This window comes from Orbicella faveolata, unplaced genomic scaffold (genome assembly GCF_042242905.1).
Source record: "Orbicella faveolata isolate gen_17 unplaced genomic scaffold, um_ofav_v1 contig_25, whole genome shotgun sequence".
Classification (NCBI taxonomy): Eukaryota; Metazoa; Cnidaria; class Anthozoa; order Scleractinia; family Merulinidae; genus Orbicella; species Orbicella faveolata.
The window spans coordinates 7,027,331-7,306,933 of record NW_028301553.1 but is presented as its reverse complement, the minus strand read 5'-3'; the positions used below and the strand labels follow the sequence as shown (position 1 = coordinate 7,306,933).

The 279,603-nt window shown below is 39.8% G+C and overlaps 31 protein-coding genes, 1 long non-coding RNA gene and 2 pseudogenes across 42 annotated transcripts in view; 18 read left to right on the top strand and 16 right to left on the bottom strand.

The window, feature by feature from the left end:
- The window catches only part of LOC110044192 (eukaryotic initiation factor 4A-I-like), an 11,272-nt gene extending 3,950 nt beyond the window's left edge, over window positions 1-7,322 (bottom strand). Inside the window, exons 1-8 of the mRNA XM_089293322.1 lie at window positions 7,255-7,322; window positions 6,919-6,991; window positions 6,712-6,791; window positions 6,523-6,575; window positions 4,009-4,148; window positions 2,843-3,011; window positions 1,677-1,786; window positions 216-359 (exon numbers count right to left, since the gene is read on the bottom strand). Of these exons, the coding sequence (XP_089149448.1) occupies window positions 216-359; window positions 1,677-1,786; window positions 2,843-3,011; window positions 4,009-4,148; window positions 6,523-6,575; window positions 6,712-6,791; window positions 6,919-6,991; window positions 7,255-7,283 (798 nt within the window). The 5' untranslated portion in view covers window positions 7,284-7,322. The remainder of the gene's footprint in view (window positions 1-215; window positions 360-1,676; window positions 1,787-2,842; window positions 3,012-4,008; window positions 4,149-6,522; window positions 6,576-6,711; window positions 6,792-6,918; window positions 6,992-7,254) is intronic.
- A 94-nt stretch (window positions 7,323-7,416) lies between these two features.
- On the top strand, window positions 7,417-10,702 carry LOC110044209 (uncharacterized). The gene is made up of 2 exons (XM_089293338.1): window positions 7,417-8,414; window positions 9,681-10,702. The coding sequence occupies exons 1-2, from the start codon at window positions 8,223-8,225 to the stop codon at window positions 10,506-10,508; spliced, it is 1,020 nt and encodes a 339-aa protein (XP_089149464.1). The 5' UTR covers window positions 7,417-8,222; the 3' UTR covers window positions 10,509-10,702.
- A 6,417-nt stretch (window positions 10,703-17,119) lies between these two features.
- On the bottom strand, window positions 17,120-22,625 carry LOC149108781 (cytosolic Fe-S cluster assembly factor NUBP2 homolog). The gene is made up of 8 exons (XM_089293370.1): window positions 22,169-22,625; window positions 21,736-21,872; window positions 21,189-21,277; window positions 20,571-20,679; window positions 20,055-20,126; window positions 19,535-19,612; window positions 18,957-19,026; window positions 17,120-18,463 (listed from the first exon to the last, which is right to left on the bottom strand). The coding sequence occupies exons 1-4, from the start codon at window positions 22,206-22,208 to the stop codon at window positions 20,646-20,648; spliced, it is 300 nt and encodes a 99-aa protein (XP_089149496.1). The 5' UTR covers window positions 22,209-22,625; the 3' UTR covers window positions 17,120-18,463; window positions 18,957-19,026; window positions 19,535-19,612; window positions 20,055-20,126; window positions 20,571-20,645.
- Window positions 22,626-31,188: 8,563 nt separating this feature from the next.
- Window positions 31,189-32,864, bottom strand: LOC149108780 (uncharacterized; annotated as a pseudogene).
- Window positions 32,865-32,988: 124 nt separating this feature from the next.
- Window positions 32,989-34,765, top strand: LOC149108779 (uncharacterized). Its single transcript, XM_089293337.1, has one exon. It carries the CDS (start codon window positions 33,586-33,588, stop codon window positions 34,606-34,608), a length of 1,023 nt encoding a protein of 340 aa, XP_089149463.1. The 5' UTR covers window positions 32,989-33,585; the 3' UTR covers window positions 34,609-34,765.
- Window positions 34,766-38,487: 3,722 nt separating this feature from the next.
- On the bottom strand, window positions 38,488-53,866 carry LOC110044227 (interferon-induced very large GTPase 1-like). 3 transcript variants are annotated; one of them, XM_020749746.2, is made up of 5 exons: window positions 53,670-53,865; window positions 52,802-52,879; window positions 42,452-44,504; window positions 41,107-41,466; window positions 38,488-38,550 (listed from the first exon to the last, which is right to left on the bottom strand). In XM_020749746.2, exons 3-4 carry the CDS (start codon window positions 44,480-44,482, stop codon window positions 41,146-41,148), a joined length of 2,352 nt encoding a protein of 783 aa, XP_020605405.2. In that variant the 5' UTR covers window positions 44,483-44,504; window positions 52,802-52,879; window positions 53,670-53,865; the 3' UTR covers window positions 38,488-38,550; window positions 41,107-41,145. The 3 variants fall into 3 exon arrangements, with proteins under 3 accessions (XP_020605405.2, XP_089149413.1, XP_089149414.1); XM_089293287.1 differs by lacking the exon at window positions 38,488-38,550 and having other exon boundaries at window positions 39,163-41,466; XM_089293288.1 differs by lacking the exons at window positions 38,488-38,550; window positions 52,802-52,879 and having other exon boundaries at window positions 39,163-41,466; window positions 53,670-53,866.
- A 1,381-nt stretch (window positions 53,867-55,247) lies between these two features.
- Window positions 55,248-58,269, bottom strand: LOC110044243 (kelch repeat and BTB domain-containing protein 2-like). The gene has a single exon (XM_020749765.2). The coding sequence runs from the start codon at window positions 56,375-56,377 to the stop codon at window positions 55,679-55,681; it is 699 nt and encodes a 232-aa protein (XP_020605424.2). The 5' UTR covers window positions 56,378-58,269; the 3' UTR covers window positions 55,248-55,678.
- A 99-nt stretch (window positions 58,270-58,368) lies between these two features.
- LOC110044242 (uncharacterized) lies at window positions 58,369-65,625 on the top strand. Of its 2 annotated transcripts, XM_020749763.2 has the most exons (3): window positions 58,370-58,489; window positions 59,559-59,597; window positions 63,255-65,625. In XM_020749763.2, the coding sequence occupies exons 1-3, from the start codon at window positions 58,463-58,465 to the stop codon at window positions 65,088-65,090; spliced, it is 1,902 nt and encodes a 633-aa protein (XP_020605422.1). In that variant the 5' UTR covers window positions 58,370-58,462; the 3' UTR covers window positions 65,091-65,625. The 2 variants fall into 2 exon arrangements, with proteins under 2 accessions (XP_020605423.1, XP_020605422.1); XM_020749764.2 differs by lacking the exon at window positions 59,559-59,597 and having other exon boundaries at window positions 58,369-58,489.
- Window positions 65,626-67,077: 1,452 nt separating this feature from the next.
- Window positions 67,078-77,850, top strand: LOC110044254 (ubiquitin-like-conjugating enzyme ATG3). The gene is made up of 12 exons (XM_089293344.1): window positions 67,078-67,282; window positions 67,385-67,426; window positions 69,682-69,731; window positions 70,502-70,575; window positions 71,298-71,473; window positions 71,952-72,027; window positions 72,364-72,398; window positions 72,606-72,767; window positions 73,568-73,615; window positions 74,608-74,684; window positions 75,683-75,751; window positions 76,178-77,850. Exons 1-12 carry the CDS (start codon window positions 67,205-67,207, stop codon window positions 76,257-76,259), a joined length of 969 nt encoding a protein of 322 aa, XP_089149470.1. The 5' UTR covers window positions 67,078-67,204; the 3' UTR covers window positions 76,260-77,850.
- LOC110044232 (N-acetylneuraminate lyase-like) lies at window positions 77,272-85,389 on the bottom strand. Its single transcript, XM_089293349.1, has 12 exons — window positions 85,258-85,389; window positions 84,201-84,247; window positions 83,451-83,521; window positions 82,270-82,357; window positions 81,370-81,427; window positions 80,902-80,977; window positions 80,192-80,284; window positions 79,820-79,965; window positions 79,554-79,600; window positions 79,140-79,224; window positions 78,778-78,817; window positions 77,272-78,654 (listed from the first exon to the last, which is right to left on the bottom strand). Exons 1-12 carry the CDS (start codon window positions 85,264-85,266, stop codon window positions 78,506-78,508), a joined length of 909 nt encoding a protein of 302 aa, XP_089149475.1. The 5' UTR covers window positions 85,267-85,389; the 3' UTR covers window positions 77,272-78,505.
- A 6,482-nt stretch (window positions 85,390-91,871) lies between these two features.
- LOC110044257 (calcium homeostasis modulator protein 5-like) lies at window positions 91,872-94,295 on the bottom strand. Its single transcript, XM_020749779.2, has one exon. The coding sequence runs from the start codon at window positions 94,073-94,075 to the stop codon at window positions 92,954-92,956; it is 1,122 nt and encodes a 373-aa protein (XP_020605438.2). The 5' UTR covers window positions 94,076-94,295; the 3' UTR covers window positions 91,872-92,953.
- A 2,205-nt stretch (window positions 94,296-96,500) lies between these two features.
- LOC110044252 (uncharacterized) lies at window positions 96,501-119,165 on the bottom strand. The gene is made up of 33 exons (XM_020749775.2): window positions 118,004-119,165; window positions 117,036-117,129; window positions 116,756-116,822; window positions 116,089-116,129; window positions 115,633-115,719; window positions 114,656-114,747; window positions 113,546-113,614; window positions 113,152-113,231; window positions 112,836-112,945; window positions 112,373-112,425; window positions 111,464-111,527; window positions 111,100-111,190; window positions 110,166-110,245; window positions 109,233-109,300; window positions 108,958-109,068; window positions 108,341-108,434; window positions 107,309-107,428; window positions 106,755-106,840; window positions 106,087-106,246; window positions 105,598-105,658; window positions 104,936-105,065; window positions 104,106-104,191; window positions 102,973-103,088; window positions 102,796-102,891; window positions 102,048-102,167; window positions 101,495-101,556; window positions 100,844-100,945; window positions 100,576-100,755; window positions 99,920-100,002; window positions 99,250-99,333; window positions 98,634-98,739; window positions 98,225-98,363; window positions 96,501-97,953 (listed from the first exon to the last, which is right to left on the bottom strand). The coding sequence occupies exons 1-33, from the start codon at window positions 118,129-118,131 to the stop codon at window positions 97,267-97,269; spliced, it is 3,747 nt and encodes a 1,248-aa protein (XP_020605434.2). The 5' UTR covers window positions 118,132-119,165; the 3' UTR covers window positions 96,501-97,266.
- A 501-nt stretch (window positions 119,166-119,666) lies between these two features.
- LOC110044259 (G protein-coupled receptor 161B-like) lies at window positions 119,667-121,212 on the top strand. The gene has a single exon (XM_020749781.2). The coding sequence runs from the start codon at window positions 119,783-119,785 to the stop codon at window positions 121,013-121,015; it is 1,233 nt and encodes a 410-aa protein (XP_020605440.2). The 5' UTR covers window positions 119,667-119,782; the 3' UTR covers window positions 121,016-121,212.
- Window positions 121,213-127,044: 5,832 nt separating this feature from the next.
- On the top strand, window positions 127,045-132,413 carry LOC110044197 (hydroxylysine kinase-like). The gene is made up of 2 exons (XM_089293328.1): window positions 127,045-127,647; window positions 129,932-132,413. Exons 1-2 carry the CDS (start codon window positions 127,105-127,107, stop codon window positions 130,553-130,555), a joined length of 1,167 nt encoding a protein of 388 aa, XP_089149454.1. The 5' UTR covers window positions 127,045-127,104; the 3' UTR covers window positions 130,556-132,413.
- A 275-nt stretch (window positions 132,414-132,688) lies between these two features.
- LOC110044196 (potassium voltage-gated channel subfamily A member 1-like) lies at window positions 132,689-134,347 on the top strand. The gene has a single exon (XM_020749701.2). It carries the CDS (start codon window positions 132,995-132,997, stop codon window positions 134,261-134,263), a length of 1,269 nt encoding a protein of 422 aa, XP_020605360.2. The 5' UTR covers window positions 132,689-132,994; the 3' UTR covers window positions 134,264-134,347.
- A 9,310-nt stretch (window positions 134,348-143,657) lies between these two features.
- LOC110044203 (potassium voltage-gated channel subfamily A member 1-like) lies at window positions 143,658-146,746 on the top strand. Its single transcript, XM_020749710.2, has one exon. It carries the CDS (start codon window positions 144,106-144,108, stop codon window positions 145,255-145,257), a length of 1,152 nt encoding a protein of 383 aa, XP_020605369.1. The 5' UTR covers window positions 143,658-144,105; the 3' UTR covers window positions 145,258-146,746.
- Window positions 146,747-148,741: 1,995 nt separating this feature from the next.
- On the top strand, window positions 148,742-162,312 carry LOC110044228 (protein IWS1 homolog). Its single transcript, XM_020749747.2, has 16 exons — window positions 148,742-149,638; window positions 151,989-152,064; window positions 153,415-153,493; window positions 154,142-154,187; window positions 154,491-154,653; window positions 154,738-154,780; window positions 155,655-155,684; window positions 155,959-156,030; window positions 156,352-156,434; window positions 157,622-157,673; window positions 157,851-157,928; window positions 158,673-158,790; window positions 159,143-159,251; window positions 159,748-159,813; window positions 159,886-160,000; window positions 161,235-162,312. Exons 1-16 carry the CDS (start codon window positions 148,888-148,890, stop codon window positions 161,361-161,363), a joined length of 2,010 nt encoding a protein of 669 aa, XP_020605406.2. The 5' UTR covers window positions 148,742-148,887; the 3' UTR covers window positions 161,364-162,312.
- A 2,806-nt stretch (window positions 162,313-165,118) lies between these two features.
- LOC110044231 (doublesex and mab-3 related transcription factor 3, truncated-like) lies at window positions 165,119-170,384 on the top strand. Its single transcript, XM_089293314.1, has 2 exons — window positions 165,119-166,210; window positions 168,867-170,384. The coding sequence occupies exons 1-2, from the start codon at window positions 165,832-165,834 to the stop codon at window positions 169,811-169,813; spliced, it is 1,326 nt and encodes a 441-aa protein (XP_089149440.1). The 5' UTR covers window positions 165,119-165,831; the 3' UTR covers window positions 169,814-170,384.
- A 144-nt stretch (window positions 170,385-170,528) lies between these two features.
- Window positions 170,529-175,114, bottom strand: LOC110044212 (ras-related GTP-binding protein A). The gene is made up of 8 exons (XM_020749718.2): window positions 174,978-175,114; window positions 174,773-174,872; window positions 174,506-174,572; window positions 173,658-173,880; window positions 172,813-173,031; window positions 172,646-172,737; window positions 172,109-172,224; window positions 170,529-171,929 (listed from the first exon to the last, which is right to left on the bottom strand). The coding sequence occupies exons 1-8, from the start codon at window positions 175,005-175,007 to the stop codon at window positions 171,829-171,831; spliced, it is 948 nt and encodes a 315-aa protein (XP_020605377.1). The 5' UTR covers window positions 175,008-175,114; the 3' UTR covers window positions 170,529-171,828.
- A 63-nt stretch (window positions 175,115-175,177) lies between these two features.
- Window positions 175,178-182,699, top strand: LOC110044211 (uncharacterized). Of its 2 annotated transcripts, XM_089293300.1 has the most exons (13): window positions 175,178-175,326; window positions 175,688-175,794; window positions 175,962-176,068; window positions 176,952-177,047; window positions 177,210-177,305; window positions 177,932-178,017; window positions 178,584-178,634; window positions 179,010-179,110; window positions 179,891-179,966; window positions 180,068-180,130; window positions 180,220-180,699; window positions 181,551-181,638; window positions 182,189-182,699. In XM_089293300.1, the coding sequence occupies exons 1-13, from the start codon at window positions 175,255-175,257 to the stop codon at window positions 182,497-182,499; spliced, it is 1,734 nt and encodes a 577-aa protein (XP_089149426.1). In that variant the 5' UTR covers window positions 175,178-175,254; the 3' UTR covers window positions 182,500-182,699. The 2 variants fall into 2 exon arrangements, with proteins under 2 accessions (XP_089149426.1, XP_089149425.1); XM_089293299.1 differs by lacking the exon at window positions 175,178-175,326 and having other exon boundaries at window positions 175,353-175,794.
- Window positions 182,700-183,076: 377 nt separating this feature from the next.
- Window positions 183,077-189,536, top strand: LOC110057164 (deacylase AADAC-like). The gene is made up of 5 exons (XM_089293325.1): window positions 183,077-183,677; window positions 184,247-184,496; window positions 185,809-185,872; window positions 186,803-187,004; window positions 187,395-189,536. Exons 1-5 carry the CDS (start codon window positions 183,519-183,521, stop codon window positions 187,929-187,931), a joined length of 1,212 nt encoding a protein of 403 aa, XP_089149451.1. The 5' UTR covers window positions 183,077-183,518; the 3' UTR covers window positions 187,932-189,536.
- Window positions 189,537-192,739: 3,203 nt separating this feature from the next.
- LOC149108778 (uncharacterized) lies at window positions 192,740-194,983 on the bottom strand. The gene has a single exon (XM_089293360.1). It carries the CDS (start codon window positions 194,317-194,319, stop codon window positions 193,612-193,614), a length of 708 nt encoding a protein of 235 aa, XP_089149486.1. The 5' UTR covers window positions 194,320-194,983; the 3' UTR covers window positions 192,740-193,611.
- A 904-nt stretch (window positions 194,984-195,887) lies between these two features.
- Window positions 195,888-201,608, top strand: LOC110044218 (uncharacterized). Of its 5 annotated transcripts, XM_089293318.1 has the most exons (3): window positions 196,010-196,160; window positions 196,276-196,333; window positions 196,431-201,608. In XM_089293318.1, exon 3 carries the CDS (start codon window positions 196,602-196,604, stop codon window positions 197,883-197,885), a length of 1,284 nt encoding a protein of 427 aa, XP_089149444.1. In that variant the 5' UTR covers window positions 196,010-196,160; window positions 196,276-196,333; window positions 196,431-196,601; the 3' UTR covers window positions 197,886-201,608. The 5 variants fall into 5 exon arrangements, with proteins under 5 accessions (XP_089149446.1, XP_089149444.1, XP_089149445.1 ...); XM_089293320.1 differs by lacking the exons at window positions 196,010-196,160; window positions 196,276-196,333 and adding an exon at window positions 195,888-196,003; XM_089293319.1 differs by lacking the exon at window positions 196,276-196,333 and having other exon boundaries at window positions 196,010-196,134.
- On the bottom strand, window positions 201,475-208,566 carry LOC110044229 (deacylase AADAC-like). The gene is made up of 5 exons (XM_089293321.1): window positions 208,343-208,566; window positions 206,124-206,388; window positions 205,128-205,191; window positions 203,988-204,204; window positions 201,475-203,278 (listed from the first exon to the last, which is right to left on the bottom strand). The coding sequence occupies exons 1-5, from the start codon at window positions 208,508-208,510 to the stop codon at window positions 202,733-202,735; spliced, it is 1,260 nt and encodes a 419-aa protein (XP_089149447.1). The 5' UTR covers window positions 208,511-208,566; the 3' UTR covers window positions 201,475-202,732.
- A 1,565-nt stretch (window positions 208,567-210,131) lies between these two features.
- On the bottom strand, window positions 210,132-212,811 carry LOC149108777 (uncharacterized; annotated as a pseudogene).
- A 326-nt stretch (window positions 212,812-213,137) lies between these two features.
- On the top strand, window positions 213,138-215,063 carry LOC110068633 (uncharacterized). The gene has a single exon (XM_089293304.1). The coding sequence runs from the start codon at window positions 213,246-213,248 to the stop codon at window positions 214,821-214,823; it is 1,578 nt and encodes a 525-aa protein (XP_089149430.1). The 5' UTR covers window positions 213,138-213,245; the 3' UTR covers window positions 214,824-215,063.
- Window positions 215,064-215,180: 117 nt separating this feature from the next.
- LOC149108776 (uncharacterized) lies at window positions 215,181-219,499 on the bottom strand. The gene is made up of 6 exons (XM_089293828.1): window positions 218,950-219,499; window positions 218,335-218,420; window positions 217,474-217,605; window positions 216,692-217,289; window positions 216,136-216,283; window positions 215,181-215,292 (listed from the first exon to the last, which is right to left on the bottom strand). The coding sequence occupies exons 1-6, from the start codon at window positions 219,026-219,028 to the stop codon at window positions 215,181-215,183; spliced, it is 1,155 nt and encodes a 384-aa protein (XP_089149954.1). The 5' UTR covers window positions 219,029-219,499.
- Window positions 219,500-220,179: 680 nt separating this feature from the next.
- Window positions 220,180-222,935, bottom strand: LOC110044204 (uncharacterized). Its single transcript, XM_020749711.2, has one exon. The coding sequence runs from the start codon at window positions 222,266-222,268 to the stop codon at window positions 220,694-220,696; it is 1,575 nt and encodes a 524-aa protein (XP_020605370.2). The 5' UTR covers window positions 222,269-222,935; the 3' UTR covers window positions 220,180-220,693.
- Window positions 222,936-223,047: 112 nt separating this feature from the next.
- Window positions 223,048-225,968, top strand: LOC110044226 (uncharacterized). The gene has a single exon (XM_020749743.2). It carries the CDS (start codon window positions 223,306-223,308, stop codon window positions 224,875-224,877), a length of 1,572 nt encoding a protein of 523 aa, XP_020605402.1. The 5' UTR covers window positions 223,048-223,305; the 3' UTR covers window positions 224,878-225,968.
- On the bottom strand, window positions 225,669-235,271 carry LOC110044217 (lys-63-specific deubiquitinase BRCC36-like). The gene is made up of 9 exons (XM_089293352.1): window positions 235,036-235,271; window positions 233,453-233,572; window positions 232,501-232,594; window positions 232,172-232,257; window positions 231,114-231,178; window positions 229,869-229,968; window positions 229,312-229,343; window positions 228,919-228,956; window positions 225,669-226,323 (listed from the first exon to the last, which is right to left on the bottom strand). The coding sequence occupies exons 1-9, from the start codon at window positions 235,138-235,140 to the stop codon at window positions 226,151-226,153; spliced, it is 813 nt and encodes a 270-aa protein (XP_089149478.1). The 5' UTR covers window positions 235,141-235,271; the 3' UTR covers window positions 225,669-226,150.
- Window positions 235,272-235,410: 139 nt separating this feature from the next.
- Window positions 235,411-242,708, top strand: LOC149108775 (2-acylglycerol O-acyltransferase 2-like). The gene is made up of 4 exons (XM_089293340.1): window positions 235,411-235,949; window positions 237,427-237,646; window positions 237,994-238,172; window positions 239,286-242,708. The coding sequence occupies exons 1-4, from the start codon at window positions 235,523-235,525 to the stop codon at window positions 239,438-239,440; spliced, it is 981 nt and encodes a 326-aa protein (XP_089149466.1). The 5' UTR covers window positions 235,411-235,522; the 3' UTR covers window positions 239,441-242,708.
- Window positions 242,709-243,989: 1,281 nt separating this feature from the next.
- LOC149108774 (uncharacterized) lies at window positions 243,990-246,989 on the bottom strand. Its single transcript, XR_016208299.1, has 2 exons — window positions 246,158-246,989; window positions 243,990-245,571 (listed from the first exon to the last, which is right to left on the bottom strand). It is a non-coding gene; the product is annotated as an uncharacterized LOC149108774 (long non-coding RNA).
- A 3,897-nt stretch (window positions 246,990-250,886) lies between these two features.
- LOC149108773 (uncharacterized) lies at window positions 250,887-270,406 on the top strand. Of its 3 annotated transcripts, XM_089293271.1 has the most exons (9): window positions 250,887-250,985; window positions 252,673-252,783; window positions 258,644-259,869; window positions 260,240-260,353; window positions 261,014-261,264; window positions 261,687-261,948; window positions 262,579-262,692; window positions 264,809-265,459; window positions 266,626-270,406. In XM_089293271.1, exons 3-9 carry the CDS (start codon window positions 258,669-258,671, stop codon window positions 269,613-269,615), a joined length of 5,583 nt encoding a protein of 1,860 aa, XP_089149397.1. In that variant the 5' UTR covers window positions 250,887-250,985; window positions 252,673-252,783; window positions 258,644-258,668; the 3' UTR covers window positions 269,616-270,406. The 3 variants fall into 3 exon arrangements, with proteins under 3 accessions (XP_089149397.1, XP_089149396.1, XP_089149398.1); XM_089293270.1 differs by lacking the exon at window positions 252,673-252,783; XM_089293272.1 differs by lacking the exons at window positions 252,673-252,783; window positions 262,579-262,692.
- A 5,930-nt stretch (window positions 270,407-276,336) lies between these two features.
- LOC149108772 (ATP-dependent DNA helicase PIF1-like) lies at window positions 276,337-277,916 on the top strand. Its single transcript, XM_089293334.1, has one exon. It carries the CDS (start codon window positions 276,546-276,548, stop codon window positions 277,617-277,619), a length of 1,074 nt encoding a protein of 357 aa, XP_089149460.1. The 5' UTR covers window positions 276,337-276,545; the 3' UTR covers window positions 277,620-277,916.
- Window positions 277,917-279,603: the final 1,687 nt, after the last annotated feature.

Below are 279,603 nucleotides of genomic sequence, written 5' to 3'. Positions count from 1 at the left end.
TGTTAATTGTAATTTTTATTAGCCTTATTTGCAGTGTTAGTTTTTATTATCATTTCAATGTTTCACAGTTGGTGTGATGTCCTCTGGATGTTGCCCATGTAAAAATATTTAGATCTAGATTTAGATTTAGAATCAAAACTGCTGATAAAGCAGGACACTTTTTCAGTGCAAAGTTTCATGGTGCAGAGTGCAATTAAAATGAATTGTTTACTTGCCTCTTTTTCCACCAGGACATAAAACTGCTTGATACCTTCTAGGGTCAACTCCTCTTTCTTAACTAAGATTCTAATTGGATTACGCATGAAGTTTGTGGTCACCTCCAACACATCAGTAGGCATTGTGGCGGAAAGCAAAATAACCTGAAAAGCACATACAAAATCAGAATCGCCATTGAACACTTCTGCTCACCCATGCCCACAACTACTAAAATAGTCAGCTCAAAAAGATGTAATAAGGTTGCAAATTTTTGTAACTTACAAAATTCATGGAACTTCAACAAATTAAAATATAAAAATTTCCTGTCCTCAGAGTGCAATAAAAAATTCGAAAGAGTAGAATATTTCCATTCAGCCTGAGCACAAGAAATTGTTTCATATTTTGATCGTGATTCCGAAGCAGGAAAACAATGTATATGGGTTATTGACCAAGTGTGAGGTCAAGATGGCTGGATATTGGCCAAGTTCATTTTTTGCGAGTTTATGGACCGAGACGGAGTCGAGGTCCATAAACTCGCAAAAAAAGAATGAGGCCAATATCCAGCCATCTTGAACGAACAAGCTTGGTCAATAAAGGATTTATGATATGGCTTTCGGGGAAATTTTTCTTGCGGGACACGGCAGGTAGTCCCAAGCGGGCAAGATAGCTCCATCTTGCCCGCTCGGGTAGCCAATCGCAGCGCAGGATTTGATTCATCTTGCCCGCTCACTGAGCTAGCCATATAATAATTTTGATTATACAGAAAAAGGTTATAGCACCCTATATATACATAACAGATAGCCTACACTGTATCCAGCTTGCCAAGGTTTTGTTTGGTGTCTTGCAAAGTGTTACATTTTTGTTGAATAACAAAAAGAGATAATTATCAGTTCTGAGAAGAGACCAGTTTTCAGAAAGTGAAGCTTGAAGAAAATTTTAAGCTTGAAGAACAGATAATGTCTAAGGACAAATATCCAAGCATATTTTTAATGTCAAACGGAGGATTTAAAAAAAAAAAAAAAAATGTAGAGGCTATTATATGTCTCTTATCCTTCAATTTTCATAACAAAAGTGATCCTGAAAATCGGGGATTATATAAACTATAGCCTCCATTTGGCACGGAAACGTGCTTGAACACGTACAGTTTTGAAAATTCCCCAGGTTTAGCTGGGAAATATTCAGTCACATGACGCATTAAGACCAATCACACACAAGCAAAAATACTTAATGGATTATATAACTTGGACATTCCCCAGTTTTAACTGGGATATAAGTTTTAACTGGTGTATATTCAGTCACAACAACACATTAGCTGAACCGTGTACAAGTAGAAAATGGTTAATGATGACGATTTCAGATAAACTTCACTAATTCGCTGCCATTACACATGTACAAGGTGGATCTCCAAAAACGTACATGCACAAATTTGCAATGTTTTAACTTCTTTGTGGTGCATAAGTGTTACAGCAACTCTGCCATACCTGCACATTAGTAGGTAATTTTGTGAAAATGTCGTAAATCTGATCCTTGAAACCTCTTGATAACATTTCATCAGCTTCGTCCAGCACAAACATTTTGATATTTTTGGTCACTGAAAAAATATTAAAATATCATTAATGAGCAAGCATAACAGGTGGCCCTATGCCCTACTGGGGGCTATAAGGAAGAATGATAATGATGATGATGAATAAGCAAGCTTCTGTAACATCATTTAACCAACTTTTTGTAGCTTGTACATAGACTAGAAACTCAAAACCAGGAAGTTTAAGGTTAACTCCTACTTTGCTAAACAAATTTAAGGAGCTTAGCTATGGTATTTTAGCTAAACAATTTGTTTAGTTTGGTTAGTTATGAGCCCTACACTTCAACCTTCAAAGGCCAAATTTTTTTAGACAAGGATTTTCCCCACACAATATGCATGGTCGGTATTTTCACAAAGCAACGTAGCCAAAAGAAACAGCTGGCCACTGAAAATTGTCCTAGCAACATTCTACAATGTCTAATCAATTTTACAATATTCCTGTACATGATGTCCAAGCAAATTACATTTTGGTACATTGGAAAAGTGGTTCTTTACAGGAGGTGGTTGCCTGCTAGAGGAGGTCAGTTGTACTGTATAGTCGGACTCAGGTTTCAATAGACAGCTACGTGTAGCAGGCAAGTGGATTGTACAGACACAGGGCTTGAAAAAAGTGCTGCCCAGTCATCTGGGACAAGTAGATTAAAGTAACTTTTAAGCAAGCAACTTTTCATTCTGACTTGCCCGACAGGTAAGAGCCCAGGCAAGTTGTCTCCGAACTAACAAAAACATCGTAAACTAAGACATACCCAGGCAAGGCAAGCAAAATATGATAGCTACTAACTTGTTCAAATGGGAAGCTGAGATTTAAATTTTTTCAAGTTCTGCAGACAATCTGGAATCTCAAATCAGGGTGTTTACATCAGGGGTTTCATTAATGTTTTCCGCAACAGGGCAACTGGTTTTCACATGCAGGCAAAACGTTTTGAACTGAACTTCTTTATAAGAAAACCTCTCCCCTAGATGGTCTACCAGGCGGCAAAACTCATCCTCACAGACGGTCAATTTGCCCGGTGCCTGACCCTTAATGATACCCCTGTTACAGCATACAGTCAAGTGAAAACTCACAGAGATAATTTCTACTGATCATGTCAAACACTCTGCCAGGAGTGCCCACAACAGTGTGGATTGGTTTTTCTTTGAAAGTAATGATGTCTTCAGAGACACTGGTTCCACCAATACAGGCATGGCACTTGGCATTCATGTAATCACCAAGAGCCATCAAAACCTTTTGAATCTAAACAACAAAACAACAGCACATTACAGCACATTAAAGAAACTTCAAATTACTGCATTCTATGGGCGAGGTTGATGGTATTTCTATTGAATCTGAATTCTGTAAGATTATACTTCCCTAACAAGATACTAGACTGTAAATGGTCAACTTCTTCCCCTCAGACAATGCACACAGCCAGAAAAAAATGTGTAAATCACACATTGCTTCTCGCATAAGCAAAATTGTCTCTCAATTTTTCTCACACTTCACCTCTTTTTGTGCATAGAGGAACTTATGAATTAAGACAAAGCATTTTCTCACACACAACTGGGGTCCCACACCCTACACACCAGCATCTGGACACCCACATGTGTGTTAAAAAAAAAACTGTTTTCTGCGTCATCCATACTTCAACCAGCACAAAACTAAACTATGCTACTCATAATGTAACCATATAATAAATTTAGACCTCTTGGTCTTGAAAAAAAAAACATATTTTTTCCCTCATCTGCAGCAATATTAGAATTGTTTTTAAATTATGATAGTGTACAGCATAACATAGTAACCTATTAACAGCCACCATCTTCTTGACATGAAATGCAATTTACGTAGCCATGGTTTTAGGTCAATCTCCGTGGTTCACCACAATAAAATGATTGAGTAATGCATTTCCTCTTAAAAATCTGATCTTGTGATTCCCTTGATAAAGTTAACACACATGCAAGACTGAAAAACAAATGGCATTTTGATCTCGCTGAGATAAGTTGCAAATTATCTCCGCAAGATCGAAACATTGTTTCTTTTAATCTCTACTTTTTATCCTAAAATCTGATTGTTATTTCCTTTACGTTTGTAATTTATGAAGTTGACAAATTTGTTTACTATTAAGCACTATTGGGCAGTGAAGGAAATAGCACTAAAGAAATTAAGTATTATTAATATTTATTATTATTATTATTATTATTATTATTATTATTAATTTAGTAATTGGCAAATTCATCTAGATGTATATATATACCTGCTGTGCTAATTCCCTGGTTGGAGCCAGCACAAGTGCTTGGCATCCCCTAAAAGTCACGTCAAGCTGTTCAAGGATTGCAATTGAGAATGTGGCGGTTTTCCCAGTACCTGACTGTGCTTGAGCAATGACGTCATAGCCTAAGGAAATACAGACTGTATAAGAACACAAACAACAGTCCACTATGGTGCAACCCTGACATAATTAACTCCAAGAAAATAAATATTAAAAAACTGGATCATTGGATAATGCAATTAAAGAGTTTCCATTGGCTTTGCCATCATAGTAAATGAGCAAATGTACCATGTTCTACAAATATGGTAAGCGTACACGTAATTTTTTGTGGGTTTTTTTATTTGTATTTTAGTTTTCTCTGGTTTGGGAACATTTTAATAAAACAATTTATTCCACACACACTTCTCAGATATGAGATGATTATAGCCAACATGGTGTTGCATGCCTCGTTGGTAATCTACCATCTCTTATCCAAAGTGTGCTTGTGGAATAATTGCTAATTAACTCACTGACTCCTGAAAGTTTTTAGTGTGTACCCAGCCGTGAATACCAGACAATTTGACAGCATTAAAAGTGCATTTTTTTGGTCACTTATGGGAAGCACAGACAATAGACCTTTTTAGCTTGAGCAGTTTGTTTTCCCATTAGAGACCATGTGATAATCTCTAGAGAATTGCTCTTTTATCCATCTAAAAATTGTTCATTCATATACATGCTACTATGTGAAAATGTGAAAGCAAGAATTCTCAATAGCATTATCACATGGTCTGAAATGGGGCAACAAACCACCCAAGCTAAAAAGGTTTTCAGCAAGAGGGCAATTGGTTTTCATAGGCAGGCAAAAAATTTTGAACTGAACTTATTTTCAAGAAAAAAGTTCCTCTAGATGCAGGGTCACCTCTTTTGCAGCCGTGGAATTTCACTGGCAGCCCGCACTTAGCGACAACCCTGTAGATGATCAAACCAGACAAGCAAAATCATCCTCATAGCTGGTCAATTTGACAGTCAACCAGCCCTTAGTGAAACCCCAGGGATAGTGTCCAAACTAACAAGTAATTTGGACAGTTCGATACACAGCATAATTAACAAGTAGTCTAGTTTATCCGAAAAAATTTGACACTTTTAAGAGCATTTTGAGCCTTATAATTAACAAGCAATACGACTACATCCTAGTCCAATAATTTAGAAAAAATTGTATGAAAGAGATTCTGGCAAAATTGGATGAGGCTGTACACTGATGCCAATTTGGCTGTCGGTAGAATTTAGACAAGCATGTAGTCCTTTTACATATACAACTGAGCACAAAATTATGCCTTACCCAATGTTTGAATATTTTTTAATTCAGAGGTATGTTTCTTCTTCTTTGCAGTATATGCTTTGTGAAATCAAACAGTCAAACAAACTGATTCGGGTTTTGTTAAGAGCCCGGCATCATCAAATTAACCAGCTGTGAGAACGATTTTGCCCAGCTGGTTTGGCCATCTAGCAGAAAGTTTTTCTTACGCAAAAGTTCAGTTCAAATAGTTTTGCCTGCTTGTGAAAACCAGTTACCCTCCAGGTGAAAACATAAATGAAACCCTCTGCTGATTGCCGTGGATGAAAACCAAGAGATAAAATAGAAGTTCCCCTTATATAACCCACTTGTCTGCCATCTTATATCCATTGGACATAGCAGTTGAATGATGTGAAACAACATTTTAGCTTCATTTACAACTGGAGATGTAATAAAAGAATTGCTACAGCTACTTGTTGATTATTGGAGAGGGAAAACTCATTTCCAATGAGTTTTAAATAGTAAGGTTGAAATATGTCCATTCGAAACATTTTTTTGGCTCTGTAATTTCCCAACCACAATCACAACATGAGGGCTTGGTTTAACTACAAGGAAAAGGGTCAGTTTGTCAAGGTATACTGTCTTTTAACAGCAAAAATGATCAACCGTTGAAACATCGTGGCTCCCTTTAGCAACTTTACCACTCTGTGTGACATGCAATAATACAATTCCTCTGAAAACCCGTGCCTTTAACTTTGTGATGCTTTACACATCCAAAGAGCTTAGCAATATTAAAGGTTTAGCACAATGATCATGTGAATGGGATTCCCTTGTTGCCTTGAATGTAATTCAATTACTGTCACCATAACATTTTTACAGTGGATTTCTTCATCAACTTATCACCAGTATTGACCAACAGATCTTTCCAGAAACATGATTGACTTCAGCTTATTTTGTATTTGCTTCTTGACATGTCGTCATTTCAGTACTGCCTCTCGCAATTACAGGCCCAAATAGTCAAGTTTTAGTTTAGAATTTTGGTGAATATTTTCTCAACCAGTTATCGTAAAACATCTGATCGAGAAGAGTCCCCATACAACTATCAAAACGTTCTACAAAAGGACAGTAGCCAGTGATCATCCACGAGTTCTTTATCACGGTTCTCATAAAATACCAGTCCGCGAGAGAAATTATACGTAGAGTGTTTAAAACGATTTGAAACAAACCTTTACAGCATGGAGCGATTGCTCGCTGTTGAATTGCGGATGGTTTCTCAAACCTACAATCGGAAAAAAAGTAAGCTTATAACTATTACGTATACGCCATATTAGATTCAATGGAAGTCTGCTTTGTTCAAAATTGAATGAATCATCAAGCAGTTGTCGACAAAGGTACCCGACAAAGTGTACACTCACCCGTAAGCATAAATGCCTCGGAGTAAATTTTCTTTCAAACCCATGCAATCGAAATTGTCAATAACTTCATTCCAGTCAGTCTAGAGTGAAAAAATAACGGCGTGACATCTTATTAGAAATTGATTACGAAATCTATTCAAAGTTCGGCACGCGAAGGGAAAATTTGCTGTTTTTTTTAAATTTAATTTGGTTAGACTTTGAACGAACCTCGATATCATCGTCTTCTTCGACTCCTGGTGCGCCATTTTGTTCCTCACGACCCCGTTCGGAGTCAGGTTTTCTAAACAAAGGACATCAAATGGCAAAAGAAAAGAATTAAAAGCCTTGCAACTAAGAAATACTCACTAGCGACTGAAACACGTGGTTCAAAATGGCGGATGGTACCGAAAAATCACACTTGAAGACACAATTTTCTCCGGTAATAATAGTCCCTGTACAAGGTTTGAAGGCGCAAGAAACAAGTTCAACTAAAGCTTATGATAATGTGCTATGCATGAGGATACTTTATACATCAAAATACGGTAAAAAAAGCGAAATACCGACCTTGTATCGCTAAAAGAATCGTAAGACATCTCGCACGAAGTAAGCAGCGGGAAAAGGAAGAAAAAGTGCTGAGAGCCGGTATATAGGGGGGGTCAAAGAATTGCAGCAACAGTACCCTATGACGTCACGTAACTTCCGGAAAACTCTTATTTTTGCCTGAAACCCTCGAGAGCATGTTGGAAACCTCTTTTTCCAGTTTTCAAGCAAGCGCTTTTCCTTTTCTCCGTCTTCTTCTTTTTCTTTTTTTTTCAGATGCATTTTATAGGTCTTCGTTAATCACTCGATAATTTGCTTTTTTAGAATTATAGACAGAATCTCTCAGACCAGACTATAAGCCCTGGCGCTTTGGCGATCAGCGACCAAAGTGTTTTCTCGTGCATTTCATCATGCAGGGGAAGGAAAAGGAAAAATAGGCGATCTAGCAACACGTAGACTGGGGTGACAGAAAATTTCTTTTCTGACGCGGGGGAAGAGGTAGGTGGAAGTGCGTGTCGAAGAACCGATCAAACCGGAGATACCTAATGTTGACCTTTTTTGGTGCAATCAATTTATCGCAGCGTAATTTTGTTTATAGATGAGTGTTCTGTTTCACGTGAAATTGTAGTGAAATCCCACATGCCAAGAAAATCGGTAGGCAATCGTAATCGCATCAAACAGAGACCAAAATTGGTTGAATGGTTTTCAACCGGAAGTCAAATGTTCTAATCGTGACCGGAAACTGCTAAGGAGTACAAGTCCTGATTAGGACTGATTTGGAATGTTTTATTTAGGCAATTCTAATTATCAGTGTATAAATGTTAAGAATTGTAAAGTTTCTCTTCAGTTTATTGCTTATCCAAAAGAAGAAAAAGAACTAGACTGCGATTCGGAACACATTCATCCTAAATTTATGAACAAGTGTTCATTGACTTCACATAGAAAAGAAATCAGGCCCGAGTTTTAAGAACAAGAGCAACTATCTTTACACAATGGAAATGCTTGGGAATGGGGACATTACACAATGGAAGTGCTTGGTTTTAAATACTGCTGTTGAAAAAGTATTTAGCGGACAGACAAAGTTATGGGAGGCAAAGGCAAACAAAGAAAGCAAAGAATTAACGAAGAGGATAATTCAAACAGACAGGCGGGAAAAGGATACCATTACAAAACGTAAACCAAAGGTGAGTCCGTGAAATTAATTAAACTAAAATTTTGAGGGTTTAGTTGTTGACCTGTTGGACATCTATCGGTCTGACTTCTACAATCGAGGCCATAACTATACGGCAGTTTGAGCCACTTTGTAGTTTTTGGATAAAAATAGCAATTTACTTCAGCACACTATTGGGTGTCGTGGGTCAAGACAGGTCTCACAAAACTCTCATAGTTCAATCATGTTCTGGGAGTGTGGAGGGAAACACCTTTGTGCAAAAACCCTTGTCCTAAACCCTTTTGGCCAAGGCTGGAGCCTGCTGATATGGGTATTTGCAGTGCCGTTTGAGCAAGACACCTCACTTCCACACTTTGCCTATTCAGGACTCCCTCCTCCACAGAGCCATCTGTCGAGCTGCCTTGACTTCATGTGTAGGCTTGAATTGTGTAGGCTGGAGAGCGAACACTTAGTCACGTATCTTGAAAAATTTTGGCCTGAGTGTTTAAATCGGTCTTAACCATAACAATTCTTGTTGGGCTTTTTGTTTTATTATTACCTCTTCAGTGTTAATTTTTTTTTCTTACCTTGGTAGATTTGAGTATGACTTTGTACATTACAAATCACGTTTTGTTCAATATACCGTGACGTAGCTTAGCCGGTTTGTTTTAGGCGTTAGGTTAGTCCGAAGCAGCGAGGAAAGCGGCATGAGAAAGAATAGGGGAAAGGGGGATCGGTGCATGCGAGAAGTCTTTCCCAACCAACCAAAACCTTGGTACAAGCTCCGTGAAAGTCCTTCAAACGTTGGACGAAGGACACATAAGGAATAATAATACTGGAAAGGTCAGATCTTTACATAGTGTAAAATGAGCGGCGGAGCCGAGGGCCTTTTCATCTTCTCTTTCCATCTTCCTTTTCAGCTTAGTCACCACCTCTTTCAAGGGTCGACCAGGCTTTTTGGGTATACGGTATACAAGAGGATTTTAAATCGGTATTTTGACGCCAAAACTGGGTCTTTTATGGATGCAAAGTATACCATGGGTATGAAGTATACCATGTTGTTCCAAATTTTGCTATTTCGCATGAATACGTGTCTGAGGAGAAATTATGATTACAATCGGTTTTTCTTTTCAGGTATATTGGTAGACCACTACCCCCATGGCCGACCCTGTCTTTCCCTTGCCCCCGTGGGCATTGAGACACACTTGCCCAAATTTGTTTATGAAAAGACTACAGTAAACCAAGTTTGTTCACTTAACTGACACCGGCTATCTTACAGAGATATATCTTTGTGTTTCAGCGGAAAGAAAAGAATGACGCTTCCTCAAATTTGGCCGGACAAGAAAGTGAACTGATTCAAGGAACAACTTGTAACAACGAAGTTGTGTCCAAGATTTTGACGTTCTTCAAAAGGACGATGTCCATCTGCAGCTTGGAGGCAGAGCTTAGATTTCGGGAGTATTCAGTCACCGTGAAGACCTGTGCTAAATCCGCAATGAAACTTGTACGATGTCGCCTCATTTTGGACGTAGAAAAGGGCAACATCAAGCTTAAAATTCACAAATCAGCCGCTGTTGCCGTCTTGGTACCCTGTGCAGTAACAAAGGCGGTCTCCGGCTTAAACACTGCCCTAAGTTGCATTCCACTCCAAAACCAGGCAATCGTCATTAAGGTGTTCACTGCTGTCTTAAAAATGTTCACATCTGGGAACAGTAGTGATGAGGTCACTACCGATGACGACGAGGTCGACGGTGACGTCACATCACAGAATGACGTCATCGTTCAGGGAATTTCGACGGAGGAAGTGTTGAATGAAACAAGCTTAACTGATCCGAGCAAACTGTTTTCCACACTCTTGGCGCTAGATGTTAAAATCATGTGCCCGACAGACGTGGTGGTGGAACTCAAGAGAAGGCAAATATTAGCTGGGTTGAGAAGGCAGACTGTGATCTTGGACGCTAAAGAAGGCTTGCAAATCGTTAAAAAGCCCAGCGCAATTTTGAGACGCCAAAAGATCGAGACAGCCGTAGAGGTTCTGGCTTCGTGGGCTTCTTCTCGCCCAGAGTTCAGCCTTTGGCAAAATATTATTGACGTGGTGAAATGTTTGCAGGTCGGGCACGAGCAATGAGAGGTTAGCCTGGATAAACAATATAAGCGCAACAACAAGGTTTTATTTATACTGTAAAGGTAACTAGCTAATTAAACAATATGTGTATTAAAAATACAGACAGTAGCTGGTCCCCGAAAAAGCTAAAAAAGCTAAACTAGTTGGGTGACCACCATTTATTGATTGAAAGTAAGTCAGTATAATCGAAACAAAGACTTCCTATATATATATATATATATATATATATAAAGAAATAATAACAAACAATTAAATGCAGAAATGCCAAAATATAACAATTATTAGTATAACTTAATAGCAATTAATTCTTTTAAGCCGATCATCGGCGATTGCGACGGATATTGTTGCCCTTCATTTTTGCTGTTGACTAATCCCCAACTACAGCTTGATGAAAATTAGCAGCTTAAGGTCATTCCGCAGCATTGCATTGCGCATCCCTACTGCGCATAATTTCACGCGTGATTAGTGCGCGCGCACTGAAAAATGGCGGCTTTTTCTTTACAGCTGGACCTCGCCATAGAGGTAAATCGTCATTTTCTCGCAAACAAGTATGGTGACCTATCATTTTTTTGTTGTTTTGAATTGAGTAATAAATTTCTCTCTGTAAAATAAATATGGATCAATTCTCAGTGTAGAACAAAAAGCAATCGTCGGAAACGTGAATTTAGCAAGCAATCGTAACTACAATCATGGTGCTATTATAAGGATTTATATGGGTATAAACAAGGTGCTTTTGCTCCTAAACGAACATGGGGACCCCTCATTTTTATTTCAAAATTTAAGTTCCTATAATATAAACATGCGATAGGCAAAGTTTCACAAAAATCTCACTGCAGGTTCTATTTCAGCGGAATGACCTTAAATTAGCAAGACTACGTGTTAACCTCTAATCTTAGAAGGCTAGTATTGGGGACCTCGCGCATAGAGAGCAGGTTTAAATGCCTCGAACATTTTTGTCCTTCATTTAAGCCCTTGAGTAATCCTCACCTAAAACTTTATGAAAATTAGCAGCTTCAATTGGCAAGACTAACATAAGTTTGTGCTTAACTTCTGATTTTAGAAAGTCACACTGTCTCGCGCGCAGAGTAGATTTAAATTTGGCTTTTTAATAACCGGACATAAAGAAAGCATTGCAGTTTATTGCTCTCTTATCTCCCAAGCGCCCTTGAATAGGACGCTGGCCAAAATAGCAGTTGATAAAAAAAAAAAAGATCTGAAAAGGCATCGAGTACTGTCATGGTGTTCAAGTCCGCGCAAGGCAGGTTATCGATTCGTGCTCAAATTACCAAGGCCCCGTTCACACTACGCCGGGAGAATTTGAAATCACAGCTTTATTTCTACGGTCAGGCCTGCGGTCCACGCTAATCCGTCACAAAAACGGAGCTCTTCGAACCGGGGGAATTTGAAAACGCCATCTTTGCGTTTGAGTGTGGACGGGAAACATTTTGAAAACAGAGCTTTTCGAAAACGATGACGTCACGAAAATAAAGTAATTTTCCTGCCTGAGTTTTCCTCAAACACGAATCCAAAATGAACGGTGATTGATGCGTTTTCAAATTCCTCCGGCGTAGTGTGGACAAAAACATTTGATACGTTTTCAAGGTGAAACCTCCGTTTTCAAATTCCTTCGGCCTTGTGTGGAAGGGGCCTTAAAACAAATTACGTGACATTACGGGCATTCCAACAAGTTGTCGAGATAAATCATCAAATTCTCATATCTAACATCGTTATAAATGCTTCGAGACCAATAAGGAGAATTTATATGCTAATATCACGAAGGGTTAATAGTCTCTCCCGGTGGGAACTCCCATGTAAAAAGGACGGAGGTGTTCGTCGTACCTTTTGTTTTAGTTTTGGTGCCTCTTAGGGTGTCCATCTTCACAAGGTCTACAGTGGAACCTTTCGCGGCATCTTTTAAGCTAATGATTTAGCGGGAAAAAATATGACAGGAGAGGAGGTGTTGTTTTAGAATTGGTAGGGGTGAAAAAAAAGTTCAAACCACGCTCACAAAACAGGATCTTGGTACCACTTAGGAGTTTTTGTCAACTTTTCGGAAGAGCACCCCTGTCTTTTTTCTATGGGAGTCCACCCGGGAGTGTTCCTAAAGAAATAGCTGAGTTTAAAACAGGGTATCTTGATACAAAATAACCTGAACCCAAAACTGACTTAAAACAGGCCGATGTTTGGTCACAGTTTTACAGGATAAAAAGGATTAAAAAGATGACGAGTTTGCTAAACTTAGTTGATTTACGTTAAGCTTAATTTATACGAAAAACGAGTGCTAATACGGCTCAAAACAACTTTTTGATCTCTATGCGACTAGAATTCCAAAAAAAATAACAAACATAGCTATTGGAGTGCTTTATAATAAAAAAAAAAAGCTCTATTAAGCCCCCTTAAACAACTCCATATTTAGTGCAGTTTGGAACAATAATACAATCCCCAGGGGCTTTGTAGCGTTTTTTTTGTTGTTGTTACAGCTTTAACTACTTTCGATTTTGTTGAATAAGGTGTCAAAATTTAATCAAGACAATTTACATGACATGATCGAGCTGTTGTCTTTTTAGAATGCCAGTTGATTTTCTTGAAGGTGAGGATGACCTTTGTTAATGCTCACTGATTCTAATTTATAACCAGTGTTTGTATAATAAAAAATCGAAAAGTTCTGTTTGTCTATTTCAACAAAACTCTATTTAAGTGTCTATGTGTTTGGGAACACTAGTAAAATAGCAACACTACTTGACATACGGTACCTATAAAATAAGTAAGACCACCGCTGTAAAGACTCTAGCCGGAAGGTCGTCGCGACCTCCCGGCTAGAGTCTTTACGGCCTCGCCCCTACTATTTTTCCATATTTCCGATGGAAGACCTGGTGCCCATTTGAAGCCTCAAGTTAGACAGTCGTAGTTTGCGAACGCGAGCGACGCGGGCGGTATTCGAACGAAAGGTCTGGAGAGCGTGTAGAAACGGTGAGAGAGGTTGGGGAGAGACGCCCTGGCTCGCGTGCTTCTCGCGCGAGGATCTCGCTTACGGCGCTAAGAAAACACGACTGCTTTGCTGTCTACAAGTTAGCCAAGATTACGACGTCTCCAATTGTTTCCTATAAATCAAACTTGCAATATCTCTTATTTTTACCTTAAAAATACACCAAGTTTGAACCTCTGAGGCAAAAATTTTCAAAATTTTCTTGTAGAAGCAGGAGTTGAGAAAGAACATTCTATTCAGGCGCTTCAATGTTACTAGCATACGCCATTTTGGAAAATTGTTGCTTTAGCGCTTTTAGTGATATAGAATACATTTTTCGAGTGGGAAATCCACGGACTGAATTGTTTCTGGCATAGAACTGTAATATCGCTTCAAGAAATAGCAAGGAAAACACGGGGCCAAGCCAAAAAGGCTATAAATATTTCTAGATATCCCTACATTTTCTAAGTGTCTTCATATTTTCTAAATATCTCGGAAACTTCTAAATATCCTGAGAAATATCCAAATATTTGTGGAAAGGCCTACTTTGAGGCAACACAGTGGTTCTTTCGTTTTGCAACAGATTCCATGAGTGGTTCAAAGAAGTAAACTTACGTCTCATCAAGGACAAAACTTTTTGTGAAACTGATTCCTTTCACCAAAAAGGCTCTCGGGTGTTGGGAAGGGTAATGTGACAAGGAAACTTCCCAAACTCTGCAGATTTCATGGTATCCTCATCCTCATGGCAATCATCAGTTTTTCGTTTGATTGGTAGTTTCAAGTCTCAAGTTAGGTAACGCTGTTTGTTTTCAATAAGGGACCGTTCATTTTTTATAAGGTAGGGGGGGCTGGTGGGATTTGGGGGGGGGGGCCATGCGAAAAAAAATGGCTTTCGAGGGGGGGCCATCCCAAAAAAATAAGGGAAAAAGGGGGGGTCACGTGAAATATTTTAGTAAAACTTTAAAATGGTATAATGTCTGAATATCAAAAAAATTGCTATAGAATAAACATAGAAGGCAGGATACAAATTTATTACAAACTTTCCTTCTGCTTTAAAAAAACGTTTGGCGACAAAAAGCATTTGTAGATACTGAAACAAAGTATTTAACACTGTTATTTTCGAATGCAACTTTCACTGGCACTCATCTTCATCTTCGCTGTCGTCGAGTTCTTCGTCGCCGCTTGTGCTGCTATGGGAGTCTCTTTCACCAATGCTAAACGAAGCAGCAATGCTTTCCGTCAGAGTGTACTCTTCAGGGTACATTAAGGTGTAAACATAATCTCCGACCTCCTGCTCAGGGTTGGTGGTGATTCTGCTTCTTGCAGCATTGGTGAAATAATTCCCTTCCAAGAGCTGTGCGACGTATGGCCCATCTCTTCTAAATAACGACGTGGCAACATCCTCAACTTTAATACACTCTTCCGGGACGGCTGCTCTAGGAGGGTACACAAGGTATTGTGGAAGATCATTTCCTAGCGGGTTTCCAACACAGATTCTATAAACTCGTTGGACGTTGTTTTCAGTCCGCTTCCTCTTCCTTTCATTTGACTTTCTGCGGTTTTCTTTTTTCCTTCTCCTTTTGTTGATGTGCTGTTTGAGTATGCCCTTGAATATGCTGTTATAATTGCTCTTCTTATTTTCTAGTGCTTCCATGTCCTGCGTGACCTTCGTCAACATAGCTTCTATACATTTGATCTGTTTTACATTAAAACTGTGGGCAAATTCTTCGCCCTGCTTTAAAGGAAGCCCATTGGACTGAAGGAGTGTGGAATCGTGTTCCTTTACATCTTTCAATATGACATTCAACTTTTCCACCATTGCTCTGTGCTCTTTGATGGAGAAGTTCAGTTTTCTTCCATCACTGGACTTCAACTGGTACCCTGGCATGGAAAATTCACTCGCCCTTTCTGAACAGCCATCCGCACTTAGAGAGATTGCTTCTTTTTCTTAAACCAGTTCCTGACCATTCCTGCCTACCGGAATACCACTACCTCTCCTACCAGAAGACCCCAAAAGAAGGGCGTGATCCAGATGACTGGCAGCCAAGGGTCCAAGCGAAGAAAGAACATGGAAGTGGCAGGCTGGTTTTATCTCACTCAGAGAGCGTTGCTCTATTTGCAGATAAGTTTATTGTCAAATCAAAGTTTGTGGTGGATTATCTTCAGCATCTTGAAGTGCTGGAATTTAAAAGGAAAAAGAGAGCAGAAGAAAAGGCAAAGTTAAGTAGGGACGCAAAAGATAAATCATATGAGGATTATCCTTGGACTGAGTTGTGCGAAGATCTAACCAAGCTTCAAACGCTACGTGTTCCAGAACTAAACAAGTACTTGAATCACCTCGGGCTGAAGCAGCATTTGAAAAGCAGCAAGAGTGAGAAAGTAAAGGCAATTGTAAGACATTCATGCTTGCAGCAGAAGAGTCCTCTCAGAGCTGGCCAACCAACACTGAGAAATGCCAGGACATTGACATAAAATGACAACAGGGCAAGTGCTGACAGTAGTGAAACGGATGAAAGTGACAATGATGAGTATGACAGTGATGCCATTGACTCTGGGGGAGAAGATGACTCAAGTGACGTCATTCTTGCATTCATCAATTCAGATGAGGAAGATGCCAATGAGAGGCCAAATGCCACACGCTCAGGGCGAGCCATAACTAGGAGATCCGAAATTGACTCCTCTTTCTTTTGATTTGTTTTTTAAACAACAGCTCTCTGTAGTATAGGGATTGTAAATATTGTCTTCATAGTGAGCACAATAACGTGAAGTAGGGGGATAATAGAGAAATATTAAAAAAGTGGAAATCTAAATATTGTTTGTTCAATTTTTTTTTGGGGGGGGGGGGTCATCCCAAAAAATTACCGCTATAAGGGGGGGCCATGTGAAAAAATTGGTAAGCTGAAGGGGGGTCATGTGATTTTTAAATGGTGCTTCCCAAATCCCACCAGCCCCCCCTCCCTCATAAAAAATGAACGGTCCCTAATGTATTTTTGTGTAACTGGGTTTTGAAATATTAATCTGAAGTGGTTTTGTGGAATTTCAAAACCGAAAAAACCTACCATTATTGCTGGCAACAGAATAAGACCATGCTATTGCGTGTCGATGTTATAATTAAATTGGTTCTTGTTTTAAAATGAGTCAGAAAAATTATCCAAAATCAACATCAATCTGCCGTTAACCGTTAGCTACTATTACAGACTGCATGATGTTTAGCTGCCTTGCTGGGAACAGTTCCATGTAGTTCTAACAAACAAAGGCGCTGTTCAAACCTTGATAAAAAGGTCTGAAACGAATTCTTAACTAAGTTGTTTTCTTTTTCGCTGTACATCGTAACCAGATAAACGTGTTGGATTAATCTTATCATAATTGTTAAGAAGAGTCCACTGAGTGCCGCTAACTCCAGGGCTTTTTAACCCACAAAAAAATAACGCTTATATTGTCACGCTTGCGCAGTAACCCACCAAATTAAAACAAAATTGGAAATCTGGCATCCCCGCGTTAATTTCTCTTACGCGTAAAAGTAACTCAAACGTTGATTATTCACATGAGCCCATTGTCAGCCCCTCCTTACACTCCTTCTTTCCAGGACACATTGGAAAAACGACTAGTGTTTGCAATTCTAACAATCACAAAATACCATGCAGATAACTGAGGTAGTACCACTTGCATTTATTTCCATTTTTTCATTGACCTTTCAGCTGCAACATTTTATGAGTTTCTGAACAAAGAATCTTAGGCATATTATTGGCCATGTAAAATTGCGATTTGCAACTACCCGATCTATCCGGATTTGGAAAGACCTCATTCAAATTATTTTTCTGATTATAAATCATTTCTGCAACAGTCAGCTCGTCAAAATCACTATAGTACAATCATTGAACGTCATCTTGATAGGGAAAAACTGCATTCAAATCTTACTTCAACACACAGTTACACTAATATATACAACTACAAAACTGGTTTCGTTTATGACCCCATAATTTGGTCCCCATAACAGATTGAAATCCAAGGTGACCTCAATTAACCATGCATGAAATATAAACCTTGATACCACGTGCTAACCTAATAATTTTCATTTTTATTTCTACTTATTTATTTATTTACTTGTTTATTTCTATCTTATTATTATTATTATTGTTTCTATCTGGTTATATTATTGTCAGTTGTTATTACTCTGTATCAAGTTCTATTTTTTGTGCATGGTTACATGAAGTCATCCCAAATTCAAATCTTTACTGTCGACCAGCTGAAGAGGTCACAGACAAAACAAGTCTTGAAGTTGCACATACTGTGTAACTATGTATCGAAGGAAAATTCCAACGAAGCTTTTCCCAAATCAAGATGCTGTTCTGTAATCATACTTTCTTGCTTTAACAAGTAGAACTTTGTGAAGGAGGCTATTGTGCGTGGCTTATATGCTCCCACAACAATGCAACGCTTGGTTTAAGTGAGTGGCAAAAGAATCCATAGAGGAGTGAAGCCATATTTTTCTACGTTTTTTTCCTTAATGGCTAGACTTAGAGGAATATATATACTTTAACAGACTTCCTATCCTTCACCATTTTCAGTACCATGTTCACACTGCTAAATGAATTCTCCTTCACTGTCCTTCATCTCTCTTGACATCAGTGTTCTGAGAATTTGTTGGTACATCAAGACAATATCTTCCAGTTGATGATTGCCGTAATTCTCATCACTGGTTTGATTGATAAGAGACTGGCACTGTAAGGAGAAACCAGTGGCTGATCACTTGGCCATTTCAGTAGCATTTGTCCAGCTGTATAAATGCCACATACTCAACAACCATTTTCTGAAAAAAAAGTTCTTGTTCCTTCAATCACTGATCTCCATTGCTTTCCATTTGTAACAGTTTGGAAGTGATTATGTTTACTGGAAGTGACTATGTTTAGTGTTGGTGAGTTAGGAAACAAGTCAATAAAGGCTTGGCCATCTTCTAAGGATTGCATTAGACTGGGATCCAGTGGAATAGAACCTACAAAGGAAAAAAATATATTTCAAGATCTGCGAGCAGCAAGATATAGGTAGAAGACTCTCCTCTGTGGAACTTACTACTTAATGGACTGATTTCAGTGTCAAATTGAACAAATCACATCAGTGAGAATTTTCTGCAATTTGCAATGACCCCTAGACTAGATCACGAACAATCTGTTCTGCTATGTGATAAGCTTGACACAACAAAGAATTTGGTGACATTCCTTAAACTTCCAGCAAACGAGACCTTTGCACTTCTTCTTCTTCTTCTTCTTCTTCCTGGGCGACTCACCTCCTTCAATTCTGAAGATTCTAGTGAGCGTATAATATAGACAATATACACGTACTTCGCTGCCGTTTTTTTTTTTTCATACTAATATAGACGAGAGCAATAAATGGTGAAAAGACTATTTTCCACGAAACATGATCTAGATTGCACTTAACCCCTCTATCCCCCTTCCTGTGTAGTCACCGATGTTAATAAGTATTTTTACCTAAAAATTGAACATTGTAGTTATTTGCCAAGGCTTCACCTCCTCCTTTTGAAAACACATTTGTGCCTCCCTAAAAGAAAGAAAGTGGAACATTATAATAATATTACATACTATGAAGATAAAAGTACACTTAACAGTCAGAAATACAACAAGTCATAGTGTTTTAAATATAAAGGAATAGCCTGCTCCACACACACATTTTACATGGACTTTTCAGGCAATGTTTTCTCCCAGATACTCTAGGTGTGCAGTGAAAAGTCTTTAAGAACAAAGGGAAAATATGAGGGTTAAATTTCAAAACTGGAGACCTATTTTGGTAATTAACTGACATTAAACTAATCTTGGGTATTGGCCAAAAAGTGATTAGAGCCAATTCCACCTGAATTGATTGACTTTTAAAAGGCTAAATGCCTCAATGAAAGGTTGGCCTTTCTTCAATGTTGTTAGGGCTAAGTCAACAATGTATTAGTCAGAATACACAAATTAAGCAAATGTAAACTTTCCAAAATCCAAATGAGGCTTATTAATTAATAATTGACAGCAATGTAGACAGTTTATTATAAATACTTTATGCATACCTGAGGAGTAGTGACAAGAGTTGCTCCATCTAGATTGTAATGCACTCATCAGATGTCCCTGGACTGAACAAAACCAATCTTAGAACAGAGCAATAATGATAGGATTACACCGCAAACTGCAAAATTAATGTGCACTATTGTACTATCAGCAAAGTTAATGACAAAGAGCATGTCTGTTCCGATCAAGGTAGGTCAGCTCCAGTCTCCTAGTATGGAGTATTGTTACCTCTCCCTTAATTTCCTTAATGGGGAGCCAGCCTATTGCTGAATACCCCCTAGTATCCCTGTATTTTCGCAGTTTAGGTTGCCCAACAACGTGCTGGTACTCATTTCTTCTCCTATGTGATGAGAGGCATTGCAAGTCAAGTCTCTTGTGCCTAAGAACCCAGTACTAAGACCCATGAACAGGCCTTAAATCCAGACCTACTGACCTGTTAATCTGGAGTGTACTGGGCCACTGTACCTCACACATCAGTACATCACAAGCCTCTAAAAATAACATTTTATATTGTTGTCATACCTGGAGGTGTATCAGTAATCAGGTAATCCAGGTCACCCCAACACACATCTGATAGAAACTGCTTGATCATTGCTAAAAAAAGACATACTGATAACTGTCACTTGAGAACTCAAGGAAGTCTGCATGAACATCAAAATGTTTGTAGCACTCTACAGAATTTGCTCCATTTTAAAAATCATTAATAAAAGTGCTCACGTTGCAGACAGTATGGTGCACTGGCCTGGAACAAAGTTGTTTTAAAATAACAGTAAAAAAATTACTTAAAACATTTTCCTTTTCATTCAAAAGCCCAGAAAGACCACAGTGTTTCCAAAAGATTTGCATAACTTTTGTACAAATTGTTACACTTTTGATCCAGTGGTGACCAGCTGTGGGTGTCCCATAAATTTTTTTCATAAATAATGTATATCAGTGGTTTGCTAATGATGAGACACTCAGATCTAGCTTTGATTAACAAGCTTGAACAAGTCAAGTTAAGTCAAAAAATATAAGTAAAGAGCATCAAGGAATAAATACCATTTTTTAAGGTCCTTTCCATCCAACAGCATCATCTCTGTTATTTAACAAGAAACCAATTAACATAACAGCCAGTCACTGGTTTTTGTCTGTGTAAACTGGAATCCAGCTAAAAAGAAAAATTCACGTGATCTTTAGAAAATGCTCATAAACACCTTCACCAAAGAACACAGGCAAGCTTTGATGTCAATAACATATCAGCTGATCTTATATATAAAACTTAGAAATTTAAGAAGTATGTATATAAAAAGTATGTTAATTAATACACAGGAGCTTTTAGATTGCAAATAATATAAATTTTGTGAATTAAAGAACTTCCCAAGATCAAGCAAGTTCACCTACAAAAGTTTCAAGAAAGTGGGGTAGTGACCCCTGACAGACCAACATTCCATACAGAAGAAGGTATAATACTTCAAGTCAGTTTGTTGCTATCACACTGGATGGAGATAAGGAATTCTCCTGTAATGAGCCATTTAAGTTCATAAACACTCTTTTACTGTTACGTATCAAACACAAGTATGTGTGTTGTTCCACAATGTAAATGAAAGTACATTCATGATTCAGAGAATGGCTCCCATGGAATGGCTTCAGAAGATGATCCTTTATGTTATGACTTACCCAGCAGAACACTGGTGTATATATTTTCCCTCCACATTCATCATCCTTGGAATGCTTGGTCCACATAAGTCACCATCCAGTATGCCAACCTAGAAGATAAAGAGATAACACAAAGACTAGTCATTTATTGTGATCAAGGTAGCTAGTACTGCTGCAACAATACATTCTTGAAGGCACTTCTCTGTTACCAGTGGCAGATCCACAGGTTTTCACTGGGGTGACCGTGGGTGTCTTCTGGGGTACAGGGAAGAAAGACAGACGGTGCTTGAGGGAAGGCAAAGTGAACATTTTGAATCCAAGATTGGATTTTTCCCAAAGTGTCACCAGTTCATACATCGTGTGGCCAATACTGTAAATATTCTGATAACAATCTCTCTCCCAAACGAAAAACACGAAAACGAGACCAATCCAAAACATGGAAAATCGTCTGATAAAGCTTATCCACGACCCCCACCCCTCTTCCTGCGTATGAATCAATGACTTTATAATGAGGGCAAATGTAGAAATGTAAACCATAAGTCAACAGAACGCAAAGATTTCAGCTTACCTCCTTTCCGTTGCTGTAAAGAGTCAATGTCATCTGTGTCGAAACAGTACGTTTACCAACTCCTCCTTTACCGGACAAACCTAGGATCACGTGCTTCATCGATTTCAACACCTCTTCAAGAGTTTGCTCCGACTGACCTGAAATGTACGAACAAAAACCACATGGTGACTCGGTGAAAATCAATTACAGACAGCGCCTTTGCTGTACTTGCCTACTCTGACTCTAGGGAGAGAGAGAGTACAGTTTCGACAATGTCGCTAGCCTTCAGACAAGAAGGTGGGCACATTTTCCAGCCCTTTTCCGTAGAGGAAACTGGAATTGTGTTCGAAAAAATTAACATAAAAGGACTTATACTTCGGCCTAGTTTTGCTTTAAAGAAAACAGAATAAATACACCCTTTGTTCAAACAGCAATTTTTCACGACAGTACTCACCTTCCGCCATCTTGAATTTGAGAAGGAAACTGCTGGTCATCCTCTCGAACAGTCGGCTCAGGAGGCTTTCCCGCTACTTTCGCTTGGAACCTGAAAGTCCATCCTCGGAGACCTTGGGGCAGTTAGTCGACGCGATATTCTCGGACGACGCGATATTTTCGGGCGCCCGAAAATATCGCGTCGTCCGAAAATATCGCGTCTTCCCGACTAACTGCCTCTGGGTCTCCGAGGACGCTGAAAGGTTGGCCTGAAATGTGAGTCATCTTCCTCCTTCGGCCCAATGCTCCAGGGATTAAGCTAAGGGCGGGAGATGACTGGCATTTCAGGCTACTGAAAGATCTGTACAAAACCGCAAATAAAACGGGGAGGAAGGCCTATGGCCTTACCACGTTTTTTTAGGGCTCCGGATGACACGGATAATGTAAGAATTTTGCTACTACCGGAAAGTAGCAAAACGGTAGAACAGTGACCCCTTATGGAATAATTATTTCCCACGAGTCATTTGAATTTTTTTCGATATAAACACAAGCCTTCAGGCGAGTGTTTATACCAAGAAAATACCACTCGCGTGGTTTATCAGCCTATAAACCTGAAAAACTTGTGGTCTATTGTTTAAGTATACCATCCGAAGGCGACAGTGAATAGTCGGATTACCGGGGATGTTCGAAATTTCCCAGAGATTACCGAAGGTTACCGAAGATGTTCTATTTGCCGAATTAGTCGGATTTCCGAGGATTGTCTTCTTTGGCAGTTCGTAATCGATTTTCCGAACTAGTCGGGATTCCGAAGATACTCTGCGCATGCTTCGACAGAGCTCGAGTTGCCGAAATAGGGGATTTGCGAAGATGTTCGACATTGTTCAATTTTCCCAGAAGTTACACTTGCCGAATTAGTCGAATTTCCGAGGATTGTCTTCTTTGGGAATATACTCGATTTTTGAGAATTACTCGGCTTTTCGCGGCGGTTTCCGAAGGTTACCGAAGATGTTCTTTTGGCCAAATTAGTCGGATTTCCAAATATTGACTTCTTCGACGATGTTTGATTTGCCAGATAAGTCGTATTTTCGAAGATATTCTATGCATGCTTTGACAGTGCTCAATTTGCCGATTTAGTCGGTTTTCGAAGATCTTCAACAATGTTCGATTTTCCCAGAGGTTATCAAAGATTACTGAAGATGCTCTTTTCGCCGAACTAGGCGGATTTCCATGCCGAATTATAGTCGGATGACCGAAGATGAGTTGAGATTGCCGATTAGATTTAGATGTTCGACAACGTTCCATTTTTCTCGGAGGTTATCCAAGATGTCCGAAGTATTCCGAAGGTCAGAAAAGATCAGACGAGTAAATAATGAATGATACTGTGAGTGAGTTCCTGTTCTACAATGCGTTTAGGCACAGTTCGGGGGATTCAAACTCCCATAACAAGGCTGCGAATGAGTCTGGAATAAACGTGATATAAGCCCAATCAAAAGTTAGAAATAGTCATAGAGAGCTATTTTTCAGGCATTCCAAGACTCTACAACCCTAAATTGCTTGACGTAGCCACACATAGGCCTATATACCCCTACGTAACAATACATTTCCATACAATTGAGCTGATATAGCCCTACAGAGAGCCCTACATCTTCCAGCATCTTCCTGATACCAACAAAATAATAATGAATCGAGGAAATAATAAAACAAAACAAGACATAAAGTCATATCATAATAAACTCATATCACCAAATACAGTTGTATAACCAAACTTTAAGCTTGGTTACCTTTCAGAAAATAACTTTAAAGTACATTGTCATATCAAAACCTTACAAAGTCCTTCCGGGACGATACGTAATTAGATATTCCCTATTGTTTTACATAGTCCTACATTACATATTATTGCATTGCATATAGGTTATTGACTAAGGGTAAGGTCAAGAGGGCTGGATATTAGCCTAGTTCTTTGTTCGTCGAGGCCGGGAAATCGCACAGGTTTCGTCGTAGAGTACAGTGATCCTGAGGATGCAGCAAGCAAGTATTTCCTGTCTTACGTAATTCACAACAAGTCAACAAACTGTTTAGAAACAACAAAAGAAAATAATTAGTAACTTAACTACAACCACACAAATTTTAGCGTAACTCCAGCACTTTTCATAAAGAAGTTCTGTTCATTGTCGATTTACCCAATAACTAAACATTTCTTCTTCATGCAGTGGATGCCAACTCGTGCTTGATCGTACAATGTGAAATTGTGTCCACATTTCTTCCTTCCTTCAAGTTATTGAGAAGTACAACTCGCTCTCGAAAAACCCAGATCAAGTGTTTGTTCATTCTTTTAGGATTTTGACGGCTGCAAAAAAAAAAAACAAAAAAACAAAAAAACAAAAAAACAAAAACAAAAACAGAAACGACAACCTGCAATCCCAGCTTGAATACAGACAGCCCTCGGAGGGTCCATATGAGCCAGAAGCGCTGAGGCGAGTTACAGGCCCGACCGGAGATCAACCACCCTATTCCAACACTCCATCCAGACCTCATGCTTCCAGTGGATTGTCGCATGGTACTCATGATACCTGCGTGCTGTGTCCAACAGGATAGGTTCCGAATTGCGCGGCACGGAAGGCCTAGTCGACTTCTCGACTGCAATCACTCCTCTGGACGTGAAAGTAAAACAAGCACTAAGAGGAGCGCACGAGACCCTCCACCCAGCTTAGGAATGCGTGATTGCCGTCTGCGATCATTCCGATAACAAAGTGGCCCTTTCATTCGGTCATTTTAATTTAGCACTGATCTCGGATTTTTCCAGAAACAAGTCGATACCTATGTCATATATTTACTTATCCTGTCGTCACCAGAATTGTTCACAGCCGGGTTGTTCTTAATTCTCTAGCAAAACTTTTCCGCTTTCCTTCCCACTTGAAGGTTTTCTCAGATTTCCTGTTTCCTTGCATTTTGATCTCTTCGGGACATTTCTCCGGCCAGGAATCACTCCAGTTTTTCCATAGAAAGGATTCTTATCAGTCACAACTGCACCAGGCTTATGATCAGTAGACTGTTGCGACACCAATATACATGTGATGTACGTACAACATAGTAATCAGCGCTTCAAGGACTAATCTAGAGAAAAATAGAAGTTTAGATTAATAATTCACAAAGGAAAACTAAGTTTAAACGTTTTATAATTACATGTTGCCTTCGGTCTCTTCGTGTCTTATCACATAGAGTTTAATGAAAAATTAAACTTATTTACGAAGAGTGTAAGGGTAAATGTGTGAGAGTCATCTTTTTGGATAAAGTAACTGCTTTCCATACACTCGATTTCTAACTCAAGCATTTTGATATAATTTTCAGGTCCGATGGTATTGAAGTTTTTCTAGGAAAATTAACCATCGAATTTTTGCTGGCACACTGAATTGTTGTTGAGTCCGAAAGTCACTAATTGAGTTCCTTTCTCTTTTGAAACGTCATATGAGCAGTACAATGTCCAGAAATGGTACTAGAATGAAGTTCAATCTATTTGCTGATTATGTAGAACGAGAAACTCTTACTTACCTCTAAGAAGGCTTTCCATTGCCCTGCCTCTCTTATCTGTCTCCGCTTACTTCAACATGGTGACTGTATCTAAATGTCTCACCGATGAAGAAGGAATTATATTGCGGATTACATCCGTTCAGCACCGTTTATCCTGTTTGTCGGTTGCCACTAAAGATTAGCACAGCACAGTTCTGAAATGTCTTTAGTGGTGAGTGCTACAGAGTCCAGCAATGCTTGAATCAAACCGTTTGAAGGAACGTTGCCATCTTGTCAAGCGGGCTTTCAGTTTCATGGCTTCAAGAAACTTTTTCACGTGAAATGGCGATCTTGCTCAATGTCTAAACAAAACTTGCTGTATCCCTTTAAAGCTTCATTCGCGTTGGTAAAAGTCGGGTAACTTGACGCGAAGTGGATACAGCTCAAACTGAACTAAACGTCGGTTGAGAAATTTGAAAATGAAATTTGGGTAAGGTGCGCATGGACAAAGGAAACTGCGTCGTTAATTTTGAATTCATTATCAAATGTGTGAATTTCTCACGCATATCAAGGAATAAGTTTTGCAAAGTATCAAATCAGCGCATTTAAGTTTTCATTGCATCATTTACATAACAGGTAAAGTAATACTTTAGAGACTACTAATTGCCTCTTAATTCCCTTGGCGTTAATTTTAAATACACTGGTGCATTTTTTCACCTCGCTTTTGGCTGCATCACATTATGTTGGCTTTCCCGCGCTTAAATGTGTGGGAAAACGGGAGTTGGAGCCGTGGTGTCGCCACTAGCGTTAGACTCTCGTGGTATAGCGTGCGAACGAAGATCCCACGAAGCCCTGAAATCAAATCCCTCGACTTTCAGCCAAAGCAATTTGATGGCAGAATTTTACACGAGGTAAAACATATGCGGGCTTTGACGAGAAAAAATGGAGAATGACTCTGTCGACGAGACTGCGCATGCCCGGGGATATTCGTTTCAGCAATAATATTCTTTATTTCGTTCAAAAGGCATAATGTAAGGTTCCTCGGCTTAGCAATAAAAAATCAAACTCATGACAAATGAAGGCGAAGACATAAGAAAGTAAAGCCTTTCAAGCACAAGTGTCAAGGAGTTTGGTTACTACAACCCTCCTCCCCACTGGATGGGATACTCGTCCATTGAAGGGATACCCCCAGCCTTCTGTAAGCTTGCTCGGATAATCAAGTCTGCATCATTCCAGTGGCCCATAAAACCGGAACTTTTTCAGTGGCATGAAGCGACTAGGAGAATTTCTACTCTCCTCTGGAAGGGATGCTAGCCCACCCGCGGGTTTCCTCCAGCATTAAAATTAATTCGTCGGTTTCCATTTATGCATCTATTTTATTTGTATATTTTCCAACTTTACTCTTCTCTACATAGTCTGTCCACAAAGAGTTTTTTTTCGCTACGAGTTATTCTCCTTGGAGCGCGGAGCGTGAGAGCAGTTACGACTCGCGTTTTTTCAAATTTCCAGCGGTTAATAGTTTTGCTTGCGATCTCGACGAACTCAAGATAAAATAGAGGTTCTATGGACAGACTACTCAACTTCTCTCTCTTTATTCATTTTTGTGGGGCTCAGCTATCGCACCGTACAATCACGTGACAACTAAAGAAGCGTTACCAATTTCTCTTATGTGGAGCTCTGCCAGGTGCCAGTGGCTGCCATAACTCCGCTAATTAAATTTCTTATGCAGTTGACGACATAGCCATTTCTGTTGTCATGAAAAAAATCGGTTCACCCAAAGAAGCTTGATTCTAATACGGTATGACCACTTTGTCTATGTCACGCAATATCAACAATTTTTCGCGGTATTTTTCAAAACGAATTTCTCACCTTTTTTCTTGGGTACGTTCCAGATGTCTGTCAAAAGATTTCTGGGCCAACACAGAGGAGTAGTTACAGAAATTACGGGACACTGAATTCCCATACAACACTCTAAATTGAGCCAGGTTTGCGCCATTTTCAATATGGTGGATTTTAGTTTAGAAAGGTCTACAAGTGTAGATAAATAAAAACAAACCAAACTAGACCACTGATGCAAGTTTATTTCTTACCGCAGTGTGATGAAATAGAAGTACAATTTCTTTTAGTTTTGAGAAGTCTAGAGCTAAAGCAAATAAAGACAAAACTGATTACTAAATACATTACGCACAACTTAATTTATTCATGTTCAAAACCCTGAACCAAATGGATTTAGCTTAGTACTAGATGTACATGATCCCTTAGACAGGATTATGGTCCTTTTGCCTGATTGCTGTTTCGACTGTATTATGCGAATGCTACACGAGAATCGGTAGTAGAAATCTAAAGGATAACAAGTTCTTAACAACAACAAAAGAAATTATTATTTTACACAGGAAGGGGGGTCTCACAAAGCCTTTTTTCACTTTCCTTGACTCCTCTCCTAAAACAGCATTTATAGTTCCGTCTTTTAGGATTTCGGGTGATTTTCTGTCATTCCGTGTTTCAGGATTTCGGGTGATTTTCCGTCATTCTGTCTTTCAGGATTTCGGGTGATTTTCCGTCATTACGTCTTTTAGGATTTCGGGTGATTTTCTGTCATTACGTCTTTCAGGATTTCGGGTGATCTTCCGTCATTACGTCTTTTAGGATTTCGGGTGATCTTCCGTCATTACGTCTTTTAGGATTTCGGGGGATTTTCCGTAACTACGTCTTTTAGGATTTCAGGGGAATTTCCGTCATTACGCCTTTTACGACTTCGGGTGATTTTCTGTCATTACGTCTTTCAGGATTTCGGGGGATTTTCCGTTATTACGTCTTTTAGGATTTCGGGTGATTTTCCGTCATTCCGTCTTTTAGGATTTCGGGTGATCTTCCGTCATTACGTCTTTTAGGATTTCGGGTGATCTTCCGTCATTACGTCTTTTAGGATTTCGGGGGATTTTCCGTAACTACGTCTTTTAGGATTTCAGGGGAATTTCCGTCATTACGCCTTTTACGACTTCGGGTGATTTTCTGTCATTACGTCTTTCAGGATTTCGGGGGATTTTCCGTTATTACGTCTTTTAGGATTTCGGGTGATTTTCCGTCATTCCGTCTTTTAGGATTTCGGGTGATTTTCCGTCATTACGTCTTTTAGGATTTCGGGTGATTTTCCGTAATAACGTCTTTTAGGATTTCGGGTGATTTTCCGTCATTACGTCTTTCAGGATTTCGGGGGAATTTCCTTCATTCCGTCTTTTAGTATTTTGGATGATTTTCCGTCATTACGTCTTTTAGGATTTCGGGTGATTTTCCGTCATAAAGTCTTTTAGGATTTCGGTTGATTTTCCGTCATTACGTCTTTCATAATTTCGGGGGATTTTCCTTCATTCCGTCTTGTAGTATTTTGGGTGATTTTCCGTCATTCCGTCTTTTAGGGTTTCGGGGATTTTCCGCCGTTCCTAATTCCTCCTTTTAGGATTTCGGAGGATTTTCCGCTTTTCCGCGACTTCGCCTTTCAGGATTTATGGGGATTTCCCGCCGTTCCGCCATTCCTCCGTTCCGCTGTTCCACTGATCCATCATTCCTGCTTTTAGGGTAGTCTCCTCCGCAGCCTTTTTTTTGGGATGTCACGCAACGAGCGTTGCGCGACATCCCAAAAAACGGCTGCTGAGACTACTTTTAGGGTCGCCCGATGCTGGTCGCCTCGAAAGCTGTATTTCTCGAAAATTACTCGGCGGTTAACGCTTGGATTTTGAATGGATCTTCGATTGAATGCCGCGAGAGAATGCGTCAACCTTTCAGTTTATCTGTTGTTCGATTTGGAAGCCGGGCGATTCTAATTTCTGGGTGACAGTCCGCTTGGCGCTGGAGCGGTCGAAAATGAGCTTTCCACCCTTGTCTTCTCTTACGACGTGGAGTAACAGTCAACACAAGAACCACCAAATCGCTCAAATTCGCAATTTTGAGCCGCAGAAACGACAATGCACAACAACTGAGGTAGGCTTACGTTTATTTTGAGCTTTAACAAAGACATTACTCGATAAAGGTTAACATTTCTTTATATTTCGAACATACAAACAGATGCCGCTTGTATGGGTGCCCTGTGACCACACTCATCTTCATTTATAAGGACATCCTTACTGCGCACGCAAATTCACACGCCACGTCATGCATGAGCGCGCGCACTAAGTAATGGTAATAGGAGTGAGTGGAGTCCAATTCGGTCTGTTATCATAAGAGTGATGACAAAATCGGACGACCGCGTAACGGGAGTCCGATATGTTTAGCACGAGTATAATTACAGACCGAATTGGACGACACAAAGTCTTATTACCAATTAATCATAAAAATTACAATTTCTGAGAAAAGAAGAATAGCCAAGTTATGAAAGAAAGGGACAATTGGCATTAAAATACCTACAAAGGAGATGTAAACATTTTAAGGCCACCGCACCTCCTACCGGCAATTAGGTGCCAAAACACAAAAGCAAGCACACGCACACACGTAACTACAACTTTGAATGTGACTGGTTGATTTAAACTACAACTTTGAATGTGATTGGCTAATGAAACTGCCCGATAACAACTTGGCAAGTGAACTAGTGGAAAATAGGAGTTTTTTTGCGTTGCATGTTCTTTCTGGCTGCCGTGAAAAGTTGGATGTTAATTACGGGCGAAGCCTAGAAATGGACCTTGATCAATTATAGGCGTAGCGGACCATTTTACCACCGTTTTTGCACCAAAACTGATAACGTTGTTTTTCGATTTGCGATGTCGGAATGTCGTCGATATCTAAACCTGACCATTGTATGGAAAGGCCTAGCCTAGAACTACTATCTGCTTATCAAGAATATCTGATGACATTTAAATTGATGACGTCACAAGTGGTACAAAGAGCACGACTATTGATTACGCATATATGCGTACTTGGTATTCAAAGGGTTAATGATGACAAAACCGATGTGTTGGAACACGGTATCAGCTAAATAAGTTAGTTCACAACATTTGTTTACACATTGATTTTAATGACATTATTATATTGCCTGTGCTTGAAATTTAGGATTATGGTTTGGTCAAAAAAAATACCCATGTCTACAAATATCACCAAGGCATGCAGGAGTGCATTCTTTTACATAATATTAGAAAAATTAAAAAATATCTATATCTGAGGATAGTCTGTGTATTGTCCATGCCTATTACTTCTTAACTCAGCTATTGCAATAACTTTACTACTAGCACTGGTGTATATTTTTCTTGTAAAAATAGAACTGTAACCAGGATAAGACATATTGGAATAAAAACGCTCTCTGGTTAAAAATATATTGAAAACATAAGCTTTCGGCTATCAGTCTATAGCCTGTCACGAATGAAAAATGTGGCGCGCAAGCGAAAATATATACGAATGGGGTGCGAAAAATTGAGAATAAAAACAAGCGTGAAAAAAGCTAGAAGATAAAAATGTAAATGAGGCCTGATTACAATAAAATCGAGTATTGCCTAGGCAACGGTTTTGAGTTGTTTTCCGCGTCGACGGTTTTTGCTGTGTGCCAAGATTCTAGTGTTTTCCGAACGCGGTAATTACCTTTGTCAATGACACAAGCATTGTCGAAATCAATGGAGTGATTGTTTTGCCACGCATGGTTGGCAACATTAGAGCCATTTGAATAGTTCTTCAAGTTTCGTTGATGTTCCTTTTTTCGGGTTTGGAAGCATCTTCCGGTTTCTCCTATGTAATTCCAAGGGCAGTCTTTACATGGAATTTTGTAAACAACATTACATTGAAAATCTGAGGGTTGTCTGAACTTTGGTGACGGGAATTCTTGTTGAAGGGTTTTAAGTGGTTTGTTGACAACTCGGATATCATTTTTGCGGAGTAATCTTGTGAGGGGCTCGGTTAGGCCGCTGATGTAAGGGAGACATGCAAAACCCTGGTACATATTAGATGGATCAGCCCATTTGAAGAACATAGAAACCAGTTCTTCTGGTGGAGGAACTGTAGATGGGGGTGGCTTCTTATTGAGAATGTTAGAAATAACAGCCGATGGGTAACCATTAGCTTCTAACGCAGCCCTAACATGATTGGTTTCACGTGTTTTTCCTTCAAAGCTGCTAGGGAGGTTGGATGCCCGGAACGAGAGGGTCGAGGCCGTGCTGATTTTGTGTTCTTTTGCATGATGGGAAGAGAAATCCAAATAACGGTCAGTATGGGTTGGCTTCCGAAATATATCAATAAAGGCAACTCCATTTCTTCTGGAAACCAAGGTGTCTAAGAAGGCAATTTGGCCGTTGTTTTCAAGTTCGATTGTGAAAGAAATTTTGGGATCACAGGCGTTAAGAGTATCGTGGAAGGAAGAAACGGCGTCCTTCTTGATAATCACAAAGCTGTCGTCAACATATCGTTTCCAAACCCTTGGTGGGACTGGTGAGGTACTGATAGCTAAATCCTCGATCACTTCCATACAGAGGTTAGCAACAATGGGGCTAACTGGACTGCCCATTGCACAGCCATAGATCTGTTTGTATGTGCAGTTATTATAGACAAAATAATTGCTTGAAAGAGTGAAATCCAGTAGAGAAATGATGTCATCTGTGCTGAGAAATGTTCTGGATCGTAATGTGTTGTCATTGTTTAATTTGTTCCGAATGTATTCACAGGCTTTGTTGACTGGAATAGCTGTGAAAAGCGACACAACGTCAAATGAGACCATAACTTCATCATCAGAGATTTCCATATTAGCCACTTCTTTGGCGAACTGTGAGGAATTGAGAACAGAATATCCATTGCGGTTCTGTATCGGCGATAGGATTTCCGAAAGGAACTTGGATGTATTGTAAAGGGCGGAGCCAATGGAAGAAACAATCGGCCGAAGAGGGAAGCCCGGTTTGTGGTGTTTAATAGAACTACCACTGCCTCTCTGCTCCACAGAGCTCGACCTCCACCACATAGCGACATCATCAAAGCCGAATTGAAAGCCCTAAAGAACCTTAAAGATGACCATGAACGTGTGATAATGAAAGCTGACAAAGGCAACTGTTTTGTTGTTATGGACAAAACAGACTATGACACAAAAATGGAAGCCCTACTTGTTGACCGTGACACCTACCATCCAGTTGACAAGTCACCATTCTCTAAAATTGAAAAAGAATTGAACAACAGACTCCCCGATCTTAAAAGACAAAATAAGATTGATGAATTGACTTATCGCAAACTCCGTTCTACAGACGGTTCTCCTCCCGCCATCCGTGGTTCTATTAAACACCACAAACCGGGCTTCCCTCTTCGGCCGATTTCATTTCTCTACTGGATTTCACTCTTTCAAACAATTATTTTGTCTATAATAACTGCACATACAAACAGATCTATGGAGTTTACTGATTGGTGGTACAGAAAAAACAATACTGTAATCACGCTCTCTGAAGCACAAATACTTTACGGCATCACAGACACCGTGCCTCTGTGTCTCGGTTTAAACCTCTGTACAATAATTGCAAAATATTATATTTACACCGCTTCAAAAAATGAGGAAGATTATTTCTTAGACGCTTTCTTGGCTATCCTTAAAAACAAAATAGAAATCGAAACTAGCAGAGCAAAGGTGCAAGTTAAACTGTAAATATAGCTAAATATACTGTAAATTGTCGCTTTCTTGTCATTTTTTTTTTTTTTTTTTTTTTTTGCAGTTTTCACTAGTTCTAGTAACCGTAGTAAAAGTTTGTAGTAATTGTCCGCGATTAAAAAGTGGTGTAACGTAAGCGGTTTAAATAATACTGTTGTTTTCGTCAAGCATTGTAATTAGAGCAAGTTGTAATTAGCGTAAGTAGCTGTATTGTTGTAGTTTTATACGTAGTTTTTTGTAATTAATAATGTAAGTATGCGTGCTGTAAAAAATAGATAATTAATAATAATAATAATAATAAAAAAAAAAAAAAAAAGAAGATCTATGGCTGTGCAATGGGCAGTCCAGTTAGCCCCATTGTTGCTAACCTCTGTATGGAAGTTATCGAGGATTTAGCTATCAGTACCTCACCAGTCCCACCAAGGATTTGGAAACGATATGTTGACGACAGCTTTGTGATTATCAAGAAGGACGCCGTTTCTTCCTTCCACGATACTCTTAACGCCTGTGATCCCAAAATTTCTTTCACAATCGAACTTGAAAACAACGGCCAAATTGCCTTCTTAGACACCTTGGTTTCCAGAAGAAATGGAGTTGCCTTTATTGATATATTTCGGAAGCCAACCCATACTGACCGTTATTTGGATTTCTCTTCCCATCATGCAAAAGAACACAAAATCAGCACGGCCTCGACCCTCTCGTTCCGGGCATCCAACCTCCCTAGCAGCTTTGAAGGAAAAACACGTGAAACCAATCATGTTAGGGCTGCGTTAGAAGCTAATGGTTACCCATCGGCTGTTATTTCTAACATTCTCAATAAGAAGCCACCCCCATCTACAGTTCCTCCACCAGAAGAACTGGTTTCTATGTTCTTCAAATGGGCTGATCCATCTAATATGTACCAGGGTTTTGCATGTCTCCCTTACATCAGCGGCCTAACCGAGCCCCTCACAAGATTACTCCGCAAAAATGATATCCGAGTTGTCAACAAACCACTTAAAACCCTTCAACAAGAATTCCCGTCACCAAAGTTCAGACAACCCTCAGATTTTCAATGTAATGTTGTTTACAAAATTCCATGTAAAGACTGCCCTTGGAATTACATAGGAGAAACCGGAAGATGCTTCCAAACCCGAAAAAAGGAACATCAACGAAACTTGAAGAACTATTCAAATGGCTCTAATGTTGCCAACCATGCGTGGCAAAACAATCACTCCATTGATTTCGACAATGCTTGTGTCATTGACAAAGGTAATTACCGCGTTCGGAAAACACTAGAATCTTGGCACACAGCAAAAACCGTCGACGCGGAAAACAACTCAAAACCGTTGCCTAGGCAATACTCGATTTTATTGTAATCAGGCCTCATTTACATTTTTATCTTCTAGCTTTTTTCACGCTTGTTTTTATTCTCAATTTTTCGCACCCCATTCGTATATATTTTCGCTTGCGCGCCACATTTTTCATTCGTGACAGGCTATAGACTGATAGCCGAAAGCTTATGTTTTCAATATATTTTTAACCAGAGAGCGTTTTTATTCCTATATTTTTCTTATTTAGTCTTAGATGAATTTATTGTAAACCACTATTGATCAGTGTATGTAAATAATGCTACAGTATAAAGATTATTAAAAAGTTATTACTATTTAACAGCATTGTCATTTAACTAGATATCCTTAATAATTTACCAAGTATCCTATTAAGATTTTTGCATCGGACACCCTCATATTTTGCTACTCTTAGGCGACCTATTGTCCTTGACAAAAACTTTGGGGAGACTGAGTGCAAGCTTTTGGCACTGGCATTACTGAGATGGTGGGAGGACAGTGACCTCATGGTTAGTGTGCTCTGGATTGAGAGGTCCAGGTTCGAGCCTTGGCCAGAGACATTGTGTTGTGTTTTTGGGCAAGACACTTTACTCTCATAGTGCCTCCCTACACCCAGGTGTATAAATTGGTACTGGTGAACTTAGTGCTGGGGGTAACTCTGCGATGGACTAGCATCCCATTCAGGGGGGGGGGGGGGAGTAGAAATACTCTTAGTCACTTCATGCTACAGAAACTGGGATATTAGCTCTGGCCTGATAGGCCACTTGGTTTGTACCCAGATACTTACAGATATGGTTCAGATACAAAATGTGAGCTCTGATTGATCAATGGTTTTCAAAGGCAACCATCGACCAATCATAGCTCACGTTGGTTACTCAGTCCATCCCAGAGCTCCTAGTGCCAAAACCTGACCTCTAATCTTCCCAAGTTTCTGCCATTGGCAATTAGTTCAAAGTGATTTGTTAGGTTTTGGTGTTCTTGGGAATGGATCGACAATGTGTGATCCCAGATAATGCCTGTTCCCCCCCACAGAGGAGACTGTTGGATTTCCAATCCCCATGAGGAATATGGACATTTTCTCAAGAATAATGATGTCTTACTGTCTACTTGAACTTAACCCCTACTATTTTAAACTGTTGTTTCCCTTGAGGGTTCCAATTAACAGGGTTCAACTGTAACAATATACTATAACCATGCAAAGAGCATAATGCAAATTAGTCATAACATGACTAAGCTGGCTCTAAGAGCCCTTTGATTATAATTTGGGAAGCATTGTAAAATAAATGCATGTAAATATGCTAAATTAATGTTAATTTCCCTGTTGTTTGAATTATGGAAAATATACAAATATATAATTTTCAAATTAAATCAAGATATCTTAAATTTAAAATTTTTGTCACTGTGAATATATTTTTTAATAGTTTTGTTTGATATTGGTTGTTGTGATATCTTCACTAATATTCATGCTACCTTGCTGGTATTTATTGTTATTATTATTCTTATAATACTAACTGTTCGGTGTTGTGGTAATTATTTCTTTAATAGAATTTTTTTAAAAATGGTTTGAAATCTGGGGCCCATTTCTCGAAAGCCCCGGAAACTTTTCAGGTCCGTAAAGCCATTAAGCAAAGTCTTGAACCTTACAATTACAGCGCTGTTTTATTCACATATTCTTTTATGTGAAGAGAGGTTCCCTTCATACAAGAAGTTTTAGGCATATACACTTCTCTATTTCTAGATACAGATGAACTAAAAATGGCTTTATGGGCCTGAAAAGTTTCCGTGGCTTTTGAGAAACGGGCCCCTGACCTGGTTTGTTTGAAAACCAGTAAATGTTTAAAAGTTAAAAGTTACAAAAAGTAATATATATACTGTTTGGATAGAAATATCTTTCACTGCTTATGGTTGTGTAGGTTAAGATGAATCAAACTTGATCAAAACTGAAAGACAAACAACATAAACAGAAAACTGGACCGAAAAGTTACAAAACTGAAATCAAAATTCTCTCTAATCCTGGGTTAGTTTAATAAGGCTTTGAACAACCCAGCCCACGATATTTGAGACTGTGGTAACTTAATTATGTACCACCATTGATACAATATAGGTTTATTGCAAGAGATATATGGAGAGACTGTTGCTAAATTTAAATTTATATCACTCTAGTGAAATGTCCTCAAGTCGCCTAAAATTGCCTTAAGTCGCATAAAGGCACAATGTCTTTTCGGCCAATTTTGCTTAAGGCCTTAAATCGCCCAAAGTCACCTTAAGTTATGGCGACTTAAGGTCCCAGATCAGAGTAGGCCTGAAACAAGTGAATACATTGAATTGGCAAAGGAAATTCCTTTACAAAGCTATTATAATCTAGACTAAAATATGCCAAGTTCTGTAGCCAGGGGCACTCGACAAATCAAAATGCAAAGTATCATTGTGGAAGATCCGCCAAATCACTTTCATAAAAGACTAGAAAATGTGTTGTACAATGATATCTCGATAAGATTCTGAAAGCCATTGAACCTCTCTAATGCCAAAACATGTCTTCCTGTGGCATTTTAGTTCATTTTGCTTTTCTCAGAATATTACGCTGCTATAATTCAGGTCAAAATCCACTTAAACATCCTAAAAAGCCTTGAGAAAAAAATATTTGTTTTCTGAGGCATATGGGATAGTTATGATAGGGTGCCCATGGGTACATTCATTTTGATCTAGCCTCGGGCAACCCTAAAACATGGAATTTGAAACCAGAATCAGGAACTGAAAACCAGAATCCGGAATCCAGAATGACGATAGAAATAATTCACTCCAGCAATGTCTAATAAACAGATATAGGGGAAAATATTTTGTTGTTATTTTGCACATTATTTAGATTCTCAAAATCATAGCCTTTGCTAGAAATTATGGTTGTACGGCAGACTGGGAATCCTTGTTTCAAAAAAGGTCAAGTTTGAGGTCCTTTTTACTTGGCCTCTCAATTCTTACAGGCAAAAGCTATGCAAAATAATTTTCGCATATGTGAAGAACTTATTTTCTTTGATTTGTGGATTCCGGATTCCGGTTTCCGGATTCTGGATTTCTGGTTCTGGATTTCAGTTTCCAGTTTCTGTGTTTTAGGGTTGCTGTCTAACCTCCCTTGCTGATACCCTTTTGGCTGCTTAAACCAGCAGTTTTGAGTGTCACATGTAGTTTTAATGCTTTATGGATTAATGATACAAGAGAATTCTCAGTAACTCTCAAGAAGGGTGTCTACAAAACGAAGATCGAAGACCGAAGACCGAAGACCGAAAAACGAAGAGCTCATATAATTTTAGGCCTTTCAAACTCAAGGCAGTTATAATCATCGATAATCAGGCTTAAGTACTTTATCGGACGCTATCACACGCGAAACCGACGCGGTCTTCGTTTTGTAGTTTAGGCCGGGTCAAACTACAAAACGAAGACCCTCGCTCAAACGCTCTTTAAGACGCCAAAAGACGCGAAACCGACTGGGTCTTCGTTTTGTAGTTTAGGCCGGGTCAAACTACAAAACGAAGACCCTCGCTCAAACGCTCTTTAAGACCCCAAAACTCTTTTCCAAATTTCGATCTCACACGATCAGGCGTTTTCTGTTAGGGGTGGACCCGGCCTAAACTACAAAACGAAGACCCCGTCGGTTTCGCGTCTTTTGGCGTCTTAAAGAGCGTTTGAGCGAGGGTCTTCGTTTTGTAGTTTGACCCGGCCTAAACTACAAAACGAAGACCCCGTCGGTTTCGCGTGTGATAGCGTCCGATAAAGTACTTAAGCCTGATTATCGATGATTATAACTGCCTTGGGTTTGAAAGGCCTAAAATTATATGAGCTCTTCGTTTTTCGGTCTTCGGTCTTCGGTCTTCGGTCTTCGATCTTCGGTCTTCGATCTTCGTTTTGTAGACACCCCTCTCAAGAAGCACTATTTGCTTTCCCTCAGGTTAGTTTGCTTGGCATGGTCTGATACGTTTGCTGTTGACAAATAGAAAACAAAAGAAAGCTCACCTCTGAAAGCATTATATCAAATCAGATTTATTGCCAGTGGCAGCAAACCCTTTTGAGCAATCATTTGCCATCATTGGCTCCATACCAATGCACATGGTATTTTCCTAGTGACCAACATTTCGCCATGCAATCCAATTAGTATGGTTAAACTTTCATTTCAACTCTGTCAGCCATCAGTTTGTTTCCCAGTACACCGCTTAAAAGATAGAATGGATCCTTGTGAACCCACCCACCACAAGACAACTACCGTTGCTGATAACAAAACAAAAGCACTGATTTTTTTTTTTCGGGAGATTCTTCCGAGTTTGCAAACACTTAGTGGCGCGATTTCAACCTGATGGGACCCAGGGTCTTGATGACAAATTTCCGTCTCGGTCTGGTAATGCCCCATGAATCGTTTGCCAATTTCAACCGTTGTAAATGTGACATGATCTTTCATCATGTTCTTTCCCTGACGTTGCTCGCAAGGCTACTATTGCGTGGCTCCAGAGTTGAAATGAAAGTTCAACCACTGTAATTGGATTGTACGGTGGATTTTTGGCTGGGGAAATTTTGGGTGGGCTTAAACGAAACAAGTACTCAGCCTAATGTTCTTTTATTTACGAACCCAGGAAACAAAAAAATCGCTTAAATCCCATTAGGTCAGGAAAATAGCTATAAAGGAAGCAAGAAACACACCATGGCAATAAGGAATGGCTTTGTTGTTGAGAACTTTTGCATGCAATTATCTTCTTGAATTCCTCAATTGGCAGCCTTGTTGTTTACATCACTCGACTCTCACACTGAGATTGGGCTGCTTGTGATTTCCTTTGTGAATAGGTCTAAATACACCAAATAGCAGCAGCAATCGAAGTTTCAGCGTGAAAGCGATTGCTGGCAATGTGGATATTGCTCGTAATGAGACATACAAAAACAAGACAGAAAATGAGTGTAGACAGAAAAGTGCAAAACAGTGAAGTCGTACAAATACCAATATTATGAGGAAGAGCACTGGAAGTCGGCAGGTATATTTCGCAGGTCGCAGGTTGCAGGTTGAAATTTAATTATAACTGGAAAACCGCTGGCACTAAAAATAGTTAATAACCTATATACTCGTCAGGGGTTCTTACATAAGGTAGTTCACCTCTTTCACATAGTGAAAACACGCTGTTATTAGTATTGAGGCCTTCTTTGGCAATCTTCTAACTTGTTACGCCGTGTACAGAAACCAGAGACTTCGTACGCTTCGCAACATGTTTATGATCGCACTTGGTGTGAGCGATGTTCTCATGTCCATCAAAAACACGATCGATCCGCTATAAGTACTTATCGATCGACACGCGAGACCCGTGAAATCTCTTCAAAGCCATCTGGATGGCCGCTCCACAGATGTTTCCATCGATTCCAGATTTGGCTCGGGTCTTCCCTCAACAACAGAAGATTGCCATCACAAATGGAGCAAATAAATGAAGAAATGAAATAATATAAAATTTTAACTGACGGAGTATACTAGCACAAGCTCAGTGTGGTTTACTCACAGGGAAGAAACCAAATTCAGCAGATATTTCAGGTGATATTTCAGATGTTTCTTCAAAAACAATAATTCATTGCAGGCTTAAAATCATAGGAATATACTCTCCTCTCATCGCTTCGGCCGGCTTGGCATTTAGGTGGAAGCCACCTTTCTGAGCGACTGTAAACAGTGTCATGTAACAGTCACGGTAAGTCTACCAACTGTACATTTCTTTTAAGTGCCAGCGGTTTTCCAATTATAATTAAATTTCAACCAGCAACCTGCAACCCGCGACCTGCAAAATATACCTGCCGACTGAAAGTTACCAGAAGACTGAATTACTGCCGGACTGAAACATTGCTTAAGGTTTCTTTACACGTCTGCATTGGTTGCCGCCACGTTCTCTTTGAAAACACCAGAAACCCGCTGTTGTGACACTCGCACGGCTCCAAAGCATCACCGTTGGACTTTTCAACCAAAAAAACTTATAGAAGCCAAAAAGATCAGAAAAGAGAGGTCGAGAAGGGCATTGTCTACTTTACTTTTACTCTACTTTTGAGTCAAGGCCAAGCACATCTACGTCTGGCGCGCCAAGTCAGGAAAGACTGCACAGAAATTGACGTTTTAGGGTCTGTTTTCCTCTACATACCATAAATGTGCCTCTGTGCCCTCTTACATGCTGTCTCCCCGAAATAAGCACAACAAGTTGAACATAATAAGGTTAAGATCCCCAACTGTGGGAAGTAAACCAGTCGGTTAAGTGAGCATGTCCCTAATGACAAGTACCCAAGAAACCGAGGTTGTTCGCAGCTTGTACCTTACCTAACAAAAGGACTGTGTGGAATAGCGTGGTGAATCCCTGTGGCTTGCCAGCAATAATGATTATTGCTGATTAATATCACCATTATTTTGACCTGGACCAAAGATCATAACTTGCAGGTTCGTTGTACTCGGTTTTAAATCTATATTAAGTCCTAGAAATCAAGGACGCTGAAGATTAAAGCCATAAACAACAAAGCCTAATGGCTTACCTTCCAGACGTTTTCGAAAAAAATGTTTGACATATGCAATTATTCTCGCTCTGGAACAAGATCCTTCCACTTGAAGAACATTTCACTGAAGAAGAGAGCCACGCGATCGCCATATTTCCAAGATGGCCACCCATAATCTACACGCTTGAAATTGGGCTTAGCTTTGAATTTCAAACATTTCAAAGTGCAGAGACCCTCCTTATGCACATCCCCAATAATTCCACAAATATTGTGTTCTGGATCCTCCATGATGTGAAGGATGCCTCTGTCATAGGCCTCTGCTCTTTTCATCCGAGGCCCAGTGAAGATGTCCTTTCCATTTGCTGGCCAAAATGACCTTATGTCTTCCCGTTCATACCTCTAGAACAAATATGAACAAATAACCCATCAACTGAATAAACAAAACAAAACAAGGATTAGGAGAATTAACTTGGCTAAGAACTGTCAACAAAACGTGACTTACATTTGAATTCAATATAGGGTCGATTGCGAAAGCGATTAAGAGGCCTCAAAGGGTCCTCAAATTAATACAATGGCCGCGGAATATTCTATATTGCGAGACTACCAGCACAATATCTGTCCGGAAGAGATGTGTTTGTTTCTGCCCTAACCGGAGCTGACGCTTTTGATTGTTTAAATGGAGAGAGTAGCTGTAATAGCAACAATGTCGTCTTGATGGTGGTTCCGCTGATTTCGCTCATGAAAGATCAGGTCTTGAACCTAAATCCACTCGGCATTTCAGTGTCTTACGTAGAAGATTGTTCAGAACAACAGTTGCAAGACATTTTAGTTATTTAAGATATCAATACATTCTGCAAGGCAAGGACTTGCAGAGGTAATCTGAGACATCGCATGCAGTTGCAAGTCACGCCACTCCTCATTTTTGGCGCAAAACGCAAACGAAAATCCTTCAAGCGAGACAAGTTGACCTCGCGCGACTTTGTCGCTCGCTCAACCGCTTCGCAACCTTCGCAGTGATGCCGCTTAGCAGCCTAAAACCTCGCAGCTCGCTTCGCTCGCTTACCTACTATACGCTGAAATCCACGTGGTCGCCTTGTGGCAAGTCTACTTGACAACCTTAAATTTACATATCCATGCTCGTGCTGCAAACCGTGGCTCTAAGCCGAGATCCCAAACCCACACATATACAAGGGTTTCTGTTACCCATTTTAATTTTACAAATAAGGCTCCCGGGGGTTATACAATTTTTGTTTAACTCGTGAGAGCGTTATTTCGTAAAATTAAAATGGGTAACAGAAACCCTTATATATGTGTGGATTTGGGCTAAATTGTAGGGAGACATCATTTCATGGCATACTGGTTACCCTGCGATTAGCTGTCTTACCGATACTCTAAGAAATTCATCCCTTTTTCGAAGGTGTTCTTTCTTAATGTGCAGTAACTCCTCCTTGGCCCTTTCCAGTTCTTCTCCTCTTTCCTCTTGTGCCTTGCCTAATTCTCTCTGAGTTTTCTCTTTGGCGATCTGCTTTTCCCATTGATCTTTCCTTTTCTTTTCGTCCCAATACCATGTTGCTTCCAAGGCGTCCGCTGCTTTCTCAAACTCGCTGCCACTATTCCTGATTAACTCCCAGACAGGAATGTAACCTTCCACTTCTCCCCGGTCAATCAATGCCCAAGTGGAATTATAGGACAACAGCTTATTAAATGTTACAGGGTTTGTTACCGGAGGTCCAACGGATTTAACCTCACAGGTAAAGCTAATCGCCGCATCTTCTTTGTGGGAAGTAGTGTTTCGTCCTGCACCACTAGTACTCCTGCCACTGACACTCACTCCAGCTCCAAATGCTCCACCAAGAAAGCCAATGGAAATCTGGTGCTGCAGATGTTTTGCCGCAGCCTCGGTTAAGGTGGACACTTCTATTTCGCTTTTATTTTGGGCATCGGCAATGCTGAAGAAGACCCCACCCAGAGTTTGAAGTCCTGACGGAAAGTGACTCCCATAACGTTTCATGAAATTGCGTGCCGCTGCCTTGTCCCTTGACGACAAGCTTGAATTGCACAGAAGGCCACAGAAAGAAAATCCACTGCCTCCTGGGATGCTTACACTTCCATTTCTACCTTGGGCAATAGACAGGGCCATTCTTCTAGCAGACAAAGAGAGCTTCATCTCTTGTCGATCAAGTTGAAATGTTTTCTTCGCAGTTCTAATGTACTGTAGGACTGATGCACTTGTGGTTGAAGCCTTAGCATAGTTGACGGCTTGTTTTTGTTGTTCAGAGCCATAACCTCCTTTCACTTCTCCGACCAATAAACCATAGAATCCTGCCACACTACCACCAACACTGGAGCTTGATGATTCTACGTTGCGAACGTAATCAGCAGCTACCCCTTTGGCAGAGAATTTCATGACCTTGATCTCTTGAGTAGCACTTGGATTGGTCAAAATTACTTTCTCAGGTACCAAGAGGAGGGGCCTTCCTGCTGTTTTAAGTGGCTCATACTCGGAATAGTAGACCCCACAAAGTGCTCGCCCGCCGCTGGCCTTTGCAATTATTTCTACATTGCTCAGGTACATGTCACCTAATTCCATGACTATACTGTAATGATTAATTATCTGCTCTAGTTGATGAAAAGTTTCCTCTGGTCTCACTGTCTCTGGCTGGAACCATTCCCTCGGTAGCTCTAGAATTTTTAAAATCTCAGTTAGTTTGTAGTTCACATTTCTTTTTGACGACTCTGATTGTTCTGTGGCCATTGCTTTAGCTGCAGTCATCAACTCTCTGGCTCTCTCTAGTTTTGGCCCGTCGACAGCCTTAGATTCCTGGGTTTTCTTCACAAGTGTTTCATCTTGTGGAACAGCGAACAGCTGCTCCTTGGGTGACTCAGAAACTGTAACCAGTCGGTAAACCTCTTTCATTTCTCCTTCATTGGCTCCTTGGCAGCAGCTTTCCAGTTCCCCCAAGCTCAGTCTCGGAAGCACCTTCAGGGACGGCGCTCTCTTGCAAAGCCTTTTAACCCAGTCCTTTGTCACATCAATATTTGCTTCAGTGAGCCTTCCAAGTAGTTCAAGTTCTGGTGCTAGTCTTCTTTTAAGATTCTCCAATCCGACGTCCTCTAAGTTCCGTTTGGAATCTTCTCCGCAAAGATATTGAGCAAGTTCGGGTAAATTAGTCAGGTATTTTACCACAAGGGTGAGAGCCCCCATTACCAACCCTTTCCTCTCGAGCAATTTCCTCAGCTCTTCGTCTAATCCAAAGCAGGCAACGGTCTTGAGCTCATTTAAGAGCTTTTCTTTTTCTGCTGTATCAGACATTGCAGCTATCTTGTAATGCAGGTCTCGAATCAGTCCTTCACACTTTGCTGGATCGTTCTGTGGTAAATCAGCCATCACGCTCCTTATTTTATCAGATGCCATCTTCAATGACGGAGCTGTCTACCTATAAATTAAAAAAAAAACGAATAGGGAAGCTAATTTTATATAGTTACCACGAAATAGTAAACATTGCCATGCTGTATGAATTTTAGGAATTGTAGCCTGTTTCAGGATGGAGCAGGTTACAATTCTCGGATATTTTCTCGAGGTAAAGTTAGGAATTGAGTTAGGAATGCAACTAAGGTACAGAATTAGAAATCAAATGACTCAACTAGAAATAACTAGAAAATAAGAAGAAATGAGGTTTTGCAAAAATCTGAATCCTTTTTGTGAATCTGTGCGATTTGTCACGGTACCAAACATTTTAACCAAAACTTTTGAATGTCACAAGAAGCGACTTGTCCCTGCGCCCCGTCCCCGTACCGTGTCACCTTAAGTTTGTCCCGACCTCGAGATCAATGCTATCAAGACTGGTTGCCACCAAGAACGAGAATGTGATTGAAAGACTCATACACATACCCACAGTTTATTGCTTTCAATTTCACCACTTGAGTTTGTGCAAGACTCAAAAGCATGATATGGCTACGCTCTAGGATTACCAACCAGACCATTAAGGTTACAGTTATACCTTCAGGGGTGTCTCGTGTCCAAGCGATGTAGCACGTGCATTTTAAGCTGTGGATACCTAACCCCTATATCAAATTAAAGCTTATAGAGCTGGCTATCAAAATATGCCGACAATTTCGAAATAAAATGAATTGTCGAATTTTTCACGACCATTAAATGCGAGCGCCCGAATCACCTTTCGAAAACTACAAGTCAAATTAAAAAACGAATTTCGTTTTTTGCCAATTTAATTTTTTCCTTGGTTTCAGGGCCCAAGGCGCTTTAAAAATGTGTCTGCGTTTTGGCATATTCAATTGTTGTAAAAAGTTACAGAACATTTTCGAAATAGGAAGAAAAACGATTTTGGAATTAACAATTCCCAGACACACGTTTGTAGTTTATATGTTAAACTAGCTACTGTCCAAATTTGAGGGCAATTGAACAAATTCCCTTTGAGTTATAACTCTTTAAAGTGTCTGCTACAAGTAAAAAAATTTATTCGAGAAAACAGCGCTAAGAAAAATCTTCTGCTTCGCAAACAAACTCCGCCCACAAACGCCTTCAACTGGGTTCTCAGGTAACTGAGCCAATCAGACTGCAGGGAAAGTTTACCACCGTTAACCTCCTAGTGAAATTTACGCACGAATCCTTGTGTTTTGCAATGCGCTCAAGGCGCCGAAGGAGGAAAGATAATTTTTCTGTTGCTCGGTTTTTCTTGAAGCTGGTCTGGCAAAATGGGGAAGACTAAAAAGGATACGAACGCTAGAGTGGCTGAGCGAAGAAAACAAACAAAAGAAAGCGTGGGGAGCAACTGTGTGTGGTCAACTCTTTATGGATAATATTTCAAATGGTCTCAATGAGTCCGACGATTCGTCGATATCGGACTCATCAGAAGAGTCTCTGTCAACATCCCTGTTATTGCTGTCAAGTTCCGAAATTTTTACAGACCCTCTCTTTTCTCTTACTACGAATATTTTGCCCGCCTTAAACGATAGCTAAAGCTTCATCCGCATGGCGAACTTTCTCTTCTTCACTCACTGATGTATTTTCATTCGTCCTTCGCTGTTTTCGCTTTTTCGAACTAGTCCATGAGGTCTATGTTTACTTATAACTTAATAGAGTTACACTTAATACCAAAAAGCTGGGTAGTCAGCACAACAATGCTGAACAACTGAGTAGTCAATCCACCCTAGGAAAAAAGATGGCGACTGTACCTTTACCACAATGCCTTGCGAACCTAACACAGCCTAAAAGGCACAAAGAAAGCCAGAGTTTCAAAGTATTTGTCCCTGTACTAAGGACATTGAGTAGCCTAGGTTTGAAGATTTTATAACGTTTCTGTGCGTTTTTATGAACGTTGTTAAGGTTTTCGTGCGCTAAGAACTAAGGGTAAATGTACTTGTCGCCATCTTTTTTCTCACGGAGGATTCGTGATATCCATACACGTAATTCCCGCGAAAATCGTCTCGGTTGATTGCATACGCGCCATAGGGCTGTCAGTCAAAAGGTAAACTTTTACTTCCGGCGAAAACGTAAAACCGCCATTTCTCCGCCAATATTTAGCCTTTTTCAAAATTTTTTTTCAGAAATTAGAGATTATTCCTCGACCACTACTTTGACCCAAAACTCCACATTTGAAGAAAATTGCCGACCCGAAGGTATACTGCAACCTTAATTCTACATATGAAGATCAGGATATCAGGGCTGACGATATCATTCAGAACCACGACACAACCTTACAAAGCTTAATTATTCAACATTGAATTACACCAGAAAGAAAAAAAAATTGCCAAAAATTTATTTGATACCTTAACTTCACAAAACACCACACAAAGCAAGATTCATTGCAGGTTTCCGAGCACATGCACCACTACTAAGCTCTTTAAATTAATTACAGAGCGCCTAACGTAAATAAACGACACTATACTGCTTAGTGCAAAACTATTCTGGAGAGAACTGGCGTTAATAGAATGTGAATCATCAATAATTCAAGGCAAGGCATATTTATAGCACTTAGTATAGGATGTGAGAAAATAAAGTTAGCAAACGTTACATTAAAAGATTAATGTAAAAAGTTTCGCGCAAATGGAATCTGCTTGAGTGTTCAATCAAATGTTTTAATATATGTAACGTTTACTAAATAAGTACTATAAATATGCCTTGCCGTTATTTTTAATTTATTCATTTGACAATGACAATACAAAGTCGTCGACACGTCGTGTTACTTTACTTACATTGACTTTCCTGCCTAAATTTTTCTCGATCTCGGCTATTTGTTGGATGCATTCTCAACATAGTGAACATTGAATTATTCCTCATTTCAGTATTTTCTAATATATTTTTTCAACCACGTTATGTTAGATCAATTTTTCAGACTATTTTTTTCGTGTTGCCTTGTGAGAAAAATAAAGAAATATTTCTGAAAATGTGATTCCCTTTTTGTTCTTTTATGTAATGTGTATGCAATGTAACCTAATTTACAATTCAGCATTTTCAGATAGTTTCATGACTATTTTAAAATTTATTTTCGACATTGTCAGAGACAATCTCAATTTTCATGGCTTCAAATTTCTAAGTCCACAGTGAATGGGATCTGTAATATTGTAACCATTTTCAAAATATTGGACCAACTTAATAAAGGCTAAATCATTTGTTCATTGTTGGAAAAGTCAAGATGTTTGTGAAAATTCCCATTGTTAGCCAAGTCATTAAGTCAGTTTCATAATTTACACAATATACCGCACAGGTAAGGGGAGGGGGAAGGGCGCTGTGATGGTATGGACACAGTTATTGGTGAAAAACCTCAATTTCAAGTAAAAAGTAATCAAAAGTACCCAGTCAGTAGTAGATGAGGAATGAGACAGTGAACCAAGGATTGTCTCTGCAGGCAATCCTTGGTTCACTGACCCAAAATGTGTCAGTGAACCAAGGGTTGCCTGCAGAGGTTTTTCCTTCCTAGTGACTCGAGAACTAGAAGAGATCCCAGTTAGAGCCGTTATTTAGCCTTTGAGTTAAGTAAGGAAATTTAAAATATACCATAAATAGCTGTGGCCAACATAATTTTTATGTTTTTATTTTAGCGTACACTGAGAACAAATAAACAAAAGCCTTCATTTTCACATTCCTGCACATAAAAACTTATACTTTTGTTCTCTTCTTCTAGAATGTGTAATTCAACTCAATATGGTTAAGAGAACAACTTTTCTACAGCCTGGCACTAGCCTGTCATCCCTCCCAGGACTCTACTAGACGACCATATTGCTGAATATATTATAAACTAGTAGTAGTCGTAGATTGAATAGTGCCTTTGAGCATTGGTAGGTAAAGCAGAAATTCTCGGAACAGCATTTTGTGCCTGAGCTGTTGGGGCGAAAACAACTTGATGAATTGATTACAAAACGTTACGTAATATTAGTTACGACCGGTCAGTATAAAACACGGACTGTATATAGTTGGTAGGCCATCTGCAGTCCGCGTTTTATACATAACTCCATGTTTTATACCCAGTCCGTAATGCTTAGCCTGCGTTTTATACCTCAGTCTGTGTTTTATACCCAGTCCGTCTGCAGTCCGCAGTCCGCAGTCCATGCCTTATACTGACTGGAAACCTACGATTCTGGACCGTGTAAATTGACACAGACGATGCCTGTTCCGTCGATATGCAAGACGACGTGCCTTTATTCAGTGTTTATTACCAAAACTAAGACAACTATTCTGTAACACGACTTGAATCGCCTTGGCTTTGGGGAAACAGCTATTGAGCATGTTCATTTCTGAAACAATGAAACGGAGGACATGTTTGTGTACCAAAGTAATCCGGTGCGAGTGGAACTCTTTTCCCATGTAAACACATTCATTTACTTCAATTTGTTACATATTTTGCGCACAGAAATCTAGGCCAGCGAAGTGAAAGGTACACATTTCAAAAGCAGTGTTGGTTTTGGTCAAAGAGATTGAAGAGGGTACACAACACGCAGCCAAACTACAGCTTTCTGTTCGTACACATTTCATGAAGACAGCATGTCTGCAAGGTTTTTAAATGTCATTAATTAACACTGGCTTCAAACTTTAAATAAACAACTTATCTGCTACAGCCCACTGTGAGCTATCTCAACTCGCAAAAGTCCGAAGTCTTTAATATTGCACAACACTCGCAAAAAAGCACATGGACGAAAATGGGGATGACGTCATTTGCCCCTGAAGAATATATTCTCTCTTTTTTGGGGGTAGGGGGGGGGGGGGGGGCAATTATTGGTGTCCCCAGCTACATACAGGAATTTAAGTCGATTTTCCTCCATTACCTGATTAGAACTGCGTTCTGTTGCACGCAATTATTACTAGAATTAATCCTGGATTAAAGAGCGCGTTTGAGTATTGATAGGTTTGGTACGTTAAAAAGGCAAAAATTCTAGGAAGAGCATGTTGTGCCTGAGATATTAGCTAGGTTAACGTGAAATAGCAGGAGTGAAAACAAACGAATTGATCGCAAAGCACCTGCATACATGAGCGTTTGTTCTTGTTTATTCATGTATTACTGATGTAATATTAGTTACGACCGGTCAGTAAAACACACGGACTGCAAATTGGTAGGCCGCATTTAGTTCGCAGTCCGCGTTTAATACCTAAGTCCGTGTTTATACCCAGTCGGTAATGCTAAATAGCCCGCGTTTTATACCAAGGTCCGTGTTTCATATCCAGTATGTGTGCGAGACAACATGCTTTTGTTACCAAGACTAGGCCAATTATTACGTTTACGAACCCGACTTGGCTTTGGGGGAACAGCTACAGGGCATTTTCACTTCCGAAACATTGAAACGGAGGACATGTTGGTGTACCAAAGCAATCCTGTGGGAGTTGAACTCTTTTCCTATGTAAACACTTCCGTTGGGTTTATGTTACATAATTTGTGTACAGAAATCTAGGCCAGCGAAGTGAAACTACACTTTTCCCTCTTTCAGTAAGAGAAGAGGGAACACAACACGCAGCCAAACTACCGCTTTCTGTTCTACGAGAAGTCATACACATTTCTTGAAGACATGTCTGCAAGGTTTTTAAATGCCATTATCACTGACCTGAAACTTTAAATAAACAACTTATCCGCTACAGTCCACAATAAGCTTCCTCGACACTCGAAAGTCCGCAATATTGCATAACAGTCAAAAGAAAGCACATGGACAAACATGGAGATCACGTCATTTGCCCCCGAAGAAGGTTTTTGGGAGGCCAAATTGTTGTACCCAGATACATACACGCAAACTCAAATTTTGCCGCATTATGCAACTAGAACTGCGTTCATTCGAACGCAAATAGCATTGGAAGTAAAAGCTTCCTAATTTCATTGACCAATCAACAAATTAATGCTTCACAGCATCAAAACAATTTGGGAATGCTGTGTAGCTTTGTTTTTTCAAACAAGAGGGGTAAATAAGCTTTAAACGACACAATGTAGCACACATGTGATCAGTATGAAATTTTCATGGTACAACTTTTCTTTGTTTATTCAGGGTCAGATTGTTCAAAAGCCAGTTAACGTTATTGCTAACCCAGTATATAAAAGTTAGCCGAGGTATTCACTTCTCTTGTTTTCCTCATGTTTTTCTCTGCTTATGTTTTGTATAGTTTGAGATAATTCAAACTCAGAACTGAAGGACAAACAGAAAATCCCACTGAATAGCTGCAAGACTAAAATCAAACTTGGAAGGTTTACCCCTCATGCCCTGATCCTAGGGTAAGAGGGGATTACTAATGGAAATCCATTATTCTATCAGATATGTCTGGGGTTGAACGCTAACGTCTTCCCTTTTTGAAAGCGCTGGAGCAAAACTAAGCATGATCCAGCAAGCTAGCTGTCATGAAAGTTACAGTTGGCATTGTGTTACATGATTTAGTTAGAACGAATCTCAACCAATTAGAATTAAATTTACGTGTCTAGATCTAGAGAGTGTAACGCGCAAAGATCCGGTCACTCTGAACAAACCTTGGGTGGAAAATCTCTGATTTATGTGAAGATTCAAGTGAAGTTTGGGAAGAACAGCCTCTGACTCTTGGCATTCGCAACAAAGTCAGGGTTGGGCGACGTAAACAAAACGCTATTTCCATTAAGAAGCTAAGTTACGATACCAAACAAATTCACTCAATCTAAATTATTCGTAGCCCGCTGCGTAGACTTGCCACAAGTCGACTGCGAAAATGCGAAAGCGAGCGAGTCCCAAGACGAGGAAAGCGAGGGAGTCGCGAGTCGACTTGTTCCGCCTGCGGAATATTGAATTTAATTTGCATATTGTTGGCGCGAAAAAAACTGGGTGTGACGTAAATATTTGACAGCCTGGGCCGCCCGCTGGTCGCTTGGTGAAATAAACAGTTCTCAAAAGACTGAACGGTCTAAATTCCATGATGAATCTATGTGGAGATGACCCGACCCCAACAAAATCTGTTTCTCGAGTCAGTCTCTCCCCAAAATCAAAAGAATCAATTTGTATCTTGAGTGCAGAGAGCGTTTTAAATTCGAACTGTCGCCGAAGGCTTTTTACAGGCTTAACCAAGTCACCAGCTTGCGGCTCCATTGAGTCGGTAAAAAGGTAGGCTCGATTTCCGCCGCTTTCTCGAGTCCGGTCTACGTTCCTCCCCGAGGGGAGGAGCGCGGGCTCTTTTCCCGCACAGCGGCTGGTAATCGAGCCTAGTAAAAGGCAAAGTAAAGCAAAGTAAAGCAAAGGCAAAACAAAGCCTTTCGCACGTTCATTTTCCTCACTGAGTCTCCTTTACCTCGAGAGCAATCGACATGTTGCACACGATCAAGTTACTCGAAAAATGACATCAGAATATAGACCATTATCTGACTGGATATAGCTTCTGACACACCCCCGACACACCACCGACCAGAAAACTGGTCGGTTAAAAATGGCGCGCTGCAAGCAAGAAAAGTCCTTTCCCCACCGGACCACCTAAATATCTAATCTAGCGGAAACGGGCTTTGAGAAAGTCTACCCGCTACGCGGTACGCCTGCATGGTTACCTGTGCTCGTTTGCATTACGATAAAATCTGGCATGTATGTGAGGCAATTTCGGGCTATTTTGTAGTTTTAGCCCGAATGCCTCGCATCCAGGTTGGATTACATTGTAATGCAAATGAGAAAAATTAACAGTGAAAAGGGCTATTCAAGTTGAAGTGTGTAATTTATTCATGTAACGGATTAATCAAAATGGCGTCCTAACGGGAAAAGGCGGGAAGCAGTTCATTTGCAGACGACGGAAGTCCGGAAGTAACGATAACATCAGGAGCTCAATTTTTCTCGGAAAGTGAACGTTCTTATTTCAGGAAAAAAAAACTGTATATTTCGTTACCTCAGCTTATCCTCCACTCGATTATTTATTTAAGCTTAAAGAGTCCAGGCAGTTCAAATTGTGGTTGGAAGGATGACAGATCATGGAAGGCACGGTTGACAGTATTTTTAGGAAATATAAACAAAGGTCTCGAGTTCTGTGTTGTCTTTCTAAACAAAAGGGTTCGTCGAATACTTCTCCAGATAAAAGTTTAAGTCGTACCTGCGTATTTTACAGCAACCTACCTTTCATCTGCTTCACAAGGACAAGGAGAATTGCAGGCATACCGTTAAAGCTCCATGCAAACGATACGCGTTAATCGACTCACGTTATTTACAAACTGTTTTTCAGGGATCACTACAATATGTTACCGGACATTGTGCTTGCAACGCTCATGAAGTCCGCTCAGTTTAAGTTCATTGTCCCTTTACTTACCTACACTTGAATGTCTTAGTTTTTTTCCACTGAGTTTTCTAGGCGCGTTGCCTCACAATAGGCAGCGTATCATTCACCCTGTAAACCTCAAACAGATAAAATCCTGAAAACTGATCTCGTATTGTAAAGCGATGCAAGCAACAGTTGGAAGGTTCTGATTGGCCATGATCTTACTTAATTTGACCCCAAAACCTATTTTGATTAGCAAAAACGTTTCGTGGAAAACGCCTATCCGAGACGGCGATAATTTAGCCTGTATAAATATAATTGTATTTTTTTTATCAGTACTTTATTGCTCCACGTTTCGGCGTCACCATAACGCCATCATCACGAATGAGGAAAATTTTTCGTCCAACATCGTGCGCGAGCTGTGTTAGCGTGCGTGTTCATCCAACACGACGTTGGACAGAAATGTTTGATCGTTCAGCCGGGACTATAATAGGCGAGTAGTTTTCCAAACTTGAAACTCTTGTTCACCTGGGAGAGTGAGATTTGCATTGTGTGCCGCATTTATCAAACATCTCTGGAAAACAATCGTTTCCCCGAAATTAATTTTCCTTACATACAATAAAGTCACGAAATCAGAAATGGAAGTCTTTCTCGTGGAGGCGACATAGTTAGTTCTCTACAAGCTTTAATTCGGTGGAAAAGCTAAGAAAACGGCACACAATCGTACTTGCGTGTTTTACAAATTCGAAACGGTAAGGAGATATGCAAAAGATAAACCAAAACGAGCTTCGATTTGCAATTTACAATGCTGTTCCAAACCATTTATCACTGATCACTGCGGTAGGTTTGTGGACCATGTGCTTGCTATGTTCATGAAGTCGACGACCGGACAGCTTAAGTTCAATGTTCCTTTACTTACCAACACTTGAATGTCCCGGTTTTCTTCAGTTCTCCTTGCGAATCTCAATGGGCTGCGTATCATTCACCCTATATAACACTGAGACTGGTCGAATTACGAACAACAACTGGATACGCTCTTCAAGAGGCTCGTCACGCGTTCCTTCCCCGGCCCCGCGAACGTCTTCTCAATGGACGAGTCACTTCCGTTCGCTGGCGGTTAGCCAATCATAGCTTCTCTTCCTATTCGTGGAAAGCCGGACTGTTCTGAATGTCTAATATTCTCACATACGTACGAGTTGTACCAGCAACTACAGACGTACAGAGTATTTTAGAAATACTGGCAACTGTTGTCAAACAATGTCAGCAATGGGATATACAACAAGCAAAACAGTTAACTGATTAGCACGTAAACTACTAAATTAATTAGCTGATCATATGGTACCGGAAGGGAAAAAGGAGGAATAAACCTATACATCGAGCTCGAGAGACATAATCTTGATCAAATTGATGGAAGAAACATAAGAACGTCTCTACGGAAACGTTTAGCTTTCTCGAAGTAAAGCTACGGTGTCTCCGAAGAAAAACCGGACTAGGATAAATATGATATGCGTGATAAGAAGCAACATACACTCCGGGAGCCGGGGTCCCGGGTTGTGGAAAACACGGTTTGACGTGAAAACACGGGGCAAGTGCACGTGGAAAACACGGGGTCTAAGTGGAAAACACGGGCCGGGGTACCATTTTTTTCGCCAAAACATGAATTTTCCTCACTAAAACGAGAAGCCGAAATTTTGTTGGTTTAAAATGCAGTGAAAATCTATTCAGCGTCTCGGCGTGAAAGGCGTTTTCTCGATCAGAAATAAATTTTCATTTCGTGAGTAGAGAGAAAACCATTCAAGAGCCAACGTGCCGTGCATTGCCAGTTTTCTTTTGGGGCGTCTTTTATTTTTCGCAGTAATTTGCGTGTGGTAAACACGGGATCTGCGTGGAAAACGCGGGATACCACTTTGTTTTCGCCAAAATATGAATTTTCCTCACTAAAATGAGAAGTCGAAATTTTGTTAGTTTAAACTGCAATGAAAATCTAGTCAGCGTCCCGGTGTGAAACGCGTTTTCTCGTTCAAAAAAGAAAATTTCTTTTCGTGAGTAGAGAGAAAACCATTCAAGAGCCAAGGAGCCGTGCATTGGTTTTCTTTTGGGGCCCCGCCTATCTTATTTTTCGCAGTTGCGCGTACTTTTTACTTTTGACAAAGAAATAATGAGTAATCAACCTCCATAGGTTGCTAAACATTTTTGTCTGAAAGTAATCCAACAAGGATATGATGTGAACGCTTGGATTTCGGTGCTGCCACTCCATTCGTAAATTAGTTTGCAGTGCGCGCGGTTCATTCATGCATATAAAATCGGTGTGCAGTAAATATACTTCTCAAACTCATTAATTATGGATGAGGTAATTGACCAATTGTGTGGCCTCATTTGGGTCACATGGATGTCCCTTGATATCCTTAAAGAACAGATTTAAACACGCGTGATTAGATATCCAAACACATGTGTTAGGATATCCAAATACGTGTGTTTAGAAATATTTGCAAAAGAATGCAGTACTTGAACAAATGTTTATTATCTTCCAGGATTACAGTAATCATTCTTGCAGTTAACATTAACGCTTGTATTGCAAGTCAAGAACATTCCAGAATTTAGCTGATTTAACATACCACGCTCACGGCTTTCACCCTGTTCAGGGAGACGCTGTCCAGGTCTTCCAACCTCACTTCTGGATTTTGCACACGGCGAACATCATAATCTGTCAACACACTCCCCGGCTTGAGACAAGAAATTTTTTTTCTCGCGCGCACCTTGCCAATCACGCGGAAAACATCAACAGCTGCCCCCCTTCGTTATTTTGGGTAAAGCAAAAAAATAATCGCAGAAGGAAGAAAAGCCGGCAGGGCAAACAATTGTTTTTAAGTTCACTGAGAACGAAATCGCGAAATGTCCTGGATGTCGAAAAGCTATTCTTGAAGTCTGCTAATAAACGCGTTTTCGAGATTTAAACGCCCTTTTCTGAGTCAATTCAAATCGTAATTGAGATAAGCGTTGCTTTCTGTGCTCCCGCAGCAACTCTTTTGCTTGAAGATACAGAATGGCTTTCTGCATAGACGCGTTGAAAATGTGAGATTGTGCTCTCTGCTTTTCCCAGTAATTAACGCTTTCTTTGAGAAGTTCTCGAGCAATTAACGGATTTAGCTTGCCAAAGACATCGCTCGCCTCCAGGGAACACGGTGGAATTCGTTTGGCAACTTCCATGCACAATTGAATAAAATCTTCGCTCAAATGAAACATTTGAGACAGCAGGATGAGATGTAGTGCTTCCTCTGCAGAATTCTTCCTGTTTTTCAAATAATTCTCGCACCTTTCCAATAGGCTTTGAATTTTGTATTCGTGCGCCAGTTCGATTAAGCACACGCAATTTTCGTCGGAGATGTCTTTCCATACATGAGGGTAGATTGCAAAAAGCATTTCCCTCACATCGTCTGTCTTTTTACCGGGCAAAGAAATCGCATCTGCATTCTTGGTGATGAATATGTCCTCAAACACCTGAGAACATGACGCTAGAATACTCCGATGGACGTGAAACGTTTCATTTTCTACAAGCAAAACCGCATCACTCATGAGCCAATGTTTAGAGAATGGTTTCGTTTTCTCGCTTTGCCTTCGTTGTCCCATGGTGTCCTTAAACTAAAGAGTTATACCAATAACAGCTCCAGTTGGTTTCCTGTCATGAAAACACTTTAACACTCACAGAATTGAGTCGTTTGCAGCAGGTGGAACGAAGCAATTGAAGCCGTTATTATCAGCAGGGCGTCGTGGTTGCTTCCTACAGGAAGACTGCTCGATAAATGCCCGGACCACAAAAGTTGCAAATTACTGTCAATTAGTAAAAAAAAAAAAAAAATGGATATAATTCTGAATGTACTGCACAGCATGGAGGCGATGTTATTATTCTCGCTCAGCTCAGTTTTCGCATTTTTTCGGAATTTATTCACGATACAGTGTAACTCAATTAAGTCAGTATGTTACTGTAAACCGGATACCAACAGACCGTCCAGCAAGTTTTCAAGGGGTTTTCTATTTTTAATCACCCCTCTCACTTACATTTAGCTCTTAGTGAACATATTTTTTAGCTTCACTTATTATTTTACATTAATATTCATCTCTCCATCTGTAATTATAAATACAAAATAACAAAATAAGATTTTAATTTATCGCGAATATTGCTCCATGGCCATGAGTCGACCAGCGAAAAAAATTCCAGGTCTGCTCTAATTCAGAAGGGGGAAAGGGATGAAGACAGCGGGTCTGGCCGAGCTCTGTTTTTCCAGTGGTAAGAAATTGGAAATAAACATGATTCTCAACCTGGGTAGCCGACGACAAGGACAGCTTCAACTTAAAATGAATTTATATTTTATTCACGAAACTTGTTAGAATTTAGAATTAAAAATTCATTTAATCTACGCAGAATTTTGTCAGTTCATAGTTTTGTTTTGTTTTTGAGATTGGGGTTTTCGGTCTTGGTCATTTTTGAGACCGGTTTTTCGGTTTTTGCACTCATGCCGGTTTTCGGTTTAGGTGTATGATGCTGTTTTCGGTCTTAATTCCTAATTCCTTTATCAGTGGTTGGTCTTCGCGTTTAAGCGATAAGACAATCGGTTATTCGCGGGCCTAGTTCTTAGACGTAGCGATTGTTATTGCAGTTTTCTGGATTTTCAAAGAAATCTTGGGGCGGTTTCTGGTTTCCAGTAGGCCGCAGTGCCTATCTATTCTACATCTAACTTCCAATCATGCGTAGTCTCCTCCGCAGCTGTTATTAGGGTCGTCACGCAACGCTTTGCGTGACGACCCTAATAACGGCTGCGGAGGTGACTGCATCATGCGCCGCGCTTATGTCGAACTGATTGTGTTGACCACTATGGTATGGTAAGGTATGGTAGCATTCCCGTACCTCCGCATTCTGGCCGCGCGTAAACTGGAACGAGAGCAAAAATCGATGAGCCCCTGCTTCGACGAGTTTTTGCTCTCGTTCCAATTCACGCGCGGCCAGAATGCGGAAAAGCTCTTCGTACGGGAACGCCTGCTACGTAGGCTACACTCGAAAGCGTTGCGTGACTAAAATGTATCACATCGTATCGTATTGAGCGGTACGACAACGCGACTGCCCTGTTGTCGTTGCCGTTGTAGTTTGAATTAAAGGTGCAACGCAATCGAAATCATGAACATGATTTAATTCTCTCTGTTTCCCGGTATGTGGATTTGAACGCTATCTTGATAACTGCATATGACAATATGACTGTAACCTTGTTCCCAGGCTCTCTCTCCTTTGCCTGGTGACCAGGATCACGTGACCAGCCGTAACCACACAGGGTCTCACTCCTTAACAACAATGGAGGCAAAAGAGAGAGCCTGGGATTGAGGTTGATGAGACCGGTGAAGAATTGCGTGACGTCAGCATGACTTAAAACATTTACTAGATCAATTTTTGGGCTCCGTCCTGGAACAGTGACTAGTCAATCAAATAAAAAAACAACGAGAAAAATAAAACTTGCGATTAGCAATTGGCATTATACAATTGTTCATTTTCATATTAAACTCGTAACATCTTCACCTTTCATAGAAACAAAAAGGAAAAAATTAATTCCTAACCCCAATTCTAAGAATTAACGTCACGTGATACTGGCGACAGATGCAAACACATTTACACTCGAGTGGGTTAAGGTGTCTGTTGATGATCAGTTGGCTGAAACATAGTAAGACATGAAGTTTCTTTGTTGCTGTTCCAAGGTACGTAAGTATTCAGTGAATCAGATGAGGCTATTGTTAACTTTTAAGTGCTATATTATTTATGGAGGTGTGGAAAATAATAGAGAGGATCGAATGAGGGCTTCGAAAGCGGAAGTAGGAAGCCTCATCCGAAGGCATCTGTACAAACACTGGATAAACCAGCTAGGAGAAAGGAACTGCTTTTTCGCTTTCCAAACTCGTAAATATGTGATCTCCGCTCATCTTATTGTGCCTGCTGTGTCTGGTTATAGAAGCGGCAAAGATCACACGGTCACAATTCCATCTTCTTGCGCAAGATCAATACAAGAATTGCAAGTGGACTGAACAAACACTGGCTTGAAATATCATAGAATGAGCTTGCTGTATTGGCTTGCATTGAGTGTTTTCAAGAGATTCTCTTTGTGTTTTGTGTAATGAATACTTACCATAGAAATATTAGTCACGATAAACGTGCAATCAAGACAAGTCGTGGCTTTAAGTTGTGTGATAACGCAATAATCGGCTTGGTAACGCCATCGTGGATCAGAAAAGACTTCGCTTCGATCCCTGAAAATTAACCCTGCCTGGTTAAAATGTATAGATTTTAAATTAAATGGGGAAAATAAGGTACTTTAATGGAGCTATTAAAAGGTGTTGGTTCTCCTTTTCTGACAAAAATGTGACAATTCAGGGACAATGTGTGTCACTAGTGTAACGATTTCGGCGTTATGCAATACAGCCCCGCAAACAATCAGCTACATGATTAACATTAAAACTGAAATGAAGGCTGAGAAACCGCTTTTACGCTCTTAAAAGAAAATGAAAAGAAAATGTTCCATACATTGTTTTAACTTCCAACGGCGATATTCACCAGCGTGAGAAGTAACACAACCAGTTAGATATTTGCACGTGCCTCTTCAGCTTTCAGAGTTAATTAAATAAAGAATCAGTCAGCTATGTGCTTCAACAGTTTTCGTCTCAACCTAATCGTTTAAGTACCCGGTATTTCAGTCTTCTAGTCACTCTAGTAGACAGCCCCTCGGAAAGAAAGTAAACCATTGACATTAATCCTTTGTTTCTTATTTGTAAGGAACCCGATGACGAAAAAGAGCCCCTTCTTTCAGGAGAGGTAGGGGAGAACAAGGCTTATTCTTGTCGCTAATTTAAACTTTTAAATTTTTTGTCTAAGAATTGAATTGAAGACCGAAATTATGGGAAGAGTCTTTGTTCAACCAATTTCCTTCTTGCCGCTATTAAAACTTATAACCTTAGGTAACAAATTCTAGGAATTATACTGGTAAATATTGTACGTAATAGATCTCAAGCAGTGCCTCTCAACTTTCCCGGAACAGTCTCCTTCCCGCGAAATTTTCCTCCTCCGGTCACGTAGCGCTTAGATGGCGACTGAGTTAATTTTGTCGGTCAAGATGTGTTTAGTTTGCTGACTAGCGACATCGACAAAACCAGAATCGGACCGGACCGGATCACGGACCGGATCACGGACCGGATCACGGACCGGATCACGGACCGGATCACGGATCGGATCACGGATCGGATCACGGATCGGATCACGGATCAGATCACAGAAAAAAAAAAAAGTTTAAAAGAAAAAAGAATCCAAAAAAAAAAAAAAAAAAATTCAAATCGTTTACAAGATAAATAAAAAATAAAAGTGGAAAACTAAAATATGTTAAATGAAAATAAGAATCCCGAAATTGACGCAAGTAATGACATGTTAATTACAGAGAATGGCAAGAGGTCATTTAAAGAGCCACATAAGCGCCTAATTTACGACGAATTTAAATTGTAATGAACAGGCAGATGTAGTTATATTTGAACGATAGTTGGCTCGAAGCTTGCGTGAACCTCCCATGCTCGTTTTTGAAATTGTTGTTAGTATCAGTAGCTAATTCTCGGCTACATTTTCGTGTCATATGTGAACGTTACAGTTGGCGTTACAGTTAATGAGAAAACTTACGTACGAAAGTTCAAGGACATGACTTGCTTTAAAGGAGCTACGTCACGGTTTGCGCATCTTGAAAAAAATTAGCCTAGTTTTTCTTGGTCGTCATTTGCAGTCCTTGTTAATCTTTGCCATCCTTAACGATCCTCATTCCGTTTTGATTTGTTCTTGCCTCTTTAAGTGTTTTTCTACCCTAGAATACGATCATTTCAAGGGTTTATTCCATTTAAAGGCAGCTCTTAACGACCGTAAAAATCGTGACGTAACTCCTAAAATGTTGTTTATTCTCGGGTTGCGTTATCGTTCAGACTATCGATGTTATTCCTAGAATTTTTGTAAAACAGCTATATTTCTTTGAAATACAAATGGTTCGTTTAGTTTTATTCCAGTGCGAAATATCGTATTCCAAACTCACATCTTGTAAAAGTATAGACTTGTCTCAAAAACGGAAATTGTTTGAAATCATCAGGTGTTTAATTTGTTTAGTGTGCTTTTAGTTTTTTGTGTTTCGATTCATACGTTCTTTCTATTATTACCATGCTGACTCGTTTTATGACAGTTTATCTTTGATATTATAAAGGAATAAAGGAATATCACACATGAATTAAATAAAACGTTCTGCTTACAGTAGTCACTCTAGCGTAATTTGCTCAGCAAAATTTTGAATCTTGAATTTTGAATTTTTTTCTTTGACCCGAGCCGTGATCCGATCCGTGATCCGATCCGTGATCCAGTCCGTGATCCGGTCCGGTCCGATCCGGTCCGATCCTAGTTTTGTCGACATCGGCTGGCCAGGGAACATCAGGAAAATCACTCGCGTGTCCTACAGTAACTGTTGTGGGTGAACTCAGCTTCTTTGAGACCACGAATAGCTCTGACTGAGAATGAACAGGACTTTCAGCTAGCCTGCTTAGGTTGGGGTGTACCCATAGCCCCACCCGTAGTAGGGAATTATTTGAAGACAAACAATAGACTGCAAGGCTGATACTACGTGAAAAACGTTTCGAGACACCAGCACTGTGTAGCGAAGATATGTAACGCCAGCCCAACAGCCAACGCACATAAATTGCAAAATGACCCGTTCACTATATCAAGTTCCGTACTTTGAACTCACTTGCGCCCCGCAAAACGCGTTGCCACATCACGTGTTTCGGGGCGCAAGGAGACAAAGTGTCAAGATTGGTGTCTCGAAAAGCAAAAGAATAAATGTGGCTGGATAAGGCCAGCCTAAACATTTAAACATTCAACCGCATGGCCAGTACCATACTTTAAAAACGCAGCGTATCGGATCTGAAAAGACCTACGGTCCGAAAATACATAAATGAGAAACTAGAATTGTTTGCTACGTTTTGGCAGTCCCTAGGGCATGTTTTGCTGATCCATGAATATATGGGATATTTTTCGGGATTTTCGAGATGTAAAAGTCAGTTTTTAATACAGTGAGACTTTAGTTGAAATAGGGTTTGCCAGTTGAGTTTAAGACAGAGGTCTGTTGCCTGTACCCTTCACTCACAGAAAGAGCGCATGAAGGGAAATCGGGAATTTTCAGTTTTTAATGGACAGAAACCTTGTACCAGAATAACTTTAAGTATATTACAGTCCTTTTTGTATTTTCTAGAAGCGAAAGATATAAACAGTTGCCTGAGATAACACCACGAAAAGTTTCCCATGGGAACTCGAGAAAATAAATTTCAAAGTTCAGAGAAATTGTGCAAACACAGATAAAATTTCATCATCAGTTTCATTTCACCAGTACTTTCAAGTATTTCACGTGAACTCCAAAATTTGTTTTCAACATTTGGTGTTATTAGAAATGATTTATTTTATTTTATTTTTATTTTTATTTTAATTTTATTGTTTGAATTTGCCACAAACAAAAACAGAATTACAGTACAATTTTGAGAAGATATTTAAAACGGTCGCACAGAAGTTTGCAATATAATATCAATAACTGCTCGGTACAAATTAAGTTTTTGTCCGCTTGTTACATATATACTCGAACTTGTGGTGGATTCGTTCTCAAGTCCCCCATACAGGCCTTATTCCAAAGTTGACTCTAAAGTTTCTTTAGCAATGGTAACCATACCAGTTCTCCGCCGGACGAAATATGTTATCATGCACGTTGCATGTGCTCCCGTCAGTTTTTAGGCCTCGACCACTCTAATGCGTTTTCGTATAAAAACACATACTTTTCGTTGCATTTTCGCCTATCGTCCACACTAAAAACGACCGAAAACGCTGATGAAAACGGAGGCTTTCAAAAACGTTTTCAAAAGTGGAGCCTTTTGAAAACAGATCGTTTTGAGAACGCTCTGTGTCTAGTGTGGACAGGTGAAAACGGAGGCTTTTGAAAACGTTGCCGAAAACGCGTCATACCGTCGTTTCCAAGAGCGTTTTCGGGAGTTTTAACCCTGGGTAAAAGGCGAAAACGTATCAAAAAGTATGCGTTTTTCATACGAAAACGCACTGGTGTGGACAGGTGAAAACAAACCGAAAACGCTAGTGTCAGCGAAAATATTTTGCTTCGTTCTCGTTGAGACGAAAACGGGTACTTTTAAAAATGCGTCAGTGCGGTCGGGGCCCTATACTAGTGCAGGGTGAAAATGCGCGTAAGGCGGCCTGGGCTGAACACGTGAGCAAAATTCGAGTCACAGGATTGGCTGTTTCTAGACTCTCCTAGGATTTCCAAAACCAGGAGTGATCTGAAAATAGCTTTAGAGGGATTACCTTGGGAATAAGGCTTATATGAGGGATAACCTCTGTTACCCTTAAGTCTTCCTCTGTTTCTCACAGCCATTGATCAATTGCTTCTGTGTTCATTAGCCGTCCCAGCGTGCTCAGAAGCCATTGCAGAACCCGCTGACAGGGGATTTGTCTTCCACTGGATTTGAGCAGAGTGATGAAAAAGAAAATGAAAATGTTGCGCATGGTGTAGAATTCAGACAGGCCAGTCCTCGGCAAGGAGCTAAACCTGTCACAAAAGACAAGAGAGGAGCTAAGTCGGACGAGGAAGGAACTAAGGCGAACGAGAAAGGAAAACGGTCTGGAGAGGAAGAAGCTGAAGCTAAGGAAAAGAAAGCTAAAGTCCTTGAATTCAAAAAGTTCGACATTCCAGAGTTGGATTGCATCTTTAGCGATTTCAAGACAACTTTTGACCCGTTCGTTCAAAATCGTGAAGAGATGAGCAAAGCCGAAGATTCATTCAAGAAAGCAGTCATGTCTCTAGAGCAAATCAGCCCGCGCGCCAAGTTCGGTGAATACGTGGCTGCTCTAAAGACTAGACTGAAGACGGAGGGGATTACAGTCAAGGTTAAAGAAGGCGCTGCGACCATTTACCAAGAGGGAAAGAAGACAGTTAAAGGGATCTCTGATGCGGTCACCGCCATAAATGCCATGCTCAAGTTGGCTAAAGACTTGAAGGCTATGCCGCTGACCATTGCAAATGGCAGCGAGGACGCAGTTGAGAGGGCTGACGAACTGGATGTGCAAGGAATTCTGAAACGAGAATTGAAAAGCATGTGGGATTTGGGCAAAATCCCGAAGTTAAAGAGAGCGTTCAGCAATAATGTGAAGCAAGTGAAGAGAGCTCCTGAAATGGTGCGGGATTTTTGCCTCAAAACCAAGGAGATCATTCTTGAAATTTATCACGCCTTTGCTGATGAAGAAGATCAGAGAAAAATGGAAGAGGAGCTGTCTGAGGGGGATGATACTGCAAAAGACGAGGAGAAAAAGGAGAAAGGCGCGGCTGGAAATAGTGATTCGAAGAAAGAAGGCAAGAAAGAGAAGGACAAGAAAGACAAAGATAAAGAAGAATTTCATAAGAAGCTTAAGTTTGAGTCACTTGGGCTTGATGATATCGACAACGTGTTCACATCCCTCGCGTCCGCAATCAATCCCTTCGTGGAAACGCGCGAGCGCGTTCAAGCTGCGAGAGAATCCTTTGAGAATATTGTAAAGTCGATCTGCAACATTGACGTAAAGAAAGAGCTCAAAGATTACATCAAAGAATTGAAGAAAGACGCCAAGGAGGGAAACATAACAATCTACATCGACGAGACGGATGGCGAAATCAAGGTAAAGTCCATCGAGGGCGTCAAACCTCCGAAGCTGTACCGCGATGCAGTGCAAGCACTCCGGAACCTCAAATCGGCCGGAAGTGAAACTGTGGAACTTGAACCGGACGTGCAGCATGGGATCGGGAAGTGCATTGAGCGAGTAACACAGATCGACCCACAGCGTGACTTCCACAGCCTGCTGAAGAAGAAGACCGATGTATTAACTCTGCCAGGGAAGATAAAAAAGTTCAACAACAATCGCAAGAAGGCCCAAGAAATCCCAGGCATTGTCAAAGAGTTCTGTTTGTACGTAAAGCGCCTTCTGACTGATATCTTAGAAGCACTGACCGGTGAAAAAGATGCTGACACAGCGGACAAGAAAGGCGAGGACAGCGGGGAAGAAGGGAACAAAAGTTCAGCAGGTGAGGATGAGCCAGCAGGCAAGGAAGATGTGGTCAGCGACAAAGACGAAGACAGGGACGCAACAGGTGAGGATGGGCCCGTGAACAAGAATGACGAGGACAGCGGCAAAGCAGAGGAGAAGAATGCAGCAGACAAGGATGAGCCCGTGGAGAACGAAAATGGTGTCAGTGGAGAAGCTTAGGACGACTAAGAACTGACGGAGTTTGATAAACAACACAAACTATGTTGAAAATAACAATAGTATTGAATCAATGAAATAGAAATATTGACAAGTTAGAAGTTTCCTAGCGGCAGTTTTCTAGAGATCAGTGAGAAATCAAAGCATTGCACAAAGACATGGGCTAGTGACAAAGAAAATGCCACCTTGATCAACATTAACTAAAATCATTCTTTCCTTTCGAGATGTTCATTTTACTCACTAGCACTCGACCTTAGTTTTGTGAATATGCAACTTAATGAATATGGAATTTTATTAACGTGCAATTTAACGAATATTGAAGTTTAGGTCAAAAGATTTCTTACGAAGTGCTAAATGGAGTGAATCAGGGCAACCATCTCAGTGACAAATTTGGAATCCGAACTATACTAGAAATATTTCTGCGTGAACATCATTTTAGTGCAGGTGATAATTAATAACCAGTGAAATATGCCGGCCCTTTTATGGACCTATATATTTTTCATTCTTGTTTTTTGATTAAAAATCATTGAAAGCATTAGCGGGTGACTTGCCATATCACCGGCCTTGACTTAAGTTTCTTACGCACGCGTACACAACCAAATTACTAGCAATCTCGTTCCCAGAGTCTTCGTTCCCCTTGACCAGTGGTCGGAAAACGAGCTCGAGAGCTCTGGGAGCAACCATTTCAGGCATGCGCCATAGATGCAGACTGCGCAGTGAAACCGGATGGGCAGAATCACCAGAATTCGGTTACATTTCAAAATGATTGCTCCCAGAGCTCTCGTTTTCCGACCGCTGGTCAAGGGAAACGAAGACTCTGGGAACGAGATTGAATTACTAGTGGAATGACAGAGATCTCTTGTGGACGAATGGCGAACAAGATGTAAGAAGTGGCTGACTCTTAGCTACATATAAAGCTACTTTAAACGTCTAGTCACAACATAAATAAGAAATAACATAAATTACAATAAATAATATTAAAAATATCAAAATACATAAGAATAAGTCTTTTACGACCCTGGGTGGTGGGGTGGGGGTACTTTGGGAATTTCTGGCTGGGGATTTGCCGCTGGGACCCTGGAACCCTTAGCCTATACCAGAGCTAGTTCAGCTGAATTTTGCTAACCTATACTAGAGTAAACTCCCCAAATTCCCCCATCTATCGACACTGTTGAGGCTGATTTGCGTAAATTTAAACTTGCCGATTTGATTTTTTTATATTTTTGAGTGGCAATTACTGGTTTCCTTACTCTAGATAAAATCTTCAACCAACCACTCAGTTTTGTGAAAAATGATACCCTATTCTAGACCCAAACGCTCTGATTTATATACCCTGTCCTAGAGTAAACTGCTTGAAAACCATACCCTTCACAGCGGCACATACCTATATAACCCATATATGGTAGTGCCCCCCCCCGGGTTTACGACTACCACTTAGAGCGGTTTTAGCTTGAGTGTCGATAAGGGTTTGGTTGTGCATTACTACAGTACTCGATTGCCTTGAAAAAAACTCGCGCCACTTTTCTTTTATCCAATCAGAAGTAAAACTTAAGCCAATCGTGACTTGCTCGTCAGCTACTTGTAATTACTTCGATCGAGTGCTGATTGGTTCATTGGATTGTCTGTATCCTTTGCGATTGGCAGAATGGTTACTTTGGTTTTACGACGTAAACGGAATGAAAATAAGTAAATAAATAAATAAATAAATGAGTAAATAAACATTAAACGGAATGAGCGGGCAGAATGTAAAGTAATAACACCCAGAAAAAATGGGGGGGGGGGGTCAAAATCTAAATTATTCAATGGAAAGAAGGGGGCGTTGGAAACGGGGACGCAAAAAGAGAAAAAAATATCAAAAAGAAATCTCTCAGGTGAAACTCTTTTGAACAGACGGTTGTTTGCCATGCGTGACCCTATGCGTGACTCTAGTGATATCTGGATGTTGTGTGACGCGCTCCTCGGAACTAAACTGCTCAGCGGACGTACTTTTAAACATATGCACAGTTTTTGTCTTCGCCGTCTGTAGCAGTCAATTGCGTCCTTTCGACTGGAGGACGTTGGAGTTGTCCTGCGATTTACTGCACGGAAAGAAATATATTGTAGACCAGATCTTCATTATGGCGATGCAAGACGTTATAAATAAGATGAAGGGAACTGCCCTTGGAGTCGCGGAATACTTAACTCCGGTTTTGAAGGTAGTGTATACCCCTGTTGATAAACGCGAAGGGAAGTTCCTGTTTTATACTATTTGTAGATTTGCCCCGTAAATGGATTTCATTTTCCTGCGTTGTATACAGGAATCGAAGTTTCAGGAAACTGGTGTGATTACACCGGAAGAGGTATGTTTATAGGTATTTCTATACGCTATTTTCTCACAGTGAATTTGAACTTTGCTCAGCTCTGGGGTTTGAACTTAGCTCATAGCTATAGTTGAGTTTCGTTTACTCTTTTTAATTTTGCAATTGTTATTTCTGATCTTAGGACATGTTATTTCACTTTTGAGTGCTTGTAGCGGTGCTTATACGAAACGAAAACGAAATAGTATTCGTTTCGTGACACGATCTAATAATCCAATAATTGGCGATCCTGGATAAAGTATAAAGTATAAATCATGTTTTAGTTATTCCACTACGCAGCTATCAGATCGAAATAAGTGTAATAACTACTATCCTACAGTGCTTCTTTCCAGCCAGGAATATAAGCTTAAATGCTTCCTTGCAAACTGTGGCCTTTCCATTTTACCATCCCCTCTCCCAGTGGACAAGATGAGTCACAAAGCAATGTGTCCCCCCCTCCGCCCCCACCAAAAATAACCTGATTTTTCTTCACTCCCTCAGTTTCCTTCTAAACTTACTGCGAAATACTTAAGTAACACAGACAGAGTTAACCCCTTAGAAATTACTTTCTTAGCCCCTTTAGGAAACATAATAATTATTATCATCATGTACACTGTAGACGTATTGTGAGGAATTTGTAACTAAAGACTAATTTAGAGAGTGCTAACATGACTGGTTCATTTGCTTGACATCTTCCCTTTTGCTTTTGATCACGTGATTGATCAGGTGACGATATTGTCCCATGTCATTCTACTACAGTCAGTGGAGGGTGGGAGGGGAGAGAGAAAGAAGCAGGGGGATGTAACATTGAATGGCCTAAGGTTGTAGCAACCTGACAAAAAGCTGGGGATTAACCTAAATTTTATGATAACTGTAGAAATTCTTACGTGCTCAGTGGCTAATTTTCATTGTCAATAAGCAGACAGACACATGAATTTATAATTTATGCGATGCGACAACGAGCGAGAGTGGACAATTTGACAATTTGTTATTGTAAAACACAACTTGATGTTAGTTTTTCATGCATCTGTCCTGTTATTGACAATGAGTTTTGCGTCGTGGATCCACTGCTTATGTGACTATGTGATGATGAAATTCATGATCAATAACAAGACAGATGCATGAGAAACTGACTTCAATTTGTTAAATGGACCATTGCACAAGAAATTCTGTATGCAGCTGTTGAGGACCAGGGATGACATCATGGCCCTGCAGGGTTATGTGGAGTTCTTCAGAAAGCAATTTCAGTGTATTCAACTTGAGTGGGAAGGGCAGATGAGAAATGCTTGCAAAGCCATTAAGGAGTTCTTGAGGGGTTATAAGTGACTGATGGAGTTAATGGATGGGGAAGGAGGGCCTTGGGAGGGAAAGTGTGGATGTAATTAATTATGGTCCAAGGGACTAACATCCCATCCAGGGAAGAGTAAGGATACTTTTTGTCACTGCATGCTACAGAAACTAAAGTAAAGCACTTGAACCAATGAACCATCAATCTAGTCTGGACCAGTGGACCACAGCATAATTAAAGGGGTATATAGAAAAAAAGTCCTAAGTGACTCTTGATCTCATGTCAAATTCTCCTTTCCTGTAGGAGGAAGTGAAAAGCAATTTGCTAGGAGAATCTTGCCGTCTATCAGATGTCACTTAGGGTCTTTTTCTATGCACCCCTTCAATTATGCGCCAACTTCGGGTTTGGTCTAAAAGAGCTGACAACTTCAGTATGAAGCCTGAGGAAGTACTCTGTAAGTCTTTTGGTAGGGGGGTCTGTCGCTGGCACACTGAAACCCTTACCCTATACTAGACCTTGATAAGTTTGATTTTGCATCCGTAGTCTAGACTAGGCACCAAAAACCCCTACCCCATCCCTGACTAGCTATTTTCAGTGCAGAAACTTTATCATCATCATAGTCTAGCATACGCTAATTAAACCAATATCTTTCAAAGTCGCTTCTTCAATTTCTATTCTAGAACTGCTGGAGAAGAATATTGTTCTAGACTAACTTATTTATACACTGGCCATTTTCTGGTAAATTATACTCTATTCTAGACCAAAACTGTCTGATTTCAGTACCCTGTCCCAGACTTAACATTGCGTGAAAACCATGCCCTTCACCATACCCTCCCCTCTCCATATGAAGTAATACTAAGACCATTACCTTACTTGAGACCTTAGCAGTTTTAGTTCATTACTGCACTTGTTACTGTCTTTATCCAAGTTGTTTTTTTGGATTAATTATTTTTGTGCATTTGATTCACAGTTTGTTGCAGCTGGTGATCATTTAGTCCATCATTGTCCAACATGGAAATGGTTTGTATTGGTTTATCATTGACTAAAACCCTTTGATTACAGTGCTTACAGACCTTAAGGGATTCCGTAAGGGGAATTTAAAACTGAAGTAAAGTTCTCACTGGATGTGGCATTTAAATATGTTTTGTTATGGTGGACTCACCTAAACATTTTCCCAGTGAGCCAGTTTTTAACTTCCTGAAGGTTTGTAGCTGCTGTGTTTGAACAGTTTTAGGTAGCAATCAGATTGTGATATTTTTGGAAAGGGAACCAGGCTCGATTTCCACCACTCTTTAGGGTCCAGCTGATAATCAAGCTGAGAAGGAAACCAACAATGAGTTAGTGAAAAACTTAGTCTAAGGATCTTATTTTACCAAATCATGTGTCTCCAGAGTCACCTTTTCCTCAAGCCAAGGTCCAACTGGCTAAAGTTATGTCCACACTTGGTGCTTGGGCGCTGGTGCCTGGGCATCGGCACAAAATAGTAAATGCATTCAGACACCGATACTCCAAGTATCAAAGTACCATCTAGAGCCTAAGGACAAGATCAAGACCTTGTACCCAGGCATGGGCACTGTGCCCAAATTCTGGTGAAGTACTTGGAAAAAAGGTGTGTTCACATTAGTGCCCAGCAAGAATCGTACTTGGACACCAAGCTTGGACATAGAGACAGGCAGTTCTGGGAACGAGACTGTTACCCCATCTGTCTAACTACCTCGCCTTCCTTAGATTTCCATTGGACAGGTTCTCTGCACTGTAGATTGCTCCTTTGACCCTGTCTTGTTTTTCAGGGACACAGGTCCAGATGAAAGCAAAATAAAGAGTTATCTCCCAGCAGACAAGCAGTTCTTGTATACAAAAAATGGTATGCTTGGGCTCCAAGCTTAAATATTCACCCTGTACAGTGTATATCTTGGATTCAACCTTAACCTTGTCACTTCTCAAAGATGCTTCTAATCATGTTTCCAAATATTTCAAACTCCTGGTCTTATAGTTCGTAAAGGTTACATTAATAACCCCAAAACATTATATTTCCTTTCATGAGATCTATGTACACTTCTCATGATTAGGGTGAATTTTCCATCAATACTTATAGAAAAGTGTTTTCCATCATTATGTATCCTGCAACCAGTAATACAATCATATATAACCACGACCTGTGCCTGCAGCCAACAATTCTTCACTGCAATCTAATTAAGGGGCAATTACTTGGAAACACCAGTTTCCTAAATTTGCAACAACAGCTAATTTGCCTAATTAATCTTGAAAACAAAATTTATCAATCAAACAATCATTCACTCACTCAATCAATCCACCCATCCGTCTGTCCTTCCGTCCATCCCTCCACCAGTCAGTCAGTCAGTCAGTCAGTCAATCAATCAATCAATCAATCAACCTACCAAATGTATCAGTCACTACTGGTTTCTAAGTAGCTACCAAAGCACTAGACAGGACACAGTTGTTAAAATATCTAAAATTATACCAGGTAGTTGTGTAGTAATGCAGATAAAATAAAACTGAAAATTGTGTAATTTAATGGCATTCTCCTGTCGTGAGTATTCAGTGTGTTTTGTTTCTAACATGTAGTTCCATGCTACAAGCGGTGCAAGGAAATGGAACATCAAGAAGAAAATGAGGCCATTGTTGAACCCGATGAAGATGGTGGGTGGGTGGACACTCATCACCATGTTGACCCAAGTGGCGAGCAGGCTGTGACTGGTGCCCAGGAATCATTTGCAGAGATGACGCTTGAATCTGACAAGGTATTTGCCTGTTTGTCTGGGGGTTTCATCAAGGGCTTGGCACCATGCAATTTGACCAGCTGCAAGGACGATTTTGCCCACTTGGTTTGCTAGCAGAAGGCTTTCCTTTTAAAGAAGTTCAGTTCAAATAGTTTTGCCCACCTGTGAAAACCAGCTGCCCTCCTGCATCAAACATTTTGCTAAGATCAATAGAGATGTATAAGTTTTGTACTGTCATATTAAGATTACATTTGAGTTACCTGTTACCTTGCTCTGAACACCTGCAACTAACGTGTTCCCTCGTGGGTGAATTATGCCTGTCTAACAACAGGCATATTCCCTTGTAACATCAAGGCCTCTGTGACAGTCATTCTTAGCTGCAACAGGTGCTAATGGTTACTGCCTTTAATGACAACCCTGCTATCATAGAAAAATCCTACAATTTATATTCAGAACAGACGTAAAAACATGCTCTCATTTATTTGTATTATTTACACAGACCACAAAAGACATAGCACCTGCAGAAAATGATGACAAGGAGGAAGATGATGAAGAAGAGGCAGTGGATATGGAAGGTATCACCCCTTTTAGATATTTCTTATCGGTTACTGATATCTATGATTATCAGAGCCATACACCCGTGGTTGGAAGATGCATGTGGCCTTGACAAATTATACCAGCAAATTTTCCCAGCTTGTGCATAATGTTCACAGGCCAAGTTTTAGCCAGGCCGCATAGGCTGGCTAATGTCATTGTGTCAAGTTCTTAGCAAAGCAGTAACATTGGAGTGTCTCCATTTAATCTCCATGGCATTTCCCCTCTCGATTGGAGGAGACTTTGATTTTAACCTAAATTGCTATTAAGCATAGTTATATGGTTAAAATATAGTTTTTCTTGTTTTTTGTTTTCAGCTTTTGAAGAAAGTGGAATGTTGGAGAGTGATGAGGTATTTTGAATTCATCGTAAAGCTGGTATTCTTGTTTGGAAAGTGTTCAGAACATGAGTAAAAGCTCCTCAATAAGTCCTGACTGCATTAAGTCCTTGTTATGATTTTAGTATCTATTTTCTGGGCTTACAGTTATTGAGGTACGTGAATGTTGGGTCACATGATTACATGTATACTAGGTATATCAAATGTTATTGAATGTTGTAGGCCACCCTATCAATCCAACCAACTTCAAAAACTGAGTCGGGGGAGAGTGCAGTAGATGTGAGCGCTTCCGGTGGAATTCTGCAAACAAGAACTTACGACATGTACATCACATATGATAAATACTATCAGACACCAAGATTATGGCTGTTTGGCTACAATGAGGTAGGAATGCTTTTAGTTAATTTTAATGACTAGCCTTTCAAATGATAAGTGGATTAAGGTGCAGTGGCTAAATGGTTACCACACTGTACTCTGGATCAAGTGGTCTGGATGCCACTGCTAGGTGCATTATTGTGTTGTGTTCTTTGGCAAGAGACTTGCCCCTCACTTTGCCTCTCCCCACTGAGGTGTACAAATGGGTTCAGGGACAGATTCAGGAATTCCTGAAAGGGGGATTGTACACCTTAATGACTTTTAATGCCATCAGCCTTCAGCTTCTAGAGGGGTCGAGGAATCCTCCCTGGAAATTTTGAACCTGATTTTACCCTCTAAAACACCATTTCCAGCATTCCTGACATTTGAAAAGCATTTTTGAAGGCATGATATAAAATCTGGAGTTTACTTTATTTCTCAGCCACTTGGCAATCATTCTATTGGTGGAAGTGAAACAACTACATAATTATGTAACATATTCTATCATTTTTATGAAGAGTCAAACAAATAGCAAAAAAGTCCTGCACAAAGACAGGACTGCAACCCCCAACCCCCAACCCCTCCCCTGGGGACTGGCGAATTTAATTCTGGAGGGTATCCCTGCATTGGACAACACCTTAAGCAACTAAGGAGCAGGCTGGAAAACTTATTTTCTTTGTACCCATACCAGGCAACATTGTATATTCTATCATTTTACTTGTCTGACTTATCAAAAATCCCAGGACTAGACAACCCTCCATCAGCAGTTGTATTGTTGTTGAAAAGTCTTTCAGTCAGTGACTTTTATTTGCTGAATGTGTCTTTTGCAGAACCGAAAGCCACTTACTGTGGAAGAGATGTATGAGGACATGAGTCAGGTAAAAATGTTTTATTTTAAATATAATATTCCCTGTAGACTGCATTAATGTACAACACAGGTAGCCGAAGCTCAGATAATGGGTTTGCATGTACAAACAGTTGTGAGGTTACACAAGAGTTTTAACTCTGGTAAGGATTTGTATGGGAAAAACAGTTCTACTCTTGAGCTGAAAAATATGAACGAGTATTGAACAAAAATATACTAGCTCATTTTATTTCAGGTGTCAGTATTTCCTTGTTTCTCGTGAGTTTGTTAGGCCGATTTATGGCCATTTAGGTGGTTTATAGTTTCACTGCTTTTTCCTTTCAAAATAGAGGTAAAAGCAGGCATCTTCATGGGTTGTACTGCAGGAATCATGTCCTCTTTTTAAAGTGGTATCTTTAAGGTGTCTAACAAAGCTCAAACCACACCCAGATTGGTTTCCGTCAGGGGTTTAATTCAAATTTTCCGAGGGGTTCCCCGACCTTTTTGCATGAGAGTCCCCTCCCCCGAGATTTTGAGGTTCCCTAGGGAAAGTTAAAGGAGCTGTCACGGTTTATGCATCTTGAAAAGTTAAGCCTAAATTTTTCAAGTTCGTCATTTGTAATCAGTGTTAATCTTCTCCATCCTTGACCATCCTTGTTCCTTTATGGTTTATTATTATCTCTTTGGTGTTTTTCTATCTAAGTAAACTACTATTTTCATGTTTCCTTCAATTTAAAGGTAATTTTGAACGTAACCAGAATAACTCAAAATACTGTGTATGCGCTCCTTCAAGATTTTATGATGCACAAAGTTAACAATGTGCCTAACACAATACTTGATTAATTGATTCTCCACACCTGATTGTACTGCGCCAAGGTACAGACTGCATCAAGGTTGACAATATGAAGATATGATTGATCATCGCAGTACATATCTTCGTATCTTTCTCCGCAGTTCAAATATATGGTCTTTCATATATTCACTTGCAAGGTTGACGATGTTGACACAGTGTTGTTTATGTTCAAGGATCACGCTAAAAAGACTGTAACAGTAGAAGCCCATCCTCACTTGCCTATGACTATGGCGTCTGTTCATCCTTGTAGGTGAGTCAGTCTCTCGATCTCGATCGACATCATAATTCTCCATGTTGTTTTAGTACATACATATAAATTTTATTTACCAGCTGGGAAGTCCATATAATGTAAAATTGTGACCGAGGTCTGGAAAATGCTGCAGGCCCAAGGCTGTATTTTCAAGTGCGAGGTCACAGTTTTTCACTCTATGGACCGACTCTAAGCCGGTAAATAACTTATTTTTTCCTCACACCCTCAAATCACTTTCATAATTGTTGACCTTTTCCACACACGCATCGCGCGCTCTTTACCGTGACCGTCCGGATCGCACTGAGAACCAATCAGATTGCATTACTCGTTACCGTGTCCTTGAAAAAAAAAAATAGTAAACTGAATTATCCTCCTTGAGAGAATTTGGTTTTAATCCAGGCCTTTTTTATTTCAGAGAACACCCAATACGTTGGGTTGCAAACACACGTTATCTCATCATTCATTTTTTAATGATAGACCAACATTTTGCAGGCGTTATCCTTGAGGGAAAGTTTTGATTTTTTGCTTGAAATAAGAAAAAGTTTAGGCTTCTGACTTTGAGTCCCTTGCCGGCAATTACTGGAAATCGGAAATCTTCAGGCGGGTTTTCAGGACTATTTTTGGCACTTAACCTTGATGAAGGCCTATTTTAGTGTATGATTTTATTTTCAGTTGTGGCAAGATTAAGAGAATTAATCAAGGGAAATTGTAATACCATCAAACATTGCAGAAAGTAATATAATAATAATAATAATAATAATAATAATAATAATAATAATAATAATAATAATAATAATGTCGCGGCTAATCGCCGTCGCAAAGTACAGCAACGACGCAGCTCAACAAGGTCGAACGGAAAGCATACGATGGCGCCTCTGGCAGCCGCTATACGGTCCATGTGTGACCTTGGAGCACAGCTTACAGCCAGCTGGAATGCGCTTGGGAGATCTTTAACAGTGGATAATCCCATCAGTCACGTGGTTGTTTTCTATTGGCAGGCACGCAGACGTAATGAAGAAGATTATCCAAACAGTAGCTGACGGCGGAGGAGAGCTTGGTGTTCATATGTATCCTTTAAGATAGTTATGGTGATTGTACGTGAAGATTAGGCGTTATGATAACGTGATCACGCGTTATGAGAAACAACCATGTGTTATTTCGACACGTGAAGACAAAATCAGAGGCAACGAGGGAATAAGATTTTCGAGAGTTACATTTTATCTCAAGCAAGCCTACAATATCAGGCTAGAACGGGATTCGAACCTATGACCTCTGCAAAGTCTCCACCATTTAGTTGGGGCACAGCGGAGAAAACGGCGTAGCGAAATAATGGAGAGAGAGACTTGGTGCTAGGAGCGCTACGCTTCTCCCCTATTTTTCCGTGAGCCATTTTTTGCGCTGCGCCCCAACTAACTGAACGCCTGGAAGAGGCTAGCTTCTAATTCTACGTGTATTCAGACTATGGTATAACATTTTCCTTGACGTTTTTTTAGGTACTTACTCATCTTTCTCAAATTTGTTCAGGCTGTTATACCTACGATAGAATACGACTACACCCGACACTTTACAATGTGATGGTCAGCGCGCCTTGAAATCGTAATACGTTTTACAGTTGTCAGTTCAGTGACCTGGCCTTTGAATGGCAGCGAGGCTGCAGGTGACCTTGTTTTGAGGCAGACCTCACTGCTTTTGTTGTGTAAATCAAGTTGCTCTGATGCTAACTAGTTTGCATTTAAATGAGAAGAGCAGAGAGGTCTGTATCAAAGCAAGGTCAACTCCAGCCTCGCTTACATTCATAGGCCAGGTAAACGAGCACACAACTGTAAAGCGGCCTATTAATGTCTTAAATAGAGCTTATCTTCCGCAAGGTTTGAAAGTAGTCGTGTAACTGACTAATATTTACCGTTACAATGGAGTTTTAAGTCAGACTAGATACGAAATGTGAAATCAAATTCAAATTTTCCTACACTTGCCATTGTTTGTCGCGTTTCATGGTGTGCTTGGATGTTCCCTCTTGCTTTTCCTTGTGGTCGGTTTGTACTTGTAGTGACTTAAACGATCATAGTTCTCTCTCGGCAAGAAATCCAAATTAAAGGAGCTACGTCACCGTTTGCGCATCTCGAAAAGTTGAGCCCAAATTTCTCATGTTCTCCGTTTGTAATCCGTATAAATCTTCTCCATCCTTAATCATCCTTGTTCCTTTATGGTTTATTATTGTAAGTGTTCTTCTTCTTCTTCTTTTTTTTATATAAACTACTATTTTCAAATTTCCTTTAATTTGTATGGAAATTTTGTACGTGGCCATAATAACTCAAAATTCCGTGACTGAGCTTCTTTAATCCATTCAGGTGTAAAGAAATGATTAACTAAGAGACACTCGAGTCCTAAATCGCTTTATTTACTCAGGTTTTTCTCTCTTGATAAATGGCTACCTATTACTGGTGACAGAGGCTTTTTTTGCACAGAGGGGAGGGGGAGGGGGTTCAGACCAGTGATGCCGAGTCATCCTAACACGAAAAAGCCTCTGGTTAGTGGTAGAGGTTAGTGCAAATAACGATTAAATAATAATAAAAAATTAAAATACAGGTTAGGAAAGCAATTCTTTTAATTAATCCTTCCTTTACAATGTGTGTTGCACTTACTTTTCACAAAGATGCGATCCTTTTTTTAATATTCGAGAGATTAAATATAGAAAAATTATCTAAGAAAATAATTATGCCTAGAAAAATGTCGTTTATATTTCGTGAATTTCACTTCGATAAGATTACAGTTAGATGTTTCCATATCACCATGCACTAGGTCCACTCCCTGGCCCCTCTCTTCGCTTTACGCGGTGGGCGTGGAGTTCTGGGACGGACATAGAGAAGATAAGCGTTTTGCCTACTTGCCATCAAGCTCCGCACTCCCCGAGCCTGGAGACGAGGCAGCATAAGTTGTGTGCACTGAAGGGGTGCTGGAACTAACCTGTACAACCTTTAATTAGTACATAGATGTTTATTACTATGGGCTGGATGTTCGTTCTTGAAAAATGTGCTTATGATAAAAGTCAATGATGTAACATACTTCACTGTAATACTGGAATTCTATCATAGACGTAGGAGATATAGACACGAGGGTGTTGTGGAAATCGATATATTTTAATAAAACTGTTGTCAAAATGATGCAATTGTTGTCCTGAGCAGTCATTTCAACCCGATATTATTAAATGCGTCAACGATTATTGGAAAGGAAAAAATTACAAAGAACTAAGAATTTGGTTCAGTCGAACCAGAAGCATATCACCTAGGTAATATGCTTCTGGTCGAACCTAATACCAACACCTCTGCGTTACGGACACTCTTGTCTGTCTCTTTGGTGTCCGCTTTAACGAGGTTCTCCCCTTGTTAGATTTACCTTAACACTTCTGTTATGTTGAAACAATATTTTTGGCTATTTCAAGGAGAAAATAGTTGCTTCACTATGTAAGTTAAATGAATAAGCTCTCACAGAGTTATTTGTTTTCTAAACGTATTTTTCTTGCTAAACCTTTCGTCAATTATTATTTTTTTGTTTCTCTGTATGGACGTGTTAAAAAAAAAAGCTGTGTTGGCTATTTGAACAAAACTCTGCTAGGCAAAGCCTGTAACTGTTTTCACGGCATGTCTAACATTCCTATGAAATGTTCCAGTCCTTACTCAGCTACATAGTTCTGCCACATTAATATATTAACTTATAATTTTCTCTGTTAACACGTTATTTAGAATTTTCACACCATAAAACTTTAACTACGAGAATAAAAATTACTTCGCGCCTCGTAGTAAAATTGACGCGTTTATTTTCTTTTAACGCCAAGTAAAAAATCCAATACCGTCTAATTCTTCCCTTAATCCTGCTTCCACGCTCTCGCTTAACTGCGAAAGAGGTGAACGAGCAGGCCCTAGGTCCAAGCCAAGAAATCTCATGATGGCTTTCGCGACGCCCGGATGGCCTCCTGGAAGTACAGAGAAAAAACCGTCATGTAGTACACACTAAACTGTGCCTGCTTTTCAGTTAAAAAGTTCAAGTTAGTCGTCAAACTGCACACATTATTGTCAAAGCACTCCACTTTACATACCGTATTTAATGAAAAGTTTGATCATGGCTTGAGATCGATACTAAATGTGAGAACAAAAGAACAGCAAGCTTATCATGGATGACTAAAGTATTGAACAGGATGCCATGGTGGCGTGACCTAGTGGTTTAAGTTAGGGCGTCGGATTTTTATTCCCGAGGCCCCTGGTTCAAATCCTTCTTTCTGCCACTGGATGGATTTTTATTCGCTACCCCCAAACTGATGCAACTTCTAACAAGTTCTCTGTTCTATTTACGGGAATGGTTTTTCTTGAAATCGGGTTTAGTCGTTGTACACAATATATTAATACTGAGACAAATTTAACTACAACACGAACAATGATAACCCTTAGAGCGATTAAATACCTGTTCTGTTCTTGCTGTTTCGATATCTCCTTTGTTAAAGGCATCTATAATTCGACTGTGCAACTTCCCAGCGAAGCTATACGTTCTAAAACAAAAACAAAAGAAACCAGAAAATTACTTTTTGCAATGTTTGAAGTCACCAAATTACACGAAACCGCGAACCAATAGTTTATCGAGGTAAAGAAAGATCAGAACAGAATTGGTCAGTGCAACAATCTACAAGCCAAAACCAGAGGCACAGACGAACTCAACCACCGATTGAGTTTATCTGCGAGCTCGCATTTCTGTCAAGCTTGCCATCAGTTAATTATGTTCTGTTATGTTTTCTTCCCGCAAATTCCACATTTTTCAGCTTATTACGTAAAATAAGACGGTGAAATTGAGCAAAAGAAACGAATGATAAAGTTTGCTTACCCTCCAATGGTAGCACGAGCCCCCATAGCTAAAGCGCTTACGAGAATCTACAGAAAACAAAAGATAAGCCCTTGGTTCAAAACCAAAATTCTCCTTACTTTGTCCACACTTCATCATAATTTTAGTACTGTTTTGACTTAAAAAGCAGTAACGCCCGTGAGAGTGCCTCTGACATGGCATACCCATCATCGCCGTTATTTCAGGTTCCTATCTTGTGATGACTTAATTTCGCGCTCTTCCACTAGGCGTAAGCCTTCGCTACCAACCTCGTCACCTCCAAAGAGAATCTGAATCTTTTCCTCGCCGAGAACAAGGCAGCGGCCCAAGTCAAACAAGTCAATACTTGTGAACTTCAATCCCGCTAATGTTGGAATCTTGGGCATTGCAGCTTCCAAAAAGTCTTCCATTAAAACTGTGATGGCAACAAAACTGAGTTAAAACATTGGATAACTGTGTGACCTCCCCCCTCTCTCTCGGATTATGTCCCGCCACTCCACTTCCCAACACACACCAATGCACGCCTCGTTTTCAACGATACACTGTCCAAATGTTCTCAAGACTTAAGCTTACTAGTTTGTTTGTTTGTTTGTTACAAATTCACATTACATTGCAGACTGACTCACAAGTTCTTCACCTACATGGAATATGTGTCCAAGCTGGGATATGATAGTAAAACAGCGGAGTGTTTGGTGCACATTCCGCCACAAGACGAACATATTCGACAAGGTCATCTGTGGAAAAGAAAGAAAATGAATGTACTTTTTACTACAATAGCGATCTTCGACTGATTTTAGATGGGTTTTCAACTGAGGGTCGTAAAACCAAATCAAAGCAATTACTCTAGCCGAATGCGTGAAATCTACTGAAGAGGAGTAGGGGAACGAATCGGTAACTTGACAAAGTGGAACGACAAACTTCGGTCCGACCGATCCCCGGAAATGTGGCATAATGGAGGGTACCTTTGACTGACTCTTTGACTTGTTTCTGTTGGGCTCTATTGTCCTGCGTTGACCAATCAGAGAACACATACTGTAATTTTAATCAATCAGGAGCAAATCCAGGCTTGAAGAAAGGCTTGAAGATGTCCCTGCTAAAAGCGCGGGAAAACGTCTATGTATATGCGCGTTGTATCTTCACTGTTCCGTTTGTAAAGCGACTGAGACGAACATTTCGAAGTCAACCAATTCTGCTTCGTTTGTTTCAGTATTTTACCGATATTTGCTCTGACAGGTTAAACGAGATTCCATACTTGCATATTTTTTTATTCCGCATCAACTTGCAACTAGGGACAAACGGAATCCTTTCAGAATGTGTCGTGTTACTTTATGAGGAGGAAATGAATACACACCTACAGACTTTGGAGAAAAGTAGCTTGTGGCCATTAAACCAATTGCTGTCGCACCTGTATCTTCAGCATGTCTTGCCTTTAAAGGTATTAAAAACAAATCGACAAAATTCAGTTAGTAAAAGTAAAGTAAAATTCTCTTTTCTCTTTACTTATTTGGTCTATTTGCAAACATTTTACTACGGGTCATCCTCGGAGACCCAGGGACTTTTCTTCGCCCGATTTTTTTTTCTCGCCCGTTTAGACTTCCCCGCCCCCACTAACTGCCCCTGGGACTCCGAGGATGACTATGGGTATAAATGAAGTTTCTGTTTTTGTTTGTTCTTTGTTGTTGACTTGTTGTTGCATTTTGTATTCTTAAAACTTATCTAACAAAAGCTAGTTCCTAAAGGATTAAAACTGATTTGTTGAAAATATATCTCTAAGTAGTTTTTGATGCGGTAATTTAATATATTGTTCACTGTTAATTACCAGCTCTTGTGAATCCTTTAAGTTGGAGGTCCCAACTTGTATTATGATATGATCAAATCTGGAAGGAAATGTAATTTGTCAAGCTCTCAGGCCACAGAGATTGTGGTGAGCCATTGTGTTAAGCCATACTCTCAAACTTTCTTTTTCCACCAATGGGCATAGCTATGGCTGTATATACCAACATACTTATAAGTGGGTGGGGCAAGCCAAGGTGGACACTCAGTCTTTGGCTAGCATTTATGTAGAGGCAGCATGTGGTTGAGTGGTTAGATCACCAGACTAGAAATCGGGGGTCGTATGTTCAAGTTCTGCCCTGACCACTAAACTGGAGGTGTTTTTTGGGAGACACTGATTCAACTCCTTGGTCACGGTTGTAAATACCCAACAGGTCTGCCTCCCACCAGTTGGGAATTTTAAGCCTACTATGTTTATTTGAATTATTTTTTCTTTCAGTCTAAGTAGCATGCCTGAGAAATACATGTAGCTAGGTGTCGCTTGTTAAGTGATTTGACCACTACAAATATTCAACATTTAACAAATGTATTTATTTTTTTTTAATTTTATCAATTTGATTGCAACACTCACTGAAGTCAGAGTTGCTTGTCTACGATGAATTATGTTTCGCAACAAAGGTAATCTAAGGTAAAGTCTGCATTATTTTGAGCCTTAGCCCATCAAGGTGGCACTTGTAATCTCTTGGATTTCCTTGAAGTAACTAGGAGAATTTCAACTCCCCCCCCCCCCCCCCTACCCCTGGATGGGATGCTAGTCCATTGACATTGCATTACAAGTCTGTTTGATATTGTACTGATATTGAAACTGTGAATTTGATGAAATTTACTGTTCATCAAATACTGTAAGTGAAAAGACAAAAAAATACTGTTAGTGATTTGATTTAACCTGTCTTTTCCTGTTTGAATCCATTTTTCTGCCAGTTTCTTTCTCTCTTCCACTGTTAGTAATGTACTTTCCCCAAATGTTCCTGTTACTGTTGACAAAGATAAAATACCTCTTATTACCCAAGTTTGAGGTCAGTGTCCTGCAGATTACAGCCTGGAAATTTTCTCTTTCAATTTACAGTGCAAAGCCTATCAAGCTCTGAGGCCATAAACTGAAGGGAAAAAACAAGGATCCATAACTTACAGTACAAACCAAGAAGATGAGGTTAGTAAGATGTGTAACTCCACGTAGAAACGAACAAAAGCAGCCCACTAAATACCCCACTCACCGTGTACATTAAGTAACTAATTAAGAGGCATGATCATGATTATAATTATTATAATTGTATCTATACCAAAATTCTTAATCGTGATTGGTTTGCTGTACACCTATTTGTCACATAATAGGTGGTAATTATGTGGGTGTCCAAATACAGGTATCCAGTGACAAATTTGAACATCAGTTATATATGCTCTAATGGTTCCTTCTTAATATTTCCTACATTGTTTGAAACTTGTGGGAAGTGCTATTCACATTTTGCTCCGAAGAAGTTCTCCTGGACTTGTTGTTGATATCATTAATTAGTAACTCAGGATCTCATGACGTTAACAATTCAGGGAGTAGTTGTGCTTGTAATTTCAAATCAGCCTCTAAATGCACACTTCTCCAAGTTTGAAATTAATTGCCCCATTACCCCCTAAATTGTACTCCACTCGGTCCAATTACTATCACTTATTATCATTGGTTTGAGACCTGACGTACATCTTATAGCCAAAAATTATAGAAAATTATATGTTAGACAGTTCTTTTGTCAAAACTTTAAAATGTCTCTCTTTTTCCCAGCTTATGGAAAACTAAGACAGTCCAAGGAAGTTTCCAAAATGAATTATTATTTAAAGATGCTTCTATAGACTCCAGGCTTGTATTTTTTTGTGGCTTTGTTCATCCTGTCAGAAAGCTAACCTTAAAGTATCTATTACCATGGATATAACCTGCAAGTTAATAATTAACTTTCTGTTATGAAATTACTATATAAACAGCAACCATACATTTTAGTTTAGATTATTTATAATAAACATGATCTGAGTATGTGGGACTCTAAATTACTATAAAATATAAATTCTCTTCAAACTCAAACTTACCAAATAATCCTTTAATGTTCTCCTTTTCAAGGTGTCTAGCATATTCATCTACTGCACTTAAATTTAGTTCCCTGGTGACAAATTTTTATGTTTTAAAATTAAATCATTATTTTACAAAGGTATTTACTCACCTGGCTTACTGTGCCTTAAGATATAGAAGACAATGCAATAGCAGCTAGAGTGCAACCTGAAAGTGTGCAACTTTTAAAATTGCAATTATAGCTTTTATAATTTTGCAATTCTCAACCTTTTCACTAAAGAAACAGGGTTATTCTGCTTTGGGTAAGGTTCAAGAAAATATCCAAACCCACCCCAAGGAGGGAAATTCCAGGGGAAGAGGGGTTTCAAAAGCTAAAATTCTTATAGGATTTTAAGTTATGCCAACAAATACTGGAATTTCCAGAGAGAGGTGGCAGGCAGGGGGAGGGGGGAGGGAAGTTGAACCAAAAACCCGTTTCGTGACAGGGGTATGGATATTTTCTGGAACAATGCATTGTATTGACCACCACATTGGCCCTTTCACCTTCCTGTGTATTCTTAATAAAGGGATACCTCGTAATTTTTAAGGATATAATTTTTAATATTTTTTAAAATATAAAATAATAGCATTTTGTATAGGGCCTTAATGCAGTCCCGTTCTACACACTCAAAGTATTATAATCCATTAATTCCCTGAACAATGCAAGCTAGGAGAAAAGCTATAAATTAAAGAATGTCTTCCAATATCACATTACAAATTAAAGTGCTTACCCATTCTTATAAAATGGAGTTAGTGTTGCAGCAAGTAATCCTTCTATCTATAACAAGACAATGAGGAAAGACAGCAGTTGACATTTTGAAACTATATATTATACTTTTAAGGACAATATGTTGTGATGCCATTCCAAAAGACATTTAATTAATAATAGTGCAATCTTCTTTCGAGTCTGACAATTTGACAGACCCAAAGGAAGATAGCTAGCACTGTTAACCAGACATTGATTTGCCTTTTATCTCTATTAAGCAGTGACATCCAGTGGTACTGAAAAAAAAAAAAGACATGGGGGCAGGCGAGACATCTGGCCTAAAAATTATTAGAACCAGATCCCAATGTGAAGATGACTCTTTTTCTTGTTCAAAAAAGTGGCCTGGAAGAGGGCAGGGGAAAAAAATGTTCACTAAATTATATAGCTTTCTATGACAGATTAAAGGACCAACTGCTTATTATATTTGAGATTGAAAGATAAAACTGATACTCTTGTCAACATTTTAAGAATGGTCACACGAAATGTATCCATCAAATAGAGACATCAACTTTAAATTAAATTTAAAAAAATTACTGATAATTCATTTATAGACAAGTAAGAGTGCCGTACTCTACTGTCCACGGCACTTTTACAGTGCTAATTAAAACTAACTTCCCCTCCTCTCTACCCCCTCTACTAGACATACCCGAACATTCGATAATTTCTCGTGCGCGCAACGTAGGTTTGGCAAAATGTGGCCCTCCCGTCTCCCGTCTCCCATACCCCACCCGCCCGCTATTCTACCAGGCTCCGGCCCCCTTTCTACCCCTAACTTCCCCCAAATCATCTCCTGATCACGAGGTATTCTATAGTGTATAATCTTTCACCCACTAGATTATACGAAGAAAGAAACAAGTGGAGATCATATCTGTTGAAACCTGGAAGTTCACTAGCATAACTTTAGTGGATATTGCTAAAGGGGCGGCAAAACCGTCCGCCATAAGGATTTGAGAGCACGTAGCCAGTTGCTTTTCGCGCCTGACGATTTACCTCTAGCACGAAAAACAACGAGGAAAACTTACCTTTTTCATGGTTTTGCAAAACCCGTCTATTCTGAGCAAAGAAAATGCAGGAAAGTGAAAAGGAGGTTGTCACGAGAGTGGCACGCGAGTAAGGCAAAAGCTCGGCTACCAAGCGAATCAGTGGCTGAATAAATTGAAATCAGGGATAGGGGGTGGTTTTCAAGTCGTGAAACCAAAACCAAACCAATTGCTTACCAATTAGACTACTCAGCCAATTTTAAATCGTAGTTAAACCAAGACCAAAACCAATTAACTAATTGTCTGATTAGTGATTACTTCGAAACTGAATTGATAATTGCTCTAGAGAGGGTCGTACTTGGCTATTCTCGTGATGCGTGATTAGCTGATTTTATTTTCCGTGAAACGTGAATCTTCGTGACTCGTGACCTGAAGGTTTTGCGTAACCCGTGAAGAACCTGAATTATTAACCGATATTCGTGATTTTATCACTCTATTCTACGTAATTTTGAGACGCAAGTCCTCCGAATGGTTAGAGTCGTCTATCGAGAGTGACTTAGGTATGCGATTTGCAATATGGAGCCTTGACTTAGCCATTTGTGGTTTTGCTTTCTTCAAACACTGTTTCTAGTGTAAGAACAGGTTATTAAAGAGTATCTTACTTGCTTATTTTCGTGATTCGGGAAAACGAAATTTTTATATTCGTGATCCTCTATTTTTTCCGTTCGTGAACCGTGCCGGAGACTCCTTCTGTACGATCCTCTCTAAAGCAGAATGCAAATGCTTTCATGAGTATTATCCATAAAAGTATCTTTTAGTTTGTCGCATCATTTTGTACCTGCTGCGTGGGTATACTACGCTACAAAACAAGCGTTCTCACTAGTCCACTTCTGGCTTCGAAAGTCCCAAAGCTGGGTGACAGAGAGATGAGTGCGGTCAGCACCGCACACTGGCTGCGTGGAGATTGGCGAGGAGGTAAAAAATTTGGCAGCAACGCTTGACAGCGTACCTGTGTTTGTAATTTAGACAGAGCTGGCATTTAAATAAAGAAAATGAAGTAATTGGTGACAGTGCGAGAGTTTAACGAGTCATGAAGGATTTTATATGAAAGGCCAAAATCGCGCCGGCTGGGTCATGTTAACTCCAATATGCACCCAATATCGGAATCAGCGTGGGCAGTCCTCGCGCGAGTAGAAATTATGATCTAAATCGTCCATTGTCCGCGACTAAATACTTATGCTTACTTTTAAAAATTTAGGTTCAAGGGCAGTTAACTGTGAGCAACGGCTTCTAAATTCAAATGATGAACCGATGTACACATGCTAAGTTGGTAGCGCTACTCTCTCCACTCGGGAGGTGATGACATATAGCTACACTATGCAGCGCTAATCACTCATCCAGTTATTATAACCTTTTCCAACTAGCTACAACTCGCACTGCTCTAGGGAAACCCTTTCTGTGGTACAGTAAGTCATGTTTTTTTCCTTCTTCTTCGTCAACACAAGAACACTTGCAATATCTATTTTGTCTGTTTACAAGGAGGGAGGCTTACCCTAGCAAGCGGGTTAACCCTAGCTGGAGGGCAAAAGATAGCCGGGTTTACAAGCAAAATTTCACAGGACAACTTAATGCGTGGTTGTAGTGCGGTACGGCGTGTAATCCCGTAGGACTTTCGTGCCGAAATTGATTTTTTCGCTGTTTTCCACTTATTTTGGGCCGAACAATAAGAGTCCGATGGGGTTCAAATTTTCCGATCCCGTCTTCCCATGTTTCTGGCCACTCTAAGGATTTAATTTATGCTAATATATGCTAATTAGATGCAAAAAAGTCTTGCGAATATCCTTGCTCTTAGATTCTTAGATTCACAGCCGTATGACTATGACGTATGTTAATTTATGCTAATTAGATGCAAAAATAGGTTTTGCGAATGTCTTTGCTCTTAGATTCAAGGTACAGGGACCAAGCTTTACACGAAGCTTGCTCTTGGTGACGTTCGTCGTATAACTTAGATTTGTTACCATGGCAACCAGCAATGACGTCAGGTTTAACTACCTGCTATTTTGGTGTCGGCCATCTTGGATCCACCATCTTGGATTTTCGAACTCTCATTATTCTAAAGCAAAACAGTGAATTTTAAATAAACTTTAACTAACGAATGATTTCCGTTATGAGCGATGTCCAGTTAAGTGCAGAACGTTCTTTTATTTTCCTTTTTTGCTAAACGCACGTACTCTTTCAGTTTCTCATACGAAAATATCATTGACTTTTGTTAGTCCCATAGTAAAACGCAGACGCTTTTCGTCTTCTTTCTGCTATGTATAATACTAATGTACAGTTCCGTTAAAAGTGTTCGTGCATAAAATGTGACTGAAGTTCTTATGCACCAAGACCATCCTCGTCATCAACTCATGTGCCGTCTGTGAATGGATCTGTACAGGTTTTTCCAAAGCATTAACAAAGAGGAGTGTATGGAATTCCGTTCTTGAAACAGCTAGAGTCCCTTGCAGTCTGACTTGCAGCCGCATTTGGTAAGCTCAATAACAGCTTGGGATGTAGGGAGAGACAAGCATATAACGGGCACGTATGCTCCTTAGTTTCCGCTCCAGCCATTCTTTTTAATGAGGGGAAGATCTGGGCAGCTGGTGGTATAAGATTTGTCACGCATGGCTAGGAAGTTTGCGCGCTTGATGGCAGCATCTCACCTTCCAAGTTCCTGAGTCAAAAGAGCTCCCATCGAAGTTCAGGAAGGGTCGGTAGGTCCCACTTTGCAATACACTTGGCAGACAAATTTCTCTAGGTCTTTAACTTGAGTTGGCAGTTCTCTGTTGGCTAACTGGTTTTGGATAAGACCCTCATCAAGCTCTCTGAAACAGTCGATCGCGAGATGGTCGTCATCGAGTGCCATGTAAGCTTTCACCCAGGAATTTTTCGTGATACCAACAAACTTCTCTCCCCAGTCGGCTCCTGTGAGGTGGTGCAATCTAATCAGACCTTGACACTTGTGTATTCCAATCGCTTGGACTCGCTGAGTAACATCAATCTCTCTGTAGTTTGCATCCTTGCCTGTCAAAAATTCAGGCGATTCAGGTTTCCATGACGTCCCCTGGAAACCAAGTTAAGTAGCAGGACTAGTACGTCAGTGTCCGGAGAGGATACACAAATCTCTTGCGACAAATGCGCATCTAGTGAACGCAACACCTGGTTAGGGATCGGAAGGTGTTGCGTTCACTAGATGAGCGCAACAAAATCAAACTACATTTGATTTTGTTATTGTAAAGCATGACCAGCTTGATGGTTGTGTCGCTGGAGAAGCGCGCTAATAATCCATTGGCGAACAAAGTGACCAGTCTCAGCTTTTTCATAGCGTCCCATAAGGAGTACTTAGAAGATTGCAACAGTTTGTCTTCAACAAATGCTTCAAACCGCTTTTGGCCCTTCTCTGCGTAGCACTGGATATCTTCCTTTGCTTTTTCAGGCACAAGAGCTGACGACATCACACTCTTCAAGGGAGACTCAACTGTAAATGGGTTACCTTCGCAGTGTAGCTCTATCGACTGGCGGAGTTTCATGGCGTTTTTTCGCGTTCTTACAGCAACATCCCAAGAGAGCTGATAGTGCTCGTTCCGCTCAGAAGCCTCGGACACTTTAGGAAAGCGTTTTATTGCTTTATCATACGGTAGAGATACAGTGACGTGACAAGAAGGTGATCTAGGGCGGCTTCGTCTTGACTTAACCCGAACATACCTCCGTGGCGCTTTAATACTTTGATCTCCTGTTCTAGCGTCTGATCTGTGAACAACCTCGTGAACGGGATCTCTGACTTCGCTACAACAAAATCCTCGGACTTCAATGCCTCATATGTCATAAGGTCCTCATGCTCGAGTGCGTTCATCTGCGCGAGGTGGCCTGGCATTGGCCGAGCGCAGTTGAGGAGATCGTGCGCGAAGAAGTACTTTATCAGGCATTCCATCTCTGCCAGGTAGCCTTCCCAGTCCCCACAGCGGCAAGCATGGATGAGCTGTAACAGGTTGTGCAATTACTTGAGGTACTCTATCATAAATCGCGCAAGATTTCAAGTCCTTGTTCTTCACGGTCTTGTGGTTTGACCTTTTCAGAGTACCAGGGCTGGGTGTCGTCATAGATGTTAACCATTTCTGGACTACGTTCGTGGAGGGCCTCTTTAAAGGATACGAAGCTACGAATAGAGTGTCTCATTTTATTCAGTTGTTCACCATTCTCTACGTTAGCCTTGCCTAAATAATTTCCATTACAAACTTGCCATCGGGAGGAAAAAACTAAACTTTATTATGCCCATTACTGTGCTTCCTGCGCTCACGATTTCGATTTGGCACATGAGAAATGCCACGTCTAAATCAAATGCCGCATGTTTTTCATTCGAAGCGACTCAAGTTGGTATTTGATTCGGCGCATATGAAATTCGACGTCTAAACCAGGCCTAAGTGAAAAAAAAAAAAAAAAAAAAAAAAACAGCCGTAAAACTTCAAACTCGAGGCGTGTTTCGCAATTTTAAGCCCTGAAAAGAAACTTGTCAGTTCGAGCAGCACATGTTATCATTCGTTACTTAGGGTGCGTTTCTTTGTTAAGATCATTCCCCAGTATTGCACTGCGCATCCTTAGTGCGCATAATTTCACACGTGATTAGCGCGCGCATTAAAAAAATGGCGGCTTTCCCTTTACGGCTGGACCTCGCCATAGAGGTAAATCGTCATTTCCTCGAAATCGAGTACGGTGACCAATCATTTTTTTCTGTTGTTTTGAATTGAATAATAAATTTCTCTGTGTAAAATAAATATGAACCAATTCTCAGAGTAGAACAAGAAACAATCGTCGGAAACGTGAATTTAGCAAGCAATTGTGACTACAATCATGGTGCTATTATAAAGATTTATTGGGTACAAACAAGGTGCTGTTGCTCCTAAAAGTACATGGGGACCCCTCATTTTTATTTCAAAATTTAAGTTCCTATAATATAAACAATCAATTGGCAAAGTTCGACAAAAATCTCAGTGCAGGTTCTATTTCAGTGGAATGACCTTATAAAACAACCAAGATTGGACTGTTAAGTCAAAAAACGAATTTTGCGTTTCTTTACCAAAACAGATCAATCCGAGATCATTCAGATCATGGTGCATCAAAGGAACCGAAAAATCCTTGCCCAGAGTGGATTCTTTGACTTCTTCGGTTCCTTGATCCGAGAGATCTTGGATTAATCTGTTTAGAAAAGAAACACAAAATCCGTTTTCGGATTTAAGAATCCAATCTTGGATTTTCTTAAAGAAACGCACCCTTAAAGTTTATTAAAAATGCACTTTTTTCCTTTAGAAGTACGAAAGTTCGAAAATCCAAGATGGCGGATCCAAGATGGGCGCCACCAAAATAGTAGGTAGTTAATCCTGACGTCATCGCTGGCTGCCATGGTAACCAATCTAAGTTATACGACGAACGTCACCAAGAGCAAGCTTCGTGTAAAGCTTGGTCCCTGTACCTTGAATCTAAGAGCAAAGACATTCGCAAAACCTATTTTTGCATCTAATTAGCATAAATTAACATAAATTTAGTTCTTGAGGAGCCAGAAACATGGGAAGACGGAATCGGAAAATTTGAACCCCATCGGATTCTTATTATTCGACCCAAAATTAGTGCAAAATAGCAAAAAAATCAATTTCGGCACGAAAGTCCTACGGGAGCGATATTTCGGACAAAGCGGACCGCACTATCACACTCAAAGGGTCTGGAAACAAGTAGAAAGTTAACCCGGGTGGGCGGATTAAACCTACCTGGGGTGTTTACGAGGGAAAAAGTTAACCCACCTGCCAGGGTAACCCTAGCACGAAGATAGGGTAACCCGCCTACCCGGGTAACCCTGGCTGCCTTGTAAACACGACGAAGGAAAAAAGAGGAAATGTATGAATGCTAGGGTAACCCGCTTGCTAGGGTAACCCTCCCTCCTTGTAAACAGGCCCTAAGAATTAACGTACAGTAGGCAGTCTATTTAGCTTCTTTTAAGGTACCAGAAACAGACCAAATTAGAGTTAAGATAAAAATTATAAGCGTTGTTCGTCGGGCCTTGAACAAATCTTTCATTAAATTTCTTTCAAAAAAATTGTTCATGTGCTTTTAATTTTTTTCTAGCGTTCATGTAGCGCTATTAAGTTACATTTTTCCTCGGCCAAATTACGGTTTGCATATTATGTTAAAAATTTTTATGACGGCGCAATGTTGCATAATGTTTTTGTAGCAGGTGCTATGCTGTAATTACAGTACTTGTTAGTCAAGGTGCTAAGATTTTTTCTTTTCCAGACCAGCAATCCGGCCTAGAGCATGACAACTTAATTTATACTACAGTACTGTGCAAAGGCAATGCAAATGACTTCTGTTAACACCTCAGGCTGACAATGACCGTTACTACTTGCCATCACGAGAAGCTATCAGTCTATTGTTCTCAGTTGTTTTGGGTATTTAATAGGTTTCCAGTTTCAACATTGCCCAATACTAAGATATGAGCTAAATCTTTTGGATCACGCAAAAACTGCAGATTGCCAGTTAGTTGCCTTAGCTGAAAAATAGCACAGTCAGTTAAAATACAAACTATAGAAGAAAAAGATTGAACAGCCACAAAATGAGAGACAAAACTGTTCATGCTTTGTTCTGTATTTTTATTTGAATGGTCGTCCATCAACGTTAAGTCAGTGACACAATCGCAATAAATTTTCTAATTCAAGACATCGCTCAACACAAGCTTTAACATGTTTCACATGCCACGCTATGTTATCCTTTGATACAGCCTGAAATATTGCAGTGTAATTTGTTCAAATCGGAACCCAAATATTTAGCTCATAGCTTTACTACCGTGAACAAAAGCTCTGTTTTGCACTTTACTCACGACAAGAATTTATTAATTTATCTCCACTTATTCATGGCCAAGGGAAACAACTTGCATTTTTCCCGTTCTGCAGTGAGTTCAGTAATATTAGGCCAGTATTGACAAAACGGAAGTAGTTGTAAAATTGTTTTGTTCAAATCCGGCGTCGCTCGCGATTTGATCGACAAATAATTTCAATAAATTCAATAATTCGCTGTCATGTAGCCTGCGAATACAGCCGCCTTTCATTCGCTCCCGCTGCTACGAGCGAATGAGAGGCGGCTGTATTCGCGGGCTAGCTGTCATGTTCTAAAGACTGTTTGCCTGAAAGAGAAAAATAAACCTCGAACCTCTAATATCTCAGTGCACAGCGGGTGCCTCGGAACGGCGGCCTACAACCTTTCTTTACAGGCAGCCTCTACACCATTGCCCCCTCGGTCACTTCATTCTCAGCCAGTCCCTTTTTGGCCCTTCCCGCCGCGGTCAGACCCCTTCCAACCGGAGCCTGTTCATAGGCTAAATATAAGCATCATAATTAAGGCAACAGGACCTTCTTGACAGAAAATAAATATGCAACATCACACTTTTCGATAAAATATTAACATGATATGCAGAACGGAGGTCGAAGGTAAACATAACGAAAAGTTAACGAAAGACAATACTTTAAAAGTAGACAAACATATATAAAAGTATATTTGAAATTAAAGTACAGCTGAATTGAAGACTTGAAGGAAGACTTGATCCCAACGAGTGCATAAAATAAAATAAAAATGTTTACTCTCAGCTTGGGTATGTTCTTAGCATGCTGTAAAATCTGTTCAATCTCAGAGCGGTTTATCCTCGCAATAAAACTTTTTACGCTCTTGGAAGCATTTCAACACCGTGAGAAAGACCGCCTTCCCTGCTGCCGTTCGATCCCTCGGTCTTTTCCTTGACATATGGCTGTGTTCTGTCGCCTGTTGATCGTGGATATCTCTCTGCCATTGCCTCGTACGCATTGTTGACAAGGTTAAACGCATCGCTTTCTTCGTATTCTCGCCAAGTAGTGTCAATAAATGTCAGCTCGACTTTTTGCTTGCCTTCCTGTTGCACTTTTTCCTTGAAAGCGGTTACTGCAGCTTGTGCTTGAAGCTCTTGGTAGTCTTCCAAGGATGGGAACGCTTTGCCAAATTTATTCACCGTTACGAGGTCTTGATAAGCACTCTTGAGTATGTTGGAGGGATTTTTCTTTGGGTACATTGAGGCAAAGTACAAATCTGCTCGTCTTTTCCCTTGCCCCTGTGCAAGCTTTTCCATATTGGCTTTGAAAGCTTCGACTGCCGCTTCCGACTCGAGCTTTTGGTAAGTATAAGGACTTGGTAGAGAGCCGATTTCTCGCTGAAAACAGCAGCGCTGAACGGAGACCACAACAAAGCCCAAAATCAATGCACCAGCGAGTAACAGGAGAGCAGCTGCTTGTGAATTTTTTCCCGCGTTCGCGTAGTCGGCTTCGATTTTCAATTTCTCCGCCTCAGAAGCGTTGATCAACTTTGCTTCCTTCGTGCCTCCAAGAGCGGCGCAGATGAAATAATCGCGTTGTAGCAAGGCCCAGAAAATCCACATAAACCCAGACAGAGAACTCTGAAAGATGATTTCGACGAGATTCTTGCTGCAGGGCCAGCGAGGGTACAAGAAACAACAGAACCGCTTGCCGCCTCGTCTTTCGTGTTCTTCATAGTAACAGCATCCACGCACAAGATTCCAAAATCCATTGTGCAGAAATAGTGTGACCAGAAACAGAAACAGGGCAGGAATGACAAAGAAACAGGCTCCATAAAATGCGAAACCGTCTGGCGGACACTGGAAGAAGTCTTCGCTTTGAACGACCGCGTTGATGCCAAAAACGATCAGTGCTATAGTCGTATTTCTGATTGCTCCAGAATGGCTTTGAAAAGCCGACTGGAACGAGGTCATAAGCTTACTTAAAGTAAACGCCATTTTGATTTTCACTTATAAGAATTTTCCTTGTTAGACTCTTGTTTACGTTCGCAACCATGCGTGACTTAACGTATGCAGATTTAGTGGGGGCAAGGTGTTGCCTGCATAATTAACACAAATCAACACGAGGTCACGCTTTTGCATCAATATTGATCACGAGACCGATTTCAGAACTGGAGAGCGTGCATGTGTGCATGGCCAGAATGTGGCCAGAATATGGCCAGAATATGTATTAAAAGGGGTAAAATATTGGGAGAGAGTGGAAAATTCTTTGTAGGCTCTTCAACCGAATAAGGCAAGGATTTTCTGGCAGGTTAAAAACTTGCAAAATTACAAGGATTTGTAAGAAAAACCAGTGGAGAGTGACTGGAGGGCAAAGGATCTCCTTCCCTCACACATCCTAATTTCTAACGTTCATAAAAATTCCGTCTTAAAGGATATAATCCTGGAAATTTGCATGTAGGTTTAATTGTAAGTGTTCTTTCCATTTCCGATAACATTATGCAGTACCAATGACTAAATCAGTGTGTTCTTGAGAAACAAGTCAAAACGCCTATTATAAGAAGAAAGATTAAAGTTATCAATTTTGACAACAAACAGCTTTTGCTAGATGCTGCATATGGAAAAAGTTAAGTTTTTACGAAGCGTTTATTTATAAGAACTCGTCTCACGCCTTCACTTCCGGTCGTCCTGGCTATCCCCGGTTTTGGTCGAGGATGATAATCTTCGTATTGATCAGCGGAGTGTCCACAGATGGCATATCAGTCCACTTTTTGCCCAAAAGGCTCGGCCGCATTGTGGGCAACTGGTACTGGGCGGGAGAGCAGGCCGTGGTTGTTGTTGGCGCTCTTTCTTATGTCTCCGGTTTTCCTCCAACCCTTGACATCTTCTCGCTTCGAAAGTTGCAGTTCCTTCGCTGCTAGTGGTTCTCCAGAGAGGCCTGTCCTCCTGAGTGACATTGATGCTGCACTTCTGGAGGTTCGCTTTCAGCACATCTTTGAAGCGCTCCTTCTGGCCCCCTCTTGAACGCTTGCCTTCTACCAGTTCGAAGTAGAACATCTGCACAGGAAGACGTTGGCCTGGCATTCGTATTACATGGCCGCTCCACCTGAGTTGATTCTTGATGATGCTGGCTTTGATGCCAGTTGTTTTCGCGTCTTGTAATACGTTGGATCTTGTCTTCCCAGCTGATTTTGTGGACCTTCTGGAGACAGGGTTGATGGAACTTCTCGAGAGATTTCGGATGGTGACGATAGGGTGTCCAGGTCTCGGATGCAAAGAGAAGCGTTATACATCAGGAGCTTTGTTTCCGTGCGAATATCACGGTCCTCAAATGTTCGCGTACGGAGCTTGCCGAACGCAGTCCCTGCGCACTTCAGGCGATATTAGATTTCATCCTGAAGGTCGACATTTGCTGGCAGATGGCTTCCACGATAGCAGAAGTGATTGTCGATGAGATGCCAATGTTTCGCCCTAGGGTGTTTCCAGGAGACTTTCAGCCGTCTCTCTGGCAAAACAGGGTGTTGGTTATCACCAGATTTTGTTCGGCACATGTGGTCAGGAGAGTCCCATTGGCGTTGACGTTTCCTACTCCTGCCTTTCCGATGGTTCCTACCCAGAGATCGCGCTCTTTACCGACACTGGCATTCAAGTCTCCGAGGAGGATGATCTTGTCGTCTCGCGGGATGGTAGAGAGAACGTGGTTGAGCTGGCTGTAGAATGCTTCCTTGACTTCATCTTCAGCGTTGAGGGTGGGAGCGTAAGCACTGATAATGGTTGCGTGTTGGCTGTTTATCAGCTGGATTCGGAGAGTGATGAGGCGCGCGTCCGGTAAGTGGACGGCGGACAGCGGTCAGCTCAATCTCGAGCCAAGGGTTTCTCCGGCTCCGAGGTCAACGGTGCTACAATCGTGGACAAAAGTCCATGGACAATTACGTAATGTAACGAGTTATCTGTGTTCTAGAACTGCTATATCCTTTGAAAACCCGTTGCCGTCCCCCCTCCCTCCCTACCCAACACAATGTTGAAAATCAGGTGACATTGCAGGTATTAGTTTTCAACATTGTACGGGGGGTGGAGGGCGAGGTTAGGCAGCCGCAGGTGAAGTTGTATTCCCGCCGGGCGTGTGCGCAAAAGCGCCAAAAGTGCAAATTTGTCCCAAGACTTTTGTCCATGATTGTAGATTAAGGACAGCTCACATAGAACTTGTGGAGTGACCATCGTACCTCTCAGAGGTAGCTCGTCGACTTTCTTCGTCTTGCAAATATTTCATTTAACAATCTCGAGCCACTTCTTTGCGTGATGTTTTAATCACAGGTGATCAAGAGACCTAAAGTGAAGTTTAGATCCAACCTCATTCCCAGAGTCTCTAAGGAGACCATGGCTAAGAACAAAGATAAAAGAAAATAAAACAATATCACAGCGCTTTTCTAAAATACTCTTTATTCGTATCTCAGAGCATTCAATTTGTATTTTCCAATCCTTTATATAACAGGCAAGCTTCATATAGCTTACAATCCGCATTAATTAAAAACACTGGTCTTCATAACTTTTAAAAAAAATAAATAGATGAATGATTTAGTTTTTTTTAATCCCTTTTTCATTCTTTTCGAGGTTTCACAAAATCTAACCCTTCCGTAGCTGCCCCAGGAAACCTTTTGACGATTTTTGCACTGTTTAAAAAGAGGGATTGATTGGAATTGAAATAAATAGGAGAAAATTCATTTTCTAATTTTAACCGAATTACTAGTCATAATACAGAATTACTACTACCAAGAATTTTCTTTTGTACCCTCCCTCATTTTTGCCCCACACAACTGTTAAGTTTCGTATACAGACGTCCCGGACTGATGCAAACTACATGAAAAAGAAGAGTTCTTGTTGTAGAGGACCTCTCTTGATCTGTTTTTTTAAACTGATGTTATGCAGACAAAAACGATTTTTTTTCTTTTCGGGGGGGGGGGGGGGGGAGGAAGGGGGCGGCGGGGGTGCGTTCTAGTTCGTTGGACATCCTTGGGTCTGGTTTTCGCTTTTGGTTTAACGTTTAGGCCTCATTCTTACCTCCCCCTCACTCATATCTGAGTAGCTTTTGGTTTATGGTTCCCTTCACTGATACTTTTTTAAAATAAAAATTCTCTTCTTACTTTCTTGTTGACACAGATTTTAACAAGCACTAACTTCACAGAAGGTCGTCATTTAGTGAGACAGCCATCAATATGTTTGTTTATCTCCACATTTTTCACTTCATTGGCAAATTTCACACCACAAACGGGACAGTAAATTTCCTTCTTCGTCTCATCGACAAGCTTTTCAGTCTTTTTCCCAAACGAAGATAGAATACTTGATTGCTTCTGCCGTTTGTTGGTCCTTGAAGCCGTGTCAGAGTTAGCCCTCTTCAATGATGCCTTTCTTTGCAAGTTCTCTTTTGAAAGGGAGTCAGGAAGATGACTTACAAGGCCATTCATTCTTGAAAGACCACCCGCAGAAGTTTTTTCCTGCGGAGCTTTCTCGTGATTCGATCCCTGGGATTTAAAGTAAACAGATTTAACTCCTTTGCTATTTTTCTCAGGCACACTTTGTTTGTTCGTGGTAGTTTTAGTAGACGGAAAAGGACTGTCTGCAATTGCCATGCCGCAGTCTTTTTTAGTACAGCCATTTTCTCCACTTGCTTCTTCGACTTTTTCTGAGGCATTTCCATCGTGCTCCGGTCTTGTTTCAACAACCCTTGGTTTAAAGAAATTTTTAATAGTCACAAGTGGTGTTGTCGCCTTTGTTAAAGTTCTTGGATTGATCGGGGCTTCCGCTTCTTCGTACGCTTGGCTGGCTTTTGATGTCTCCTGTGAAGGCCCAGCTACTCCTAAAACACCACTTTGTTTTTCCTAAAGAGGGAAATAATCATTACACACAATAAGGTAAACAAAACAGACTAGGAGAAGATGCCAGAAGTGCATTCGGGGTAAAAGAAAGTTTCTGCAAATCCTCTTTGAATTTGCCGATGGGTTCTGGACCAATCAGGAATAGCATTAGCATTCCGAAAGATATTAGGTTGTGTCTTAATTGGCAAACGTCACGTCGCTTAGCAACATCCCTACTTCCTCACAAACTTCATAGAGCAAATGAGCAAAACATAGGACACAAAATCACACTTACTAAGACCGAGTCGATAACTTTTTGTTCCTTGAGAAATAAGGTTACTTCCGGTATGAGTTGCTCTGGGTAACGCAAACCAACTAGCCGCTGACCACTATCCAGTTCAACGCGGACTACTCTTAAAGACCGACTCTCCTTACTGTGAAAGCAAACACAAGTATTATAAGCAAAGCACATGAAAAAAAAAAAAAAAGAAAAAAACACGTTAGGTATCACTACTTCACGTGGAAGGCCGCCTTAAAATCGAATTATAAAAGAACGGGGGAAAAAAGTCCAGAAAGGCAACAAAAAGAAGATAAGAGAGTGGAGGAAAAAAGGCCGACATTCCTTTTAATATGAAGATATCAGTTAAAGAAAAACGAAATTACAGTAGCAACTTAGAAACAAGCAAACAAAAAGCTTTACTTACGTAAGTCCGAGTTTATCGGCGTGTTTTGCCATGGCCAGTTCCAAGGCAGATAACAGAGGAATAATTCCACCACATAATAAATGAATTTGAGTGATACGACAACCAGCTGAAAGGCAGTTGAACGAAAATAGCACAGCTCATGAGTTCATTTAACATAAAGATTAATTTGAAACGTATACAGCGGTTTTCAATTGATTGTCGTAAAACCAAAACCAAATTAATCACTCTAGCTAATCACAAACGACACAGACAATCCAGTGAACCAATCAAAATTCGAAGTAATTACACGTAGCTGACTGACGTGAAGCGCGGGAAAACGTGTGTGCGAGTCGCAAATTGCTTTTGGTTTTACTTCTGATTGGATGAAAAAGTGGATCGAGTTTTGTAAGCCAATCACGTAGTGTAGTAATGCAAAACCAATTACTTTTCGGCACACGAGTGAAAACTATATTCCAAGGAGAGAACCTGGAAACGAAGTTAGACTTGGCACAGTCTGGCTCACTTTAGTCCAGTTCTGAACCCCTCTCTTCTGTCACGCAACGTCGGGAGAGAGAGACCCTGAGTCTCTCCCTAACATTGCGTGACAGAGAGAAGGCCAGAACTGGACAAGACTTACTTTTACAAGAAGGTCCAGTCTTGCATCCCAAGTCATGAATACAGTGATCCCTTGTTCTCTCATACTGAGCTTTCCATCCCGATTCTGTTGAAGTAGAAACAGAGATGATAGAAATAGCATAGAGACTGTTAGCATTGTTAACATCTTTAGAGAAGACAGGCACTTCAGCTATAGCTGGTTTCCATTCGAGTCCATCATCCTAATCAAGTTGGAGTTTGAAAATGTTGATGTTTAAGGACAAAGCCAGAGAAACCTGGAATCAAGTTGGAATTTGAAAATATTGGTTTTTGAGGAGAAAGTCAACCTCGTTCCCAGGGTCTTTTCCCTGGCTTGGGGGTGGGACCCTGGGAACGAGGTTGGGAGAAAGTCAGAGGAAACCGGAATCTAATTGGAATTTGGAAATTTTGGTTTTAAGGAGAGAGCCAAACCACAATACCTGACTGAAATGGAACCCGAGTCAGCTGGACTGGTGCCTGGATTTGTAAAGGCGAGCGCTAAATCAGTCCAAATGTACCGACAAATACTTGCCAAGAATTTCAACTCACATTACAGATGAATTCAATTACTGCCATGTAGTGAAGAAGTGCAACATTACGATTACGAGAAACAGAGCCTGCTACAGCCATAGAAAACTGAACGATAGCTCTCCTCGTATTTATAGAATTCTTACCTGCGTCTGGCAAAGAAATCTTGTTGTACTTATGCAGCAGATCGGCCTTTTCTTCCTCAAATGGCGACCGACCTGTGTTTGGTCTGTAGATGAAACATCAGAACAAAGCTGAATTATAACTGAACTAAAGTACATTGATTCTTTCATATCGGACGGGACTGCGTCCCGGACAGAAAGAAGCATGATTGCCACCTACCAGAATAAAAATAATACTGACTTTCACTGACTATTAAACAGGATGGCCGTGCAGGATGATTCTTCTGGCCGTGAATCAACAAAAATGGATGATTAAGATAATTAAAAAATACAAAATAGCCACGGCTATATGAAAATAATTTGCAGTGACCTGAGGATAAAACACCCTGCCTTTTCACTGATTTTGAACAGGGATTAAGAAACTCTGACCTGATACAAAATTCCTGAATAAAATCTGATTTTCCCTGACTGTAGCAACCCTGGGAAGTGTTCACAACAGCTGGCATCATGGTTTTCGTATTACAAATTAAGGTGAGTCAAATACGTGATTTCATTTTCTGAGAGGACAAACAAGTCAACCAACCAGTGTCTAAGGACTCTTGCCTTGAGTCAAATATAACGGGTTCAGAAACATTCTAGGAGACAAAACCGCCTTAGGCATATTCTCCAGACTTTGTTACCTCGTAATGTTGAAAAGACGTGTTGAGGACTTCTTCTGTATCGCTAACAGGTACAACCGCTGTCCTTTCTGTTCCCTTTTAGAACAATAAAAGCCGTCGAGCTTGTTAGAACCATTCTCTTGAAACTGCTTCACGGCCGAGTCCCAGTCTATCCCGCGGTCGACGTTAAGAGTCACGTGTCTGTTGATGAAAAGTGTTATGTTACAATGACCGTGATTGACAGCTGTCAGTTAAAACGAAACTCGGCTGACATTGTTCCATCACTTACTTTGTTTCCATGAGACCTCTTTGGAAGTCGGTGAAAACCGGTTTAGGATCGCCGACCATCGTGATTGAAGATCCAGATACATCTGTCACGCCTTCACTGTACCTATGTAACGTCACGCACTATTTAATGACATGGTTGAGGGAGACTTAAGCGCTTCAGTTTTGTTTAGATTTTATTTCCGTATACCGTGGTCACAGTTGTGAAGCGGAATTTCACAATAACTGCACAAATTCTCGCGCGTTCATTGGTTAATTTCCATTGTCAACAAGAGAACAGGCACATAAATTTATAATTTATGCCTTTTGTTATAGTAAAAACCAAACTGACGTCAGTTTTTCATGTATCTATCCTATTATTGACCACGAATTTCGTCATAACGTTGTCAAAGTAGTTTGCAGATCCACAGCTACTTTGACAATGTTATGACGAAATTCATGATCAATAACAGGACAGACGCATGTATGAAAAACTGACGTCCATTTGTTAATTCGAATGGATTCGAATGTACATTCTTACTAGGAAATAAATGGTCAACCATCTGGAAATATTCCCTTGTTCAATAAATCAAGGTAGCTAACGAAGGGAATCTCAGTTCCAGTGTAAATTTAAGTAAATTCCTTCGAGGCGTAGTCAGAGCAAACCAATACTTACCTGCCTTCTCGTTTTGCAGTTTCGATTGCTGCATTAAGGCATTCACAGAAATACGAGAATAACTACAGACGAAAGAGGTGAGAAGAAATTATTTAAGTTATTCTCAGAATAAGGGAAGAAACTACAAAAAAATTAAAATTATTATCCATCACTGGCTTACAGTTCAATGATTGGCCGAGTACGAGAGATTTGGTAAATACGTTGCTAAGTGACGGATGCAATCTGGTGACAAGTTTAGGAGTGTTTCGGACTGTTCGTGCTCTGGTCGGTACGAATCGGGTATGTAAAAACGTAAATACCTCGAAAATTTGTTCCTTTAACATTTAGCTCTTCGCTAAGCAAAGCGAAAGTTCCAGTAGACGATTACAAAGTGATGAACTGCTCGACAAAAAGGCGCATTTGATCATGTTTGCATGTTAATTTGAGGCATATATTATTATAAAAATATTATTAAACACTAAATATTAATATTAAATGAAGTTGCTTCGACTGATTGTAAGAAAACCAAAGTTTGTCAATTTTACAAGGCAACAGGCAGCTGTTTTACGCTTACCAAGTTTTGTCGCTCCACACTTAGCCCTAAAATGCGATTTAAAAATCTTCCAACATCACTGGCTTCTTTGTCTTTTACTACAAAACTTGCATCGGTCACACCCATGGATACAAGACATTGCTGGGAAAGAAAACAGTAAAAGCAAACAAAAAACATCAAGGGAAGGTATTATGACATGGTTGATTCTTAAACCCTGGCAAAACAGACCCGTAAGTTGACGCAATTTGAAAACTTGAGTCTACTTGCGACCCCGACTCCGTTTGGCCAGGCCTTGCGTGCACTTTCGTTGACTTCCCATGACTTGCACACAGGTTCACGCAATTCACGCAAGTGCACGCAAGGCCTAACCAAACGGAGTCGAAAGCAGACCCAAGTTTTCAACTTGCGTCTACCTACGAGTCAGTCCGTTTTGTCAGGGCTTTATAGAGGATTGCAGAGAATTCCAAAACAAAAGATAAGGTGTGTGAACAAATTAGCGAAATACTTGAGAATCTTTCCTTTCCTTTTAACAAGTTTTTCAGTGTATTTTGAAGGCACGACGTCTTCTGTCCACAAAGTATTATGCCAATGAGGGAAAGTTAAACACGGATGGTAGCAGAGATTCACTTGAAAACTGGTGCGTGTTTACCTAACGTGTCGCCGCCAACAAGAGAGAAAAGTTTCAGTGAAGTGGGAAGTTACGTACACCTGTCTGGGAACACACAGACATATGCATCACGGTGAGCGAATAAGGAAACACTCAACATACCCTGGCTATTGTGTTAAACTCTGTAAATTCATATTTATCAGGAATCTGAGCTGCTGAGAGGACCTTGGACAAAGCGACTCCTGGACAAATGGATTGCTATGAAGGAGAGAGAATAACACATTGTTAAAAGAACGACCCAAATATTGTTTATTCTTTGCAACAAACTATGAAACATACCAGAGTAATGGACTGGTACATGTTTCTAAGAGCGGACCGGCCATACGGTGTGTCAAAATTGAACTGAGTCAAGTCGGCCCCAGTTGCAGCTCGTCTGTCGCCTTTGGTAAGTGCACCTAACAAACAAACAAACAAACAAACACACAAACACCAACACAATATTCACATTGTATACACTTACAGCTAGGAGAGTCACTATAATTGGGTCTATGTCAAGGTGCGTTTTTTAATGGATTGTCCAGAGTCAGCAGTGTTCTCCTTTACAGGCGATAACCGGTAGAATTCCCTCGTCAGGTAATGAATTTTCCTATAAAATATACCGCCTGTAGCACCACTCATTACCGCCTTGAAACAGAAACTAAAGCTTGGAATAATGTAGCAGATGTGGATGATTGTGAAAAGGCATATGGCGGTAGTAAGCAATCCCTCGATATCGAGAAGGATGTCTACTTGGTAGTGTCCAGTTTATGAGTTCATTGATGACCGAGGAGTCCGATTCTCGAACGACAGATTTGCAGACAGGTGGGGTATCTAAACTCTGTGGAAAAGACATATGCCACACTACTTATAGCAGCAGCTCTGTCTTTCTAGCTTTTTCTTTACGTTCCACGTTAAGACGCTCATGAGGTATTAGTATCATCAACGTTTTCCTTTGTACTAGCCCTACGTTGGTGAGGTATGAGCCTTATAACTCCTCGCCATTTTAAATAGAATGGAAAAATTGCACACGTTTTAAGGAACGCTGCCAGGTCTGCATCGAGCCAAGGTGTCTCATACCCCGGGATCTTATTCCCGTTTCAGTGCCATAATGCGACCAGGGTATTTCTAACCCCCCCTCCCCCCCCCCCCAGTTCCCCTCCTGAATCCCCTTCGCAGAGTGAACATTAACTTGCTGTCGCTTGCTGGTAAAAAAATATATCATTGCAGTTGAGTGATGACAACTAAATAAATTTAAAACAATTATCGAAAAAGAAGAACAGAATCCTCAAGACTTCTCCTGCCTAGCACCATTCCTCTTGCCCTTATATGCGTTTCTTAATTTGCAGAAAAAGAAACAACTTCATCCTGATTGGTTAATGTAAGATGTACAGATTTCAACATAACCTGCTTAGCTGGTTTTCTTGTTACATTACCTAGTGACTGGAGCCTGCGAGCAACTGCCGCTGCAAATCTTCTCTCTCCACCCAAGTTTGTAGTTACAAGTTTATAGATTGGACCACTAAAAACCAAAGAACAAAAAATTCATGAAAGCAAAAATGAACAGCAAACAGCTCTCTCAGGTCTGTGAAAAAACCAGTGTGTGACAATTCAAATGAACGCTATGGAGCAGTACTTTTATGTGGTCCTGTGTATTGCTCTGTACAAGGTGGTTCTAACTGTTAAGGCTACGGATGAAACTCTAGTGTAAGTGAAGAATGATCATCGCAGTAAATTTTCCAATTTAACCAATTGGAAAGAAAAAGCCTGAAAAAATTGCAGTTGCTTAAATTGGAAAATTTACTGCGATGATCATTCTTCACTTTCATCTACAACCGCAGTTCAAATATGAATTATTATATACTTCACATCATTTCACTCCTTACGGGAATATATGAACTCAATATATTGACCTCGCTCCCAATGTGTGGCTTCATAGCTCAGTTGGTTGAGCATCGCACCGGTATCGCGGAGGTCACGGGTTCGAATCCCGTTGAAGCCCTGAATTTTTTCAGGCTTCTTCTTTCCAATTGCTTAAATTGGAAAATTTACTGCGATGATCATTCTTCACTTTCATCTAAAACCGCAGTTCATATATGAATTATTTCATATATACTTCACATCAAACTCTAGTGTGTGACCATTCAAAAGCTATTGACTGGTACTTAATATGGTACTTTTAATTAGGATGTCCAATATTTTGCAAAGCATCATTCGGGACGTTTTTCAATTTTGAAGTTTGGCACTCTTCAGAAAGGGTTCATACCTCGTTTGGTTTGACCGATGTGATCTTCCCAGCTGCTGAACAGCCTTGTCAGCACTCCATGGCAACTCAATTGTCACATGAACACGACGACACTGATTGGCTGCTCGGAGGTCAGCATGCAATGAGATTCCTGTAACGGACAAATCAACAAATAAGGACAAAGTCTTTGGCTATATTGTTTGATTCTTCATTCTGCCGATGTGCGGTTTGTTGGGGCCTTCTATTTTCACTTGCTCATTCGAGGAAGATTAGAAACATTACTGGATAATTAAATTCCCTAGAATACTAAAAAAGGAAATTAACCGTTATGCGACTTCGTTAAAACCTCGAAATTTTTTGATGAACCGATGAGCGCACGTGCACGACGGCAAGTTCCAACTACAGCTGCCTTCGGCCTCATCAATTATCACCTCATAAAAATCTCGAGTTCATAAACTGATTCTTAATAATCAAACTAATATCATGGGAGACAAATTAATCTTTAATTGTGGCGCGAAATTTCAGCGTTAATTTATAATTTCACATGTGAAATTACCAAAATTCCAATGGCAAAGTTTAGCGCGAAATTTCTCGATAAAACAAACAAGTCAAAACCCGACGATTGTAAGCGTAATTGGTCTTCTGTTTACCCATACTTAGCAGTTCTACTGAATGCAACTCACCGGTGCTAGCAGCATCTGATATAATAGCTACGTGCTTTGTTCCATTCATGAAGCTGTTTCTCTAAAATAAGAATATTAAATTAGTAAAAATAAAGACCTGAGCACATGCTACAACAGTGAACACAACAAGCTATGTTTCGCTCCAGATATGAAAGTAAGAGATGCAAATTGTCCGCGATCGGATCCTTTTGAGACGTAACTTTGTAAGGACTATTTACAATGTAAATGCTACAGCATTACAGCGTTAAAAGTTTCCGTAGATGCAACACGTTGCAAGATTAAGCCCAACACTTCTGACAGGGCAGTCGAGTTCTGATGTTTAAAATGGTACGGATGGAAGCCGGAGACTAATAAAACGCAGCAGTTTAGCGCCTTTTCGCTGAAGAGAGACAAGTCGAAAAAAAAAGCCCAGAGCGCTTGCTTGGGATTCAGATTCGATAGCCATAAGGAAGACACCAGCTGATAGTTGTGCTACACCATAGCTCTCACCTCTTGAATATTTAAACTGTCCACATTGCTGCTGTCTGATTCTCGAGCCTCGTAATGAGGTTGAGGTTGCTTCTCGGTTTTTACCACGCGGCCACGTCTACCAGTCATTTCTGCCACTTTCCCTGGTCCCCCTAGTTGGTTTATGAGGTCATCAAGGGGACTGGGGAAGAAAAAGTGTTACAATATATATTAAAGGTGTGCAAATAATTTTAAAAAAAAAACGTTTTTATATAGGTTGGGAATTGGAAAAGAGAAAAGGCAAAAGGAGCTCAGTCACGGCATTTTGAGTTATTTTGGCCTTTAAATTGAAGGAAACCTGAAAATAGTAGTTTACCAAGATAGAAAAACACTAAAAAGTTAATAATAATCCATATAGGAACAAGTATGGTGAAGGATAGAGAAGAGTAAGCACAATAATGGAACAATTCTACCTCAAATTCTCAACACATTTTTACTATTTACCAAAAAATATCTAATTTTCCTGTTAATTGTAATGTTATACTGTATTCACTTTTCAAATTGTACACGTTTCTTTTACTGTTCTTTCAAATCGCAAAGCACTGCAAAATGTTGTGGAAAATCTTTCTACGGTGAGATGGAAACAGCGCCCTTTGTAGCTTAGATGGTAAAAGCTCTGTATATGCCAGGCTGAACATGTCAGTACAAACCTAATTGGAAGATTAATTTTCCTGACAAACGTTAACAGAAGATTCTTTGCTTGGATGCTCCACTGATCTTCAACTACATCGCCATTCTAAACAACAACAACAACAACAAAATGGTCAAGTCAACTTTGGCAGCATGGTTACTAAAATTGATGTACAAGTGAGTACCCACAGTGTAGAGAACGTCCATGAATACGTAGGCGGTCAACTGAACATAATGCACCAGTCAATTCAAAACTTCAACATCTCTCCTGGGCAATCCCCGTCTCCCCCGGGAATTTTATATTTTGAATTTTTAGTTGGGACTAATTCCCATCTCCTGGGCCAAAATATGTTTGAAATGACCCACCTCAAAGTTATATACTGGCAATCAAATTCTCCTACCCTTGGTACATACACGACAAAAATAATAATAGAAAAGGGAAACGGGACTCTACACTGCAATGCGGGCTCATATTTTGCGCGTTCTCCTGACCTAATAATGGCGTAATAGTGGAATAATAAAATCAACTCAATGTTGGTTGAATTCAAATGTTTTAGAACATGGAACAACTTACCGATTTGATTATCTGAGTTGGAAAATATTGTGTGATAAACCGAGAGAGGATTTCTTCTGTGCTGGAAATAAAACCATTCAATACTCCACCGCACCGTGTTATTTCACTTTCTAAACTCGCCTAGAAAAAAAAACACAACACAAAACACAATGAGATGAAAATAAATCAAAACTGTAAAAAAAAAAAAAAAACGTAAGACAGTTCTTAGCCGTGATATAGAATTGGCAGTTAACTTGTGCACACAAAAAGTAGAAATACTGAGGGCAGAAGGAATACTGAGGGAAGCAGGGATGGCGCACAGGTGCTCGCCTTCCACCAATGTGGCCTGGGTTCAATTCAGGCCTGGGGCCCATTTCTCGAAAGCCCCAGAAACTTTTCGGGCCCTGCAAAGCCAGTTTTTGTTCATCGGTATTAAAGACAGAGGGTGTATACGCCTGAAACTTCTTTTATGAAAAGTGCCTCTGTTTATATTAAGAATGTCCAAAAAACAGCTCTGACGTCATAAAGTTTGAGATTTTGCTATGGCTTTTCGGGTGTGAAAACTTTTCAGGACCCTCGAGGTGCCCCCTCGAGGTGCCCCTGGTGCCATATGTGGGTTGAGTTTGTTGTTGGTTCTCGCCTTGCTTCGAAGGTTTTTCTCCGGGTTCTCCAGTTTTCCTCCCTCCACAAAAACCAACATGTCCAAATTCCAATTGGACCAGGAGAGAGGACCTGCATGAAAACCAGCTAAGGCTGATGTGGCTTGCTCTCTAAATATTGTAATTTATTTAATGAAGAATGATGGTTGTTAGCTTGTTCATCAAAAAACACCAGAACTGAACATACAGTGAATCCCACTTTCTCGAACCTCCAAGGGAATCGAAAATTGGTTGAAAAATCGAGAAGTTAGACTCAAGGGTCGGGAGGAAAACAACTTCTGGTTTGAGTTATCAGGAGTATTCAAGAAATCGGAATTTAACTGAAACAATTATTTCTGTAATCATTTTCTTGAGCTGGGTTTGTTCAGTTCTTTTCCAAACAAGCTAAACCAACCTCTCCAGTGGACTGCAGACCAATCACTACACAGTAGCCATCCTGTAGCGCTTGCTGGGCCTCCTGTACAATAGTAGGTACTTTCATACTCATACTGTGCAATAGATCAAAAAAGGAAATGAAATATGTTTCAGCTATATGCACTTAAAGACAAATTTTTCTTTGAACAAAAGCCCACATCTCTCTATTCTAAAAGACCCCAACTCCACCCCTTCCCCACACTCACTTACAGTGTATGGTTGGCAACCCAACACAAATTTAAAACTAACTGTCTGGATCATACTCTTAGAGTATACTTATACTGTTACGCATAGGAGAGGTAAAGTAAAGTCAGCATGCTTGCCAAGCAGCCCATCAGGCCGGTGCTATTCTCTGGTTTCTGTAGCAAGAAGGACTAGGAGTATTTCTACTTCCCCCCTGGATGGAATGCTAGTCCATCCCAAGGTTACCCCCAGCATTAAATCTGCCAGTAACCATTTATACACTTGGGTGGAGAGAGGCACTGTGAGAGGAAAGTGTCTTGCCCAAGAACAAAACATGAGTCCCCGTCCAGGGCTTGAACCCTAACCACTTGATACAAAGTTGAGTGCACCAACTGTGGGGGCACCAATACTCACCAGAGTTGTTTGAAGAACCTCTGATGACTGGACCAGAACACTGACCATACTCTTGGTGTGGAAGTTGTAGTTCGACCAATGGCATATTCAAGTGACTTCTTTAACTCACTCCTTGGATTGGAAAGAGAATGACAACATGACTTACTACAAAAAGAAAAGCTGACATCCCACTAGGATTTGAGAATATGGTCAGGTCCTTCATTCTCAAAGCCTACCTCCTTTGAGTTGTTATCAGATAGTAATGAGAAAACAGAAACTGATTGCTGCATGCTTACCAAACATGAACTGCTGTGTCATAAACTTTAATCTGATCTGCTGTTAAAGGAGCCTCTACATTAACAAACTGAAGAAAAAAATATGAAAAACATAGATACAACATGAGGCACAAAATAATAAACCTTGGACATAGCTGATTTGAACTCAGATAATTCAAACTTCCCTAACTTACTTCAAACTTAGATCCATTTCCCTGCGATTTACTTTTACAGTCATTTAAGCTTAGTATCAAATTTGGCTATTTCGAACTAACTTTCAAGCTTCCAAAACAAAGTTGAAAAAACAAAAACAATCATTATGTCACAAAATTAAAGCTGGGATATGGAAATTTGATCTTTTCACCATGCTTTAGTCTTGTCTATAGGATGTTCCTTTCCTACTCTTGGTCAATAAAATATTTCATTCCATTCTGTTTATGGTGAATTAATTATTATTGATTATTTTTTCATATTCAAAATTGACCTGCTTATTTTGAACCGCTGCTGTTTGAAACTGATTTTCTCTTCCTATCAGAGTTTGAAGTACCAAGGCTCAATTGTTAACAGGGCTTTCATTACTGTTTTCAGCAAGAGGGCAACTGGTTTTCAAAGGCAGCCAAACTTTTTGAAAATAACTTCTTTATAAGAAAAACTTTTCTCTAGCATGTCAAACCAGTCAGGCAAAATCATCCTCACAGCCACTTCATTTGCCTGGTGTCCTGCCTTCAATGAAACCCCTGCTGTACATCTATTACTATACACTGTAAAATAGCTGAGGATTTGTACAAATTATATTGCTTAACCCAAATGTAAAACTTGAAAAATTACCAAGCTAAGGTAACATAGACACCATGAATATCAAATAAACTTTTGTTTTGTTTTGTTTTCATTTTATGGCCAGTATTTGAGCAGATATCCAGTTTCATAACATTCAGTGCAATAATATTCTTATACCTCAGCTTGTCTGAAGCTAAGTCCTCTAGAGACATACATTCCAGATGCCTTCATCTCCATAGCTAACATTTCAGCAGCACCTAAAATATAAAGATTAATGAAATGGACATGAAAGTGTTCATAATATACATGTAGTATGGTACATGTGCATTTCTGCAAATGAAGGTTCACTGATCGGTTTTGATTTTGTCCCCACTGTTGCATAAATAAACATCACTCCCCTGGCACTGACTTGGACCCCGCCGAACCCATGGGGGAAGAGGAAGAGGGGCTGGCTCAGACGTAGCTGGAGGTGTGACACTGAGTCAGAACTAAAGAGAAGTGGCACCACCTGGTCCGAGGCAGAAAGGGCAGCCCAGAGTTGAGTGAAATGGAGGAGAGTTGTTGATGGGCTATGCTCCACTTAAAGTGAAGAGCCTGAGGTACATGTAGGTTGGTTGCATAAGTTAAGAGTAGGTAAAGTCTCCATCAGGCCATGTGGTCCACACTGCCAGAGCTTATTGAGCTTTTCAAATCATTAAGCAACTAGCAGTACTTCTATTCCCCCTGGATGCGATGCTAGTCCATCAAAGGGTTACCCCAGCACTAAATTTGCTGCCATCCATTTGTACACCTGGGTGAAGAAAGGCGCTTTGATAATAACATGTCATGGCCAAGAACATAAAACAATGAACCCAGTCAGGGTTCAGCAAACTGGCCCCCTTGAGACGTAACCTGGACCCTCAAAAGAGACTACTTCAAATTCAAAAAGCTAATACAGAGCAAAGTTATATTTTGGGTGGGTCAGTGGTCCAATGCACATTGAACACCAAATGTGCAGGTCTGGATCCAAATTGTCGAGTATGTTACTTTCACTTGGCTCATGTTACATACATGTAGCACTTAGGTTACGAATCTACAGGCTAGACAACAAAACCGCAAATTAAAATCTTACCGAGTCCTCTCTTACTGATGCTGGTTAGAAAAGAATCAAATGACTTGAATGCCGTCCCATCTCCCCACAGACCAAGTCGCTCCATGAATGCCTGAGGAAAAAGAAGAATCAAACCTAGGTATAGTCTAGACATACCAGCCTAGTGGCACATCGGGCTGGCACTTGTCTCCATTTTCGTAGCATGAAGTACTAGGAGTATTTAGGAACAAAAAAAACAACACCCATAGTTGGCTAAATATTCTGCCCAATACTATCTTCAAAACGATGACAAGCAATCACGTAAGAATTGAAACGCAGCCATTTCTTTACAAATTTTGTCATCTAAAATGAACTTACATGTATACTTAAAACTATATTTATTTACCATATTTTTAACATCCGTTACGCCAGTTGCACTGCAGTACACAACACGAGCTTTTGGAAGGATCCTACAAAGTTGAGATACTGAATATCAGACTGGACACCTTACTGCTGGGGCCAACAAGTGGCCAAATGAACAAACTGATATTGATTAGGTCATGTGGCTCGGTAGAATATGGTTTTTGTGATAAGTGAACAAAGATGGTGAGTTTTAAGCTTGGTAATGAAATGTGAAAAGTGAACTGATTAACATGACATGAGCACGGAACAAAGAAAAAATCTGAGTGCCCCGGGGACTCAGATTTTTTCCTCGTCCCACACTCATGTCATGTTGATCAGTTCACCTTTTAACACGGATTTTGTCTGAAAAGTAGTTTCATGTCAGGGACTGCGATTTCTATGTTTGTTTGTAACAGTTTTTGTACTTTTCCCCCCATTTATCGCACAGAATATGTAAGTATGAGGTTTACAATTTCCCTTTACCCCAATGTGTTGTTAATTTAGGTACTTTTCTTTGTTCAGTTTTTACTGTAGGCATATATCAATTCAAGACAACACAAATGGTGGAAATGTCTGTAATTTGAAAGTTGTACACAATCATGAGATGACCTGGATTAAAGTGTTGTGTTCTACGACTACGCGTCAAAAAAGCTCTCTGCAAATAATTTGTCTGAACACTTACTTATTATCATTATTATTATTACTTAGCCTTACATGTCAAGTGACTTATAACTTGAGGTCATGTTTTAATGAGCAGATTGGCAGAGACAACTAAGTTTGTGTCTAACGGGCAAGTAATAATGAGATGATTCTCAAACCCTTTCCAGAGATAAGTACATTCCAACCAAAAAAGCCCCTTTCAAAACATAATAGGGAATCATTACAAAATTTACCTCTTCAATTTAAATATTACCTTTGTAGCGTTGTGACAGCAAGGGCAACTTTTGTACTTGTTTCCTCTTTGCCCTTAATTAAAAATAGCACAACACAAAAAGTGAAGTAAGAATGAAATAAAATTTTCAAAAATTTTGAATACTTCATTCACATTATTTTCAAAAAAGTGAAGCTTTGTTGTTGGTTCAGTGAAGACAAAATTGAAAAACCATGACAAAATTTACATTTTTATCATGATAATTGGGTGCCAGTTACATGTAACTGGTATGCAAGGAGACTGGTATTTTCACAAGATGTTTGTAGACCAAAAAGACCAAGGATAAAATCTTGCAGCTTTAATCAACAGCCACCACATTGGTAACTTGGTTAATCCAGATAGGTATGTAACTCAGTTCAACAACACTGATGTGTAATAAGAAATTTATCAAAATAACATATCTTAGATGCTTTACAGCAACGGAAAACATAAGTAAGTCACTTACTGGTACAAAATGCTTTGCCTTATGACACTCGTCAAATATTAGGCAGCCATTGAACTGCTCTCCGCCACACCAGTCGATCAACTGCTGCAGTCTGCTTTGACGATTAGTGCCTGGTAAAAAAGGACAACATTCATTTGGCAAATCTGAGTTCACTGAACTAAGGTCAACATGTCAATTTTCCCTAATTACTCCAATGTCGTCTCTGGCCATAATAATTATTAAGGGATCTAGTTAGGCGAGTTAAATTGAAGGAAACCTAAACATAGTACTTTACTAAGATGGGACACCAAAGGGATAATAATAAATTGATATGTACCTTTTTGGACAGATGATACTAAAGTGGCGTATGTACTAAAAACTACCCCTTCTTTGAAGTCAGCAGGCAAACCAAATACTCTGAAAAAAAATATAATATCAATACCCTTCATTGCTGACAATGTTCAAAATTCACAAATTTCTGAAAATAAAGCAAACTTTACTTGTGCATTGTTTACTGTACATATTTTTGTTCAAGCCAAAAAAACCTTCAGTGGGGCTGGAACAGCACATTACTACCCTTTAGAAATGAGAGAATAGTCCGAAATCAAAAAGTAACTCTTAAACTAATTGGCTAGAGTAGAGTTCAAAATATGGAAGGAAGGAGAAAATAAATGAAATCGGAAAAAGAGAAAAGGAAGTCTGTAAAATGTTCCTTTGGAGTACTTATTTACCTTGTCTCCTTGTCAAGCTGCTGGCAACCATCAATCACTTTTGCATAGCAACCAATGTCATGTAAATCTCTGAAAATAACTAAGGATGTTTTAATAATAATATCGATTGTGTCCAATTAGGCTATCCCCTAACTAGCTATAGGAGGATCAAAAGTTGCTCTCTGTTTTTTGGGGGATTCTTTCCAAGGTTAAAACTGGTTTTTAAAAGTGACATTTTTGGCCAGTTTGACTTCAGAAAATATTGAGAAAATTAAAAAGTCAAGATAAAGATCTTTTATTTTTCTCAATTCCTGAAGAAGGTAAGACAAACTTGCTGAAATGTTGGTTGTAAAAATCAGTTTTAACCTTGGAAAGAATCCTGAAAAACTGAAAACAACTTTTGATTTTAAAGATGAGTGGTTAAAGTTTCAAAGATAGAGCTAGGAGAATCTTCGTCAAGAACACTTGATGTGACAACTTCTTTACAATGACTCCAATATACAAGCCAGGCAAATGAGAATCCAACATGGCTGGCTGCCATGAGAAGGCTAAGAGAAAGGTGACAATTTATAGTCAATTTATATAGTCTTTTATGGTAAGCTAGACAAAAAAAGTTGTATTTTTTTAGCATATATTAGCATTAAACTGTTTAACAATAGATGAGGTTGGGGGTTGGCACCTAGAAGGATGGTGGGACCGAGAGCGTAGGAGCCAAGCACCAAAGTATCCATGGCAACCCTGTGAGTGGCAACCACCATCGGGCACCATCACACTGAACGAGAATTCAGTGGAGATGAATTGATACCATAAGGGGAGGGGAAGGGAGGCACAAAACAGCACAAAGGGCTTTACAAATGCCAACAAAAGTGAATGCACAATGAATCTCAGAAACCAGACCTGTGCAAAGGTTAGGCCCCGCCACTTGTGCCTGAGATGAGCCACCATGATGAAGACCGCTGCCCGCATTGTCTCGATTTTAACGTTGCCTAAATTATATTTAGCCACATCAGAAGAGCCAACTCACTCGGATTTGCTAATAAACCATTATTTCTATTATAATTTATTATTATAATTTATTATTATAATTTATTATTATTATTATTTATTATTATTATTATTATTAAGACAAACCTTTGTGCATCTAGTCTGAGGTCAGCTGAAATACTAAACCACACATGTTTGCACCTTCCACGGGCAAAGTTGTCCAATATTATTCCAGAAATCTAGAATGGAAATTGATTTAAAAAAATTGATTTATCATGACCATTTTTTCCATCCTAGGTCAATTGTGAAGGGCAATGTCAGAGAGATTCAATGAAGTGTCGCTCTCATCAGCATCCAATTTTACCTTAAAATATAATCCTGAAGGCATTCAAGTCTGACAATATATCAAGACAAGGAGAAACTGTTATTTAAAGGAGTGTCAAGATGGCATTTCACAATTACTCTTGTACACTCATTGAAAGTAATCAGTGAGAGTATAGACCATGAAAATGGCCAGCATAAATATTGGTTGCCTGTAGCATGCTGAACCAAGGCAAGTTTTCAGAAAACTTGAGAACATTTTGACTTTTCCAATTAAATGCAAAACCTTGAAACATGTAATTACAGACATCTGGGATACAATTTCCAAAGAACTCATCAGCTTCAAGTAGAAATAAAGCAATCCTTCATGTAGATATGCATCCACTTGATTTATCATTGATCTGCCTTCTATAATTAGTTAACACAAAGTTTCAGAGTTCTATTTTTTAATAGCCACATTTTCTATGGTTTACACTCTTATGGACCAAAGATAATTTCATGACACCATAAAATGTCATTAGACATTAGTAAGAATAATTTGGCATGTCTTTGTTTGATAACTCATTTTATTAATATTCCACTTTTACCACATTTTACCATGGATAATTTTTAGGTCTACTGTCTTGAAAGAGAACAAAAAAAACATGAGCCACTCTTTGGGTCATTCACATTCACCTTATGTGGTTGGTACAATTGCAACCTGCATTTAATGTGTATTATACAGTGTACGTCAAACCACTTACAGTGATAAGGTGTATGGTTTTCACATTTCTAGCTAGTTTTGACATTTGTCAGTATCTTACCTGCCTCCCCTTCCCAACACCAGCACCATCTCCAATAAAGAACCCTGCCCTCTGTCCACTGGCAAGCACAATCTGATGTCTCTGACACTAGAAAAGAAAACGTCAGGGAAACCAATATGACTACTAACAATGATTAAATCAGTAATGACAGAAATATACCATGTGAAACAAGGATGAACACAGAGCTGGAAGAAAAAAAATTCTTAAGGAAAACTGTTACTGGTTTACTTTTGAAAGGATAATTTGCCATGAATATGCACTGTGATACATAATACAGAAAATATCTTTGGCCATCTCACAGAATGTTTTTGGTTTCAGCCCTATTACTCCTCTGAAAATCCTGGCCTAGCTTCATACTTTTCTTTAAAAACTTTGGCTTTAGGAAAGTCCCTTCCTCCCTGTCAAGATTATCCTTGGGGTACTATCGATATCTCCTGGAACTCATGATCAACTTACAGCATATAAAACTCCTTCCAGCTGTAGATCACTCAGTTTACCTGAAAGAATGATATGCATAAATAACTTATTACAAGGAATAACCAAAGATTATGTGTCTGAGTACATTTGATGCCTTTAATCGCATTAAATTTATAGATTTTTTCATGTAAATAGTAGCCTGTATGTGATTCTATTTGTGTTGGAGTTAGTGTTGTAAATAATTACAATTTCACTTGTTGCAATATACCAGTAATCAAATATGCTTAAATAATTTCCAGTGAAATTTCCTTGTGCCATATTTGTTAGCCTAAAGGGGAAGAAGAGGTGCTTAAGGGGAAGGGGGAGGTACCAAAGAGGGGAGAAGGAGCTATCTAAGGGGAAGGAAGAGGTGCCTAAGAGAGAGGAGGAGGTGCTAAGGGGGGAGGAGGAGGAGGAGGAGGAGGTATCTAAGAGGGAGGAAGAGGTATCTAAGAGGGAGGAAGGGGTGCCTAAGAGGGAGGACGAGGTGCCTAAGAGGGAGGAAGAGGTGCTAAGGGGGAGAAGGAGGCACCTAATGCGGAGGAGGAAGTGCTAAGGGGGAGGAAGAGGTGGCTAATGGGGAGGAAGTGGTGCCTAAGGGAGAAGAGAGGGAAAAGAGAGAAGGAGGAGAAGACAATGCTAATGATTATTACAACTGAAGTCCCACCTGTCTCTACCAAATCTTGTGGAAGTGACTCAAACAATGCATATTTGGCTGCTGGTAACTGTTGAGCCTGAAGAGCAGATAGTGTTTTATAAATAAGCATAAGTGGCCAATTAAGTATCACTTTGGTCCAATCTACCCAAAAATTATAGCTTATCTGGAGAAACAGTACTCCCCTTGGACAGGAAAAACACAATGGTCCATTAGTGCTTCCAAAAAGCTCAGGCACACTCTGGGAGTCTGGTGATGAATCACTAACTATAATTTACTACTAATAACTTACTGCCAGACATCCAGCCTCTACAATGTCTCCTGGATGACGTTGAATATTCTTTTGGTGTAGAGAATAGCATACATAGCTGGAAAAGACATCTTCACTGCAAATAAAATCAAACATGAAAAAATGAACTAACCATTTGTAACATAAAGGTTGATTGTTGAAACTGCTGAAAATGGTTTGGGAAAGTAAGATGTTCTGTTACGATTGCCAAATCATTGTTCCACCCCAGACTAATTATTGTTAAAGTAACTGTCAATAAAAATTTACTTAATCCAAAATATTAATATGAAACCTGAGTATGTGCCCAAAACAGGCCAGACGGGAACATTGACCTGGGATGCCTTTTGTACAAAGCCTAATGCAAACAGAAGAGAGGTTTGTGTGAGTGTGATCTGTTGATAAGAAATTTTTTTATTGAGTACTATGATTCAAAACTCACTTGAAAAAGGACCAATGTTACATCATAGTGTTTACAATGCCTCCTAAATTTCCACCTTTGTCCCTGACCCTACCCCTCTGTCCCCATGGTATTGGTGATCACCCTAATTTGTACAGCAGTGCATAAGAAATCTTGCAATGTCTCCTGTACTCGTTAAAGGTACATCAATTAAGGACTCCTCAACTAATATAAACTTAAGCTTATGATTGTCACTGCAGCTTACCACTAAATTATCTGGGTATCTCAAAAACTAAGACCTTAGACCTAAGATCTACGACCTAAGACCTAAGAGATTCGGAGGGGGTCTTAGGTCCTAAATTTTTAGATTCAGAGGGGGTCTTAGGTGTTAGTCATTTAGACACCCAAACTATCTCCCCCCGGCCACAACCCACCCCAAAATTGCCCCATTGGCTGAAAACTTCCTTTGATTAGCCTTCAAATTTCATCGTGCATACGTTAGAATTCCACTAATTTGCACAATGAAACCCAAACAACTGCTTTGAAAAGTTCACCGGTTTTCCCCCAAGGTTACCTTCGACTCTCTGCGATAACACCGTGCGCCATTTTGTTGAGTTCTTCATGTTCCTCGCTTGGATTTTCAACACGGTTAATAAAGATCCGGCGCTGGGGAACTGGTGATTCTGGACTAGAAAGCGCCATTAGTGACTTCTGACGGCTGAAATTGACGACTTAGTGTACTACATTTTCAGAATTTCACGAGATTTCTTGTATTTTGTCACCGGTGTTTGTAAAAGTATTCCCGCATTTTTTGCTATCACCGCTGACAGTCCGCTGATTCAGCACAGGTAACCTCGTTCCCAGTGTCAGCCATCTTGGAAAGACCATGCGAACGAGGTTGGGAGAGTTGAAGGATTGTTTTTTTTTTTTTTTTTTTTGATTCGCGACTTTTTAATTCTTTTCTTCAATTCCCAGTGCATAGCGATTGCAATCGAACCATAGAAAAGGCCGATTACCAATTTTGACAGTTTTCTGACGTTTTGTAAAAATCACGAAATCCAAGTCAATCTGTGTTTCTGGAGATATATTATTAAAACAATGAAGCAAGGCTGATGATTACTACGTAGAAGGTAAGATCGCAGGACAACGACATGATAGAGTCGAAACTGAAAGTCAAGAAATGTAACCGTGGACAGCTGTTTCAACCTGTTTGGGTCTCGTCCGCACGGTGTAGCAGCAGAAAGTAGGACAACAGACAACAGGCTGGTGGAACGATTGTCTAGTAAATTAGATGCACATGGAGATGGCGGCTGTTCGACAATAATGACGAAATTTCTACGTCATATGGCGTTGCGGTACTCAAAGAAAGATATTTTTGGACGTGTTATAAATATCAGACCTGCAATAATAATGGTCAATTCTAGGCATGAAAAATTAAAACCACCCCTCCCCCATTTCAATGATGAAAAAAATGACGCGTTTTGGTTTTAGTACGGGTTTCAACAGTTGATTCGGGGGGGTGGGCGGTTTATTTCCAATTGAAATAAAAAATTAAGAAAACCTCTTCCCTCAGGTCAATGATGAGGAAAACATTGCACGTTTTTATTCGGGAAAAAGGGAAGAAAATGAGGATTAAAATTCTCATTTTATTTCAACTGAGACTGTTGTGGCATAACCACCCACCTCTCCCCCTTCCCCTCCCCCCAAAAAAGTCCAATCTGAAAAGGGTCAAGTCACGAACCACACACCTCATAAACTAATTTCTGTTGAGAACAAAAGAAGAGATGATCTTCTTATAACCTAAATACAGAAAATCGGCTGGGTCGAGTGACCCAAACCACCACGAATCTTCATATCTGCACGGACCACCACGGTGTGACACAAGAACATATCTGGCTTATCTCACCGCTGGCTGGGAAATGGGCGCTTTCCGTTTCATCTTACCGGGTGAGTCGGTGGAGAAAACGCTATCATTTATTTTTCCAATCGGCCCACCTCAGAGAAATTGTTTACCAGCTGTGTGGCGTAATACGTTTTTAGCTGGAGAGGGTACTTTTTTTTGTTTTTGTGATGTTTTCTTACCTCGGGGAAGCTCAACAGTCGGACCTATAAAGTTGCGAGTGTAAATTAATATTCGGAGGTGTCTCCTTTCAGAAAACCACAAATGACTACTTCTGATTGATTTCTGTTAATTTGTAACAACGATGTTATCTAACACCTTTGTCATCACACCGTAAATCCACGTTTTTTTTCGGCCTCTGGCCCAGGGTCATATCTGTGGGGAAAACATTATATTAAATTTCACGACTTCATTGCATGTGCCGTGAGCTTAGCCGAATAACAGAACAGAGGTATGAGTGGCGATTTAAATGCAAGTTGTAACGATGGAGCAACAGACATGCCGTCTTTGCCTGGAACTATCGTTGGGATTCAATCCACAGCCTTCCTGCTTCTTTCGGTGTCGTCTTTGATCTGCAATGCTTTGGTAGGATATGTCCTCTCGAAAAAACCCGAGTTGTTGTCGCATTCTTCCAGCAAGCTTCTTCTGAACTTGAGCGCATCCAGTTTTCTCCTCTCGTTCACTGTTTTGCCGTTCGTTTTCGCTTCGAGTGTCAAGCAGAAATGGATCTTTGGCGACAATTGGTGTCAAGCGAGCGGATTTCTCACTGTGATTTTCTCCGCGACATCTTTGGGTACGGTCATGTTTTTGAGTATTGATCGGTATCACTGCATAGTCAACCCGCTAAATTACGCTAACAGGATGTCTCCTTGTTGTACGTGCTTTTTCACCGTGTGTACTTGGGGAGCAAGTCTGTTCTTAGCTTCGCTTCCACTCTTCGGCTGGGGAAAATATGGTTATCAACCCGCGAAGGTATCGTGTACCGTTGTTTGGAGCGACAACATGAGCCAGGGTTATACGAAACTTTATAGTCTAACACTTTTTATACCTTTACTGGTCATGTTATACGCGTATTATCATATTGTTAAAGCAGCACGACGACAAGCAAGAGTCGGACAACTGGCCGCATTGCCCGCGTCGATCATGGGTCCGCGGACAAATCGTAGCTCTATAGCGTCGAACTCAAGCGCATTCAGCGGTGCTAAGGCTTTACGCACAACATTTCTCGTTCTTGGTACCGTCATATTTTGTTGGCTACCCTACGTCATAGCGATTCTTTTAGAATCGGAAAAAATGTGTGTACGATATGAACTGCAGACTGCGTTTGTTATGGTTTCTTATTCAAGCAGTCTTTTTTATCCTGTTATTTATGGATTTCACATAAAAGCGATCAGAAGGAACATCAAAAGGCTTCTTGCCTCGTTGTTTTGCGGAAATCAGAACAGGGTTCGTCCAGCGAGCGACGCTGGCTTTGTAATTCCAACTCAAGTATGTCCCAGAAATAGATCGGCCTCTCAGGGTTCTGTGAATTCTTTCGACATGGCCTGGTCACCTCGAAGAGAAAGCGAGAGCATGTGGAGTCTCCCAGCGATCAAAGAAGAGGTTGAGAATGTGGCGAACGTAACGAAATCGACTGACCTTACTACAGATGGAGAAGTTTGTAACCTTCCAGGCAGCTGTGTATAAAACTATCAGGCAGTTGAATATTACATAACGCCATATTATGCCGCCTTGTCTTGGCCAAATTTCATACGTACAATAAAGTATCATTTGCAAGAATCTCTCTCAAGTTCACTCGTGCAGCTCAAACTATTTTAACATAACCTTTAGAGAAAGATGGCGAGAAAAGTAAAGGAAGGAAAATAAAAATCGAATTTGTGGTATTTATTGTCTTCTATATTACTTTTAACACCTGCATTCCGGAAGTCGTCTGGGTGGCCTATTCCCGCCAATATGGCGCCCGCGGAATGTTTTGATTGGAAACATTTCCTATGACGTCAAGATCTGGTGTTTGTCAGATAGACCACCCAATGTGAAGTGAAATTGTTGCTAAAATAGATAGGAAGGGGGCAAATTACGGGGCGCTTACTTATTTTTGACATTAACGTGTTTAAAGAAGGATCTTTCGTTTCAAGGAATGATGTCCTGAAGAAGATGAAAGACGGACGGATTATCTCAGTGCGCTCTGTTGGCTCTGTAATTGAAATAAAACAAGATAGGCTTAGGTAGAATTGAAGGGGTCGCTTTTTGGTACAGGCCAGGCTGATTGATGGAATCGCGGCGCTTGTAACAAAACCACATTGGAAGGGAGCGCTCATAGGTAAGGAGGCCCAGGATCGAATTCTTATGGTCGTCCAGTTGTCGAGCGAGGATGTTTTGCCTTTAGAACTTCCACTGAGTAGGAACGACATTTCTATTTTCTTTATGTTTACCGGAAATTCTTTAGCGCAGCGCGAAATTTTATCCGTGTGTCAACTCGTTGACTCGGTTCCAACTATTTCGAGTAAATATTTCCGTTCGAAAGTCGTATTTTTATGGCGTAATTGACAAACCACAACCCGGAACTAACCCGGGAGGGGTGGGGACATTCCATTAGAGCTGCTAGAGCTCGCCACCCACCAGTAAGGTCAGGGTTCGATTCCGGCCTGGTGCCATATGTGGGTGGAGTTTGTTGTTGGTTCAATACTCGCCTTGCTCCGAGGGTTTCTCTCCGGTTTCTCCGGTTTTCCTCTCTCCGTGTACAAAAACCAACATCTTCAAATTCCGATTCCAACAGGACAGAAGACCCGAATGAAAACCAGCCAAGGCTGATGTGGCTTGTTTCTAAAATACCATAAATCCTCGGATTAGCGCCTCCCGTCGAATAAGCGTCACCTTCAAATAGGCGCACCTCCTATCGGCCGAAATTTAAAATAAGCGCCTACCTCCCCTCCCCTCCCCCCCCCCCCATTTTTTGGACCGAGTAATGAGACAACAAAGGTTGAGGATTTATAGTTTTCGTCACGTGGCTCTAGATTTGTATATTGTTTCAGTGTGTGAACACGCGGTGCCGCGATTTAAACTTTAGGATCAGCTTTTTATATCGATAAAAAGCTTATGTTGTTTATAGGCGCAGATGATGATCATATCAGGCCACGATTTGGGAAAAATTAAATAAGCGCCCCCTCGAAAAAGCGCCCCCGTCGTCTCCTAAATTTGAAATAAGCGCCTCGGCGCTAATTCGACTGATTTACCGTATTGTAATCTTTTGATCGTTTGGGTCTCAAATAGGGGTATTTTATTTAAGAACCCTGGGCTTGAAATAGTGATGAATTTTTTGTGAATCCTACAAGCAGCCATTCTTGCTTTTATAAGTACAAGTGTGCATCGGCTGTGAAGGAAGTTGGTTCTTCTTACGTGACAGAGGGCTACCGCTAGCACTTTTAATTTCCTCCACGTGATAACAGTAAGCAAAACACCTCAAAGGAGATGCGTATCTACAGAAAGCCTGCGTAGCAAGTGTTCCCATACTGGAAGAGCTTTTCCTCATTCTGGCCGCGCTTAAATTGGAGCGAGAGCAAAAAATCGACGAAGCAGGGGTGCTTTAGCATGCTTTAGGGACGGGCCCTTTCTTTTTAGGGGCAGGGAGAGGGGGCGTTGGGTAATTTCCAAAACAAAATCCTGCACAGCAAAAAATGCTGAAAAGAATCGTGTAAGGGGAGCCAAGGGGTAAAAAATGGAGCAAGTGCTTCTTGCTATCATTACTATGTTTTTTGATGTTACACAAGCTATTGCCCATCAAAAAAACTCATGTGCAACTCAAATATGATTCATGCCCCCAGAAAATTGCCCAACCACCAAACCTCCCCCCCCCCCCCCCCACTTCTCCAGTCAAACAATAATGGTCCGCTGTTAGTATGCTCGATTACCAGCCACTGGAAATGAGCCCGCGATACCCATCAATGAAATACAGTCAAATTAGGCGATATCCTGTGAATTTAGGCTCCAGACTACCCGGACTGGACTAAATTGGACATGCAATTCGAATAAACGTCTTTCCAGCCTTTTTTCCTGGTTCCAACACAGGCTTTTCAATCCCGCATCGTGCCATTACTTGGTTAAATTTTGGTTAACGTCCAGAAGACTATATCATAGTCTCTTGTTCACGTCCCACACAGAATATTTACACTCTTTTTTTAGAGGAATGCTATATTTTATAGGAATATCGGGGTTGAAATTTGCGAAAGTTTAAGGATATTTTAAGAATAACCGCTCAAGGCCGAGATTTTGAAAAGAGTATGTAATTTTGTGCGGTAAAAATGTAATAACAACACAATTCAGTATGTTTTTAACTAAACCGTATAGAATTCTCTCTTTCAGAAAACGGCCAAACTAACCTCCCCCCCTCCAAAAAAAATAAAACGTTAAAAACAGCACTAGTCGTATGTTCGATGCTAATAACATTTTCGCATGAAATTGTATGTACGAGCAAGAGATTGTCAAGGTACGTGTCATTTCGCAATTTTTTATTATTAACGTACGTACAATGCAGATACAGACTCAAACTGCTCCATGAGGAAACTCGTGAATTTCTCAGTGAATGATGATTGATTGACATAAGCTCGCAATAACTGAGGCTCCGTTTGACGCGAAAATACACACGGCCGGATTATTTGTCCCTCAAAGCTCGCAGTTGTAAAAGAAACGATCGTGGGGGAGAAACGACCTCTTCTACAAATGGACGACTCGATCTGTCTTCTTTTTATGCTTCTTCGTTATTGACTTTACAGCAACGTTACCTCTTACAACTCTTACACTTCGGAACCTAAGATTCTGCTCTCGCTCTTTTACGTTGACCTGGTGAAAACTGTCAATCAAGCATCAAACTGACAATCATACCACGAAATCTAGGCTTACGTAAGGTTTTGCGCAGTCCCCGCTAAGCAGCACTACGCTTGCGCATGAGAATCATTACCATATTCTCCTTCGACCGAGTACCAGAGTCGAAATCCTTTTCATGTTATATTTTCTATATCATTCCAAGAGAGTCTGGCCAATTAAAACAGCGAGAGCGTATAAAAATTACAAGAATTGCCTCTAAAAAATTAAATTAAAACACAAGTTACAGCAATGCACAGAAAAACTCAAACAGAGATTGTTGTGCATTCCCTCTCAAAAAACAACTCGGGCTAGTTTATTGGAGAAGAAAGGCGGTCTTACTGGCTACACCTTTACCGTAGTTTAGTATTTAAATGATTATTATATTAGTTCTAATAACAGAAATCAAAAAGTGGCAAGGTACGTGTTACTGTACGGAGGTCCTTTGAAGGAAACCGACTTCCAAAAGGTTTTCAGTGAATAACACCTTTTTCCTTTTAACGAGTGTTACAAGGAGACATTTAATTAACGTAGTTAAAATTGTCCATCTGCAATCTTCACTAAAGAAATATGGTCTGCTGTGGTTTTTACTTCGTAGAAAATATAATTTTAAATTAGGAACAGAACATGTACCATCAATAGCAATAAATTATTCTAGGAAACTGGTCAGGTAAAATGCATTTTCTTATTTCACCTGGCTAGGACGCTACGCCTAAATCGAGCTAACCACCCAGATTTAAATAATACCAACTACATAAACTTGATGAAACTCATTCTCTTTGAGCTAAATTAATTCCAAGCACATACAAATTAAATATTAATATTTACAGAGTTTTTCCACCCAGAATTTCCACCAGAAGATTTCTCTATAACTGATCCAAATTTCCTTCTTTAACATATCAGCAAGCTACTAATGCATTTTAAAAAAAGGACAACGGTTTTCAGTTTTAAATACATGTTTCGACAAGTCGGTGTATACGTACAATAGATGTTACCTAGAATAACTTACATAACACGAATAAAATACCTAGAATTGAAAACAAAAGGCAAATGCAGAAAAAAACGTGCAGAAAAATTAAAATAAAAGAGACAAATAACATGATTAATTTGCTGATTTAAAGCAAAACTGTTCTCTCAACTTGTATATTCAAATTCACTCCAGTTGTAACTGTGACAGACGTTACAGGGAAGTTTAAGAAAACCGCGACGGCAAAGGTAACGGGAACGTCGCGAAACAAAAGGTTTAATGAGCAGGACAATGGCTGTGCACGTGCATAATAAGTCTTGGTACATTTCTTGCCGTCCTCTGTAAAACAACAACGTGAAACGACCAAATTCTGCGTCGTGTGGAGGACGTGAACCACAACGGATAATTTTTAAAATTTATATTTCGAATTTTATGCTGTGTTCCATGACCAGTTTCGTGATAGTTTTGACAAAGCGAAACAAACTAAATGACTTTAGAGTATCGCGAAATTCGTAGGTAAAATGTAAAGTCATAATTTAATCCACGTTAATTGTGCTCGGCGTCGCCGTCGAAGCGTCTTAATTAAAATCCCTACTGTCCAAACATGCATTTAAAACTGAAAAGCGTCGTCTTTTTCTTAAAATTTTCTTGAAGGATTGATTAAGGATTAACTCAGCAGCCTCCGTTTGACACGAAATATGCAGGAATTATCAGTCCCTCAAGGCTCGCAGTTGGCCTCATTCTGAGCATCGCTCTTGAAAAGCTTTTCAGTCATTGCCGAGACAGATGAGAAGCCAATAACTGAATAACTCAGCAAATCAGGTTGATTGTCGTTGGTCTGATATTTTCCAAGTAATGGATCGGATCGGGTAAATATCCTACAGCTCTTTTTCAGTTATTAAGTCGTGTACTGATCTGGTAATGAATCCACTCCTGAATAAATCTTTTATAAACCAGCCTTGCTTCGGACGATATTAGAGGAATATCAGCTCTGTGCGAACCCCTCGCTGCACTCCGGCAATCTGTACCGTCAAGGCCTGGGTCCGATATTCCCCTTCTCCGGCCCTTAAGCGGTCTTCACGCGGTAAACTGAAGTTTGCAAACTCGTGTTGGCAAACTCAAGTTGTTGAGTGCGAAAGGCATAAAAAAGTCGGCAAGCACGTTGGCAAACTGTTGGCGATAAACTTGCCTCTATTCTCGCCACCTTTTTCACCAACTTTTTCGTGTTGGTAGGCTCGTATCTGACGTGTGAACGATTGGCAAAAGTCTTGGTAACTGTCAAGCAACCAAAAACACGCGCTCTATTCACGTGATTTATTTGCGTGGCACTTCACAAAACGGCGGTTGCCAGTCAAGATGAACGTGAGGCCAGTTTTAAATTTATCGAAGAGGTTCACAATTGTCCGGCTGTGCAGGACGTTTCATCTGAAGCCTACAAAAATACTAAAGACAAACAAAAGAAAATGGAGGAGCTAGCGGACAAACTGGGTTTCCTCCAACCTTTCTATTTCTCTACCGCTTTCTGTTCTTTTCTTCTTCTGTTTCACTGTATTACGTGAGTGCCACTGCAAATTACCGTGTGTTGTGGCTTGACGCAAGTTTGACGTGTGAAGGAACGAGTTTGCCAACTTTTTGAAGTTTGCGAACACGATTTTGCCAACTTAAGCCGAGTTGCCGAGTGAAGGCCGCTTTACCCTCACGCCAAGTAGACCTTTACATAAATGCCGTCTAAATTTGAATAGCGGTTCCCCTGCAGTGCTTTGTACATCCTTAGCCTCGTACTCATGTTTCCAGACAAAGAATTTTTTCACATGAATGTGAGGCTCATGTATTGTACAGAGCATCTGTGGAGATCATTGTTTAGATGAATATTTATTTTACGTATCTACTTGCTTCGGTTCGGTGAACACTGATAGTGAGATTCAATGTGGTGATATCACGTACTAAAATTATGAGTTCATCTGTTCACAGACCGTGCGTCAACATTGACTTTGCAGCGCAGTTAGTAAAGAAGTTTTACAACTTTGAAAGAATAAGCGAGATTAAGGAATTGAGCAGCTACAGTGACAGAAATTTCTACGTTCGAGGACGGAGAAACAAGTTATGCACACCTCAAGAAATCGCGGAACAAGGAGAATACGTCCTCAAGATATTAAACTCAGTTGACAGTGAGCATGGAGATTTTGTCGACGCTGAAAACGAAGCAATGACATTTTTGAGAGAAAGAAATTTCCCTTGTCCAGTATTGTTCTCGGTGGATAGCGGCTCAGAGATCAAACGCCTCATTCGAGTTCCTTTATGTAATGATTCTCCTGGAGAAGGGCCCTCAATTCTGGAAGACAAAAGCGGAAGTCTTGCAGTAAAAGATGAATGGTGTGTTATTCGTCTCATATCTTTTCTCCCCGGCGTAACGGCCGAGAGTTTGGGGAATTTTAGCTGTGAAAATTTATTCAACATTGGTCAGTTTCTTGGCAGGTTGAGCAAGTCTTTTCAGGTATGCATAATGGACATTGGTAAAACCCGTGACGGTCAAAGATGAGTGCATCCTCGGAGACCCTAAGGGCACCTAGTCGGGACGATGCTATATTTTTGGGCGAAAGTTTTCATCAAGAGCGGGAAAGCTCCCGCTGTTGATGTAAACTCTCTTGCTGTGTTTAAGGCGGGGGTTAACATGAAGGCCATATTTTTATTGGGTATTATGGTTTGAATGCAAATATCTCGTTGACGTTTCAAGCAGTGAAAAATCTCTCTGCTCATTTCACATAGCTACGTTTTGGGCTGTTTTGTAATTTTTTTGGTGATCTTTGGGTATATTTGGGGATAAATAGTTTTTCTCAAAGGATTAATAAAATTATGGAAATACGAAATTTTGAAGATTTGATGTTGTTTTAAAATTAGAATTTGAAATTAGAAATTGGTAGACGTACACCAAACAGTTGTCCACCAACCCGGGGTGCCCTTTTGGGGGCAATCAACTGTCTGGTGGTGTTCCAAACCCCTTTTTATCCTTTTAATCTCTCTTTAAACTTCCTAGAATTTCACTTAAATTCATGTGTACCCCCACCTTAAAGGGCATTTGACACCGGGCCTTCTGCGCATGTGTGCCAATTTGATTTCTGATCTGACGGAACAGTTTTCAAAGTTGATATTTGTGAGAAAACTCCTTCTCCATCGACGTTGTGGGGCGTGTGAAAATAATAACGCCGATATTGAAGAACTGTTTGATCACCTATCAAAGATTTAAACGGCATATTTTGTGTTTTGACGAAAGCTACTTTCGCCCCGTAGCTGTCTTGTTTCGAAAGGAAAAAAACGAATGAAAGATAGGAGGACGAACATCGGAAACTTTACATAGCGGCAGATGTGCTGTAAGTTGGAAGACTGTAAAGTGTTTCTGCTTGTATTCAACGGACATGGCCTTCACACAACATAAACATGATAATTATTCATTACTGACAAAAGGTCAAAGCCTGCGGATAAAGAGATTTTCAAAAAGGCACCTTAAACTTCAAACTGAATTCGTTTCGGCGTGATAGTATTAGCGGAGCTTCTGCGCGCCGAGGGCGTGAGAGCGGAGCCCCATACCTTACAAAATTTGGTAACCTATCGATCTCAAAAATTTTGGTTGTCACGTGACTGTTCGTACGTCCGTACGCCAAGCCCCATTCCTTGAAAAATAGGAGAGTAGCACAATTATCATGGGTATGACTTTGATATTGGACATCCATGTTATGATTAATTGACAGCTGTCAAAAGAAGGTATCCGCTGACCAGTATCACTTGACCACATCGCGGGCTCAGATCAAGAGCTCATCGAGGTCGCGTGTATTTTTTTTAAGTCTACCGTTGACCAGGTACAAGGTTTTTGATTGGATCGCAGGCTCAAGCCAGGTTATTACTCTGGGGGATACGGAGGGAGTACATGCAAAGGCAAAATTTCGGCGCAAATTAAACCCTGACGCGTTGTTGACTTTTCCTCTGACAAATTCCTTGCACAATCGTCACTGATATATTACGTACGCAGTTATTTTATAATCTTGGGTACACTCATTTGGTATGGTTTGTTAAAATGTAATTAGAAAAAATCGTGAAATCGCACACAGAACAATCACATGCTCACAACTGATTATTTTTTGAGTTTCTGATCCAGGGGAAAAAATCCGATTTTCATTTATGGTTAATTATTGTAATCAGGAGCTCCGCTTCTAGGCTTGGCTAAATCTATATTTTACGATTTCTATTGGTTAAAGAAAATTGGTGTCAATCAAGACCACACTTCTCATGTAGTTTAAGGCCTGGGTCAAAGGCTTTTACTGGTGAAAATAATTTATTAGTCATATTTCTCAGTAAATGGTTTGAAGTCACCAACAACAGTTCTTTTCAGAACTACACTCACCCGGACGATCACACTATATGAACTAGTCATATTTCTGAATGTATAAATGGCAATGGAACCAGATTTAGCACACAGTTAGGTTTTGACGTCCTGAAAATTTTTAAGTAGAATTAGTACTTCTGACAGGTCATGTGACAAGTCACGTGACGTTTAGCGGAAAAGAGGCATTATTTGAGGAATTGGTGGCGGTTTTTAGTAATAACATCCTGCAAAAACGCGTTTTAGATGTAGGTCTATTATTTCCGTCCTCTCACGTTTGGAATGACCGTTCCTCTTTTCACAGAAAAAATTTATAGGGTGAAAGGTCCTTTTTTCAACATAATATGCCAGTTTTACGAGCACAAAAGATCATGCATTTAATTTTCTCCTTGTTTATAATTAGGATTTCCAATGTCCCGTATTACGTGGAAAATTGGATAGATGGAGCATGGAAAAGTTTCTTTCGCTCGAATCCTACGTCACTTCCATTGAAGGCGAGGAAAACAAAGATCTCGTCCGCGAAGTACTAGATACTTTTGCCACACAGGTGGCTCCTAAACTTTCGCTTCTGCGTCGGGGAACCATCCACAATGATGTAAATAAAGACAATCTCCTCATCGAAATGAGCAGTGACAAGTTTAAAATCTCAGGACTGGTTGATTTTGGTGACATACGTCACTCGTGTTTGCTGTTCGAATTAGCAAATAGCATAGCTGCCTTCATCAACGAAGAAGACGTGTTATTGGTCAGCGGTTATCTCCTAGCTGGGTACCAGGCTGTTTATCCTCTTCCCGGTCTGGAGTTCGACTTGTTGTATGACGTTGTCTCTGCGCGTTTGTGTCAAGTTTTCCTCATCACGTCGAACCATGAAAAGGAATGCTTGAACAATGATTACCTTAGGAAACTGTTGACGGATTACCTTGGCAAGTTCAAAGCTTGGTTGTCGAATTCTAAGGCCGATGCCGTGGCATTTTGGCGAAAAGTTGAGTTCGATGCAAACTTTCACGACAAGGAATATTACACATAAACAACAATCGCAACAACAACAACAACAACAATATCTTTTATTTGGGTTAGGGTTAGGGTTACTTCGAAAGTAAGCTTAGCTGTGCTAAGGTCAAAGCTTGGTTGTCGAATTCTGTGGATGCTGTCGTGGCATTTTGGCGGAAAGTTGAGTTTGATGTGATGCAAACTTTTACGACAAGGAATATCTAACATTAACAATCGCAAACTTCCAAAGAAAGCTGCACCTTTTATTTTTTTGTAATAACTGAATGTCCGCAGAGCCTACCTGATCTATCCTTTTCGCTAAGCTAGTCATCGTTTTTGCTCTGCCCGAAATATATTTTCTGGATAAGCTTCAACTCTAGTTAGTCGGCTTACGTCTCTGCATATGTACAGTATATCCTCTATATCATATAGCCATCTTCCTTTATAAAATCGTCTTTTTTGCATGCCCCCTTAACGGGATAAAAACAATGAAATTCAATAGGCCACGATATATCAACATTCTAACATGGCTCCGAGGCTTTCAGGGCAAACTCAGTTTTATATTTGGTGGTGTTTTCTGTGTATCCAAGTCTCTCATTGGGAATTAAAGACAAAAGGAACTTAAAAAGTTTGCAATTTTGTCCTGAAACCATATTAGAATACTAATATATCGAACGTGACCCACTTGGTATATTTATCGCCCTTTCCCCTCCTACTGCCCCATATTTTCTCCCCATTGCATTGTTATGGACTAATCGTAGATAACTTTTTTTACACGCACGGCTGCTGAGAGGTCATGCTGTATTCTATTAATTCAACAGTAATTTTGCGGATTTGTTTAAACAAAATCAATCAGCAAGTTTTCTTACTGTATATGGGGTACTAACAGCATAGCACTGTGAATCGGACCGCTGGGGTCTAATTGAAGAGCGGCGATTTAATTCTGTTTAAAGTAAGCCCCCTTGTAATAAACCCCTCACTTGTAAGACCAAAAATAAATTTAAAACTCCTGCTTTGCGCGTAAGAGGAAATGGTGAAAGTCTGCGTACTGCGTACTGCGTACTAACCAGCGTGACAAATTAAAAACCTTGACCGATAAAAATTCTCAGGAGTCTGGCATGGGACCATATGCTGTTTAATTAATTTAGGAAAATAACAAGGTAATTTCGTGAGTGGAATTTAACGTTATAGGAATATAATAATTATTATGCTAGCTGATAGGCTCTCCAATGTTTATGTAAATTCGCTAACACCGAAAAAAAAAGGAGTGAAATAACAAGAAATGTTTGGAATCTATGTTATCATTTATATTTCCACGTTTCATTATTTTTTTTCATTTATGTCGTCATGGCATATTTAATTTTGGTTAAATTTAAATCTTGCTTATTATAATTTCCACATTGTTCAATATTTGTTTGATGTACGCAACAAATTGTTTGCGTTTATTTGATAAAAATCCGTCTGCTTTATTTTGCCCGCCGACTGGTGGTCTTCGTAAATATTTTAATTCGAAACGATGCAATTTTACAATATTATGGCGAGGATTTTTCAATATTGCTATGACATGTGAAATTGCAATAAATATGGATGAACTGTTATTGGTTTTCGACTAGCCTTGATCAATATTTTTTTATTCCAAGTGCGTTTTCGTTTTGATAGTTAACAAAATATGAAATTGTTCCTATTTTTCTTTTTTTTTTTTGTCTAGATACTCGCATTTCTCCTGATCATCTTGTTATTGTAATTAAATGACCAGGAATTCAGAAGTAGATGTCAAACAATTTTAGGTGCTAAGCTGATATACGTATTCCTTTAAATTAGACCTGCCGCATCGGGGTGTTGTGTATAAATTTACGTCCACGTTAAATAAAAAATAATTCTGCTGTTGCGCTGTACATAGATTTTCCTTTAAGCAATAAAATAGCACTTATAGTTATAACATTGATTGTTTTCAATCCATCTTACCAAAATATTTCCTCTTGTCCAAAAGCCATCCGTATTTTATTTTGCTTGAGTGAACGAAGGGCCTTGTCAATTTAGTCGAAAGTGGGCCGAAGGTTAATTCTAGACATTCAGATGTCAAATTTTTTATTGTTTTCACAAGCGTTCATTGGTTGTTTTGCGCGTAGGCACCAGATCTGCTTATCCATATTTCATTAAATTACTTATCACTTCGTCTCTCTCCTTTTCTCGATATTCAAAACAATCGTGCAGCTGCATTCAAGCTAAGAGTGACTGTCAAGACCATTTTAACTTATAAACAAGGCCTTGCGTACCATTTGAAAATGGCGAATCGTTGACGAGAAATCGAACTTTGGGCACCGCAAAAAGTGGGTCACAATTGACGTGATGAATGCGGCGGCAAACAAATTTCTACAGGTACAATCGGGGTTTGTTTTTATCCATAAATTACAAGCTTCGAAAGTGGCTTGCTCAGTGGGTTTCGTAAATTCCTTCGCCGAGACAACGAACATGAATGTATAAAATGGACGAGCGTGTTGTGATCAACGTCAGCGGGATGACATTTGAAACGAAAGAAAAAACGCTTCGTCGTTTTCCAGACACTCTTCTCGGTAGCCCCTCGAGAAGGAAACAATATTACAATCCTACCGTTCAGGAATATTTCTTTAATCGCCACAGAGTGGCTTTCGAATCGATTCTATTTTATTACCAATCAGGTGGTAGGCTCATATGGCCTGACGACATTCCAGCCAGCGTGTTTACGGAGGAAGTTGAGTTTTTTCAACTGGGAGAGCAAGCTCTGAAGAGTGTAGCAAAATGCTTGTATCAAGATCGACGGCGTCAGCATGTTATTCCCCAATGGACATTTCAAACTCGAGTGTGGAACTTGTTCGAACATCCCGATACATCCAATTTTGCACGAGTCATTTCCTTGTTTTCTATATTCATGATTGCCACATCAGTCATAATATCTTGCCTCGAAACTTTGCCTAGCTTTAGAGGAGCCAAAGAATGCGACCCTAAAGTGAATGTCAGATGCAACGACACAACAGCCCAGAAAGACGGAGAAAACGTAATGCTGACCTGCAATACGGCCGAGTTGAGCGAGGAACTGGAAAACTGTACCTACAAGACCTTGGAAGTTTTTATAGTTCTGGAAACTATTTGTTACTCCTGGTTCTTAATTGAATATCTGGTGCGCTTCGCATCGGCTCCGAACCGTTTCCATTTCCTTCTATCGCCTCTAAACTTTGTAGATCTCCTAGCCATTATACCGTTTTTCACCATTTTAATCGGAGGGAATCGTCGCCTGGTATCTCTGGCAGTTCTCCGAATCGCGCGACTTCTACGAATATTTCGCATTTTGAAACTAACCCGTTACTCGCGCGGATTAAAAGTAATGATGTTTACCGTTCGCGAGAGCCTAAGCGAGCTAGAAATGATGATGTTATTTATGTTTATGATAATTATTCTGTCCTCGAGTGCGGTGTTCTACACAGATCTAGGAATGGACGGAAGTCACTTTTCCAGCATTCCCGACGCATTCTGGTGGAGTTTAACAACTGTAAGTACAGTGGGCTACGGCGATTATTACCCGATAACTGGGTTTGGAAAAGTTGTTGGCGGTATCTGCGCGGTCTTTGGTGTGTTAGCGTTTTCTTTGCCGGTCATGGCCTTCGCGAAAAATTTTAACGCTTATCTGAAGGGTGAACCGATTCGAAAACACATCGAAAATACGAGACGATCTCCCACGAAAAGAATAACTAGTGACTTATCTGGTTAATGTTAAAAAAATTCCTCGTCTGTACGCTAAATGAAGAAAACCCTCTTCTACTTTTTAATGTATTAAAATTCAATTCAAGTCTTATCGAGTGAAATTCTTCAGTTGTGCCGAATGTCTAGTATTGCCACAGTAAATTGTGAATTCTTGAAAGCATTTCCGAAGATAGAATAGTATGAATCTTTGCGTGGGTTGACCGCGAGATAAAATTCACAATGCTTTATCGATGGAAATAACTTTTTCGCCGCTATCAGTCCTTAATTATTCTTCTATTCCGTGCAGATCTTTTTCACTAGCGCATCATTATCCTCGTCTTTTAGATATCAAAAAAAGTCCGCCACTGAGACATCTTTAAAATCTGTTAACTTCATTTTGCTTGCTTTGTGTAGTTCTTTTATCATAATAACCTGCTCCCGTTTCAATAAGCAACATTTCAAGTGTCGCTCCACGATATACATAACGGTTTCCAAAACAACTCTCAGGAAAAAAAGGTTTCGTCTGCAATTGGACTCAAAAAGACACATTGTTATAACAAAAGAAAATTGGCGACGGTAGTCCTGACAACTTCTTTTGCCTAGCAATCTTGGAGCCTCTATTTATACTCAAATTAAACCACTGCTAACAAGCGAGCTCAGGGTACTGACAAGATGGTAATTCTTCATAAAATTAATTGCTGACTTTTAATGACTCATCGGAAAGCAAGATATTGAATAGAACATTTGTATTACATTGTAGGAGAAACTCATTGGGATTGCTCGTTAATGCCAGACTGAAAACTCCGTTTAACGAAGAAAACGATAAATAAGTTAAAACTTTAATGTGTGTTCCATGTAGGAAGCCTTCAGCTCGAGCACGGACGAAGCTAGACGACTTTGAGAGCACTTTACTACTTACCTGCTCCAAGTTCTCACTGATGATAAAATATGCATGTTCAAGAATAAGTCCGTATTTTATGGCGTCAACCTTTGTTTAACCTTGAGGCGTTTTAGCCAATCACAAGTAAAATACGAGGAGCATATTATGAATTTTGAATTTAGAGGTCTTCGACTCTTTATGCCTGGAGAAAGGATTAAGTTAGAATGATATTCCTCTGCAAGAGCTTTGGCGGTGATACTGAAACAGATCGGCATCTGTAGACACCCACGGCGTCGTATGAATATCATTTTATCACGTTGCGACAAACATATTCTGGAATAATCACAGTTTGTACTTTTGCAATTAAATCTTAATATTCAAGTTCTGTCTGACGCGGTGATAAAATACCGCAATTTCTATATCTCGTAATAAATACCAAGGAGAAAGCTGTTGGAAACAACCACATTTTAATTTTTAGCTTATTAAAGTCAAACGACTATATTACGGCTTAGACCACCTAAAATATTGCATAAGCAGTTCAATTTTGGACCATTTAGAGTTGCCCATTGTTTTACGTTGTACAGCGTGAAGTTGAAAATTATCTTCCCAGTTTGCTTTCGACACTTTTTCCGCTTCCTATCACGATTTCTAAATGAAGAATAATTTACGGATATTGTGTAGTTCTTTTTCAGTTATTTAGTCGTGCAATAACACTCTTATTGACCAAGCTTGCCCCTGGGACCGTGGGATAGTGAGAGAATATCAACCCTCGGTATTTTCGATTTTTCTGATCTGTGGACTTCAGTGGAGTCCATTCGCGTTGTCAAGACCCGAGAAATTAATATTTCTATTTATTATATGGCTGTGTCTCAGAAGGACTGGGAACTACAGAATTCACGAATTTGATTGGCTGAAATCGATGTTGACCGCGGTCTAGATTTTCCCATCTAGAGCGGCATCTAGACCGGTTTCATTTTGCGTTGAAAAAGTAGCAAACTAAAATACAAAAATGTTCACCATTTTCTTTTATTTTCTTCTCAATCATTTATGGAAGTGCCAAAAAGCCTGATGACAAAAAAAAAAGTAAAGAGGACGAGCAAATTTCGGCAGGTTTAAGTTAAGCTCATCGCCGTTCGCAAGCAAAATGTCAGGAAACCAGTTACATTAAAAGAATTAAAGTTTTCTTCTTTGCCATATAATAAACATCTTATTAACCGAGCTAAGTCGGTCTGTATGGAAGAATCGTGACCTCGATCGTGTGTACAGACCTCGGTCAAGATTCTCCTATACAGACCTCCAGCTCGGTTAATAAGAGCTAAATATAGCGTGTCAAAAATAAATGGTAATTTATCTTCTCTTCCAACAGAACTAGCTTCTATATTCTTAATTTTCTCAAAGCTTACTTCTACGCAGTGTTTATAACTGATAACATATCACAGTCTGCCCTACTGACAAGGAAACGGCAGGTTTTAAAGTGGTGATGATAATTTTTTTCATTCTTAGCGGAGATCATTTCCGAAATTTCTTTGCAATATAAGCTGATTTTCTGGAAAAAAAATCATTTTCACTTTCAGTTTAATTTATTATCAATCAGCTAAGGCCCAGTCCGCACTAAGCCGGAGGAAAATTTAAACAGAGGTTTCACTGTACTCTGAAAACGCATCAGATATTTTCCGGTTACATTACGCCGGAAGAATTTAAAAACGCACCAATCACGGGTCATTTTGGATTTGTGTTTGAGGAAACCTGGGTCAGGGAAATCACATGACTATCGTGACGTGATCGATTTCGAAAAGCTCCGTTTTCAAACTGTTTTCCGCCCTCAAGAAAACGAAAAGCCGGCGTTTTCAAATTCCTCCAGTTTGAAGAGCGTTTTCGAAAAGCTCCGTTTTCGTGACAGATTAGTGTGGAGGGTAGGCCTAACTGTAGAAATAAAGCTGCGTTTTCAAACTTCTTCGGCGCAGTGTGGACGCTGCCTACGATCATAGTCTTTTGCAATCAGTTACCTGGCTAACGTCATGCATATAATTCTTCTCCTTTTTCGTTCATTTTTAGTTGGATATTTTTTACCTCCCTAATACGGATGGACAATAGCTGTCAAAATGACCGACACCGAACGATCTTTGAGTTCTTCCCCTGAGCCTCAAAACTTTTGTTCTTGAAAATTTACCCATCGATACATATCATATTGAAACGAAAATTCAGGTCTGGCTATATACTTAAAAAAAGTATCGACCAAAGAAACTTCGTTGCTGTTAACGTGTATAACCTGCTTAGTTTACTAGTTTAGGGAGTAGAAAAATGTCAAAAGGGATTATAGCAAATACTACTCAATTAATTAACTAAAAATCCAAGAAAAATTTGTAAAAGGTTTAAAATTTCACCAGAATTCCAATTTGTATTTCAAAAACTCGTTCCACTGACCCTTGCAATCCTGTATGTTATGAAAATACGCGCGCGAAGAAATAACTGTCGGCTTTATATATTCAGAATTTACTTCTAGGCAAAGGTTACACGGATTTTATAAAAAAAGTTACATTCTTGTGTGACTAAATTGCTCATTTGATCAGGCTCAAAGTTTCATGTGTTCACCGATCCAGTAACACGGAACCCTTTTCCAGGCTCTTTGGTAAGATGAAGAATACAAAAGCAAAAACCGACACAACGTAGAATGATCTTTTGAAGGTGTACTATATTTCAGCTGGCCAAACCAGCCTTCTTCAGGTACAATGGAAGATTTTACATTGGTGCGTGTTTTTATGTAGCCGATATTTACGTAATACCGGAAATACGCAAAAGTAATTGATAGTGTAAATTGAAGATAAGCATACGGTAAAATAAAATAACATGACAAAAGAACATAATAAAAGAAAACAAATGGAAACAATTAATATGTTTCTTCGCGGATGTTCAGACCATTAGGATCAATTGTTCTGCCTTTTTGAATTAAAAAAGCTTCCCTGGCCTTACGGATAGAGTCTCGGTAAGAAACGATTTTTTCGATGGGGATTAATTGCATGTCGTTAGCATTGTGGTTAGGAGAGGACTGGAAATGTTCGGCGGCTGTAGTAGGTTTAGATTTGTTGTTAGGGTTATCTATGGTACGGTGGTGTTCATTAAATCGGTCTTTTAATCGTCGTTTCGTCTCTCCTATGTATTGTAAATTACAGCGGTTACATTGAATCATGTAGATGAGGTTTTTAGTGTCACAGGTCAGGTTGGATTTTATGGCGCGCGTTTCCCCGGTAGAAAAGAAGGTATATGTAGTAAGTCCGTGAGAAATGTAGGGACAAGTAGCACAGTTTTTGCCACAACGGAAAGAACCAGAAGGTAGTTGGGGATTAGAAGAATTAGAAGAGAGTTTAGCTGTAACTAGTAAGTCACGAAGGTTAGGGGAGCGTCTGAAGGCTACAACAAGCAAATGCTGAAAAACGTTTTTGCAGCGGTTAGAAGAGAGCAACAAATTGTAATGTTTTTTAATGATGTTAGAGATGCGAGGGAGTGATGGATTGAAGGTAGTTATAAATGGTATACGTTTAGGTTTGTTGACGTCTTTGGTTTGTAACGAGAGTCTGCTGGGGATGTCGGCGGCTCGTCGTATTTGTTTGGTGACGAAATTACGGTTGTAACCTCGTTTAAGGAGGTAAGTGATAAGTTGAGCCGCGCGAGTATTAAACGTGGCATCGGTAGCACAGATACGTCGTAAGCGGAGTGCTAGACTGAAAGGAATGGCTTTTTTAGTATGTCAGGGATGACAAGATGAATAGAGTAGATGTTGGTGTTTGTCTGTAGGTTTGGTGTAGAGGTCAGTAGATATACTACCGTCGTTCGTCAAAGAGACACTAACGTCAAGAAAAGGTACGTTAGTAGAAGAGTGTGAACTGGTGAATTTAATGGTGGAGTGAATGTTGTTAAGATAATCGATGAAAATTTTTAGGTTGTCTGGACCTTCGGTCCAGATCATAAAAATATCATCGATGTATCGTAGCCAAGTGTGGGGTTGAAATGGGGCATTTTCCAAAACGTTAGCTTCGAAATAACCTAGAAAAAGGTTAGCATAAGAGGGGGCCATTTTAGTACCCATGGCGGTGCCATGGATTTGAAGATAGTGGTTATCATTAAATGAGAAATTATTCATGGTGAGAATCATGCGAATGAGGTCACAGAGTGTGCCAGTAGGAATGGTATTGTGAGAGGAGGTATGTAAAAAATGCTCACAAGCATTAATACCTTCATTATGTGGGATATTAGTATATAATGATGAAACATCAAGTGTAACTAGTAAGGAATTAGCGGGTAAATTACCGATGGTAAGGAAGTCGTTAGTGTCTTTAACAAAGGATGGCAGTTTATGAACTAAAGGTTGAAGGTGGTAGTCAACGAAGTGGGATATGCGTTCAGTGGGATGGCTAGTAGATGAAACAATAGGGCGTCCTGGATTACCCGGTTTATGTATTTTGGGTAGAATGTAAAATCGGCCTGGTTTAACGTCAGACTGTATAAGGTATTGTTTGGTTTTGTCGTTTACGAGTTTGTCCTTGTGCATTCTGTTAACGTAAAAGGTGACACGTTTTTGTATGTCGGCAGTTATGTCTTCGTTTAAGCGTTGGTAGAATTTGGTGTCAGTAAGTTCAAGTGTCTGTTGCATTCGTCGATGTACCCAGTTTTGTCTATAACAACAGTACCAGAACCTTTGTCAGCGGGTTTTATAATTATATCTTGTCGTTGTTTAAGTTGGCGTATGGCTTGTCGTTCTGTAGCGGTAAGGTTATCATGAATAGTGTTGGGTTTACCTGTGGTTATGTCAAGTTTAACAGCGTCTAAAAAGGTGTTTAGGGCTCGTTCTCTGTCGTTGGGGGGGTTCCAAATACTTTTGTTATGGAAAGGAGTGTCGTGTTCGTTACCTGTGGGGGTATTGCTGTTTTCGTCAAAAAAATACTCGGCTAGTCGCATGCGTCGTGAAAAATCGTAAATGTCGGCTGAAACTTCTGACCAGTTGATATGTCGTGGTGTAGGGCAGAATGTGAGTCCACGTGAAAGGACAGATATCTCGTCGGTAGATAAAAAGCAACTGGAAAGATTAATGACAGAAGAATGATCTAGCTGGATGTTGACAGGTTTGGTTTTGCGGCGAGAACGCTTGCGTGTGACAGTTGAGTTGGAGGCGTTATGTGTAACATTAGATGGTATGTCATTATCACTGGCATTAGGGTTGTTGACCTGTTGATTGAGGTTATTATCGGTGAAATTGTGGTCAATAATACCGCGGAAGCGAGCGGTCTTTTTGGCCGATTAGATCACTATTGATCCAACGTATACCAGCAGGATCATCGTTCCGGTTGCTTGTTTAAACATTTTATAGTCTTTGGTAAGCCCCGCGCTCAGCCGAGAGAGAATGAGTACGCCTGAGCCCGAACAAGGCTGGTTTGGATGTGTGTTCCCTGTTTCCTTTTTTTTTCTTTTTTCTTTTTGCCTTCATTCTGTTTATTTTGCCTATTTACTTGACGCGTATAACTTACTTGCCTTTTTACTTACTGATAGTGTCTTGGCAACAGTATTAAATGCATGTTTTTGCTTTGAGATCTGATTGGCTAATTGGTCCTTATTGGGGAAGGGACTGCACGCTAACTCGGTTGTTCCCATGTAGATCAACAGCGCGGGAAAAGATAACAATTTGCATGACGTTGAATGAAAACTCATAGATTTGAAGACGTTTTTTTTTAGCTAGTTTCCATCATGTAAAATCTTGCAACATCGTGCAAACTCGAATTGGCCCGACAACAGGCCAACCAGCGAAGACTGTCCACGGCGAATTTTAGCACGCCAAGTTGATGATATCTCGAAGATTTCGACTCGAAAAGAAACAAACGGTATTAGGAAGCTTAAGCAAACCACGACGACGACGGCAACGAGAATGACACCAAACAAGAGATTTAAACTGCGCAGTCTCAGCACCCTAATGTTTATAAACATTATAAGTGCTCACTCGATGGACTTGAATCCGAATCGATGTTATTCGGTACGAACCACATACCTTATCTTTGAGGCTTTTCAAATTCTTTTCCAACAGTTTCATTGATTTTTATAGCTGCGAAGTTGTTTCATCAAGTGATATGAGAGAGAATGAAGCATGAAGCTTCGACCGCTTCGCATCCATAATGTCGGTTGTTTTTAAACTTTGAATTTACTTCGTGTAAGTAGTCGCGAAATGTTTACATTTTGTGATGTCTTACATAAGACAAAACAAAAAACGCAAACAAACTTTCGAGAATGCGCAGTGCGGACTGGAAATCATTTTTAATGAGCAAAACAATAGCTGTGCACGTGCGTGTACGTGGGTGCTTTGTACATTTCTTTGCCGTCTTTGCACAGCAACAACGTGAAATGACTGAGTTCTGTGTAGTCCGAGGAACGCGAACCACGATGGCTAATTTTTCGTATTATCCATTTGGAACTGATCGCTGTCATTGCATATTTATCCTTACCACGTTTTAAGAGCCATTGGCGTACTGAACAGATCTAGACAATTACGAATTTCGTTGTTTTGACTAGGTGTCATCCTTGGCGTGGCCGTCGTTGTTACCTAACCTCCCTATTGAGGAAGACATTCTCTGATAAAAAAGAAAAAAACAAAACATCCGTTCATTACCTCACGCTTCATAGAAGTTTTGGCGATATCGCACTCAGGTAGCGTCCACTCTAAGCTGGAAGAAACGCAGCTTTATTTTTACGGCTAGGCCTACCGTCCACACTAACCCGTCACGAAAACGGAGCTTTCCGAAAACGCTCTTCAAACCGGAAGAATTTGAAAACGCCGGATTTTCGTTTTCGTGTGGACGGAAAACATTTTGAAGACGGAGCTTTTTGGAAAACACGACTTCACAATAATCATGTGGCTCCATGTGATTTTCGTGACCAAGTTTTCCTCGAACACAAATCCAAAATGACTGGTTATTGTGGCGTTTTAAAATTCCTCCGGCGTAGTGTCGGCGGAAAAAAGTTTATGCGTTTTCAGAGTTAAACCTCCGGTCCTAAATTCTCCGGCGTAGCAGTGCATGTGGGCCTCGAGGGGATCACGCTGAAGTTGCAGCTGGTTACCGTCAGTACGGATACCTTCTCATTTCTATGACTTATATATGTTAATACAGTTGTTATGAGTTGTGTTATTGCAGGCAGCGACAGGCCTTACAATTTAGGACTCAAACATGTAGGCGCATAGGTACATTCAGTTGAACCAGAAGGGTAACATCCCTTTATTGAGAAAATGTAGACTGTTCGAAACAGTTTTTTTTTATATATCATGAATAGGTTACTCAGACGACACTTTATTTTCATAAACATCAAACCCCCGATCAAAACGTTACCATACTGAGGTAACAACCTGTCAATCTTTCGTTTTCATATTGCATATGGTACGCAATATGAACAGTTTTAGCCTTTTATCTAAAGTAAGGTTTTCTGTTCAACAATTACCCACTGAGAAAATAAGGGATGTGTATACGTGCAGTGAAAGCCGTGAGTTTTGTGCTCACTAAATAGCTAGACAGGGATTATTTCAGCGAGGACAAAATAAACAGGAAATTGCAGGAGATTCCGAAACCAATTCTGAATGCGGAATTTTACTTGACTGTTTACGCGCTTTGGGGAACTAAAAACAAAATCGCACACGTTCTCACTTTGTTTCCCTCTACAGCCATATTTACGAATGAAAACGTTAAATTACCTTATTTTACTTAACATAATACTTTTATCTGACAGCCAAGTAAGCGTCGGAAACACTGAATTTGTTTTCAGTTGAAAATGTTTGCGTAAAAGCGTACTTGCTTTCTGCTTGTAATCCACTTCACTGCAAGACAAAATCGAACGAGGTTTGATGCTTAAGCCTTAGAGTCAATTTTAAACACTTTCACGATAAAGCACTACGCTTAAAAATTTGCTTTTGAATAGTTCTAAGTCCCCCCACTAATTATTATTTCATGAACAAGTTAGCAGCTTTAATTATTGAAACATCTGGAACGGTGGGGAGTAAACGAAACAAGCGTTAACGTTGTGTGTATTTTTTTCGGCAGGAATTCATCGATCTTAGTGTTAGCGTTTTTGGTCTCTTCGCAAGAAATATTAGTGACGCACCCCTTGTTGTTACTTCTTCCAACAAAGACAGAGCCAAGATTTATTAACGGTTTGGTCTCAGTTTAAATTGTGGCGTGATGCAAATGAGCAGAAAATAACTTAGAGTTTTTCATATACGATGTCTATTGATTATCGTTAAATTATCAGCAAACCCAGCATTAATATTTTGCGCAGACTATTTATCATGAACAAAAGTGACGTAAATAAACAACTACTGCATTTAATTTTTGTCATTTTGAGCTAATATATAAAAAGTGATTTATCTTTTGCATGCACCATGAGTGGAAATAATGAATAATTCGAAAAAGATCTTTAAAAAAACATCCATGTTTGGTTTTCGACCTGATAAATATTCCTTTTAAGAACACTCACGTAGCGATAAGTCATATATTTATTCCAATGTTGGTAATTGTCGCGGCAGACACACAGCGCCAGTATTATTCACAGAATTTAATAATATTTGGTCACTTTGTCGGCTTTTTTAATGTTAAACTTCGCTTAAGAGATGAGATCGCGCGTCAGAAATTGTAAATAATTGATTGTTTTTCATGCCAACTATTCGTCTTTATTGACGTTTTAATTCAAACTCTTACTGAAGAAAAATTTGCCACAAGTGTGCACGCCATGAAAGGTAGACATGCATCGCCAATTGATGGACACAGCGGCTGAAAAACAGATGAGATAAAGTGTTGAGACATTTCGTGAAATTAACAGGAACATCTTGGACGTCTGTTGTGGCAGATCAAGAGAGGCACAACCATGGCAGATCTTCAAAGTGCTTTTAAACAGCCTGTGCAATATATTTAACAGTGTAGAACGCTTCCCACATGCTGGACTGAAGGAATATAAATGAATCAAACATGCCTGCTTCAAATGGTTGTTCGATAATATCACAACCCAGTAAACCTATCAATGACCGCGTGAGGATCAATGTTAGTGGCACAATGTTCGAAACGTTAGAAGAAACCTTATCGAGGTTTCCAGATACACTTTTAGGCTGCCCTAAAAAGCGCGTTCAGTATTTTGACGCCAAACAAGATGAATACTTTTTTAACCGAAACAGACTGGCTTTTGATGCAATTCTTTTTTATTATCAGTCGTATGGAAGGCTCGTAAGACCTGACGTGGTTCCGGAGAATGTTTTTATTGAGGAAGTGCGCTTCTTTCAGATACGAAGCAATTACACGTCAACCAGGGATAAGATCGAGAGGGCTCTTCTAGACAAAGATGAAGATCTACCTCAGAATGTAATACAACGCAAGGTCTGGTTGTTGTTTTCTCACCCAGAATCATCTTATCCAGCTAAAGTTCTGGCCGTTTTGTCAGTCGTCATAATCCTTCTTTCAGTTATCATACCATGTTTTGAGTCATCGGGGGAGCTTGCAGTCAACAATGATGTCTTTTTCTCGTCGCTTGAAATGGCTTGCTATGTGTGGTTTACGTTTGAATTAGCGGTTCGTCTTTCCAGCGCGCCGGATAAACTTCGATTTTTTCGCTCAGCACTTAACATTGTGGATATAGTCAGCGTGGCACCATACTACGTTCTACTGACAGTGCAAGGTACACGCGCGCCGCTTTCTGTTCTCCGCGCCGCGAGAATGCTACGCGTTTTACGTATTTTCAAACTCACGCGTTACTCTAGCGGCATGCGCATTTTGTTTTTCACGTTCGCTACGAGCATGAAAGAGTTGGGAATGTTTTTGATTTTCATTTCCATAAGTGTTGTGGTATCGTCAAGCGCGGCATTTTACGCGGAAGCAGGTTGCGGAAACAACTGCGCATTTCTAAGCATCCCCGACGCGTTTTGGTGGGCAGTGAATACGATTACCACCGTTGGCTACGGAGATCAGTATCCTTTAACCGCCAGTGGCAAAATGGTGGGTTGTCTCTTGACTGTGTTTGGTGTATTGATCATTGCTCTTCCCGTCTTTCTTTTTGTGGCGAATTTCAACAAAGTCATGAATGCGAACTTGGCGGCAGTCGATAAAGGAAAAAAAAGCCAGTTTAAGTAACATTTCGTTCCTAACAAGCACTGAATTGGCTTTTTCCATTCGAACGTTTTTGAAAAACACGCGAAATTTTTATTAAAGAGAACGTCTGTGAAGCTTTTGTTAGAATAACTTTTTAATTATAATGTTTTGCTCCGACTGACAGGTGTGCGTAAAACGTTTCCAATAAATAAATACATCCTGCTATTGACTGCTTTCTCCCAATGACAGAAATGTTCAATAACCATTACCATCAAAGCCTTCCGCTAAATGGCTTTATCTGCCCATGCAAACAAGCTGACTGTTATTTATTTTCTCAGTGATCGATGGTGACTTTTCTCAGTCATGGATTGAGCTCCGGGCTAAACTAGCCACATCTTCTATGCTCGCCCCAGATTCTACTCGGCATTCGAATCCAGTCGAGCGGCTGGATGGAATATCGCGGCCATCTTTTAAAATTTGATCGATAGTCGAGGGCAACCTGAGGACTAGATTTTGAAGGATTGTGGGAAATATGTACAAATGCGTGATTTTCTTTAGTTTGTAAAGTTTTCCTCACAACTTGGAGACCTTCAAAACCTAAACAGGCTAGTTAACACAGTCGATCAAAATTCACTGGGCGTCATACCAAACTAAGAAGTTAGATCTTAACGCATATTCATGGCCTGTAAACATCTGAATCATAACATAATCAAAATTAATTTTACACTTAGCGCCAGCCAGTTGATGCACGTTAATAATATGATACACAAATAATCATGGGACAGATGCATATAAAGCTAATTTCAAGGTGGAACAACTTGGTATTTCGGTATGACTTAAGGTGGCTGAACACAGTTTTTGATAACTGTGTTTCATTCACCTTTTTCTCTAAAACCCTTGATCTCTCGGTCGCCAAAAATGGTAGCAAGCAAGTTAACAACACAAACTTTGGTTTTTTGATGGTTGAGCTGACGTGGGTGCCGTTGCCATGGCAACATGAATAAGAATAAAAAGGCCTTTAAAATCGGTTTTGTTTATTTGTAGAAAATCTAGTCATTAGATTTTCTTTATAATTTGCATGCAACAAACTTGTAACGATCCTCACAAGTTAACACCATTTTGCTAATAATTTAACAGAGAGATTTTTAATTACCCTTTGTTGAAGGTTTACTGGAATATCTAGAATTTCCTTTGTTAAAGTTCAATTATTTTCAATACTCCAGTTACTTACTTCCTAAAGTATTTTCGTGCCAAATTTCGTGAAATTCTAATGAGCCGTATTTCCAAGGGTGCAATTTTTCATTCAATCGCAATTTTTTTGACTTACTACGCATGCGCTGCATTTAACTGGGTTCTTTCGGTAACAAAGAAAAAGCTGAGAATTGTTGGGTTCTTTGCATCGTTATCTTTTCTGACATATCTTTGTGATAAAAGACTAAAGCCATCAACACACTGCGTTCAGTCACGGTTATAGGGAAAAATAGCACAGATAGTGCGGGTGTTGAGTAAATAAAATGATCGCTCTATTGACGGTATGTTTGTTTTTTGCAATCCTTGTGCGCGCGCTGGATTGCATCAGCAAAAGCGCGCGCGAAAACTGTGTTCGCCACCTTAACAGTAGTGATTTCGAAATGCATAGGCAAGCAAAAATAACGATAAAAACCGACGTTTTGGTGTCATGACGCCATTGTCGAGGTGATTGCGTTCGAGAGTAACGAGGGCACATATTAATTTAAATGGAATTCACGTTGATACAATTTAGGCACCCTATCTAAGGATTACACCGGGAACACGATACCAACAGGGGCAAAAATAATACCCTATTTAAGGATCGGAAACCTTAAAACCGTACCGTATCCTGCGGCACATACCTAAATAGTAATATATGGAGGAAACAATCCGGGATGCACTTTCGCATGAATGGAGTCTCATTGTAGATTGTCCCACCCCCGGGCCTCCCCCATAGTAATATGGATAGTAATATGGCCGACACCAGCAGACATCTTGAAACAGGATGGGGAACTTGGGCAACATACATGTTATGCACAATGTTGCAAAATGTTGCGACCGTTTGGCGGGGCCTTGACTGGGCAACTTTGAATTTCGTGACGAGACCCCTCAATGGACATCTACTTGTTGCCCTGTCGACATGACAACTTACTCCGGCACTCTCTCAATCCTCTTCAAGCCCTGGGGCACATAAGGCCATGTAGTTTTCAAAAGCACTTAGTGTTTTACGGGAGAGGGTTGTCAGCCCTGCGCCAAACCCCCTACCGGGAGGACCAGGGTGCCTTATTTCGTCTGGCTCCTCACCCTAGACCTATCCGGCATGGTTGAACTTGCCGGGCTCCAACGGCAAGGTATAGACACCGTCGTGGCAGGTTTGTAGACAAAGCAGCTTTTAAGATGATTTCTAGTCCGTACTGCGCATCCTCGAGAGTCTTTTGGGGGGGGGGGGGTTGTTTTGTTTCATATAAGACACCATAAAATGTAAACATTCCGCAACTACTTACATTAATTAAATTCAAAGTTTCAAAACAACCGCCATTATGGATGCGAAGCGGTCGAAGCTTTATGCTTCGTTCTTTCTCATATCACTTGATGAAACAACTTCACAGCTGTAAAAATCAATGAAGCTGAAAATCAAAGAAATTTGAAAGGCCTCAAAGATAAGGTATGTGGTTCGTAACAAATAACATCGATTCGCATTCCATCGAGTGAGATCTTATAATGTTTATAATTATAAACGTTAGGGTGCTGAGACTGCGCAGTTCGGACTGGTAAGAGGTCTTCGTTCCAGGTTTCAAGTTTTACGTAAACCCCGTCCTTATTAGGTGAGGGGCTTTCAATTCTCAGAAACGAGACCTCATTTGGTAATTCAGTATAATATGAGTGAGATGAGGAGGTGATGCACTGCCTGAAAAATGCAACCAACCACGCAAAAAATTACTTTCCGCGTTTGGTGCTTGAACTCAACTAATTCGAATGGTAGACAAAGACTCTAATTGTTACACGTAACCTAAACAAATGCAGAAATTTATTTACACATTATGTATCTAATCCGGCGGCGCTACATTTATAGTTTTACGATAACTGCGGAAATTCTCGCGCGCTTATTGGCTAAATTTCATTGTCAATAAGCGGACAGACACATGAATTTATAATTTATGCAATGCGTCAACAAGCGAGAGCGGACAATTTGACAACTTGTTATTGTAAAAAGCAATATCGACATTAGTTTTTCATGCGTCTGTCCTGTTATTGAGAAGAATTTCGTCATAACATTTTCAAAGTAGTCTGTGGATCCACTTGGCTATATCGTCTCGTGGATCCACACTTCACAATAATAGCCGAGTGAATCTGCAGACTGATTTGACAATGTTATGACGGAATTTATTGTCAACAACAGGACAGACGCATGAAAAACAGTCGCCTCAGCGCTTACCTCACCGATAATGCATTTGTGCCAGCAAAGCGGGTAGGTGAGAGACTGGAACCGCTCAACCCAGTTTCCCTCGGTAATCAAAGGCTTGGAAGCTAAGCGGAAATTTAAGTTTCTCGGTTGTGTTGTGGAAGACCAAAACGTGATCGTTGTCCACTGAAGAAAGGTTAGTATCTCTTCCATAAAGAAGACAGTTAGCAGGTTAAGAGGAGATCCCATCCTCAAAAAGAATGGGCGATAACGTCGCAGATCCCTTTGAGGACATCGATTCAGGAGACGAAGATCTAGAAAAGCCGCCAACACCTGGAATCCATCATGGCGGTGATTCGCCAGATGCGCCAGGTTTTAGCGATATTTCTGACAACGAGGATGAAGACAAGACAAAAGACGAAGTCCCGAAACAGCAGTCTGCAAATAGCAACGACAATGGTAGTTTGAATTCTCCTGTCGAAGAGGAAATTAATGAAAAGGAGGATAGCCCAGAGGAGGAAAAACAAAGCGGTAGTCCACTCTATGATCAAGAAATGTCGCCAGTTTCATCAACATCGGCCACAGCTGAAGAGCACGAGACTCTATTTGGCAAAGTTGAACGTGAAGCTGTTTCAGACGAGGAGGAATCTCCGTCGCTAGCTGCACAAATACACACAGAAACTACCTCAGACTTTGAACGCAAACAAGAACGATTGGATGGCGATAAAGATAAACGTGAGGTTTCTAGTCAGGAATCTGTTCTAAGAGAAATGTCTGAAGAGACAAACGAGGGACAAAGTGGTGGAAATTCAAATGATACAGAAGAGCCAACAGAAAGGAGGCGAACGATTTCTTCAGGGGCGGCCACGGACGATGATTTAGAAATGCCAATCTCACCTCTTGGGCTTGGACTTTCAGGACCAGAATCAGAGATAGTTGAGGATATTCTTAAAAGTGATGTTTCCAAACTTCTTCCGGATAACAAAGACGAGACTCAGGAAGAAGCAGCAGGTATAATACAGTAATAATGTTATCATGACTTAATCACTTGTGCAAATATCCTATGAACCAGGCTTCACTGGTTTTAATTCAACCTACTGTGCTAAATTAATGTGTTTTTTATGTACTAGCAGGAATGTTTGTGTAATATATTTAACAATATATTACTCACCAAATTGGACGAACTGAGCTTGAGGGCCATACTGGGAAATATTGTGTAGAGGTTGTGGCAGTATGGACCAAGCTCAGCAAGGTCCCTACAAAAATGACCAGGGGCCAATAGTCCCCAGTAAGGCTTGAGCAAGCTTGGTTAGTAAGTAGTTTAGTATATGGCATTGGTTTTGAATTTGCGAGCTTTCAAAAACAAAAAATACACGACTCGCAACCCTTTCCAAGAAAACTATTCAAATAACAAAATCCCGACAAGAAAGAGAAGGGTCCGAAATTGCCCTTTCCTGGTTGCCAGTGCGACTAAAAATTTTGCACTGGCAACCAGAATTTCACAACTGGTCGCCAGTGGGCAATTAACTATTTCATGCCACGATAATTGCACAAACAATAACTTTGATTTTCAGCCAAATCGATTAAAATAAAATTCAAAGCCGCCTGCCAGTTGGTCACTTCCTTTTTACCTTTCCGCTGCTTTTGAAGTATAAAACCGATTTTGCTGTTATTTTAAATCTACCACAACGTTTATAGCTACGATCAGTGCAAAGCTTCGCCTCCATGTTTTTTCAGCGGTTTCCCATAACATACGTATTGCAGGCATAATAGGCCTAGTGAGTTCTTTCGCCATGAATATTTATTCAGGTGATGTAGTGTCCAAAGATGTTGTGAAATCTTTCCGTAATTTATTATGAAGTGGAGACGGAACATCCGCGAAGAAATTAGATGAAGATTTAGATATTCTCTGGGCGTCAAAAGGTGGAAATATAGATCTGTCAAAGTGGTCAACAGATGATTTCAGCACAGGTTTGATTCCTGATTACATTGATTGCAAATATTTTGCCAGCAAGCACGTGGCAACCAAAAATTTTGGTTTGTGTTTTGCTGTGAAGAAAAAATTTCATTGACACTTTTTGGCGACCACATTTCTCCATATGGTGACTGAAAAAAAATTTCAGTCACCAGTTGGCGCCTGCCAAAAAAAGTTAATTTTGGACCCCGAAGCGCCAATCAGAATGCTTAGATTTACCCCAAGACTACCTTGCCATATAATATTGGTAGATATGTACTGAGCTGTAAAGTGGCAATGTAAATGTCTACCACTCATACCGACATTGTGGTGAATAACTGTTTTAGTATATACCGCACTAGTGGACCAAACAATTTACTTCATTTCTGACAATAAACCAGCAAATGGTTGGAAATTTCACAATCTCTGCTTGGAGGTGATTAGTACTTTGTTTATCACCCAGGAGTTAAGTAATCAGAATGTGTGAAAACACTATTCACTTGTGCAGTGTTTATGTTATAGTATATATGAAGTAAAGTAAATTGTTTATTATGGCTGACAAATCTAACTGACAAATTGTATCTTTTAAATTAAACCAAAGAGCTGCTAGAAACACAACCAGGAGCAAGTGTAATTTTTTGAGACGTGTAAAGTTAGAAACATTTTCACTTATATTATAAGTGAAAATTTGGCTGTAAATACACCTGCATCAGTTGCAATAGTATTTTGAGCCCTGCAAGTGTTCTTGCAAACACTAAAGTACAGGCTAATTTGCTTTCAAAGTAGCTTTTAGGGATGGCAACAAGCAAACTTTATTCTCTGCAAGGATCAGCAATTTGAAAAATCTTGCAACCTTGGCTAGGTTAATAATAATGTCATTATAGTAACATGCCTTGCAGGAGCAGTCTCCTTTAAGCTCCCTTCTGTATATGTATTGCCTTATGTGGATTTCCAGTATTATAGTCTGGAATACAATACAACACCAACAACAACTTTATTTGGTCTTGTACACAAACCTTTTGAGCAGCTTTAGCCAGGAAGAGGGCCAAAATCTAGTCTAAATAAAGGCACATGTATGAATTCCAGGAACCTCTCTTAGTTACTAAATGATGGAAATGACCAATAATTTTCATTACTAGATTCAATCTGGAATCAGTTTGTACAGATACTGTCTTATACAGGGTAAGCACTTAATGTGTTCAACAGCAATCCCGAATCCCTGCATACATGTAGTGTTAAGGGAGTATCCCTTTTCCTTGGGATACTACATAAATACAATCACCTTATAAGCTGCTGACTGGACTAAGTTGTCAATACACAATAATTGTGTAAGGGCAACTTAATCAGGTCAGGAGCTTAGTCAGGTCAGGAGCTTAAGATTCTTTGGTGATTTTGTTTTGTTTGTAGACCAAAATGACTATGAAGAAGAAACCAAGGAAGAGAAAAGTTTTGCCGAGAGTGAAGCAGTGGAGCAAGATGAAGGGTAGGGGTTTCCAGTACATTGTAAACTAGTGTCTCAGGGCTTAAAAAAAACTTGAATTCCAGCTTGCCCTTGGGACAAGAAGTTCTCAAATTTTGCTTGCCCTGTACAAGTCTTAGTTTGCTCTTTTAATGATTTAGTTGGCAGGTGACATACCTGATCCATTGTCCATCAGGCAAGTGGGAATGAAAAGTTACTTGCCCAGAAGGAAAATCTACTTGTCCCAGATGATCGGCACTTTTTTTGAACCCTGTGTCTCCAGTTCTGATCAACATCTAATTTCCCATAACAATATCAATATGTTTTCGAGCAGTCATGTGATGAGAATAAAAGAAAACCTTTAACCAGGGAATAATTTTATTATCTTGACGTACTGCAAAATCGTCAGAATTATATCTCAGTTCATAAGCTGTCCTGCATGCTAACTTGGACCTTTGGATTGGAATAAATGTTTTAGTGATAAGTTAAGAAAATATTTATAAACCTTGATAGTCTCCTGGAGATACACATTTGATGCTTATTTTAAGTACTGTATACTCTGGTCGTTCCAAGAATATGGCTAGTGGGTTTAATGTTAATATTGATTTTTGAAATGACTAGCGAGTTCAGTATTCAAATAATCAATTCATTATTGCATTCTTGAAATGACTAGTGGGTTCAATATTCAAATAATCAACTCATTAATGCAATTTTGAGGGGTATGCTTCACTTGGTTTGACTGTAAAATCTGTACATTCTACATTAACCAATCTGGATGGGGCTGTTTCCTCTTTGGCAAATAAGAAACGCAGACAAGGGTAAGAGGATTGGTTATAGGCAGAAGTCTAGAGGATTCTGTTCTTCTTTTTCGATAATTTATTTATTTATTTAGTCTTCGCCACTCAACTGCACTGGCATTTTGTACCAGCAAGCAACAGCATGTTGATGTTCACTCTGCAAATGGGATTCACCTCCATCCCTTCTTTCTCAAAATGCCATGAGGAGAGAGAAGTTTCACTGACATGTACATATATAAACAATAGCCTCTATTTGGAGCAGAAATATGCTATTTGTCCACTGATAGTATCTGTTCCAAGAAGTGAACAGTTTTATCTTCAAGGAACAGATAATGTTCAAGGACAAATATCCGAGCATATTTTTGCGCCCAATGGAGGCTATTGTGTTTGTTATCCTTCAAATATTTTTTGCAACACACACAGTTTTGAAAATAGTATTGAATAATATTGGGGAATATCACTTAGATATTCTGCAGTTTAAGCTGGGGAATATTCAGTCACATGATGCATTTAGACCAATCACACACAAGCAAAAATATTTGATGGATTATAATTCTTGATATTTTGTGGTGACTAGGTTGGAGTCTGGTGAGGAGGCAGGAGAGCAGTTGATTGCAGACATTTTTGGTGCTAGTGACGAAGAGGAGGAATTTGTGGTAAGATAGACAGGATAATTTATGTGATCATGCATATGCTCTGTATTAGCAAGCTTGTAGATAAAGAAAAAGTCAGCATACCAGCCAAGTGGCCCATCAGGCTGGTGCTTATCTCTGGTTTCAGTAGCATTTAGTGATTAGGATTTCTAGTCCTCCCTGGATGGGATGCTAGTCCGTCACAGGGTTACCCCCCACATTAAATTCACTGTTACCCACTCAAACACGTACTAGGTGGAGAGAGGCACTGGTGCACTGTGAGGGTAAAATGTCTTGCCTAAGAACACAGCACAATGACCTGGGCTAGGGCTTGAACCTGGATTGCTCAATCCAGAGGCGAGAGCACTAACCATGAGTCCACCGTGCCTCCACAAAGCCAGATAATTGGTGATATGCACTGGGTTAAATTGTCGCCAGATGAATTATCTTGGTTTACTTTTCCTCGTTGATGATCAGAATGCAAGCCATGGTAGCAGTCTCCATCTAGGAGCTGGCTGCCAATAGTGGAAGCTCCTGGATGACTCGGGCTCCCAACCTCCATTTAGCGATGCAGTTGTTAACCCATAGCTATAGGCTGCCTAAGACAAGTGTAGATTATCTGACTCGTATACTTCCATGTACTATATTTAAGATATGTGTGCTGCTTTTTAGGGATTTGGTCAAGAAGATATTGAGGTGACTAAGAAGAAGAAAGGAGGTAAAGATTAGTAATTGGCTTTAGTTAAGATTTCACAAAAAAATATGTATTTTACAGGGGTTTCATTATCGTTTTCAGAAGGAGAGTAACTGGTTTACACGGGCAGGCAAAACGCTTTGAACCAAACTTCTTTATAAGAAAAACATACCTCCAGGTGGTCAAACCAGGTGGCCAAAAACATCCTCACAGCCAGTCAATTTGCCTGGTGCGCAGCCCTTATGAAACCCCTGATTTTATGTTTCTGTAGTTGTTAATAGCACATTCACAGCCAAGAGTTCATTTTCTTCTTGTTGCTGTTTATAGCCAGGGACAGAAAGCATCACTTGTTGTCTGTCGGATCAGAGGTGGATGATGAAGAAGGAAAGGCTGAACAGGATATCACTGAAACAATGAAAGTGCCGAAACCGAAATCCAATAAAGGGGCCGGCAGTGATAGTGATGAGGATGCTTTTGACGACAGACCAGCGTAAGTGACATTTCAGATATTTGAAGAACACACTTTCGATGTCTAAACAGATTCACATTTCATGTTGTTGTCTCTTCTTCATAGATTTGTATCAGATTTTGACCTGATGATCCAGAAGAAGAAAGAGGTATTTTAATGATATTTCAATTGACCCCAAATATTTGTTTATACTTCATTTAAGCTTCATTTTTGTCCAACCAAATTTTGAATTTGCCTGTAATGACTAGTTTTACATTATGATCAGATATCATGACTGAGTGCCAAAATGACTTAGCTTTTAGTTTTGAAGATCTTGAACATTGCAGACCATGTTTGCTTTGAAACATGTAAACATCACAAATCATACAGTTCCATGGTTTGGTTTGCTTATATTTCTCCAGAGTGGCATAAAATATAAAACGAAAATCTGCTTTGAAAGTCGCCCCACAGTGAATTGCTAAGCATTCTTTTTACTACTTGTATAACTACAGATTGAGTTGTCAGTTTATTTGTGTATGCAAATTACAGTAAAAAAATGTCTCACAAAATTTGTAATATGCCTGGTATCCTGCGAGCAGGCTCTAACATCTGGGTTTCACGCTCAGGCACTGCTTTCTGGCTTTTCTCTTTGGTGCACAAGTGAATTAAGAGCGACACAAAGGTCTTAAGGAACTAGGGCTGACATGTCTCATCTCACGTGTGCGACTCTTGTAGTTTTGCCACTTACACCCCTGGTCCAATATATCTGGCCAAATATTCATGTCTGGCCAAAACAGAGACTTGAAAAGACACATCCTGCTAATAAAAAATGATTTCCAGCACTGCTTAAGAATCTTTCACGAACAACTATTTATTGAATATTGATGGTTCTATTGAATCTAACTAAAAATAATAATTTGCAGTTCCAGGAAATACGATGGGGGGGGGGGGGGGGGGGAGTTTTTTTGGGAGAGGACTGCAATGTTTTCTGTAGCAGTCCTGAAAATTGATACTAACAGCATAATATTTTTTTTTTTGAACAGATGAACAAGACTTTTAGAAAGAAAAGAAAGGTAATAACTTTTTAATTAATTTTTAATAATAATTTGGATTAGATGAAGTTTAAAACTTTGCACTGATTCAGAAAGAAATTGTACCATGGGTAAAATTGAAGTAAACCATCAACATCAATCACAACTTGCTATTAAAGTGCAAAACGTGTTGAAAGAAATTTGATGAGTTGAATTTTCTCAGCAAACTTTGGACTTGTCACATTATCTTAAAAAGTGTAATTTAAACGTCTGTGCCCTGTTATTTACATGTAAATACATTTGATGGTTTTTGTAGAATGTTGATATCATAAGTGACAGTGATGATGCAATAGCACGTATGATTACCCAGATGAAGGAGGCTGCAGAGGTATTTTTTGTTGTTATTTATGTGCATTCTAGGTCTTGTTAGAGTATTTGGGTACTTGGATCAAGTTTAGAAAAGAGGTTAGGGTTAGGTGTAATTCATTAATCCTATATATATACACTGTAGGCTAGGAGAGAGGGTTGGTGGGGGGAATGTCCATCCAGATTTCAACCATTAATGGGTTTATTTAATATTTATAATAAGTAAATTTAAGTTGCCAAATATGGTGACTTTTTCTGAAATTTATCTGGGAAATGTATTTCGCTTGTGGCATGTCATGGTACTCAGACCTTATGTTTCCATGCATTATTTTTATTCATTTAGGAGGACAGAATGCTAAATGGTGCAAAGCAAGCTGCTACCAAGAAACTCAAGATGCTTCCATCTGTTTTAAGGCACCTACACAAGTGAGTCTGTATAACAACACACACATTTATGTACCTCTGTTTTAGAAAACAGAAGACCAAAATATAATATAGGAATTCAAAACCATAACTGGTAAAATGTACCCAGAATAACTCACTGTTTACAAGTACTTAACTTTGCTCTGATGAAAGGCTAATGTTCAAAACATCGGCTTCACAAACTCACTACAGTGGTTAAAATGTCCATACAGCCAACAGGATTTTTGTAGTTTTGGTTAAAGTGTCTACACACCCAACAGGATTTTTGTAGTTTTGGTATCTCTTTAATGTATAAAAAGGTAGTCTAATAAAAAAAAAATTGGATTCCGACGCTCTTTCGCCCTCAAATCGAGCTTTCAAAGTTTCCACTTTGGCCACGCCCAATGAAGTTGACCATGAGTTAGTGCGAAAAAAGAGTTTGGGTTCCTGAATGGATCATGACTTCACGTCAGGAAGTACCAAATCTAGCCTGCGAGCAGGCTTTCTTTGTTAGTGGCACGAGCGAAGCTGTCACCGAACGAAAAGAGAGTCGCCAGGTGAAGCGGCGTGACAGGCCCCTCACCAGCTTGCTTCGCTTGCTGACTCGTCTCTGGCGACTTTGCTCCGGCCGCGACACGTGAGAGCCTGGTCGCAGAAGGCTATGCCAAATCATGCCAGTTTATGTCACTGTCACCTCACAATAACAACTCTTCTACCCAGCCAGCAAATGTGTCTAAATTGAAATTTTCAATTCGTTACATTCTCCACTAGCCTGCAAACGCAGACGTATTTCCGGCTGTCGCTTGTCTCCGCCGAAAATAACGTCTGCGAACCCGAGCCAGGAAACGGTTTCTGTGACGTAATGACTTTTGTTTCTCTTTGGCCAATCAGATTCCATGATAGAATGAAACTCGAGTGCTCCTCGCAGCGAATACTTCGCGCAGTAGTTCTGGGGCTACTTGAGCTAAACTGTGATTGGCTTAAAATTCCTACATCACAGAAATCGTTTCCTGGCTCGGGTTCGCAGACGTTATTTTCGGCGGAGACAAGCGACAGCCGGAAATACGTCTGCATTCGCAGGCTAATTCTCCACTTGTCACTGGCAATGTTTTAAGCGCGTAAGTCGTAGAGGTTAGACAGATCTGTATTATCTGCTTTATGCGGTGATATTTTTTGTCTAATTATGACTGTTTTTCTATCTCCTTTTTCAGGGCTGATTTACAAATGACATTCCTTGATCTTGGAGTTTTAAATGTTTTGAAGGTTGGCATGAATGCTATAATTTTCAACCAGTAAAATCATGTTAAAATCACAATGCTAGATTTTTAAAATACCCCAAACCTGAAATCTTTGTTTCATGACGATTCAGTTTAAATTCAAAGTTTCTTCTTTTAGTAAGTCATGAACGATATCTTTGGCTTATTTTATTTCACACTACAGGAGTGGATTAGTCCTTTGCCAGACGGCTCATTACCACATCTGCAGATTCGGGAAGGATTACTCAAAGTGTTGGCTGAGGTAACTCTTCACTAGTCTATCCCTGTTATCTTACATCAAGCGTTCCCTCGCTTGCCCCACCATCCCCTGCCTCGTCGATTTTTTGCCCTCGCTCCAAAGTGCGCGCGGCCAGAATGTGGGAAAAGCTCTTCGTGCGGGAACGCTTGCTAGGTTGGCTAATCATGTATAAACCACTACCATTGTTTAAAGGATACATTTCTTTTTTATCTTGGAAAATCCTGGGGACGCGGGGACGAGTTTTCTCCAAACAATACTACAGTGGAACCCTGTTAATACGGTCACCAACGGGCCGTGAAAATTTGGCCGTATTCACTGGGTGGCCGTATTAACGGGGTAGTGTCAAACCTCATGACTGGTGTAGATTGAGTGACGTCTTAACAGATATATAGCAACTGCACATCTAAACAACTGTTCTTGTAAAATATTAACAATGGAAAGATGAACATAGCTGGTTTGAGTGGCCGTATAAACGGGGTAAAATTATAGAGGGTTATATAGGTCAGGATTTTAGAATGTGGCCGGCGGCTTTATTAATGGAGTGGCCGCATTAAGGAGGTTTTGTCATGAGAAAATCATAATGTATGGGTATTTCGCCGGGACAAAAAAGTGGCCTTAATAATGAGGTGACTGTAACGAGGTGATTGTTAGGCGGGGTTCCACTGTATGTATTTAAGCTGTAAAAGTGATACTACTACTATAAATAGTTTCATTCTTAATCAGTTGTCTTACACTTGTTTTTTTTAGTTTCCGCCTATGGACGGCAGAGCGCTAAAAATGAGCGGCATTGGTAAAGGAGTTATGTACCTGTGTCGTCACCCAAAGGAGACCAGAGAGAACAAAAAAGTAGCGGGAAAACTCATTAGTGAGTATCAGCAAGAGAAATAGCTACTACTTCTGTGCTACATGGACATGTGGTCCCTTATTCTTCCGTGTGTTCGTCGAGGGAAAGTATCACAACAACCGAGAGGGTGGAGTGGGCATCAGATCCCCCTACCTCCTCCTATTGGTAGAACTGGTACTCTCGCTATTTGAGACCAAAATAGTGGCTGTTTGTTATTGGAGTGCGATCGCGACAGATACACGGAATACTCCAGCTGGGGGCCGCAAACTGTTTGGCTTGACTTGTAATCGATACTTTAATCTTTTCTTATCTTTACTCTAGTAATTAGAATTTCTCATGTGATATTAAATATTGTAATAAACGTTTATTTCAGATGACTGGGCGCGACCGATATTTGGTGTTACATCAAACTTCAAGTCGCTTAGTCGAGAGGAAAGAGAAGAACGCGACTATCAAAATATGTCCAAGAAAAGGCGATTAAGGTAATGAGTCAAATTATGTTATAACAACTACAGATAACCGTAAATTTCTGAAAATGGTCCATAGGTTTGTTGTTAGTGGGGCCGCCAGACCTTGAGTTAAATGGGGAGGGGGGAGGGGCGCGGAGGCGTTTTGTTTTTGCTTGCCCCTTCCCTAGATCCGCCACTGGCTTTATCTTTGACCTTTGTTCGGAAACAGAGGGTAGAATTTTTCTCTTCAAGAGAGATGACTTAAGCATTTGCATGTGAAAGATCTCAGGGTAGAAGTCGCAATATTGTCTGTGTAGATAGTGGAAGCTTGAAAAGAAAATCGAAAAGTCGCGAGATAAATTTCCTCAGACATTTACTTTGTTAATACTTGAGAAGATTCTGTTCACTCAGGTCAAAATTGTCTTTTATGGAATAGTGTTTTTTGTCAATAATTTTGGACAGATTATTAACTTTTGTTCTTTTAACTAGGTTTCTTCCCCTGTCTGAAGATTCTTTTCTTCTTCTTTAGTTCAGTAGATAGCGACGGAGGGAAGACGCCTAAGTCTATTGATTCTGCTCTGCAGAGCGAAAAAAAGTGAGTAGACACGGTGCCATTTTCTTCAGTTGTGCTAAATTCTCAACTTATCCGTTTTCATCTCTTTCTTAGAGCCGTGAGGCCTGGTGACAAAGGTTTCGTGATGCGAGCCCGCGTTCCTATGCCGTCCAACAAGGATTATGTCGTAAGACCGCAGAATAGCATTGAACGAGCTGATTTTAACAGGGTGAGTATTGGCTGATAAAAGTGATTTTAAGGCCCATTTAGACGGTGATATCATTGCCGCTTGGGATTTTTGTAGCTCGCGCTGTTCACGCGGTACCATAATCGCGAACAAATTTAATCAAATTGTCATGTGCTGTCTGTGACTATGAATGTCGCAGGGTTTTGAAACATTTTTCAGAATCCAACGGCTTGTTCTCTCATGCGCGATAATCGGAAGCTAGTTCTAGATTCGATTTGTACAGACCTTGACCTATCATTTGAAAACAAAAACAGAATCCGAGTGTATATATACAGTGGAAGCCCGCCTTACGACCATCCCGTTTATACAGCCACCTCGTTGTTACGACCACTTTATTCTGGCCCAAATAAGAGCTCAGTCAGTCTTTTTCTTATTTTAAAGAACCCCCTTAATTCGGCGACCCCGATAATACGGCCAGATTTTTGTGGCCCTTTGGTGATCAGATTAATGGGGCTCCACTGTAACAGATACGATTGCCATAAGTGGATAAAACTTGTAATAATTTATTGCCTTAGTTCCTCAACCAGTCCGACCTCCATCCCTTATTGCCTTCGTCCCTCTACCACTCCATCTCTTCTCACCAGCTCCAACACCCTGCTTCACAGAGACCTTAAATTAACGTGCGACATTATTAACTTATATTTAGTTCATAAGTGTTCGATTTCAGGCAGAGAGGGAAAGGCAAGTTTTAGCAAATCCCACTGGTTTAAATCTGTTATTCAAGCTAACGCAAAAACTGATTCTTACATGTAAGGGATATGTGTACAAGCAAATCTTCTTGTTCCCTTTCTAAACTCGTAATTTTGTAGCGTTATTCAGTGGTCGTGCAAACGTTCAGAGGCCATGGGTCACCCTTTTACCATGTTTTATTGAATGTTCTGGCTCTTTAGAGTACGAGATCTTCAAGAATGTTTGCTACTCAGAACATTGGTGTCCTTTTGATTTTACGTGCTGCTAGTTTTACGAAGAGTAGATCATGTGACTCGATAAGTACGTCACGCGAGACGATAAGATGGTCATGTGACCAACTGATGGTATGATCTGTTGCAAGTTGGACTGCGAGCAGTCTCTCTTTTCCTCGAAAATCAGCGGGAACTTCTGTTGCGTTATCCTTTGCGTTCTTTCCCAGGGATTTTCGAGCAATAGAGAGACCGCTCGCAGTCCAGTTGCAAGTCGTCAAAATCCCTTATTGTAGTATTTTCGACATCAATTTCAGAAACCGCAAAAGTCCATGGACAGGTTTGAAAAGCAGAAAAGAAAGTTCGAAGAGAAGAAGAAATTACTCAACAGAGGATCACAGAGAGCTGTCGAAATCAGCATTGAAGGAAGGAAAATGGCGCTGTGATCATAAAATGGCGATCTTTGCGTACCGGTTACACGAAGTAGGATTATGAAGGAATCAGCTGGCCGAGAAATTCGCTGTTTTCTTGTGTCAGTCCTCTCTGTGTACAACAAACTGCGGGACCCTCGAGAATTACTTAAAGTGCAAATGAAGTGACAATTTCTATCCTAAAATTTGTAAATTTAGTGGGATTGTAAAAGTTTCCTTGGCGGCAGAGGCACTGAATGTGTTCAAATGACCAAGCAATCTAACAAGAAGTGGTCAGATCAGTCACGCAATGAAACTTCCTTTTCCAATAATTCTGAAAGTTTGAGAGGCCGATTTGCACTGAAAAAGATAAGAGTAACGGTGGACTTACAATCGTGAATATCCTGCATCGTATCGCATGGGAAGCAAATTTCTTCCAACCCCAAGAAAATTTTGAAAGACTCTTTAACTCTCGTCCCCAGATCACCTGCAGTCAGTTGCAGAGTAAGAACTGGTGACGAGATTGCCAAAACGTTCTGGCATTATCTTGGGTTGTTCCATGATTGGATGTCAAACAAACTTTTCATTGAGAAAGAAAACTATTCATTTCACGTGCACTTAAAGAACAAAGAACGAAACCAAAAAAATGGACGTGGGAACAAATTAGGGCTATCATCTCTCGACTTTACCAAGCTTTTTGTTCGTCGTATGGACTTGATTTAAAATCCCTGTATAGGAAGTAAAATAACGGTCTTATCAGCCCCACTTGACTTAAATAACAGCCAGAAAATAACAGTAATCGGGAAAAGCGTTTTCATTGTTTTTACCAATGAGCTGAAAGGAGTTGTTTAAACTTTTATGTTTTACTGATATTTGCGACTCGAGAAAAATCCCTTTCGCTGAACTGCGGCGATGCGATTTCATCTACTTTCCATTTTGTACATGTAAATAGCTCAAAAACAAAATAAATGGATCTAAATGTGAACAGACATAGTGATGTTTTATAACTATTCCTGTACAATAACGACTTATTAACCGAGAGTGAGGTCTTTACGGGAAAATCTCAGACCGAGACCTTGCCGTATTGCGAGGTTAATACGGCAACGTTGCGGTTTGAGGTTAATAAGTTGTTTATTATATGGCTTTTCGCTTTGTTTTTGCAAGCCCGGAATCGGCCCGTGGGCATTACGGGAGAATAATGCCCTGGAATTGGCTAGTCAGAGCGCGCTTTATGTCGGTTACAATCACAAGCCATATAATGAAGTATCATAAAGTCGGGACACAATAGATGGCGACATTCTGTCCAAGCTACTAACCATGAGAAACGGTGCGGGATGGATGGATTTAAAAATTTCATTCTGGTGAAATTTTGAATCTTTCAGTCAATTATATTTCTTTTTCACGCAAGGTGTACAATTTAAAACGGTGGTAATGGAAGCCGATGTCAGCGCTCAACTCCGTTTTCTGAATTCCCTACAAACGCAGAGCTAACCTGACCCCCCCCCCCCTCCCCCCCTCCCATCCCCAGTATTTTGTTAGGTGCTGTCGCTGGTAGCCATTTATACCCCTGGGTGGAGAGAAGCACTGTGAGAGTGTAAAAGTGTAATCTCTCCGGGTTAGTGTGGACGGAAAACATTTGATGTGTTTTTACAGTGAAAGCTGTGTTTTCAAATTCCTCTGGGTAGTGTGGACGGGGTCTTGGACATAAAAGGATTAACGCGCCGTCAATAGCACCCAAAGAAATCACAGTTGACTTGGACAAGAGGCCGAAGCACCTGAGGTCATCTATCAACCAAAAGATCGCGTCAAGCAAACAGCACTGAAAAATGAAGTGGACATACCGTGTACGTATCGCTGGGAAGGAAAAAACCACACCACGTGAATTAAGACCAGTTTTAAAAACAAGCAATGATAAATATAAACGTGCAATGCCAATAGCAGGTATTCTACGCACGAACAATGGAGAAGCGTTGCTTAGAAGAACGCTTTGTATGTTTGTTATAAATTATGAAACTTTGTTGGGCCATGGGTTTTTTTTATGTTTTTTTCTACGCCTTCATCTTCCCACTGTACCAATTTCATTCGATCATCTTTTACAAATGCCTCAAACATACATCTGAAGGGCTTCAGTTTTCAGAGCGAAGCGTTTCAGTTTAACCGCGAACACATAGTAAACCAGTTGACGGTTTGCGCGTTCTGCAACAAACTTCTTTGCTGCGAGTTCGACGATCGAAGGACATCGTCGAAAACATTTTTCACCGGGCGGTGTTACATGTGTAGAAAAATATCGAGAGAATACTTAGTTTTGTCGTCTAATTTAGCGTTATTTTCGCAAACTGTATTTTAATAAGTATCCTAATTAGGAATAATTACCGGTAAATATTGATTGTAGTCACCCGTAGATAACCCGCTGGTAAAACTGAAACTTTGTAAGAATATTTCCGAGTTACGGTTTTTTTTTACATCAATAAAGGATTTGTTTATTTTACGTTTTATACGTTCTGTTTATTGAACGCGAATGTGAGGGTAGAATTGGGCAGTGCACACCGATTGCGAAAAAAAAAAAAGCAAAATAGGCTACAATTTTTTTTTCTTTTGAACACAAAACAATCAAAACTGTATTCCCAGCGAAGATGGAAGGTGCAGTCGAAATAGCATAACAGAATATTTAACGACTTAGCGGCGAAAAACAGAAAACGAGAAAAGAATTTTAATCATACGAACTTTTCTCGAGTTAAATTTATTATAATTTGTTGTGAAAATAGCAAGTCCACAATATTGGAACAATGGACCCTCATTGAACGAACTAGATTTCCATCAATTGGAGTTTAACATTCAACAAAATATTGAAAGATTCTTCAGCAGGGAAACTGTAACAAGAACTATTCACGTTGAATTGCCCACACTTCGAAATCCAATAATTTGTATTTAATTGCGTTAAACTTTGCCGTTCTGACTGAGTGAGTCACAGGGGAAAACGAAAACTTCGTTCGTCACACATTAAATATTAAATCGACTCCAAACAGGTATCGAAAATTTGCAAGAAAAAGTACTAACTGGTAAATCAATATCTTTGTAGTTTTTGCAAAAAACCATAGGTGGTCTTCGCAACTTGTTTTCTCGTTTGTTAGATTTATCACACTACTGAAACGTTTGATTCTTCATGAAGGCATTGTAAAGAAACTAAATACTTTTAAATATTAAAAGCGCATGGATCGACAATTCATCGCGATTCGAACGATTTAAGAAATATTAATGTTCACTTATGATTTTAGGGGTGGTTTTCAGAACATAACTTATCATCGACTTGAAAAGACATTTATATTTAAAGTAAGAAAAAAACCCGGAATCCCATATATTGCTTTAAATACCCCGTGTAATCAGTCTCATTTCTTTTACCGAATTGTATACGTTTCCTTGAAATGTAGCGAAGCCGGCGACCAGCTTCTCTGAGGTTCTTGAGTAAACAAGACGTTTATGAGTCGCGAAACATGTTTCGCCAACTTGTAACAAGCGAGAACAAGCAAAACCACTAGAAAAGGTGGAAACTTGCTACTTGAAAGAGCAAACACCATTTCAAAGATAGCTATTAATTTTAATGACGTACAGAGCGAATTCTAACAGTTTAAAACTACAGCTCCGCGCTCTTCCACTGAAATGAAATTACCCAACGAAAACAATGTCAAAGCCACAACTTCTTCGTTCGGTTCCAGGCAGCTTTAGTGCAAGAAAATAACTAAACTTCTCGCTAAGATATTTGACAATCCTGGCAGCTAAATTCCCCGAGGTGAGAAGCTTTAGTTTGTTAGCCTGTCAGTTCTTTTGTTTCGTCCGGTACATGATGAAATGGTTCAATGGATTTTGAAGAAGAACATCACACACGTCTTGAAATAAAGCAGTAAAACAAAACCAAAATTCTAAAGTTTCACGCTAGACTTTGTCGGTTGGTTTGTGTTCGTTGTTTCATTTTCAAGCGATCTTATCACGGGTGCAAAAACGACTAAAAAGCTGTAAGAAGTCATACATAAATTATATCAGTTTTATTTCGTTGTTAAAAGAGCAGGAATAGAATCTTTCGAGTGACAAGTCAAGATTTTGTTTTAAACTTTGAAGTCTTTAAACCGGAGTGAGTCCTGTGTTTTAGACTGAGATTTAAAAATAAGATTAGTGTGTCGCTCGTACAGTTGCAATGTTTTTACCTACGGTTTACAGTGAATTTTTACTTTGTACAGTATTTAAGGACAGCATATCACTTGCAGGCGAACTAACAATGCTATTGAATAATTGACAAGTTACGAGCCAATGGGAGAGCTTGTTATTCTTCGCAAACATCTCTGTTAATTAGTCAGCGACATTTAAGCGCTGGTTCTTTCTCTCCATTGACAACAATTTTACGTGATCGCGAACTACACGAGTGTTGAGAAACTGCGCGTCCTGAAAACCTGATTTTCCTTTAGAAATAATTCCTAAAACTGATCCAACGAGGAAACGAATCATCATTGTTATGAGTGCTATATCTGAAAACGGTTCATCCAGCGTTTCACCCCGTGCGCCCAAATGCGCGCGTTGTAGAAATCACGGAGTGGTCTCTTCTCTCAAAGGTCACAAGCATTATTGCAAATGGAGGGATTGCGTCTGCCCCAAGTGTTTATTGATAGCCGAGCGACAGAGAATTACCGCAGCTAGAGTAGCTCTCCTACGCCACCAGACCAGAGTAGAGCCTTACGAGCTTAGAGGAAGCGGGCCATGTGCGAGTTACTCGCGCGCGAGCGGCGATCACGAAGGAAACTTTCCCGCTTCACTCACGCACAGGATTAACTCCGTTTTCTCCACAAATCCGCCAGCCGAGCCCGTACGACCAGCTTCTTGCCCCATCGCTGAAGGTAATGAAGTAGTTCTATGAATTTAGAAGGATAGTAAAGCCATAGTAACCTTTTCTAAACTTGGTACGTGAGTCGAAATGATTAGTTTGTGACCACTGGGGAAAGGAAGCTGCGAATACGCCGTTGAGAGAAGTCGATTTCAAAGAACAAAAGCTTCGGCTGTAGAATTAAAGCTAAACATTTAGAACATTCTTTTGTTCTGTTGGATGAGTTGTGTAATCCAACTTAAATCAAAAAGTAATTTTTCAATGAACCTTATGACATGCCTTGTTTTGTTATGATGATTAATCCAGGTACGGAAGTTTCTCTTTTCAAATGACAGTGAATGGAATTACATTCCTTGTGAAGAAAAAAAAACAGAAAAAAAAAAACTGTGATGAAATTACATGCAAGTTAAAGAATGGTTTCTTTCTTCTATCATCAGCTATTGATCTCAATTGCTATTCATTTGACATGATTCTGTAAGCGTTAAATTTGTAGTTACTTGACGCAAAGTTTCGACCAAGAGGAAAATTTTTTGACATTTGACTTAAAAATACCAGAATCGCGCGCTCAAACACTCGATATCTATTTCCTATCACGGTTAGTGATGATATTTACCTCAAAATGTTTTTATTTAGCAAAAGAAACTTGATGGGCCAAACAATTACTCCACCTGGCATCCACTTCAACAAGTACAAAAAAGCTGTGAATTTTTTTCAAGATTTATTTACTGGCTCGGCTAAAAACTGTACAAAAACCATTTATCTGAATTAGCTGATACAAGTTGAGTTCGCCCGCAAAAGCCTATAATCTACTTGAAAGCGCGCACAATTTCCTCAACCTTACTTAAAACATTTTGTGGCCAAATTTAACATTTCCGGAAAAAACTGAAGTAAAATGACTCTCTGGCAAAAAGTCCTTTATTGGATTTCGAAATTCCTTGCTAGATGAGAGAATTATCTTCTATTTCTGCTCGGTGAGACTGCCGCCGAACAGAAAGATAAGGGAATCTCTTTCTCGCAGGGCAATTTAACATATTAGCGAATTTTTTTACTAGAAATGCAACAAGTTTTTTGAAGTTGTGAGGAAAGTTTAAACAAAGAAGACGAGCTATTTTACCGCTATTAAAATATCTCCTTGTTTTCAATTCTGTTTCCTGTGCTTGAAAAATAAAATGTCTAAATCGGCGTAGCAAAAGATTTATAGTTTAAGCTCCACGTAAGATGCACTTGCATTTTTCAGTCACGGGTAGTCTAAATTTAACCTATAACAAAAAGTTTTCATATGATCCGGTGTTGGAATAAGTACCATATGCTCTTGTCTTAGACGGAGGGGGGTGAAAAAAACTATTCTAAGATACACTTTTGTTCTAATGGCCTCAAGAAACTTTACTAGCTGGCCGGATGTGTTCTTGGATTTGGCGATCGCTACAGAGGATAAAACAAGCCTACAAACTTGATACTAGCTTGCTTGTAAAACAAGTGGAAATATATTCAATCATGAATGTGAAGACAAAAAAAACCCACTTTTTTTAATGGAGGGTAAGCAAGTGGTTCTCCGTCACATACATTACTTACAAAAAAAATTCGGACGTCAAAATTTCACTTTTTATCTCATTTAGGACACATTTCGGACAGAAGTTTCGGACAGTTCGCTGAAACACAAAATCTACGCCTTCAAAACACGAATGAGACTGAAACAACATCTGTGAAAATAATAGTTTTACTGTAGCCTCAAAGTTTTAGAATACACCAACCAGAAAATAACGCATATTCTATCACGCCGTTATGTATCTCAACTAGAGTTCGCTCCATAAAGGAAACTATTGAAGAGCTTCGGAGCTAAGTTTTACACTCTACTGCAAATATTTCGGACGCTTAAAAATTTCGGTTTTGTTTCCTTTTCAGACGCTTTTTTCGTCCGAAATTTAAATCGTTCAAAATTCTTCGCAATTAAATCAAACATTTTACATGTAGTTGGAAGTAGTTCTTTAATCGCAATGGAACAAAGAAACCATGGTGATCGATGTTAGTGTTTTACAATGTAAAATTATTGATTTTAAAGAAAAGCACAAATTTTCTCCAAAACTTTCTTTTTCGCATAAATCGGTCCAATTGACCATTCTTAGTCTCTAACGAGCAAAATTTGGCTCGATGAAGGAATTCATACATTTTTGTTTAAAACCAGCGATTGCACGTTAAAAAACACCAGTCTTAAGTGCTGGGATTTTGACCAGATTACTCTTTCTTCCCGGTTAAGTTATTTAACAATTAGACCCGTAGCCCGCAAGGGCTACGGGTCAATAGCCCTTGAGGCGAAACCGAATGGGCTATTGACCCGTGGCCCTTGAGGGCGAAGGGTCTAATTGTTTTAGTGTCACCCAACTAGTCGGACAGAAAAAGTAATAATAAAGTTAGCAAATGCAAGTTGAAGAAATGTTTATTTGGGAATAAAACGAAAGAAAGCGTCACGCTCGATGGCGCCAATTTCGCTACTCGATGACTATTACTAATAGTCCCCTAGTAGCGTAGCCAATCAAAATGCAGGATTTGCATTAGTCCACTAGTTGGGTGATACTAATTGGGGATAGTCTTTCTAACTGTTTCAATCTCTGATCATTTCTTACGCAAAGGCGTGCAAGACAACTTTAATATTTTTTTTGTTCAATTCACAGAGAAAAACGCGCAACAGCCTGTGTTTATTAAGGAAGAGAAAGAGGATCCAGAGTATTCCAACAACGCCTCACTCCCTGTGGATGAACAAGACGATGAACCCGCGCCAAAGAGGTTAGCAAGGAGCGCCTCTCCACCTCATGTCAACGGTGTTTGCCGCTCGCCATCACCCCGCTTTCACGTGCACGACAACTGCCGGTCATATGTTGACCACATGGTCAAAGAAAGCGAGAGACCTACGTTCCAGTTTCCATGGAGCTCTACATTCCGCGATCAAGACGATTTCGACTACACTGTCAAACTTCTGCAAAAGAGCCTCGGCGAATCTGCATTGAAAAGAAGAAAGCCCCCTCGTCCAGTCGAGGTACTTAGCAAGGTTTTCCCCTCACACAAGGAGAACGTATTGGAGCTTGTTTTGAAAGGCTGCAGTGGTGATATAGTCCAGGCGATTGAGTGCATTCTAGCGGGCAAGAGTCACTCCATTGACTTCCCAGAAGCAGTTCCTTCCCGTCTGCCTAGTGTCACTTTAAGTTCTTGCTTTCCCAGCATGTCATTCGCAGGAGTAAAACCAAGTATATTTCCTACTGCGTCACTCACTTTACCGCTGACGTCACACAACGCCGCCACCACGACAGCGGCGCATCCACTGACTTCCATGGGAGGTTTGTCTGCACAGGCGCATGCCGAGTTGCGCTCTCGGCCTGCTCATTTGAGAAGCCTCCCTATACAGAATCATAGATGCGGGAACGACGACGGAGAACGACATGAATTTAATGCTACAAGCGGTCTTCTTAGACCTGCGTTTTTGTCAACCTATTCAGGCTCACCGCCTCCATCAAGGGAAAGCAGCTTTGCTGACAATGAGGTGTCGGCCTGTTTCCGATGTGGAACAAAACCTCGATCTGGCGACAGGTTTTGTGGAAAATGCGGGACGGACCTTAAATGTTAGCAGGGCCTCTAAAAATGAACTTCAAGTTGTAATTCGTTCCCTCGCGGCAAATGTCTGCAGCTCATTTTACAGAAGGACAATATAAAATCGGAATGTTGCGCAATTTGGCGCGGAGAAACAATTTTTACCATCGTTTTCTGTTGTGTTGTTCACAGATCACTTTGTGATTATAAGAAAAGCTTGTTTATCGAAAAGTAAGGTTGTATCAAAGAAATACCATGTATGTGTTAACGGAAAAGAAAATAATTTTCACCCCAATATATGGCCCTTTCACAATGTAAAAACATGGAATGGAATTTGCAACGGTTCTTCACCCAAGACATTGGAAATACGTTTATTCTTCAGAGTTAATAAAGTGTAGCAATACCACTAACCTTTGACAATAGAAATAGGTGTTTCTCCCGTGTCCTCCACCGCAATAAAAAAGGACAGTTTGGGACCAAAAGCGTCTCATAAAAGTCCCCTCCTTCTTAATACGAGACAAGGGCTTATTTTTGAAAGTTTAAAAAATTTGTATAAAAAGCAGCTGAGAAGTAATTTATATCACAATAAAGAGCTTAGTATTTGGTAATCAGCGGGTGGTTTGTTGGCCAGTTTATTTTAACGTTATCTTAACAACAATTCCCGCTCCCCCACCCCCAGAGTTTAATAGCCTTCATTTCCAAAGTCAATCATTTAGTTTGGTAAATAAAAGAAATCATAGCCGTGACGGTGATTTCCACGATGTTATTTGACCTCTGTTTTATTGTCCTTTGCTCAGTTTCGATTGAGAGAATATTATTATTATTATTATTATTATTATGATTATGATTATGATTATTGTTATTATTATTAACTCTCAGGACAGTGTTTACAACATTTCCAAATACCAAGACATTCGTCACGTATACTTCTCGAAGAGAGAGTATAGCGAGAGGGAATTGGTGCGAGACGAATGTGTCGCCCCAATCTCTTCTCGTCTTCCTGCTCCATACTACCTAGTAAATTTCGAAAGAGAAACAGCAGTGTAAACCCAAAACTTCAGTTACAATTTAATGACTCTGTAAACATTTCTTTCCCTTTAATGAATGTTTTTACTCGCGTTGTGTTCAGCAAAGGCAACATATATATCCCATATATTTTACACATGACAACAACTCGACAAAGGTCTGGCCAGGTTAGCAATCACTCAGCTAGCAGAAGAATTGTACAGTTTGTGTAATTTATACCACAGCAGGTTTAGAATGCAAACTGTGATAGGTTTACTAATGTGTTTGCACCACTCAGAAAATAATAATCATAAAGTCATGTTGCAATTTTGGATTTTTTCAAAACATTGTTTTCATGCAACATTTCAAGTGGCCGTATTAAAAATCCATAGTATACCTTGTATGCCCTTGCCTACAGCACAGGATCACCCCAGGTATATGCAGCAAACTTGTTAAACTTGCTTTTATTTCCATTGCATATTGCAAACAAGATGTTCAAAATTTCTGTTTCTTGATTGGGTGTCGGCTGAATAACAAGCACTCCTCTTACTGACTCAGGGAGGAAAGAAGACAGGACATGAGAGAGTGCTAAATATTCAAGCCTCTCTCGCCTAAACTGAATATCAAGTTCTTGTGTATGACTGTTGTGAATCCAGAGTCAACGAATTATAATAGGCTAATCACAACTTCATTTACCCTTGTTTAGGGATGGTGTCCCATACCTGGCTAGGGATCACAAAACAGAGCACTTGTGTGTGGATGGGACATGACTCAGTGAATTTTTTTGGAGACATGACCACCCAAAGTACAATTTTAGAAACAGGAGATACTAAATAAAACTAGCAGTATTGATGACTGTAAATAATGATTATTACAACAAAATGCAATAATGATAATATGACATACAAAACTGAGAGCTATTCCTAATAACATGGAAAGACTATAATTTACAATGTCATTAGCCATTCTAGCATTATTTTCTGTTTTATGTAGCAATAATATTATTATGGAGAATGTTCTTGTAGGAATGATATCATCCTACATCCTTTATCTTCCTTTTAGAGAATGCTGACCATTACTTGAAACCTTTTCAAGCTTCTCAAAGTGTTTCCTTGCATTGCGAATGTTAATCTGTGTGGCAGCCGATGCTATAGCAAACAAAACTGTGTGTTAACGGACAGAAAAACCACAGAAAAACCACAGTGTATTGTGACATAAAAAATATTGCAACACCGCTCCTCTAAAAATCAGCTCTTTATTTTTTTTCGGCCCACAAGATATACAGTGAAATCACTCATGGCTAGTAGATTAATGTGCTTGTACTTACGGATTGTAGAATCTGACATGATAACCATGACGTATGTGTTTGGGGTAAAGACATCAATATAAGCTGCAAATGCTGAATTGCGCACCTCCATGCTTTGAAAATGAGCATGTAGTTTACTGATAAAGATAGAAATGAAGAATAAGTTAACTTGGCAAGGAACCATCCAAAACATTAGTTGTCAACACTCGCTGATAAGGCAGACTTGCAGGCAGGCTTTTAGCCAGGATTTGAAAGTTGGACATCCAAAATGCACTAGAGGGCCTGCTCAAATGAACAATTTATAAGGCAACATAAACGATTTTCTTTAATAAATGGCCATCTACAGGACGCCTAGAGTCCCATCTGGCCAAAAGCCTGCTTGCAGGTAGGTTCGGAAGCCCAATTGTTAGAGGAAAAATTTTCAGAACAAAAGAAAAACACAATAAGTCTTAATAAAAACTACAAAGCAGACTTGCTTCAATGAGTGTGATCTGCAAATAGTCTCAACAGTGAAAATATCAACTGAAACAATTAAGACTTGATTAATTTACGACTTACCTACAACTTAATTTAAACTGTTTGATGATGTTACTGATTTTCTCAAACCTGTGTACATCTTTATGAGACTTGCGTTGACAATAAGAAATAACCTGAAATTGGAATGACAATCAAGGATTTAAGCACGGTAGGTTATATGAAGAAGATGCAAATAAATGAAAGCTTACTAGAAATGTGGCTCTCTCAAACAGGAGGACTTCATCTGCATCAATGATGGATGCAAAGTTCTCAAGATTCTGTTCCAGCTGTGTAACATTGGGAATGAGTTGGTACACAATCGATGACCAAGCCTTGTACAGTGTTTCATCCCAAATAGATGTTCGGAAACATGTGCAATCCAGTGGCTTTGACAGTCTCTTGAGATCCTCTTCACGCTCTCTGAAAATCTGAAAAAAATTGCGTACAGTTATAAAAATTTAAAACATCGTAATTATATTGTAATTGTTATTACTAAGTGAATAAAATATGAAATATTTTTGTGACCTGCATATGGCAACATCTGCTATTAATGGCCAATTTTGTTTTGTTTTAATGGACAATCTATACATTCACTCTAATTTCAACCTCTCTACAATGGTCACCTCTCCACGATGACAACACCATGACTACAGCACATCCCAACTGCCAAAATAACACGGCCAGTCGGTCAACAACTGATGAATGGTGTATACATAAACCCATTTATTGTAAAATGTCACTTGGCTTGATCTGTACCATGCATCATTCAGTGGTTCCTGTTTCTGTTCAGTTTCTGTTTTATTGATGAACTGTATATTTTACTGTGTTATGTATTTCTATGCTACAATAAGCATTTTTAAAAATAAAAGTGTGTTGCAACCCGCAAAAACCAGGTGCCCAATAATATTATTACACCCATACGTCAAAATTACGGTCCCTTCCTCTACAACTGCCACTTTCCGCTGTCCCCAAGGTGGCCATTGTGGACAGGTTCAACTGTATGCAATTTAAGAAAATAAACAGGAGAATTCTCAATATAACAGGCTTTTCTCACCGTGTCTCTCTGATCCTCTTGGACTAAGTCCATTTTGTGAATAAGACAGAATATCTTGGCATCTGGTGAGTTTTGAAGAATAGCTTCTAGACACGTCTGGTAATAGTGCATATCTTTCTCCAGTTCTCGACTCTCCACATCAAACACATAGATAAGTACTTCAACATTTCTGAAAATGTTGTCTCTTTGACTTGTAAAGTAGTTCTCCATAAATGCCTCTTGTCTGCAAAAAATAAGACAAAGGTAATTATTTCTACCAAGGCTTCACTTCTAAGAGGCTAGAGGGTCTACTCTTAACAAGATAACAGTTGAGGGTTTGACAAGGCTTGAAACATAAAGTATGTATGTATGTAAACATTCACTGACAATGGTAGCGTCTACATGATGTACTTGACCCCTACAACTAGACGCTGACTTTACATTAAACACTGATTGCCAGGGTTTGCTATCACTCTTGCCCAGATAACATGCCTTGCACAAACGCCTAGTTCACACTAGCCTAGTGGCATAATGTCATAAACATGATGATGTAAGAAGCATAGTATAGTTATGTTGTTACCTTTGCAGTGTGAATATCCTGACAATACGAAACACTGTTATAGCAACATAACAACATGAACATAATGACATAAGGGGAAAAAAACAAATCTTCTCCTTATGTCTTTATGTAGATGTTCACATTCCTGATATAAGCCATCCGTAAGTCGTTACATCAATATGTCGTTTACGCCGTTAGGCCTTACTGCCCACAAAAAGCTGATGGTTTGTCAGAATGTTGAGTTACAGCTGTAGGTTCACAATAAGGATTTAACTAAATACTGATTAGCACATAAATGCATGATTTTTACCCTCCACAGTCCCACAGATTGAGAACCAAATTGCCAAGAAATCGGACGTGGGAATGCTCAACGTCAACTGTAAATCAAAAAGGCGAAAGTACACTGAGAGAACAAATTAAGGTTTACTAAATTTGATTACACAGAACGGAACGGTCTCTTCATACGCACTGACAGATTACAATTAACGAACGCGACAAAATGTAAAGCGTTTTTTAATGGAGAAAACGAACTCAAAACAATTAAAAGATTACAAAATTAATGAAAGGAGAGACTTACTTGTCGCTCCAAGTCTTCTTGTGTCTCTTGCAATGTAATTTGCGAAAATAATCGACCTCATGCTTGTTTTACCAGAGCCACTTTTGCCCATAAGAAGAACCTAAAAGATTTCAAAAATTTTGACGACCACAAAACACACGCTAATGTTAAAACGCATCTTAACTCTCACAAAGAAATAAAGCAGCATAAAAATATCAACACATACCTTCTTCTTCATCTTGACGTTCTTTTCCATGAGTGAAAACTAATAAGATTTACGAAACTACGGTGATTTCTCGTAGCGATCCACTAGCACACTATTTTCGCGAGGAAGTCATGTGAGGAAAGAAATCAATTTTTTTTTGGAGCAGCGGTGATTACATGAAATATTTGTACGTCATGCTTTTGGTACACGAAATTTCCAACAATCGACGAGAGACTGAAACTAGTTTTTCATAACAAAGATGGCGAAGATGTAGTGAAAATCAACGTTGATTAGGAAAATGGGGAAAAGTGAAATCGAAAAGCCACCCAGTTCCAAAACCAAGAAAGAAAGGCTGCTGTTTCCGACAAAGGTGTTTATTTAAATTGCTCTGAGCTTTGAATTTAGCTTGGTCTCTATCTAATTGTTTGTCTATCTCTCTACAACATTCGAGTTTCGTATGTCCTACACTCACATTACTTTATAAGCTTACTAAGCTTACATCAACTCGGAATATCAGAGCATTGTCGAAGTTACGTTTTCAAATTTATTAATAATGATTTAGAATTTGAATAAGCTTTGTATAATTATTTGCTGGAAAACTATTTTAGAACTACGGTGTAACAACAGTCATGGAGTCTAGCCTTTTTCAAGTGCATTTGAGTAAGAAATCTAAGACCCAAGTCAACTGCTTGCATACATGTAGTCACGTTTCTTTTCCAATGTCCTTTGAGGTTGTGATTCGACGCCTTCCTCCATCACTCACTGAAGAACAGCTGAAAGAAGAGCTTGGCGGCCTGCCAGAGCATGATTTTTTCTATTTTGTTGGTAGTGATATGAGGTATAAAAAGGTTTTATTTCCTTTTGTTCTGTTTCATTTTATCTGTTTGATATTGCCAGCAGAGTACAGACAAAAGTGACCACCAAACACTAGACTAAAATAATGGTACAGATATTTTTAGGCTGTAATAAGTAAAATAGGAATAAATTTTAACAATTTGTTTGCAGCTTTGGCCCCATATCTTTTTCAAGAGCTTACATCAATTTTAAAAACAGAGATGACATAATAACATTTCGAGATCAATTTGATGGTCATTGTTTTGTGGATAGCAGAGGTATGTTCAATACTTTCTTGTTTTCTAAGATATTTTTGTTCCAGAAAATTCTATACTGTCCTGAGAATATCCCCCTTCCCCCACTGCTCACCCCTCAAAGATTGTTTTTTAGGGGGGTTCGCAATTCCAGTTCAGTCTCATACTCTCCTTTAAACTTTTGGCCTTTGAGAACCCCTTTCCCATCAGAATTTACCTTTTTTTTTACCATGGGTGGATTTTGGAAAGCCCAGTGGCCTAATGTTTAGTTTGTTGGACTTCAAATCAAGCTGCTTGTCCTGGCCAGGGTCATTGTGTTGTATAAACAATAGCCTCCATTTGGTGTGAAAAGATGCTTGGAAGTCGTCCGTGGACATTATCTGTTCCAAGAAGCAAACAGTTTTTCTTGAGTGAACTTTGAGCTTTGAGGAACAGACAGTGTCCACGGACAAATATCTGAGCATATTTTGGTACCAAATGGAGTCTATTGTTTTTATTATCCTTCAAATCTTTCTTGCAACATGGGCAGTTTTTAAAATTGGGGAATATCACTCGGATATTCCCCAGTTTAAGCTGGGGAATATTCAGTCACATGACATGTTAAGACCAATAGTACACGAGTGAAAATATTTGATGGATAATAAGTTCTGTTATATTTAAATGGGTACTGATGAATTTTCTGCTGGGGGTAACCATGGGAAAAAGTAGCATCCCATCCAGCGGGGAGTAGACATGGTTCCTTATCCTAGAGAAACTCCAATAGGGACCACTTGGCTTGACACAGACTTTTATTCCAAACTTTATGGGTGGGGATGGATATTTTTTGGGAACCACATGATGACAAATAATGGTATTTTGCTCAAACCTTCCGATACTTGACTTTTTAAAATAATTATTTTGCTGCTAGGGGGAGAATATCCAGCTGTTGTGGAGTATGCTCCTTATCAAGCAGTGCCTAAAAAGAAAGTCAAAAAAGATCCTAAGATTGGAACCATTCTTGAAGGTGTGTAACTCTACATTTTTAACCAAATTTTTGGCAATATTTTTTGTACAATTTCAGGTTGTTTGGGATTCTTTTTCTCTACTTTTTTGCTGTGTGGGATTTTTTTGAGACTAGAAGGATTTTATTGGTTTCTTATGCTTCTATCCTTTATTTCATTGCTAGATCCTGACTACCTGGCATTCGTGGAATCTCTCAACAAAGCTGAAGAACCACCTCCAAGTATTGAAGCTCATTTAGAAGAGATTGAAGCAAAAAAATGTAAATACTTTTAAAATCCATTGCTCATAACTTTAAAAATTTTCAGCTCAGGCCATGGTTAAATGCTGAACTTAACATGAGTTGAACCTAATGCACATGAGCATAAGCTTTTGTTTATTGTTTATTTGTGTTAATTTTTGCTTAGTTATCTCTCACAAGGGAAAGAAATTGCTTCTGAGACAGCGTGGCATGTTTCTTGAGTGCAGGCTAGCAGAATAGTAGTTCCCCTCACAGCACATTCTGTTCTCCTCTTCCCACACATCTGCTTCACATCAGTGTACATTCCTTTCCCACTGTTTGTTATAGTTTTTCTTGGACCAGTCAGCACCTAGTTGTTGTATACACTGCACCAATCACAGTGTAGCTTACCATCTTGATGTTTTCTTTCTGGAAAAACCCGGACCGCCACTGATTGGTAGACATTTTAGGTGCAAACCTCTGCAAGAAAAAGAAAGAGGGACTGTGATTGGTTTATTTCAAGAACAGAATGTAAGTCAGTTTGAAGCAGCTGGGTGGGGACAGGATGGTTTGCATGACTTGAGCCCAAGACTAGAAAAACAGGTTCTTTTTGTGGTTTGATCATTGTAGTGTAAATCATACTTAAATTGAGTTTTTCTGATTCCTAGCTTCATCTGAGTCAACCAAGACGAGTACACCATTACTGGAGTATTTGAAAATGAAAAGGAGTTCACGTAGCAGACCTGTGTCTTCTGTAAGTGCTGTTGATGAATATATCTCTAGGTTTAGTCATAGTGATGGTAGAATCTGATCAGAAAGAAGTGTCCTGGCCTAATGGTTAGTGTACAGTTAGACATCTTATCCAGCTAGAGATCTCAGGTTTGAGCAGCTGAGAGTGCAAAATATTTACACCCGAATCGTACGTTTTTGGTATGCTTCAGCGGATTTCACTCGAGTTGGTCAAGCCATGGCTTGTATTTTAGTGAGACATGGTCAAGCTGAAATACCCATAGCGAGACCTAGAGTCTTGTAATCAGATATGCTGCTGAAGTGTACCAAAAAGGTACATTATTATTATGTCAAGTGACTGTCATGATATCGTAGCCATATCAGGTCAGTGACTTGATATCACAACGATATCAGGACAGTAATTACTGCCTCTGATTGGCTAATATCATACCTCCAGTAATGCATGCAAATGGTTTTAGCCACCTTTGTTTTGCACGAGGAGGCAATTTTGCAAGTTGCCTATAAAATCAACATAAAACAACCTGCCTATTTTTTCTTTGTTGTTGTTGTTTTTTTGTTTCCTGATCATAGCGTGGTACACCAGAGAAAAAGAGAAGACCTGACAGGGAGGAACTCTCAAAGGTAAACGTTCTCTTGCTATGTTTTATAATTTGCAAGCTGTTAGGCAGTTCCGTAGTGATTAACTCATGTTAAAGCTGTTAGCTTTGTTACTCAGAACTTCAGTAGGTGTCAAACAGGAGCTCGCTGTTCTAGCAAGCGTATTTATGCAGTCCGTGTCCCGCCCCGCACTATCATCCCATCCCGCGACACCATCGAAGTTCGTGCCGGAAGTTTGAATTGCAAACGAGACTAGAAGTTTAATATTATGCCACAACTAGCAATTATAGTATTAACAAACCATGAAAGGAAAAATAAGATAGTTTGAAGACTGGAAGGTCAACGTGTAAAGAAAAACGCTATATGTTTAGCCTGACTTTACTTTCTTGTTTTGTTTAGTCGCCAAAGAAATCTTCTGCCTCAAGTTTGTCTTCCAACAAAGATTCAGGTGCTAAAAGCACATCAAGCCATCCTCCCAAGGAGGAAAAACCTAAAGACGAGTAAGATTAACTGTTGTTATGCGCCGTCCACACTGCGCCGGAGGAATTTGAAAACAGAGGTTTCACGCTGAAAACGCATCAGATGTTTTCCGTTCACACTGCGCCGGAGGAATTTAAAAGCGGAGGTCTCACTCTGAAAACGCATCAAATGTTTTCCGTCCGCTTTAGTGACTACGTCTGAGATCTTTTAAAACGCAAAAATCACTGGTCATTCTGGATTTGTGTTTGCGGAAAACTCTGTCAGGGAAATTTTATGACTATCGTGACGACATCGTTTTCGAAAATCTCCGTTTTCAAAATGTGTTCCGTCGATCGACACGAAAACAAATCCGGCGTTTTATTTCCTCTGGTTTGAAGCGCGTTGTCGAAAAGCTTCGTATCCGTGACGGATTAGTGTAGACGGTAGGCCAAACCGTAGAAATAAAGCTGCGTTTTCAAATTCCTCCGGTTTGAAGAGCGTTTTCGAAAAGCTCCGTTTTCGTGACGGATTAGTGTGGACGGTAGGCCTAACCTTAGAAATAAAGCTGCGTTTTCAGACTGATTCCTCTGACGAGATGTGGACGCCGCCTTAGATCTGTACTGTGTTAATAAAACAAAATGTAAAATATGAACATAAGTAATAGGTTATTATATCAGAGGTTAGTTTATAAGATAAAAATATATAACAGTTGTGAAAGTGTTAGTCTCATCGAATGCCAACTTTGAAAACAAAGAAGGTTCGAAGTAAATCAATAACTGTTAATTAATTTATTTATTTTTCGAAATATTTTATCCTCCAAGGAGGAAAGATGCAAAAAGTAAAGAAGAAAGTCGCAGAAAAGATGAGATGGAGAGAAAAGGCAGCAAAGACTCAAAGGTATAGCAATCGGAGACGAAATATTATAATTGTTTGATGTAAGGACAACTGTCCTGTGTCGCAGGCCGTAAACAATTGTTTTTATGATGGTTGCCTTTCAGACTTCTCCACCTTCGAAGGACAAATCAGATTCAAAATTGCTATCCAAAGGAAAAGAAGAAAAGGTCGGTGATAACTGAATATTTCTTGTTCTCGTTTTTCGTGTGATAAAATCGTGACTTTTCGTTTGTTCTTTTCTTTCCTTGTATCCTAGGGTCGACCTGATTCGGGAAGATTCGGAAGGCGCCCCGACAGCCGACGTTCCGACGAGCGACGTCCGGAAGACAGGCGAAACACTAATCGGAGAGAACGAAGGGATGCTCCGGAAAGTTCTGGAAGTGATCGAGGACGAGATGATCGTTTTCGGAAAGACGGCGGGAGTGACACGAGTGGCCGACGAGACCGAAGACCCGACAGTCGACGAGATTCGCGACCAACTCGAGAATCCGAAAACAAGCCGAAAGACCGAGAAACCTTGCCGAAAGCAGCCGATTCTGACAAAGGTGTAAAACGCGGTAAAGAGCAAGACAAGGAGCACGTGAGCGACTCGGCGAAGGAAAGCGAAAAGAAGGCTAGAGACAGCGGAGAGGTTGGTGATAACACCCCTCCAGGAGAGGAAGCCAAGGGAACTTCAAAGGAGGAAAAAAGTCGAAGTGAAGAAGAAGCGATCAAACAGCGGCGACTACGAAACAAGGTAAAAAGCAAAAACATGATAAATGGTAGTCCCTTTTGAGCCGCGTTTTGGCTCGTCACTTTTAAATACGTGATGTCGCAAAAGCGCTGTGTGCCTATGTGTTAGAGACTTAGAGCATTAAACAACAACAAAAAATGGTTATTTGCGGGTGGTTTTAAAGGTAGGAGAAGGGGAGGAATCTTGAGCGCCGTAAAAGAATGAAAAATGAAGTTGTTATCAGTGGAAAGCCTGCACTTTTGTTGTGCAGGCGGAATTGACTTTTGATCAGAAATGTCTCCCAGTTAGACATTTTACCGTAAGGAGATTTTTCATAGCGAGTAATGAACTGTAAGAACGCCTATAATTTTCTCCAGTAAGGGTAAATGAATAACCTTCAGTGTAGGCGATTTAGATGGGTGAGCGCCACCCTGGGTGCCTGTTGTAATACTGAACCACTCGGAATAATTAAGCTACGCATGCCTGCAGAATGTGTGAACCGCTAGAGATATTTAAACTATTAATTATTCAATTTCAGTGGAGTTTAACCGTCGTTCGGTTTAAACGTAAACTTAGTGTCAATCGCTTCGCGTTCGATAGCCAGTGCCAGAGGCTTGTTTTCGTCGTAAAGCCGCGCACTGATAGCGGCTTCGCCACGAAAGAAAAAGTCAAAAACCCTCTGGCACCCAGGGTAGGTGAGCGCTGAATATTATTGTTTGTAATTCTGTGTCTGGTCGCCCTCTCGGAGTCACCAAACGTAGTATTGTCACTTTTTTTGCACTCACCCCAAACCTACCCTGTTTTTCGAGCACTCGCTCGTTCAGACTCCTTTATTGCCGACTTAAAAATAAACTACTTGTTGTGATTCCTCGTAGGATCGACCTGACCGAGCTATTTACCAGCCAAGATCAGTTTCACGGGGAGGTTCAAAAGCAGACTCGCCAAAAACAAGTGAAACTACAGGTACTTATTAAACTGGATAGCCAACAAGCGCGAGTGGAATGATTGTTTTATTAAAAAAAGCCCGCAACATATAGAAAATAACAACACAGAGCATGGTATAATGGCCTATGGAAACTCTTGAATTGCATTATCCAAGGATCACATTTTTATTAAAAGGGTTTATATAACAAGGGGTTATAAGTAATAATATAACCTCCTGTCTATACAGGCCCAGAGCATTACACCTAGGCAATGAGAAAGTTTTCAAATACAGTACTGCTCAAAACCAAAAGCCCATTAGAGATTTATGGGATTCAGTCAAAATGTTTAATCAAAGCGTCTTCCTTACAATATCTCATGAGAGCCGTGACAAGTAAGAGACAAACTGAATGAACCTAAATTTTTGCGAGATTCGTATGTTGAATATAAATTCATTTTTTAATCGACGTTGTCCTTGGCGTTGCCGTCGTTGTTTCTTTTCGACAACCGACGTAGCATTCCAATACTTCAAAAATGCGCCTCTGTTGTCCTGTTGTGATATACCTGAGGTTTTCGTTTTCGTTTCTTGCAGAAAAAGAACGGAGCAAAGACCCGAAGGGTAGGGAGAAGAATCGTGAACCAGAACGTGATACGAGAAAAACTCGTGACGAAAAACCGCGTGATCGATATCGCGACGATCGAAGAGAGCGTGACAGGGATCGAAGAACTGACCGTGAAAAGGATCGTGAACGCGAGCGCCCGCGAGAAAAGACACGTGATCGTGAACCAGAGAGTGACAGAAGGCGTGACATTGAGCGCGCAAATGAAGAACGAGAGGATAAAAGCAAAGCTGAAAAATGCGAGAGCGAACGTAATGAGACGAAGAAAACAACTTGTGAATGACACTCCAGTCTGGATATTAGTGCAAAAACAGCGAGGCGATCGTTCATTTTTCTTGTGAAAAATATTTTCTTCGCGACCGTAAACCACAAAGCGGTTTTTATCCCGCTTATCAAGAGCATCTTTTGGACTCATCGTTGAAGAAACGTTTTCTGTTTATAAACTGAATTAAAAAGTTCAAATAAAACCATTCGAGAAACAAAGGGAAATGCGTTCTTGCCTCAAAGCAGTCGGGGCTGTTATGATTTTTTTCCCGTTTGTTCGTTGTGATAAAACTGAATTAAATCCACTATACGCCGCGAAAATATACCCCCATAAGAGAAAATGAATGGTCTCTTGGCCCCCATCAAGGCCTTAAAACAGCGTTTTCCCGAAGCACCCACGGTTCATATTGACATGTCCATATGAGCTGCAAAGAACCCCTGTCCGTTAGGGCCGACCTGCTATTGATGATTTTTTAGGCGCTCGGAGATAAGGCCGAACCGCAGTTCATTTTCGTCCCCATAGCCCTTATAGCTTCTCTTAGCCGGTAGGATCTGGGCACGAACGAAGGGACAGTGTTGCATGCTGCTGTTTCAGGGCTCTTCAATGATTCTTTATTAATGTGGAATGTCATTTTCTAGGAGTGAGCGCTTCGCAGAGTTCTAAGTCTTTGTAAGGATTTTAAACGAAATAATTCATCTTCAAAGAGCGGCATGCCTACAATCTCAAATGGCTGAAAATCACGAGCGTGATTTTAGCTTTGTCACGCGCCGCTATTACCCAAATTCCAAATACACTGGTTTCCAAACGAACGAAGCTAAGGAGCTGAAAAGTTGCAAAAAGGATATGAATTCAGCGCCTCTTTGTATGTCTCATGATTTTGATGAAGGATTTTAAAGTCAACCTCGTTTAGAACGAAGTGGGTAAACACTTTAGTTGATGACATCACGTCACCACATGAAACGCTCGTTTAGGTTCGTCACGTAACGCTCGTTACAGAAAAGAAGTCGGCCATAGTCGGGGCATGCACTGCGGCGAACATGGCAAACTGTTGTCTAATTTTCACAGGGTTTCTCGCGATCTTGGTCGCCATTATCGTTGGCATGTACTTCAATCGAACTATACCAGAAGGAATGCCTAACGATCAGTTAACCGGTCTGCGAGTGCTGAGTGTCGCCTCGGATATCGTTCAATTTCTGGTAAGTGGACTAACACAGTTGGCTGAACAGAATACGCTGAGTAATGTAGATGTGAAGTAAAATGCCTCACCAGCGGAACATGATAAAAACTGAAATATCTTACCTTGAATTTGTATTGTTTTATTGTTGTACTAATTCATAGCGGTACTTTATTTGACCTCGAGCAACACCGGCCTAATGAGTTGAGCCGCAGAAAAAACTTAAAATCTAGCTAAAGGGAATCAAACCTGAGTCCCAGGTAATCAGGTTTTCATATGAATACTTCCGAATTCTCCCAAACTTTGTCAAGCTTTCGCATCAGCCTAGCTATGGAAACAAGACGCAGCCATTTTGTACAGTCGCGTACTTCTCCACAACAACTGGGGACAGAGGAAAGTGGTTATTGTAGAGAGTTGGCCGTTACTGCCCTCCCCAACTCTTGATACCACAGTTTTAGTTATAAAGCCACTGGATGTAGATTAGGGGTTGGGAGGTGGGCTGGGGACATCAAGTTCCCGCTATTTTCCTGAAAATTTCGGAGTTAAATATTATCCTAGTTGGCTTGATTTTATCCTGATTTTTATTTCAAGGGCTATACAGCTTCACTGTTTAGGATTGGTGACTCACCAATGGAAAATGAGAAAACAATGCAGGGCTGGGCAATTGCACTGAAAACTGCCACTAAAAAAGATCATGATCATGAAAGGTTCTTGGAAATCAGAGATGAAAAGATAGCCAACATTCCTGTTCGTATTTACAAACCAAAGAAAATTGACGCAGGCAAGAAATCAACTGGGCTTGTTTTTCTGCACGGTGGTGGATGGACTATTGGAACTGTTGGTGGGTTACAAATCATATTATAAATAAATAATAAATAAATGAATAAGTTATAAGGCTTTTATTATGTCCTTTCCTTAATTTTGACAGTACAATTTTGACTGCCGCTTGTTCTGCAGGCACAGCCACCGTATTCAAGGCTAGGATTCTTTTGAAGAAATGTCTATAATTTCTACCTGAGCTGAGACAATTTCTCCTATATAATCACATGCGTGAAAGTCACGGAAAGTTTTATTTTGTCAGACTGAAGCGCCTGTTGAAAACGCCATGAAATGTTGGATTGACAGTTTTTAAGATAAAAATCATCCAAATATCCAACAGGTTTCAAGCCAGAATCCTAGTGAGAATTCCAAGTCCCATCATCATCCAGCTAGCCAATTCTGCAGAAGTAAATTCTCATTAGGAGTCCTGGTTGAAATCCCACCAGTGCCAGTATACATGTACCTGCCAACTCTCACACCTTAGGCGCGAGTCTCATGCCTGCGGATTGAAAACTTCAATCTCACGCTGACTCAGGTTTACGGGCCAAATTCTCACACCTAATTGAAAAATGTGAGTGGTTGCAGCTTTGCTTGACACAATTTCTAAAACGTGTAACCTCAAATCGATGTGTGGTAAACTCAAATCGATTATGGAGGCGCAGTGGCCGCATGGTTAGTGCACTCGTCCCTGGATCGAGCAGTCCGGGTTCGAGTCCTAGCCAGGGCCACTGTGTTGTGTTCTTGGGCAAGACATGTAACTCTTACAGTGCCTCTCTCCACCCAGGATATGGGTACCGGACAATTGTTGGGGTAACCTGACAAGTTGTGGGGGAGTGACCTGCAATGGACTAGCATCCTGTCCAGGGGGAGTAGAAATACTCCTAGCCGCCTCATGCTACAGAAACCGGGATAAGCTCTGGCAGCTATGAGCCAGTCGGCTCCAAGACTTCACAAATCGATGTAAGAAATGAAAACTATGTGTAAATGACAATACTTCCTTCTTCAAATAGAAAGCACTGGGAGTGAGGTTGCGTTAAGTGATACTCATCCTCAGAGACTGGAACTGCAATGGTCAGGGCTGTTTCCCCTTCTGCTATTGTATGCAAATGTGGTCAAAATAAACCCTTTAAAGTCACTTGTCTTTGGAAGTTTTTGGACGTCTTCGGGAATCTTCGGATATGCTCATGTTGTCTTCAAAAAAACCCAGCACTCCCAGGATAAAAATCTCGCGCCTATAACTCAGAAAAAGTTGGCAGGTATATACCAGTCATCCCTGTCTTTGCCAAAAAGTCTCTTACATTATTACTCCTGATTGGTTTTGTCCTTTATTTTAGAAATGTATCACTCAGTGATTTCTCGTTTGGCTAAAGAAGCTGATGTTGTGTTGGTGTCTGTTGAGTAAGTGAACATACAGAAGGGCAATCACTTGCTAACTTCAATTTGTATCACATTAGAGACTGGGAGGTGTTGTGTTGTGATGGTCATTAACAGTTATAATTATTATGAGCTCAAGATTTTTATATTGTCATAGCTGACGAGGGCACAGCTCAGCTTGAGTCAACTATCATGCAACAAAATTAAGAGCCATCAATCTAATTGTTTTAGACAGTATAAATGTATGCCTAGTAGTTCAAAACTTTATCTAAATCCTCCTCGCAAACACTTGGAAATGTCAAAGTGGCTGCCATTTTGTTAGCAACTGCACACTGCCAGGCTACTCACTATCTGCAACGGCATAGATGTAGTGCCTGAGTAAGCAAGCTAATACGAAAATGGTTTTTGAGATGAAATGCTTGGCCATTAGACTTGCACTAAAGTGAATTAGTTGGATGATTGAGGGGGCTCCATTTTGCCCAAGGCTTAAATAGCTCAGGGCATCATTAATGTGTATTCTGACTGCAAATGACTCTTTAGTAAATGGGTGCTAGAGCATTGTTAGTTCTTCATATCAGAAATAAACTGGGAGAGAGCTTAATTACGGGGTGATTAATTAATGGCTCTATTAATTCAAGGCTTTCCAAGATGCCAAGACTAATTCTATTTTCTGCAAGCTTGAGACTTTTCTTTGTCTTAGCAGGAGAAATCAAAACTCATGGGCGGCCTTGTGAAAAACAATTGCCTAGAATTCTGCAAGCTGTGAATAGTACAATGAACTAACATACCATCTAGCCAGATCAAGGAAGTGTAGCAAATATTTCTAGTCACTTTGTGTTAAAGAAGCCATAGTTACATGCAAGCAATCTGCTACACCATCAGTTTCCTCTAGTCCATTAAGGTTTGGATCAGAATTTAGCTACAACTGACATTGTTATCGTTTAATATTTTCAGGTACAGATTAGCTCCCAAGTACACCTTCCCTGCCCAATTCCATGACTGCTATGCTGTTGTTAAGACCTTGCTAGCTACCGGTGATAAGTATGGTATTGATACTAGCCGCCTTGTTGTTTCCGGGGATAGTGCTGGTGGTAACCTAGCAGCAGCTGTAGCTCTTAAGCTTCGCGATGAAGGGAAACAACAACTGGCTGCTCAGGTAAGGACACCTCAGACCAGCTCCAGTGAAGCTGCAGGGCAGGTGGGGGGAGGGGGGGGGGGGGTGCTGAATCAAGTGGTCCGGGTTTGAGGCCTAGCTGGGGACATTGTGTTCAGTGTTCTTGGGTAAGACACTTCACTCTCGCGGTGCATCTCTCCACCCAGGTGTATAAATGGGAACCAGCCCTTTTAATGCTGGGGGTAACCCTGCCATGGACTAATATCCCATCCAGGGTGGAGTAGAAATACTCTTAGTTGCTTCATAATACAGGAACTAGTGTAGATAAGTGCTGACCTGATGGGCCACTGGGCTCAAATGCAGTTGTAATTAACAACGACTTCTGTGCTACCTAAAACTATAAGTTAATACCGGTTTTGTTTCTGGTTGCAGATTCTTATATACCCCCCACTACAGTTCATGGACTTTTCACTCCCTTCCTATAAAAAGCTAAGCACTTCATTTCTAACAACGTACAAAATGGCAAGTTACTGGTCCTACTACATGACAGGAACTCCAGACATGGTTTCTTCATTTTTGGCACACAGTCATTCAAAGCATCTTCAGAACACAAAGTACTCTTCTTACATCGGAGTTGAGGAGAAGGGGCAGCGCAAACCTCAGATAAAGCCACTGGATGGAATTCCCGAGGTTGTTTTGGATGCTCTTACTGATTACAGAGCAAGCCCTTTGATGGCAGATAATTTGAAGGGGCTGCCCAAAACTTTACTGATGTCATGTGAATTTGATATTCTTAAGGATGAAAATGTTTTGTATAAGGCACGTTTACAAGATGCGGGAGTTAAAGTGACACACTACAATTACATGACGTATCACGCCTTTATGTTTGTTCAGAATGACCCTATGTTTACGACAGAAGAGTTTAATCAAATGTTTCGAGATTTAGTTGATTATCTGAAAGAGTTGTAGGACAGTGGTATAATGGACAATTCCCTCTATTAGATGCACCTGCAGAGAATCATTTTAGTTGTATTCATCATCTTAGACTGGATATTACTGTTTTGATGAATACAAGGTCTACCATGATTCCTGATTCCCTGCAGGTGAGTTTCATAGAGAGAACTGGTCATTACATTTTGCTAAAATTCCTAGAGAAATGCGTACTTATGCATCAGTACTACGGTGGCCAGCATGTGGTTTTCACCTCATATCAAGGTCCTTCCAATTCGGCTGAATGGCGGGGTTGGTTCAGTGGCCTAGTGGTACGGCATCTGACTGGTAACCAGGAGAGCTGGGTTTGATTCCTAGCTGAATGCATTTTAACTCATTTCTTTGTTGTTTCGATTCCTGTTCCCATCATTCACTACTATTAAATATTTGTCAGAAATCACTGTGAATCGCCTTTTGAAGGGAATAGGTTGGTGATCCAAAGATAAATGAGGCAGTTAGTTGTTATTATTTCCCTGCTCATCCTACACAATTATAATCAATACAAAAGAATATTGATACATATATTGAAGCCCTCCTAATACAAGTGACCACTCTCATTTTCAGCTTTAATTTAATACGAAGACCTTCACAAAACATCACTTGCTAAAAGCTCTACACGCGTCACATCTCCCGTATGTGACCATGACTACCAAAAAATGTACACTGAACGTTCAATTTCCTTGTTTATAAAGATGCTATAAGTGACAAATCCTGAGACTGAATGCAGGGAGTCACACTGCATTCCGAGTATACTTCCCCCCCTCCCAAGCCCCTTATTAGGAAAAATACTTCAGGCCTGAAGGGCCTAAAATCTAAAATATTTTGCACCACACCTTAGCTGTAGAAAAAATTTAGGTCGCCACCTTGTAATGAGGTCTGGATCCACCACTGCATGTAGTCAACCAACTTGTACGTCTACACTGTGAGTGGTCAGTTATGAGATTTCATTAATGGAACCTACCAGCTCTACTAGCTATGACCACTAGTCCCAAGTCCCATTGGTGATCACTTACAACAGCTTCTCTTTGTCATGGCTTATCTCATCTCCTACGCAGATGCTCTTTAGGCTCGTCATGCATGCGTTTTCCCCCACGAACAGGAGGAAGATTGCATGATGAGCCTGAAGAGTGTCTGTGTAGAAGGCTATGGTTTATCGTGCAAACAGATTTCTTATTTACTTTGATTCACTCCCATTTAAAAGAAAAGATATTTATTACATTAATACAGTACTGGATCTAGAATTAGTGAATAACCTCAAGCAGTCACCTCTTTCTCAGGTTGGGGTTTACACTACATTTTTTGTGTATGTATCGGATTTTAGAAACAACTCAGTTGCTGTTGATTTCAGAATGAGAGCAACGTGGGATATGTAGAATTAAAAGAAATATTGTTTTAAAAAATGACACAATGTAAAGTAATGCCCAGATTTATGGTTTCTCCACCAAACTTAGTTTTAACAGAAGTTTATTACAGCCATTCATGATTGTGATATTTTAATGAAATTATTGTTAGGCAGTAATCGATTTGTAATAGATCTACAACATAACAGCAATGTAGAAAGAAATAATAAATAGTCTTCAAACAGCTGTTTCTTTTTTTACTTTATTGCATCCTCACTCATTCAGTTCTATATAGCTTTTGTAGTTATTTGCTTGTATCACATCGTAAATGATCTTCTGAGAAAATCAGGCTAGACATGAATAAAAATCGTAACTATCTTCCTGGGTTTTGGTTGTACTATTTCACTTCACACTACTTTTATCTATATACAAAATAAAAAAAAACTAACCATATTAACCCACATCCAATTAAAAAGTTGGTTGCCCTCCTCTCCATCCAGGATGACAGTGAACATGTTTTACTGAGTGTTCTGTTTTGACTCTGCAGGCTTTACTGTCTACTATCCTTTTAAGAAAGTTTCTTTCAAAGACAATTAAAAACTGTTGACAAGAACCTACTATAATGCACTGTATTCTGGATAAATAAAATACCTTACAATAAATAATTAAGAACTTAGTTCCAATTAAATTACTGTAGTGAACAAGGTGAATATTTTGTACACTGTACTCAAAAAGTATGTTCAACAGTATTTACAGCTGTACATGTAACCTTAGTGGGTAAATAATATGAAACATCAAGACTATAATTTTTTGAGTTGTAAACGGATGTAGTTTAAAAAAACCTGAGTGTATTGATTTGGCAACTTGTATGTCTCTAAACTGATGTTAAAACTAACTTATTAAGTAGTACGTTTGCGATGTTGATAAGAGATAGAAAAAATTGAATGCAACTGTGAATTTTTTCAGCTATCCTAGTCACTTTGTCTCTTCAAGAACTAACATTAAGCACCAAGTGCATGACTTATACAAATTAAGAGAATGATACAACATAGAAGGTGGAACTGGCTTAGCCAACTAGCAGTTAGAAAAGAAGGTGAGAATGACTGTTTGATGCAAGGGGTGGACAAGGGAAACCTATAGGACCTGAGTTTGAGTGGGACTGATGAGAAAGGATTAGGAACAAGACTGTATGTATGAGGTTGAAAATGGCCAAAGTCCTGGCAAGGAGCAGTGAGTGTTGGGTCGTCAATGCAGAGGTTTCATTAACATTTCCATCATGGGGACAACTGGCTTTCACAGGTGGTTAAAACTTTTTGAACTGAAAAATTTTCCTCTAGTTGGTCAAACCAGGCAGGAAAAATTGTCCTCAGTTAGCTAGGGTACCCGACCCTTAATTTGCCCAGGGTACCCAACCCTTAATGACACCCCTGCAATGTGATGGCCTTATGCACCTTCTCAAGTGACAAGATCAGATGATGACATGTATAGGAGATGTGGATTGTGCGCAAGACATTTTTTTTACCTCCATAGCACTAACTGCTTGTCATGTCTTTTATGTATTGCACTATGTCAGCAAAAGCTTCATCTCCTTCATCAGTCATAGCTGGTCCTCCTTCAGTTGCCAACGTTACAAAGCCATGAAAAGACCTGTAGTTCTTGTGTTTGACCTTAATCTTTGCACTCGGTAACCGCTCTGCATAAAAGAAACCTTCATCTCCCAAAACATCAAAGTTGCCAGTAATAATAACTGTCGGTGGTACACCCCTGAAGTCCTCTGCCATTAAAGGGGCTGCTTTGAAATGCGTCAGTGCCTCTAATGCAGGAGAGGTTTGTTTTGTTGGTGGCTCTTCATGCATGACACTTTCTGATGACTTGTGAAGATATGACATGAACTGTGATCCTTGCAGATGTTGTGAATGATTGCCAGATAAAAGAATTTCTGTGAGGTCTGTAGAACCATTTAGGTACAAAGAAACAAAGTTCACATGATCTTCTTGAGAAAGGATTTCATTAGCTGCATTCATCTCGAATGAGGGCAAATTGAGGTCCAAGAACTGGAGTTCGTTAGTGCACACTTATGTCTATAATCTTCATTTAATAGTATCCAAGTTCAAAGCAATTCGTTAAAACGTCACTACTAAGTTTACACTCTTTTCAAAGGTTTATTGACAGAATTTGAACTAATTTGCATATGTGACCTTTCACTGCCGACATTGTCACACTTTCTCTTGTTTCCTGAAAACATACCTGTAGGGTCATTGGCAGCTTAGTTTCCCTTTGATAATTTTAAATTTGTTCCCTCCATATGAAAGAGGGTTTCTTAAATTGCTGCTGTTGTGATCACTTATAGGATGTAGAAGATACAACTGGACTAAAGGTCACTGTAGCACAATCTCGTCCGCGCTGAAACTCACAAAGCGTCCACGGTTTCCTTGAAGTGAAGCGCCTCGAAAACTCGAAGCATTGTTGCTGCGATTCGTGCAGCAGCACTCCGGATAATATTTTCAAAAGCCACTTTCTCTTGTTTTCAGATCTTTTTACTTTATGAGTGTAGATATTGTTTAATTGAGTGCTGGCACGGGGGGGGGGGGGGGTACTCCCTTATATGGGCTATGTAGGTATGTGCGGCCCCAAAGGGTATGGTTTTTCAGCTGTTTCGGTCATAAATAGGGTATTGATTTTAGCTGATTTTGGCCATTTTGGTCATAAATAGGGTATGCTTTTTGCACCATAGCCTTGATATGGGTCTGTTTTTAAGAAGAAGCCACTTTTTCATCCTTATTGAAAAGAAAATCAACAAAAGCCCTTCACAAATTATGTTTACGGCAATTTAACATTGTTCTGAACTATGGAACTAATTTTAACTCAGTTCTGAAACAGGGTGTTGGTTTTAGGGTCAGGTCATAAATAGGGTTTCAAATTTCTGGTCAGGTCATAAATAGGGTAGGGAATCTCGCAGATTCTGGCCATAAATAGGGTAAGGGTTTTGGGAGGCAGGCCGCACACTCCCACCCAATTCTTCTGGGAGTTGCCCCCCCCCCCCCCCCGAGAGTGCTGGTGATTTCACCAAGTGTCCCGATGATTTTGCGATTTAAGAACCTGCACTTGTTTGCTTGCTTACATAAAATATCCTGCAAATATCAATTAAATAGACTGAAAAGCCCCAGGATCAACTCTCCACCTCTTCATGTCTAAGTCTACTGTTATTATCTGCTTTACAGCTCTGAGATATCCTTAAAATGGTTTTTGGGGGGGCTTCGAAGAGTATTCTCTTCTCCTATAATCACTCTAAATTTTCATTGCGGCATGAGAGTAATACAACCAATGACGTCACTGGGCTGTTTTGGCTGCACCAAGATGGCTGCCAATTTTGGGCTTAACAAGCCAACTTCGAACGGCTGAAAAAGCAGCTTTCCCTTACCGTATGCAAAAATAAAGTCTGCAGTGTTTCCAAGTAAGGTTAAAACTTTATTACTAAGCAAAAATCTCACGTACAAAAATTTCATTTCAGTAGCACTTTAAGTAGAAAATTCAGAAAAGGAATAAAAACTGGTAAGAGCCATTCCTCTTAGTTGGTCCGGTTTGATCAGAAAATGTTGTTCCATTTTCCTTGCATATTCCCACTGGTCTCTGACTGGTCAGTTTGGCGTCAGTGGAGGCACCCCGCATGTAATAAATACCATATTAGGGCATTATGCCTTTATTTTGGATTTTTTGGCAGGAATCTTTCGGGACCTGTGAAAAGAGACTGTGGTTCGCGGTTGGGGTTCGCAGACTTACAAAATAGCCTTCCCCAAAGTGGAAAATCTTATGTGAAATTCCCATTGTGGTAGGCTCATGCAAACAAAATTAATACAAGTAACAAGCAGATTATTCAATGGTATACCACAAGAAAATGTTGCATAACTATTTTATACCATGCCATAGAAAATACACTTGTGTCCACGATTGAATGCAAGTATTGTTTTTAAAATCAGTACTTCATATTTGGCAGGGTCATTTGGCATTTTCATATTACTTCATACTTGACAGAATATTGTGTGTTCTGGTGACTTTTCACCAATGAGGACACTTTGTGATGCTTATCATAAGGAATTTGAATCTCATTAGCATTCTATCCTTAACATATCTGAGAAAATAATGTGAAAAATGTGAGATACGTGTTGTGTTCAGTGGGAAGGTTACTGTTAAGTAGATATAAGAATGTAGAGTATACAGCAGCTTTCCTATATTTTCATTGGCTGTGTTTTCTATGGCATGCTATAGAGAAAGTACATCACCATTAAAGTCACTTTCTGGATGTTCGTATTCCCTCTTCTTCAATTATTGTTTAGCTCAACGAGTTCTTCACAATTATCTCCATGATAATTTTTAACAGCATCCTTTATAAATTCTTGAACTGTAGTTGCTGGTGCTGCTTTGCTCAGTCCAGATTGACAGTGTGTCTCTAAGCAGTTATACAATTTCAGTAGCAGTAGATTTAACTGTGTCTGACATGGATCAGGCTGTACTGTCCCTGCATTACTTATTTCATCATCCTCTAAGTCACATAAGGAACTGGTGTTTAATGATTCTTGCACTTTGGCAATGATTAATTTCTCGTCTGGTGTTAAGATGTCCATTAGAATCTGTTTCTGGAGTACAACTCCTACAGCCTTTGCATGTCCTTCAACAGGCAATGATATAACAGGGGCACCAGAAGTACCATGGCTAAGTGGGCAACATAAGACCATCAACGGTTCACGGCTCTCCCCATAGCGGGGAGACATACTGGAAACAGATCCAGGTATGAATAGTGCAGTTTTCCCACTATGACCATTGGGAAATCCAAAGCAACCAATTTGCATACCAATTAAAGTTGACTGGGCATCGTCACACAGCTGTAGACAATAAACCCCATTTACTGTATGCTGGCAATGAAGAAGTGCAAGATCACTGGCTGGATCAACATGTATGACTTCGCACAGAATGTTTTCACCAATGATATCATTGGAAATATAAATAGGATTAAGACTGTCATCAGTCATTTCAGTGTCAATAACATGTTTACTGGTAAGGACAAAATGTTCACTAATGAAAAACCCAGTACCATGTTCGTTCTCAATAAGTTCTTTGATTGCGACCCTTGCAGACTCAAGTTCAATCCACTGCCTTCGATTATAAATTTCATCACTACACCCTTTTACAGGGAATAATTGGTCTAAGTCTTTAAGTACGTCATGAATTTCCCTTATGCCACACTTACGCTTCTCACCCAAATGAAGTTGGTACCTGGATAACAGCGCCGTAAATGTTTGAGAGCTTGATCCTTCTTGTACAGTCGTACAGTCGGCGGACCATAAACTGACACCTTCACAGTGCTATTCACTGCTTTTCTCTCCGACTAAATAGGCATCAGCATTGGGAGCGTGCGCCATTGTTGAGGTCTAGGTTATGTACCCTTCTGAAAATTCACATTGCCGGGAGCTAGCAAGTAGCTCCCGATCCCGCATGGTTTTAGTTCATCAGCTCACAGTTCCACCCTGCAACCACGACTGCAACCAAGACTATCCTTACAGCTTGTGAGAAGCAGACGACTTTACATTTTTACATCGGTCTGATAGCATGTGTTAATGGTGCAAATCCGTCACGTTTTCAATATGCGCGTACGCGAGCGCACGCTAATGACGCCATAAATTATGCGCAGTAAGGATGCGCAATGTAAATGCGAGGAATGACCTTAAAACTTTCAAAAGTGTGCATTCGCTCAATGTTGCACACCTGGTATCATTTTTACCTCTGTTTGCGAATTTATCATACTTAATTCGTTTTCCCCTCTTCTGTACATAAGTTACAATTACGCCATTGCGCGCGGATCGTCCGGCAAAAATTCATTACTATCGAATGGTAGCATTCCGAGTTCTGCATTGATATAAAGCGGACAAGCGTGGCCTTTTTCCGAGGCATACTGAAGTACGTTGTTCCATCACTGTGGCAGCTGACTAAGGTTTAATTAATTTAATGGCAAAGGAAAAAAGAAGAGTATTTTCTTAGTTTCACTTCTAGGTTTACTGACATGGAATCGATATAATGTTATGCCTTGTTCAAGACTGGTTTAAAAACATAAATCTTGTCTAAGACAAATAATCTGGGGCTAGTTTATAATGCAATCGACTCTAAAAATGGTTCTCAATGAGGGCAAAAGAAGAATGGCTGTGAGAGGACTTTGGAATAATTGACACCGAGGCAGTTCGCATGGAAATGTTGGGCGCACCCGTCGCAGCCCACCCAGTCTTCTCCGTCATCATCTCAGTAAATCTTGCATAAATTCGCATTCCTTCTGCAAGTAAGATTCCTTACTATGGCGATCTGAAAGAACAAAGCAGCTTGAATTCGAAGACATATATTCTTCGAGAAATTCTTTAAGATCACCCTCGAAAAAACCAAAGACATAGCCATTTTCCTTTCTCTAATCATGCAAATGCAGACGGAGATATTCCTCGTCCACTTTGTCCGCCATATTTACATTTTACGCGGGAAAAGTATGTCTTGTTACGTATGTGCAAGTGAAATGTCCTTTAATTTTATGGGATCACTTACACAACGTATTTTTACATAAAAGTGTGTCCGCTGAATACCCCCACACTCCGCCCGGGCGTTAATTTTTCCCAAGCAAAATGGAGTGACATTAACCGCAAGCAAACCTAACCGTGCTAACCGCAAGCAGGCAAGGTAAACATGTACAGCGGTTTATTAACACGTCTAGCTTGTATAAGCAACATCCAGGCGTCCAAACCCCATACTCCGCCGGGCGTTATATTTTTCCATTTTCTTGCGGTTAGCGTCACTCCATTTTGCTTGCGGTTAGTGCCACTCCATTTTGCTTGCGGTTAATGTCACTCCATTTTGCTTGCGGTTAGCTTTCATTTGTATGTTAGGGTAACTCTATATTAATTTATATTACTGTTCATTATATATAGTTTAAATTTTAACCTTTCCGGCAGCTGGCAGCACGGTGGTACAGTGGTAAGGAAGGGCACAGTGGCCCGAGTTCGACTCCCAGTGAGTGTGAAATTAGGTCGTTCTTTTTCGTCATAAAATAGTTACAAGACTTAAAATGTTAAGTCATATTTAGTTGACATAGTGTTTCTTCGTTTAGGAACCCGAGAGGAAGTCACCCTCAATCTACGCCCGTGAGGTAGAAACACCCCCATCATCCTTGGATTCCTTGGATTTGGTTCAGCGATCGGACATCCCTGGGTTGTGAATGTTTTCTTGTACATGTTAAGCACCACTGAAACATCATCAGACAAACAGTTAACATCAGACCATGATTAGCGTTGATCTGTTGGGCGATGATGGAAGAGAGGCTCTGAATGCTTGTGTAAAGGTCTGTATATTAAGTAATCTTTCGCAGCCCTCGATATCGGCCGTTTACGAGGGCCTGATGGACGATGCGTTGGAAAGTAAGATAGTCCATTCACCGACAGCTGTTGCATTCGCAAGTGTGGTACTCGATGCAGAAGAAAGACAGTTTCAAACTGGATGTATTGCCAATGTGACTGGCACGTTTCCTAAGATGGTATTAGTACCGAGAACCGGATTTTGCAAAGTGATGGCATCTCCGCGATGTTGGCAGGAGTTGACAGACCTTGCGCTTATAGATGGTGGGAAAGATAAAATTCTACGTGAATATTCCCAGACTGAGGCTACCTTTGGAGACAGTAGAGACATATTTCCTACAAAGAGACATGAAACGAAAGATATAGCAGTAAAGGTTTACCAGTCTTGTGACAGAAGCAAAGATACTCAAGAGGAAACGCAGGAAAGTAAGCGACTTGTTGTTGAACGTGGACAGACTGAGTTGGGCAGTGAGGGTGCCACTGCAAGTAATTATTTCAACATTGGCATAGGTTCAGGGTTTATTCTTCATAACCATTTTATAGTTACCAGTGCGCATGTACTCAAAACCTATAATGAGGCGGAGGGTCATCAAATCCGTATTTCCAATGCACTAATTGGTGAATTACCTTGTAAGGTCGTATACCAAGATGCGGGTAATGATTTGGCTTTACTTTATTGTCCAGATCTTAATTTAGAGCGAAGTGGAATTCGTCCATTGCATTTGTCCAACCAGTCATTGTTACCAGACATGCCAATATTTTCTTTTGGCTATCCCATGGGCTATGCGGGAGATACAGCTCTTTTTGTGACTGGTGACGTATCTAAAATAAGCTCGTCAGTGATGTCTTTAAATTGCCCACTCAACTCTGGCAATTCAGGTGGTCCAGTAATGAGTTGGATCAACAACGGTCAGTTAAAGGTGGTTGGTATTGTAACACAGAAGCCATTCAAAGAGGTTCTTACATTGAAAGAGATTGATGCTGTTGAAAAAATACGGAAATCATTGCAAACCAGCGTTGTTAATCCCCAACCTCATCTGACGTTAAAACTGTATGACATACTGAAAACCCATTCTCTGCTCGATTTAAGTAATGGCTTACCAGGATGTTTAGTGGTTGAGTTTATCAGAAACTCTACTGGTAAATATGAAGGAGAACACAAAGAAGAGTTAGCAAAGGTTGTCGAGTGGTCTATACAGGATGAGCTATAGATCAATGAACTTTCATTTACTATGAATCTCCCTTATGTATCTTATCCTTATGTATTATTATGTATCGACCACATTTTGCAATAATGGTCTTAAAATGGATCATTATATCTATAATTGATCAAGGTCTCATTTCCAGGCTTTGCCCATAATTAATACCTAACTTTTTACGCCAGAAAGAATACACAAAAGGTAGTGAGAGTAAAAGGGCTGAGAAAAAGGAAAGGAAAGGGGCAAGAAAAAAATTCAGAACAGGCAATCACAAAAAAAAAGTTTAAATTGGGTTTATGTGCACACGCCAAATTAAAATTTTGTAAATTTTTACACTTAATCTTCGGGAAATTTATCTTTTTGGGAAAAAGAAATAGCTTTTTCAGCAAAACTAAGGCTCATTTTACATCATGGCAGCCAAACAACTGATTTAACGATTAAAAATTGGCAGTTAAATGGTTAATATTAGCTAGAATTAATGCAACAGGGGTAAGGTATGGTATGGACCAGTGAACATTCACTGCTTTTTGTTATATGGCGAGCAGTCATCCAGCTTAGCCAAGTAATTCACAGGAAGCATTATATGTGATTGAATATATAAACATATGGTTCATGTCTGTTAGAGTAAACATTTCCTAGATCTGCATGCACTACATTGTATCACATACCATAAACTTCCAAGTCTTACCCAAACCTTAGGTGCAATTAATTTTAAGCTCTCATGAACATAAGCCCATGGAACAGTAACAGGGTCCGAAATTGTGACCAGCTGGTCACCAATGCAACCGAAAATTGAGTGTTGGCAACCAGAATTTTGAGACTAGTCACCACTAGGCAACTAACTTTTAGCCTCTTGAACTGGTGTTCAAGGAATTGATTTCATTTTAAATGGAAAAACTTTGTGTTTGGTTTCAAGCAAGAAACTTACCCCTTGTCTCTGCGAAGTTTTTAACTTCCAAACAAAATAACTTAGGTCAAAAATGAAGGTAAGATTCCACGCACTGTAATCAAAATTTAGTGCTGCCATGTTTTCAGCGCTTTCAACTGTCAGCCACACCATGGGCGTATGGCAGAAACACACGACCACATTTTTCCATTTGGTGACTAAAAAAAAATTCAGTTGCCAGTTGGCACCTGCCTGAAAAAGTTAATTTCGGACCCTGAGTAAAAGAACAAAATTTCTTTTTTTCTCCCTTTTATGCCATTGCTTTATTTCACTGACTTTGAAGTGAATGCAATGATGGTAGAACATGTTTTATTTTTTCTTACATGTCCATCAAATTTTTCATATTTCTGAAGCTATAAAGTCAGATAATAAGCCCACCCATAAGTAAGCCCTCCTGAAAACAAAGCCACCAAAAAGTCTAAAGGTACATAGATTAAACACTTTAGGGTCAGGTTGTTCAAAAGCCATAATCAAGAATTAACAGTTGATCATGGCTTTAATTTTTTGTGTGTAAAAGCTCCCCTGCTTGTGTTTTCATTAACAAGTAAGCAAAAGCCAATCAAATGGCACATATCACCTTTTTCACAAGTGGAGAAAATAATAGGTCCAGTCAGGAGCCATTTATCTTTTTTTTTTTTAAGTGTAAACCATAACAAGGATATTCTGATTCAAGGTTCACTGGCAGCCAAGCAGCATTTCACTTTTCAAATTGTTTGCAAAATCATACAATTCTGCTCTTGGGGCTCTTTATAAAGTTGAAAGTTCTTTTACTTCTGTAATAAGTTGGAGGGGATTTGTTGCTTATGGAACTTAGTAGAGAACTAGTTGAAAGCATGGAGAACAAAAACACAAAATAGAAGATATTGTTTTGTTTCTTGAAATATTGTCTTGGCAGAAACAAGTTTAATATTTGTGTCTTTCGACAGCTCCATTGACTCGTTTATTTCAGAACAGCAAAACAAAAACACTGCAACGAAAACAAAAGCGAGTTTATCTTTTCAAAGTGTCTGCACTGTCATTGTAAGGTAAGGTGGCCATTTTTTTAAGCATCTTAAAAGAAATGAGTCCTTTCCAGTTAGCATCACCAATGACCTAGCATTTGAAAAGCTTTGCAAAACACTCCATTCAAAACATAAAGTAAAACTGTTGTCTTAGTCATTTTTAGCTAATCTAGCAGCTGAGTGGGTTTCCCAAGTGTGCACCATTTGACAAAATGCTGTAGGGTTGTACCAGAATATTCATGAATATGCTTGCATTTTCCATGAAGTAATTTATATCTGTTGATTGATAAATATAATTGAATATTGTACAGAACAGTGTTTAAGACTGATTAAAATTAGGATCAGATTTTATTGGACTCGAGATCCGAAGATAAAGTCTTTCTGGGGTGGATACAGGATTTTAGAGTAGAGGATTAAGATAGACTGTCAAAGGTGGTCCACTGCAGGGGAGCCTGGCCACATCTAGAATTGAGGTCCTCAGAAATGGGATTCTGGCATTCAGAGGTCCCCTCAGTGTGTAATATAATGTCTCATTTTTTAAAATAATTTTAGGGGGTTCAACCAAACCACCAGTCGAAATAACTCCTACTTTTAATATTCTTGAATGGACTGTTATATTTGGTTTCCATACATACAGTATGGGGTGCTTATACAAAATAGCAAAAACAATCCTATTATATGATTGTTCTACACCCCCCAGATCTGTCCCAGCCTTTACCCTTTGTTATTTGGAACAACACTTAACTCTCACAGAACTTATCTCCTATCAGAACTGAAGTACACGTAACTTATTCTAGGGCTTTACAAATATACCTGTAGATGTTGTATGAGTTTTGTAATGTTTTCCGAGTCCCACAATTATTTTGTCAGCAATCATCATTTGTTAAGTCTCCAATTAAGGAATTTTTCATTCCAGCACTTTTCCATGTTATTTTAACTTACAGCACCACCTGACAGATCACTATATACATACTTTTGGGTGGTATACCATGGAATATCCTACAAGTCACTTGTATTTTCAAGGTATACACACAAGCCTTTACTTTAATATATACCATGGCAACCTTATGAAAACAACCCTATATTATTTCCCTATATTTTATATTCCTTTGAGCTTCGAATGTACTGATATTAAAACATTGTTACAACCAAGGAAAATAATTTTTTTAGGCTTGCTCAAACTTGATTATTACTGCATTTGCTCTTTGAGTTTATTATTCAAATAAATGCCACATCATGATGCGCTCTGACCATAAGGCCACTGTGCCTCCCACAATTTGTAAGCTCACACGACCCTGACAGTAATTTTTCTATAGTTTGGGATGAATTCAGTGGCAAAACTATATATAATTCTGCAATGGAATATTTTAGCAACAGTAGTGAGCAAACATTAATTAAGAAAATTTTGTCAAAAAACCTGTTATTCGAAGTGTTTTCAACCAATTAGTTTTAAAAAATGACACAATGTAAAGTAATGCCCAGATTTATGATTTCTCCACCAAACTTAGTTTTAACAGAATTTTTATTACAGCCATTCATGATTTTGATATTTAAATGAAATTATTGTTAGGCAGTAATGACCTTGTAATAGATCTATAATGTAACTCACATAGGTTACTATAAATAGTAGAAGGAAACAAAAATAGTCTGCACATAGCCTTTTCTTTTTTAATTTATTGTATCCTTGCTCATTCAGGTCTAAATAGTTTTCATATTGTTCGATTGCATCGCCTCTTAAATGATCTTCTGATAAAATCAGGCTAGACATGAATAAAAATTGTAACTACCTTCCTGGGTTTTGGTTGTACTAATTGATTTCACACTATTTTTCTCTATATACAAAATTAAAAAACCATTTTAACCTATGTCCAGTTATCTTAAAAAAGTTTGTTGTCCTCCCCTCAATCCAGGATGACAGTGAGTATGGTCTACTGAGTGTTCTGTTTTGACTCAGCTGGCTTTATTGTCTACTATCCTTTGATTAAAAAGGGCTTCTTTCAAAAACAATTAAAAGCTGTTGACAGAATCCTACTATAATACATTGTATTCTGTATAAATAAAAATACCTTACAATGAACAATTAAGAACTGAGTTCCAATTAAATTACTGAACAAGGTGATTATTTTGTACACTGTACTAAAAAGGTATGTTCAACAGTATTCACAGCTGTACAAGAAACATCAAGATTACAATTTTTTGACTTGTAAACGGGTGTAGTTTAAAAAACTTACCCCTTGAGTGTGTTGATCTGGCAACATGTACGTCTCTAAACTGATGTTAAAACTATCTTATTAAGTAGTACATTTGCAATGTTGATAAAATATAAAAATTGAATGCTACTGTGAATTTTTTCAGCTATCCTAATCACTTTGTCTCTTCAAGAACTAACATTAAGCACCAAGTGCATGTCTTATGCAAATTAAGAGAATGATACAACATAGACGGTGGAACTGGCTAAGCCAACTAGTAGTTAGAAAAGAAGGTGAGAATGACTGTTTGACGCAAATGAGGTGGACAAGGGAAACCCAGGACCAGTTCAAGTAGGACTGCTGAGAAAGGATCAGGAACAAAGCTGGGTGAATGAGGTTGAAAATGGCCAAAGTGCTGGCAAGGAGCAGCGAGTGTTGGGCCATCAACACAGGGGTTTCATTAACATTTCCAGCATGGGGACAACTGGCTTTCGCAGGCGGGCAAAACTTTTTGAACTGAAAAATTTCCCCTGGTTGGTCAAACCAGGCAGGAAAAATTGCCTCAGTCAGCCAGGGTACCTGACCCTTAATTTGCCACGGTACCCAACCCTTAATGACACCCCTGCAATGTGACAGCCTTATGCACCTTCTGAAGCGACAAAATCAGATGATGACATGTATGGGAGATGTGGATTGTGTGTGAGACATTTGTTTTTCGTAGCACTAACTGTTTGTCATGTCTTTTATGTACTCTACTATGTTAGCAAAAGCTTCATCTCCTTCATCAGTCATAGCTGGTCCTCCTTCAGTTGCCAATGTTACAAAGCCATGAAATGACCTGTAGTTCTTGTGTTTGACCTTAATCTTTGCACTCCATAACCGCTCTGCATAAAGGAAACCTTCATCTCTCAAAACATCAAATTCAGCAGTAATAACAAATGTTGGTGGTATACCCCTGAAGTCCTTTGCCATTAGAGGGGATGCTTTGAAATGTGTCAGTGCCTCTAATGCAAGAGAGGTCAGTTCTGTTGGTGGGTCTTCATGCATGAGACTGTCCGATGACTTGTGAAGATATGACATGAACTGTGATCCTTGCAGATGTTGTGAATGATTGCCAGATAAAAGAATTTCTGTGAGGTCTGTAGAACCATTTAGGTACAAAGAGACAAAGTTGACATGATCTTCTTGAGAAAGGATTTCATTTGCTGCATTCATCTTGTATGAGGGCAAATTGAAGTCCAAGAACTGGAAAGGAGCATAGATAAGAATCTGCAAGAAGAAAAACAAAATAATGTTGCGTCATAAATTTCCACATTATTACAGGTACATTCTTTACCATATTGGCAATCTGCAGCTTAACACCAGCAGCATCTTGGCTATGTTACTTGAACTTACCAGTGGAGTGCTGGTGACTCCAATCTAAGGCTGTCATATAAAATTGTGCTTAGTAATGAAATGAAAACTTAGACTAACAAATTATTAAGAACAACTTGCCTCATTTGCTAAGTTTGTACACATTCTATCATGGGATGGTCCCATATGAAACCCAATTGTAGATTTACAGCATTACTGGTAATATGTTGCTAATAAAAGGGTCAGGTCATAAATAGGGTATCAAATTTTTGGTCAGGCCATAAACAGGGCAGGGAAAATTGCAGATTTTGGTCATGAATAGGGTAAGGGTTTTGGGGAGCGGCCACACACCCCCACCCAATTTTTCTGGGAGTACCCACCCCGTGGACATGGCTGTCTCATTACTCTCAATTGAATTTCACTCACTTCTCTGTTCATGAACTTTTTTCAAACATAATTATGTTGTCAAATGCTCTTTCTTGATCAGAAACAAACAGTGAAAACATCAACTAAGAGATGTAACACTTAATTCTCATTACTAACTGAACAAGAAATGAAAGGCAGTCAGTGACAACAGCTTCTATTTTGGATTAGGCAGTTTTTTGTACATAGTTCAACTGCATACCTGAGCTCTAAGAAAATTCCGCCTACAGTGCTTCTCAGAGATCATTGCAAGATAATGAGAAACTGCTGCAGCCAGGTTGCCACCAGCACTGTCGCCAACCAATATCACACGTTTGACGTCAACACCATAGTTTGTGCCAGTATTGAGGAGTCCCACTGCGACATTGTAACAGTCATTGAACTGTGTTGGGTAAATGTAATAAGGAGCTTGCCTGTAACTGAGAGAATAGGTACTTTGTTAGTCAGAGAAATGCAACAAGGAACTCATCAAGATTTGATTACATGTTGTGTTGCATTATGCCGCACTGAGTTGATGTCATGGGTAGTTTAATTGACTCTGCATGTTTGGATACTTCTGAAGTATAATTTATGGTAGGTGGAAGACTCAGTTTGATGTTGACTTCTGGTATACAATTGATTTTCACGATGAAAGAAAGTTGCTGGAAAGTTCAATTTAACAAATTAGCCTTAATATGAAATAGTGTACAATTGTTAAGTATACAGTAAAACCTTAAAGATGATTTCCAGTCCGTATACTGCACAGTCTCAGCACCCTAACATTTATAAACATTGTAAGTCTTACTCGACGGAATGCGAATCAATGCTATTCGTTACCAACTACATACCTTATCTTTGAGGCCTTTTAAATTCTTTTTCCAACAGCTTCATTGATTTTTACAGCTGCGAAGTTGATTCACCAAGTGATATTAGAAAGAATGAAGCATAACGCTTTGCATCCATAATGGCGGTTGACATGAAACTTTGAATTTACTTCATGTAAGTAGTTGCAAAATGCTTACATTTTGTGATGTCTTACATGAAACACCTAACAAACATATTAACATATTAACAAACTCTCGTGTGCAGTGCGGACTGGAAATCATCTTTAAGACCTTGTTCAAGAACTTGTTGTTATTGTTGCTCAGGACTGATCATAAAAATTAACATTTTTTTTTCTTACTTTTAATTAATTTTAAGCATCTGTAGTCCAATATTTCAAAGCACACTACAGTATGGATTCATGGATTCTCCAGTTCTGAGCATGCAGTTCTCATGGCTGAAAATTAAATGTTGCATTGTGAAATATGTCTATATTAACCTAAACAATTTGTTTAAAAAAAAAAGGTTGACAGGTTCTTACTCTGCACTCACAACAACGACTTGAGCTGAGACAGCAAGTCTGCGGCAAAAATCATCATATCCATCTGCAGGTACAAAAGAGAACTTAAAATGAAGGAAGGTAGGGAGTCCAAAGAAAACAGGAAGGCCAAAAAACCACAGAGGAGGTCAGCTGAACAAGAACTTTTGAACAGCAAAGAGAGTCATGATAAAATGAAATGACACTTAAAGCCCAGGATCGAGACGAGGAAAACTGTGGATCTCTTATATTTACTACACAGAGGAGCCAAAGGGATGACAGTAAGATTGTAATCACCATTGAGGATATTTAAATCTGGTTTCCTCAGCATGCAATAAGGAGTATTGCAATTCCCCCTGGATGTGACCCTAACCTTTGTAGGGTTGCTCCTCCCCCTCCCTCCTATGTCTGGTTGCCCTCACAATCCACCTTACTTCTCAATGGAGGGAGGCACTGTGCAAATTAAATGAAAAAACACAAGAAATCCAGTGATAACGATGTTCAGGGAGGAAAACAGCATTGTAAAGTTACTGCACTGAGTTAGATAATTATATACCTCTGCTCCAGCAAGAAAGTCCTCATGTTCATTCCAAAATGTTGAGTCACTTGAAAAAATTTTCACAAGACAAAGCTCAGGGGATTGCTCAACATGTTTTGAGACAAAACAGTGTTCTAAGAGCAACAGTTAGTGTTAAGCTTTTTTTTAGATTCTTTTCCTGCTTTCTTAGTCTAGAATTAATGCTCCCAATAGGCCATTTCCAAATAACCTTAAATAGCCTCTTTCTCAAAGCGAGTCTTGGTACCCATCCTTTCATATGAAAATGAGATTTCATTCACATGCAAATTAAACTCATTTCCATATGAATGATTGTGCACCAGTCCTCACTTTGATAGAGAGGCTTATTAGGCACTCGGAAATGGGCTATTAGGGTGTCATTTTCTTTACAGATAAAAATGCTTGACACCGAAGTTCTTATCTTATCTTATCTCATGACTCACCTAAAGTACCTACCGTCCACCCACCGCCATGAAAATAAATTACTCCTGGCAGCAACCCTTCTTCATTAGCTATGTTTTTTGCAGACTTGTTTGTTTTAATCACAGGTTTGTATATCCTCACACTCACTCCAAATATTTCTGTGTCATTGATTTCTAAAACATTGTAGTAACTGTTGTTCTTGAATATTCCGCTTGTGAATGCGAACAAGGAAGCCATGTTTGAGTAATAACTATCGCCCAGTCCAACAAGAGAGCCTAGGTAAGCCTGAGGGGGGAATAAAGGAATTGTTTAATGAATCATGCAATCCTGATACAATCATGCTTGCTTATCAATATGAAGTATACTACTTATGACAGTTTTAAGGGTACCAATTATTCCATGAGCATGTGTTGGATATGAGTTAGCCAAAATGATCTCATATTCAACAAGTGCGAGTTTGAATTGAATTGTTTTTTTTTTTTAATATGCCCCCAAAATACAGAAAACTGAAATAAAATAAAAATAAAAATTCTCTCCTATTTACATAAGCTTACTATATTTGTAGAGCATGGTATAATAGATCATATACAGTGGAACCTCATTAATCTGACTGCCAACAGGCCACAAAAATCTGGCCATATTAACCAGGTGGTTGTCTTAAATGGGTTCTTTAAATAAAAAAAAATGACTGACTGAGCTTTCGTTCAAGCCAGAATAAAATGACCGTAATAACGAGGAGGCTGTATTAACAGGGTGGCCATAAGGTGGGGTTTCACTTGACCATGATGGTGTAGCCATTGAAAACTCTTTAATTGCATTACCCAATGATCCAGTTTTTAATAATTTTGTTTAAATCCAAATTACGTAACATAAAAGCTCTATTACACCTGCCTCCTTTTTAATCAACGGTCTTACTACATAGCCTCCATTTGACAAGAAAATATGCTCAGATATTTGTCTTTGGACATTATCTGTTTCGAGAGGCAAACAGTTTTCCTCGAGCCACGCTCTTGGAAAACTGTGAGCTTCATATAGCCAAGCATATTTTAAAGTCAGATGGGGGTAATTGTGGTTAGTATCCTTCAAATATTTTTTAAAAGTGGAGAATATCACTTGGATATTCCCCAGTTTTAGCCGAGGCATGTTCAGTCATGTGATGCCTTTAGACCAATGTGCAGTTCCAGAAAATACCCATAGCTTCCCCATGGAAGGGATTTTTTCTAAGACTTCCCTACCCTTCTGGAAATTCCAGTTAAACTTCATACATTTCTTTAAATGTTTTGGTCTTCAAGAATCCCCCACTCCCCAGGAAATTCCAATCCCTTCTGTTGGGGGAGTATGGATATTTTCTGGAACTGCACAATCACAAGCGCACAAAGAAAATATTTGATAGATTATATATAAACAGTAGTCTCCATTTGGCACAACAATATGCTAAGATATTTGTCCCCAGACATTATCTGTTCTGAGAAGCAAACAGTTTTCTCTTAGGAAATTGTGAGCTTTGAGGAACAGATACGGTAATGTCCAAGGACGAATATCCGAGCATATTTTCACGCCAAATGGAGGCTATTGTATTTAGTATCCTTCAAATATTTTTCACAATAGCGCTGTTTTGAAAATTGGGGAATATTACTTGGATTTTGCCCAGTTTTAGTTGGAGAATATTCAGTTACATGATGCGTTTAGACCAATTGTGCACGAGCAAAAATATTTAATGGATTATAAAAGCTGATATTCAAGAATCTTTAGAAATTGACAAAATGGCAATGTTTCCTCCACAGCCTCTCCTTTCCAACAACTACCCTCGATATCTATAGACCCAGGATATAAACTAAACATTTTCCTGGGTTCTATCACTATTCTAAATATTCAGTGATTGAATAGCAACGTTTTATCCGCACCCACCCCTCCCTACAACTACCCTGGATAAATTAATACGAACTTCGGGCAACCCAACGTGTTTGGATTACAACTCAACCCAATGATACCAGATTTCAAGTTAAAATACGTTAAATCTCAACTCATTGTCGTGCATTTAAGCTTAATAAGCTTGAGCTTAAGCTTATTTTAAAGTTTCAAGCAACTTTAGTATTATTTCGTATATTTCAGTTTCAGTCACCATCCTGCGTCGGGAAAGACATCTCAGTATTGTATTTTTAAAGAGACTTAACTGTTCCACTGCCTGAAAATGTTCTTGTTCAGCAACACATCACGCTTGATTTTTCGATCAACTTACCAAGTCTTTGGTCAGGCCGAAGCTAAATCCTACGATCCTGAACTGCCATGTTGAATTTTTCGGGAAATCGTCTGGAACGAACACGTTGAACAATCTCTGGTATATTCTGTTAAAAACTATAGCTAGCAATGCAACTAAAATACAGAGAAACACGATAGAAGCACGCATGATGGCATTGCAGATCGGTGAAAATTATGCACTTGTGCACTATTCAACATTCGATCTTCGCGAGGCGGGAACGCGGAACTCATTCCCAATCTTTCTCGGACACAGCGTATCTCGAAAAAGCGCCGCTTATCGGTGCTTCTTTGAAAATAATTTCTTCGATAAAACATAGCAAACAGAGCAACAATTACTCAAACCCAATTTGAAATGTCAGTCACTTAGCCATTTTATCGTCGCCTTCAAGTGGATAAAGGTAAGTTAACTGCCGTAGAAAATTTGTGAAGCTGACGTTTTGAGCATCAGCCCTTCGTCATAGCAAAGTGGCCTATCCAGTTCAAGTTGATAAACAGCAAAGTGTCCCTCACCGCAGTACAACAGCTCCTTTAGAAACTAATTCCTTTGTTGAAATATCAATGCTACTCTTTGTTTCCTTATCCATATCCAAAACTAAGAGGCCATTTAGAGCTTGTGTTTCTAACAGGCGTCGCGATGACGTTCAAAAGCAGCGTTCATAGGAAAGCAAGTTGAATGGAAAAACGTGAATGAAATGTATTAAAAAATAAAGGAACTAGTCCGAAGGTTTTGACCTACGTTTTTATAAATATATACATACTACACAGCTTCACGTTTTTTTTTTTTTTTGAGTCGCGGAGATCGAATGGCCCAAGCGCGTGGCCGAGGGTGGGAGAAGTGGGGAAGATTTACTGGCTGAGAATTGAACCTGCAGTCAAGCTCCTGCTGTCGGCTATTAACTTATAGCTGAGATCTGGGATCTGAAAAAGTCACTGATAGCTGAGGAATGGGTTGAAATTTTGACTGAGAGTCGAGAAATTGTCAACAATTTAATTGAAAAACTAAGATTTCAGCCCGGGGGTACTCTCAGAAAAATTGGGTGGGGGCGTGCGGCCCACTTTCCAAAACTTACCCCTATTTAAGACCAAAATCTGCGATTTTCCTTACACTCTATTTGTAACCCGACCAACAATAAAACTGACCCTATTTCAGAGTACAAAAGCAGAAACCGGCACAACGTAGGATGATTTTTTGAAGGTGTACTGTATTTCTGCTGGCCAAACTAGACTTCTTCAGGTACAATGAGAATTTTACATTGAGACGGTTTTTTTTGTAGCATATTTTCGTAATACCGGAAATACGTAAAACTAATTGACAGTGTAAATTAAAGATAAGCATACGGTAAAATAAAATATCATCACGATGTTCAGACCATCAGGATCAATTGTTCTGCCTTTTTGAATTAAAAAAGCTTCCCTGGCCTTACGGATAGAGTCTCGGTTCGAAAAGATTTTTTCGATGGGGACTAATCGCGTGTCGTTAGCAGTGTGGTTAGGAGAGGACAGGAAATGTTCTGCGGCTGTAGTAGGTTTAGATTTGTTGTTAGGGTTATCTATGGTACGGCGCTGAGGTTTGAGGTTTTTTAGTGTCACAGGTCAGGTTAGATTTTATGGGGCGCGTTTCTCCGGTAGAAAAGAAGGTATATGTAGTAAGTCCGTGAGAAATGTAGGGACAAGTACAGTTTTTGCCACAACGGAAAGAACCAGAAGGAAGTTGGGGATTGGAAGAATTAGAAGAGAGTGTAGCTGTAACTAGTAAGTCACGAAGGTTAGGCGTTAGATTACTGCTCTGAATGTTTCGTTCTGACGACTATACAATGGAACGACGCAAGACATGAAAACAAAGGAGATCGGTATCCCGAAGGCAAGTTGAGCTGAGAGAGTCGCAGAAACCTTGGTAGCCTTCTTGACTTCCCTAAATCTCTCAGTTTCGATGTTATTAACAACTTCTCTTCCGACAAGTATAGAATTCATTAGGACATTCATTAGGCATCCAGCGCTTCTCGTGTAGTCAGTGTAGTCCATACACTTGAAGGTAAAGAATGTCTAAAAATGCACCCAGTAGATTGACGATCAACGAATTGAGTTTCTTTACTAAGCGCCAGCCAAACATTGTGATTATGAGAAGAAATGGCAACATTTTCACCACAAATAATTCTGTGGTGTCTGCCATTTTATGCGGGAGCGAGTTCTGATGTCTCCAATGGGGATTAGACTCTCTATCATAGCAAATATCATGGGCTTGGAAATCCAAAACCAAAATGAAAATACCAAGCGAGCCGAGAGTCAACTGAACCTCAAAGATTTTTATGCAGAAGACATCTTTCACGTCTTTCCAAAGCCGAAAGCGACATTCATTATTTTGGTGGTCGAGATCTTTTCCAACCCATTTTGCTGTCGTCCCCCGAGGGTGCATCGTACTCCTGAAAAATCGTATCATCGATGTCAAACTTTTGAAAAACCTCTAAAGGATCCTGGCCTTGTATCAACGGAGCTTCTTCAAGAGTTCCCTGACCCTGATAAGACTGAATCACTCCTGCGGTGAATGTTTCCGTGAAATAAGCAAAATTCCCGCATTGACAGAACGCGTCCATAGTTACAAATACTTGCAGCCAATAGCAAATAGAAAACGCGAACAGTAGTATCTAGTGCTGTGTTTTTGATCTTGATGTGGAAGGATAGTGATGTGGGCAAATTCCTATTCTGGGATAAACACTTACTAGGCATGAGGCAGTATTTTATTGCATGCAGCGGAGTTTTATTGGCTTGCAATCATGATTGCTGTCAGTCTTATGACATTCACTGTTAAGTTGCTTGATTCGGACAAAAATGGCGAAAATAAACTCTGACCTTCCGCCTAGTCGCCTGGGTATCTTGTCTAGATTAATATTAATATTATAATTCTCAACTTATGAAAAGAGTGAACTTCCGCTTTAAAACTCGGGGAATAAGCGGTCTAGACGAAAAAGTTGTAGTTGACAATTCTCTGCTTTCAGAATACTGTAATATTTGTGGTCATCAGGTTTCCGTTTATGGGCCAAGATCGGCTAACGGATTATAATGAACTATTAGACAGCCTCGAGGAATTTTGATAGCACTTTATCCTAATCAGTATGACTCGTGAATGACGTGCTTAGGCAGATGGTTAAACCAGGAGCACATGATGTCATCTTGTCAAACAAATCGATTTTGTCTAATTTTGTTGTTTCTGCGTCACTTCGTGCTATGATTAGGGTCAGTCAGACTTCAGTGAGTAGGCGGTTCAGATAACGAAGAATTCAAAGCTGATCGCTGCTCCGCATTCAAGAAATTCATTTGAACCCAATCTTATTTGATAACTTAAATGTTCAAGTGCATTTGCGACCAAATGACTAGGCTTTTTACCGCACGAGCCTTCCACCTCGTGGAAAAAGGGGCCAGGGGTGGTCAAAGTGGAAATTGAGAATTGAGAACTATGTTTTCGAACCTGCACTGTTGTCTAGCCCGAATTTGAAGTCAGTTCGACTTTGTAAAATCAACCCCAGCAATTGAATCTTAAATTTTGAAATCGAATTTCCTTTGCGAATTAACAATTTTAAATAGGAATTTTAACCTTTAAAATCGACTTTCGATTTTCAATGTTTGTTACTTTTGATGGCCACTCTCGGCCACCTTATAGTGGTGCCATCATGGATAATGCAAATAGTTAAGTTCTTTTTTTTAGTATTTCATATTCATGTTGTATCTAGTACTATTGATGATTGTAATTTACAATATAACTTAATTTATAATTTTCTACCTCCTAGTACAGCTCTTGCCGATTTAGGAGTTGTTTTAGTCAAACAGAAGAGCTTCCCTTTTGTTGGTCTTTGTTTGTTATTCCACTCTTCGAGCGTTATCGAAACGCTCCTTTTTCGTGACAGATTGGTGTGGACGGTAGGCCTACATCAACCGTAGAAATAAAGCTGCGTTTTCAGTGGTGGACGGGGACTTATCTGAATGTTCCAGTGTGACAAAATAAACAGTGACTGCCCATGGCGTGATCGAGTAGATAAACCATCACACAAGTAACACAACCAGTAACGAGCTAGTTATTATTATATGGATAGCTCCGTGAGCGGGCAAGATGAATCAAATTCTGCGCTGTGATTGGCTACCCGAGCGGGCAAGATGGAGCTATCTTGCCCGCTCGGGACTACCCGCCGTGTCCCGCAAGAAAAATTTTCCCGAAAGCCATACAAGAAATCCTTTATTGACCAAGCTTGTTCGGTCAAGATGGCTGGATATAGCTGGTTTTCACATGACGTCACTAAAATTCGAACTACAAAACTATTGATCTTCCTGAGATTTTACTTAAATGATGTATAAGAGCAGCTGAAAACTAATATTCATACAAATTTTCGCTCCGAATGGGTACTTGGTTTTGTGATAGACTACGCTTGAATTTCTAAGCTTCTGCGTGACGCGGCATTTACATGACGGCCTAGAGAGCTGTCATGATGGTTAAAAAAGTGACTTATTTTGGGGAACTTGGCTATCTGAACAGTTCATGTCTTAGAAAAAATATTATTTTAATGTTTTAGAGTTCCTCGAGGGATAAATTCGCGCTTTTGTTGCAAAACTCAGTGACAGATGTTTCTGTTAATTTCCGGCCGCCATGTTGGACGGAGTCTCGGTCCATAAACTCGCAATAAAAGAACGAGGCCAATATCCAGCCATCTTGACCGAACAAGCTTGGTCAGTAACCCATACGTAACACACCTAACTACACCTGTCAAAACCGCTGGCCAAGGAAAGAAGCAGATCGCATTACTGTAGGTTCGAAAGCGCCAGAAAGATCGAACTCAACTAAAACCTTTCCTGTATCGTTTCTTTTAGAGATTTGTAGTTCATTGTTTTGATAATTCATGGCTTCGTTTACTCTAGAGGGCCTATTTGCTTATCTCACGGAAACATTCACCGCCGGAGTAATCCAATCTTACCAGGGACAAGGATTTCTTGAAGATGCCCCGTTGATACAAGGACAGGATCCTCTGGAGTCTTTTAGAAAGTTCGACGACAATGATACGATTTTTCAGGAGTACGATGCACCTCCAGGGGACGACAGCAAAATGGGCTGGAAAAAATCTCGACCGCCAAAATGGTGGATGTCGCTTTGGAAGGCCGTGAAAGATGTCTTCTGTATTCAAATTCTTGGTGGTTTGACTCTCGGCACGCTTGCCATATTCATTTTGGTTTTGGATTTCAATTCCGTCGATCTTTGCTACGATAGGAAGTTTCACGGACATTGGAACTCGCTTCCGCCTACGATTCAAGCCATCATTGTCAGCGCCGACACTGCAGAAGCATATGTATGCCAAATGTGGTCATTTCTTGTTGTAATCACAATGTTTGATTGGCCCTTAGTGAAGAAACTCAATTTGTTGACTCTCAATCTACTGGGTGCATTTTTTGGCACGTGTTACAGACTTTACCTTCAAGTTTTTGGAATATACCAGAAGCCTTGGATGTCTTTTCCTTTAAATGCTTTATTTCTCATCATAACCCTAATGAATTCTATACTTGTCGGAAGAGAAATTGCCAACAACAGCGAAACTGAAAGATCCATGAAAGTCAAGAAGACTATCAAGGTTTCTGCGATACTCGCAGCTCAATTTGCTTTCGGGATTCCGATTTCGTTTGGTCTTGTTTATGGCCTGATTCCATTGTATGGCCGTGTGCAGAACGAAACATTCAGAGCAGTCATAGCTGGTGCTCTTCCTCTCGTCACGGCTATACCAAAGGTCATAGTGCGTTTGACGGCCCAGAGAATCGATTTCATTCACCCTGGTGACTCTCACGTGCTTTTAAACGCTCTGTACACCGCATCCGCTATCGTTTTCCGTGTCATGCAAGCTGAGCTCTCAAGTCTTCGTTTGTTCATTTTTCTGAGCTTTGTGCATGGCGCTGTGGACTTGTTAGAGAGGCTAACCATTGTTGTTCGAGATTATTTGTGGTACTTCATTTACAGGAAGCTTAAACGCAACGCGGACGCAGAGGCAATGTTGAGCGCTGATAAATTTCGCACTCCACGAAGCATGCGATTTATTGCCGACATGAGCATCCAGATGATTCTCGGAGAATCAACGGCTTTGATAGCAGCGGTTGGCGCCATCCAGCTGTATGGTTTCATGTACAACAACAACAGTCTGTCCTTTTCCGACATGCATTTGATTGCCGACTTTTTTATTCGCGTTTCCATCGCTCTTAGCATTGATTTCGTTTTTAATTCGTTCTCGTTTTGGCTGCAAATGTCATATTTAAATATCGCTGTGGTACGGGTTTGGAAGAAGAAATGGAGGAAGCACATGCTTGTAGGTTTTATTTTAACTTCTGTGACATTGTGTTATTTTACCCCTTATTTGTTCGGTGTCGTAAGAGAAAAGAAGACTTCGCAAACTAAAATGCGTCTTTTTAACTGCACTGGACCCTTCTCAAGGTTCTGAGAGGTCATCATCACTAACACACTTTTTACATGCTGGTCTAAAGTTCTCGTGCTGTTTAGCTTTGTCGGAAGAAAATGTTAGAAAAACTTTTGCATAGAACATTGACTCTCTCCTCCACAGAGGCTTCCTAAGGGAAGGGGGGACACCGACGTGAAATCGGGGTTATTATTTCTCCCCAGCCGCCTGAACTACCAGCCTAAACGGTCAAAATCCAAGCAAAAATCTGCTGGTTTTCCATAACTTTGTTTATTTCGTTTTCTTCAGAGAACTTTGACGTTATTGTTATATTAACAGAACAATTCAGAAAGTTTTTCTTTTTTTTTCAGACGAAAAAAGTCAATAATGTAATGCGCCGTGCTACCAGCTATTCTTACTCTTTCTGCGCTTTTTCTTCGGCCTTGGCCGCCAAATTGGTTTCTTTGGAGCAAGGGGTAAATTGGCCGCAGTTACCCTGTCTTTGCGAGCTTGCCTGCAAGACGAAAACCAGTAAATGAGTTAGTTTTCATAAGGTGGGTAACTCTTGATAACTGTGGGTTTGCAATTATCAATATTAACAACTGATCGAAGCAAACATGTGTTAATTGCGGCTACGGTGTCCGGGGTCACTTAAGCAAAACTGACCAATCAGATTACAGCACACGAGCGATGAATACCTACTTAAAGTAGCTCAGTCACGGTATTTTGAGTTATTTTTGCCAGGTACAGAAGTACATGTTCAGTAACGAAAACCTGAAAATAACAATTTACTAAGATAGAAAAACACCAGAGAGATCATAATAAACCATAAAGGAACACGGATGGTCAAGGATGGAGAAGATTAACACGGATTACAAACGACGAACTTAATTGAAAAATTTAGGCTGAACTTTCAAGATGCGCAAACTGTGATATAGCTCCTTTAAGTCGTTTGGAGTAGTCAATCAAAATCCAGTCAAATGCAAACCCTTCTGGTCCAAACATGTTTCCCCCGCTGATGATTGACTGAAGTTTTCTTTCTCTTCAATCGACGATTGGTTCATTGCATTATTTGCGTTTGCTGTTATTGACCCGGTGTGGCACGTTTTCCTGGCGTGTGCAAGTCTCTGACCTGTCTGCTGTCCTTAGAGCCCGATTGCTGTGTCACAAGGTAGCGACATGCAGCTAATTAGCTCAAAATCCCCTTGAAAATCACCTGCGACCTTCAGATATAGAGTGTACGTTTGAGGTCTGTGGTGAGTGACGAAGGAGAACTCAAACGTCACGCTATCGATAACGAGAGTAGACTGGGAACGAAGACTACACTGCTCAACGGGACTTCCGTCTTACAACTCACCATAGTCGTCGAATGAAGTTCACTGAGCACGCAAACAACAAGTAAATGGCAAGGAGAGCAAAATTCACGACAAAAACAGCGGACATCATGTAGAAGACATCTTGCCAAGTGGAGGCAGCAATGCGAGCCTCAATGTGATTCACATGGCCTGTTGGAGAAAACGTGAGAACCAGATGACTAAACAGGGCAAGCCAGAAGAAACCAAACCAAACCAATTCTAAGTTTCTACCAATTAACCACACTTCATTGTTAAGTTTTGACAATACCAAGGTCCAAGAAAACTGGCGGCCTTTAGTGGCGAAAACATCAACGCCTTTTAATAATCTCTAGCAGTCTATCACCTACTTTTCTACACTTTTCAGGTTTTTCTCTTTTTTTTTTTTCACTCAAGCAGAAAATAAACGACCTGATGTTGACTAAAAGAACCGTATAGAAAGAAACAGAAAGGGGTCAGTAATTCACTGGAGAATTAATATTCGGGTGATGCTTCACTTCTCACTCAAAACTGAATCAATCGAATTTATTATCACAGCGATCAAGTGGATTCTTCACTTACTGTCTAAATATCCATAATAGAACTTGACAGCACCATCAGTTACATAGTTGCCAGGAAGAAACAATCTTCCAATCCATGTAAGTCTATTCCAGATCATCTCGGCCAGCCAAGTAACTTCATTCCAGTTCCACTCGGTCAGCCATGTAACTCTATACCAGGTCCACTCGGCCACCCAAGTAACTCCATTCCAGGTCCACTTGGTCAGCCAAGTAACTCCATTCCAGGTCCACTTGGTCAACCAAGTAGCTCCATTCCAGGTCCACTCAGTCAGCCATGTTACTCCTTTCCAGATCCCATCAGCCAGCCATGTAACCCCATTCCAGACCCTATTAGCCATCCATGTAATTCCATTCCAGACCCTTGCAGCCATCCACGAAACTTTATTCCAGATCCACTCGGCCATACATGTTACTCCATCCCAGACCCTAGTAGCCACTGCTACCGTAATGTCATAACATTTGTTCCGTGCCTCAACCATCATTGTCCACAAAAAGTCCCATGCCCTCGCCATTAATCCGAGAGTCCTGGGTCTGAATGTTTCGAAGTCCAGACATGTGGCATTTCGGGGATATTTAGGGCATTCATTGAACTTGTGGATCTGACAATAGATTTGACAAGAAATTTCTAAAACCGTCTTTCACACAGACCAATATGTGTATTGTGCTAGGTGTGAAAGTTATTTTAAGAGCTCTCCGGCACACACATATAACCGAGAACTTAACTGAACTTAGTTCTTTACTGAGAACGTATTACCTCACGTAGTAAAGATAAATGTTCGATACCTTGTCATATTTGGGTGTCCTGTTACCATTGGGTGAGCTGTTGTTATCTGCCGAGCCCATGTTCTCAGTGAATTCGAAAACCAATTTCATGTCCAATCTGATGGAGTTGATTTGCATCTTAACGATGTAATCCTGTGCCAAGTAAAATAGCAAGTTACTGCAAATGACTTTTCTTTTTTCGTCGAGTTTTAAGCGACCTCTGATTAATAATAATAATTATAACTAATAATAATAGTAATTATAATAATAATAATAATTATGACGGTCTCTCATCTCATTGTACAGTAAAATTGGAGGAATTTATGAGGAAGAGGCGACTTCTACGTCGGGCCAACGTGTCCCATCTTGTGGAGTTCATTCCAGTTTATGTAGCATTAAAGCGATTAGGATTATTTGTATTCCTTCAGGGATGGGATAATAGTTCATTAGCCGGTACCCATTTATACGCCTGGTCCCAGTTATTCAAAGCTTGGATAACGCTATCCACCGGATAAATCGCTATCCGGTGGATATGCGTTGACAAAAATTAAAAAAAAAAAAAATTAAAAAAAAAAACCCGCACTATCCACTGGATAGTTTGATTTATCCGGTAGATAGGGTTTTCCATCTTTTGAACAACCGGGGCCTGGATGGAGAGAGGCACCCTGACAGTAAATTGTCTTGCCCTGGGGTCTGGGGAACGGACCTGGGGGGTGCGGGGACGGACCAAGCGATCGCGAGTCCGGCTTAATAAAAATCGGTGCACAGCGTAACGCGCCGTACAACAACAACAACAACAACAACAACAACAACAACAACCGGCCAAACAAACAGAGAACAATACAATATGGCCTTGAGCTGGCTTTTTGCAAACTTACGCACCTCATGAATCCAGCTTCCCGTGATGGTCGTGCCATGGATAAAATCCTTGAAGAAGAAATCCAGTTTCTCAACAGATTGTGGAGTTTCTGCGAAGATCAATTTATATAAATTGTAACTTCATGAATTTCGGTTAAAGCGAAGGAACTACTTATTCATTTGATGGAGCCTTTTAACAAGTCAAAATAAAGGAAAACGAAATTTAAGTATGTATCCATTTGTTTGTTCGTCTCGTTTAATACATACTTAAATTTCGTAAAATTAAAAATGTAACCGTTTAAGCGCGCGCTTCAAAGAGAAAATACCGAACGACGCTCGCGCAATGTTACCAAGTGAAGATTTCCATGACAACCATGATTGTTTGTGTTTTCCGAAAAAGTGAAACATGTTTTGTCTGTCAACTTTCCCAACGGTGAAGAACCAAACATTTTGTTCTTAAAAGCTGCCGTGAATTTCTTCTTTGCAATCAGCCAATAAAAACTACCTGATTTGTTTAGAAACCCTAAGTATCCATTTAGAGAAAAATGCATTTTGTTAGTGTGTAGGGTTAAATCTTTTTTTTAGTGTGCGACGAAAAAAGAAAACAAGAATAGAGATGAAACACACGAAAAGACTCACCGTCTCGTTTCAGAGGGTGCGTAAGATACGCTAAAACCAAGAAAAATGTCAAGGCCGAAAGCGGAAATATCACCTCCATGCTTGACAACAAAACTTTTTTCTTCTCACAATGAACGCACAACTTGACCGTTCCGCGGAAAAGAGCGAAGTGAAAGGTGACGTCACAATGAGTGTCTTATGACGCAGCGCGCGTGGAACATATTGGCTCGTTCCCAGCTTTTTTTCCACCAAGTCAATTCAGTGTGCAGTCTTTTTCCGAAACCATTCTGTTTAGCTAATTAAATTAAACAGAACATGTTCTTACCTGTAAAAGTACTTCGTACATTTGGTCGAAAGTCGAGGCCAAGGGAAACACGTGAGCTGCAAGGTGAACAAAATCCTGCTCTGTGATTGGTTGCCTTAGCGGGAAAGATGGCGCTATATTGCCCGCTCGAGACCACCCTCTCTGTCCCGCAAGAAAAATTTCCCCGAAAGCCATATAATAAATCATTTATTGACCAAGCTTGTTCGGTCAAGATGGCTGGACATTAGAGAGGTTGAGCATGACGTTTACGGCAAACGGCAAACGGCAAAAATGAAACTTTTGCCGTCTCTCTTCATTTGTGTGTACAGTTGAGTGAAATTATTTGTATTTGCAATTAATAATAGGAGAAGTTATTCCATTTTTGTGCGCTTTATTTACGGAGTAGAAGAAAAGAACTCAAAATCAGAAGTTATCTTTGCCGCTTGGTGTCTGCCGTCAATGTCATACTTAATCTCTCTATTAGCTTTTTTTTTTTGACGAGTTCATGGGCCTCGACTTTGTCTCGAGTCCACAAACACGCAAAAACAAAAAGAACTTGGTCAATGTCCAGCCATCTTGACCGAACAAGCTTGGTCAATAACCCATTTTTAGCTGCACATGAAATTTTTTGCTTTAGTCAAGGTTCTAACATATCGTTTTGAGTACTCTTCATATATTTGTTCTTTCTCAATGGGTGTTCCGTATTGCATTATCTTAGTCGATTCGCATCTATAGGCTCTGCTCTAGCGTCGTTGAATAGTTTAGCGCAAACACTTGTGTTTAAAAGTTACTTTTACGCTGTGTACGTTTGCCCTATGAACGAATTGTATGCCTTCCTCTTACCTAAACGGTTAGTGAGAGGGGTTCTTGCTTGAAACATGTTTGTCCGATTTTAAGAAAATCAAGGACTACTTTGAATGATTACATTTTTGACTTGAAAAACCATAACCGTTTAAGTCCTGGTTTTAATGTGAGACATTCGAATACTTGAATGAACATAAAATTTCTTCTGTTTGAACTTAGCCAGTTGCTCATAAGAGATCAGACATCGTTGTTATTTTTGAATCACATGGAAAACTAACATTTTCAAATTTTAATTCGGTCAGGATAGAGGATCCGCATCAAAACCAGCTAGGACTGATTTGTCTTCCTCATTAACAATTATAATTTATTATTATTATTTTTGTTTATTTATTTACATGCTTTAGCTTTTGTATCCGTGAAACATGTGTCCGTGATGGACACCGGATAATACGGGCACTTTTGCAGTTGTCCTTTTGAATTGTTGTCCGTATTAACCGGGTTCCACTGCAATACAATAATGGCTTCGTCGCTACTAGAAATGCAGCGGCTTTCAGTCGTTTCTAGTAATGCAGCTGTACATTACGCTTAACTTAGACTTCTTTCGAAGAAAATTCCATCTCAAAGTGTACTGACAGGACGGTCATATTACTCAACTTACTAGAACTCAGAAAATGGTCCCGTACAGTTAAAATGACGTACTGAAGCACCTGATTTGTGTTTGTCTTTTACAACAGCGAACAAATGGGTGGTAAAGTAACACATTGTCACAGTGGTCAGAATTAGACCGACAACCATGTGCTTCCTCCATTTCTTCTTCCAAACCCGTACCACAGCGATATTTAAATATGACATTTGCAGCCAAAACGAGAACGAATTGAAAATGAAATCAATACTAAGAGCGATGGAAACGCGAATGAAGAAATCTGCAACCGGATGCATGTCGGAAAAGGACAGACCGTGATTGTTGTACATGAAGCTATACAACTGAATAAAGCCAACCGCTGCAACCAAAGCCGTCGATTCTCCGAGAATCATCTGGATGCTCATGTCGGCGATAAAGCGCATGCTTCTTGGAGTGCGAAATTTATCAGCGCTCAACATTGGCTCTGCGTCCGCGTCGCGTTTAAACTTCTTGTAAATAATGTACCACAAATAATCACGCACAACAATAGTTAACCTCTCTAACAAGTCCACAGCGCCGTGTACGAGGCTGAGTATTATAAACAGTTCAATACTTGTGAGCTCAGCTTGCATGACACGGAAAACGATGGCGGACGCGCTATACAAAACGCTTAAAAGCACGTGCGAGTCGCCCGGGTGAAGAAAATCGATTCTCTGCGCCGTCAAACGTACTATGACCTTTGGTACAGCCGTTAAGAGGGGCAGTGCACCAGCTATTACTGCTCTGTAAGTTTCGTTCTGACGACCATACAATGGAATGATGCCATAAACAAGACCAAGGGCGATTGGAATTCCAAAGGCTAATTGGGCTGCGAGTATCGCGGAAACCTTGATCGTCTTCTTGAGTCTCCTGGGTCTTTCATTTTCGCTGCTGTTAGCAATTTCTCTTCCGACAAGTATAGAATTCATTATGACTATGATTAGAAATAAAGCATTCAAAGGAAAAGACATCCAGGGCCTCTCATATATTCCATAAACTTGAAGGTAAAGTCTGTAACATGTGTCAAAAAATGCACCCAGTAGATTGAGGATCAACAAATTGAGTTTCTTTACTAAGCGCCAGCCAAACATTGTGATTATAAGAAGAAATGTCCACATTTGCACCACATATGCTTCTACGGTTTCAGCGCTGACAATGATGGCCTGAATCTTACGTGGGAGCGAGTTCCAGTGTCCATGTAACTGTTTATCGTAGCAAAGATCGACGGAATTGAAATCCAAAACCAAAATGAATATAGCAAGCGTACCGAGAGTCAAACCTCCAAGAATTTGAATACAGAAGACATCTTTCACGGCCTTCCAAAGCGACATCCACCATTTTGACGGTCGAGATCTTTTCCAGCCAATTTTGCTATGGTCCCCCGGGGGTGCATCGTACTCCTGAAAAATCGTATCACTGTTGTCGAACCTTTTAAAATCTTCCAAGGGATCCTGGCGCTGTATCAACGGAGCATCTTCAAGCAATCCCTGTCCCTCGTAAGATTGAATCACTCCAGCGGTGAATGTTTCCGTGACATAAACAAATAGGCCCCCTAGAGTAAACGACGCCATGAAAGAATTTTTTTTCTGGCTATGAAGAGTGAACTGCCCACCTCAAATCACGGGGAAATTAATAAGCGATGAAAGCGGAAATGTTAGAGTTAACGATTTTCGCTTTCATTTTCGCTTTCGAGATTCTGTAATCCTATAATATGTAATATCCGGTTTCCTTTTTCGTGACTCACAGTCACGCTCTCACGCTTACTTGTTTGCATTCTTCCCCATGCATTTTCCATTTTCGAGGAAAAGAGAGACTGCTCGGAGTCTGTCATTTTGAATGAGATGCTGTAAATATAGTCCCCCTTCGCAGACGGCCTCTGGGCTTATCATGCAAGCTATCCTCATTCCTCCTTCGGCGTTTGTCTAATCAATTTGAACGTAAATGACTTATATCGTGACAAAGTTCCTGAATGTCCGTCGCGAGGAGTAACGCGATCACGAGTTACACAAGTTTTCGTAGAAAAATTGATTACTTGATCATTTTATACGTTTCGCGAATTTGAATAAAGTACATGCTCAGTCACTCTCGAGCTCACTGAGACAAGTGCTGGATAACCGTGAGTTACAGTCAAGAGAAAATCTTGCTACAATACTGTGTAGGCTTTCTATTTAACCTCTTGATTGGGTTAACAACTCTTCCGACGACCTTCCTGTTGTTGTCAGGTCTTGTCAGTTCTCGGAATTGTTTTCGCGGCTACGTAAGTGAGATCAAAGTAAAGAAATAAGTGACGCAAAGTCTTAAGAGATAATTAACAAACTTTGATTGACATGTTTTGCGGAAAAATCCTAGACGAAATTTTTTTTTTTTCATTCTTGTTTACTTCTGAAAAATTACAGATGAAGCGTGTAATTTATTCTAATTTATCCCATTAATTTTTTTCCCGAGAATTGACTCGAGTGGAATGCTCACCCATGATCTTCCTGTTTACTTCGTGCTTTTGCCAGTCTCCCTAAAGTTCGCTGCTATACATTTTAGAGATCTTTAGAGGGCGCAAGAAACGTAGTCGCACCAAAAAAACGAAACGGTTTGGCTGAATTCTTTGTGAAAGATGGCGACGACTCCCTTTTCGCTCGAAGGCCTGCTTCTTTACATGACAGAAACGTTCACTGCCGGAGTAATCCAGTCTTATCAGGGACAGGGAGTGCTTGAGAACGCTCCGTTGATACAACGCCAGGATCCTTTGGATGATTTCAAAAAGTTCGATCAGAATGACACGATATTTCAAGAATACGACCCACCTCTGGGAGACGACAGCAAAATGGGTTGGAAAAAATCTCGACCGCCAAAATGGTGGATGTCGCTTTGGAAGGCCGTGAAACACGCATTTTTGATACAGATTTGTGGCGGTGTGTCGCTTGGTTCGCTGGCTATTTTGATATTGATTCTGGACTTCAATTCCGTAGATCTTTGCTTTGATATGCAGTCTACAAACTGGACCGCCCTTCCCAAGAAAGCGCAGGCAGTGATGGTTACCGCAGCGACTACCGAAGCCTACTTTGTTCAATTATGGACATTTCTTCTCGTGTTGGTGATGTTTGGCTGGCATGTGATCAAGAAGCTCAATCTCCTGATCCTAAATCTGCTTGGGGCGTTCATTGACACTTGCTACAGACTTTACCTACATATTTACGGAATTTACAAGAGGCGCTGGATGTCGTTTCCCCTGAACGGTTTGTTTGTGTCGATTCTGCTTATGAATAGTTTAATCATCGGAAGAGAAGTAGCGGCAAACACCGAAACCGAGAGATCAAAGAAAATGAGAAAAACCTTAAAGGTTACTGCAATGCTCACTGCTCAATTCGCTTTTGGAATCCCTATCACTTTTTATCTCGTGTACAAACTGGTCCCTCTGTATGGCGAAGCGAATGAAATCTACAGAGCTGTCATCGCTGGCGCGCTCCCCTTAGTAACAGCTATACCAAAGGTCATCGTACGTTTGGCGGCACAGAGAATCGATTTCATTCACCCTGGCGACGCGCACGTCCTGTTAAACGTTCTGTACACCGCGTCTGCTATCGTTTTCCGTGTCATGCAAGCAGAGCTCACAAGTCTTGAACTGTTCATTCTGCTGAGCTTCGCCCACGGCGCTGTGGACTTGCTAGAAAGGCTTACCATTGTCGTGCGAGATTATCTGTGGTACTACATTTACAAAAAACTTAAACGAGACGGCATAGAGACGATCACCACTGCAGATAAATTTCGCACCCCCAGAAGCATGCGCTTTATCGCAGACATGAGCATTCAGATGATTCTCGGAGAATCGACAGCGTTAATGGCAGCGGTCGGCTTCATCCAGCTGTATAAATTCATGTATCCTGCCGATCTGTCCTCTAACAACATGCATTATATCACGCAGTTCTTTTATCGCGTTTCCATCGCCCTTAGCATTGATTTCGTTTTCAATTCGTTCTCGTTTTGGCTGCAGATGTCATATTTAAACATCGCTGTGGTGCGGGTTTGGAAGAAGAAATGGAGGAAACACATGCTTGTGGCTTTCATCCTGACCGCCGTAACATTGTGTTATTTCACGACTCATTTGTTCGCCGTCGTGGAAGCCAAAAACGCTCCAGGAGTGAAAAAGCATAATTTGAATTGTACAGGTCCATTTGCAATGTTCTAGCTCATTCACGTATCACTACCGCTCAGTTTTTCTAAGAAACAAAAAGGTTGATCTTTTTAACCAAGCTTAATTCAGATAATGCGATCGAAAATAAGATTTCAATCTAAAATCCAGATCCGAAGATGGATCGTTTAGATTGGAAACCAAAGCTGATTGTATCATTCCATGGTGTTTCACTTCAGCGAACTTTGCAAATTTGAAAACGCAGAAATTTGAAAACGTAGCGTTATATTTCTTCTCATTTTCTCCACATCGTTGGAAAAATGTATTCATTTAATGAATAGTGTAGAGATGGTTTGTTCAACAATTATGTGATTCTGCCTTGAAGTAATGTAAGAACATGTTTTGGTAGCAACCAATAACCCAATTTCTACTGCTGTGTATGAATTTAAGGCCCCGTCTACACTACGCCGGAGAAATTTGAAAACGCAGCTTCTTTTTCTACGGTTAGGCCTACCGTTCACACTAATCCGTCACGAACGAAGCTTTTCGAAAACGTTCTTCAAACCGGAGGAATTTGAAAACGCCAGCTCTGCATTTCAGTCTGGACGGAAGACATTTTAAAAGCGGAGCTTTTCAGAAACGGCTAGCTTACGATAACCGCGTGATTTCCCTGGCCGAGTTCCCTCAAACACAAATCCAAAATGACGGGTGATCGTTGCATTTTCAAATTTCTCCGGAGTGGTGTGGACGGAAAACATTTGATACATTTTCAGAGCGAAAACGCCGTTCTCAAATTTCATCAGCGTAGTTCCCGATACAACATAGCTTTAGAGATTTAGACGTGTATGTTTGTAGGAAAACTGGGAAAAAAATTCTTTAATAATTTTCAAATACGCTAGGCCTCTAAAACTTGGTTTTGATTATAATCGGTACATACACGCTGTGATTTACATGACGGAGTATGCTTAAAGAGGATATTGACAATGTTTATGTTTTAACAGTTCTTAGTCTACGATCAGAGTTTTTAGTCGAGTTAAAGCTATTTGTATAATGCATCAAGATTTACGTTAAGTGTAACATCAATTCTGTATTTAAGCAAACGCCTTGTTGTATCAATTAAAATAAGCACTGCTACTTGTTTAAATGCAGGAGAGGGGGAGAGCGCGTTCAACTTTCGGTGTAACCTTTTGGGTATTTGTTTCATACGCGGGGATTGTTCTTTACCGAGTTCTAGTGCTGCAACTTGCTCGGTCTTTCAATGCGCTTTTCGTGCCGACATTACAGTGAGAAATAACATGACGGTATTGCACAATACAGTAGGGGGTGTGTGTCACGTCGATTCCTGTAATTCAGCTGTTAGCTTGGCCACTTCTTTCTCCAATGTCTCTTTCTCTGTTTCTAGCGCAGCTGTCCTTTTCAGATTCACTTGCAGTCTGTTTTCCAGGGTTTGGAGAAGTGGACCACACATGACTTCCATCAGCTGGCATAGGGCTTTAGTAAACACTGCCAAGGAAGTGAAGATTGTAAGCATGCAGGGTGCATACTATCCAAACACTATAATTGAAGGGGTGAGTGCAAAACCATGCTAAGTGACGATTTGGGTGAAAAAAAAAATTTTCGCGAAAAGGCTTGAATTTTTGCATGCGGTCTTCAATGTAATAGAAAAACGTGGTCCTGTATTTTTGTCGCTGGTTTTTGCTTCGTTTATAAAGACGCCGCTAGGAAAACCGAGTGGTTTTTCTGCATACGCAATATCTCGAAAACGAAGCGAAGCTTAGCGGAAAAACTACGGGACATTGTTAAACATACCTAAACAAAACTGTATGGGAAATTTGGAGCGTTTTCGACAAAGTTCACTTTTGATTAAAATACCTAGCGCCCTTTTCCCGCCGAGGTCTTCAAATAAACGAAGCCGGGCCTTTGTTATGATAAACAGAGCCGACCCTTTGTTATAATAGCCAAGCCAAGCCAAGCCTTTGTTATAAGTCGAAGTCTCGCCTCGGTTTATTATAACAAAGGATCGGCCCGCCGCGACCGCAAGGACTTTGATTTTACTTAGAAACCAGCAAAATGTCAATTTCACGCAACTTATATAAGCTCAAATTTATTGATTTCCGGTCAAAAGTGGTTAAAACGTTGACTCATGTTAACGCGCGACGGCAAGGATGTTGATTTCTCTTAGAGAGCAGCAAAATGTCAATTTCACGCAACGTAAAAGCTCAAAAATGTTGATTTCAGGTCTAAATAGGTCAAAATGCTGATTTCACGTTAACGCGTGACGGCAAGGATGTTGATTTCACTTAGAAAACAGCAAAATGTTAATTTCACGCAGCGTATAAGCTCAAAAATGTTGATTTCAGGTCTAAATAGGTCAAAATGCTGATTTCACGTTAACGCTTGACGGCAAGGATGTTGATTTCACTTAGAAAACAGCAAAATGTTGATTTAACGCAGCGTATAAGCTCAAAAATGTTGATTTCAGGTCTAAATAGGTCAAAATGCTGATTTCACGTTAATGCGTGACGGCAAGGATGTTGATTTCACTTAGAAAACAGCAAAATGTTAATTTCACGCAGCGTATAAGCTCAAAAATGTTGATTTCAGGTCTAAATAGGTCAAAATGCTGATTTCACGTTAGCGCTTGACGGCAAGGATGTTGATTTTACTTAGAAAACCGAAAAATGTTGATTTAACGCAGCGTATAAGCTCAAAAATGTCGATTTCAGGTCTAAATAGGTCAAAATGTTGATTTCACGTAACGCGTGACGGCAAGGATGTTGATTTCACTTAGAAAACAGCAAAATGTTAATTTCACGCAACGTATAAGCTCAAAAATGTTGATTTCAGGTTTAAATAGGTAAAATATGGCGGCCGGAAAATAGTGTTAACATCTGGAACTTACTTTGGTTATCTGGGACAATGACTATCTGCACTGAACAAATAAACATCAAATAAGCACTTTTCCAAATACAGCAACGTCTTAAATGGCTAAAAATCACGAGATAAATACATATTTTTTGACAAACACGATCATAGCTTTATGTCACGCACCGCCTAACAGTTTAACAAATTAACCCTTCTGCGCAACGTACGGGTCTCCATACATCTGCAAGTCCGCTGATCCCACAAGTTCAAAACACTACAAATCATGCCGATATGAAATAAAATCAAAGCAACCTGGATCACAGATCTATGTTACAATCGATCGCTACTTGTTGGCCATTATTATCTTTAAATGAAAAAAGCCGAAACAATCTAGTTACCAGTTCGAGAAACGCGAGCAGAACGTGATCGCAATGCATGCCGGGAAGGCTCTTTACACCTCGTGCGCGGGAAAACATGGCGGTCGATACAAGACAAATTTTATCACTCAAAAACCAGTTCTCGCTTTCCAAACTTTCACACTAGCAACGCTTGGCAAATGGGCCACAACTCACGAGAGGGTATTTTTCTTGGGCAAGAACTGCTCTTGGACTTTGCTGCCTGGCTCGATCTGACTTCGAACGCCGATAACACGATTACGGTATATCAGCTACCTTCGAAGTTTCAGAACACATTTTGGTTCTTTAAAACGTGCTGATGACTTACGGGTTTATCGAGGCTTTATGATGCCTCTCAACCACCAGGCAGGCACACAAGGTACTTTAACACAATGCTTAAGATATTAGTTGACAGAGCTCTAATGCGGCACATCTCTTTTTAGTTCGATGGTATTTCGTTTGCCGCTCGATCGATTCACGTGTTGTGCTCACGTCACAATAGCCGATGTAAACAATCTGTTCCCAGATTTCCGCTCTATATATGCTGTGAGATTTGATTTTGACTTCATACACTATAAACAGTCTGCCTGTTTGCTGTGCAACAAATAAACTCCTAAAGACATGGCTAGGAAAAGCCAAGTATTTTTGCATACGATATAACTCGAAAACGAAGCAAAAACCAGCGACAAAAATACAGGGCCGCGTTTTTCTATTACATTGAAGACCGCATGCAAAAATTCAAGCCTTTTCGCGAAAATTTTTTTTTTCACCCAAATCGTCACTTAGCATGGTTTTGCACTCGCCCCTTCAATTACAATTCCAAATCTTTCTCATATACCTGTACTGTTATGAACGGCTGTTAGGAGGTCCGTGGTACTGAAAAAATAAAATATTTCAGTAAATAAAATGCACTCTCCTGTAATTATCAGGCTCTAACTTAGAAATTAATGATGACATCTTCATCCCTTCTCCATACAGAGTGACAAACAAATTGAATTGATTGCGGTGCATTATCAATTAAAACAAGAAAATTGTAATTTACTACAGTTGGTACATGTAAGCACTAAAGAGGCAATTATAAACAGAAAACAATTAATGAGGATGGCAAAGACACAGGAAAAAAAAAAGGTTAAAATAAATAATTAAGGAAATAAAAATTTTAGGGTGGGGTTTCCAGCCAGTGCCATATGTGATAATAACTAAGGAGCTACAAAGACATTTAACAACTTACTTTAAAGTTTTTCTATAGGCTTCTTCCTCTTCCTAAGGGGGAAAAAATGAGACAGCCACTAATTCCTAACTAACAAATAATTATTATAACCTCAAGTATAATTCTCTATTTCAGAGCTTGACATTCATTAGCTATTTTTCTGCACAAATGTCCCTTATTATTCTTAGATTAGAAAATTGAAATATTGAATATTCATCGAAGATACTTTTAGTCAGTATTCAATATTTAATACTCCATTTCAAGACCTGATAATTTTTCTATCATGTCGGGTTGCCATTTTAAAATTACTGAAGTACATCCTCCACACGACTGCAAATTTGTAGCTTTTTGTGGAGATACACAAAAGGCAGAGTTAGATGTTTAAAAAAGGAATATTGAAAACACTATAATCCTGAATCATGTCCATTTGAAGTATTTACAGTAACATAGCACTCTGCAATCATTTCATTTTATAAAAAAAGAAAAAATATATATTTCATGCGTATGGATTGCTAGCCGATAATAAAATCATCAAAATTTGCTTATCCTTCATGTATAGTGTTAGTCAGCATTCCCACCTTTGATAGTATCTGTGGCATTTCTGACAAGCTGTTCAATGTGGCCTCTGACAAAACCTCGGTATGAACTATCTGCAGCTCAATATCTGCTCGCTGATACCTGATACAATGAGTAACTTGCTTCAATGGTCATGAAATTGACGATAACAATGATAAGTCTGTTTCAGTTGCACTGGATTGGGGGAGCCAAATGGCTCAGAACTCTAGTCCTTGCTGTATGAAGTAACTAGAAATATTACAACTCTCCCTTGCCAGGGTGCTAGAACATCACAGATATTTTAAAGCCTACAAAGATTGGTCAGGATGTGCTACCAGTAGGCTGGCCTCATTTGTGGGTGAAAAGAGGCACTATGAGAGTCAAGTGTAATCATCTGTAAGAAAAAAGGTGGTGGCCGTACATATTTTTACCAAAATACCATGCAGACCTAACACAGTCCATAAAGTACAAGGAAAGCCAAATATTTGCAATATTGGCATACCAGGGTTTTGTTAGGGCCAGGCACTGCGCAAATTGACCAGCTGTGAGGATGATTTTGCCTGGCTGGTTCGACAATCTAGTGGAAAGTTTTTACAATAAAAATGTTCTGCAGTTCAAATAGTTTTGCCTGCCTGTGAAAACCAGTTGCACTCCTGCTGAGAATGGCAATAACACCCCTGGGCATAGTGTACACCAAGTTTGATGATTTTAGTTGAACTTTTCTGTATGTTTTTATGAGCGTTGTTAAAGTCTGTGCACTAAGAACTATGGGTAATCATACCAAAGGGTCACCTTTTTTTTTTTGAGGATTAGCCTGGGCCAGGGATAACCCAGATTGAACCAACACTGCCTTATCAGAGTTCAGTGCATCAGTCATTGGGCTGACACACATTCCATCTGCTACTTCCCAAACGAGAAAAAAATCTGGGTGAGTCTCATCTTGCAGTAGCTTGTGGAACCTTTCGTACGGACAAGACAAAACACTGACTGTCCATAAAGAGACTGTGACATGAGACTTGCCCCAGATTTCTTCTTGCTTCTAAAGCAGCAAATCAAATGATGATAAATTTTAAAACACAACTTAACAAATGCAAAAAGTTAAAGTTTGCATTCATTTTATGACATGATAATAAGTTAATCAGACTGGTGTGATTAGCCACTCCAGGAAATGTTAAAGCATTAAGTAAAGGGAACACTCCTTGACCATCATATTCACATGTGCCACTAGTGATGACACAGTAAGGTCGTAACATAGAGAAAGTACTTACTGTGGAGGGAGTCCGTCGGGCTTTGTGTTCGCTGATTGGAAACAATACACCTTTAGTTGACCGCTCTGAAAAAATACAAAATAAATGGTGGTCGTTTTTTCTATAGCATCCTACATGTATCGTCTCCAAATGCTATAGGACCCAGTTCAGGATCATGTACTTTTAGCTAGAGACCTGAAAGACCTTAATTGCAAGATCATTCAAGAGCATCAAGGAGTCCATTGAGGATCTGAATGAGAATACTACAAAATCTTCATCCAGACCTAAAAAGATCCTCATACAGGTCTTTAAGGATCTTTTAATTAGGGATCTGTAGACAGTATAAATGATTGCAATTAACAGAAAGAAACATTGCAATGGCCAAACAATGACTTTTAATGTAAGGTAAAGTCTGCATATGAGCCAAGCACAGTAGCTCATCAGGCCGGAGCTTATCCCTGTTTCAGTAGCACGAAGTGACTAGGAGTATTTCTACTCCCCCTTGGATGGGATGCTAGTCCATCGCAGGGCTACCCCCCAGCATTAAATTTGTTGGTACCTATTTATACGCCTGGGTGGAGAGAGGCACTGTGAGAGTAGAGTGTCTTGTCAAAGAACACAACACAATGTCCCCAGCAAGGGCTCGAACCCAGATTGCTCTCTCCAGAGTCAAGTGCACTAACCATGAGACCACCGTGCCTCCATGACTTTTAAACTTAACTGGAAAGCCAATTTCAAAAATATTTGCAGTTAGACTATGGCACTATGGTGTCTTAACTAAGATAATAATCTTTATAGTAGGACTTAGATTCCATGGCTTCTCATTTTGTGGTCTGGCACTGTTCTAAACCATTAAATTATAACTATGTGCGATTCTGTGCTCTGTTCTTATTTTGACCTTACCACATGACATTTGTTGGGTATACCTCACGAAATATTATGCCCTGATTTAATTTAACCAGGTAATATAATGACTGTGTTGAGTAAAAACACTTAAATAAATATATTTTTTTCACTTATTACTCCATGACGACAGTGGAAAAAGACCAGCTCACAGTGTACTTGTATGCTTAACTCACCATGCTGGGGTCTGTATTGAAACATGAAAAGATGAGTCCTACAAACCCTTTATCCATCACCTGGTACATGGCCTGTGTCCTAAGGTCTTGTGAGAAAGAGAGAAAAAAAATAACAATCACATGTAAAAAACTCAAATTTCCTCATATGTTGGAAGGTTAATAAGAATATGGAAGTAAAGATAAAAAAAGATTGCCTGCTGAAGAAGACTTGATCAATGATACACATATTGCAATTGTCAGTGGTTTATTTCTAATAACAACCACTTTTTTGAGAGCTCAAAATGTATTAAAATCATGAGTTTGGTTTAATTTACACCTTGTAAACTTACCAACATGTGATGGCCAGACAGTGATGTGAGGGTGAGAATGATACCAGCCAATAACCCTCATGGGTCGCTTTTTGGATGTCAACATACCTAGTCTCTGTTAGGATAAAAACAATAAACATTACATTATGTTCAATCTTTTAAGCTAACTCATCATTTCTAATTTATATTGATTTTCCTAAATTCATCAGTTTATTTCTGACAAACGTTAAGATGGAGGTCTCAACAGGGACTGCTTTTGATCCCAAAAGGTAAATACTGATGATAAAATTATCTGTTAAATAAGGATATACTGTACAGGAAATGACCATACAAGTACATGCACATTGATACAAATGTTGGTGCAGGGCTCAAAAGTTTTCGTTTTTAGTAAATTTTCATGTTGTTGTGCTTGCATTAGCCTTTTTGTGTGAAACACACGCAAAAAAAACAAAAACAAATACAAAACCATACTAAGTCTTATAAACAGGATATCATATCTAGCAAATAAAAATACTTACTCTACAGTTTATGTTCTCTACCACCTTTACAAAAAAGAGGAAATAAACTTGAGAATCTTGCACTTTTTTCACAATTCCTTTTCACCTGGGCTTAAACTTTTATTTCTCAAACTCAGTAATGATTCATCAAGTTTAATTTACCTTGAGATGGTGTTTTGATATCTGATCTTTTAACAATTTTATTTCCCCATTTTCTTGTCAGTTTAGTTTTGGCTGTGAAGATATTATCAAACACTCAACACACTGTTTTACCAAATCTCCAAACAACTCAAAGTTCATCAAAGTTTCTCTGCTGAGTGTTGTATTTTCCACTTTCCTCTTGGTGTTTGGAAATGCGGTAAAACATGTTCTCTTGTGTGTGATATAATACATAACAATTAAACTTCAGTTTAATTAGACTTCAATATTCTCTGGATTAAAACATTTTCTTGAAATTTACAGCAGCTACACTTAACCTCTGCTTGAGTCGAGGCATCTGATAGTTGTTCTGGAGAAATCTCTACTCGATCTTTCCGTTTGTCCAGTCTTTGAAGCATTATGACTGAATAAATGTGAGCAACGTTCTCATCCTCAACCTAAATTAGAAAAGGAGCATAAACATTTCTTAGAAGGCAAGAAAAAATTAAATAAAATACAGCACTCTGAATTCATTTTTTACTGTGAAACTCCAATATAGTGAACTGCTGGTCTTGAAAAACAGGTTCATCATGACAGAGGTTCATTAACTTATATCAGGATAATTTCTGTTCCATACATTTTACTGTAAGTAGCTTTTTTCTGCAGAAAAGGATACTGGAGTCCTAATGAGTCTTGACTTTTTATATAAATAGCGGTTCATTATACCCGGCATTGACAATTGCGCTCAATCGGACTGAATTTCAATTGAACTCAGTAAAACTCTATCTGTGGAGTTTGATAATTGAAGCAGTAAATAAAACCCTCACAAAAATAATTGGACAATCAAACTCAATCAAATATCTGAGTTCTGAACTCTTGATTTTTGTAAAACTGGTGTTGAAAATCAATAACAAGTTTTTGGAGGATCAAGTTACTTTGGTATAACACATGCTTTTCATGTTTTTGAGACCACATAACATGATCTTTGTTCCAGCAAATTCACTCACCGAACGCAATGAAACACAATCCATTGGATTATGTTCCACTGAGTTTGGTTTCTGAACTCATTTGAACACAGTCTAATAGATCAAATACGATTGGGTCCGATCTGCTTGATTGAGTTTAATCAGTTTGGAAATCAAATTCACACAAAGGTTGACGTTTGATTTCCTTCAATATGTCAAACCCAATCAGACTCAATCCGTGGAGTTTGATTGTGTTCGATTGAGTTCAATTTCTCAACCGGATTATAATAGTGCTCCACTATACTGTATAAAGATGTGGAGATCAATGTAGATTCCTACATTCAATGGGATGAAAGCATAATTAATAACTTTGCACAAGTACATCAAACGATAGAAAACACATTAGCTTAGTTATATATTGTATTGGCATTATCGGACAATCTAGTCCATAATTTTAGCGTGTGTTAGTAATTGTACATTTCCTTAAACATTTTCTGAGATGGCTTTGGAGCGCGATTCGTGATCGGCAGATGCGGTGACAAGAACCACAGACATAAGTGGAATCAGTGGGTGGAGCAAGAATTGTAGACTCTGACAATTACATGGGCGATAATTGCGATTAATAAGTTTAGGGTGAAACTAACCCTTGTTCCTTGCAGGATTACCAGACTTTTACGACAAATATATTTTTTAGGCTCTTATAGCTTCCAACTTTTCTTTTTACAACACATCACATAAGAACGGCTGATCATAATACGGTCAAATCGTATAATTAACCGCAGGTCCACATCAGCTTATGCTGCCTATATACCGACCTGCGTAAACAAATAAATGATGTATGTATGTATGTCAGAGTCTACAATTCTTTCGGTTTATTTGAAGAAAATGGTTTTTATTTATCATTTTTTTTTTACGGTAGCAAGCCCTAAAAATGTAATGTAATAACAACAAAATACCTCTCCAATTAACAGGCCCATGACTTCTTCTCTTTCAGTAGTCAATGCATGCGTTAAACAGACCATATATGCATCCGCTTCTATCTTCACAGATTCGACCGCCATCTTGACTTCCTTGTCCTCCAGCTGCCATGGGGAACTCCGCTGAAAATAAAAACTGAAGTCCAGCTGTTATTGTCACGAAACGAAAAACGTTGCGTGACGATCCGAGACTGGCTTTACTAACCAATAACATGGTGAAAAATACGAAAAAGTCGGTGAAATTAAACACGTTAACTACATCTTCTTGAAGAGCAAAACTTAGCTATGGCTCTGTGATTCCACTGATGCCACTTTCCCATGTTACAGCTGTTCTTAGCACTGTGACTTGTGCGAATGACGTACACATGACGTAACCAGTTTTCCGCTTTTACGAAAATCATACACGACAGAGGAGAGTAAATACACTGTATTTATCGATCGCTGTTTCTCGTTCAAAATCGCAGACATGTCGTTTGTTAACTACATCCTGCAAACAGCCAGTGTCACGCTTCTGTACGTGGTGGGTTTCTTAGGAGGAATGCATCTTCTCGGCATGGTCACGCTATCTCTGTTGTTCTTTTATACTCCTCTATGGCCGTTTGTACTTTTGTATTTATCATGGATGTATCTTGTGGAGTGGAAAACTCCCGAACGAGGGGGAAGAGACCTTCTAAGGAACTTCACAAGGCGGCTTTCTGTTTTCAAGTACATAAGCGATTATTTCCCGATCACTCTCGTCAAGACGAGCGAACTTGATCCTCAGAAGAACTACATCTTAGGCTATCATCCCCATGGTATATTTACCGAGGGAGTATCAATGGCGTTGAATACAGAGGCTTGTGGATTTAGTGAAAAGTTCCCTGGGATTATACCGCATCTGTCAGTTCACTCAAGTGAGAAAACTAGCAGCGCTCACGATATTTGCGATATTCTTTAAAATGCTTTTTCGCGGTCGCTATAAATTTAAAATTTCTTCATTTGACTTATTATATTTAGCATATATTTGTCCCGACTTGTCGAATCTAACATCCCCTCCCAGTGTTATCGAAAAAACATCGTTGTTTTAGGTACTGCATTATTTCTTATATTCTATGAAACTTATTGCTTTATTCTTTCTTTTGTATGAAATCATTACAATAATGAACTGATTTGTAATAGTAATTGACCTCGTGTCGCATAAATATTATTCAGGCAGTATTCGCGCGAGTTACTTTAAACTCGGACGAGCGCCAGACCGATTTGAAATTACGAGCAAGATCACTCCCTGAATAGACTTCCCTCAAGTCGACCTTTGTCGCATATTCAGGCTGTCACGAGGTCCAGTTACTAATTAATCGTATCTATAACAAATCTCTAAATTAAAAAAAGTATTTTGAGAGCTTCGTTTGAGCGAAAAAGTCGATAGCGCTTTCTACGTATGTTTTAAAAACTATAGGAAAAGCCATTAAAGCGCGCGTAATTGACGTGCGAATGGCGAGCACCGATTACGTGACAAATAGGCGCGCGGAGAACCAATCACGATCGAGAATTTAGTTATAGGTACGATTACGGAGTAAAATCGGTATTGGCATACTGGCGTTCGAGTAAATGGATCATGGATCGGATTGGCATGACATGTAGCATTAGAATCAGCTGTAGCAGTAGCAGAGTAGTAGCAATGGCATTGACAAAAGAAGTCAGTAGTAGCAGTGGCAGTGGCAGTAGTAGAGGCCAGCAGTAGGGGCAGTAGAAGTGGCATTGGCAGTGGCAGCAGTAGTACCTGTAGCGGCAAACGTAGTAGCAGCAGCATTCAGTGGCAGAGGCAGAAGCGGCCAGTGGCAGCAGTGGTAGTAGTAGCGGTGGCCGTGGCAGTGCCAGTAGCAGTACCGGTAGCAGTAAAAGTGGTAGCAGCAGCATTCAGTGGTGCCAGTGGCAGCAGTATTCATTGGCAGTGGCAGTAACAGAATAAGTGACAGTAGCAGTAGCAGTAGCAGTAGCATTAGCAGTAGCAGTAGCAGTAGCAGTAGCAGTAGCAGTAGCAGTAGCAGTAGCAGTAGCAGGAGCAGTAGCAGTAGCAGCGTTGGGGGCAGCAGTAGTGTATAAAGAAATAGTGTTAGGAGCCCATCCGCCCCTGTGGTTCGGTGAGGTCGTAGAAGTAGTTTAATGGTATTTTTGTGTTTCCAAACTCATTTGAGGGAGAAGATTTTTCTGTATTGCCCAATATTGATAGAAGTTGATAATTTTTTGTCAAATTGAAGAGTGCAAATGTAAAAAGACAAAAGTAGAAACGGGAAACGCATGCATGGGTCTTCCTCCTGTAGGTTAATCCGATTAAACAGAGTAAAAGGAACTATCATTGCAATAATTACACAGTGGTTGTTACCTTCACAGGTCTTTTGACGGCTTGGCTATACCGTGACGTTCTCATGAGCCTGGGTGTGATTGACGTGACACGTCCAAGCTTGGAATACACGCTGACACAAAAAGGGGCGGGGCACTCTGTTGTCATCGTTGTGGGCGGAGCAGCAGAGATACTTGACACTCGCTTTGATAGCTACGTGCTGACACTAAAACGTCGCAAGGGATTTATTAAACTGGCGTTACAGACTGGGTTTGTATGAGATTTTGTGGCGAGAGAGTTGTCTGAGATTCGACCCGAAAAATCAGATGCGCTTTACATCATCCGTTCTCGTTGTGGCATGGGGCGCATATGAGGTCTTAACGGATCATTGTAAAGCTTTGCCATCTTGTGCGCGCAAATGTTTGTTAACTGTTCTGAAACTAACGTTAAATTTGCTACGACTTAAGTACATGCACTTATTTCTCAGCTTTTCCACGTCTATTTACAATCAAAGGGCAATCTAAGCAATCTCGTATAACGCCTTCTCCTAAACAGCTAACTTCCTCTAAACAGCTTTTTGACGTGATTTACACACTGTGCTTTTCTGTTCTTTGCAGATGTGAACTTGTTCCTGTTTTTGCCTTTGGACAGAACAATCTGTTTCATATTTTTGGTGGCGGTTACTACTCTCGATTTTCACGATTTCAGCGCTGGCTTCGATCCAAAACCCAGAGTGGATTTTGTTATTGTTGGGGAGCTTGTATGCTGCCGAGACGATCTCCAATCCACGTTGTAGGTAGGTCGAGCGTTTCACGTGTGCCATTACATTCCTGGCTGATTTTAATTCCCGGCAACGGTGTACAGCCTTAATTTTTCATTAAAGCCAGGAGCCCATGCCATAAAAGCGAGCTTTGTTATGTTATCCTTTCCAAGTTTTGCGATTCCGCGGCCTTTCCTTCAAAGGTTCGTTTTCAGATTTCAAGCTAAATCGCATATAAACTCGTGCCATCTATCCTCCAGATCTGAAGTTCCACAATTTCAGCCCTCCAGGGGGCGGTAAGATGAGAGACCCTGGGAACGAGGTTGTTCATCCCGGTGGGAACTCCCATATAACAAGGAAGGGGGTGCTCGTCGTACATTTTAGAGGTTAAAAAAGCAGTTTTGGTAACTCTTAGGGTGTTCATCCTCAACAGGTCCACAGCGGGAGCTGTTGTGGCACCTTCTACAGGTATTGAGCCGAAAAAAATATGACAGGAGATAATGTGTTGTTTTAGATTTGCTACCTCTTAGGGGTGAAGAAAATGTTAAGCCACACCCACAAAATAGAACCTTGGTACCTGTTAGGGGTTCTTTTCAAAATTTTCGACGAGCATGGACCCCAGTCGTTTTTATATGGGCGTTTCCTCCCGGGAATTCACTGACCTATTAGCATAGGGGTTGTGACCAATTAAAGCCAAAACTATCCGAGTTTTTATGCAGCTCTATAGGACCGTGCGTTCGTGCTTGGATGAACTAAGCTAAGCTTGCGATCTCGACGGGCTCAAAATAGAGGGTCTATGGACAGGCTAGACTTCGTGTTTTCGATCGAATTTCAAATCCATACAAACTCCTATAGATCGCTCCACACAATTCCTCATACGCACGCTTTAGTCATCTGTAAATAAACTATTGTTAACGCTTTCGGCAGAGTTCTGAGATCATGCTCGAGATTCGAAAAAAGGGAGATATTGATGGCCAAGCTCTTCAGAAGATCAGGATTATTTATATTTTTCCTTCTTGATATTCCGGCACATCTGTTCTGAATATTCCATATTGATTTTTTTTCTGAAATATCCCGTTTTCTGTAAACTCCCTTATAGGGCATCATTTATCGCATATTGTTGTTTTTTGTTCTATCTTACCTTGACAGTGGGATCGCCTATTCCTGTGTGCAAAGTTGCTAATCCAAGCCAAGAAGAAATCGACAAACTCCACTCGCGATACATAGAAGATCTTAAAGAGTTGTACGAAAAATACAAGGACAAGTATCATCCAACAGATACTTCAGAGTTATTGATCGTTTAGCTACAAATACTGAATAACCTCTGCAGAAATAAACATTATCTTTCGTTTTATCTTCGGCGTAGACTGACAAACGTATCTCCTTAATAATTTTTGGACTAACACTTCCGGTCTGCGAGAGAGACATCCGAGATTTGGCCCGAATGACATGCCATGCATGATAATGTAGGATTTCGCGCGGTCATTTTTTTTTTTTTTTTTTTGCGGTTTTCTTTCGCGTCAGTGAGCACCACCAAACAAAAGGCTTAATGAGAAAAAGAAAGGCTGTACAAGTGTGTTAAGTAAACCTTTAAACATTTCATAGCTGTCCTCTGCAAAACAACAACGCAAAATGACCGCGAACGCCAACGATGAGTCGAATCGAACTGCTAATTTTTCGTATTTCCATTTAGCATTGAACGCTGTCATTACATATTTAGCCTGAGCGAGGTTTGAGAGCCATAGGCATCCTGGACAAATTCAATTTTACAAGACGTTGTCCTCGACGCCGCCATCGTCATTGTTAAGATCACTAAATTTGCATCTCGGATGCTGGAAGGTCGATACACTTGTTTAACGACCGGAGTCTGTCAGCCTAAGTGGCTGCTTTGTGCTTTGCTCATGTTTTATCCCAAGACCAATCGAACGCAGATGAGAGTATCGTGTAAAAACTCTTTGCCCAGCTCTTTGCCAAGTTTCTTTTTTATTCAGCGATACAGTTGTCGAGCGTTTCGGTAGGAAGTTTTTCTCTCCTGCTGAAACAATGTCGTTGCTTCGCCGATGCAATACCTTTTCATCTTCCCCATTACTACACGGCAATCGTTTGCATCTTCTTCTTCAGTATAGAAGGCTTTGAACACTTTATATAGGCCATCGTCATCAATATCGTCCTTGAACATGGCGAACTGATACTCGATCGGGGCTTTACCGCTGCAAACCAAGTAATTATTACAATATTTCTCTTGCCATAGCTTCCAGTTCTCGGAGATCTCGCTTCTTAATTGAACTCAAATCTAAATGTTGCGGAGACAAGGTGGAATAAAAATGAAAATTGTTATGCGTTAGGCGGCGAGGCACCGGAAGTTGTTTTCGCTCGTACGCATTCGTAGACGGTAGACGTTGTCGATGAATTTGATCACGTGAATTTGAACCCTTTCGCTGCAACATGTAATATCAGGCTTAATCTGGCCACTGTAACTCAAGATACACAGGATGAACGCGTATTTTAATATGTAACTCGGAATAGTGAATTGATTATTGGAAAATTGAACCCACTAGTCGTCCCAAGAATACGGCTAATGGATTAAATGTTCAAAAAAGTCAATTTAGACTAGCGAGTTCAATATTCAAATAATCAATTCATTATTGTAATCTTGAGGGGTACGCTTCACTTGGTTTGACTGTTTCACTTGCACAACAGAAGACTTATCTTTCAGACAATCACTTCTTAATACTCCTAGCCTTGGTTTGATGTCAAATAAGTCCATTTTTCATGACTAAAAGTCGAGTTCGACCGTAAAGAAGTCAGTTTTGCTTACATTTCTGACGCAGGCCAGGTTACATAGCAAAAGATGGCATCTCGGGTCTAAGCAAACATAGCGGTCAAACGTCTGCGCATGTGAGAGCAATCGAGCAACTAAAAGGCGGCCAAAATGTTTTCATGACATTGTTCTTTTCGTGGGTCATCGGTATCCTATAAATGACATTTTCCTCGTTATTTATATATTTGTTTATGTTTTAGCCTGTACAACGAGAGCTAACAGAAATAAGAGTTAAAAATTGTTCTACCTTCTACTTGTTGCAGGTCTTTCTTTTCCGCGGTATGTATTTTCCGTGCTCCTTGAATTTTTTGTTCGCCTGGACTTTGCATTTAGTGCACCAGTTTTTCCCAGGTTTATAGTTTAGAAAAGATTTTCCCACCTGGTCAAAGACCAGGTACAGGCGGTTTGGGATCGGTATTTTGGCCAGCTATGCCCCCATGACGATGGACATGCATATGAACATCGTTTGTCGTTTCGATTCATCTCGCTCCTGTGCTTCAAACAAATCCAGGATCCGGAAAGAATCCCCACAGTCCTTACCAAAATTTTTCCAACTCGTCTGAGCAAAGCTGAATCACTGCAATTGTCTTTTTCTTCTGCCATTTTTCCTTCTTTTACACACCGTTTGTCGACCGTTTCCGGCGTCACGCATCGTATGCTTAATAAAGACAAATAAAAATATACTACGCCGTCGGCTCGTAGCATGACACGGGTTTTCAAGACTTATAAACTATTTTGGTAAAGCTCAAAACAAAATGGTAAATCAAAAGAATACCGGTAACTTAGTAAACTTTGTGTCTGAAAAGTCTTAAGTTTTCCTTTTACCTGCTTTCTTTTCCTTTTACAGATTTCTGTGAACTTTTCAATTTTTTTCGTAAATTTTGCGTGACACCTGTTGTTTCCCATGTTTTCCTTCAAATTTTTGCGCGGGAAATTGGCGCGCGGCTGCCAAAATATGTACCCATTTGCGCATGCCCGACGTTTGACCGCTGTGTTGGTCTAAGCATTGGTCTAAGCATTGGTCTAAGCATTGGTCTAACCTCGGTCTAACCGACAGGTCTCAAAAACCGCTGAGCATGCGCACTCAGTTCCCGCCTTCAAATGTTTCAAAATGGCGGACGACGAATAAGATTTCGCCACGTAATTCAGCCTTTCATCAGGCTGCTCATACATTTATTCAAACTTCCATAATCGGTTGAATTACGCCTTCGACGTTTCTAGTTTGCCTTGGCATTGTGTTTAGTGAGATCGGCGGTCATTTTCTACAGAATATTCACCCTTACCTGGTTCCCCCTTGTGTTAACGTTCGCTACTGGTGGAAGAGAAACTGGACTCTGATTTTTTCGTTTGTTAAGACAGCCCAGTGTTTGTTAAGCTTGAGATTTGGACTACGTTATCGTTGTTTCTTCCGCAAGGAAATATCAAAAATGACTTTTTTTTCGTTTCCATGGTTTTGAGAAAACACTTCCCAAAGGCATTATATGGTTGTAAACCGAAAGGAGCAGCTCAGTGAAGCTCTTTAACGATGAATAATGGCTGGATTAATGGCAATCTGACGGCAAGACCTCGTCCGAGCGGATGCAAAAAGTGACTCTGTGAGTAGAGACAAGTTGTTTTCTCATTAGGCGTTCCTTTCGTGTTAAATACCATCATGATTGTAATTGCCGTCATTTAATCAATGCTCTATTGTAGTGTATTGCACGCCTCTCTTTGTTCATGTGAAATAAAATAGGATTTGTTTAGAATATCAAGATGGAGTTGTAGTCTTTCTTCTCAGCGTCACGGTTAGCTGTCGAATTTTTCCCGCCATTTCAAGGTGCATCCGCTTTGAAAAATTTGGCTTACCTAACTCAAAACAAGCAACTGGATTTCTTTTAGATCTTGTTGTACTTTTTGTGGAAATCAATAATATGCGCCAAGGGACAACGGGCCCTTCGAGGCGGTAAAGAAAAGGATTACTCGATCAGATCGCTGTTAATGAAATGAATTAGAGGAGGGTATTTTTCTGTTCTTTCGGCCAAATGAAAATTCACGGAAAAGTATTAAACGAGACAACTTGTTGCTTTCCGCAAAGTTCCGCTGGTGATACCTGTTGAGGGAGGCTGACTAAAGTACCCCTAACATCTCATTACAGTGTTCGAGAGCCTGGACCACAGCGATTTAGCTTTCTTTAAACCCGAGCATTTGTAACAAACACTAAAGCTTAAGTTAATTCAAGCAGACGCACAGGAGCGAATAGTTTGTAGCAAACATTATATTTCGCCGAAATAGGTAGGTACATAAGCTTATATTCAACCTTACTTCTCAGAATTAAAAATAATCGTACACCGTAGTAGGATGCAAGGTTGGTAGCATATTAAGCACTTCACTGGCTTCTAATCAGGGCATTGTAATGGTTTCTTTTGTTTTTGAAGCAATAAAGAAAAATTATCTTGCAGCATACAATACCTGCGTTTACTTTACGGAGCATCCCTAAAAAGGGCTTTCCAGCATCAGTACCAAAAGTTTAACATACAGAAAATGCTTTACTAGTTGACACAACTCAACCTAAAAGACTCAACTTATTGATTTTTAATAAAAACAGAGAGCCAGATTTATAAAGCACTCCTGGGTCAATGTGTGATCCAAGTATTGTTGGAATATAAAACCCAAAAAACAATATTTAGGATTTAAAGTGAAAAAAAAATTACTTCATGAATCTGAATGTCAGAAAAAAATGTATCATTCAATGAAAATGTCTGTAAGAAAATAAAAGAATGAAAAAATACCAATCATTATCAAATCTGGTTTCCCCACAGGTATACAGGTATAGCATCAAAATAATTACATTAGACCTTTTAAATCATTCAGCAGAATGCTAACTTAAATGTCGCCAGATTACAACATGAAAGCATACACAATGTAGTTGAGGAGCTTGAACAAGTCAGTGCAAAGTTACTGGAGAAAACAAAGTAACTAAAACCCTATTTTGACTGGCAAGTTGTGCATCACCATTCTCTGCCCCAACCATTCCATTCAAGTGAAAAAAAAAATTGTGACCAAACATGTAAATTTAATTTCTTATTTGAAATTGAAAACACACAAATAAGTCAGTTTTTGCAAAATCCAAAAGAAGCTGCAGTTTGAGAATGGGATCATTATAAACCTTTCCCCCTAGAGTCAACCATCACTCTGTAGTCAAGGCTCATTACAAATTTTAACTATATTTGAGCATGCATCAGAGCTAATAAACAACAAAAGGGTTGAAGTGCTAACCCATGTTTAATGAAGGTATAAAGATAATATTATCCTTGACTGTACTCAACTGTTAATACAGGTAGAAATTAAAGGAGCTCAGTCACGGTATTTTGAGTAATTTTGGCCACATACAAAATTACCTTTAAATGGTAGGAAACCTGAAAATAACAGTTGAATAAGATAGAAAAACACCAAAGAGATAATGATAAACCATAAAGGAACAAGGATGGCTAAGGATGGAGAAGATTAACATGGATTACAAACAACGAATTTGAAAAATTGAGGCTAAATTTTTCAATATGTGCAAACCGTGACTGAGCTCCTTTAAAATGTTGTGAACGTTTGTGGCAGAACCAGAATTTGGCAAACATGTTCAGCAGTTTCACAGAGCACTGACCAAGCACTATACACAAGGGTGGTAAACACCTCTATGATCTGACTGAAATGGAAACTTTCTGTGATCAGCATTCTGCTGGACTGTTTGGTCAGTTGCAAAATACATGTATCTACAGTAGTTCAGAGACAACATGTTTACTTAGCATTTTACCAGGGATATCTGGCATAACATCTTTTTGTGTTTGTGTTCGTGCTAGAAGAACTCTCCAATCCAGAGGGCAAATGGCTCAAATCTCAAAATGAAAGGAGCCAGTCACAGTTCACTGATGTGTACATGGTTCTTGGGTTCAGCTGCCACCCACAGCCACTACTTAACTATGAAAAGACCTTGGTTGACAGACAAGAAGACAGAAGTACAAAAACAACATTTGTTTAATAGGGGAGGCAATAAATGTGAGATCACATGTTGCTAATAATCATCAACTGGAATTAAATTAGTTAGTCTGAGCCAGCAATTTTTTGGTATTTCCACTTTGTGCCCAACTTAGAAAACAGAAAAATTTGTCGTGGATCATAACAAAATTATTGTCCAATCAATGATCGTAGACAGAAGATGAGTCTACTTTGCATTAATACAAGGAGGTAATACCAATAAGAGTTATGATAGAAGTTTCAGTGTTACTGTATACTCCGAGAGCAGAAATGTACAGTGTTTCACCCAAAATTTGCAGAATAGAAAGTTCACGCTCTTCATCAAGGAAGACATTTTTTTGCATGCCAAGCACTATCTGGTCCACAAGTTCCGTAGCAAGTACCACTTGGCATATGTGCACTGCAGTTGTGGATGTACAAAGTCACAACAACATGGAAGTAGTTGATTTGGGAGATGATATCACTAAGAGTCACCGCAATGTTCACGTGACCATGGAGGGTGGCACAGTCCGCCCTTGTCAAGGGGCTATTGACATTCAGCATCTCCTTGGTGTTGTATCCGTTGAAAGAGGAAATTATCACTGCCAAAACTTCCTTCAACATCTCCCTCTGCAATTCAAAGAGTTCAACTGGTCAAATGCTGAAAAAAGTTTTAAGGAATGAAAGTAATCTAAGTTTGTATAAAATGCAGTGTGCTTTAAGAATTTAGCATGACACAAGACATGAAATGGTTTGTGCTGCTAAGGTATGGCACATAATTTTCAGAACCACCTTGAAGTTTTCACAGGGAAAAAGATTGAAATCCTTCACTCTAATTTTAGAAGGTAGCTAATTTTGTAACTGTGTAGGAAAATGAAATTTTCAAAAGAGGAGGCTTTAGAAGCAATAAATTGCCTCAAAACTGTAACAGAATCATTCAACCTGTGGTAAATTGTTGAAATTAACTCAAGAAAAACTTCAAAAAAAATTGTCAAAATAATTATGGTTAATAATCTCCTGGTTTTTTCCGTTTTCGAATTCCTAAGTAATGAAGACATTGCATGGTCAGGTGCTATGGCCACTGGTATGGAATTTTATTGAAAGGTGGAAACATCACAAACATGTATTGTGAAGTGGACATGATATAATGAACTATTATTTTTGAAAGTTGTACAATGTAAGTTATTTAACTGTATGTATACAGAATTCTGCTTACCAATTTCTTATTCTTGACTTTTACTGTATGAGCTGAGGTGTACGCCAATGACAGCTCAGCATGAAGAAAACAAAAACAATGGAGATGAAGACGACGACGAACCAGAAGAAAGCTCAAATAGAGAATCAGAGAATCGAGAGGATGACAAGTTCGATGATCGATTACAGGAAAAAGGTTGATGACATCAATGCAAGCAAAATTTGCGGAGCGCTTCTGAATTTACATACCCTGGTCCCAGAGATTTTTCTTGATTTTTCTCCGCACGAGAGAGCTACGAGAGAGCCGCGAAGTGGTGAATACACGAATCGCGAAGCGGCGAGAAAGAAAAACGAGGTTTTTCTTTCTCGCCACTTCGCGACTCGTGTTCGCCGCTTCGCGAAAAGTAAAATCAAGAAAAACCTCTGGGACCAGGGTAGAATTTAAAAGGAAACGAATCCACAAGAGATCCTTCCATTATACACAAATCCCAAACAGAAACTAGTGCAAGGATGTAGCAGAATTTCGCGCCGAATTTGCTGTGCTCCTCCAAGCGCAGGCTAACATCGTCGTTGTCGGTAAACATCAACTGCAATCCATTGATTTTATGCTCATCCTCGACAACCCAGTCTTTCTTCATAAATAACCATTAATAAAACTGCAAGTATGCTGACAAACTGGCCAAGCAAAAAGCACCAACTTGTGGTGAAAAGAGCACAATCAAACGTAGTTCACACAAACTACCGTTCAATGGCCACTCGATCGCGCTTCCAATCCCCGCAGTAAGTCAGCGGTCAAGGTTCTGCGCACGCGTCCTTAAAAAAAGTCCCCAGCCAATCAGCGGTTTTTGAGACCTGTCGGTCTAACCTATATGCCATTTAGGGACAGCGGCTCTCCCAACCCCAAAATGCATCGGGAACGAAAGAATATCGAGATCGAAATGTATTGTGGGCCAAAATATAATCAGACAGTGGGAGCCTGGTCTCTAACACTTGACACGCCTGGTTAATTTCAGCTTTAAAATGCAGATAGCGACCACCAGCCCACATTTTCTCGAAATATTTCTGAAAGGAAACACGAATTATCCCTCGAACGTCTCAGTCACAGAAATTTTTGCTCATCAGATCAGTTGTGCACCATGGTATTTATTATCTTGCAATTCACTGACCTATTTGTTTCTAGTAAACGAACCTTAGCTTGTGTTGTCTATGTAGAAATTATATGTAGTTTCTTTAATTTAACAATAATCACAACGGCTTGTAGTGTACTTAATGCAGTAATACAGAATTTCATACCGTAATCCCATTATAATTCCACACCCATACCAACATTGAAAGCCTGAAAATATTATATAATATAATATATAATAATATTTATCTGTTTTTTGTATCTGTAATGTTTCCGATTTGTTGCTTGAAAACAGTATAAACTCTAGAACAATATGAAATAACTATATGACAATATTGAAATGACAGTAGATGTCAGACATGTACTCAGAGTCCAATTTTCCTTAGAATGTTACTCAAGCCATGCATGGCAAAAAATATTAAATTAATAGTAAACTTGTTGCAAAATCAATATAGTTCTCACTGTGCCATTTACGACTTACATGTACATGTACATGCATATATCTGTGGTGGGGGTCAAGTTGATAAAAATCCTACGGAAATGAGCTGATATGATCAAATATTTATGCAAAGCACAATGCCCAGTATTGCGATAACTCACTGAAGTTAAATGTGTGAAACACAAGACTAGTTTCACCTCATGCCAATAATGATTTCACATGCTTATCCCTGTTCTATTTTACAGAACATCAAAAAACATGGTCTAATATTATTATTAATACCAGCTGCTGAAATAGTCTTGAATGACTGCTGTGTCCTTTTTTTGCTAATAACAAAATGATTTCAATTGAAAGAGAACTGGCATGTTCCATATGGGTCGTCCAGAAACAGTTAGAATCAGCTTTTAAAATTTCACTGGTCTGACTTGCAATGATTTCATATATTTTCTAGTGCGAGAATGTTTCCTACACTAAATGCTCTAAATAATGATATTATCTTCTCTATTTAGCAGAGCATCAAACAAACAATTTTGCCAAGGGACCTGTAGATCCAGGTTTTCATTATCCCTGGTGATCTTTTTCATTTTGATAGAAGTAAATTATGATGATGTTCTTCACAATGAAGAAGCTAAAGACCTGTGTATAACATAAGCTAATTTGGCAGTAGCCTGCTAGAAGGCTAGTGTCAGGTTGCACAGTTATCTCTAGCTGTTCAAAATCGTCAAGAAAACATGTACAGCCTGCTAATGATCATATCACAAGGGCCATTTTATAGATGAAAACTTAGGTCAAAGGTTTCTAAAAGCACTCTTCTATCTTTGTACTACACTAACCACATGTCCTGCATTTTCATGGGGCGGTGCATTTTGTTCATGTTAGAAGGAATATTCCTTTCCAACATTGTTGTCTTTCTTTTGTTAAAGGATTTTGTGTTTGCAAACATGTGTTGTAAATATCAGAATAGTCCTGGAAATGGGCCATGAAATAGGGTTTTACACATAATGCTCAAATTTGTTGTCATTACGCGAATGCTTGATGATCAAAAAATCTCAGTATATATTATGCTCAAAAGACGTCGACCAGTTTTTGTCACTGTTATGCCCGCGTAATTCTAGACTCTCTTGCCTCACTGTTATGCTCAAAATAATGCCAGCACAATGTGTAAAACCATATAATGACCACTAATGGGAGTGAGGGAAAGATGGAGTGGTCATCAGTGGAAGTTGTGGCACTTCCACAATAAACAAACTAAAAATCTGTTTCGCAGTGACAAGAACATGACTTCGTCTTTGCTCATGGGCGACACAAAATATAACCAGTATTGGGTCGGGCGTTGCAAGAAGATCAATTCTTTGATCACTGGACCCGTTAACCATCGGAAAAGAGGGCTGTACATGGCTACCACAGCTGCGTTCACCAGAGTAATAACACCACAAATATCGGTGCAACTCTGCAGGGAATAGTTACGGCATCGCCAGTCACATTCATGACTCTGCCAATTAGTCGCACTGGGAGAGTGGTCAAGCACCAAATGACTCTTTTTGTACGTTCCAACTTGTGGAATGCCCTGTGCAAAATCATTGACGACGTCAATGATGTCTGGGGGAGGTTGCCAAGCCAGTGTGTCACAGTATGTGATGTTCATGAAAGGTCGCAGCTCAACATCTACCACTACCCAATGATTACCACCATTTTGAGGGTTGCCAATGAAAGTTTTGCCATTCCTTTGTCCCACATTCAGAGCGAAAACCAGCCTTTTTAATGGTCCAAGGTCAAATAACTTAGAATTCCTCATCATCTCGTTGTGGATATTAAAAACGACATTGGGGCATAGTAGCATGGTATTGTTTTGCATGTTGTTAAGCTGTTTTAAAACCCGATGTGATCAGTAGAGACCCAGCCTTGCGTTCCTGATGCAGCAAGACGGGCAAGCTCATCTGCAGTCAGTCCTGTTAATTAGTAACAATATGATATACTTTTCATCTGGCTTTATTAAATATTTTCTAAGGGAGTGGGGTAATAGACCTCAAAAACTAGAGTTGGAGTGGGCTGCTAGCAGATGAAGATGTATATAAGATTATAAAGTTCTAAGCGTCACTGCTTTCTAATTCAACAAAAGTGTGATACTGTATTGGAGATGGCATCCCCCAGCCTCCCCCCCCCAACCCCCCCCAACCCCCTTTCCACCCTTGGACACCATGTCACAAAAATGTTTAAGTGAAAAGAAACCTTTTAAAACCCTAATCGCATTTTTTCAGGTACAAAATGAGCATTTCCCATTTTCTATTTTTCATCATTTTACTTTTTCGGGCCCGTGCACGCATTTTCGTTTTGTTTATCTTTAAAATTACATATTAAACTTTATTGCATATTTTAGCCGGTTCCAGCACTAGTTCAGGATATACCTGGAAAAATAAGCCTACACATCAGGACATCACTCCACACGAAGTCATTTCTTAATTTTTCTTTAAAAAAAAACTTACCATAACTTGGTAGGATATCGTCAGAAATATTGTCCCAGATCATGGCTTTGAATTTCTCGATCGCTTCCGAGGAAATTTCTCGCCGAGTTTTGGGCTGGCGAAAAGCTTTCGGGTTTGCCCTGTCGACGGCTCAACTTTGCAAGGATCATTCTATACGTAAATATTGAACAATGCTTGGAGCAATTCAAGTGAAAAATTTTATTCAGGATTTACCTTTCCCGCTAAAAATGATAAAATTAACCAGGCGTACTAATGTTAGAGACCAGGTTCCCGCTGTCTTGTTATATTTTGGTCCATAATACATTTCGATCTCGATATTCTTTCGTTCCCAAAGCATTTTGGGGTTGGGAAACGCGCTGTCCCTAATGGCATGTAGTAAGCTACTTCGGAGGGTAAAAACTTTTGAAGGGTAGGGAGGAGGGCGAGCTGGTTTTGGATAGCTAAAACGTATGGACCAATCCATCTTAATAAATAAATAAATAAAATAAATAAATATACATTTATATAGCGCCATTTTCCACTAATTTTCCACTAATTTAATAAGATAAAAATGTTTATATTCATTGACAGAAGAGAGGATTAAATTTTGGGTTCCTAGCGTTACACAGTGTTTCTAATTTTGCGATGCGGTGACGAATAGCTAGAGAAATGTTGCATGACATCTCTTGTTGCCAAGAGGACCGAAATCTTGAGATGACGTCATACGCCCTTCTAATTTGGAAGACTTTGAACCAACATGACGGTGTGGTGCTTGCAGCTTTCAACTTGCTGTCTTCTCTTCCTTGGTTCTCCGTGAATGCAGGTTTGTTGTAAATCTCAGTATTAAAAGGACTGTAACCTGGATATGTAATATTTATTTATGGCTTTTTAATACATCAGTGACAATACTACACTGTTCGGTTTCCTCGTCTAGCGGATCTCTTAACTTGACGACGTTTGACTGAAAACAACAAAGCTGTGCTGTCTCGTTTGTCTGATCGAGTCTCCCGCTCAATGCGGAAAGCTTGAGTTCTCCGTAGTAGCCAGTATACAGTGTGTCTTACAGCGGTTATGTTTGACTGTCGCTGTAAATCAAACTCTTAAGTACGAGCGAAGGAAGCCAGATTGCTTTAGAGCCATCTAAAGATGGCTCTCAGATGCTGAGTTGAAATACATTCTTTTGAGTGAAGCTCAATTTTAAAACAGTCTCTGATAGTTATGGATATTGCATCTAACATCTTTAATATTCAGTTGTCACGGCAAGGTATGGGAAACTCGCTACAGTTTGTTTATCAGTTCTGTTAGCCGTTTCAGACTGATCAGTGATCATTTATACGTCTGTTACTCATCGAAATCAGGAGAATCTATAATCAGCATGTTTGACCGCAAAAGAAATCCTTTTGGGATTCATTCTTCCGTCGCTGATGTTATTTTATGCCAGTGACATGAATTCATCGTTGTAAGAACTTTTAATTAGGTGTTTTTTGAGCGTGGCGTCGGCGGAATGCGTCTGATCATTTCAAGCAGAAAAAACAGCTTTGTCCAGGGTGGAACGCAGTAATTCTGCTACAATAACAGTTATTCAAACATGTGATTGTTATGTCCTTAAGAATAGATGAAACACAAGAAAAAATCTTTTAAGTTCTCTACAAGTTAATGTGGTGAACTTTTACTTAGAGTCGTAGAAATATGATCGCAATTTTATGTAAATGATACTTTGTATAAACAATCAGACTTTTTTTCTTGAACACATTCCAAATGATAAGATTCATGACTTATAAACTTGAGAAGACGAAGTTATATCAAAGTTCTTAAAAGTTATCCAAAGTGAAACTAAGTACAGACCAATTTCATACTGCTCAATTTAAAGTCCAGAGAAAGCGACCACTAAGGTAAATTATTCCATAGCCTTTGATATAGCGTGACTCCTCTAATCTAATCTGCCAGATGAGACAATAAGCCTTTTATTTCGCTGTCTGGTGTCACGCTATTGCGCAATTGCAGCATGGAGGCGGAAAATGATGAAAGCGATCAGCTGAAAATTTGATATTTTTAAGACCTAAGACGATTTACTCCAAATATATTATTTCTCCTCGGACCATCTCTCATCTGATATCAAACTACAAAACCAAGTGTAAACTAAATAATTTTTTACAATTGGCGGTATTTTGGCGAATGTAATCCGATTTGGCCTGATGCGCCCATTGTTGATATAAATGGGTAAGACATAAATAATTAACAATTAACAATTTATTTTTGTCAGTTACAATTGTTCACTTATTTTCGGAAAACGCGCATTAGACGTTGTTTTTTAATTGGCTCTTTGTGATACCCATCTTAATAAGATGAAAATGTTTTATACATTGAGAGAAGAGAGGATTAAATTTTGGGCTCCTAGCGTTACATAGTGTGTCTTAGTTTGGCGGTGACCGGATAGCCAGAGAAATATTGGGTCATTGTTGCCAAGAAGACAGAAATCTTGAGATGACGTCATCCGCCCATTTTCACAGGCCTGTACACCATCTGACTCCTCTTTCATTTTGAACATGACATGGCAGTGTGTGAAGTGCTTGCAGCCTTTAACTATCCATCTTCTCTTCCTTTGGTCTCCGTGAATGCAGGTTTGTTGTAATTCTCAGTATTAAAAGGACTAAAACCTGGATACGTAATTTAGCTCTGCAAATTTATGGCTTTGTAAAACATCAATGATAATATTAGACTATTCGATTTCCTCGTGTGGCAGTTCTTTTAACTTGACGACATTTCGAAAGAATGAGTGATGCGAATGCAGCCATAACACTACTGGAAAAATGACCTGAAAAAATTTCAGGTTCTGAACGGGATTCGAACCCACGACCTTTGCGTTACTGGTGCAATGCTCTACCAACTGAGCTATCAAAGCCACATGAGAGCGGTCGTGTGTGGGTTCGGCCCTATGTGTTCAGTGGACGTAATACTCGGAATGCTACTGTTGGACATCTATTACCATGGAATTCATATACTTGAGCCGAGTATTACATCCATTGAACAGCTCGGGTCGCGGGTAAATTGGTGCGGGTTAACTAAGGCAGTGTCTTAAGGGCCCATTAACCGATTTATGCGCGCGCTCGCGCGCGTTGCTAAGGAGGTAAAATTTCACTTCCGGTTACTTACGTCCGCCTGGGCGTGGAAAATAAAAACAACTCAATAACTTGCAAATTCGCTTACATTTTAGATGTTTTTCTTTGTGTTTCACACAATGCAAAGTAAACAAAAAAAGTACAAGCAAGACAAAATAAGAAAAAGACAGAAAAACAAGAGCAATAGAAAGAGAAAAACTCCGTGTGGCTTTGTTTGATTTTACCGAAGTGCGCTGGTAGTGTAAATTGAGCACGCGCTGATAGGGTAACTTCCAATATATATCGGGCGCACTTCCGATTTCTTTAAATGATAAAGGAAACGCGGTTTTTCATTAAATCCAGCCTTTTTCGACGGATTTCGATTAAAGCCAACGTTGGAAAGATAGCTATGCATTCCTTTTTCAAAATCATGCTTTTTGCAGAAAATTAGGAATATTTTACTATTTTAAAATTCCCTCAAAATCTGACCTTTCAAAAATGAAACAAAATCTATGCATAGCGTAATGAGGATTTAAATTAAAATATTAGATCAATGAAAAAAATCCCGATAAAGTAATTTGCCTGGGAACCTTTGCGTTTTTTCAGTATTTGTCACTTGACCATGGGCGTGGCCTGATGACGTCATCACTAATGTTACTGATCATGAAAAAGTTAAAACACATGAAATAACTCAGAACTAACTAAAAATGATGAGGTTATATGAGAATAAATTCTCCTTAGCAACGGCTCGAAAAGATCGGTTAATGAGATGTCGTGAGTTAAGTACATTTTCGTAGTAAAATTCGCTTTGTGTGTTTTAGTATTTTATGTCCGAGTAAATGGTAGTCAATGTTAACTTGAACACGGCCTTTCTACGCTTTTATCATATTGAGAAACTAGAAATGAATGTTTTGAGTAAGACATCGCCTTGCTGGTTCAACTCGTATCTGAAAGAAACTGGCCGTATCCGTAAACCGGATTTTCTCGATGATATTTCCCGTGTAATGAAAACTGTAACAAAATTCTGGTACGTGATTGGTTATCAATAGCCCCGTATGAGCACTAATAGGACAGTTTGCGGGTCATGCTTGTAACTCGCCCTCTGGTGTAGAAACGGTTAAAATTAAGCGTTTCCTAGCGTACGTAGACGTGTTTTCTATCCAAAGCCCTTTACGCTCTCTCACAAACCAAAAAACACTGCTACGAAGGTCAAACGTTCCCAGGATGTCCCATCGGCTGAACTATTCATCAGACTAAAATGAGTGACAATAAATCAAAGTATTTATTACTAAACTACCCAATGATGCGCAAAATAATTAGCCCGGCTGAAATCTAGCAATAATTGCCTTGGTTTAGAAGACCTTCCTTTCAGTTATAAAATACAGTCACGCGTCGTGTTTAGCGTAAACGTTGAATGAAAATTAAGGATCCTTCTGAGAAAGCTTCTTTGAAAACAAGCCGACCCAACGAAATGGAAATGTCGTGGATTCGTGGGCTTGCTTGGTGTTTGCCCGATTAACGTTTCAAAAACTGGACAAATAAAGGTAACTTAGTTAATTGCAACCAAGTTTCGAGTTAACAAGTTCGAGTTAAGAGGCTACTCTATTGGTAAGCTATCCTCTTTTAACTTATTTATCGTGGATTCAGTTGGTGGTGGCGGTGGGGGGGGGGGGGGTGTAAATTAGTCTAAGAGGGTATGCTGTTGACACAAGGCACGCTCGGGCAAAAATAAAACATAGTTTCCGTTACAAAAAATTGACTGTACGGGACGCACAACCCTTTAACAGTAACTGTTAACTCTCCCTCATTTTGCAGATTTCTACATGTTCGACATCTTGGCACAGTTCCCTTTTCTTTTCTTTTTTTTTCCCTTAAGTCCAAATCTGTGCATGCTGATTTCTGGCGCGCGTGTTTTCTCAAAAGATCTTCTACTATTGTTTTTCCTGGATCTGGGCGGTGTTGTATTTTTATAAAGGAGCTGCTCCGGGATAACCGTTGGTGTGTTACCCAACACTAACAAAACTTCGCTGTCGGTTAAGGAGAACTGCTGTAGAAGATAACTGTTCTCCGGCACTCTTTAATATCTAGCGTTGTCCACATGATGTGTTTTTGAAAAATGTTCACACTAGCGCGAGGGATTACTTCCAGTTTGAACTTGACCTGCAATCATACCCTCCCTCCCTCATATTCAGACGTGGGGAAGGAGGGCATGATACATTTACTTGTCGGATCATATGTTAAAAAACCAGATTCTGGTTTTTTCTCTGATTGGTCGAGAAACAATACTTATGAAACGCTGCGTTCTTATTGGCTTTCATATTTCAACCTCACTTCCGGTCAAAAAGTTGGCCTGGCTAGAAGAAAACAAACTGACGGAGACAGAGCGAGATTTTAGCGAGGACGAGTTTTCTGATGCGTTAGTTGAAGCCCTGAGAAATTTTCACTATGATTCCCTGAAAGTAGAGCAGATAGAGTGCCTACGGCGAGTAATTTGTTTACGTGAAGATGTTTTGGCAGTTCTGCCTCCGGGTTTCGGTGTAAAATAGGGTTGACTAGCCTACACGATCTCTACGGTTCGTGACATTTGTACATTTGTTGTTCTCTGTTCGGTCACTGGACCTTTTTTTTGTAGCTTCACTCGTGTTTATGACAGGCACTTCGTGTTGTGTTATAAGGAGGAATTTTAAGTAGAGTTGAGCCGTTAGATTGTGCTATGGCAAATTATAGGTCTACATGATTTCCGCTGTTATCTGCATGTTGCTTCGTCGAGTTTGACACCTGTAATTTGCCATGTGTTTATGCATTGTTTTGGCTCGTTTCTATTGCAAGCTATGTTTTTAAGTCTCCAAGTATTCGCTTTCAAGGGGCAAAATTCGAAATTTACCGTAAACATGTTGCTTACTTGCATTCTATATTGCAAGCTGCTGGAGGACTCGAACATGCATTTGCATCTAAGCTTATGTCTAATCCTACGCTCTTGAGCAATTCTGCCAACACGATCCATCAGCGGTGAAACAGCTCTTGCCAGTGGATTCCTTGTTTTTGGTTACCGTAAATAAAGGAATGGCAGCTCCTACTGGTAAATTATTATCACAGAAATAGCAGCACTTGTTTGTTTTTATCGTGAGCGCCATCTCACCTTGTTTCCAAACGCATTCAAGTTATAATTTCACGTGGCGGAGTTTGCAAAGCTGATCTGCAGACTTCTTTCCGCCTCTTGGAAATCCGAGTCTCGCATTCCCACCAACTAAAAAATAAGTTTGACTTCTGGTGAATGCTGATTGGCTCATAAAATGACAGTTTGATCACACCTTTGTTTATTTAAATGAGGGGGCGGTTGGCGGCTGGTTAAATAAATGTATCAGGCGTTTTTTTTTTTCCCTTCTTCCTTTTCCCTTCTTCTTTCCAAAAAAAAAAAAAACAAACGCCTGATCGCAGGTTAGTTTGAACTTTGTAACCGGAACTGTCACTCTTAGAATTAACTACAATAAAAGTCCCTTCGAGAGACGACTGCGAAGAACTTGACTTATCTTTGGTTGTCTCGTTCTCTTGCTTTGCCGTTTGAAGCCTCTGTAAAAATAGTCTGCTTCGTATCGGCCTGTAACGACTACCTCTTGCCTCGTCAGACCTTCTAGACTCGACACTTGCGTTGTGCCGATCGCACGGGTTAGGACTAGCCATCGGGTTGTTTGAGTCACCGGCCCTATCCTCGTCCCTTAGATCTTCTATCCGCGACCTTTCGCCCTTTTTAGTTGACTTCTTTTCGCTTTGTCTTGTCTTTGCCAGGGAGGGACCACTGCCTCCCTTGCCGTTGCCATTTTAAAGTGCCTTATATTCTACTTCCAGCTGCACGTTGTCTCGGACATCAGCATGAGCTGCATAGAGAAGGGACATGTTCATACGGTCTCTTTTCACCCAGTTGGCGTGAATGGTCTCCGCTTGATTCATTTTCGGAGTACTTAGTAACGGTACGATTCGACCCATCTGTGTAAATATTTTCGATCGTTGTCCTCTTCATTGAAATTCTCTAAGTCTTCCTTGGCCTTGTTGACGGTTGCACAGTGCTTTAAAACGTCTTCTGTCTTCTTTTCTTAACCTGGGAGCCTGCCGGTTCCGGCAATCTTAGAAAATAACATTCGCTAGTCTTGACTCTTTCCTATCCAGGGTGTGAGAATCAACTGACCGTCGCAAACCCGCCATATTTGACCATGTCATATCATTAACCCGGCCACGAAGATTAAAGTTAAGAAATACTTCTTACAGTATTTCGACTTTCTTTCCATAGAACTTCGTTAAAAGTTGTTCTAAAAAAGCTCGACTGAGCAACAGTCTTCACTTTCACATTTCATTGTGGCGAGAGGTTTAAGTCTTCTGATTAGAGAATGATAGACGCTAGCAGTCAGTGAAACCAAACCTTTGCAGCTCTTTACCTTCCCGTCGAAAAAACAAAATTCTTGACTCAAGATATGGCGTTCAGTTCTGTCCATGCTAGGTGCGAATTTTGCTTTAAACTTACTGGTCTGAAAAACAAATGACGGCTTATCAGGATTACCACCCCGGTCATTTAATTTATAAACATAACATGGGTCACAAGAGTCGGCCAAAGGAACAGGTGTTTTAACAAATGTTTTTGATGATAGGTCTACCAAAGATCATCCTTTATTGGTCTATCAAAACGTTTGTTTCAGGTTTTTTGCTTATGATTATTTTTTGCGTGACCAGCGCTGTTTACTCGCGATCCGTACCGCTTACCCGCGACCCGCGCTGCCTACCCGCGGCCCGCGTTGATTAGACACTCCCGAGATTTCCTCCCATGCATGCTTGATCCGTCTCATGTCAGAGTTCGTTGTGTTCTCTTTTTTGAAATTGTTTCGCCTGTTTTATGACTTGAACACTGCAGCATAATCTGAATAGCTGTCGATCAATTTTCACTCCTCCTTTAGCAAACAAATGAACGCGATTACATCGATATAGTTGCGTACGTAATCCCAAAAGTGTAAAATATTCCTTACAGTGGCTTCTGACTTATAAGATAACGTGTTCTGTAGGAAACCTTTTTGAATGGTCTTTCAATCTCAAGTGGACCGCTTAAGAGGTCTGCTTAATACAGGTTTGATTGTAATATTAAGATGTCCAAACGCGAATGAGATGGAAATTATTTCTGCATTACTGTGAGTCTAACAGCAATTGTGGAATTGTTATATCGGTCTCAGTTGAGTCTTGAAAAAGCTTGGTTTACTTCATCTCTATATTTAGCTCAGTCAGGAAGCTTGACGCCATATGGCTGAAGTAATCAGATGCAAAGGCTAAAATGGGCAATGTTTTTAACATGTAGACACTTCACGGTATGGCTTTTACAAGTCTGCTTCTTTTTTCCTCGTAGGAGTCTGATCTCCCGGCAGGTGGCAATGACTTCACCTTCACAGAAATCTCGAGAACATGGCCAGCTGTATCCATCTCCTGGCAAATTACATGTAACAATACTAGCATCAGAATGGAGGTCAACTAAAGGCGGACTCTCCACCATAAACAGAGAATTAGCCATAGAGTTGGCTAAATGTCCTGAGGTGGAAATCTCTTTCTTTGTTCCACAATGCAGCGAAGAAGACAAGAGAACGGCCCGTGATCACCACATTGAAATTGTCGAGGCATCAAGACTGACTGGGTACGATGAACTAGAATGGCTTAGCTTTCCGCCAGATCATTTGCAAATTGATGTCATCGTTGGTCATGGCGTGAAGCTTGGTCACCAAGCACAAATAATAAGGAAGTCTCACAAATGTAAGTGGATTCAAGTTGTCCACACAGACCCAGAGGAACTGGGAATGTATAAGTCCTACCAAAATCCGATCTCCACGGGCGAGAAGAAGCACAAAGTAGAAGTGGAGCTTTGCGAAAAGGCTGACTTCGTTGTGGGCGTTGGGCCGAAGTTGTGCGAGGCTTTTCGCAGATATCTTCGCTGGTGTAAGAAAGATGAAACCATTCTTAACATTACCCCTGGTGTCTTTAATGAATTTGTGGATATTAAACATGCTGCTGAAGAGAGAGAACGATGCGGCATTTTAGTGTTTGGCCGCGGAGATGCTGAAGATTTTCAGTTAAAAGGTTTTGATGTTGCTGGCAAAGCCGTCGCTGAGTTGAATGATGCTCATCTTGTTTTCGTTGGTGCACCTGAAGGAAAGCACGAGGACATAGCAAAGCGTCTGCTCGAGTGTGGTCTTCCCGCTCACCGCCTGACAGTGAGAAGCTTCCTGCAAAGCAGAGAGGATTTGAAACGATTGTTCTGCGAAGTAGATCTTGTACTGATGCCTTCCAGAACAGAGGGATTTGGCTTGACTGGCCTAGAGGCATTATCAGCTGGTCTCCCTGTACTTGTTAGCAAGAACTCAGGATTTGGAGAAGCCCTAGATAAAGTACCGTTTGGTTCAGTATGTGTGATTGATTCTGAGAATCCTGTGGTATGGGCTGAAGCCATCAAGAAAGTTTGGAATAAAGATAGAGAGACAAGACTTCAGGAGGCTGAACTGTTACGTTCTTCATATAAGAAGAATTACAACTGGGCCAAACAAAGTCGAGGTCTTGTTAACCAAATGTTAACCCTCGTTGATGGTATGTACTTGTAGGGCATTTTTGTAGGATATCTACAAATTTATAACTAGTGATAGTGACTGTGACGTGAAAAAAAAAAAGACGTTTTTAATCAAATTTTGTAGCACCACACATTAAGAATGATAAACTGGACACTGGACCCGGCTGTCTAAAGTATGACCAAACTAATTCGGTGAAAGTGTGATTTTTGGTTTCAGGTCTGTAATGTTTCAGTGAAGCCGTTATGTTGATATTTTTGGACTTCACCCAGAAACAGTTCTTGGAGAAGCACGTTTAATTGTATTAGTGTTAATCGGCATACCAGGCTAAACTGCTGATTTTCAAGAATGGCTACTCTTTTGTTTAATTTAAAATATCTCTCTGTTTGCAGGTCAAACCAATTTTGTTAAAGATTCAGCTCAAAGCCGAAAACGCAAATTTCCTGCAGTTTTGTCGTCTTCTAGTGCCCAGGATACTAAGAGAATGCTTGTCGAGGACCATGCAGGTAAATAGCAGCTCCGAACTGTAACATTATTATAAATAAGTCATGTTATGTCCAGGTTTGCAGGAAGTTGTAAGACTACGAAAATTTTAATACACTCGAACCTCTTCTTACGGACACCTTTACATTACGGACAATTAATATTTGATCCCAAAATTCCAGAATTCATACATTCTTAGACAGTTCATTTACCTCTATAATACGGCCTCTTCCATACTCTTCATTTGTACTAATATGGAAAATTGTGAAGACGATGCACTTCACCTAGTGTCTTGGTGCTTAGTGGCACACGAGACCTCAAGAAGAGTAAGGATCAAATAATGGGTCCAATAGGTTAGAGCGGTTTTTAAATGAGAGTCGTAAAACGAAAACACGAAACCAATGTACTTACCAATTAGACTACTCAGCCAATCTGAAAACCTAGGAAATCCCAAACCAAAACCCAAGTCAGTAATTGCCTGATTACTTTCGACACTGAAATCCTAAATCCTAATTTGTTGTTATTTCGTACAATTTCCTATTCTTTCTGAGTTTAGTACAATATTTAGTCGTGACTTGCAGTAGTAAATTATATATATAAACCAGACAAAAGCGTGATCTTTTACTCAGCTAACCAATTAGATAGAAGATTATTATAACGGCAAGAATTTTGACTGCTTCCAGCTATGAAAAGTATTCGTAATCTGCAGCAAATGGAGAGTGATCCAAACGAGTTCAACAAGAAATCTGACGCAACAGAAAATCTGCAAAAGATTGCTTCAGATAAGGGATTCAGCATTTGTGACAACCCAGGATCGGGAAACTGTATGTTCTACGCACTGTCAGAGCAACTGCAAAGCGTGAAAGGAATCCAAATTTCGGTGACTGAACTTCGGAAAAAGTTAGTCGGATGCCTCAGGAACTCCCCCAAATTGGTAAGTAAGCGGTCCAGAGGTGTCTTCTGATGTGAATGAAAGTGTGCTAAAACAGGGCTCTGAAATCTCTTCGAGTAACTGATGATGGAATTTAAATATTATAGTCCTTTCTCGAGTACGTAATCATAGTTATTGCCGGGCAAAATAACCAGCAAAAGCTTTGGTCTCAGTAGGAACTTTGTGTCCCTGACCCAATCGAGAGATGTTACCTTATTAGATAAACTATGTGTCAACATAATTCCATAAATCTAGTAACAACCGCGTTAGGTTTTGAATACCCATCGATTGTAAAAACGTGAATTATTGTTAAGAATATTGAAAACCAAACGCCGTTTATTTTGGTATAGGCCAGGACGACTGTCATATCGTTTCAGCTACTTTTAGTACATTCAACTAACTTTAAACTTTTTTCGCTCTCAAAGACGGATGGAACAGATTTGTTCAACTTTGTCCATGGATACCCATCTTGGGCTGATTACTTGAGAAGCATGGAAAAGGATGGCACATGGGGCGATCACTTGGTTCTCCGTGCCGCAGCAAACTGCTACAAAACTCCTATTCGTGTAATCAGCAGTCTTGACTGTGATTTAATCATCAATCCAAATCATGTTGTTGGCAACACCAGCCTGCTTGTTTTGGGACACATCCACGAGAAACACTACGTTAGTCTGCAACCCAGACAAGGTAAGTAGCAAGGATTTGATAAGCCAGTAAAACCAACATAAAAAATTTGTTCTCTCGATTTTAACGTAATTAACAAGTGGCTCTCAAGTAGTTTGCTGTTTTAGCTCAATAGCAGGAATTTCCCCAATTTTGTTGAACCCGAAATTCAGATCACACCTGTGGTGCGATGTGATAGTGTAGCTATAAGGAAACATGATTTTCACTTTCCTTTGACATGGTATTATAACAGGGTTTCAAGAAGATAACTTTAGATGCAGATGATAAAAAAAAAAAACCTTTTTAAAATAGTCGGTTTAGGCTTTAGTTTTAATAAATTTCTTTCAAGTCGCCACAAATAAGACATCTTTGATATCAGCAGTACAAGTATTTCGTCTGGTATGAACGTTGGGTGACTGACCGATGTAAGAGTGATTTGATTTCAGTTGTGTAATGTTTCAGTAAAGCCGTTATGTTTACATTTTTTGACTTCACCTCCAAAAAAAACTGTAGTGAGGAGCACTTTTGCATGTTCATTTAACTTTTAATATTGTATTAGTGTTAATCGGCATACCAGGAAGAACTGATGGTTTTTAAACATGCAAACTTTCTGGCTAATCTTTTGTTTAATTCAAAATACCTTTCTATGTGCAGGTCAAACCAATTTTGTTAAATGTTCAACTCAAAGACGAAAAGACAAATCTCCTGCAGTTTTATCTGCTTCTAGTACCCAGGGTACCAAGAGGATGTTTGGCGAGGACCATGCAGGTAAATAGCAGACCTGAATCGGCAGCAACAGATTTATAAATTTATTAAATCCATTTTGAAATCACTGGTTATCCTTGCAATCTGATTGGCTCTCAATGGTGCGATTTATTCACGAATCGCACTATTTATTGCTCTAAATCGCATCTTTTTCTCATCCGATGAGAATGGGCCAGTAAAACATAACAACCCATTAGATTTCAAGATGAGTTTAAAGTAATCAATAAAATTTCAGGAAAATGAAAGGCAAAAAGCCACTGTGTGGAGAATATTGCAAATACTATTGCCAAAACTTTGTTGTTATTGTAGCTTTTTCTCCAAAAAAATTGACAAATTTAATTAATTAGTTTCTGAATGACGATTATGAGCTCCTTTAGGCTGAAGACCTACTTTAATGGAAGTTCCCAACTTTCAGTGTCCGTTTTGACGAATATTTTGGCGATTTTTCTTCAACATCTGCTCAAGATCCGTATGATACTGAGTCCAGTACAACATAAACAAACGAAAACCACACAACAACAAATTCAGAGTCATCTCAAGAAGGTAGATGTTTCCGGTAGTTTCAAACGATGCAACAAAACAGCTCACAACTCTGTTGCTGTGAATAATCATAGTCAACATACGCCACACTGCACAAAATACTGAATGAACGAACGTCTTACGAAGCCGGTGCCAGTCCCGCCATCTTGGAAATATCTTAAAACAAATGGCGCTGCCAGAACTTGACAAGGTCCTGAGTATTGAGTCCTACGCCGAGGTTACAAAAAGAAACGGAGATGATAACAAGCTGGACCCCTTAAAATCATACCATTGAACGGCATTTAAAAGGAAAAAAACGTACTATCCACTTGGCATCGTACACTCGAGGGAGTTTCACAACTCAAAAGAAATCGATCGCAGAATTACACAGGATATGCACCTTCAAATTTCTTCTCCAAAGACAATGAAAAGTCGCAGCCTCAACCACGGAAGAAAGGTAGGCCTTCCATAATTGATTCAGGCGACGAGAATTGCACTTTTCTACCTGTTGTAGACTATTTTCGACTTCAGATCAGAATTGCTTGTTTCTTTGTCATGCGCGAATGAGGTTTTCGTCACATGACATCGTTTTGCATACTAAATTAGACGTAAAGGCGTTTCCGGTTCCGCTTTTTTTAACAAACCGGCTACTGGAACAATACACCAAAAATCTAAAATTTAAGGCGATAAAATTGTGCGATTTCAAAATGGATCTAATAAAGTGGCAATTGAACTTCGTGTCGTGCAATTTTGGTCTGAAATCATACTTGTGATTTCAAATCGAACTCGCGCTGCGCGCTCGTTCGATTTTGAAATCACGCGTATGATTTCAGACCAAATTGCACTCCACTCAGTCCAATTACCATTATAAATCTTGTTATGTAACTTTGCAGGAAGTTGCAAGTATACGGAAATTTTAATACACGTACTGTCTCCAACGTGTTCTTACGGGAACATCTATATCACGGAGAGTTAATTTGAACTCAAAAATCCAGAATTCATACATTCGTAGACAGTTCATATACATCTATAATACGGACGCTTCCATAATACGGAGGCTTATTAATACCAATAACGAAAATTTTAAAGACGATGAACTTCACCAAGGTTCTTGGTGCTTAGTGGTACACGAGACCGCAAGAAGAGTTAGGATCAAACAATGAGTCCAACAAGTTAGAGCGGTTTTCAATTGAGTGTCGGAAAACGAAAACCAAATTTATGTACTTACCGATTAGACTACTCAGCAAATCTCAAAACAAGTAGAGCAAATGAGCAAGTTAAACGAACATATAGAATATAGAGTATAGAATATAGAGAGTAATTCGCATAAATAAAATACGCAGGTGAAAAGAATGTTCGGAAGAATGCCAAAAGCGCTCAAATTATTGTTTGTTTAAAAGAATGTTATATTGTCTCAGGAGTGGGCATGAATTATTGTCAGCCTCAACAGTTTTGGCCGTGTGCCATTATTCTAGTGTCTTTTCCCGAAATTCAGAATTGCCTGGCGTTTAGGACCATGACAACAAAGCATTAAATAACATCCTCGGGCGGTAGATTGTAAGAGGTGACTCATCAAGTGCTTTTATGTGAACTGTTGTAGGCACTACTCCCAAATTAACCTCCACGAAAGAAGAATCCAATTATGCTCAGTTGTGTCAGATTCTGGTCACTGTGGGTTCAGGAGTCCTGAGGGAAACATTTGACAGAATCATTCTACCACAAAATCTTCGGAAACATTTGAAAGACTATCAAAATCATGACACACTGCGGTCACTTCGAAAGCAAAGAGTCCTCTCTTCAAAGCAATGGGGTCAACTGTATCCTGATCGCGCTTCCTCGGTGGCATCCAAAGACTTTGACCCTACACTTCTTATGGTTCTGTTAAGGACAGTTTGTAAGTTGACTCCACCAACAGCTGGCTGGGACGCACCTCCTCATGCAGCAGACACCAGTCGCGAGGCTGACATAGCCCGTGTGAGGTATTTCATGAATATTGTGCTTGACCATGCAGACAAAGCCCGTGTTAGTGATGCAGTATTTGTTAACTACTGCGAGAACATCCGGGAAACGCTGGTGAGATTAGGAGGAGCTGGTTATGGTGATGCCATGGACAAAATCATGCATCCGAAAACGGACCCTATCACCGAGGAACATTACAAGGAGCTCCTAATGCAGTGGAAAAAGAACGAGGACTGCATCAAGGACAAAATGAATGAGCTGGATAGTGCGACGGAATCTTCTGGAGATGTGGGTGAGTTCTGATTTGACAATAGTTACAAATGGAATAGTCATGTCAGAACCGACTCTTGTCAGTATTCCGTTCTGCTGATACAGTGCGACTTCTTATTCCATAAATGCCTTTTTTATTGAATATTTGAAAGTGCAACAAAGAAAACGAAGAAATACAGGTAGTCAACCTTGGAATTTATGCCCTGAAAATGGGGGAAAAACAGGGCCTTTCTCGTCATGGACGCCATTCCGTGAAATAATCACTTTCCCAGCTTAAGGACGGAAACTTTTCCAACGAGCAGAAAAAAGGGTACATTTCAACAAAACTGCTAAAAAGAGTAAGCCAAAAAGAACATGCAGAACTCAAAGAAAATTTTAACAAATTTCCCTATGTGTGCACGTTCCAACAAAACATTGAAATAATTGCCTCGTTCAAGAGAGATTTTTGCGTGCTCACCCTCTGCGTGCTCAGCTTCGATTACTCGCGATAACAGCGCCCAATTCCATCCCCCTGGGGAGGACAGTTACATATAGCTATGTGCAGCGTCCAATTTCCGTTTTGAGGTAAAATAAATCACCGAAGTCAAAGGCTTAAAATGTTTCGCCTTAGTTTAACTTGCATTTTTCCAAGACTAAACACAATTTGATCAGCACCAAGTTATTTGCAACTGTTTTGAAAGAGGAGAATAGTATTGTCTTTTGACCTATTATTAATAGCGGCATATTCGACTTTTTTACTCTGGCTCCCTCTACTTTGAAAATTTCAAATGTATACCTTTTAAATTTTGTTTCTGTGATTCTTCTGGAGAAGGACGTTTTGTCAACATTTTATTCATAACATTTATTTAGTATATTGCAACAGGTAAGTTTGTTACGCCTATGTCATACTGTAGCTTTTCAGTGGTGCTGAAAGTGAAAGCGGTCTTTGCTGTTAGAACGCAGTGCCTGAATATTCCGATACGACAATGATCCTATAGAATTGGAAAACCTTTATTTATCAAGTGCCAAAAAAAGAGATCAAGCAAGTCGACATCATAGACATTCCTGATATCTTATGCATGGTAAACATAATTGCAAATTATAATTTTTGCCTCTCATGTGAAACCGAAGTAATATATATTTCTTAGCTTGGTTAACATAAAAAGCGTATTTTCTTATCTGATTTATTTTCGTTTTCTCTTTTTATAGACATGCCTTATCCAGCAAATGAGATAGAAAGAATCCGCCAGCTCTACAAAACTCGTGAAGGAAGTGTCCTGCCATTACCCTGGTGTGAAGATTTCAGCTTTCATCTGGATGAGATTTTCACCAGGCTCAGGTTTTTGAACAAAGAAAAAGCAAGAGGAACACTGGCTGAAGAAATCACCAACATGACAGCTATCTTCAAAGCCCATGAAGGATCTCAGAAGCCACGGACTGTTTTGATTGAAGGAGATCCTGGCATGGGAAAGACAACTTACTGTCAAAAGCTGGCGTATGACTGGGCAAATGGACAGGAAGAATGGGACGAGTCTTTTCCAGAAATCGAATTGCTTCTACTGCTTAGATGCCATGATATCGAAACTAACATCTGGGAGGCTATCGAAGAACAAATTCTCCCCGAAGATATTAACAAAGAATCCAAAGAAAACATTTTCAAATTCATCCGTGAAAATCAGTCCAAAGTTTTGTTAGTACTTGATGGTTTAGATGAAGTGGATGATCCTAGTAAACTGGCCATGTACTTAAAACTTGTTGAAGGTAGAGAGTTCTCTAAGTGTCACATCGTTTTTACATCTAGACATGAAGTTGGAATGAAATTTAGGCGGTTCTGTGATACCCTGTGGGAAATTGTGGGATTCACTACGGAAGATGCAGAAAGCTTCATCTTCAAGTATTTTAAAAACAACAGACCTTTGGCTTACAAACTCCTACGACTACTTTGGTCAGGATCTGAAGACTTACGTGAAATGATGGCAAATCCTTTAAACACCACTTTACTTTGTCTTCTTTGCGAGGATTTCCAGGGTTCTTTTCCGACGAGCAGGACTCAATTGTACATTGAAATTGTACTCTGTGTTTTGAGAAGATATGAAGAGAAGAACCAATTGCCGAGTACCAACGACGACCTGATTAAAGTTTACGAGAAAGAGCTGATACTTCTGGGGCATATGGCGTTCAAATCTCTGTGTGAAGGACAGCTATATATTGAAGAAAGCAGACTTGATTGCAGTTCGACTGTTTTAAGTCTTTTAGCTAAGTTCGGATTTTTATCAGTCCAAGTCAGTCTAGGTAGTCGAAGAAGACGTTGTGTGCGTTACGGATTTATGCACAAGAGTTTTCAAGAATTCTTTAGTGGTTTCTATCTCGCCTCGAAGATTCTCAGCGGAGAAGTTGACTGTGACACAGTAGTAACTGATGAGAGATATTTAGATGAACTGAACCAAGCGTTTTTGTTCATGAGTGGAATTGTTGTCTCACGATGCGAAGAAACCGCAGTGGGTCTTGTAAAAAGCATCGCCGCACACATAAACGGCGAAAGTCAAATAAGTAGGAATCTGCAATTCGCGTTTGACTGTGTAGAGGAGTGCGCAACCCATAAGAAAAACCTTCAATCACAATTGTTGCATACTTTTGGTGCCCACCTCCACATTACGGCTTTAGGGTTAAATGATGAAACAGTACCTGATGCACCGTTGTACTTTGAGTATTTCTGTGAGGCTCTTACTGTTAATACCTCTTTGACTCATTTGGCTATAGGGATTTCGGAGGATTCTGATGCTGGTTTACTTTCTGATGCTATTAAAGTCAATACCGTATTGACTAATTTGGATTTGAGTGAGAACTTTATTGGTGATTCTGGTGCTGCTTCCCTCTCTGATGCTATTAAAGTCAATACCGTATTGACTAATTTGGATTTGAGTGAGAACGATATTGGTGATTCTGGTGCTGCTTCCCTCTCTGATGCTATTAAAGTCAATACCGTATTGGCTAATCTGGATTTGAGTGAGAACGATATTGGTGCCTCTGGTGCTGCTTCCCTCTCTGATGCTATTAAAGTCAATACCGTATTGACTAATTTGGATTTGAGTGATAACTATATTAGTGCTTCTGGTGCTGCTTCCCTCTCTGATGCTATTAAAGTCAATACCGTATTGACTAATTTGAATTTGAGAGTGAACAATATTGGTGCTTCTGGTGCTGCTTCCCTCTCTGATGCTATTAAAGTCAATACCGTATTGACTAATTTGGATTTGAGTGAGAACAATATTGGTTCTTCTGGTGCTGCTTCCCTCTCTGATGCTATTAAAGTCAATACCGTATTGACGAATTTGGATTTGAGTGGGAACAATATTGGGGCTTCTGGTGCTGCTTCCCTCTCTGATGCTATTAAAGTCAATACCGTATTGACTAATTTGGATTTGAGTGTGAACAATATTGGTGCTTCTGGTGCTGCTTCCCTCTCTGATGCTATTAAAGTCAATGCCGTATTGACTAATTTGGATTTGAGGTGGAACGATATTGGTGCTTCTGGTGCTGCTTCCCTCTCTGATGCTATTAAAGTCAATACCGTATTGACTAATTTGGATTTGAGTGGGAACGATATTGGTGCTTCTGGCGCTGCTTCCCTCTCTGATGCTATTAAAGTCAATGCCGTATTGACGAATTTGGATTTGAGGTGGAACAATATTGGTGCTTCTGGTGCTGCTTCCCTCTCTGATGCTATTAAAGTCAATACCGTATTGACTAATGTGAATTTGAGAGGAAACAATATTGGTGCTTCTGGTGCTGCTTCCCTCTCTGATACTATTAAAGTCAATACCGTATTGACTAATTTGAATTTGAGAGTGAACAATATTGGTGCTTCTGGTGCTGCTTCCCTCTCTGATGCTATTAAAGTCAATACCGTATTGACTAATTTGGATTTGAGAGGGAACAATATTGGTTCTTCTGGTGCTGCTTCCCTCTCTGATGCTATTAAAGTCAACACCGTATTGACTAATTTGGATTTGAGGTGGAACAATATTGGTGCTTCTGGTGCTGCTTCCCTCTCTGACGCTATTAAAGTCAATACAGTATTGACTAATTTGGATTTGAGTGGGAACGAGATTGGTGCTTCTGGTGTAGCTTCCCTCTCTGATGCTATTAAAGTCAATACCACTTTGACTAATTTGAATTTTTTGGCGGATCCAACTTGATGATTCTGAACTTGCCTCTTTCTCATACACAAACGGTCAATAATGGTTCAGTTTAATGGCTTTAGGTTTTAATGTACTGATTAGGCCTTGCAGCTAACCTAACCCAGTATCTTGCTGACTATGTCTATCGCGCAAGTGTGTAAAAACTCCAGTTTATATTTTACAGAACTGCTTTATGTGAAATTGCTGTAAATTGGTGTAAAGGTTGTTATCGCTAGCAAAATGACAGTTGTAAATATACATTATGGCTTCCAGAAGATAGTTTGCGTGAGTGTCTTTAAATCTTGATGTTGAAAACCATTTAAATGCTTAAGTTTTTTTAAAGATTGTCACGTGTGTCATAATCTGATCAGCGCTAACATTTCGCCGAAACCTTATGTAGTCTTATACTGACGAAAAACTGACGCTCTATTTTACCGGTACTGTGGTAGCTGCCTCGTTCCCAGTCGTTTCCATACAACTTCATGCAGAGCGCGGAACGGGGCGAGGCGGGAGTGCAGGGTGAGATCACCCCTTCCTCACCTTGCGTCCTGCCGCGTGTTGAATGAAGACGACTGGGGACGAGTCAGCTGTGGTAGAGATTTTTACGTAGTAATGCCCATAGAACCGTTTGTTTTATGTCAAAGAAGTGCTTACAATTTACACCCATTTCGATTTAGTTCAATTATATTTGAGACAGAAACCGTAATGACGTATGCCAATGAAAAATTTAGAATCCTTTAATTAATACTCTGATACCAGAATCATGGGTAATAAAGAGCCTTTACTCTCCATGCTGGAGTTACGTGAAACGTGTCTAGATGTTAAATACAAGAATTTTCTAAATGATATGTGCAACCCTTCATTTCCCCGCTGTTTAAAACACATCGATTTTGACTCTCAGGGAGAATAACAACAAAACAAAATCAGAAGGCCCCTTTGGGCTATCTCGCCTAACGTTTCTTCCCGTCATGTATTATACTCCTTCAGATTACTGGTCCCTCTCAGCCAATCATTAGCCCACTGGGTCTCTGTGTGTACCTGTATCAACTTCAAGTCCGTACAAAACTGAATGGTACCCCGTTTATACTCCTTGCCGGGGTGGTGAGAGGCACTATGAAGGTACAGGTGGTAAAGACGTTGTCTACAATTTACGTGACATGCTCTTGGTAATTGCGTAATGATTTCAGCCGTTACGCGTTTAAGCCAATGTTTGAAATTGCGTCGAAAATTGCCCTAAATCATAAATACTGCGTGGAGAAAAAACAATATATATATATATATATATATATATATATATATATATATATATATATATATATATATATATATATGTGTGTGTGTAAAATTTGATTTTCGTAAAACAGTCTCAATACATCAGAGTAGAGCGAAGTATATAATGTGGGAGGAAAAGCACAAATAAACTCCAAGTTCGTCCCTACAAGCCTGTTTCGTGGTTGCCCACTCATAAGGGGAGTTAATGACAATAATCTTTACCACCGCTTCTATACAATATATGGTGAATTTTTGTTTAATGTTTTTTAGTTATAAACATCATCTTAACGTATAAGAAGGTATATTTCAATAGCATAATCGTCCTTCAGTGACTTCTTTCACGTACAAGGCGAATAGAAGCTTTTCGTTTCATCGTGCGTGTGCAATATAGAACCAGTTTGTTTTTGAAATTTTGGCACAGTTTTGCCACAGTTATACCACTGAACCATTTTGTTCACCACGAAACAAGTCAACTGTATTGATACAAGCCTTGCATAAAACACGGAGCTTTCACGATGTAAACACAGCAAATACGGTGTATCAGTAAATCATGTGTAAGCCCAGGTTTTCCGTAAAAATCTTACCGAGCACAGCGAAGCTGTCGCGAATCATGTGAGTCCAGGTCATTCGTTGAAGCCAGCCAAAGTTTAGCTAATTTGCTTGCTGCGATTTCAAATATAAACAAACCTCTACAAACCCTTCGACTGTAAAGGTACAGAAGTGTTTGATTTAGCTGAAAAATGCGTGATCATTCTGCCAAATCAGTACGATGTGATAAAACAGACGGGGAACCCTCGCGTGGACGTTCTGCCAAATCAGTTCGATGTGGTAAAAGAGACAGGGAACCCTGGAGAATACCTAAACAGAAATTGTTTCAATTTCTAAAACACAGACAGAGGAGAAAACAAATTAAACTTATTTTTCAAAAAAATTGGCCTAGCTCATCCGGTTTTAACTACTTCTGCAAAACATTTAAAACTTGGTTTCTAAGACACTGCTATGAAAGTTGTTTTCACTATTATTACTTTGGTTCAAAGCTAAATGCAAAAAATGTTCCAGCTCATAACAGAATATTTCAAGAATTAAGGTGTAATAATTCAAAGCCTTCATTGAAAAAATCTTCCAGGCTTGTACTTTTTACAACACTTTCTTGTGGTATGAATCCAGACAAAAGACACTCATCTCAAGTGGATACAAATGCTTCTAGTACAAGTGCTGAAAACAGTTCATATGACCGAATGATTAATAGACTATGTCGTAATGGTTTGCAGGCTTTGGATGTTGGTGGTTCTGGTGACTGCTTTTTCAGAGCAATTTCACATCAGTATTATGGCACCTCTGAGTTTCATATTGCTGTAAGGCAAGCTGGTGTTAGCTTTTTAGAACAACATGCTGAGTTGTTTGTAGAGAGTATATCCGAGGATTCATCGAAAAGTTATTTGAAAAGAATGGCAACACCAGGCACATGGTGTGACAACATTATCATACAAGCTGTAGCCAATCAACTTAATTGTGTAATTCATATCATTGAATCAAGGCTTTCTTGCCCAGAGGGCACTACAATAACTCCACCTCCTGCTAATAAAAACCAAAGAGTATTGTTTGTTGTTTTCATAGAAGACTTGCATTATGTTTCTACAGAACCTCATACTATTAATAAGAATGCCTTGACATATCTTAAATTAAAATTATCAGAATCACACGAGCAACATCAAAAGAGACTTCAAAACAGGCGAGATAATAGGCAGAGAAAAAGGAAACAACAACAAAATCCTGAAAATATTGTAAAAAAGGCATGTAATAATCAGCCAGAGGGTAACTGTACCATTACACAAAAACAGTACTTACTAAATTTTGATGCAGAAAAAAATGGAGATATTCACAAACAGAGTTGGGCAAAAGAAAATATAACTAAATTCCATAATTCCAATAATTATGCCATTTACCAAAGCAAAATTTGTTTTGAAGCATGGCCATTGAGAGTGGCACCAAAATGTCTGCAAAATTATAAGTGTTCTAGGTGCTCAAGGGAAAAGGAGTCACCAAAAAAATTCTCCAAGGAAGACTTAATGATACCCTCACCAGTACCCAGTGAACTTTCTGGTTTAACGCAAATAGAGGAATTGCTTATTGCTAAAGCTCTTCTTATAATGCATATTTATATTAAACCAGGAGGACAAAGAGGATATTCAGGACATACAATAAATCTTCCTCAAGATGTCAGTGAATTGGCACATTTACTTCCAAGATACCCTAAAGATTTATCAATAATTCTTGTTAAAGTTAAAGGAAAAGGAAATTTTGTTAAAAACCTTTCGGTGAGAAGGCAAGTGGTTTCAGATGCAATTCACTGACTTTAATTTAAAATTTTCTTCAGTTTGCAATAAAATACAAACTTGTCAATGGAAAATTAGTAGATCAACTAAACAATGTAGTACCAAGAGTTTTCCCCACGTATTCATCAAATCCAAAAAGTACAAATTTTGGCTTATACTGTAAGTACCAAATGCTAAGATATAAATCTTGGAAAAACAAACAGGATGATGCATAGGAAAACCAAGCAAGCAGCGATGATGTATTTATTTTACAGTGGAAAAGTTTCTTGGAAGCAAATTTGGCAAAAAAAACACGTGCCTGATTGGCATGGAAAGCTGGAAGACATACAGTCTCTCTCTGATATTCAGCAAAGTGAAAATTGTGTACAACCAGAACAGCAACGCGAAGAATGGATGGTTTTAGCAGACTTCATTAACTTAACTTATACAAACAATTTTGAAGCCTCATCAGAAAATGACTGGCACAGCTACAGTTATTCATACACCCCACAGCAACTGTTAGAAATGAGTTCTTGGATAAAATCCAAAAGACAGTTTTATGAAAGTCAAGAACAAAACTTCAATGTAGATATAAATACTTTTAGTAGCATGCAGTCACTTGCAGACAATATAGTGAGACCATTTCAACAACCCGGACCCTCAGTCACCTTTGCATTTGATAATAAATGGCTTTGCTGGAACAGGCAAAAGTTACCTTATCAATGCATTAAGAAATCGTCTACAAAATAATTGTACTGTGACAGCAACTACTGGAAAAGCTTCATTCAATGTAAATGGTATAACCATTCACTCACTTCTGAGCTTACCTGTTGGCCCCAGGGGCAACACAGATCTCAAAGGCCAAACCCTAGTAAGATTACAAGATAAACTACATGACATTAAATACATACTTATCGACGAGTACTGTACGGGTCCGCAAATGATCCCGGACCGCAAATGATCCCCAAATTGGACCGCAAATGATCCCGGACCGGAAATGATCCCCGATAAGGACCGCAAATGATCCCGAGTAAAAAATAACGAATGGCATGGATGGTTGGATGGTGTGGATAGGGAATTGGCGTACGTGAATACCGATGTTTTTATTAAAGCCATCTTATAATTATAATGGCTTACAACTTGCTTTTTTTTTTCGTACTTTCGACTAAATTTTGTTGCTAACTACGATGCTATGAATATCACCACTCAATCATCAAAACACGCGTTGGCTTGCATTTCTTTGCAATTCTCAGTAAAATTATGATCAGTGCAACATACACTACATAACCTCCTTTGTTAAACATAGATGTGTCGGTGTTATAGTTAACTCACATCTTATCAGCCATTAACGCCACTCGTCTAAAGTTTTAAACTAAAATCTAACCATGAAGCAACTATTAAGGAAGACGCTGTCACCTGAGTAGACCCACAAGCCTACAACGCTTCATCACTCTGTAAAACACCTAGTGTGTAGCACTGGAAATTTGAACAAATTTATTTTGTAATTTTTCCTTGGTCGTATTTTGGCTTTAATTCCTCGGAAATGACTACTTGAGAATTCTAAGAAGCCAAAATTCCAAGCTATAGTTATGAAGTTCAGCTTCATGACCAAGCAAGGCCAAGGCTTGCGCGGGTCGGTACATTTCGCTGACCCCTAGTCCATGGACTACCCCGATGGACCTGGTCCATGGACTACTTGAATGGACTACCCATGGACTACCCTAAATGGACCACCCTGAAATTTGTGGCAAACATAAATTTAACGATGCTAGAACCCGAGCAAAAGATGCGATCGATCGACAAACACATTACGGAACACTTGCGATTTAACAGATTTAACGATCCCGAACAAAATCAGATCAGAACAGTTGTGATTTAATCCTCAAACGTTTCCTATCTTAACATCTGGACCTTTGTCACAAAATATTGGATTCGAGCGAGTTTTCCTTTTGTTTAATACCTACAGTATAACACACGACATTCACATAACCCCATACACCCTTACACCACCATCTTGTATTTCTTCCCCCTGGCCAAATGAGTGTAGCTAGCAGGCGCAGTAGTCGCTCACGAGTCGCTCACGGTCGATCACAATATGAAAAGGACGCTAGATGGTAAGTGGAAATTTGGCATATATAATCACATTCATCTCTGACTTGTGAGCCAGTTCTTTACGCCATAACAGGGAACGAGAAAAGTAACTCATTTCCTCTATTTCAGTTGTAATATTTTGTTGCAAAGGTCCAGTTGGGGATTAAATCTGTTACATCGTAAGTGTTCCATAACTGTGTTTGTCGATCGATCACATCTTTTGTTCGGGTTCTAGCTTTGTTAAATTTATGTTTGCCACAGATTTCAGGGTGGTCCATTTAGGGTAGTCCATGGGTAGTCCATTCAAGTAGTCCATGGACCAGGTCCATCGCGGTAGTCCATGGACTAGGGGTCAGCGAAATGTACCAACCCGGCTTGCGCTTCGTTTTGACAAGTTAGCTGTTTGATAGATGTTTGATACTATCGCCACCGATATTTCGAGAATGTTTACAAGTATGTGTTTTTCTAAGACTTCTAATTCAATAGATCGTCTTCACGTGACGTGTTTTTATCCTCATCAGGCGTAAGAGGCGGTATATTTATATCTGTTTACAATTAGTGTGCTTCGATTGGAAACCGGAGCATTTTGAATTTCAGGGTTATGGAGGTTGCGTGACAAAAAGCTACGATCGAGTTTGTTGAAAAATATATACTTATCTCATGATTTTGGGCCTTTTTAGAAGTTAGAGCATTAGGAAAAGTGCTTATGTAAATGCTTGTTTCTTTAGTACTGATAATTAGTCGCCTAGAAAGCCAAAGCAAGTTCCAGATGTTTACACTATATTCCGGCCGCCATATTGGTGTACCACGGATGTATACCAACATGGCGTTTTCTTACTGGGCTCTGTAAATTTCTGGGAAACATTTACGACGAATTTCTGAAGTTTGGGGAAACGCACAGGCCTAAAACTTGGAGAAGTGTCTTATTTAGTTATCTTCTATAGCGTACATCACAATTTCTTAGCTTTTTCCATTGGTTGGTTTTCGATTTATGATTTTTTTTATTGCGTGACAGTGAAAACGATCTGTACAGTTCGAAGAACAAAACAGCAACTGTGGAATATTTTTTTGCAAAAATGATAAAACATGTTTTTTAGTTCATAATTTTTGTACATGTTCTCACCTTCCTCTGATGTAAATCCATGCCATTCCTTACTTTTTGATCGGGATCATTTGCAGTCCAATATGGGGATCATTTCCGGTCCGGGATCATTTGCGGTCCGGGATCATTTGCGGTCCTGGGATCATTTGCGGACCCGTACAGTACTCTATGATTGGTCAAACATTGCTTGGCTGGATTGATAAACGCTGTAGGCAGGCAACTGGACAACAGGAGGAAGTTTTTGGACATGTATCAATTATTTTAATAGGAGACCCTGCACAATTACCACCTATCGCAGACAAACCTTTGTATCATGCAAAGCCATCAGGGGTTCTAGGTGAACAAGGCCATCTTGCATATTTGATGTTTGACAAAGTTGTAAAATTAACTCAAAATCAAAGAGTTCAAGGTTCTAACCCAGAACAGGTTTCTTTTAAAGATTTATTAAAGCGTCTCAGAACTGGAGATTCAACTACAGAAGACTGGCAACTTCTTCTTACTCAACAGCCATCAGCGGTACCCAATCTACATGAATTTGAAAATGCAATAAGACTATTATATGGCAATGATCAAGTTGCTGCTTTTAATTATGATCAATTATTAAAGCTTCATAAAGCAATAGCCAAAATCGAAGCTCGTCATTCCTCTTCCATTGCAAAGGCTCTTTCTCCTGAAGAAGTGCGCGGATTAGTTCCTACCTTGTTTCTAGCCAGAGGAGCTTATGTGATGCTAACTATGAATTTGTGGTCAGAGTTTGGGCTTTGTAATGGTGCTACAGGAAAAGTAATAGATATTGTTTATGCAGACAACCATTCACCGCCAAACCTACCTATAGCAATAATAGTTCAGTTTGACTATTACACAGGACCATCATTTATTGCGACTTTGCCTAAATGTGTTCCAATTCCTCCTATTACTGTTACTTATCAGTCACTTGACACTAATATTCGTGAACGACGGCAAATACCATTAAAGCTTGCATGGGCAATAACAATACATAAAAGCCAAGGACTTACTCTATCAAAAGCATGGATTGATATTGGACCAAGTGAAAAAGCGGCAGGAATTACATATGTTGCAATAAGTAGAGTTGGATCACTTCACTCTTCTATAATCGAACCTATGACATTTGAGCGGCTAACAAGTATTAAGAAATCTTCTCAATTTCAATTCAGGCTAAAGGAAGAAAACCGCTTGGGTAAATTAGCAGAGGATACAGAATCACTTTTAATGAGAAAATAATTTCCATTAGTTTTGTGTTCTTTTAAGCCACCAAAATATTGAATGGAAATTCCTGCATCAAAATCACTTTAACCAACAACAAAAAAATGTCCTCAATGTACTATTCACTTATACGCATAAATTTCTGTAGTATATTTATTTTTTGGTGTATAATAATAGCAATAACAACAATAGGAATAATCTAATTGATTGTTACTCTGATGAGTTTTCCTACATTGTAAAATACAAAATCTCTGGACAATTAAACAATTCTTTACCAGCATGTATGTAACATGGCAAAAGGTACATGTATACAAAGAAAAACAAAAGTTTAAACTGCAAGTTACATTACATTATGATTTTCTTTCACAGGCAAAAATGTCTTCAAGCCCTTCAGAACGCAAAGGTAAATTATTTGTTCTATACTACACTTACTAAACCTTCTAACAACTTACCTATAATTCCATACTTTGCTATTGAAGAAATGCCAGGCAATATAAAGTAAGTTTATTGTTCTGATTGCCTGAGTGTTCCTATGATACAGATTGTTTAAATCTTTTATGAACAACTGAAGTTACATTCAATTTCTGTATGAAATATTCCTCATTGTATTGTAACAAATTACTTCTGTTTTTGTTTTGTTTTGTTTTGTTGTTTTTTTTTTCCAGAAAGTAACCTTGGCTTTATCCACACTGTATCACCCATGAAAAAAGCATATATACCTACGTAGCTTTCATCGTATTAATTCCCAACATATACCTACACAGCCTACATCTCATTGATCCCCCTCATATACCTGCACAGCCTACATCTCATTAATCCCCCTCACATACCTACACAGCCTAGATCTCATTAATCCCTACATATACCTACACAGCCTACATCTCATTAATCCCCTACATATACCTACACAACCTACATCTCATTAATCCCCAATATATACCTACACAATCTACATCTCATTAATCCCCTACATATACCTACACAACCTCCATCTCATTAATCTCCCTCGTATACCTACACAGCAATACATCTCATCAATCGCCTACATATACCTACACAGCTTTCATCGTATTAATTCCCAACATATACCTACACAGCCTACATCTCATTGATCCCCCTCATATACCTGCACAGCCTACATCTCATTAATCCCCCTCACATACCTACACAGCCTAGATCTCATTAATCCCTACATATACCTACACAATCTACATCTCATTAATCCCCTACATATACCTACACAACCTCCATCTCATTAATCTCCCTCGTATACCTACACAGCAATACATCTCATCAATCGCCTACATATACCTACACAGCTTTCATCGTATTAATTCCCAACATATACCTACACAGCCTACATCTCTTTAATCCCTCACATTTACTTTCCCAATCAAACCTGCAACTCAAAAATCAAACCTACAACTCGCTTACGACTGTTGTGTACGTCAAAAAAATGTCGTAGGATTTTAAAACATGTTTTAAAATGCTACGACAATCGTAGCCGCAATCGATAGAAAATGACGTTTTTTGTGACAAATTTCTTGCGTCAAAATGGCGGACGGAGTTGTTGTTGACTGAGTCACATGAAGCCGTTTCTCGAAAAGTATTGAACGGCTTAAAGCGAAAAATATCTCGTTATAAAGTTTTTTTTTTTTAAAGTACAGGACAGCTAAAATATCTGTTTAGAACTTTCGTTCTGAAAATCCCGATGCAAACTTTTGCATATTTAATTTAGTAAGTAAAAATGTCGTGCGCGTGTAAACGGTCCTTGGTCATGTCGTAGGCCCGTCGTAAGCTTGTGTTATAAGACAAAGTCGTACCGTGTAATTCGGCCCTAAGAACAAATATCCGAGCATATTTTCGCTTCAAATGGAGGCTATTGTGTGCGACCATTGTGTTTATTATCCTTCAAATATTTTTCGCAACACCGGCGATTTTGAAAATTGAGGAATTTCATTCGGATATTCCCCAGTTTTAGCTGGGGAATATTCAGTCATGT

What these genes read in the sequence shown, in the direction of transcription:
- LOC110044209 (XM_089293338.1), top strand. Translation starts at nt 8,223, where the DNA reads ATGGAAATGCTTGGGAATGGGGACATTACACAATGGAAGTGCTTGGTT. An exon ending in TTACAAAACGTAAACCAAAG is followed by an intron (nt 8,415 to 9,680) that starts GTGAGTCCGTGA and finishes TTTGTGTTTCAG; the next exon opens with CGGAAAGAAAAGAATGACGC.
- LOC149108781 (XM_089293370.1), bottom strand. Translation starts at nt 22,208, where the DNA reads ATGACCAGCAGTTTCCTTCTCAAATTCAAGATGGCGGAAG. An exon ending in TTTACAGCAACGGAAAGGAG is followed by an intron (nt 21,278 to 21,735) that starts GTAAGCTGAAAT and finishes TTTATCTTCTAG; the next exon opens with GTTGGCATACTGGATGGTGA. An exon ending in ATACACCAGTGTTCTGCTGG is followed by an intron (nt 20,680 to 21,188) that starts GTAAGTCATAAC and finishes TTTTCTTTTTAG; the next exon opens with CTGGATTCCAGTTTACACAG.
- LOC149108779 (XM_089293337.1), top strand. Translation starts at nt 33,586, where the DNA reads ATGGGCAGTCCAGTTAGCCCCATTGTTGCTAACCTCTGTATGGAAGTT.
- LOC110044227 (XM_089293288.1), bottom strand. Translation starts at nt 44,482, where the DNA reads ATGGCATCTGATAAAATAAGGAGCGTGATGGCTGATTTACCACAGAAC. An exon ending in ATGAATTTCTTAGAGTATCG is followed by an intron (nt 41,467 to 42,451) that starts GTAAGACAGCTA and finishes TATTTGTTCTAG; the next exon opens with AGGTATGAACGGGAAGACAT.
- LOC110044243 (XM_020749765.2), bottom strand. Translation starts at nt 56,377, where the DNA reads ATGGGACAACGAAGGCAAAGCGAGAAAACGAAACCATTCTCTAAACAT.
- LOC110044242 (XM_020749763.2), top strand. Translation starts at nt 58,463, where the DNA reads ATGAAGTTTCTTTGTTGCTGTTCCAAG. An exon ending in TTCTTTGTTGCTGTTCCAAG is followed by an intron (nt 58,490 to 59,558) that starts GTACGTAAGTAT and finishes CTTATTTGTAAG; the next exon opens with GAACCCGATGACGAAAAAGA. An exon ending in AGCCCCTTCTTTCAGGAGAG is followed by an intron (nt 59,598 to 63,254) that starts GTAGGGGAGAAC and finishes TGTGTTCATTAG; the next exon opens with CCGTCCCAGCGTGCTCAGAA.
- LOC110044254 (XM_089293344.1), top strand. Translation starts at nt 67,205, where the DNA reads ATGGCGATGCAAGACGTTATAAATAAGATGAAGGGAACTGCCCTTGGA. An exon ending in TGACGCTTGAATCTGACAAG is followed by an intron (nt 71,474 to 71,951) that starts GTATTTGCCTGT and finishes TTATTTACACAG; the next exon opens with ACCACAAAAGACATAGCACC. An exon ending in TGTATGAGGACATGAGTCAG is followed by an intron (nt 73,616 to 74,607) that starts GTAAAAATGTTT and finishes TTTATGTTCAAG; the next exon opens with GATCACGCTAAAAAGACTGT.
- LOC110044232 (XM_089293349.1), bottom strand. An exon ending in CTTTTCTCCAAAGTCTGTAG is followed by an intron (nt 80,285 to 80,901) that starts GTGTGTATTCAT and finishes TCTTTTCCACAG; the next exon opens with ATGACCTTGTCGAATATGTT. An exon ending in GCTCGTGCTACCATTGGAGG is followed by an intron (nt 79,225 to 79,553) that starts GTAAGCAAACTT and finishes TTTTTGTTTTAG; the next exon opens with AACGTATAGCTTCGCTGGGA.
- LOC110044257 (XM_020749779.2), bottom strand. Translation starts at nt 94,075, where the DNA reads ATGGCGTTTACTTTAAGTAAGCTTATGACCTCGTTCCAGTCGGCTTTT.
- LOC110044252 (XM_020749775.2), bottom strand. Translation starts at nt 118,131, where the DNA reads ATGGCGCTTTCTAGTCCAGAATCACCAGTTCCCCAGCGCCGGATCTTT. An exon ending in GCTGTCACAACGCTACAAAG is followed by an intron (nt 111,528 to 112,372) that starts GTAATATTTAAA and finishes TCAACTTTGTAG; the next exon opens with GATCCTTCCAAAAGCTCGTG. An exon ending in AGAGGTCTCATGGAAACAAA is followed by an intron (nt 100,756 to 100,843) that starts GTAAGTGATGGA and finishes TTTCATCAACAG; the next exon opens with ACACGTGACTCTTAACGTCG.
- LOC110044259 (XM_020749781.2), top strand. Translation starts at nt 119,783, where the DNA reads ATGAGTGGCGATTTAAATGCAAGTTGTAACGATGGAGCAACAGACATG.
- LOC110044197 (XM_089293328.1), top strand. Translation starts at nt 127,105, where the DNA reads ATGAGTTCATCTGTTCACAGACCGTGCGTCAACATTGACTTTGCAGCG. An exon ending in GGTTGAGCAAGTCTTTTCAG is followed by an intron (nt 127,648 to 129,931) that starts GTATGCATAATG and finishes GTTTATAATTAG; the next exon opens with GATTTCCAATGTCCCGTATT.
- LOC110044196 (XM_020749701.2), top strand. Translation starts at nt 132,995, where the DNA reads ATGTATAAAATGGACGAGCGTGTTGTGATCAACGTCAGCGGGATGACA.
- LOC110044203 (XM_020749710.2), top strand. Translation starts at nt 144,106, where the DNA reads ATGCCTGCTTCAAATGGTTGTTCGATAATATCACAACCCAGTAAACCT.
- LOC110044228 (XM_020749747.2), top strand. Translation starts at nt 148,888, where the DNA reads ATGGGCGATAACGTCGCAGATCCCTTTGAGGACATCGATTCAGGAGAC. An exon ending in TGATCCAGAAGAAGAAAGAG is followed by an intron (nt 154,781 to 155,654) that starts GTATTTTAATGA and finishes TTTTTTGAACAG; the next exon opens with ATGAACAAGACTTTTAGAAA. An exon ending in TACTCAAAGTGTTGGCTGAG is followed by an intron (nt 157,929 to 158,672) that starts GTAACTCTTCAC and finishes TGTTTTTTTTAG; the next exon opens with TTTCCGCCTATGGACGGCAG.
- LOC110044231 (XM_089293314.1), top strand. Translation starts at nt 165,832, where the DNA reads ATGAGTGCTATATCTGAAAACGGTTCATCCAGCGTTTCACCCCGTGCG. An exon ending in TTCTTGCCCCATCGCTGAAG is followed by an intron (nt 166,211 to 168,866) that starts GTAATGAAGTAG and finishes TTCAATTCACAG; the next exon opens with AGAAAAACGCGCAACAGCCT.
- LOC110044212 (XM_020749718.2), bottom strand. Translation starts at nt 175,007, where the DNA reads ATGGAAAAGAACGTCAAGATGAAGAAGAAG. An exon ending in TTGAGAGAGCCACATTTCTA is followed by an intron (nt 172,738 to 172,812) that starts GTAAGCTTTCAT and finishes TTCCAATTTCAG; the next exon opens with GTTATTTCTTATTGTCAACG. An exon ending in CATGTCAGATTCTACAATCC is followed by an intron (nt 171,930 to 172,108) that starts GTAAGTACAAGC and finishes TGTTTGCTATAG; the next exon opens with CATCGGCTGCCACACAGATT.
- LOC110044211 (XM_089293299.1), top strand. Translation starts at nt 175,586, where the DNA reads ATGGAGTCTAGCCTTTTTCAAGTGCATTTGAGTAAGAAATCTAAGACC. An exon ending in AAGGCAGCAAAGACTCAAAG is followed by an intron (nt 179,967 to 180,067) that starts GTATAGCAATCG and finishes GTTGCCTTTCAG; the next exon opens with ACTTCTCCACCTTCGAAGGA. An exon ending in CCAAAGGAAAAGAAGAAAAG is followed by an intron (nt 180,131 to 180,219) that starts GTCGGTGATAAC and finishes CTTGTATCCTAG; the next exon opens with GGTCGACCTGATTCGGGAAG.
- LOC110057164 (XM_089293325.1), top strand. Translation starts at nt 183,519, where the DNA reads ATGGCAAACTGTTGTCTAATTTTCACAGGGTTTCTCGCGATCTTGGTC. An exon ending in GTTGTGTTGGTGTCTGTTGA is followed by an intron (nt 185,873 to 186,802) that starts GTAAGTGAACAT and finishes TAATATTTTCAG; the next exon opens with GTACAGATTAGCTCCCAAGT. An exon ending in AACAACAACTGGCTGCTCAG is followed by an intron (nt 187,005 to 187,394) that starts GTAAGGACACCT and finishes TTCTGGTTGCAG; the next exon opens with ATTCTTATATACCCCCCACT.
- LOC149108778 (XM_089293360.1), bottom strand. Translation starts at nt 194,319, where the DNA reads ATGACTGATGACAGTCTTAATCCTATTTATATTTCCAATGATATCATT.
- LOC110044218 (XM_089293320.1), top strand. Translation starts at nt 196,602, where the DNA reads ATGATTAGCGTTGATCTGTTGGGCGATGATGGAAGAGAGGCTCTGAAT.
- LOC110044229 (XM_089293321.1), bottom strand. Translation starts at nt 208,510, where the DNA reads ATGCGTGCTTCTATCGTGTTTCTCTGTATTTTAGTTGCATTGCTAGCT. An exon ending in GTGGACGGTAGGTACTTTAG is followed by an intron (nt 205,192 to 206,123) that starts GTGAGTCATGAG and finishes TTGTACCTGCAG; the next exon opens with ATGGATATGATGATTTTTGC. An exon ending in GGAATTTTCTTAGAGCTCAG is followed by an intron (nt 203,279 to 203,987) that starts GTATGCAGTTGA and finishes TTCTTCTTGCAG; the next exon opens with ATTCTTATCTATGCTCCTTT.
- LOC110068633 (XM_089293304.1), top strand. Translation starts at nt 213,246, where the DNA reads ATGGCTTCGTTTACTCTAGAGGGCCTATTTGCTTATCTCACGGAAACA.
- LOC149108776 (XM_089293828.1), bottom strand. Translation starts at nt 219,028, where the DNA reads ATGGAGGTGATATTTCCGCTTTCGGCCTTGACATTTTTCTTGGTTTTA. An exon ending in CGGGAAGCTGGATTCATGAG is followed by an intron (nt 217,606 to 218,334) that starts GTGCGTAAGTTT and finishes TACTTGGCACAG; the next exon opens with GATTACATCGTTAAGATGCA. An exon ending in GGACACCCAAATATGACAAG is followed by an intron (nt 217,290 to 217,473) that starts GTATCGAACATT and finishes ATCTATTGTCAG; the next exon opens with ATCCACAAGTTCAATGAATG.
- LOC110044204 (XM_020749711.2), bottom strand. Translation starts at nt 222,268, where the DNA reads ATGGCGTCGTTTACTCTAGGGGGCCTATTTGTTTATGTCACGGAAACA.
- LOC110044226 (XM_020749743.2), top strand. Translation starts at nt 223,306, where the DNA reads ATGGCGACGACTCCCTTTTCGCTCGAAGGCCTGCTTCTTTACATGACA.
- LOC110044217 (XM_089293352.1), bottom strand. Translation starts at nt 235,140, where the DNA reads ATGGCGGTCGAATCTGTGAAGATAGAAGCGGATGCATATATGGTCTGT. An exon ending in CCCGACGGACTCCCTCCACA is followed by an intron (nt 229,969 to 231,113) that starts GTAAGTACTTTC and finishes TCATTGTATCAG; the next exon opens with GTATCAGCGAGCAGATATTG. An exon ending in AGCCGTTCATAACAGTACAG is followed by an intron (nt 226,324 to 228,918) that starts GTATATGAGAAA and finishes CTTCCTTGGCAG; the next exon opens with TGTTTACTAAAGCCCTATGC.
- LOC149108775 (XM_089293340.1), top strand. Translation starts at nt 235,523, where the DNA reads ATGTCGTTTGTTAACTACATCCTGCAAACAGCCAGTGTCACGCTTCTG. An exon ending in AAACTGGCGTTACAGACTGG is followed by an intron (nt 237,647 to 237,993) that starts GTTTGTATGAGA and finishes TGTTCTTTGCAG; the next exon opens with ATGTGAACTTGTTCCTGTTT. An exon ending in ATCTCCAATCCACGTTGTAG is followed by an intron (nt 238,173 to 239,285) that starts GTAGGTCGAGCG and finishes TTACCTTGACAG; the next exon opens with TGGGATCGCCTATTCCTGTG.
- LOC149108773 (XM_089293270.1), top strand. Translation starts at nt 258,669, where the DNA reads ATGACTTCACCTTCACAGAAATCTCGAGAACATGGCCAGCTGTATCCA. An exon ending in AATGTTAACCCTCGTTGATG is followed by an intron (nt 259,870 to 260,239) that starts GTATGTACTTGT and finishes CTCTGTTTGCAG; the next exon opens with GTCAAACCAATTTTGTTAAA. An exon ending in GCTTGTCGAGGACCATGCAG is followed by an intron (nt 260,354 to 261,013) that starts GTAAATAGCAGC and finishes GACTGCTTCCAG; the next exon opens with CTATGAAAAGTATTCGTAAT.
- LOC149108772 (XM_089293334.1), top strand. Translation starts at nt 276,546, where the DNA reads ATGATTGGTCAAACATTGCTTGGCTGGATTGATAAACGCTGTAGGCAG.